Source organism: Triturus cristatus, chromosome 2_1 (genome assembly GCF_964204655.1).
Source record: "Triturus cristatus chromosome 2_1, aTriCri1.1, whole genome shotgun sequence".
Classification (NCBI taxonomy): domain Eukaryota; kingdom Metazoa; phylum Chordata; class Amphibia; order Caudata; family Salamandridae; genus Triturus; species Triturus cristatus.
The window spans coordinates 318,027,288-318,315,645 of record NC_140581.1 but is presented as its reverse complement, the minus strand read 5'-3'; positions in this window follow the sequence as shown (position 1 = coordinate 318,315,645).

Sequence of the window (288,358 nt, the reverse complement as noted above, 5' to 3'; positions counted from 1 at the left end):
TCTCCCAGCATATGGAGTTCCTCTATCTGTATCACTGTTCCTGAGTACTTCTAGTACCACCTGGATGCTTCTAGGGTGGGGACCTGGTTCACTAGTGCTGACAAGTCCGTCCTACCAGGGCCCATAAATCTTTCAGGGAGGGGGGCATAGCCCAATCTGCCCTCGGGGCCAGTTGCCTGAATCTGCTCATCTGTGCTCATGAAAGGGCGTCCGTTACTGTGTTCTCCACCCCTGGTACATGGGGTGCCTTCAGATCTCTGTTTCCCTCCAACTGCAATTTAACCAATTGGCGCATTAATCTCAGTGTGTCAGGGCACCCCCACCTTTGTTGTCTTACCAAAGCGTCAGCTTCATGTTCCTCAATTCATGTTTGCAGGCTGCCAGCACCACTACAATGGGGAACAGCACCAAGAATATGATGTTGCTGGTAATGCCCTGCCAATGCCAGCTGTCTGGCCATTGCGCCGTACACCACTTGTCACCCAGGATTGCCTGTGCTACCTGCAGCGTCCGTGAACAGGGATATCTGCCTGGTTGTCACCCAGCCCGCTCTGCATATCAGTAGCCCATTATAAAACAGCTAGGAATGTGTCCCACATGATCAGGTCACGCTTGGCACCCACCTCCAGTCTGACGAGGTGGTGTTTGTGCGTGAGCCCAGCCCTCAGCTGTGTCAGGCACCTGGCGAAGACCCGCCCAGCGGGGATGACTCTGGCTGCAAAGTTGAGTTCACCAATCAGCCTCTGAAGCTCGCAGAGGGTGGCCTTCTCCCTGCCGCACATGGACCTTATCTCTTCTTTGAATTCTTTTACCTTATCTTCAGGCAATCTGGATGTTCCTGCGACTGAGTCTAGCTCAATCCCCAAGAATGTGGGTTTAGTTGAGGTATCTATGGTTTTCTCTGCTGCTAGTGCTCCACCAAAGTCTCCGGTTAACTCTTGGAATGCAGCCAGAGTGTCACCACACTCCGCTGACCTGGAGGTACCCACAAACAAGAAGTCATAGAGGTAGTGCAGCTTGCCTCCTGCGGGGTGCCAGTCATGTAAGGCCCACTCCAGGAAGGTGCTAAATAGCTCAAAGTATGCACAGGACACCGCATATCCCATTGGCATTGTCTTGTCAAAATAAGTTGCTCCTTCCCGGTGGAAACCCAACATGTGGAAGCTTTCCAGATGAACCAGAAGGAGGCAGAATGTGGACTCGATGTCGGCCTTTGCCATGAAGGCTCCCTGGCCCATTGCCCTTACTAGGTCAATGGCATCATCTACCATTGCGTAACCCACTGAGCATGCCTCTGGGCTGATCCCATCGTTAACCGACTCGCCTTCCCGGATGGTAAGGTGGTCAATTAGTCTGAACTGATCTTTCTCTTTCTTGGGTACTACCCCCAAGGGGGAGATTACTAATCCCTTTGGAAGCAGGAGAGGCAGGGGGCCCTCAATCCTTCCTTCTCTTTTTCTATTTTTGGCGCACCACATCTGAGTGCTATAGAGCTGATTTCAGGTTTTTTAAGTTGCCTTTGAGTAGGGGGGCATAAAATGTTATTACAAAACATTCCTCAAAACCTTTCACTGGCAGGGAAGCGTCCCTCTTGTTTTTTTTTTTTGAAAAACATTTTTTATTGGCATTTGTAGATAGTAATATACACAGACATAGGCGGCTTCGCCATTATCACAGAAACATTACATAGCAGGAGCGCCCAGTCGCAGCCCATTCAGCTTCGCAGTCTCGTGGGTGCGTAGGCCGTTCGTCCCTATCCTGAGTGGGGCTGCAGGCACGTTTCCGGGACCAGCCTCTGGGTTTGCCCTACTGGAGCGCGCCCTGATCGCCTCGCCGCGGGGGTGCTGTGTAATGTGATTAAACCCCTTTGAGGGGTGCAGCGGAAGCTAAAGAAGTGCTGCCAATGAGGAACCGTGAACGAACTGGGGTTAGCGAACCAGGGAATGGGGGTGCACTATGTCGTCTATCAGAAGTACTTGTGGCTATGCGCCCGATAGCTAGACCATCGTGGGGGACAAAGAAAAGAGGGGGATCGGGGTGGTCGCGGATGCGGAGAGACGGAAGGGGGCAGGGGGGGCTGGAACATCGATCATAACCTATGGGGGATCTGGCGGTGGGGCCTGTGATGTCTGCCACTGCGAGGTGCCGGGCGCTGGGACTACCTGCGCCGTTCCCAGGGTAGGCTCCGGAGTCGCTGGCGCCCCCGGGGGAACAAGCAGTTGTGAACTCGCTGCAGCCGCTGTTTCCTGCGTGAAGGCGTGTATTAACATGGCCCAGGGCATGGAAATCGGGTGTTTGCGCATCCCTCGGGCCTCCTCCGTTCTGAGTGTTGTTTCCTCCTCCTTGCCCCACTTCTTGACCGCTCCCACCCATGCCGCTACGGGGGGCCCCCCCGGCGTCTTCCAATGCATAGCGATGCATCATTTAGCGAGGAGCAACATTAAGAAAGCAAACCTCCTTTCCACTTTCTGCGACTTGTGTCGTTCATGAATACCCAGCGCACACGCCTCCCACGTGTCCAGGTCCCGCAACCCTGTAACCGCTTTTAGGGCCGTGTGAATTGTGTGCCAGTAACTGTAGAGTGTCGGGCAGTCCCAAAACATGTGCTTAAACGAGGCAGCGGGCTCCAGGCATCTGGGGCATCCAAACACGCCGTCGGGGAAATATTTCTGCAACTTTTCGGGGGTTAGATATGCCCTGTGCAGGATATGCAACTGTATGTTCTTAAACCGATAATTGCGGGACACTTTTTTGGTGTATTCCAGAGCCTGAGTCCACTCCCTATCGTGCAGAGGCCGTTGGAAGTCATCTTCCCAGTGTTCCCTGAGGGTCGCTAACGTAGGACTCCGCAGGGTTCTCACCGCTTTGTAGATCCACGTGACGAGATGGCGACCCGACCCCATCTGCAGTATCGCATGGATGACCGGGTGTGTGGGGGGCTCCGTCTCGATTCCCCTTCACTGCCTGCGGCAGTCCGTGAGAAGCTGCCTGTGCCGTAGGAATTGTCCCCCGGGAAGCCCGAAGTCCCCAACCAGTGCCTCAAAGGACTGCAAACTCTCCCCGGAGAACAGCATCCCCACCTCCGTTACCGCGTGATCCGTCCACACCCGCATCATTTGCTCAGTGTAGTACGCCCGGCCCCTAGGAAGCCCCACCAGCGGCAACAGCGGAGAGTACAGGGGAGTACCCCGGCTAAGTCGATGAACGCGCGCCAGGCAGGCGCTCGCCGTCATGACCCGGGATAACGGCGGTGCTGCACCCGGCAGCAGCATGCGGTGGACAGCTGGGATCGGAATCCGCCCCGCCTCCGTAAGCAACTCCTCTTGTGCCCGGCCCGCCGTCCAACGCGACACCCATTGCAATTGGGCGGCTAGGAAATACGCCTCGAATGAGGGAGCCGCCAACCCGCCTTGGTCAAGGGGCAATTGCAGTTTCGCCAGGGCTATCCGCCGGCGGCCATTGCCCCAGATGAGGGTCCCAAGTAGGGTGTCCAACTCTCGGAACAGGGACCGCGGAGGAACCACCGGAAGATTGGAGAAGAGGTACAGCAGGCGCGGTACCAGGATCATCTTTGCAACGGCTATCTTTCCCGGAACAGCCAAGTGGAGGCCCTTCCAGAAATGGACCTGGGATCGGATATTACCCATCAGTGCGCGGTAATTCCCCTCATAGATATCTTGCGGCGTATGATATAGCTTAATGCCGAGATATTGAACCGCCTGGGGACTCCACGAGACGTCAACGTCTCCTATTCGTATCGGACCCTGGGGCACGACTTGTGTTAAAGGGTAGACAGTGGACTTGGCCCAATTCACCCTAAGGCCTGTCACCTCTGCAAAATCATGCAGGATGCGTGATATAGGGGTCAAATCGATCGTGATGTCCCGGACATATATGAGTACATCATCGGCGTACATTGATACTGCATGGGTATAGTCGCCGATCGGGATGCCCCACTCCCCACTCGCCCCGCGCAACATGGTCGCCAGCAGCTCCATCGCCAGCGCGAATAGTAAGGGGGAGAGGGGACACCCCTGTCTGGTCCCGCGCCGGATCGGGAAGGAGTCCGAAATGAGCGGGCCTATGCGCACTCTGGAACTGGGCGAGGAGTAGCTGAGCCGAGTGTAGGCCAACAATTTGGGTCCGACGCCCATGCGTAACAGGACCTGAAACAGGTAGGCCCAGGAGAGCGTGTCAAACGCTTTTTCGAGGTCTAGTACCAGACACGCCACCTGAGGGAACCGTTCTCGCACCCGGTCCTGCATGTGGAACAACCGCCGAATGTTGGAAGAGGTGTGCATACCAGGCACGAATCCATTCTGATCGGGGTGGACGAGCCGTGGGAGGACCGTGGCGTACCTGTCCGCCAGGGCCTTCCCATAGATTTTGTAATCCGCCGACAATAGAGTTATGGGTCGGAAGGAGCCTAGCTGATGCGGGTCTCTATCTGGTTTAAGGAGGGACACTATAACGGACTCACGCATGGAGTGAGGCAGGACTCCCGCGTCTAAAGCCACTTGGAACTGCAATTCTAGTTGAGGGACCAACTGGGGCGCGAAGGTCTGGTAAAAGTCAAGGGGGAAGCCATCGAGGCCAGGGGCCTTGTGGGCGGCTAGCGCCTTCATGGCGCGCCGAATTTTGGCCACCTTGAGAGGGCGATCGAGGTCCTGGCGCATATCACGGTCTATACGGGGAAGCTGAATACGGTCCAGGAAGTCAGCCGGGGCGGCAGTCGACACCGAGGGGCGGGGGCTAGTGTACAAGAGCCTGTAATGCTCTTGGAAGGCCTTGAGTATCTGCCCCTGCGAGTACATCAGGGTGCCCCGGATGTCCCGGATGGCCGTGATGGTCGGGAGGCTCGAGTCCTGCCTTATGAGCCACGCCAGCAGGGCACCCGCGCGGTCGCCCTCTGTGTGGGCCCTAGCAGCGTACGCGCGAAACTAAACCGACGCATGCTTGCCAACGCTACGGCGTACGCAGTCTCGGCTCTAGCTAGCGCTGCCGGCGAGGCTTTAGCGGGGTCAGTCTCCTTAGTGAGCGCGGCCAGTGCCCCTTCCGTCCGCTGTATGTCCCCCTCAAGGACCCGCCGAACCCCCGCAAAATGACGAATGCAATTGCCCCGCATTACAACCTTGAAGGCGTCCCACTCCGACGCGCGGGTGCTAGCTGTGCCGGCGTTCTCCCTGAAATAGTGACCGATGTGGTCCACCAAGGTTTGGCGGAAGACGGGGTCTTCAAGGCTGTCCCGAGGAAGGCGCCAAGCGGGGACGGGGGGTGCGGCGGGCGCCACTGCAGTGTGATCGTGTGGGCGTCATGGTCTGATATAGTTCTACCCAGGTAGTCAGCGTCCAGAATGGTAGGGAGGATGGTGGGGGAACAAAGGAAACAGTCCAGGCGCACTCTAAGGTTGTGCGGTCTGGAGTGGAACGAGTAGAGTTTAGTGGTGGGGTTCCGAGCCCGCCAAGCATCCGCCAGAGACCAATGCTGCAACCAGGTTATGAACCGTTTGGCTTGCGTTACGATGGGGGAAGTGGGGAGGGGCGGGTGGGATCTATCTAAGGTTATATCTTGTACGCAATTGTAGTCGCCCCCAGGATCCACGGCACCTGCGCGTATGCGCTTATGGTATTGGATAACGTGTCCCAGAATTTGGATTGATCAACATTCGGCCCATAGATGCTGCCTAATAATATCGTCTGTCCGTCCAACTGGACAAGCAATAGGACATAGCGACCCTCTGGATCTATTACGTGTGATAATTCCTGAAAAAGGACCCCTGGACGCACCCATATGAGGGCCCCGCGGGCGCATGCAGAGTATGCTGTGGCATAAAGGACCCCTCGCCAGCGCCTGCGCAGTTTCGACACCTCCCCCGCCGCGAGGTGCGTCTCTTGCAGGATCGCAATGTGTGCCTGGTGACGCTTGATGTATGCGTATACGGAGTATCGCTTGCGCGCCGTATGCATGCCCCACACATTCAGTGTTAGAAGTGTGATTTTACCGGCTTGTGCCATCGGTGCATGTGTCTAGTGCTCATAGCAGGGCGAGTCAGTCGGGTCCCCCAGAGGCCCCCCGGTGCCAATCCCCGCGTCCCACCCCCGTGAGCCTTGCCCATCAACGCGGCAGCTCATCGGCGCATGGGTAGGGACATAGTGCAGAAGGTATGCGTGGGGAGGGAAGAGGAAACTAAGGTGAGGCGAACGTAACTTGCCCCAACACGGGGGACATATCGCCAAGTACGATACGTCCAAACTGACTCCCGGGTTGCATGGGAGCATGAACCTATTAGGGAAAGGGTGTTCGGCTGGCGTCTGCCGTAGGCTCTACAAGCGGGCTGTGCGCAGTATCTATGACTAGCCACTTGGGGAATGTAAGCGCTTCTGGGGGGAAAAAGGGCCCTGGGCAACGGGGAGAAAACTAGGAGCGCTGGGCCAGCAGATGCGTGAGATGGGGGGCGGCACCCCAGGCTGCGGATGTGTGGCCCTCCGCACAGAGCCGATCATATCAGGTCGTCTGCTGTTCGCGGGGTGACTGAAGGCAGGGCCCCCGAGTCAACCCCGGACTGCGTCGCCTCACTGTCCTCCTCTTCCTCTAACGTGAAGACATGGGGGGCACGCTCCAGGTCCGTTGCCGGGGAGGCCGGGCAAAGGCCCGCCGCTGCTTTGAGGGCCTGGCGCCGCTCCTGGACGATCTGCTCCAAGTCCGGTGACCCCAAAGTGTGTGACGGCCCCCCTGGGGTACCTGGGCGGTTTCGTCTCCGTGAGCGCTGCCTCCTGCGTCCCCCCGCAGTCGCTCGTTGTTCGCGTGGGCGCCCGGTCCGCCGGGCCCCAGTACAGTTCTGGTCCGCCCAGTCGTGCGCCTCCTCCGGTGTTGTGAAGAAGTGGGTGACACCGCCGTGGATGACCTTCAGGCGGGCCGGGAATAGGAGAGAGTACTGTATGTTTTCTGCTCGAAGGCGCCGTTTCACCTCCATGAAGGACGCCCGTTGGCGTTGGACTGCACGTGAGTAGTCGGGAAAGATCATGACGGTGGTATTCTCGATGCGTAATGGTCCCGCCTGTCGGGCCGCTCGCAGTACCGCATCCCGGTCCCTGAAGTGGAGGAACGTGGCCAGCAGCGGGCGAGGCGGGGCCCCCGGCTGCGGCCGGCGAGCCGGCACGCGGTGCGCCCGCTCAACAGAGAAGTAGGCTGTACGGTCTTCGCCAGGGGTGAACGAGTTAGTCCAGGCTTCAACGTACTCCACCGCATCTGCCCGTTCAATTCCCTCCGGTAGCCCAAGGACGTGAATGTTGCAGCGTCGAGACCGCCCCTCCAGGTCATCAACGCGTTCTTCCATGGTGGACATGCGATTTGTCAAAGCGCGCATCGAGTCCTGGTGTGTGTCCACCATAGGTTGGAGGTCAGCGACTGCTTTGGCGTTGTCCGTGACTCTATCTGCTAGTTTACGGTGGTCATCCCGGAGGAGACTAACGTCCGTGGTTAGGGTGCCCAACTGCTGCTCCAAAGAGAGTCGCGACTGCTCAATCGCCGCCAGGACCTGATCCAGTTTGGTCGACAAGGATGGTTCCCCGTTCGATCCTGCAGCCACCGGGGCCCCTCGACGCTTGCCGGCCGGGCCCCCTGATGCTGCTCCCGGGGCCGGAAACACCGCCCTGGACTTGCCCATGATGTCCACTGGAAGGGCTAGCGCTGGCGCAGATCGGGCGCAGTATCCGGGCTAGTTGTGGTCGCGGTCAGCCTCGGGCCCGCTGCCGCCAGCCCCCAACCGGCGCTGCTGCGGGGCCGTCTCGCTGGTGGGACAAGTAGGGCCGCGGGGGGCGAAGCAGCCGCTCGAATGGCAGAAGTCTCCCTCGGCGTCACCGCCAGTCTCCTCACTCCTGCGACCGGCGCTCTCCGCTGTGCGTTCCCGGGTCAGGCTAGTGGTGCTCTACCTGACCTGCCTCACAAGTCCCCCGCCGTCCTTCCCACAGTCTGGACAGACCCCGGGGGGTCGCTGCTGTCAAAACGGAATTCGGGCAACACTCCCGGGTCTCAGGGACCGACATGCATCACTTCACGGTCGCGCCGCTGCGCCGCTCCAGTCACTCTGCCGGGCTGGCATCGGCCGCCATCTTTGGGTCAGGCAGCCACACTCACAGGCAGCACCGGGGGACCCCCCCGCGGGAGTCTCCCCCCCCGGGGGCGCCGCCCCCGACCGGTGCACCATCGCGCTGACCCACCCGTACCTCAGCCTCCAGGCTCGATCAGTAGGGCCGCTTCTTGGTCTCCCTCGGGTCTTCTCCCAGCTACGGCGATCATCAGTGGCGGCAGTCCTCACCGGTCGATGCCTTCACCTACGGCCCTCCCCGCCAGGTCTCTCCGCTACGCAGTACCCAGCGTCTTCACCGCTGCCCTCCACACGGGGGGGGGGGTTACGGGGGGCTCACCGGCACCCCCGAGGCACCGGAACCCACAATCCGCCTCAGCAGCGCCCGCACTCTGGGCAATCCTTCTCCCGAGCAGTCAGCCGGCCCCCGTGGGGAGCGGGACCTCTGCCCTCAGCGCCACAGCCCCGGGACCACCGCTCGTCAGCGGTTGCGGCAGAGCCGGATGGGCGCCATTTTGCGCTCGGCGCCTGCTCTTCCGCGCAGCTCCCGCATCGAAGTCCTGGCTCCCGTGGGTCGCTCTGCTACCGGGCCGCGAGCGCTGGACTCCCCGCCCCTCAGGGCACCTTCAGATATGCATTGGTCGCCCCCAGGCTCACCGGGAACAGGCGAGGGGAAAGCCCGATCCCGGAGCCTCAGCTAGACGCGTCCGTCTCGGTGGCCATCTTAGCCACGCCCCCCGAGCGTCCCTCTTGTTATGATATTTTATGGCTAGCCTCCTGAGCTGCTGAGGTGGAGGATTCGGCTAACCGCCCCCTGATCCCTTCTTTCTGTCCCCCCACAGGCCCAGGCTGTGTGCTAGTGCTTCTTCTTTTTTTCTTTCTTGTCCTCTTGCTGCTTTTTACTTCTGCACCCTGTTGGTTGGTGCCCTCCCTCACCAATGGAGCGTTTGTGTTGGAATTTGCAAGAGGCCCCCCCATGTGCACTCGTTGAATTTGTACTTCCAGCATATGGCCGCCAGCCTGCTGGTGAGTGGCGGTTTCCAGGTGCTGACCTCCTTCGCTACCAACATTTTGTGGATAAACCCTGACACATCCTCTTTGTTCCATTCCATTTCGGTGTGTGTCTGCATTTTGAGTCTAAAACCTTTATCGTACTCCAGCCACGTATCCCCTGGGAATTGTCCATGTGCTCCGTGTTTATTGACTTTGTATAGCAAGAGATCCGCTGTGCTGAAATATTTCTACTATAATGCATGCCATGATTCTGAATGCATCTAACCAGTTGTCGAAATTCCTTTCTTTCCTCTCTCTTCTCCTGCCCCTCCTATCTTCCATCTTTTTATCACATGTGGTAAGGTCCAACCTATCTAACTGTTTCTCTAATAGTGAGAAGGTATCAATAAATTCCTTAAGCCATATCTGTTCCTTTACTGCTAAGGGGATGAGAATTGCCAACCCGGTAGCCTTGTGGTCAGCGATGCTGGACCTGGTTATGGCCTTACATATGCCTCTAGGGCTTGGCCTGTTTTTGCTGGGTTGCTCCCCGCATTTGCGCTGGCCCATGTCGCCAAGGGGGACCCAGCTCCCCTACTTGTCTCCTGCGTACCTTGTAACCGCAACCTGGGTCCACTAGGTGCAAAGGTAGCTCCAATATTCCCCCTTCTGGCTGTGTGTCCCCTGTGTGAATCCCCCTGTGCGCCTAGGCCCTTGATCATCTAAGGTGCAAAAGATTTTAAGCATTCTTGCACTATTGCGCTAATATGCTCACCACTTGATGTTTTCCCTGCTGCTGGGACCATCCATTGCCGGAATGGCTGCAAGCCGCAGGTCAGCCTTCTTGCACCCTTTCTTAACCACCTTCTTCTTTGGTGCTCCCGCTGAAGCCCTCTATCGCTTTCTGGTTGCTGGGCAGATACTCTCCTCCAGTGGATCTGTCTGCTGATTGCTTGCTCCCTCACCGGCGCCCTTGTCCAAGTATTCTTGTAACCACCTGGCCCTGTATACATCAGATGCCACTCTGATCAGCCATAACAAGTCTGCCAACTCTCCTGGAAGTCCGCCTGCCTTCCGGTACATCCTGCTGTGTGTTCTGACCACGAGGCCTGCTTGTTGCCTGAAGACTGGGTCGAGTCACCTGTTTGGGATGCCCCCAGCTGCCTCTGTGCTGCCTCGAGGTTCACCCTCTTCTTCTTTCTTGTCTCTTTTTTTGTTTTGCAGGGTGCTGCCGCTCACTCAATACACAAAAATGTATTGCCGTTCTTCCTCCTAACAGTGATACCAATAATGACTGCCCTGGCCTTTCAAACGCAGTGCACAGCACCTTCTTTGGTCCTCAAGCACACCCGTAGGCACAGCAGTGAATAAAATTGTTAGAGCAGAGTGCCGCAGCAGGACCACGTGATTTCCCCGATGCCGGTGGGCGTTACAGCTTCCCCAGGCGTGTCCCGTTAAATCGTTTCACCCAGCCGGCTGGTGCTTTAAGGCACTGAGCCGTCCGTCAGGCTCTTGCTCCATCCCCAGCCATTGCTCCCTCACCGCCACTGCAGGTCTTAACAGCACCGGTCACTGCTTCTGACAGCCGTCGCTTGGCGTTCATGGGGCAAAGGTTGTGTCTCCCCGGGACGACCCAATCCTCTTGGGGGTTGGGGAAGCTTCAAGTACTCTTGGGTGCCACCGGCAAAAGTAGGGTACTGCTTTGCCGCCACCTTCTTCAAGGGCTCGGGCATAAGGTGGATCCAAGTGAACTGTGGTCAGGCCCCTCACTCCCTGGCAGAGCACTGTTCAAAAAGGCAACGGCAGCTCAATGCTCCAGCTGGAGTGAATTTGGTGAGCCACTCGGCTGTCTACTATGCCACAACGAAGATTGAGCTGGCTGAATCCCCTGCACTGCCCAGTATTCAGTGCAGGGTCGTCTCACCAGGATGCGACTCATCGTGGTCGAGTCTCTGGGACGCGGTGCTCCAGCCTTACGCCGCAGCGATGATGTTGTTGGTGGGTTCCATGATGCTGGAGCTGGCTGGATCGCCTGCGATGCCGCGACTTCAGCTTAGCGCCGTCTCACCTGGGCTTAACTCCTCGTGGAGGCCGAGTCTCTGAGACGAGGTGCTTCAGCCTTATGCCGTGATGATGCCAGTGTTGGCTGGTTCCGCCTCTTCGTGACCAGCAGGAAACGGGTAAGTCCAACTCTTCTCGTGATTTTTGGTGTGCACCACTCCCCCAGCTCCACAGTGGTGATACGTGAGCTGTGCAGTTGGGAGCGGTGCCTTATAACCCCTCCATTGCCCCATTTTCCATGAAGGCGGCTTCCCCCCATTAGGGGGTTAAAAAATACCCTGGCCTCCTAATTGGCCAGGTGTCTTGGTATCTCTTCGGCGGAATTTTCTTGCATGGGTTAGTGCTCCCCTTAGCCTTCGGGCTCTCAATAGCGGCCCGAACCAGATTTTTTAGTGCCCCAGCAGCAGTTATGGCGCCGGCCCTTGAGGCTCCCTTTGGGGGTGGTCTTTGCAATTCTATGCAAAGCAATTTCATGCTCTTAGTCCTTGCACACACTATACAAAATCTTCCATAAAAGTTACAGCCGCCTAAACCATTATCTTTCAGAATCACCAGATCTGCTATTAATGTAATGCAGATTATTGACTTCTAGGTCATGAGTTTTCATTATTCCTAGCAGGTCTTTTGACACCCCATAAAAACAAACCCCCCAACAATTGTTAAAACCCATTAAACATTATACAAAACATTATGTTTAAACATTCAAAATAAATAAATTAACTCACTGGCAGTTGTGATGTAGTGGTCCTGACTGTAGTCCCAATGTAGTGACTGTGATGTAGTGACAGCCAATGTGGCTTACTGCGGTATAGTGGCATACTTCCAAATTCATCCCATAATGTCACATTTGCCCCTTATTTTCTCATTGTAAGGAAAAGACACAGTCTACTGGCCCTCCTGGTTTTAAAAACCATGTCAGGGGATCTTGATTTGCAGTTCACAGTAAAGTAGACTGGATACAATGGAACACAGGGAACGGTTAATATGTTCTTATCAAGGGGAATTTACACAAAATGTGAATGCTGAGAGCGAGATTTAAAGTTCAGGATCTAACTAAGTGTATGCTAGGGGAAAATGTTGAGTTAAATGACATGTCTCATCAACTACTGTAAGTTACGTTTGCTTTGAGTGGATTCTGCGAACATAAATACAGAAAATAGTACATACGCTCCAAGGCCCCACGAGTGAATTAAGTCTTCTCCAGTCAAATATAAAATTTAGCAGCCAGGGAAGGAATGCCCATTCTGTGAATCTGATGTCTTGACTCCCAAAGAGAACTGTTTAGTTACTTATGCCCCCTTTCTGACTCTTCCAGAATTAACAGACAATTAAATCACCCAAGTGAGAAACCAATACTACACATTGTGGTTTCCTGTGGGAATATTATCCCTCCAGATTCTGAGCTCGAGGGTCAGAATGAGGAATAAATTACAAATGCGTGTTCACCACTCCTGAAATCCACACATTTTTCCCATGACTTATTTGTTTTCTGTATGCAAATTCATCCAGGTACTGGGGAAGTTTCTGCTGGAAACTCCTGGGACTAATACAATTCTCACAACTGGGAATCCGAAATTAGCCACGAACATTATTTGCACCTAACTTCAAACAATCCGCTACAATCTGAAAGTAGCCATTAATTGTGACCCACCTATGCTGAGTAACAGAACACAGCCAGAAATCAGCCCCATTAAGTTCGACAGCTCCTGTACGGCTTTGGAATATAAGATATAACAAGCAAGACTTCGGGGCATATTATCAAAAACGGCGTTAAAATTATCGCCGCTTTCGCTAAAGCGGCGATAATGGGGTTGATAATATGCCCTTGAGAATTCCAATAGAAGCCCATGTTGTGGTGTCAACCTGGGCTTCTATTGGAATTCTCAAGGGCATATTATCAAGCCCATTATCGCCACTTTAGCGGCAGTTTCCTGCCGCGAAAGCAGCGATAATTTTATCGCCTAGCTTGATAATATGCCCCTAAATGTGAAAAAGTATGAGCTGTGAAGGCAGAGAGTGGTAAACTTCTACTGGCCATTCCACTCAAGTTAAGGACTTTCCTTTAGGTTCTCAAACCACTTCTTTTCTCCAGGGACTTTTTATAACAATAGCTTATTCCTTTAACCCCTTCCCCGCTCATGACGGAACCACTCCGTCATGAGCCACGGTTGCCCTGTGCTCATGACGGAGCGGTTCCGTCATGCCACGACTGTTAGCGGCCGCTCCGCCCACGCGGCGCTGTTTCCCCACCTGTGCGGGGGGACAACGCAACTGGGCGGAGTCATGACGGAACCGCTCCGTCATGAGCACAGCTCAACCGTGGCTCATGACGGAGTGGCTCCGTCATGAGCACAGCGCCACCGCGCTGCCACCCGCACCCCCCAGCGCTGCGGCGGAACTCCCGCCGCAGCGAAGGGGTTAAAGAGAAAGCGGCGCACTAAAACGGACGCAGGTATTTTGAAAAAGGTTATATTTATTAGGAACACTTGGGGCTTACATCTCACAGTTCTCATTCTGGCCTTACAGCCACCTTTCAGTAAAGGAAGCATTTGGAGATTGGAATGCAGCAGCTAAGGCAAGACATCTTTAGCAGGGCTTTTGAGAAGGCCCTTTTAAAGAAGGAAGGAAGATCCCTTTAAACACTGTGCAGACAGGAAGCCCGTTCCCTGCACTCTAAGCAAACATAATTCCTGCAGAAACCAAGAGGCATATTTACCACTTTTTCATGCAGTGCAGCAGCTGCAAGTACTGCGCTACGTGAAAAGGAGAGAGTAGGAGAGCGCCATATTTACTGAAATATGGCCCTCTCCTTCCCTTTCCCTTGCGCCCGTGCAGAAATCAGCTGCCAGGAGCCACGGAGACACCTTTGCGCCATGGTTCAAGAGTGCCTCTGTGAGCTAAGCATTGGCTTTGTACTGGAAGGCTACCCTTCCAGTACAAAATACTATGCATAGATTGACTTAAACAATTTTCCCTCTTTGTATGTGTGCTGTACAGTGCAGCACACTAACAAAATGGGAAATAGAAGGAGAAATGAAATAATTTTTCCTTCCTTGCGCCTACTTCAAAAGGGCTCATTTTCTAACACTAAGCCAGGTCTACTTTATTTGGTAAATTGGGTTTAGTTTCAGAAATATTGTGTGGTTGCATGGGAACGACCCATGGTACGCTCCCTGACACTAAGTATTGCAAAGAAGCGCTATGCGCTGCTTTGAGTAACTTTCACGTTATTTCCAGCACTAAACAAATTTAGGGCTGGAAAGTAAATCGTAAAAAAAAGATTTTAGGATGATTTGCCTCACTTTTGTGACACAAACACAGTGTAAAATCTTAGTAAATCGCACCCCCATGTGAGACATGAATCCAGATCATTTACTGTTCTGGGGCAACTTACAGGTGTAGGGGCAATCATTTTTTAAAGAAAAACTAAAACCTCAGTACAGCTCCTTAACAAGCATTTGCAATGCAATAGGTCTCGCATTTGCGAGAGTTTAAGCTATTGGCATTATAAATGACAATGCCTTTTATTTATGTTTTAAAAACCAACATGTTAATAAAAGGCACTGCAATTTACAATGCCAATAGCTCAAACTCTCACAACTGCGAGACCTATTGCATTGCAAGTGATTGTTATATTTCCCTGGGCAAAGAGCTATTTCTAAATGAACCTGTGTGCCTACAGAGTACCGTTGTATGGGGGTGAGAGTAGTGCCTTGCATTTACAATTTTTAAGAAACCCTGAGTTTCTTTCAAACAAAGCAAAGTGCCCCCTAATGTTACCCGCCGATGACCTGAAGTCAAAATAACGATGAATAGAGGAGGGAGCTATTCAGTGATGTAAACATTATCAAGTGTGATCAGAAACCAAAGTGTACCAGGAGTTATAATATTAGTTTTACTTATAAAGCGCACTTACACCGAAGGTTTCCTGATGGAAGAAAAGCGCTGTAACTATGACCCACGAGTGACAGCGGCCCTATGGAAAGACGAGAGTGTTCAGAGCTCATCCAAAAGTCCCCTGGTTTTCTGGAGCTTTGATATTCAGTCCCCAATGCTACTTTTATTAACAAAGGAGGCAGTGAGTCATCTCTGACTGGTCGAATAAAGCTGGGGCTGTAAAGTAACACACAAGAGGCGATTGGGTAATGAAGACATTGTTTTTTATTTATTTGAATGGTCAATTAGAGCTTTGATACAGACACTTCAAAGAAAATGAGATACTGAAATATTTTTTTATTTACGTTTTGTAATGTTTATGTGTTTTTGTGTTTTATGTTTAAATAAATTAAAAAGCAATAGCCTCTTGCTCCAAATTAAAAACGAAATCTTAAAACTATCAACTATTGCAGTTGCACTTTACATATTAATAATATCATAAGCGTAATGTTACTCCGATTCTATGTGTTGCACCTAAAGGACTTGCACTTTTAAACCTCTATTAATGTGTTGTACTAAAAAGAATGCCATAGATTTAATCATAGCCCTGAGTTTTACAATGCCATCTGATTATGAACTCCTCAAAATGTTTTATCTATTTTATAAGAGTAATTTTTTATTTTTATTTATTTCGTTGCAAAAGGGTCATGCATTTAAAAAATGATTATTAATATTACTCTAATGGTCTAGCGGTACCTTGAGAATGTATATGTTTTTATTATCTTGATGTGTGTTTTATTATTACATCTTTTATGATTTTTCAAACCGAAATAAAGATTAATTGAATTGAATTGAAATGTTAAAACAAATGTAAATCACAAAGGTGGCAAGCTTCCTGAGGTCAAAGAATAATTCAATAACTTGTTGCAGCAACAGGGTGCAAGATTCTCACTAGGGCAGTGTGAAGGGAAATAATGTTATAACAAATCATGTTACACAAATTCAGAAACTGCATCAGCGAAGCCAGGCAACATTTTCCCACTTTGCACATCTACACAGGAAGTGAACTGACTGCTACTAGGAGCATTTTCTGGTGGGATGAAGGCCCCATCTCTGGCACGTCCAGAACCCATGGCATCAAGGGAAGCTATGTGGATTAACTGTGAACCCATTGAGGTGTACAACCTTTGTAGGCTGTTATTCATATTTATGAATATGCAGGAGGGAGGCATGCCAGTAATAAGGGAACATGATTATGGGAGCATCTTCTAAAATATCGTATTACATGCGGTATGTTTTTTTTTTCAAGCGAATGCTTCTAGGTATTTTGCAATGTGTAAATTTATTTCTAATTATTGTATGGTTTTATTACAAAGCTGGATCAATTAAAAATATTGAATCTTGGCACATCCTGATGTAGATAATCTGTAGAGACAACACTGAGAGATGAGCGAGCATTGGGACAGTCATGGCCTTTTTGAGTCCTGGTTCTGAAGAGGTTCATGGGCCACTGAGAAGCTGGGATTTGGTGAGCTACAGGCTACGTGGGAACAGCTCCAGTGCAGGAGGCAGTCAGTGTACTGGTGGCAGCAAGGGACTGCTGGACACAGTGTAGGTGTATGGACAGCCGAAGGATAAGTAGGGATGGCATCCATTCTTTTAATATATTAATGGAAGATCGACCACATTCGCCAAAGCACTAACAGGTCTAAATCATCAGCCAGGAAACCCCTGTTTAAGTCTAGAAATCAAACGATTGGTAAAATGCAATTCAGTAACGCGCATGAGAAACAGAATTCCGAAGAATACCTACCGTTTAAAGAAAAATTTTAAAGTCTTACACTTCAGTTTTTGTTTATTACTTACAAGGTCTCAAAGGCAAGACCTATTGGCTGTGCCAGTGCTTGTTTTTGGTTTGAAAAAGAAAAAAAAGACATTACAAGATCTTAAATGGTGGTTGTTTTAAAGCAGTCTCTTCCATTTAGAAAATTGAGGCACATTTTTAAATCCTTGTGAAGGTGTGGAGTTGTGCGTCTTTGTCCAGTCTTTGCATCCTGCTGGGTTGCACAGCTCCTCCCATGTCCTACAGTGGCTCGCCTCGTGATGTGTGGTGCTACCAAGGGATAGGTACTCTTAGTGCAGCAGGTGCAGTGATACTGGGGTCCAGGGTGTCAGGGGCTCACTAGACAGCAATGATGGTTGTTTTTTGCATTATTACTCAAGCAGTGGGCAGTAAGAGAGTTTTCTCTGCTTGAACTATGGCCCAGGGCACAAGTGCAACGCCACCAGGTTCCATAAGGATATTACCATTTTGTTAAGGAACCCATTTCCAGTTTGTGTAAGGGTAATTTAATGTCAATTTCATTTGTCGATAGAACGGGGCCTTTCGGCCTCTCATCTGATTGCTACGTGCTCAGATTGATCTTTGCAGCAGACCCTTGAGGCAGCGAAGGTTCTAGAAGGGAAAGGGCAATCTTTGCAAAAGCATTAGGACTCTCAGGTCTTGGAATTTCTGTGGAGCTGGGAAAGATAAGAATTTGAGCCATTGAATTATGTGGAATAAAAAACGGGACCCATAACCCCGAAGGAGTAATACAATTTTTATTAGGATGGTATTATCCGATTAATCCGGCTCAGCTTGAGGTGTACTTTTATTTGGAAGCGATTAGGTAAATTCATTAGTTTGCACACTGAGGGCTTGCTCGCTTTAACTCACAACCGAACGGTAACAATTCCAGGGAGAGGCAGCATATCTCACTAACACCTGTCAAAATAAACACACAGCTCTCGGGGGATCAGCCTGCCGACTTCACAAAGGGAATCTGGGGGCCGGAGAGCGAGTCTCCAGCTCAAGCGGCAAGGAGCCGAAACCTGGTTAACGGCTTTCAGAAAAGCGACTGAGGCCAGAGAGATCTCTCGCGGGAGGTGAAGTGAAAACACGCAATTCAGTTCTGGAAGAAATGTGTTCACGTTGCTGTAGCATGAGGCTGCCTACGTGTGCCCGATAGGTCCTGGCTTCTTTGGGGGTTGTAGTTTAAATGGAGCCCTGGGACGGAGACATGGGGGGCTGTGACCAAATCTGTATCAACAACGGTCACCAAGAGAGATTATAAAAGCGTGATGCCTCTTTGAAAGCCAAACTGTAGTGCATTTTTGGGGATGTATATAGACGGAGGTTCAGATATTAGCATGTTTGCTCGTGTGTATACTGCGTTCGTGTGGTGTAACTGTGCACTACTATGTGTGACCACCCACATGCGTTTGGTACGATTCCATAATAACATTTAAAACAAGCTTTCCCCACGCGGCCGCGAAAGTGAAAGTGATCGCGATTGCGATCGCGTGCTGCGGAGGAAAGACACATGGTGCTGCGCGCGTGCATGTTCACGTGCACTGAAGCTTTAGGCCACGGCAGCACCTTGAAAAGCCCGTATACAAAATGTCTCGGCCAGACCAGCACATGCGCTGGATCAGGCGAGACCTAAAAAGGACTACTTTGCAAGAGAAACTTTGCATTCCAGGAGATAAGAACGTTTTTTAATCTCCTGTTACTTTCAATCAGTGTTCTCACAGTTAGAAAAAGAGGGTTCCCTTAAGACTTTGAGGGGTACAGACCTCTCTGCTTGCCTTATTCCTGCAAGTGTGAAAATGTATGCTAAACACTTATTACCTCTTGCCAAGAAGGGCTCCGATATCCTCCCGTTGAGGCGCAACTGGGTGGTGGGGGACGTGTAGAGGAGCTAGATCTGTGTGAGGAAGATGGGGGCAAGGCCCATTCTGCTAAGGAGCGGGAACAGGAAGCCCCATTCCAGTGTATCGAAGGCCCTGGTCGCATGGAGTAAGGCTGCCAAGGCTGTGTTGTGAGGGTGTAGGTAATGCAGTGCCACAAACATAGTCCGGAGGTTGTGCGCAGTGGAGCGTCCCGGTACAAACCTAGACTGATCCGGCCTGATCATTACCGGCAGCTGGAGTTGCAGTCTGTTCGGTAGCACTTTTGCGAGAATCTTATTGTCCTTGTTGATAAGTGAGAGGGGCCTATACGAGTAGCAGCGATCAGCCGGCTTCTCCGGTTTAAGAAGCGTTAAAATGACGGCCTCTCGCATCGAGGGGGGAGAAGGCCCACCTCCAGTGCGTCGCGGTAGACCTCCAGCAGTGGAGGGATGAGAATGTCAGAATATTCTTTATAAAAGGCTGCTGTCAGCTCATCTGTGCTTGGGGCCCTGTATGGGAGTATGCTGGCTATTGATTGCCAAATTTCCTCGGCAGTGATGGGGTAGGCCAAGAACTTCCAGTGTGCGTTAGAGAGCCATACCAGCTCAATGGAATCGAAGTATGCCTGCAGGTCTGAGGGGGGAGCTCTTCAAGATGCAGAGTAGAGTTGGGTAAAGAAGTCGACCATGATACGAAGCAAGTCAGGGGCGTGGGAGCGACGCTTGCCTTCAGTGTCCGCAGGCCTGAGATATAAGAAGAAGCGTGTGGTTTTTGAAGCATCCTAGCTAGTGTCCCGCCAGGGCTGTCCCCCTCGCCGTATCTACGCGCCTGTGTTTCCTTGCCCAGAAAATTAACTTCTCTAATCGATTCTTCCTGGTAGGCCGTCATTTTCATGCAAATGTAGGCTAGGAGTGCGGCGTTACTAGTGTGATGGAATTGGGTCTTAAGTGCAGGGATGTCCCCTTCAAGAGCGGAAAGTGGTCCGCGGATAGCCCTGAGCACTCCGCGTTCCTTGGTTATGCATACCAGTCGCATAACCACCTTGAAGGCATCCCATAGTGTGGCGGTGGAGCTGGCTGTCCCAGTGTTAAGCTCAAAATATCCCTGAATGGCCTCACGTACCTCTTCTCTAAAAACTTGGTCCCTAAGAGCATTTGGGGGTAGCCGCCAGGAGAATGCAGGTGATGGGGCTCGCTGTGGCCTAAGGGTCAATTGAATCGGTGCATGGTCCCAAAGGGTGTGGGGTAGGTGAGTGGCTTCGGGTTGCCAGGATAGTATGGTTTTAGAGGCCAACCAGTAGTCTATCCTGGACCATGCCTCATGATGCAGGGAAAAACATGTGCCTTTGCGTGCGCTGGGGTGCATGTCGCACCATATATCTATGAAGTGGTTGTCGGAAATAATTGAAGCAAATGTCGAGGCCGCCTGTGGGTGGGGAGGCCTAGAACTCCCTGCCCTGTCCAAAGCATCTACTAGCAGGACACTAATGTCGCCGCACCATAGCATGGTTTGTGGGTCAGAGCTAGCAATATGGTGCCAGACACCGGTAAAAAAGGCCTGGTCATCCAAGTTCGGGCCATAGATCACTGCTAAAGTTATGGAGTGATTGTGAAGTTTACCAGTCAGGATAATGTAGCGCCCATCAGCGTCACATGCAGAATGTTCCATAGTCCAGGCCAAGCCCCTCCATATGAGGACGCAGACACCTCTAGTGTAATTGGAGTATGAGGAGGTGTATGTTATTCCCCAACTTTTGGCAAGTAGGGGCAGAAGGGTATTGCCGGGTAGGTGGATTTCCTGTAGTAGGCAGATGTCTATGGCATGTCTGTTCAAATACGCCTGAACCAGGCGTACTTTCCTGCTATCATTGAGCCGTCACACATTCCATGTGAGTAATCTAATCGAGGCTGTCTTATCCATGTATATTAGAAAGGGCTCTGGTGTGGCAAGTGTTTGTGTGGTGTGCCCGTGCGCCCCTGCCAACTGTGTGGGGACGTGTGCATAGGTGTGCCACTGTGCCAACATTTTTCATACAAACAGCTAAACTAAAACAATTAACCCTCAACAACCCCTCTCCCCATAACTTCCATTCCACCCCCCAATAAGGTTGAGACATCAACCCCCATAACTGAAGCTTCTGGGAATCATCCCAGGGGACATGGAGACTCCGCGGGGTCTACCCGCCGTGAGACAGGGTGGCTGAGCATAGATGTGGAGCGGGAATCACATCGCCTGAGCCAGTGCCACGGTATAATGGTGACTTGTGTGACTTGGCCAGCTGGTGGCACCCCAGAGGACAACCTGTACGAGGGGTAGTAACTTGAGTCAGTGAGCCAAAAAAAAGGAGCCTCAAATCAGCAAGTGTCATAGGACGAAGTTAGTCATTGTCACTCAATCTTGCCCCGGCAGAAAGTGAGCCTGTATGATCGTCCCTGGGGCGTTCTTTCTTTGCCTGTTGCTTAGCAAATTTAAGGGCCAGCTTCGGGTCCGTGAAGTGAATCTCTTTGCCATCCAGTGTGATCTTAAGTTTAGCTGGATAGAGCATGGCGTATTTGATGTTGGCTTTCTGTAGGAGTTGCTTAGTCGGTAGGAATTTGCAGCGGGCCGTCTGAACTGTTAGGGTGAAATCTGGAAAAAAGGATATGGCATCCCCTGTATATTGGATGTCGCCCTGTTCTCTGGCCCACCGGAGAACAGTGTCTAGATCCTTGTAATTTAGCAGGAGTGCCACAATTGGGCACAGAGGGGGTCCCGGGGGGGCCTCAGCTCCAGTGATCGGTGCGCTCTTTCAATGATAAAAAGCGGTGATAAGTACGGGCCAAAGAGGTCCCGCAGCATGATTTCTACAAAGTCTTCCATCCTAGTAATGGCTGTGGATTTGGGAACAACCACCATGTGGAGGTTGTTGTGCCTCAAGCGGGCTTCAAGATTCTTCGTTCTTCTGTTTGATGAGGTTTAGCACCTTGTCCATTTGTAGGAGGCGTTCTGAGGCAGCAACTTGGTTATAATCTTCTTTCGGACACTCTTGTCTCCAGCTGGTCAAGCCGGTTGTCATGATCGTTGACCCTGTGCTTTACCTTGTCCAGATGGGAGGTGAGGAGATCTAGCTTGACGTCGATGGTGCGTAGGCTGGATTTCATCTCTAGAAAAATTGCTTTCAAGTCTAGGTCCTGATCGTACGGGGTGTCATCCTCTGGGGAATGGGAGACGTCGACATTCCCAGCCTCGGAGTCAGTATGTTTAGCGCTGCATTTCTTCTCAAAGGTGAGCCTGGTTTGTCTGCCATCCGGCCTCCCCATGGCCACAGGCAACGGGAATCAGTGGAGCAGGGCACTGAGCAGGCCAGAGGGAATATATACCACATTGCCAATTCGCAGGGGAAGCCAGACGGATCACCCAACTCAGTGTCTCTAGATGCACGATGTGGTACAGCGCCTCCGCTGCATGTGGTAGGCAGTGTGCTCATTGGGGAGTTCAGCGCGAGTTAGGGGCCAGGCTGCAGTATGCACAGCGTTCCAAGAGGCGTGTGGCAGTTCCGAGGCTGGGGGTTGCCACCCCCAGTCATGCAACACAGCTGGGCCACCGCACCACTAGCGTTTATGGGCTGTGCCCAATGTGGCAGGTGCACAGGAGGAGCCGCTGGCAGCCGGTCACCCCGCAGGCCGGGGTGTCACAGCAGAAGATCGTATGAGGGGCGGGGGGAGTGATAGAATGCGCCAGAGTCACGGGCAGCCCCCTGGCAGTGCCACTCACCACCTCCAATAACTCTGGCGTCCATGTGGCTGGCACAGGCGGTCCCGACCCCCAGCCTCCGGGACCGCGATGGTTGAGTCAGATGGTGTCGCAGGAGGGGGGTGTCCCGCGTCCAATCTCCACAGCGGCCCAGAGCAGGTAGGTCTTGAATTTGCAGCAGAGTCTGTAGGCGTGGTGGGACTCCGGCAAGCCCCGCCTGCTCTGCTCTGCCTCACAGCCTGCAGACGCCCACCCAGGCCTCAGCTCTCCCCGGACCTCTCGGCAGCAGTCGTCGTGCTCGTCCGTGCACGGCTGCAAGACGCTGCCACCCACGCGGCACTGCTGGAAACTGGAGAGTACTGGGGCTCGATGCACAGGCAGATGGCCCGATTACGTCCAGATCATGCAAGATAGTGGGCTCAGCTGGCAGAGCTCGTCTAAGGTGCAGCTATCTTGCACCCCTGCGAAGCTACGCCCCCCTAGAAGGGAACTTTCTTTATGGAAAACCTGTTTGCTTTAAATTTGTTTCTTCATTGTTGTGGCAGTCACTATTCTATATCTCATTTTATCACGGCTCAACCTTCTGAGATATTTCTGCTTAACTGCTGTATTGCTGTACCATTTGAACATATTTTTGGTTTGTTTATATATTGGATTGATTGGTAATCGAAAAACAAAATCCCTTTAACCATATTTGGCAAAAACGGGTCCTTATTGTGAAATCACATTGGCTTCACAAGCTAGAAATGTATTGTTGATGCCTTCTCCCTTACAGTGCCTCATGACAGCCAACAAGGTCAACATGACCAATGGTGAAATATCTTTGACAACTTTACTAAGAGATTGCGCTGTCAGTTCCCAGTTAGCAGAATTTTTTTTTCAATTCTCCATGTTTCCTTTGATTTAACATGCTCGCTTACCAACAGCCTGCACTGTTTTTGTACAGCCAAAAAAAGCTGTGCGACCAATGTAAATTATACACCATGCATATCCATATAATTCTGCACATTGAAAAAACATCAAACAAAAAACATCCCACTACCTTCCACATTTCTGCCAAACATAGGGAGGCTGTGAAAACATTATTGCTGAGAAGGCTGATCCTACTTAATCCCTCTCTTGTACTCCGCACGAGGGTAATAAGTCCAATACATCTCCCATCACATGACACCATCTGCCCCAACCTCTCTAGAAGTCGTCTGATCTTCTTTCTAGAGTCTCTTTGTGTTGTTTCATGATTCAATACATTTAATATTACAAAAAGTGGCTTCTAGAGACTTTGGGCTTAATTTTAATGTGTGCGTCCAGGACTGGCAATAGGCCCCTAATCAGAAATCTGATCAAACATAGTAGGCAGCCTGAGGTCATTCCAAGTTGTGGGCAGTGGCTTTCCTTATTACTCTAGCTTTGCTTTGATGAAAATAAGTAAAATAGGTGAGGCTGGGTGAATGCTGGATTTAATGAGTTAATCTCAAAGGCCAGTTTTGGAAACTGATCATATACTTGATATTGAATTCAACAGCATCACGTGCAGTATTTGGTGAGGTATGCAAGCAGATCTTTTTTTTACCACAGTCGATGTCCAAATTATCCTTTGAATATAGTTTTAATCATGGTGCCCAAGAGTAAGGCTGCTTCCTAAGACAACAAGTAGTATTGGTTGCTAAATATAAAGCAATGAACATACACAAACTGTTAATGCTACTTTTTTAAGTTCAAAGAATTTTTATTGAAAATAAATTGAAATGACTGAACACAATATGCAAAATGAGTTGTACATCGTCACATTCCAAGCTTATCATATACAGAATAATAGCATCGGACAAAAAATAAAAAAGTAAATTGAAACAGAAATATACAGAACAATTGAAATATACATGCCAGTTAGATAAATAGAAAAAACTTGTGGAACAATTAGGGAGTCTAGGGTGGTTTAGGAACCTCCTGTTGAAAAGAGTGTGGTAATGAGTACTGTTTAGCACTTGTATCAATAAACATTGTGACAGGCGACCATAAATCAGTGCGTTTTGTAGCCAAACATGGAGGAAATACAAAAGCAGTGTCCAGCCTGTGATTATGGCAGACGGTATACCACCAAGCCCTATAAGAGATTTTCGATGAGTCTTTCCAATTGACAGTAATTTGTTGAAAGGCCACTGCTAATAATAAATCAATAATCTTGACATTGAAAGGTGTATCATCCCAAATAGGAGAAAGGCTACCTAAGAAGATATGAGTAAAGGAGAAAGGAAACTTAGTGTTGTTAATTAGATTAATTTGAGCCCAGACTTGTTGCCAGAATCTATGAACTTGTGAGCAAGTAAACAACATGTGAAATAAGTCAGCGTTGGGAGAGGAACATGTCCAACACGTATCTGAGGTAGATGAGAAGTGTTTAGAGAGGGTAGCTGGGGTATATAACAGTTTATTGTAAACAAAGAATAACGTTTGCGTAATATTTGCTGCTCGTGAGGCCTTACGTAATTTAATCCATATGCCTTTCCACAATGATAAAGGCCAACATGTAGTAAAATCTCGTTCCCATGCTAGTTCGATTTTAGTCTTCTGTCTGTTAGTGTCATTGCCCTGTAAGTATCTGTAAACAATAGAAGCCTTAGGTGTAGTCAATAACAAAGTCTGAAGACTGATAGAGGGATCTGAACCATTAGAAGTGTCTTGGGAGGTATGGAAATGGGAAAGAGAATCCAGCACACTGCCTTTGAGTAAGTTATATTTATTAAGAAAGGAGGCCGGCAAATTGAATAATAACATGAGTTTATCAAAAGGTATGAATTGTGATTCTGAAAATAATTGATAAATCCAGATTAAGCCTCTCTGTCTCCAAGTCTTCCAATAGAAGGGTTTATTATGGATCAACAACTGTTTATTATGCCAAATCGTTGAATTTAAAAAGGGATCTTTAGAATCCTGAGGAGAGAGTGAGCGTAAGTCAAGTAGTTTAGAAGTGTGTTTTATTATAGGAGTAGAAATAGATTGTGGCTTACGGGAGAAGGAGAGATATTCAGAAAAGGAATAAGGAGCTAAAAAGAGGCGTTCCGTTGAGGTCCAAAGAGGACAATCATCTGCAGAGTCAAGCAACCATAGAGAAGCCTGACGCAACAAGAAATCTTTCTGATAAGCCTGGAAATCAGGGAAATTGATTCCTCCTTCTGATTTGGGGCGAAATAATTTTAGCAAGGACAATCTGGGTTTTTTCTTACTCCACAGATAAGAGGATAAGATGGAATTTACTTTTTAAAATAATTTAGTAGCAATTGTGACCGGGATATTCGAGATAGTGAATAAGACTATGGGCGACAACATCATCTTGATGGTATACAGGCGACCTCACCAGGACAGATATAGAGGATGCCATTTAGAAGTCAAATCAGAAATCTTCTGAATGCGTTTATTCATACACAAAGTGACCGTTTTCGAAACTGAAGGTGTAAAATGTAGACCCAAGTATTTAATGTTATTCGGATTCCAGTTAAAACGGGAAGCTTGAAATTCTGAACTAAAAGTATACTTTGTTAAAGGCAAAATTTCGCACTTATCATTATTTAACTTATACCCAGAAATAGAAGAGTAGTGTTTCACCTCTACTAAAAAAGCAGTAATTGATTCTTCTGGTTTGGAGATAAAGAGTAAGATATCATCGGCATATGGTGCGAGTTTAATGTGGACATTCGAAGATTGAAACCCAAAAATACTAGTATTTTGACGCAATTTGGATAAAAATGGTTCAAGGGCTAAATTAAAGAGGAAAGGCGAAAGAGGACAGCCTTGACGCACTCCTCTGCCTAAGTTAAAAAAAGAGGAGACTAAGCCATTAGCGCAAATTGCTGCGCGAGGATTAGAATAGAGAAGAGAGTAAATTTATGAAATTGGGGCCAAATCCAAACCATTTTAGAGTATAAAATAAATACTTCCATTCGACTCTATCAAAAGCCTTTTCGGCGTCTAGTGCTATTGCCGCTAAAGAGTGATTAAGATGGGATGATTTGGATAGAATATCAAAAAAGAGTCGTGTGTTATCAGAAATGACTCGACCTCTAACGAAGCCAGATTGTTCTTTCCCTAATAAATTTGGTAAATAGGGATCTAGGCGTATGGCTAGGGCTTTAGAGAACATTTTATAATCAATATTAACAAGTGAGATAGGTCTCTAGTTTTTGCAGTATCTGGAATCTTTACCATCCTTGGGGATAAGACAAATATGAGCTTCTGAAAAGGAGCCAGAGGAATTATTGGAGGAAGAAAAAAAACTAATAAGTGAATGTAACTTGGGAATTAAAAGCTGAGAAAATTGAGTATAAAATTCGACAGTAAAGCCATCCAGACCAGGAGCTTTATCTTTTTTGAGACTTTGAAGAGCAGTAAAAAGTTCCTGTTGGGAAAGATCAGATTCTAGGTGGGACAAATCCGGAGGTGTTTCCTGAAGCTTCTGGACACTAGAGAAGAACTGCGACAGCGAATGATATGTAAGTTGAGTTTCCGAAGAATATAAGGATTTATAGAAAAGAGAAAATTTGTTCAGAATTTCGACATCTTTAAACTTTAAAATTGAATGCACATCAAAGACAGAGTCAATATTCAATTTGTTTTAGCGGATCTTTAGATAGTTGGCTAGGATTTTCGCTGCTTTATTCTTGCCCCCGTAAACTTTTGCGCTTGATTTTAACAAATAAAGGGAGGCCTCCTCTGTTGACTTTTTATTAAATTTCAACTTAGCATTAACAAGGGCTTTTAAGCATTCCTCCGAGTGGGATGTGTAATATGAGTGTTCTAGTGCCTTAATGTCTAGGAGGAGATCTGTCGTAATCTTACGTGCAATTTTTCGCTTCTTCCCAACAAAGTTTATAATAGAGTCTCTCGCTGATGCCTTAAAGGCATCCCAAATAGTTGCAGGTGAAAAAGGCTCTGTACAGTTTCTATCAAAGTAATCACCAAAAAAAGAAGTAAAGGAGGCTAGGAATTTGGGATCCAAAATGAGAGCGTTATTAAAACGCCATCTTCTAGGGGCAGTATTCCTGGGCAGTATATCGAAGCCAATGGAAATAGGTGCATGATCTGATACAAGAATGGGGCCAATATCTGCGAATTTGAGGGACTGTGATATATTATGAGAAACAAAGACATAGTCAATTTTTGATTGGGTATGATGTGTTGAAGAATAAAAGGAGTATTCCCTAGTGGTCGGATTACAAAGGCACCAAGCATCAAGCAATTTATGTTGGAAAATAGTGTGGACAAAGGATTTCTGAATTTTATTGGGAATAAAAGGCACTTTAGAATTCCTATCTATAAAAGGGTCTAACACTTGGTTGCAATCTCCAGCCATAAAAAAATTATCCTCAATGCAATTGGATATTCGTGTGGCTAAGGTATTCCAAAAAGAGGTATCTCCCCCCGTAGGTGCGTAGACATTAAGAAGAGAGAAAGGAACACCTTTTAGTGATACTTTAACAATTAGCCATCTTCCTGTAACATCCATTTCCTGCGACAATAATGTAACTGGAAGAGACTTACGACATAATATCCCCACACCATTTTGTTTGCCGTCCCCAGGAGAAAAATAAGCCTCACCCACTCAACCTCTTTTTAATTTCAAAGACTCACTGTCCGTAAGATGCGTTTCTTGTAAGAAGACAATATCAGCATTCAGCTTAGCTAAATGTGCTAAAACCCTCTGTCTCTTAATAGGAGAGTTTAATCCCCTGATGTTCCACGAAACCATCTTAAGTGGTATAGCAAATTAAAACAAAGTATAAATAACAGTGTAAATCGACAGTCCGAATCACAACAATATAGTAAGCGACATCAAAAGAGTTCAAGTTTATGATGCTTAAATCCAAATCTATGTAAAGACAATGTAAATTGTTAAAGGTGAAAAGAAATAGGAAGAAGAATAAAATGAGCTTGGAACAATGAAAGATATAGAGACTATGCAAACAAGGGAAATAGAGAAGAGAGAGAACAGTCACATAGGAAAAGATTAGTACAAAAGAAGAATGATGAAGAAAAAAGATAGAGGAAAGTGTTACAAAGTATAAAACGAAAGACAAAAGAAAGGACATACCAACGCACAACGTACCTATAAAAAGAAGACTCAGGGCGATACGTGAGCGGGGATGGAACCACATGGGAAAGGCGATACGACTAGAATCAGCCAAACGGGGGATCCAGGAGAAACCACGGTATAGGACTGAAAGATCTGTAGGGGCGAAGAATAGTAAGGATTAGAGCCAATATTGAAACAACATTTAAGCTAAATATGGAAATAATCAAGAACAAGAACAAAGTTAAAAAACTGAAGAGCTAGACTAAACAAGTCAACAACATGGAACCTTATGCAAACAGAGAACATCAAATATAAGGGAAGACGGTGAAGGATACATTAAACAAGAGACCAGGAAAGAATGAAAATGAAACAATTTCGGTAGGGCAAACAAAATTCAAGGTAGGAAAACACGAGAGGGATGGTCCAGGTAATCTGAGAAGCTAATTTATATGCAAAATTCCACACAAGATAAATCAAAACCTGAATGGGACAAGAAGATATGTAGAAAACCAACAATGAGTAAATAAGAAATCATATGGAAAATTGAACATGCAGCCCATAAGGAATCAAGGAATATATAAATTCAAGGAATACATAAAGTCAGGAAGTATCCAAAGTAGAAGGTCCTTGAGTGTCCATAGCAGTCGGGTTGCATGAATTATTAAAACTCTGCAGCCTTATTGGCTCATCATATGTTGTGGTTCTGTTATTGTATGTAAACTTGAACAAGCATGGATGAAAGAGGCCGTAGCGGGCTCCCAACGAGCGGAGAGCTGGCCTCAAATTAAGAAAAGCTTTTCGTCTGGTAGCAGTGGCCTTAGCATAATCCTGCGCAAAAAACAGAGTTGAACTAGACCAGGTGATGCGTTGAGCAGATTTCGCCGCAGACAGCACCAATAACAGATCTGTATACTCCAGGAAGTATATAATTACTCCTCTTGGTCGTTGTGAAGACGACATGTTGGAGGAAGGACGACCGAGCCTATGTGCTCTTTGAATATTCAGTTTTGTGCCCTCCGCTAGATGTAACACCTTGGGAAGGAAGGACGAGAAGAAGGTAACGGAGTCAGATCCCTCAACTCCCTCCTCCAGGCCATAGATATGCAGATTATTCCTCCTGTTGCGATTTTCAAGGTCCTCAATCTGCTTCTGGAGTGTTGAGACTTGAGACTGAAGCTGGGAGACGCTCGCAGTTGTGTCCTTAAAGGTGGAGACACTCTGTTCAACTGCAGGGACTCGTGTGTCGAGTTGAGTCCAGTTGTCTGTGAGAGTTTGTAGTTTAGAATTGGTTTCCTCCATAAAGGGTCGAAGGGCTCTTATCTCATCCAACAGCATCTCCATGGAGACCAGAGAAGCTGATTTAGGAGGAGAAGGAGAATTGTGCTTTAGACGCTTAGTAAGTGACTTCCCAGGTGGAGTAGGTAAGGGATCCGTGTCGACTGTCAAGGAACTTGGTGACAACTGCAGAGAATCTTCTAGTTTAGAATAAGCAGTGAAGATCCTAGAGTTTTTAATAAAGACGTGCTTTTGTTTTTTCTTTGTAGATGAAACACCCTTCGTCCTGCCCATAAAAGAAAACACCAACGTCGCCCTCAGGTCAAAAAATAGGCAAAAAAAAAAAAATAAGGCGTTATGAGTGACAGCCGAGTGTGCCAATGTACATCCAAATCAAAATCACAGCATCCGGCAGAGCATAGGCAGAACAAACAGATTCACTACTGTGGGAAAATTTGCCAATGCACGAAAGGTGAAAGTCAATGCAACTCAAACTTTTGTTGTTTAATACTGCAGCATAAAGGAGAGAATAATGGTTAAGATCCTATAGGCGGAGGTGAATGCTTCGTAGGAAATAATGAAGTCCCCTCAAAATGGCCGACAGAGTCCTCTTTTAGTCAAAGAAAAAGTGAAGAAGCACCCATTTAATCAGAAAAAAAAAGAAGAGAAATCCATATTCTGTCCAATAAATGCCCTAATATGAAGCAGGCCCAAAAGAGCAATAAAACAGCATAAGTGAAAGCATCAAATTAAATATGAGGAAATCTGCCGATCTTGGGTGATTCAAAATAGCGGCCGCAACGTTTTGTTTCCACAGAACAGACTCACTTGTGAAAAAAAATGCATTCACTAATGTTGTTGTTGTAGTACTTTATTCGACATATAAAAATATCATAAAAGTGCAGTGCAATGTGTGATAAAAACAGTTTAAAAATATACTACAACAAGTGGCTTCAATCCATGCATACTTAAAAAGACTAAAAAACAGCATTTATATACACGTATCAATTTCACATATCCCCTGTAATTAATAGAGTGAACAATAATGGTCACAGGGTCAGGGGAGTGGGTGGTTAGCTTGACGGTGGTGCGCCTTGAGCAACCTACGTCTTAATCTCCAGGCCCATCCCAGGTATTTGGCAGTCCCACAGATTACACTAGGGACAGTAGTGTCGTAGGTCAAGATACGCAGTGCCACCCTAGCGGACCTTACACGCAGATTATTGCAAACAGGTTTAAGCCACCTTAGTCTTGGTTGCCTGTACGCCTGGCAGGCAAACATGAAGTGGCCAATAGACTCTGTGGGCGAGGCACACCCTGGGCAGCCTTTTGGGTGTGTGATGACCTTACTCCAGCGGGTTTGAAAATCATAGAGTGGGAGCGTGCCATATCTCAATTTGAGATATAGGGATCTGTCTTCAGGTGATTCAATGAGGTCCATAAAGGATTCCAGGCTGGGAGCTGGTTTTGTATCCAGGAAGTTTACAGTAAGCACACCCTCCTGATTTCTTAGGGTATCGGCCGTAACCCAATCCCAATAGATTTTTTTTATCGTAAGTTTGGGAGGGGGAACCTGGCTCGCCCAGGCTTCTTCCAGACCAATCTTCTGCAGATGTTTTTTCAAGTTTGATACCCATGGAATCTTATGATCTGCTCCCAGATTTAGTAACTCGTCCAGGGCAGAAGCAAAGTGGTGGAGTTCAGGGGATCTTCTAATCCTTGCCCAGTATAGTATAGGGCGCAACCTTGCCATGTTACTGATGTTTTGTCTGCCGAGGTCATTACGGAGTGGAACCAGCGGGGTGGACAGGGGAAGCGAGACTAAGTCCCTAAAGAACTTGTTCTCGGATCTAAGTAGCTCTGACAGATTTTCGAAACCCCACAATTCCGCCCCGTAGAGCGCTGCAGACAGTGCCTTCCCCTCATAGACTTTAACAGCCGCCGCTATCGGCCTGCTATATGAGAGCCTCTGATGTCTCGATATTGCACCTGCAGCTCTTTTGTGGGCAAGGAGCATTTTTGAGAGGTGCGGGGCCCATTTAAGCTTGTTATTTACCCTCACTCCGAGATAATCAAAAGCGTCCACTAGCTCAAGAGATGTACCATTGAGCTTGATGTTGTTCTTGAAGTTTTTAGAGGGAGATAGCGCCATCAGTTTAGTTTTCAGCGTGTTTATTTGCAGCCCCCTGGAGTCGCAGAACTCTGAAAAGCGGGACAGCAGTCTTTGTAAGCCCATAGGGCTTTTCGAGATCAAGAGAGTGTCGTCAGCAAAGAGTAGGGTAGATATTTTTTCCCCGCACAGGGTTGGGGCATCGACCCTGTCGTCTCTCAAATAGTCTGCCACACCATTTATGTAGAGAGAAAACAGGGTCGGGGCCAAGACACAGCCCTGGCGCACACCTTTCTCGACGGAGATCCTCTCTGTGAGCTGCCCCTGTTGTCCCCACCTGACTTTAGCAAAATTGCCTACGTGGAGACGTTTCAGGAGGTCCAGAGTTAGGGGAGGGATGCCCAGGTCATGCAGTACCTGCCACAGCTGTGAGCGTGGCACCAGGTCAAAGGCTGTTTTTAAATCAATAAATGCCAAGTATAGGCTGCCTTTTTCGATGACCACGGATTTCCAGTATATAATACAGAATCTAAAGACCTGGTCAATGGTACCTACTCCCTCCCTAAAGCCTGCTTGTAGATGGCTCAGAATGCCCTCCTCGTCTATCCACTCCTTAATCCTGGTCAAGAGGACTCTGCCAACCACTTTTTGAATTACGTCGATTAAACTAATCGGTCTGTAGTTGGCAGGGTCCCCTCTATCCCCTTTCTTATAAATGGCCACCACCTCCGCCCCCTTCCAGGAGTCCGGAATTGGGCAGCCTAGAGCTAGATTTTTTAGGATCCGAAGGATGAATTCTGCCCAGAGATCTTTTTCATGGAGCAGTAGATCGCCTGGGAGACATTCACTAATGGAAATGAGCCTCTTCAGAACGCTCACGCTACTCAGCGAGCATTCCGACGTCCAATGCGCCTCTTTATTTCGCCCGTCACTGCAAGGAGCCGCGGAGACTCGAAATCCCTCCGGAGCGCTACACTCCAGCGCCGCCATCCACGCGGGCGCCAAGCCACGCCCCCCTGTTAATTCTACTTGATAGGGGGCTGTACATGCATGTCAGCCCATAGCTTTTGCTTTGTTAATAATGTCAGTCTATTCATTGAACATCCTAATTATTAGTTCCTGGGATACTTAAGATTAAAAATTATTTATCCACGCTTCTGCAACCAATCAGATTTAAGCAGGCCCCTGATAAGCGTTTGAGACTGTTGGGCTCCAGGGATCGCCATTACCATTTGAAGCATAAAGACCAGGCCAAAGTGCCCCGGGTTCTAGGTGGAAATGAACACCCAGTAAATACTGATATCGCGGAATGTGGTATTATGCAAGGGTGCAATTATGACACTATACAGAGTTTTGGAATTCAGATTGGATGATAATGCACTAACAGAGTGCGTAACCCCTTTCTTAATTGCACAAACTCAAAATTTGATCAGATTGTCTCCATGATTTGGGCCAGGTGTCTCCTGCGAAAATCATGTGGGAAAACACCCACTCTGTGTGCAATAACTGGTCACCTTAGAATCACGACCTGGCCTAAGAATGAGCTCCAAAGTGGCACTTACATTATGAAAACCAATGCAGCACTAGCCTGTGCCGTGGGACTACAGTGGGAGTTTTCATGAAAATCAAAGGAAATGGCTTCATTGTAGCTGCCAATGCTCCTTTTCTGTGTAATTCTTTGTGGAGTTCGTACTTTTAAGTTGATTGGCAACCACAGGAGCAGACTTTGATACAAAGCTAAGTTGCTGTGACATGCTATTTGCTGTGGTGGGATAATGATATATGTAAAGATTAAAATATTTTGTCAGAGAAGAGTGAGGAAGCAGCCAGAAATATCAACTGGTTCCTTTCAACCCAAAACTAGCACCGCTGGGGACCATGGGCCTGGAGCCTGTGGGGGGGATAGACTGATACGCTATACCTTGGCTCGCTATACATCGCCCTTTGGGCTGGGCTACATTCATCAGTATGTACACTGCATGCGCTTGGAAGCACTGCTCGAAGAACAAGCAATTCCTGTTAAACATAAAAGCTGTCAAAGACGTGATAAGCAGACAATGTGCAAAGTTGGGATTGGCAGCCGTGCTATTAAAGGAAGTGGCGCTGCATTGTTTAATGTTAATAGTTATTTCAATTCCATGCACATCTGTGGCCTCCACAATAACATTTCTCATGCTTCCCAGACCCCCCTCTCTGTTCACTTGGCCTTTTGGTCTCGCCTTTGAAGAGAAAGGCAAAGGTTCAAGGGACAGAGACAGAGACACTGCGTTTTCAAACAGATAGATTGTCCCTGAGACCTCGACATATTGGCCACTTGAGGATTATAGACAGGTGAAAGTTTGAGCACCTTCTTATAGCCTACTAGTACAAGGGGCGTGGTTTAAGATGGCACCGTTAAATATACTGATTTGTGGAGCAAATGGCAGATTCTCCTTTGGCGCGTTCGCCTCTGGATAAGGATCCCTGGAAGTCTTCTCTTCCCTGCTGTGCTCGCGCCAGAGGTAAATGCGCCAAAGGCTTCTTTTCCTGTGGAGAATCTCTCATCAGAGCATTTACCACACTCACCACCAATCAGAAGGTTTTCCGGCGTTTTACCAGAACATTGCAGCCAAAAAAACACATGTTGGTGCCGATTACGATCCGGTAAAAACCGGGTACGAACCGTCGGTCAGAGAGTTTTCTTCGTCCGACTCGTACCCGGTCGGAAAACTTTACAAACATGGAATTACGATTCGCACGGAAACACCATTTCCATACGAATCGTAAAAAACACCGACCGACGAAAATATGCATACGAATGTGATCCGGGAATGCTGCAACGTGACGTCGGGACGCTTCCAGGCAGCGTTTCACGACCCAGGAAGTACGATTCGAACCGACAGCAGTCCAGACGGCAATATTTTTACGGCACCCAAAAAGTGCCGGAAATGCGAAGTACGGCGCGAAACGACCAGAGTAGGTGGCCCGGTAAGCGCCGTACCCCCCCCAGCCCCCGCATGTACGCGCCGTACCCCCCCCAGCCCCCACATGTACGCGCCGTACCCCCCCCAGCCCCCGCATGTACACGCTGTACCCCCCCTAGCCCCCGCATGTACGCGCCGTACCCCCCCAGCCCCGCATGTACGCGCCTTCCCCCCCCCAGCCCCCACATGTACGCGCCGTACCCCCCCAGCCCCCGCATGTACGCGCCGTACCCCCCCCAGCCCCCGCATGTACGCGCCGTACCCCCCCCAGCCCCCGCATGTCCGTGCCGTACCCCCCGTGTATGTACACCCGAGTACGTGTCGAACCCCCATGTATGTACACCCGAGTACGTGTCGAACCCCCCGTGTATGTATACCCGAGTACGTGTCGAACTGTACGTGTCGAAACCCACGTACTCGGGTGTACATACACGGGGGGTTCGACACGTACTCGGGTGTACATACACGGGGGGTTCGACACGTACTCGGGTGTACATACACGGGTGGGGTACGACTCGAACGTACACAGGTGTACATACACGGGGGGTTCGACACGTACAGTTCGACACGTACTCGGGTGTACATACACTGGGGGTTCGACACGTACTCGGGTGTACATACATGGGGGGCTTTGACACGTACTCGGGTGTACATACACGGGGGGTTCGACATGTACTCGGGTGTACATACACGGGGGGGGTTCGACACGTACAGTTCGACACGTACTCGGGTGTACATACACGGGGGGTTCGACACGTTCTCGGGTGTACATACACGGGGGGTTCGACACGTTCTCGGGTGTACATACACGGGGGGTTCGACACGTACTCGGGTGTACATACACGGGGGGGTTCGACACGTACTCGGGTGTACATACACGGGTGGGGGTACGACTCGAACGTACACGGGTGTACATACACGGGGGTTCGACACGTACAGTTCGACACGTACTCGGGTGTACATACACGGGGGGGTTCAACACGTACACGGGTGTACATACACGGGGGGTTCGACACGTACTCGGGTGTACATACACGGGGGGGTTCGACACGTACTCGGGTGTACATACACGGGGGGTTCGACACGTACTCGGGTGTACATACACGGGGGTTCGACACGTACTTGGGTGTACATACACGGGGGGGTTCGACACGTACAGTTCGACACGTACTCGGGTGTACATACACGGGGGGTTCGACACGTACTCGGGTGTACATACACGGGGGGTACGGCGCGGACATGCGGGGGCTGGGGGGGTACGGTGCGTACATGCGGGTGCTGGGGGGTACGGCGCGTACATGCGGGGGCGGGGGGGGGGACGGCGCGTACCGGGCACCTGTTTGGACGTCTCCATGGTTGCGATGGGAGTTCGGTGCGGACGGTCTTTTCACCTTACGGTTGTACATTCAGACGCCCGGGACGGATCGTGATTCCCCGGTCGGACTTCGCTTTTCACGTTTGTACGGTAAATCATCCGAGAACGTGTCGGACACTTTTTCCGACCCGAGGACGTGTGGGGAATTATTCCCAATGCGACTCGTATGGGCTTTTTACCATGCGAATCGTGATTGCCAGTTTGTACGGCACATGTACGATTCGTACGGTAAAAAGACCGGATACGAGTCGTACGGGAATTTTTTTTACCGGATCGTAATTGGCACCATTGTGTCCTAATTATCGTTTACAGAAATATCACCCCATTAGGCCCATACGTCGAAAATCTAAACCTAAACGGGCACTATTTTTGTAATCAATATTAAGGATGCAATATTTCTGTCAGGAGATATGGCTGCTAAAGGTAATCTGACATACAACTGATTTTGCATTGTCACCCAAATCGAAGTCAGACCCTCAGGCCTCTTCCAACAAAAAAGTGAATCAGTTTTCTTGCATTATTAATGAACCGCATAATTGTAAATTGCAGTTGCATCCTTCGAAACGTTAAGTATGAGCAGACAGTGAATTCACCTACGAATATACTAAAACACTAAAAAAGGATTACCCAAATTAATACTCAACTCTCATTTTAATAAGAACAAATAATAATAATTTTTTCATGCACACGTTATCTTTTTGGGTATCTGACTTCTATAGATAACCTTTTTTTGTAAATAATAGGCTCGAAATTTGGTCACTGAGTGACGTCACAACCGTGTTTAAGGAAAGTGGTTAAACACCGTTCTGACATCACCCAAGGCAAGTGATCACTACCCATGGTTCTGCTGCCTCGCCTGGCCTCAGGACGTAAGGGTGGGCGTAGTTCGCGAAGTAGAACTTCGCGAAGCTACGCAAAGTGAAGTTCGCACTACGCGAGCTATGCGTAGCACTTCGCGAACTGCGTAGTAACATGTTCGCACTGTGCAAGATGTTGTTTTCAATGATTGCACAGTGCGGACAAGCAACCGGCACTGTGCAATCATTGAAAATGGCATCTTGCACAGTGCGAGCTGTAGTTTTCTGCTGCTCGAGTAGATTTTTACTCGAGCTTCAGCTTTCTCAACGCGAACTGGTAGTTTCTCATCGCGAGCGGCCGCGAGCATACGCGACCACTCGCAATGAGAAACCTGACCTCCTCGCGTTGGGAATCCCGCCAGGAGGTTTATTTTCCATGCTCGCGATCGCCAACTTGCAGTTGCTGATCGCGAACAAGGAAAAAGTCTCGCCGGGATGTCATTTTGCTTGCTCGCGGTCGCCAACTTGACGTTGAGGACCGCGAGCAAGCAAAAAATGACCGCAGCACTACGCAACACTACGCTACGCGTGTTCGCACTGTGCTACGTGCAGTTCGCGTAGTGCGAAGTAGCGCAAAACTCGCAAACTACGCGAGCGTAGCGTAGTGCTTCGCCCAGGCCTACTCAGGAGTCCCTAGCATGGTGGCAGAATGGCAGGTGGTGGTTTCACTCACCTTCTCCCACCCAGGTCTCCACAGACTTGAAGTAGAGGAGAGAATGCGTGCAACACTGAGCCGGTAGCAACCAACCGCCCCCCACTCCCCGGAGCCACTGTCAGCAGAGGGCCAGCTCTGCACTTTCAGTGTGAGAGCGGGGGCACGGTTTTGGGCTGCGAGGGGTGGGTTTACACCAGGGTGATAGGGTGTGTGGTAGCAGTCCCGGTTATTTTTTCCATTTGGGCTAGAAGATGGTGTTGCAGAGGTGGGTAGCAGGAGTCCAGGTATTGTTTCGGGTCCACTTTGCTTGAAGGGGGTGTGGAGGGATATGCAAATAGTGTGGGTGCGTGGCACAAGGCATCATATATTTTTTTAATTTGAAGATGGCTGGATAGGGGGTGGGTGGCAGAAGACCAGGTATTTAATTTTTAATTTGATGGAGGGAAGGGTACTTGTCGATGGTGATAGAGGTGAGTGACATGATGCCTGTTTTTTTCTTACATTTGTTTCATGTTATATATGGTTACCCTCATTATTCCTGTGCCCCAGGGGTACATGTTAGAAGCAAAAGAAAAGGATTTTGGAGGGCCATATACAACATAAATTAAAGATGGCTAAACCTCGAGTGACAGGAATGTTTTTCACAATGGGCTTCTGAGTGGCATTATAGACAGCTCAAGTTTCCTTCTCTTCGTCTGTTTGACTTCACTCAGAACCTGTTTGTGAAACACTTCCCTTTTATACACAGAGACCTTTCTATAATTCTATATTTAGTTCAGTAGGTCCTGCCTACCTCTGAGTGCATGACATGATCTTTCCAGCACAGCACATAAACACGTTATAAGGAATGCAAAAATTACAGAGCACAGCAAGAGAATTGATAAAAGAAAAGGCATGCAAAAAGTGAATCTTGAACTGAATGAAAATGAACTGGAGACTAAGACCCCCCTCATTAAATTTGGTCCATTCATTCCAACTCAAGAGAAATGGGGGATTTGTACATAATTCAGGAATATAAGTTGCACACAAATTTCACAAAGACCCTCTTTTTTTCCTCCCCACTATCTCTGCCCCGTAAACCACGCAGACTAGGAAATGGAAGGTAATACCCCAGTGAGGATAGAAACCTATCCTAAGAGGTATTACTGCACGGTAGTTCCCTGTCTATGAGAATAAGGGCCTGAATACACACATAAGTACAATGGAGAAGAGCTACACATACATAGCCTGAAAACAGAAAGCCATAAACAGCTACGGATAGATGGTAAACCCTTGGGATCCTAATGATCTACATCCCAAAAGTTTGTGGAATGAACGTATTCCTTAGTCAGCAGACAATCTGAGCAAGGATTTGTAAGCTAATACAGGCATCTCAAGCTTGATTTATAATTTCAGGAGAAAGGGAGGTATGTGCTTGCAGCATTTAACATCTTGCCACATGCTAGCAGTTACCATCTGAAGAAGCTGAGAATTCTTTACCAATAATAGTGGGAGTTCTGCATTAAGAGTGCCCTTTTATGAACATTACCAAAGCAACTCATGGGCAATGAGGTTTTGATACTCAATTGTTATCATTTCTAAAGATGATAAAATTCTGTCTTAACTCTAGTACCAAACCTGTAACAGCATTTGAAGTTACCATTCCCGAGATTTTCCATTGCGAAAACAGGGAGGAAATGTACCCTTTGAAAACAGGGTGTAAATATGACCCTGCCACAATTTCAATATTGGCTTTCATCCTTCAGTCACGGCTTCAGAAGTGGAGTTTAACGTCACAGAGATTTGACTCAGCCAGGTGACCACTTGAGACATTCATTCTGGCACCATAGAGGACAACGATCACAGAGTGATCCATTCATTCAATACATTGGTTAGAAGTCTTGCATAGGTGATGAACAAATAGGGACACAAAGTACAGCCAGTGACGTGCAGAATAATTGGCTGGTCCAACAGGTGATACAATGTCGCACACAAAAACCCGTGAGACCACTGTCTCACAGGAACAAAACATCTATTTCAGAAACATTCCGGTCAGACCTGTTCAGCTGGTGCAGTATGTCCTCACGAACAATCATGTAAAGTTGGCATTACATACAACATATAGTCAAACAACAGGAGAGAGAGGGAAAAATACTGAAGCCACTCCTGGTCCCCCTAGATAATATCAACTAAACAACAAAAGAGTGCTACCAAGCAAAAGACGAGCCAGCGAGAGAAATCACTCTTATTAGGTCGAGCCTACAGCAGCGCATGCGCTGTTGCTCGACTTTTGTAAGTGGGATTTAAAAGTGCTTCCCACCGGCATTTGCTGGCCTAATGCTTGCGTTCACGCTCGCGTGAACGTGCAATTACTTTCACTTTGGGCGCTGCTGCACGTGCAACACTCGCATGTTTGCGCGCGCGCCTACGCCTCTCTCTCCCGCTGCAGCCCCCATCTTTGCATTCCCCGCGACGAATGCTTGTTCAAAATGTGCAATTGGCTGGCATGACATCATACCTGTATATTTGTTTGCTTTAATTTAGGGGCACCACTACCACGAAGTAAGTATATTCTAGCAATGAAAAGGCCAAAAGTATATATACCTTTTATTACAAGATACAGAGACTGGGGAGATGTGTACAATGGTTGCATAATTACTTACCTCTTTGTAGTCTGGAGACAGTTGCACAGCATGAGAAGGCAGGAAGCATCCCTTGCCTTTATATATCATATATATATGCAGGTGCAAAGAGAATAGTGAGATGTTGTATGCTCTTGCTCAGAGTGACGTGGTGTCATGACTCTAAAGACTTAGGGGTCTCAACTGATCCATATTCTCTTAATATTGGCAATCAATGCGGTTTTACACCAGCGCATTTGCATTTTTAGTGTGTTATGCAATCACAAGCTTTGCCTCTAGCCTCCAAGCTGTCTCTTCTCTCCTCACGGCAGACAGCTTTTCGTGCCTGGAAATTTAAAGGAAGAAGAATCGACCTAAAGCTTAAAATAGAAATCAAGAGAACTCCAAATTACCTTGCAACATTTTGTGGGTATTTTTGTATCATTCCTGGTCGGCGTTTCTTCTCGTTTTTCCCGAGCGAGGAATTGTCTTTATTCTCTCGACATGTATTTCTGCATGTGTGTTCTGTGTTGTGCTTTCTGTCTCTGGTTGAGCTGCAGGCTATCATTAGGGAAAGCAGGAGATGAATGAATTCCGCGAATCTTTGAGGTGTTGAACAATTCGATAGGTGCGTTGACTTGTCAGTCATTCTGACACATTATTCTAGTGTCCTTTCTTTTTACCTATGTAAGAATGTACTATGTCCAGTTCGATAAAACAGCTCAGTGGACTACAGCACCCAGAGCTTTCCAGATTACAGAGACCTCTGCGTCTCTGTAATCTGGAAAGCGCTGGGTCCACTCTTTACAAGGCTGAAAACAATGAAAATATTAGAATTGGGTAATGGTAACACCTACTACTGCAGGGGCCTGATATATATGTAATACAGCTCTAAACAAAGACTCTGCTATTATTGTTATTATTATTAGCACCATGGTTTGGTTAATAACACTGGCCTTTGCTCTGTATTGTATTTGTTAGAGGTGTGTGTGATCTTTCGAAACTACCTGCTTGTGTGTGTGTTTTTTTAAAAATACAAAATAATCTGCTGTGCAAATTGCTTAGCTGGAAAACTTTTTAAAAAACAAGCATTTGCAATGCAATAGGTCTCGCAATGACATTATTTTGAGCTATTGACATTGTAAATGGCAATGCCTTTAAAAAAATGAAAAGGCATTGTTATTTACAATACCAAAAGCAACACCTATTGCATTGCATAGCACGGCATCCGTGAAGACAGCGCCGCGCTTTTTAAAGTAAAAAAAAAAAAGTGTGTTGGGAAGGCAGAGAGCATTGGCACAGCCAATAGGGCTTGCCTTTGGGACCTTGTAAGCTTTTAGTTATGCAGCACAATATCCTTGGTGCAACAACATCAACCGTTGCATGGCTAAACACTTATAAGGTCCCAAAGGCGAGACCTATTGGCTATGCCAATGCTTGTTTTTAAAAATGTTGGCGACATGCTTCATCATTGAGTTCCCACCAGAGTGGACGAGTGCCTCTCTGGTGTGCTACGAGGCCTGTCTACAGCGGAGCGGGGTTTTTTGTGTTTGAAGTGAATGTGAGTTAAAAAGTGGTTTTAAAAAAATGCCTAAGTTTTATCCCAAAAATATTTTACTTGGTGGAAAACCAGGCACGGAATAAAAACAAGTGTGGTGGATGTTTACAAACTGGTTACATTGACCAGAGACATCCTAGTATACAAAAAAAGGAGAAATGTATGGGCAACATGTTTCTGCCTCCTGTTGCTGTTGGCGAGGCATTCGTCAGGACCAGGACACCACGGCAGTATGCGCACACTAAGGCACACCCTGACCTGTGGTGTAACAACACCGAATTAACTCATGGTTATGACTGTATCTTCAGAATTTCTGAAGGACATATGCATTTTAAAACAATTGTAACTTCACAACATGAGTCCTGGTGGGGTCGGAGGCTTATAGTCACACTTTCGTCAAAGCCAAGCACCCGTATGGCACCTGCATACACCCATCTGGACCCCAAAGTAACATCTCTAAAGCTTCCATGCAGGGGAAAAGCTTGGGCTCCCTCTATAAGTCCACTGGAAAAAGACATTTTGCACTTTTATTGGAGGTGTTTTGTGCAAAAATCCCTGCTTCCCTACTGTATGGTATTGAATTGATCGATGTAGAGAAATGGGGTTTTTTAAATGCAACAGAAGGCCACATTTTAAGTTTAGCCTCAGTTAACGCAGCATGTCCCGAGGCTGTCCTCAGGTTAGAATTTGTGTTGAGTCCTAGGCCTGGCAAAGGGTGATGCTGGTACATTAAGTTTTTTTCTTCGGAAAGACATTTTAGAATGTTTAACAGAACAATCATTAATTTTTAGAAATTTTAGGACTACAGTTGATCTGCTGCAATTAGATAAGTCCCAGCTCATTTCTTTAACGTTGTATCAATTACAGGTCACCTTGAAACAGGCCACTTGGAAATTAAGTTTTACAAGGGATATGGAAGCTTGCACACTAAAGAGGGGTATGCATCCAGTCATTGACTCCTGTGTGATAAATAAAGTACAGGCCTACATCTCTTGGAACCTGCCTTATGGAGTGCGCCATTTTTGGCTATTATTGAGGCAGGGTATGCCCCCTTTAAATACTTTACTGTCTAAATGGTATGGTTCTTCACCGATTTGTAATTTGTGCAATAATGGCCACCAGGATGTTAATCATGTGTTATTTATCTGATCTGCATCATTATTGTGTCGGCGTAAATGGATGCGACCAATATGTTTACAACTATGTATTCTTTCAGCCTCTGCACTAATCAATTCTCTCTATGAGCCACCAAATGAAATGTTCCGCCATAGGATTTGTAAATTTTTGTAATGTTTTCTAAACATGTACTAAGGCTCATTAAGTTTGTAGTGAGCAACCGCTAATGCTTGTTTTTAATTCTATGTTAATTGCAATAAGGGTATAAAGGATATTTTTAATTATCTTATATTATATATTACATTGTAATGTTTTAATCTGAAGATTTTAATATTGTTGGATCCCGCTTAGGACTTGCAGATGTTTTGTTGAATAGGAATATTTTTTGAGTCAATTTTGTATCAAAACAGATTCTTGACTATCATGTTATTGGCTTTCCAGCTTATGTGGATCTCCACGGAGTTCCGTAATCATAAATAAAAATAAACTTGAAACTTGCAAAGGCTATGCCATGGTTCGTCATAGATCATTTGCCTCACTGTCCACAGATTCTACCAATACACATTGAAACATCAATAGATTAAAATCATAGAAGTCACTATTTGACTTGTGGGGAAGAGATTCTAGTTGACAAGCTGGTCAACACTCACATTTTTTTTGCAGGACCCCCAATAAGGTCCTTTCAAATTTAGCTGTGAAGTAGTCCTTCTTCCATTTCATACAACAGACCAGTGACTGGCAATTTCTGTTTAATTACAGGATCTTTTCCGCTTAAACTTTCTTCTTTGATAAAATCTCAGGAATCTTTTCAGAAAACAGTCCCATGTTGCACTCTTCTGTCGCTATTGATTCTCTTCCTACTTGCAATAATGAGAGTGCTGGGTAGTGAATAATGGGGACTTTGGAGGCAATGGCTCATAAGGACAGGGAAATACTTGGGCACTAGACGGAAGGATATGGTGCACTTTGTCAGATAACACTCATACAAATGAAACCAGGTTGTGAAACACTAGCCACCAAAAACTCAAGAACAAGTGAAACAGGACTTGAGCAACACAGATCTGTCTCAGTAAAGGGAGACATCTACACAAGAGACTTAGGGGCATATTCTCAAGAACGTGTCTTAATCATCGCTAAATTAGCGTAACACAACTTTGCATATCGCAGTAGATCGTGGGAAAATAACACTGTGTTAACATCGTATTCACAACCCGGCCGCACCATGCGATAGTCCCAGGATAACGCGTCAAATGACCGTGTTAAAAGTAACGCAACGCTGCAAAAACGCGAAACACAAATGCAAAAATATTAGCGATGAGGCCAATCGCGATACAAAAATCAGCGATAACCAGCGATAGGCCTGCAATTCCCACAGGAAAATGCACCATAAAAGCAGAGCAAAAAAACGGTGAGATGACAATGTACAAGCACAACCCCACATCCGTGACATAGAACAAATGACCATTGTCCCGCATCATATAGGCATCTCCTCACAGTCACAATTTACATTGACATGCAGTCTGCCTGTAAACTGCGCCAATGCTGACGCATGCATGGAACACACTGTGAAACCGCATCTCCCCATCACATTGCAGAGGGACAAGCAACCCCTCCTGCACACAGACGTGTCATGACCATGAAGAATCAATTATGAAAGTGTGGACGAATGTAGGGGCAGTAACTTCTGCTTACGTACATGTTGCCCATGTTGTGGGACTTGAGTCACAGGGGGCATCCCTGCATCATGGTGGTACATATCTCACCCCGAAAGGAGCCCTGTTGTCACCTGTAGGTCACAAATAGCACCCAAAATGGAATGATCTTGGACACATGTGAAACGCCGAAGTGTAGGATACCCTACTAACTGTGACACACAGAACTGGCAGTTCGAATAAGTGACACCCCAAATAGCCTCTCTGCACAGAGGTGATAGATCCACCATCCATGAACAAAGGACTGTCACAATGTGACGTGCTCATCTGAAGAAATTGTCAATGATGATGTTCCTACGGGCTATTCTTGCTGCGACTGCAGTGGGGTGTGGTCCATCTGCATCATCTTGATCATCAATGTCCGGTGCATCTGGCACTTGTATCCATGGGGCATTGCTGCGTACACATATGTTGTGCAACACACAACATGCAACGATCATCTTGCACATGATGCCTGGGCTGTACAGGAATCTTCCACCTGTGACGCCCAGACACCTGAAACGTGACTTCAACACGCCAAATGTGCATTACACAATGCCCTTGGTGCGTTTGTGGGCCGCATTGTATTGCCTCTGGGCCTTGTGTGTTCCGGGCACGGAGGGGTATAATCATCCAAGCGCAGAGTGCATATCCTTGGTCACCTGTGACAGTGCAGAGAGAGATGAGTCAATAGTTGGTTCTGCAAGATGTGTTGGCAGGCTCACTGGTTCATTGGTGTGTGATATGTGTGACTGTGATTTCTGAATGACATGTACTGTTTGTTGCAAATGAGCGCATTCAATGTGTATTACGTATCCTCACTGCTGCTCCTCCCTCCCCCCGAGCCTATTCACTAGTGTGCGCAGCGTGGTTGCATCACTTGCACCCCTACGGCACACCATTGTCAAGCCTGTCTGCGCATGTCCACAAGCCTGACAATGACACAGTGATGTTGTGCGCTGAAGGTAGGTGGCCATGGGTGTGTAGGCCTAGGTTAAGGACTGGGCGGACACAGATGTAGAGTTCATACCTGGATGGACTCGCCATGCGGTTGAGGGTAGGTAGACCTTTGGCTCATGCTGCGGAAATAGCGACACACACACAACAGTTGGCATGTATGATCCCTGACCCCGAGTGGGCTTGCGCACCCTCATGTACCCCTCGTCCGTGCCCGCACTCCGGGGGCATGCTACATAGCAACATATCATATTGCGTGATGGGTGGCGCCGACACTACACCAGAGACACACGCATTAGTAACTTTCTTGGCAAGGCCTAAACTCAACCACGCCCAGAGCCACGTGTTGAATGACCACACCCCTACGCCGAACTGCCATACGCAGGTCCACTCCATTACGCTCACATGGGGGTCCGACACAGCTACATGTCCCAGGTCTACCCCACTGCCTGAGGTGACAAGGTTGCTCCAGCTGCACACAGCACAATGCCCGGTTCCCTCATGCATACATAATGACCACACAGACACATTGAGATAATTTGTGAAATTGGCTACGGGCACGTGCGCCCGGCACCTTTTATTGCCAGGGTCACACATTCAGTGACCCCTGTGCTGGATGGGTGTTGGGTAGTGTAAGCCACCCCTCAGGGGTTGGTTGGTGCTGGCAACAAATACAACAGTGATCAGATAATCAGAAGTTCAAAGTACAAACAGCAAGGGTCCATGACTTGAGCTGCACAGGGTTAGTGGCCCTGGATGCACTGCGGCAGGCACAGGCACACCCGCAAGGGATGGTGACTTGCGGTGCACTGAGATTGGGCCACGAGAGCTGAGCAGGTCCTCGTTGATGTCCAAGGAGAATGTCGCGGAGTGTTACGGGGGACAGTGGAAGGTGTCCATCCAGGGCATGATGCAGAGGGCAGAAGCAAGCAGAAACAGGCAATATGGAGGAGTTGAATGCTACAGTCTCCTTTTTCCCACCATGTCAGTATCAGCTACATGATGATGAAGACAACCCCCAGGCCAGAGACTCAGACGCCACCAAAGTTCAACCAGAGAGTGTCCCTGACTCCTGTGGCACAGAGTCAGTGACACCAGAGATGGAAGGGGATGCAGTCTGCGATGAGGCCTGTACAATGATATCAACTCGTCCATAAATAAATCAAGGCTCAGTTCCAAATGTTTGATCTACAGCACCGCATTGTGGGCCAGAGGCAGTGGTCAGCATGGGCCCACAGCCGCGTGTCGTTGGTTTGCGATGCACAGAGTTAGCGGCACCAGAGCAGTTGTTGGTAGTGTTCAATCACCTCCGTAACGAGGATCCCTTTTTCCTCAGGACTGACCCACATCTTCCTCTTACTCCTCTCCTTGCGTACACTGATGTGTACTCTGCCATTACATAATCAAGACTCAGTTCCAAATGTGTGACCTACTCGACCGCAGTGTAGGCCAGAGGCAGAAGTCAGCAAGGGCCCACAGACACGTGTGGTCAGAATGATATGCACAGAGTTGGTGGCACCACATCGACGGGAGTATTGTAACATAAACAATGCCATAAATTGTGTACTCTGCCATTGTGTAATCAAGACTCAGTTCCAAATGTGTGACCTACTTGTCTGCTGTGTATGCCGGTGTAGTATGTCAACGAAAAAGGAGTACTGCGGGCCTTGCTCGATGGGGGCCGTGATGGTCTGAGGAGGCTGCCAAGGTCTCGGGCCTCAGGCTTGGAGCTTGCACCGGCACATGGTGGGCCGTCTTGGATACACGACGGTGTCAGCAGGTGAGAAGTGAGTCCTGGAATGTGATGGGGGGGACAAGACTGGTTCTGGGAGCATCGGCCCAGGCTGCGTCACACGCCCAGGATCGCAGCCACGGCCGCACACTGCATCGGCATCATGGCGGGGTGAGAGGCGCCGCCCTGGCAGACAAGTTGGGCATTCCAGAAAAGAGCCACGCCCAGGGCTACATGCTTTTTATTCACACCCCTATGCCAGCCTGGCGTACGCCGGGCCAGCCCACTCCGCACACGCTTACAGGGGGGACATAACAAGCTACATTTCCGTGATCTTCCCCACTGGCTGGGGAGAAATGGTTGCGTCCACTGTCCACAACACTACCAACACCAGCATTACATGCCGACATGGATATGTCTGTGGTCTGCATACTGCAGTTTGTCCAGCACATCCATGGCACAATTGGCATTGTGTACATTCCATTCATGGGACAGTTGCCTCCTTCACACATGCCTGTTTCCCATCTCTCCCCACATTCTTCTATTGTGTGGCTGAGGTGCCATGCCGTTGATGGCTCATGTACATGGCTAGCCCAGGTTGCCACAGTAATTTGTGCTGTTTTGTCTGGTGGGTAGGCATGTTAATTGGCATGTTGTATGTGGGTTTGTAACGTGTGTATTGCCAGAGTTGTGAGTTGCATGATTGTGGATTGGAGGTGTGTGGTGTGCCCATTTGGTACTTACCAACGAACAATGCATTTCCATAGGTGCCATCCTGGAAGCGCCGGTTGATGATGGACTGTCGGAAAATGTATGAGTCACGCACACTGCCTGGGTAGTTGGCGACGACATTGGTGAAGAGTCCCCGGTGGTCCACTATTGCCTGCACATTGATGGAATGCGTGTGCTTTCTATTGGTAATTGTGTGCTGTGTCGGCAGGGGGCACAAGTAGGACATGTGTGCAGTCAATTGCCCCCAACACGTGCGGAAATCCAGCTATGGCGTAGAAGCCTTGCTTGGTCTCCAGCTGTTCCTGTGCAGTGTGGGGGAAGTATAGGTACTGGGGTACCAAGTTGAAGTTGGCATCCAGGACAGATGTGAGGACCTTGGATAGGGCTGGCTGTAAGACTCCTCTGACTCTGGCGGTTGTTGGTTGGAATGTCCCAGAGGCCAACAGGTGCAACACAGCCAGCAGCTTTGTCTGAGGTGGGATGTTGGTTGTTCACTGTGTTGGTACCGTCAGCCTGTGGGCAATGATGTTCAGGATGCGGAGGATGGTTGTCCTTTTGGGTTGGTAGTGGGCAATGACATTCTCTGGTGTTAAGTCTGTGAGGCTGGTGCGTTTCCTGAAGGTCCGCTGTCTTTGTCTGCACTGCCTCTGTAGAGGTCCGGGTGGGGAAGGTCCGGGGGGGCGGTCCTGGGGTGGAGACAGACCTTTCTCCTGAGGCGGAAGCCGGGAGCATTCACTCGCGAAACCACTCTTTTTTAACAATTGACTGTCACGAATTATCCTGTACTTTTAAAATACTCACCAGCTAGCGAGACCACACACTGAGCACTCGCTCGAATTAGGACAGGCACGCACAGCGGATTCTATCGCTGCCACGTAGCCTCCTACAACACTCCCCCTGACGCCATTACCAGCCACGAGAGAGGCGACGCCCTTTTTAAGCCACGCCCATCGTCGCCGAGTATAAAATCGCCGATCAAAAGCGACTCTTCAGACAGACCTTTCTCCTGAGGCGGAAGCCGGGAGCATTCACTCGCGAAACCACTCTTTTTTAACAATTGACTGTCACGAATTATCCTGTACTTTTAAAATACTCACCAGCTAGCGAGACCACACACAGAGCACTCGCTCGAATTAGGACAGGCACGCACAGCGGATTCTATCGCTGCCACGTACCCTCCTACAACACTCCCCCTGACGCCATTACCAGCCACGAGAGAGGCGACGCCCCTTTTTAAGCCACGCCCATCGTCGCCGAGTATAAAATCGCCGATCAAAAGCGACTCTTCAGACAGACCTTTCTCCTGAGGCGGAAGCCGGGAGCATTCACTCGCGAAACCACTCTTTTTTAACAATTGACTGTCACGAATTATCCTGTACTTTTAAAATACTCACCAGCTAGCGAGACCACACACAGAGCACTCGCTCGAATTAGGACAGGCACGCACAGCGGATTCTATCGCTGCCACGTAGCCTCCTACAACACTCCCCCTGACGCCATTACCAGCCGCGAGAGAGGCGACGCCCCTTTTTAAGCCACGCCCATCGTCGCCGAGTATAAAATCGCCGATCAAAAGCGACTCTTCAGACAGACCTTTCTCCTGAGGCGGAAGCCGGGAGCATTCACTCGCGAAACCACTCTTTTTTAACAATTGACTGTCACGAATTATCCTGTACTTTTAAAATACTCACCAGCTAGCGAGAGCACACACAGAGCACTCGCTCGAATTAGGACAGGCACGCACAGCGGATTCTATCGCTGCCACGTAGCCTCCTACAACACTCCCCCTGACGCCATTACCAGCCACGAGAGAGGCGACGCCCTTTTTAAGCCACGCCCATCGTCGCCGAGTATAAAATCGCTGATCAAAAGCGACTCTTCAGACAGACCTTTCTCCTGAGGCGGAAGCCGGGAGCATTCACTCGCGAAACCACTCTTTTTTAACAATTGACTGTCACGAATTATCCTGTACTTTTAAAATACTCACCAGCTAGCGAGACCACACACAGAGCACTCGCTCGAATTAGGACAGGCACGCACAGCGGATTCTATCGCTGCCACGTAGCCTGCTACAACACTCCCCCTGACGCCATTACCAGCCACGAGAGAGGCGACGCCCCTTTTTAAGCCACGCCCATCGTCGCCGAGTATAAAATCGCTGATCAAAAGCGACTCTTCAGACAGACCTTTCTCCTGAGGCGGAAGCCGGGAGCATTCACTCGCGAAACCACTCTTTTTTAACAATTGACTGTCACGAATTATCCTGTACTTTTAAAATACTCACCAGCTAGCGAGACCACACACAGAGCACTCGCTCGAATTAGGACAGGCACGCACAGCGGATTCTATCGCTGCCACGTAGCCTCCTACAACACTCCCCCTGATGCCATTACCAGCCACGAGAGAGGCGACGCCCCTTTTTAAGCCACGCCCACCCAATCCCCTCCTCCCGGTATAAATCATGTGCATCTACCGGGAGCTCAGCGGACGAGCGCAGCGGGCGCGCCGTCAGCGCGCTGAAGGTGCGCCAAAGGCAAGCCCGTCTGGGCCCGTCCGAGCCCAGCCGGACCCAGGCCCAGTTACTCTGCCCATTTCAGCCAAGAAATGCCCGACTTACTCCCGGGATAAGCTTTTGGCCCTAAACACCCCTCCTGCATTTATACCCATACGGGCGACAATCCTTTCACCAGCTGCAGCCTCTGCAACCCCCCTGGCCCTGACCTAGTATCCGGTGGACTCCAACTAGGCCTACTTAACTGCAGGTCACTCGTTAAACACGCGCATGAAATCAACCTCCTGATCTTAAACCACGCCACTGATATCCTGTTTCTCACGGAAACATGGCTCACTCCCAACAACGGCCCTGACATAGTCCTCGCACTCCCTTCTGGCTACCTATTATGCTCGCTGAATAGACCAGAGGGTAGAGGAGGTGGACTAGCCATAATATACAGGGACGTCTTCACCTGCAGAATCTCGGATGGCAACATCAATGGATGTGAAAGCTGCCACTTCGCCATCCAAATCTCCCCAGTGACATCGCTGTCGGGATTGCTTGTATATCGCCCCCCCGGCCAACTCGCCAAATTTCCTAGCAAACTCATCGACCAGGTCACCATTAAATGTACGACGTCCTCCAATTATCTCTTATTGGGGGACCTCAATATCCATTTTCTGGACCCGGTCGACAAGCAGGCGACAGAACTTCTACAGGATATCACCTCCACTGGCCTCGGCCTAAAAAACCCACAGGCCACTCATGACAGAGGGCAGCTACTCGACCCCATATTCACTAACATCCAAGATCTGATCACCTGTGCTCACGTCCCCCTCCCTTGGACCGACCACTTCCTGGTCCCCTTTGAATGGCCTATCAACATTCCCCCCCCTCAACCCCCTAAAATTAGAACCCTTAGTAGACGTTGGCATAAAATGGTCCCTGACGATTGGGCAGCCAAACTAAATGAAAACACCCCCCTCCCCTCTCAAGACACCATCGCCGCTGACAACGAATTCAATACTTGGGTCACCCAATCTCTGGATGACATCCTCCCGGAATCTAGCACCCTTAAACGAACCAAGAGAGTCAATCCGTCTGCATGGTACACTCCCGAACTTAACCTATTACGAAAGGAATGTAAGAAGAACGAACGCCTTTGGAGGAAAGATAAAATGGCAGACAAGAAAGACATTTTTCGTGCCTCCGTAAAATCTTATAAAATGGAACTACGCAATACCAAAAGCAACTTCTACGAAGACAGAATCTAAAATGCCTCCTGTTCGGCCCACGAAACCTTCGTCATTCTTAAAGAACTCCTTCACGCCCCAGACCCCCCTGTGAAACCATTGGACCCCAAAGCAGCGGAAAGCAAATGCATTAAACTCGCCACCTTCTTTGATGAGAAAATACAAAAAATTCTCTCGGCCCTTCCCCCTATCGTAATCAGCCACATGGACGGGGATCCTGCCAACTATCCCATCCTCCACTCCCATTCTCCTGACGGCCCCTCACCCTCCCTGGACACCTTTGGCCCAGTGTCCACGGAAGAGGTAGCCGCAACATTGGCTTCAATCAAAAGTGGGTCCCCTCGCGATCCCGCCCCTCTCCGTTTCCTGAAAAAAGTATCCAGCACCATCATCCCCCCCCTCACGTCGCTTATCAACTCCTCCCTCGCGGAGGGCCTAGTCCCCCATGGCTGGAAAGCGGCAGTGGTCAAAGGCCTACTAAAGAAACCTTCTTTAGACCCCCAGGACCTTTCCAACTACAGACCCATCTCCCTGCTCCCAGGAAACAGTAAGATCACGGAGAAGCTAGTGAACAAACAACTTTCACTATTCCTGGAGAGCAACAACTTACTCGGGGTCTCCCAGACAGGGTTCCGTCCAGGGCACTGACATCGCCCTCCTGGCGGCGGTGGAGAAGGCCAGAAGCATTCTGGACACAGGAGGATCAGTGGCAGTGATCCTCCTGGACCTCAGTGCGGCCTTCGACACTGTGAACCATCACACCCTAATCCAACGACTGGGAGAAATCGGAGTAAGGGGCACGGCCCTGAAGTGGCTAAAATCTTTCCTAGATGACCGCTCCTTTCAAGTCTGGGAGAACGGCAGCCACTCACCCGCAATCCCCCTCCGCTGTGGAGTACCGCAGGGCTCATCTCTTAGCCCGACGTTATTCAACGTGTATATGTCCCCGCTGGAGAAACTGGTCATTCCGTTCGGCGTATCGATCATTAATTACGCCGACGATACCCAGCTGGTGGTAACCCTCTCACACCCGCACCAATCTCCCTCTGACCTTCACAACTGTCTCACTGAAATCCACAGCTGGATGAACTCCTCAGCATTAAAATTAAACGGTTCTAAGACCGAGATCTTGTTGCTCGGACATAAAGGACCCTCCCTGCCGCCCCACTTCTGGCCTGACTGCTTGGGTGACCCCCCTGCACCCAAGGAAGAGGTCAAGAGCCTGGGCGTATGGCTCGAAACCGACCTGAGCTTTAGAACACAGGCAAAAAAGACGGCAGGAATCTGCTTCGGACTTCTCAGGGCCTGTAGAAAGATCTTCCCCCTGCTCCCAGCAACCGCCAAGAAACTTTTGATTCAGGGCCTTATCCTGGCAAGGCTTGACTACTGCAACGCAATCTATCTGGGAGCTCCCGAAGCCACTCTCAACACCCTGCAGAAAATTCAAAACGCCGCGGCCCGCCTACTCACTGACACCCCCGCCAGATCATCGGCAAAACCAGCCCTCAAGCTTCTCCATTGGCTCCCAGTCAGAGAAAGGGTCGCCTTCAAGGCTCTCTGTCTGGCCCACAAGACTCTTTATAACAATGGCCCTCCCCTCCTCAAGGAATTCATCACCCCCTACAAAACGAAAAGGGCCCTCCGTTCCAGCGAAGAGAACCTCATCACAGTCCCCAGAGTTAATAAAGCCAGGTCCGGAGGCCGCCGCTTCTCGGTCCACACGGCCAAACACTGGAACAACCTCCCCCGGAGACTGAGAACTGAACCTAATCTCCTTCAGTTTAGGAAGGCACTGAAGACTCTTCTCTTCCCGGACCCTTAACCACCTCCCCTGCTGACCCCCCCTTGAGTTCAGGTCTAGCGCTGGGATGCTCTAGGGTTACTACGCGCTCTACAAAACCTTAAAATAAATAAATAAATAAATAATGTTGTGGCCCTGTTGGGGCTCCGAGCTGCATGATGAGTAGCTCCATGGCATCTGTTGTTCTTATGGTGTGGCTGTGGGCTGTGCTCCCTTTTCTGGTGCAGGTTGTCGTCCGACTTTGCACCAGGTCAGAGCAGGCGTTAAAATCCTGCTGCTGACATGTCTTATCGCATGTTTTGTGATCTTATCGCCGATCTGGCTGGTCATTGAGAATGTTGTGGAGTGGTATTGTCGTGGGTTTTTGCTCAGGAACACCTTCTCTACACCTCATTAACGTTAGTTGCCGGGGTCATCTGTGGCGATGTGTTTTTTAGGCTGCTATCGCAGGTAGACTGGTGATGTCAGCTGTTATCACCAGCTTGTGAATTGGGCGATACATTTATCACCACTTTGGCTGCGATAAAGTGCCGCTAACTCTCCGATAAGTCCTTGAGAATATGCCCCTTAGGGCCTGATTGCAAGATTGATGGTCTCACTGCCGTAACGCCGAGCCGATTATGGAACCACAGTTGTACTGGTGGATCCCTTTAGGAGGTTCCCTGACAGCAGTAGGCCGTCACTCTACGCTCTCAGCAAATATCCCTTGGTGTTGTTATTTAGTCATTGTCACTCACTTTTATTTTGAGTTATGTTACATCAAAAATACACAGAGTAGAGCCACAATTGTTTGGAGCCCAAGTCCAACATACTCCTCTCAGTAGGAAAAGGGAAATGTGGGACAGGGCAGCCGACAGAGTGAATGCTCTAGGTACCACCCTGCACACAAATCAATCATAACATTTGTAAAGCGCACTACTTACCCGTGAGGGTCTCAAGGCGCTTGGGGGGAGGGAAATGCTGCTACTGCTCAAAAAGCCAGGTCTTGAGGAGTCTTCTGAAGGTCAGCAGGTCTTGGGTCTGCCGCAGGTGGATGGGGAGAGTGTTCCAGGTCTTGGCGGCGAGGTGGGAGAACGATCTTCTGCCAGAGGTTGCTCTTCAGATGCGGGGGACTGTAGCGAGGGTGAGGTCGGCAGAGCGAAGCTGGTGGATGGGGGTGTAGAAGCTGAGTCATTTGTTGAGGTATGCTGGTCCGAGGTTGTGATTTGCCTTGTGTGTGTGGGTGAGGAGTTTGAAGGTTATCCTCTTGTTGACGGGGAGCCAGTGCAGCTCTCTCAGGTGGGGTGTGATGTGGCTGCGGCGAGGGATGTCGAGGATCAGGTTTGATATAGAAGAAATAGCAGCCAGGTTACAGACAACTGCACCGCCTAGACATGTCACATGAGTATACTGAAATATTGCACACCTCAAATGGCCAGCTGCTATATGACCATGAATTGAAGAAATTTAACACGGGGTATGAGAGGCAACATACAGTGAAACGTATAGATGAAGTACAAAACAAATGAGTATAAGGTAAATAGTGAATCCACGACGTTCCTTGTCTTTCTAAAGTGATCTTTTATTCAAGATGTCGGTAAGGTTCAGTACAGCCAACGCGTTTCGCCCAAGCATAAGCTTCTTCAGGGCAAAGTGCTATGTATGATGTTGTAACTTTAATGAATCGCGTAAAGTCCACTCTGTGAGTAACTTGACTGAAGGCGAGTTCTAGGCGAACCTCCCAAAAGCAAATTCAGAACGTAACCAGGTAGGCGGAGAAAAATGGGTAGATTATCTCCTAAGATTCAGTTCACAGTAATGAAATGGTACTTGAGCGTAATGATCCGTGTGCGGATAAAATGCTGGTTCTCCCTTATTCCGATGTCGAGGATCAGGCGTGCCGAGGCGTTCTGAATGCGTTGAAGTCTTTTCAGGAGTTTGGCTGAGGCTCCTGCATAGAGAGCGTTTCCGTAGTCCAACCTGCTGCTGACAAGGCCTGGGTGACCGTTCTTCTCGTTTTGGTGGGGATCCACTTGTAGATCTTGCGGAGCATGCGTAGGGTGTTGAAGCAGGAGGAAGAGACGGTGTTGGCTTGCTTTGTCATGGAGAGGGTGGAGTCGAGGATGACCCCTAGGTTGCGTGCGTGGTCGGAGGGTGTTGGAGCTGTTCCCAGTGCGGTCGGCCACCCGGAATCGTCCCAGGCCGAGGGGGTGGATCGGAGGATGAGGACCTCCATCTTTTCTGAGTTCAGCTTCAGTCGGCTGTTCTTCATCCACTCGGCGACGGCTTTCATTCCTTCGTGGAGGAAATTAGGAAGAGTTGGAATGACTGGAGGGGGGAGGGATGTTCCCTAGCCTCCAAGCAATAGCTGGAGGCCCAGAAGACAGACGGTGGTCCTCACAGTTCCTCATTACAATTGTTTCACTGGGAGGAAAAGGTCTTGGCCATCCTGAATTCTGAGGACTTGACAGGAATAGCTGTGGGGGTGGAGTATGGCAAGTTACACCTCACTAACTGTCACAACACTTAAATGTCCTGTATGCTCTCATCGCAGCTTTTTCTGTTGTGTTGTCTATCTACTTTCCCAACATGCAATACTCAAAGTAGCAGAGATGTTTGATTGTCAGTGTCAATGTGTATTGTTGCATATAAGATCTCATGTATCTCATTTACATGCCACATGTTGGAATGGTGTCTCTAAGTGTATTACTATTAAACTATCATCCCAGGACCCATGATATGTGTCATTATGCCCAACTTTATTTTGGCAACAGGTATGTAAGACTAGCCTTTTGTCAAGTTTTGGGAAGTAGGGACTGAAATGACTACAACTATCAAGAGGCCCTGTTTCTGTAACAGAAAGGAAGATGCAATAGTGAGTGTGCCCATTCTCCCTTGTCTGCCATGTTACAACTGATGTTCACTTGTCATGGAGTTAACCATATGTCAAGTGTTAGGAATTAGAGATTTGAATCAATCAATCAATCAATCAATCAATCAATCAATCAATCAATCAATCAATCAAAGACATTTATAGAGCGCACTACTTACCCGTAGGGTCTCATGGCGCTTGGGAGGGGGGGGGGGGGGGGGTGCCGTTACTGCTCGAACAGCCAGGTCTTGAGCTTCTTCCTGAAGGAGAGGTGGTCTTGGGTCAGGCGCAGGTCGGGAGGGAGGGAGTTCCAGGTCTTGGCGGCCAGGTAGGAGAAGGAACTTCCTCCTGTTGTCGCTCTTTGGATGCGGGGGACGGCGGCGAGGGCGTGGCTGGCTGATCGGAGGTGGCGTTTGGGAGCGTAGAAGTTGATGCGGTTGTTGAGGTAGCTCGGGCCTTGATCGTGTAGGGCTTTGTGTGCGTGGGTGAGGAGACGGAAGGTGATTCTTTTGTTGACCGGGAGCCAATGCAGGTCTCTCAGATGTCCGGAGAAGTGGCTGTTACGTGGGATGTCGAGGATGAGTCTGGCTGAGGCGTTCTGGATCCGTTGGAGTCTCTTCTGGAGCTTGGCGGTGGTTCCGGCATAGAGGGCGTTGCCGTAGTCCAGTCGGCTGGTGACGAGGGCCTGGGTGACAGTCTTCCTGGTCTCGGTGGGGATCCACCGGAAGATCTTCCGTAGCATGCGCAGGATGTTGAAGCACGACGAGGAGACGGCGTTGACTTGTCTGGTCATGGAGAGGGAAGAGTCCAGGATGAAGCCCAGGTTGCGTGCGTGGTCCGTCGGTTTGGGTGCGGTGCCCAGGGCGGGGGGCCACCAGGAGTCGTCCCAGGCGGAGGGCGAGGAGCCCAGGATGAGGACCTCCGTCTTGTCTGAGTTCAGTTTCAGGCGGCTGGTCGTCATCCACTCGGCTACATCTTTCATCCCTTCGTGAAGGTTGGCTCTGGCGGCGGCGGGGTCGTTGGTCAGGGAGAGGATCAGCTGGGTGTCGTCGGCGTAGGAGATGATGTTGAAGTTGTGTTGGCGTGCGATGGCCGCGAGGGGGCTCATGTAGACGTTGAAGAGGGTGGGGCTCAGCGAGGATCCTTGAGGGACGCCGCAGATGACTTCGGTGGCCTCTGACTTGTACGGTGGTAGGCGGACTCTCTGTGTTCTTCCGTCGAGGAAGGAGATGATCCATTCCAGTGCCTTCTCCTGGATTCCGACGTTGCTGAGGCGCTGCACTAGGGTGCGGTGGCAGACAGTGTCGAAAGCCGCGGAGAGGTCTAGGAGGATGAGGGCCGCTGTTTCTCCGTTGTCCATCAGGGCTCGGATGTCATCGGTGGCAGCGATGAGGGCGGTCTCGGTGCTGTGGTTGGCTCGGAAGCCAGACTGTGAGGGGTCGAGGGATCCATTCATTTCGAGGAAGGCGGCCAGCTGTTTGTTGACGGTCTTCTCGATGACTTTAGCTGGAAACGGGAGGAGCGAGATGGGGCGGTAATTCTTGAGGTCGGTGGGGTCGGCTGTTGGTTTCTTGAGTAGAGCGCTGAGTTCGGCGTGTTTCCAGCTCTCCGGGAAGGTGGTGGTGTTGAAGGAGGTGTTGATGATGTCCCGCAGGTGGGGTGCGATGACAGCGTCGGCCATGTTGAAGACGTGGTGAGGGCAGGGGTCGGTCGGAGATCCGGAGTGGATGGAGTTCATCATGCGGATGGTATCTTCGGTGCTGATCGGAGTCCAGGCGCGGAGGGTGGTGGTGGGCGGTGTTGCTGCGGTCGTGGCGTGCGTCGGTTGAATGCTGAAGCTGTTGTGTATGTCCGCGATCTTGTTGTGGAAGTAGGAGGCGAGGGAGTTGCAGAGGTCTTGCGATGGGGTGATGTCGTTGTTTCCGACGTTGGGGTTGGAGAGCTCTTTCACGATGTTGAAGAGTTCCTTGCAGTTGTGTGCGTTGTTGTCCAGCCGGTCCTTGAAAGCATGACTACATGCATGGTCCTTGAAAGCATGACTACAACTACTATGAGGCCCTGTTTCTGTAACAGAAAACAAGATGCAATAGTGATTTTGACCATTCTCACTTGTCTGCCATCTTGGAACTGATGTTCATTTCTCATGGACTGAGCAATCTACATACAATGCTCTACTCAGAGACATGTCTGCCTACTTAGCTTGATGCTGTCCTGGTCTCCTCAACTGAACCTACTGATGAGATGAGTGACACCATATCAAGCATGTAGCTCAAATATTTGTAGGGCATTAAGGTAACTCAGCTGATTAGAAGTGGCAGGTGCCCCATTGACTCTGCACTGCTCATATGATGACTAATGCTAAATATACAACCAATGTGTGTTTTCCTGTATTGTGCACAGCTAGGCCTTGTATTGGTCAAGTACACATGCTACTTCTCCATTGTGTTGGCTTAAATGTTTCTGAGATGTCATGTTCGTTCCTTAATACAAAATAAAGATATCAGCACATCTAATGAGCTGCTCAATTCTAGTACATGTATTGAATGTCTCCAAATGTCTTCATAACATGTTCAATACCACAGAAATGTATCACAATAGTAATCTCTACCTATTTCATCTTTCCTGTATCTCTACTTACCGTGGCACAAAACATTTGGATGTACATACCACATTTCCACCAATAACAACGTTCTCTATTTCACAACAGGTCTAACTGGCACAGCACCTGGGCAGATATTGGCCACCGAGCAGACTCCCACCCCACCCACGTATGAAGCCCTCAGTGATGACAACACTCCAGGACAAGTGGACGTGGAAGACGGTCTTGGCCAATCTGGTCAGCCTGAGCAGACAGCAATAGTCCCACCCCAGCTGCAATACCTTAGCCAACCCCAGTGCACACAACCTGTATACCTAGCAAGGTTACTACCATCATGTGCCCCCCAGTCCTGGAGTCTGAGGTGGGAATCACCAGCCCAGTCACAAAGGAACCAGGACTCAGTGGAAGAGGGCACCCTGGGCCAAGGGCAAAGGATCGTGAGAGGGGTACTTTGAGCCCGCTGAGTTAGGTCACAGGGGCCTCTCACACCCGGGTCACCATCGATCAAGTCTTAGGAATCTATTATGAGTCCCAAGATGTGCTGGGCCTGGTATTGACAGAAATCCATTAGATAATGCTGCTGCAGAGGGACATACATCAGGAGCTGTCTACCCACAACACCATCATCTACCTATTTATGTGGTCCAGCTACATCTGGACCATCTACATCTGTGGCAGACGTAGGAAGGGAGGCCCTGCCAGAGGAAGACACGCCTGCACACACCCCTGTCCCTGCAGCAGTGGATCCCTCACACCTTCATAAGCCTGGACGTCCATGCAAACATCCAGGAGGTGTGGTTGGCAAGACACCCACCACCACCACCAAGAAACTTCAACCTTAATTTCCTTCAGTGTGTGTAACACATTCACTCTGTGGACTGTTTCTGGACACTTTTCCCTTTCTTATGGGATTAGTATTTTGGACTTTGGACAATTTGGCATTTACAAATATGGTGTCATTAACCATGACTGACTACTTCACTTTTTTTTGTTATGTTTGTTTTTTCACAATGTATCTCTTAACCTTTACAACTTTAATAAATACACAAGGCACAAATGCATTGTCTGCTGTAGTAAATCTCACATGTAGCAATATATATATGCACTCTCATGTGAACTTAACAATGCCAAAACAAGCTACTTTTGTAAACATGGATATGTTGCATGTACACAATGTTTAGCTCAGGATCACAGAAATGTCACACCAACACATACATGCAATTTGCATGCCTTATAACATCTTTATTTATTTGTACCACTCATAGGCTGGCATGATGTCAGAACCATAACAAATCATACATGACTCAAATATTCTGTCAGATATCAAATATTCAGGTGCAGGCCTTAACAACATGAAAGGAGGGGATACATCTGACAATTTCCTATAGAATAGGCAAAATAAAATTGGTGTATGTCATCAGCTCAAGCCATTGCCTACCTCACAAAAGAAATCCCACATCATTTAAACCAATAAACAGATACATGGCAGTACAACAGTTTCTGATCACAGGGTCATTCAAATCCAGTGTTGTTGCATCTGGTGGAATGTCACAAACAAATGTCAGTGATGTGCCACAGGCACTTTGGCCTACAATGAGGAGATGCATCAACAGCTAAATACAATTTATACACAATGAGGATTTAATCATTGTGAAGGGAGACTAGCATGATTTGGTCCCACAACATCATTTTGTTGGAGCACATGATGGCACACATGATGGCACATGACAAGGAACAAGTCCAAGAGATTCCTCTTAGCTTCCATCCTATCGTTGTGCAAGTTGTCTTGGTACAGGTTTTGTACATCCAAAGACTGTGACAGATAATTCCCATGAACAATCAATGTCCACTTCTTATGTCCAAACAGCTTCATAAACTTGCTAATGTCACAACTCTGAAATGTCCAGATGGAAATGCCATGGCGAAGGTACCTAAAACAGACCAAAACAAAGACATTAGCTATCAAACTATACATTTGACACAATTCACATATTCAACTTCTAGAGAACACAGTACATGACAAAAATCTAAGCTAAACAAATCAAAAGTAACAAAATGAGCATCATCAAAACCTTCCTCCACAAAAACACCTTTCGCCAGAATTTGCCAGAGCTTTAGCTTCCTAATTTTTTTCCTAAACATACTCCTCACATCATCAAAATAATAGTCGCTTTAATAGTCAAAGTTATGACATCCTTACAACATACTTGCACTCATGAGAAGAAGTTTTCGATGTGTTCTTGATGCAAGTCAGCACCTTCCTCTTCACCTGTATCATCATCATTTGGCATTTCAGGATCCTCACCCAGTGGCACTTCATGGTCTTCATCCTCAGCGATAAATGGGATGTTCCGATGCAGGGCGATGTTTTGGAGCATGCAGCAGGCCATAGTGATTTGACACACCTTCCCGGGTGAGTAGAGGAGGGCTCCCCCAGTATTGTCCAGACTTCTGAATCTGGCCTTCAGGAGCCCAAAGGTCATCCCACTGGCCACTGTGTTCTTCCATTGGCCTCATTGAAGCAGACTTTCCCTGGAATAGTTGGATTCCTCAGTGGTGCCAACAACCATGAACGGTTGGGATACGCTGAGTCTCTTAGATGGAAGACAGACAGAAGTGCAACAATAAGTTACATACTTTCTGATCATACTACGTGACATCACCCACACAAAGTTAGGACAGATCAAACTTACCAACATGCCAGGCCCCCTCCGGTAGAAGTTGTGACATCAGCTGGATTATGGTGCTGTTCCACAGTATGAAGGACTCATGGGCTGATCCTGGGAACCAGGCACAAACAATTGAGATGTACAAATAGAGGGGCATAATATCAAGCGGCAGTGATAATTATCGCTGGCCGCTCTTAGCGACAAATTATTGGCATGCTATCGATGTATCAACAACGCATAGCGCAATGGCGATAATTTTCCAGCGATAGCGGTGTTTTCCATGGAACATCGCTGGTTTTTCAGCGATGTTCCATGGAAAACGGCGATAACCTTGCTGATACGACCCTGTGGTCGTATCAGCATAATCCACCCCCAATGGTAAGTTTACCTAAGTCAGCTTTTTTGCAGACGTTAGTTTTTGGCGAAAACCGTGGTTTTCGCCAAAAACTAACATCTGCAAAAATGTGTGGGCCTCCTTGTAAATATCGCAATGTGCACATCAATGATAATTTACAATGAGTACTGCCCAGTGACACCTACTTTGCATCTCATTATAAATGCAAAGCGAGGCGTCGGGAAAACAGGTGCTAACAGATGCTAATGCATGTTAGCATCCCCTTGTAGATAGGGCGATGTCATTCTCGCCGCTTTTTTGGCTGTAAAAGCCAAAAAAGCAGCGAATTGGCCCTTGATAATATGCCCCTACGTAAGCAGACAACCTGCACTTTGATATAATGGATGTGCTTTCTGTTATTTTAAATTTGTTCCCTGGCTTGCGGTGGCAATATGGGTACCATCAATGGCTCCAACTACATGTGGGATGCAGCCAAATCCATAGAAATCACCCCTCACATTGGCTAAATGCTCACGGCTGTGGAACTGGAAGTAGCTGTCAATGTGTCTCATCATTGGGGAAAGGACGTCTTATAGTACACCACTGAACATTGGTTGTGACATACCATCAGATATAGCCACAGTGTATTTGAAGGATCCTGTGGCTGAAAAATACAATACTGCCATAACTCACAATCGGTGGGATATTTGTGGGATTAGTGTTTTGAGGAAGGAGGCCAGGCTCCAACTGATGACATAAATCCTGAATTGTTTGCCTATTCAAGCAAAACTTCTTGATGACATCCCTTTCTTTCATGGTCTGAAGGTCTGGAAATGGGTGGTACAATGGAAGCTGTAGTCTCCTCCCTCTCCCAGGGTACCGACATGTGGAGTGAAAGCAATTTTGAACATTGGTCACAGTGTCCAGAGTATCATATATGAACCCAAAATAATGTGACAAAACATAACTGCTTCAGAAAGCATTCCACATAATTCACATAATAATTGTCTACGGTCCAGCATCCACCTATAACCCCCATTGCAGTCTTCACATGTGTCTGTAACAGAATTAAAGTTTGAATTAATCTCACAAAACACCGTCACCAGCGGTGTACAGTGCAGTGTGGTAATATAGCGTTTATGCACAGTAATACACTACAGTGATGTTTGTGTAAATCAAATTACAGAGCAATGGAGTAATACATGTATAAACATGTTACAACACATTAGTAGTGGTGGTTACACACTTAACAGTCACCAATACTGTTGTTCTAACTGCTAAAATGGCAGATGCCTCACCTCGCATATACGACATTCAGAACCAACTGCCGCCGGAGGTAGTCGACCGCACAGTGGGCGGTTTAATCCACGGCAGGCACAGCCATAGGCTAACGTTGGTGATTGTGACTGTCGATACTCAATGGCTGTGTCCGTTTAGGCTGATGACCAGATATGTGGCTTACATGTACTCCGTGGTTTGGAAAATAACTCACTTGCCTCCTGATGCTGCTGCTCTCAACAACTCCTCCACTTTAGCTGTTGCTTGCCTCCGCTGGGAGCAATCATGCCAGGCCAAGAAGGTGAGAGGGCCCGTGCTTTTTCTCCAGAGGACCTGGAAAAACTAGTTGAAGTGGTCCTTCACCTGTAAGCCCAGCTCTTTGGCTCACCAGAGGAACAGCTGAAATGTATAAGCTGTACAGCATGAGCTGTGGATGTATACTGCAAGAAGCAGTTAAGGAAGATGTTTGCAAGGTGTACAGTCCCACATATCACTCAGCCCACATCAGGCCTTGCCAAACTGTTGTCTGGGAGCTAACTATACCTCACAGACCCCGTCAGTGTGCCACACAACCTTGAGGTCACGTTTTGGATGGCTACAAGATGTACAATTATGCAATGAATTGGTGGAAATGGGATGTTTATGTGGGATCAGTATGCTTGGGCTGCAGAGAGCAAGGCCTGACAATAAGTTGTGCCCAGTCTGTGCCATGGCCCAGTCTGGGGCAGAGTTACTGTGGCAATACAACTGATGCACAGAGTAATCTCCATACAAACCTGCAGTTCCTTGGATGATCCCAAAATGAGTTTTCCGAACGAATACTAGCCCTGATTGCATTTACATGGACTACATTTGGAATGGTCACTGAGGCAACCCCCGGACCTGATACTTCATTCCATTGACCCACATTGTCAATTTGTGATATTTACTAATGACATGCCCCTTACTCCGACAGGTCTGTTGTCCCTTTTCCATAAGTCATGCTTGCACTGTTCAGTCCTATTGCACATGTGACTCATTAACAGGGCAGATAGTTGATTACTTAGATGTTAACAGGTGAAGCACCAGCTTTGTTACATTCAACCAATCAAACAAGACATACACTGGCATGTTGAATGTCATCCCTGTAACAGTGACACATTTAGCAATGGCTATACATAATACACAAACTCAATCAGATGTAGTATGATATCTTATTAAGTAGTCAACATGTCCACACATCTCCAGAGTGGAAGCTGTCAGTGACACACATGCCAGCCCTTTCACTGTGACCTAAGACTTAAGATGTAGTGTATACTATGGTACCAGCCTATGTGGACTGTATGCATCAAGTCAATGAGCCTGGCTGTAAAGGTGTCTGTACAGTCGTGCACAAGTAGTTTACCCTTCAGAAGGTCACAATGGTGTGTTGTGTTTCATAGTAGCTCACATCACAGTACATGTTGGATGGCCCTGGGCTACATGATGTTAGTGGGCTGACTTGGTCAGTGTAGGTCATGATCATGGTTGAGGACAGTCACCAGATGACTACAAAAGTGTGTATTCATGTCTTTGTAATGCTTAGCATCTGAGAAGTACACATGTAGTGTTTCAACTGTTGATAAATGCTTGTGCTAGGGTTATTCCAAATGTGTGCCAACCAATCAGATATCCTAAAACTTGCAGTTATAATCTCTTTCTTCATCTATTGTATCCAGACAGGGCAACGCTCATTAGAAGCAAGCCATTTGGAAAGCCATCACCCTGAAAGTGCGAACCCTGGGGTCTATCACCGGCGCAGTGTCCATTGCTGGAAAAGATGGGTGTTGGACCACGAGGAAGGTCACAGAGGTCCAGCTTGGGATGTCCTCCCAATGTGGAATTAGCATGCATCGGACCCTGACCTCCCTAATGGCCCACAAACTGGTGGTGGCCTACCCCGAGCTTGATGGGCATTTGACGGTTCAACTGAAGCTACAAGGAGGCGAGTCCTGGCCAGAGTCAGAGGGGAAGAGGTGAGGCGCCCCGGCCAGGGCGACTGACTCCGGAATCTGGAGATCACGGTTCGATCCCCAGCACCGGCGGCAGATTAGCCCAGCACCATGTGACTCTGGGCAATAGCTTGCTTAATCTTCCCGACGGCCCCCAGCGCCTAGAAACCCTTACGGGTGATTGTTTGCGCTTTACAAATGTGGATTATTATTATTATTATTATTATTCTTATGTTACATTGACAACTTAATATGGTAAAGGCAGGCATTTCCCCATCAATTTTGTGGGTGGTCCATGTGCGACACACAAGAAGAGTTATTGGTTGTGTTTGTCTGGTAGTAGGTGCATCCAGATGCACTACTGTTTCGTACATGATCTATGTGTCTTCATAGGTTGATGGCTGATTTAATCACAAATGTGTGTTTAGGCCAATCTGTATTTGAAAATAGTTATTTGTGATAAGTATACAGTTCATGTGTTACCATAGTCAGGAGTGTGTAGATATTGGTGGGTGGGTCACACATACCCTAAGCCATTACTCAATGCCATTATCAGGTCCAATTGATGAAGCAATGAAGGACATGACAGGTAGACTTACAGTAATTTCTCACAATGTGAATATCCATGCATTGATGTGTGAATATTCCATTAAGTAAATTGAACATGTTGATTTGTCAAGGTTCATTCACTGACTGGTGACATGCATCACGGAGTGACATGCAGAAATGTAAGGATCATATGTGAGTGTCTGCACTCAGTAATATGGAATTTGTGTTTACGAGACAAAAAGGTACTGTGATGTGCCTTCCCATTAGGACACAGGTTAAACCACCTCTTCATGTAATGGAGCTTCCTAGAGCCTCAACAACCGTCAATAGTCTATTGACTTTTAGGTATACAATGCAAGAATGATGGTCTCACCAGTACCAATATGGACTAGGGATGACCCTAGGCCTAGCTGATTCATTAAACTGTGGATATTTGCAGACAAATCTCCCACATATTTGTACCAGATTGCCTCCAGTCCACTTTTCTGTGCTACATGTGATACATAGCAAAGCTACTTAAGTATAGCTTTCATGGAACTATTATGATATGGGCATATGAGAAGTTTCACCTTCTTCCTGCTACTGTACATATTGCTGCAACACAGCTGAATGATTTGACCATGTTTGTGGTATTCGGTATATGACTATTTGCTGATTGCTGGGCCTTGTGTGGAATCTGTAGGAATGAATTTGTCAATGCCATCCTATTGGATGGCATTGGGTTACTAAGGTATACTACAAGAGGCAAACTAGACAATGTGATCAAGTATCCTACTAGATAACTAGATACATGAGGATGGAGATCAGACACCTTCACTCAAGCAATTGGAGCTGTCTGTAGTTATGGCTTCCCTGTGAGCAACTGCTTACAGGTCATGTAGAATGTATGCATGTGCTCATGCTAATGTTGAAGTCACTATAGTGGATCTTGTAGCTGGAGTCTTCTGTACACTTTACTAATATTATGTGATCAAAGTTGTTGGTCAAGTGTGTTCTGTCCCATGCACTAAACCTATTTTAAATGTCATTTCAGCATCATCCCAGGCAAGCGGAGGAGACAGATCCAACATCGTTGGGGAAGCAGCTGGCCACAAAGGCTCAGGTCGTGACATGACAAACACTGATGGATTCATTGGCCCAGAGGGTAAGTAGAGTGCCATGGAGGACACAGACCCAAGGTCATCATCTTCAGAGTCAACCTCCACTCGACACTCCCTAATGCTGGCGGAACACACAGGGCCTGTACCCTCACAATCCTGGTCCACCACCCGCCTTCCATCTCTATCCTCCCTGTTGCTCCCCACCCAGTTGGCCGGGCCCACTTCCCTAAGAGGGGATCTTTCTCCTTTGCTTCAGGTACCTCAGCCCCTGCCCCTGTTACCCCTGCTGCTCTGAGTGCGGAGGCTATTGACCTCCTGGTAAACATCTCTGCGGGTCAGACGGCACTACTGAATGCCATCCAGGGGCAAAGCAGCCGTCTGCAACAGATGGTGGCCTACCTAGAGGTATCCACAGTGCTATGTCTGTCCTAGAGAGATCTTTGTAGGATCTGGTCTCCTCCCTCATGGCAGCCTTACACTCATCCCAAATTACCTCCCCACCTCCTACCTCTTCCCTATCCAAATTCCATATTCCCATGCCTGTCCCAAGCACACTCATAGATATGCATGCCCACACTTCAACAGCCCAAGCAGCACAAGCAAATAGAAACACCAGAAAACACAGAACCACGCAAGCACTCACCTGAAATTCACCCCCTCACCATAACCCCCCCAACATACTCTAGACATCTTACCCGCACCCACAAACCCATCCCCAACACCTAGCATTTCCCCAGATAACACACCTGCACCCCAGACCCATCAAACACCCCACATTACCCCAGAAACCAAACCGGCACCCACAGACCTATCCACCACACCCAGCATTCCCCAGACACCATACCTGTACCACCAGACCCATCCACCACCCCCAGCACAAAGACCCTCAAAAGTATTGGCAGCCCTCATCTATTCACAATTATAGCTTTCCGAAAGTAGCAATATCGCCAGCCTTGGGTCATTCATACAGAGCAGACGACCCAGGGATTTCATTCTGTGATCACAGAATGGGAGGTCCTCCCAATTAATATCTTAATGAAGACCTTTTTGGGAGATGAAAGAGATTACATGTGGCATCTCCCTTCACTCTCCCTCCTACAGAGGTGTGGCTTAGTCAGTGAGTTTCAGGAGGTTTTAATCTTACATTTCCTATTGGTGTAAAACTTCCTCCGGTGGCACAATGGAGTAGGTGCCGTCGAAGGTAAGCCATCCCGCCGTCCATCTAATTAAGAGTAGATAGTCAAATTGCTTTTGTTTTTTGACTGTCTGACAATATGCTGGTAATGAGGGACAGTAAAAAAGAACAAGCATTGGCAAAGCCAATAGGTTTCTCCTATGAGAGATTTATTGGCTTTGTCAAATTTGTTTTTAGCCATGTTGTGACTCAAAAGCAATGATGGAGGAAGGATGCTGGATGGGAGGCAGAAGAAGAATGTGGCACTACACGCAGAGCTGCCATCCTCAGAACTGGGGAACCAGGTTTGAGTCCAGGCAGAAGCTCAACATCCTGTGATTCTGGACAAATCCCTTAGGGCATTATTATGAGTTTGGCGGTCTGTGGACCACTCTACCCGATGTTCACGGTCCGACCGCCTGAGCTTGGCGGTCGACCGCCGTATTACGAGATGATCAGATTGCCTTTGCAAATACTGCAGCTGAACTGCTGATACCGCCGACCACAGCAGCCGCGGAATGGGCCAAATGAGGCTGTGGGAGGCTCAGACCATCAGTGCTCACATCTACATGTCTTCTACCATCATTGAACCCATCGGACACGTCCTCCCGCTGCTGTACCTGCTCGACGATGTTCAAAACCCATTGCGCCGCAGACAAAATCAGTGGTAAGTCATACAACTACCAGTTTCTATAAACTCCTCTGCAACACGATGTCCTGCCATGGACCAGGCAAGGGAGTTGGGTTCCCTAAGTCATTTACACATTTGCAGTGGCCCTGTCTGGGATTGTTTCATGAAATCAAAAATACATCTGTAGGATGCCCTACTAGGCCAAAATACTGGTAGTGCACAGGCACACTGTACATAAATGAACATGAGTTTGCAAATTATAGGCAGTGATAGTGATGTGTGTATTATTTTGTGTTCCACAACACCACCTCCTCTTCAATATCACACCAATTAATGTCTGTGGCACACTTCTTTTGCCCTTTCTCATTTGTCTGCCTTGTTACTATTGATATTCACTGTTCATACACCTACCATTTGTAAAGTGTTGGTAAAGTGAAATTTATTTATTTATTTATTATTTTTTTTAATAGTTTTTATTAGACAACTTCATTACGTAGATTTTACATAGAACAAAAAAATTACATAATTTCAACTACACTTAGGAAGTACATAATAGGTCCTTACTAAAGGATGAAAGAGCAAAGAATAAGAATAATCCGTGGCTTAGGTATATCGCAGATACATATTACATTTTGATTGTTCAGAACAACAGAAGAAAAATCTGAAAAATAGGAAAATATAGGCTAGAGCCTGTCTTTCCAAGAGGTAATTGGCAACCAAATTAGAGCACCACGTTGTCTAGCCTTCTTACCTTTGGCTGCATAGATTGCCATTTCTTGATATTCCCAAGAACCGGGTTATCCAAACTTGGAAATTAGGGGGATCTATATCTTTCCATCGAGTAGCCAATATCAATCTATATACTGCCATACCCAGAATCAAACATATCTCTTCCTCCTTACTATGCCCAAGGGTGTTATCTTGCCCTAACAAAAAGAGAGTCGGAGACATTTGAACTTTATGCCCGAAAACCTCTTCCCAATAATCTGATATTTTAACTTTAAGAGTAGTCAATTTACTACATTCAGTGAACATGTGCATTAAATGGGCCGGGCCTATCCCACACCTAGGACATTTATCATCTGTTTGTTTTCCCCATGAGAACAATTTCGCCGGTGTATAATATAAATTATATATGGTCTTATAAAATTGTGCTTTAAGAGTTGCTGTTAGAAAAACATTATCAGCAAGGGAGAGGATCTTATCTAAATCAACGTTTGGGTTATTCAATTTGGATGCCCAGCGTGTCTCCGTTCTCTCCAAGTCGTCCTGGTGTTGTTCCAGCAGTGAGTGATATAATATACTTATACTAGATTTTTTCTTACCCCCAATAAATTAAAAAATGGAAACACTCGTCATTGAAATGTTTGAAAATTTTGCGGAGAGAATAGAATTTATTTGAATATATTTGAAGAGATCGGAGATCGGGATATTAAATTTAAGTTGAGGATTGGAGAACCTCGTGCTGGGCGGGGCGTCTAGAAAGTCGCCCACTGATAGCAGCCCGAGGGCCTCCCACCTTTTAGCAATATCATCGTTGATTTGCCTAGAGAGAAGGAAAGAGTGCCATAACGGTGTATATCTATTGATTTTTGAGATATCAAAATGTTTGGCAATTTTCCTCCAAACCCTCCAAGTGTTATCTAAAATTTTAAATTTAACCTTCTTATAGTACGATGGTTCAATTTGTCCTAGTAATAGCCCTTTTGCTTTCTTCCCTACAGCTAACTCATATATAGAAGGGATCCGTGTCCAAACTGTGTTACAGTATACTGGATTTATGTTAAATAGGGGAAACATCCCTTGTAGAAGGCTAGCCCAAAAATATAAAGTTATGTTCGGAAGCCCAAAACCTCCTCTCTCCTGCGGAAGGGATAAGAATTTTAAGGATCTCCGGATTTTACCGTAGCCCCAGATAAATTTAGAGATTTGTATTTCTAGAGCTTTAATCATCTTATCCTCGACCAAAAAGGGAATCGCGCGGAAGAGGTACAGTATCCTCGGGAAAATATTCATTTTGACAAAGTTAGTCCTACCGATAATTGAGAGATTAAGGCTGTTGACCCTTAGTAGGTCCTTTTTTATATTTGCAAGCATGGGGTCATAATTAAGTTTGTTAATGTTTCCAATCTGTGGGGATATACAGACACCCAAATAAACTGCATTGGTTGCCTTCCTGGGATCATTGAATAAAATGTTTTCGGTACAGATAACAACTGTTTTTTCACCATTCAACGAGTATCCGGACATAATTCCAAAAGACTGGGTTATTTTCCCGATTTCTTCTAATGCCTCACTGGGGTTAGGTGTCACGACCGCCACGTCTCGGCATAAGCCAATATCTTGGTTTCGTAAATGCCAGTTTTAATTGATGTTGTCGCAGTGCTTGCCAATAATTTCTCAATCAGAGGATTTATATATAGTGCAAATAATATTGGGGAGCAGGGGCACCCCTGTCTTGTGCCCCTTTGGATTGTAAATGATCTTGATTCTAGACCCATCATCAGAACTTTCGCAGTCGGTTCTTGATACATAGCTTGAATTGCTTTAACATAGCCGGGCCCAAAGTTGTTAGAGTCCATTATTGCCCACAGATATCTCCAGGACACTCGGTCAAAGGCCTTCTCGGCATCAAGGAGGATCATGGACATCCGGCACCCCCGTCGCAGCCATAATGTCAAATAGTGAGATAGCCCTACGGGTATGATCCGTGGTTCCCTTATGAGGAATAAATCCATGCTGCCACGGGGAGACCAGATGCTCAACCACCCTCCTGAGCCGATTAGCCAAGACCTTTGCATATATTTTTGCGTCTGAATTAATTAGAGAGATAGGGCGATACGAGGTAGGAAGTTCCGGAGCCTTACCCTTCTTGAGAAATATCATTATATTAGTCTCCCTCCAAGATACAGGCGTAATTCCATTTCCCTGTATCCCTCTGCAGAGATCCAATATATATGGTATGATTACTGATCCCAGAATTTTATAGAGGTCTATGGGGATCTTGTCGGGGCCGGCTGCCTTACCAGATGCAAGATCCATCACCGCCACTTGTACCTCCGCAAGGGTAATGTCTTTATCTAATTCTTCTCTAGTATTTGCGGCAAGAATAGTGCTCCCTCCCCAATCCCGTAGCGATTCTTGCAAATCGTCTGGCTCGAGAGAGTCTTCATTCTTATAAAGGCTTTCGTAGCATCCCTTAAAAACGTCTAATATTTTAGCAGGTTCTCTATATATCATACCATTTGCGTGGATGATACTTATTTTATTGAATGACTGTTTTTGTCGGGTATGAAGAGCTAATTGCTTTCCAACCCTCTCCCCGTCCTCATATAATTTATTTCGGTTAGTTTGGAAGGTTTCTGCGGCTTTCTGATTAATCCTACTGTTAATTGCAGTTTTCAGAATTATCAATTTACGTAATGTGGCTTGGCTGTTATCACCATTGATTATAGTGGTTATGTGTTCCTGCTCTGCGTTTGCTAACTCCAACATCTGCTGCTGGTTAATCAGGGCTGCCTCTTTCCTTAGTTTAGCTACAAAGCTCATAGTTTCCCCCCTGAGAGCAGCCTTGAAACAATCCCATGCCATAATCCTCGATGTACTATAGCGATTGCAGTCAAAGTATCCCTGTACCCACTTCTTAATGTGTTCTGTATATTCTTTATTTGCCAGAAGTTTTCTGTCAAATGTCCAATTGAATCGGGGCCTATGCAAATTGGTCAGATTGATGGTTAGAATGAGCATATTGTGGTCAGAAAGTACCTTAGGGCTTTTCTCAATTTCAACACCAGATACCTGATCACTGACCACCCACATGTAATCAATTCTTACGTATTTATTGTGTGGAAATGAAAAATACGTGAACCCGGGATCCGATTTATGTTTAAGAACCCAGATATCTATTGGATCCAAACTTCCCTTGAGTTGGGAGAACGCTCTATAAGCTTTAGGTTTTCTTCCTATATAGGTGGACATATACTGATTATGTGGCATTCCTACATGTTTAAAAGAGATATTAAGATCGCCGCATAGTATCAATAGCTTGGGCCAGGAAGCAAGCTCAAGCTCTAGATCTTCAAATATCTTCGGGTCATCTAAATTAGGGGCATAAACTGAGCAGATTGTAATTCCCGGATCTAGTTCAATGATGACCCACCTTCCAAAAGCATCTACTAACTTACGTTTAGCTTGTCCCAAGAAGCCTCTCGCAAAAATAGCCACACCACATGTTTTGGAGTTCTGTGAGGTGTTTGCTAGCAGATTGTACCCTGGAATTCTTAGTACGTCTCTATCCTCCCATGTAATATGGGTTTCCTGAAAGCAAAGAATATCATAGGGGGTTTGTTTAACTAATTCATAGATACTAGCTCTTTTAGCCCTATCGTTCAGGCCCGCCACATTCCAAGAGCATATTTTTAACTTCCCCATAACGTCAAGCACTTGATTCCGGAGATTCGCTCTTCATAATAATAGAAAGATAACATATTCTTTATTTCTTTAGAAAGCACTATACGTAAGAAGTTGTCTTTTTGCCCCCTGCTTATTTCCCCCTTCCAACTAACAACCCGCCTACCACCCCTGTGGTCAGGCCCCCCTCCCACCCCCGCCCCAACACCCTTGATGAGGCTATTAGACTCTATGAGAGTCTATGTGATGAATGTGCATTCGAAGGATCGGTGCTGGAGCTTCACGTCTACATGTTTAGCCTTTGCCCAGAAAGAGAAGAAAATTTCGATATCTCATTATAATAATCAAAAAAAAAAAAACTGAAGTGAAATTTAAGTGACTACAACTACCATGAAGCCCCATCATTGCAACTCTAACCAAGGTGCAAGACTCATTTTGCCCCTTCTCACTTATCTGCCATGTTACAATTGCTCTTCACACATCATGCAGCTTACCATATGTCAAATTTGGTAACATGAGATTGAAGTGACTACATCTACCATGATACCCTGTCACTCCAACTTTAACTAGGATTCAATAATGAATGTGACACACTCACATTGCACACATCCCAGATCCTGTTTTGATGTCGAAGAAACATCTGTATGGATGTGCGATCAAAATGAAACTAAACCTTCTCTGCTACAACTCAATATTGGACTCTCACATATTACCTATATGAAAAGGCAATGTCAGTCAGTGGGATTACATAGAGTCAGTGTGCGAAGCATTCTAAGGGCACAGTAGAAACACTCTCTGCAGGATAGCTATGCCTCTATTAGGGGGAACCCTGAAAGACTGGGGCCAGTGGGCACAGTACATTTTGCACGTCTTACAAACTCCATGTGTGCTGGACCTGGGCACTGAAGTATATCAGGGACAACTAATAGTATAACCAAGTGACATGCATGTGTAGGCAATGTGTAAGTGCAACTTATGAAAGCAAACACAGCACTAACAGTATGTGGCACACATCTAGATGAAGTAGCTGAAAGTTGCACTCCACAAAATGGACACATGACCATGCAGAACTCCACGAAGGTATAACAAGTTGACACCCTCCATGTGTGGATACACAAGTATCTAACTTCAAAACACCTAACACATATCTAACCTACATCATAAGTAAGGGTGTGCAGAGTTGGCAGAGTGCCACTTCGTCGAATTCCACAGTTGGATAAAAACTCTGTGGAATTCCGCTCCGCCCCCTGCCATCTTACCTATTTCCGAGCATGCTTACCGTCACGGCACTCCCCCAATGCCATGCCCTGCCCCGGCTGCCCTCCTCCTCCTGGCTGTCTCAGTTTCCACTCCAGGCTCACTCGCAGGCAAAATGAAACTCCTGTTCCCCTGCGCAGTTGTCCCGAGAGTGACGCAAGGGTTTCGTTTTGCCTGGGAGTGAGCCTGGAGTGGAGAGAATACAGCCAGGAGGAGAAGGACAGCAGGGGCAGGGCACGGAAGTGGAGGAGCGGCGTGACGGTAAGCCTGCTCAGGGTAAGTGGCACTGTGGCAGGGCAGACTCCGCTACGCCACGAGCTGGAGTACTTTGCTGAACTCCGCACTCTGAGTAAACTCCGTCGGCACAGCGGAGTTGAACGCCCAAGGTTAATCATTAGTAGAAATGCAACCTAAATAATATTGACAGTGGCGAGGCCAAGCTGAAAATCTTACCATATAACATGTCACCCAATACAATGTTTGCCCCATTTGGATGTCATTCCACATAGACATCCATCCAAAATTCCCCTTCTCCTGTGTAACTCCAGCACTGGCTCAAAGGTCATATCATGCTAACTACTTCAACTGGATCAGCAATCAGGGATGAGACAAACACAACTGTACTCACAAATCCCTAACAATACAATAACATCAAAGAGTCAGAAACGTCATGGCAGGACCTATGTCTTCAAAAGTAGGAAAAGTTTTATTGAATGGATGAAAAACATCCAGTAAAACAAAGGCCAATGGCCAGCCCATATCAGCACACTGTGCCACAGCACAAGGCCATGCCACCAAACTTGCCCTTACTGACACTGCCAGGAAACCTCCTCGTAAAGGGGCATCCATTGGGAATAGCAGGCACCTCGAAGATGGTACATGGGGATGGGGCAAAGGTTTAGGGAGCGGTGGGTTAGTCTTGGAAGGGGTCTTCTAAGGTTTGTTGCGTTGTGGCCTAGGTTTAGGGGGGTGGGAAGACTTTTTTCAGGGGTGGAGTGGGAAGTGGAATTTGTGGGAGGGGTTTTTATGTTTTTTTTCATTTTAGGGCTGGGTTCAGAGAGTGGGGATGCTTTTGTTCAGGGTTGGAGTGGGAAGTGGAAGAGGTGGGTTTGGATGTGGGAGACGTTTTTGGGATTTTGGATGGGGCAGGTTTCAGAGGGGTAAGGGCAAGGGAAAACATGACCTCCTCGTGGGAAAATGGGTGTTCGGGATGGAGTTCATGGTGGAAAGAAGAGGGAGTGTGAACTGGGTCTGCTGTCTGCACTGTGTGTTGTGTTGGTGTCTGTTATGTGGTTGAGCATTTGTCTTTTTTTTGGTGGGAGTGATGTGAATGTGCTGGGTGTTGTGGTCTCTAGCTATTGCTGCAATGTCTACGTGGATGCTGGGTGTTGTTATGGGATCTGTGGCTGTTGGTGTAGTGTCTGCATGTATGCAGGCTGATGTGGAGGGGTCTGCGGCTGTCGCTGTAGTGCCAGTGTGCATGCTGGGTGTTATGGAAGGGTCTGTGGCTGTTGCTGTGGTGCCTGCATGTATGCAAGGTGTTGTGGAGGGGTCTTGGGGTGTTGGTATGGGTTCTGGGGTATGCTGGAGGTGATGGGGATGGTGAGGGAGATAAGTGTCTGCTGAGTGCAAGTCTGTTTGTGTATTTTTGATGTCTTGCATTTGTGAGTGGTACTTGTGTCAAATGAAGTGTGTGCATGCTTAGGTGTGCGTGTGCTTGAGATAGGAATTGGACTAGGGAATTTGGATGGGGAAGGGGCAGGAGGGGGAATAGACATTTGGGATGGGTGGAGGGTTGCCATTAGGGAGGAGGCCAGAGCCTGAAAATATATCTGTAGGCCAGACATGGCAGTGTGAATGCCTTCCAGGTAGGCAACCATCTGGGTCTGATGGTTGCTTTGCCCCTGGATGGCATTCAGGACTGCAGCCGACCCACAGATATGCTCCTTAGGAAGTCAATAGCCTCTTCAGTCAGGGCAGCAGGGCTAACAGGGGCAGGGGCTGAGGTGCTTGGAGTGAAAACAGGGGCAGGGGCTGAGGTGTCTGGAGCGAAGGAGATTGCTCCCCTCTTAGGGGAGCGAGAATGGCCAACTTGTGGGGACAACAACAGGGAGGGGGCAATGGAACTGGGGGTGGAGGACAAGGACAAAAGTGGAACTAATCCTGTTGGGTAAGCCACCACTTGGGAGTGTCCACTGGAGGTTGACTCAGATGATCACTAGCTAGAGCTGCTGTCCCCTGGGGCACTCCTCACATCATTCTAGTCACTGGCTCCCTCCATGTCTGACGTCTCACATCAGGAACCGCTGAGACCAGTTGTGTCCCGATTGACGTTGGCCCCTTCTCCTCTGCTTGTCCTGGATGTATCTGAAATGGCATGTAACATGGGTTTATTGCAACTGCGTGTCCACACCTGTCCATCACGGATCAACAGAAAACATTGGAGAAGTCCACATATCACACCACTTTCATGGTTCCCTCCATAGGCTTCAAATTTAGCATAAGAGCATGCTACATAACTGTTGTGATGTCATTCCCATGATTTCCAGAATGTTGATGGAATCTGGGAATGGAATGTGTCGAGGGTTTGAGCTGCATGCTCGAGGCTCTGGCAGTTACTCCGGAGACCTCTGAAGCAGCTGGGTGCGTCGGGATCGTGTTGTGTGACAACTTAATAAAGAATACTTCCTTCTATGAAACTCGGCTGTGATTTACTTCAAGGAAACCAACTGAACAATAACCTGCAAACAGTTGGTTCCACTCATGTCATAACCCTAGACAGGCCCAAATGCATTAACTGAATTGTCTACACTCTATGCTTATGTCCATACTAGGATAGTCGATCACCTGGCATACTTTGGCACTTGTATTCCATTGTAAAAAGATGTAACCAAATAGGATGGATCCAAGTGTAAGATTTATATAATGCTCACACAAAGACCAGAGCAAAACAAATCCAACTATTACTCATAACACATCATGATGTCATGAAGGCCAAGTTGAACACCAATGTGCCATCAGTTAGTCAAGACTAAAAATGCTCAGTGCACACTGGTGACACTTTGCACTCCAGATTACATCACATGTCCACTATCTGAAAAGTCTTACATGTGTAGTTCAGCTATGTATCACATTTAGCAGATAAAGTTCTCTGAAAACATTGAGGCGCCCAACATGTGGGAAATAGATAGCATGAATTCACACAGCACAAGACTCCATATAGCCATATGAACATCCCCAACCCTGCTTGGTACAGATGGTGATGCCAGTCATAGATTGTATATCCACAAGCCAATACACCTCTGAAGATTTTGGGCATCCCTGAACATCTATGACATGAAGATGTGGGATCACTAGAGTCCCAATGTGCAGGTACATCACACCACTCTTTGGTATTGCATACTCAGATTGCCTTGTAAGGATCAGTGTAGATACTCACTTATTATCCCCACAGTTCTACATCTCACTCCCTCATGCATGTCACCAATCAGTGAATGAGCGTTATGAAATGTCTTTTGCAGATGAAACATTTCCGGCAAATGCACACTGGCCAGCATGTAGGCACTAATGCTGATACACTCTCATTTCACTGTATGACCAGTACTTACCAATGGGAACTGTTGTACACTCACTGCATGTACTGTGCACTCTATGTCATGTCGCACGAAATAAGGCTCCCATTACATGAGAGCCAGTAGTGAGGGAACATGACTCCTCACACAATCAAGACAAGTTGCCCGTGTGGTGCAATTGTCACCCAGATTTATTGAGAACATGAGATGATTACTCACTCTACTCAGCCAGGTGTCTGCTCCAAAGAAAATAATTGGATGTGGACAGGACTCTGCTGTGTTCCAGGTCAGAAAGACAATAACCACAGCACTGTATAATACACCTACTACCACACTTACACTACCATTGACTCATCTTGTTTGTAGCACATGAGCCACCACCAGTATGGTTGGTGAAATGCCTGTCTGTAACACTCAAAGTTGGCAATATGACATCTGGCCAGGACTCACCCCCATGTAGCTGCTTGTGGGTCCTCAATTGCCCATCAAGGTCCAGGTAGGCCACCTCCAGTATGCAGGTCATCAGAGGGGTTAGGGTACATGCTCCTCACACATTTGGAGGACTTCCCCACCTGGACCTCTGTGATCTTCCGGGTCCAGCGCTGCCGGTCCTCCAGCACTAAGTTGAAGGCCCCCAGGCTAAGAACCTTCTGGGCGATGGCTTTCCATATGTCCTTCTTCTGATTGGTGTTGACCTGGATGGATGCAATCGTAGACACAGATTGTAACTGGAAGTTTAAGGATATCTGTATGGTTGATACCCATTTTTTTACACCTAGCACAAACATTAATCTAGAGTCAACACAATACACACGTCCATGTCACATGCTAAGCACAGCTAAAGCATAAATACACACTTTCGGGGTCATCTAATGACTAACCTCAACTCTGGTCATGACCTATACTGACTGAGGCAGTCCACTAACATCATGTAGGCCAGGGCCATACTACATGGAATGTGATGTGAGGTACCATGACACACAACACACCATTTGGACCTTCTGAAAGGTTAACTGCCTGTACCTGAATGTCCAGGTTCATTGCATTGATGCATTTGGTCCATAGAGGCAAGTACCATAGGATGCAGAACATCCTAAGACTAACGTCATAAGGTAAGGGCTAGCTCTCTGGGGGCTGTGTGGATATGTGCGCTACGTATATGAATATCCTAGTAAGTCATAATGAGTTTGTGTTGTTTGTACTGCTGTCATAGGACGCCCATTTTTCCATATGTGGCACTGTAGCAGGGATGACAATCAACATACCATTGCATGTGTAGTGAGTATCGTAACCAAGCAGATAATTCACATTTCTACATTTACTTAAAAATAACCCACTATCTACACTGTTCATGTTTCAGATGTGCAATAGGCCTGTACAGTGTAAGCAACGCTATTAGAAAAGTGCCAACAGTCTTGTGTGAGTAAGGGGACAGTCTTTAGTGACAGACACACATTGATACTGTGGGTCAATGGAAAGAAGTATCAGGTCAGGGGATCGCCTCAGTCACAATGCCTCATATTATACATATAACAGCTACTAGTGGTGCAGATAACTCTTTCTGGAAACATCCACGGATCCGCAGGTGTACAGGGACATTACTTTGTGCATCAGTTCTCCTGCCACAGTCAGGCCTTGCTCTCAGCAGGCTGTGGCTACTTTTCCCACATGAATGCCAAATGTCCACTAATTCAATGCAAAAAAGTGGCATTTCTGCCCATTTCATATGTGAACATATGGTTGTGCGGCACTTTGAAGGGGTGTATGAGGTATAGCTACCTCCCAAACAACTGTTTTACAAAGTCTGATGTGGGCTGAGTGATCAGTGGAATGGGTTAACATCATACTCAAATGCTTATAACATAGTGGCTCACGTGGCTCATGGTGTGAAGCTTATACATAACAATGCACATATAGTTAAACAGAGAGTTAATTGTAGCTACTATGAACTTGAGCCCTACATAGAGATATCCATATAACACAAGTAGAAATCACCTTTATCACACATTCCAATGGTTTCCTTCAATCCACAAAGATCAGGCCCCCATAATCTATTACACGTGTGCCCTATGTAGGGGCCACATAATGTATGAAATCAACATAATGCTTACACTCTGACACTCTGACGCTCATTGTAGCCTATAGGAATAGAAAGGAAGCAGTGACATGGAGTTCAATAAGTATTTGAGAAACGTCCTGTTCATCTGGTGAGCCATAGAGCTTGGTTTACAGGGAAAGAACCTCGTCCACCATGGCATTCAGCTCCTTAGGCGTGAAGGGACGGGCCTCTCTCCTATAGTCCATGCCATGATTGCTCTCAGAGTTTGCAAACAGCAGCTTAAATGGAGGAAGTGTTGATAGCAGCAGTGTCAGGAGGCAAGTGCGTTTTTTTTTAACCGCCAAGTTCATGTACACCACAGACTTGGTTATCAGCGTCAGCACACACAGCCATTGTACTGCGACTATCACTAACCCCAATATTAGAGTATAGCAGGCACCATGCATGCGACCACCCACAACGCAGTCGACTACTGCTGGCGGTGTATGTTCGACATGCCCTATTAGCGAGGTCAGGCATCCGCCATGTTAGCTGTTAGTCCAAAAAGGCGAATGTGTAGCACACGCAGGATGACATATGGGGCAAGGTTTCTTCCTGGTGGGGATAGGTGCCTTGCCATCCAGTGCTCCTGGAAGTTTGGGTGGACGTCCCCTCTTTCTGAGAGAGGGGGAATCCAGAGCTGCTGAGACAGGGGTGAGTGCAGATGTGTCCTCCTCTGACAGGACCTCCCTTCCTGTGACTACAGCAGATGCTGATGGTCTAGATGTACTTGGTCCACAGAAATAGATGCAGGTAGAAAAGTACAGACAGGCTGGTGTTGATTTCCCGCAGCACCCCAACCAGGGAGGACATGTTGGTGTTCATGCTGGCCACCTCGGTGTGTATGCCGTCCACCTCCTGGTAATTGTCCCTCTGCAGCTCCTTGATTTCCTGGATTTCAGTCAATACCTGGTGCATTAACCTTTGGGAGTCCTAGTAGACTTCGAGGACTTGGCTGATGACAGCCTGGGTGTTGGTGTCCCTAGTGGGCTCACTCTGAGGGCCCACGGTTACCCTCACACTATGCCTACCTCACAACCCTGAGCCCTTGCACAGACTGTACCCTGCCACTGGGTCTTGGCTCCTCCATGACTGAGGTGGTGATAGCCGGCTCAGAATCCAGGACTGGGGGGCACAGGATGGGACTGATTGTGCTAGATGCACAGGCTGGGGGAGCAGTGGTTGGCTGTGTTGTTGCAGTTGTGGTGGGAGATCTGGTTGCATGGCACAGTGAGCCCCGCTGTTGGTGCCTGCCCAGGCTGACCTGATGAGCCAGGACCATTATCATCACTGAGGGCTTTGTCCTGGGGTGGAGAGGAACTCTGTCCAGTGGCGGATCAACCTGTTGAGAAATAGAGAACATTGTTAATAGTGGAATTGAGGTATCTACATCCACATTGTTTTGTAAAAGTAAATAGGGACCTAAATAGAGATTAGTATTGTCATCTATTTGAGTGGAGTTGAAGTTGGCTACAAGACATATGTAGACATTGAATAGATGTAGTAGATTTCATCAGCTCATTAGATGTGAAGATATGTGGCATTTTGGCTTTAGGTATAGACATGGCATCTCCAAAACTGCTACAAGCACAGTGTAGTCATTACATGTGTATTCATCCATTACAAGGCTTAGTTGTGTCTAATACAAGCAAACATCTAGCTTATCATGTGAGAAGTGCAGAGTCAAGGGGTCACCTGCTACTGCTAATCAGCTGAGTTTCCTTCATGGCTCACATATATTAGGGGTATACCGTTGTTATTGTGTCACTCATGCCATCAATAGTTTCAGTTGATGAGACCAAGACACCATCAAGAAAAGTATTCAGACGTAAATATAAGTAGAGTATTGTCTGTACATTGCAGAGTCACAATGAGTGAAGATCAGTTGAAACATGGCAGACAAGTTTGAAGGGCCAAAAGCAGTCTAGCATCATGGTTAGAGTTGCAGTGACAGGGCCTCCTGGTAGTTGTAGTCACTCAAATCTCTCTTTACCAACACTTGACAAATGGTAAGGTGCATGAACAGTGAAGATCAATAGTAACAAGGCAGACAAGTGAGAAAGGGCAAAAGAATTGTGCCACAGACAATACTAGGTGTGATATTGATGAGGAGATGGTATTGTAGAACATAAAATAATACATCTTGGTTAGAGTTGTAGCGACAGAGCCTCATGGTAGTTGTAGGCACTTCAATCAACAAATGACAAACGTTTATTGTACTGTACCTGTTGGCAACATGCATTTGGGATGGAACATACTTTTAAATATTCACATATATCATGGGTCTAGTATTGATATTTTGATAGTGATGCATTTACAGACAGCATTGTAACATGTGGCATGTCATAGAGTTGGATGCATGTGATCTTTTATGCAACAATACACATTGACACAGACAAACCAACATCTCATATACTTTGAGTACTGCACGTTAGGAAAGTAGATATCGAACACAATAGCAAAAGCAGAGTTGAGAGCAAACAGGACATTTTGGTATTCTGATATTGCAGTGTAACTTACTAGAGTCCACTTGATTTCTGTCAAGCCCTATGATTGCAGGATGGCCAAGACCTTCTCCTGCCAGGGAAAGAATTGGAATGGTAAGCTGAGAGGGCCACTGCCAGTCTTCTGAGTCTCCAGGTGGTGATTGTTGTAAGAACCCTCAGCCTGAGGTCATTCCACCCCTTTCTAATATCATTCTGTGTGCGCAGGGTGGTACCAACAACATTAACTTTGTTTACTATCCTGTCCCACATTTCTGCTTTATGCTGGACTTGGGAATCAAAAAGTTGGGGCTCTACTCTAATGATTTCATCTACCATGACTGTAAACTCTTGCTCAGTCAAGCATGGGTTTTTTACCAGACATGATGAGAAAAATAAATAGGAGTGAGTATATGAAAGGAAAAACAAACAAGTGATACAGGGAAAAGGTGCAAAACAAAAATTACAGGTGGTGGAGAGTGCTAAATGGGAAGTTGTAAATGGGTAGCTGATAAAAGGGCTGCCTGTCTTGTGGGCTGCAGTTGGAAAGCAAAGGATGCTGGTCAGGGATGGGGTGTGTTTTATAGTGTGATTTGCAAGTGTGTCCACTTGCCAAAGCCAATCAGCTGTGTAGATTTGAAATCCATCTAATGGTCACTTTTGTGGTGTTTTTTCTCCGTGCGTACCATGGCAGTCTACCGCCGTTGGGTACCTGCCGTTTGTTGACCGCCGCTGGGAGACCCCAAGTTCAACTGTGTAGTAGTAATATGCTTGGTGGGTGGACCACAGGCCTGATGGTGTTGGTAGACGCGCCAGTAACATTTCAAACCGCTGCGGTCTCAGCTGGAAGAGCATTGTGGTCGTATTTGGCATTTCAGACAGCACAACTTGTAATAGGGCTGTTGGTAGATCCCTGGCGCAGCACTGTTGTAGAGGACGTGGATGTGGCGTTCGGGCAGTCGAAACGCCAAACTCATAATCATGGCCTTAATATCCCTGTCCTTAAAAAAAATAAAGAATGTGAATTTGTGAAACGCAACTGGGTCTCACGTAAAGCGCTAATACCTTTGGGTCAAGTATGCGCTATAAAATAATGCCCCAAAAAAAGAAATAATATCTCAATCACAGCGTGATCAGCGGAGAGACGCTAACTAATATTAATGAATCTGTACCTGGTCCATGCGCTTGCAAACAGAAGGAAGTCATAACTTGCATATTCTGCTAAATTAGAAAGCAACAAAGAAAAGCAATAAGAATGCCAATAAATTGTAATTAATTGGTGGGCTAAAAGCCCCTTTTTAAAGTTTTTTTCAAGACACAGCAGACTGTTGCCATATTGACAGCACATACGTGCTGTCTGCAGGCTTGTCCTAAAAACGGCCCCTACACCATTGGAAGAAACTCGCACGGTGTGAGGGTCATTTGTTTTGTTTGATGGAGCCGTACTTCGAACTTTTATGAGATTGACAGGAGCCGCCACAAGCGAGGCTCCTGCTAATGTATAGAGATATCCGCAGGACTGGCGGATATCTCCAAATTTGGTGGGCGAAGTAAAAGCAGGATGGGGGACATAAAATCTTCCACCACCTCTCTGCCTTTACCCTGTCTTTCCAATCTTAAATCAGTCCCTCTATCTAAAGAAGCACAATGAGTGAAAAACAATGGTTTGAAAGGCTACTCCAAAAGATTCACCGCAGGAAAATGTGCTGTTCCTTCATATAATTCAAGTTAACACCAATCTTTCACCCTAATGGCTGTCAGGTTAAACGGGATATTGAAATGATTGCAGGAAGAGCCTTCACCCACCCCACGAGGCTTCATCAGTTGGCTAGATCCTCATTGGGCCGGTGCTGCAATGCCCAACATCCCCTAGATATGGGTTATTTGCGGGAGATCTTTTCTCACTGTGTGTTGTCAAATTTTGATGAATGCCTCAGAAACCCTATAATGCCTGAATCTGTAGATTGGTAAACCAAAGTTTAAAATTAACTAGGGTATCTCTCTGAGGATACTTTATTGAAAGGGTCCCTGTGAAAAGCTAAAAAACCAAAGTGGGAAAATAACGGGAAATAATGTCCTCCTATATCAGCAGGTTTCTTGCCTTGTCATTCATAACAGATATATAGCACTTCTTTGTGACCAACTCAACCTAATCTACGAACAGTGGGGACCTATGCTAAATCCATAAAGTGTTCCCACTCATCAGATCACCTTTAATCAGTCAGCAATAAGGTATAAAATCATACCGCTTGCATGTTGTAGGGAGATTTCGCCCCTAAACATGACCTAAAATATAGACATACAAACAAAAATGTCAATAACAACATCCCAAGCGCATTTCAAAATTATTCTGTTATTCCATATGTAGGCCAAGTGCCAATGATCGCTAACAACACCAGTGTAAGAATCAGAAAACAGGTAGGACATGCAAACATAAAGGCAAAGCTCTTTGTTAGCCAGAACGACTGTAGGAACACTCTCTCGATATATGAGTGGGAAAACAAAAGTTCAGATAAAGGTATGAACACCGCTTACCCAATCCCAATGTGAATCGGGTCCCTTGGGACTCGTGGGACTTTTGACACTTGTGGATGTTTCTGAATATATAAAGGATGCCGGTGATTTCTATGTCTCCACCAAACCCAGAATCCAAAGCATGGCAATCCACTCATTGTTTCTACTTACATCTACTTTATTTGGATGTTGCCTGGAACCTACCCCATCTCCATGATCCCATAGTTAACTGCTTAGATCGGGTGCCTACTTTTACAGCTGGAGTTGCCGTGGGTCTTTTTGATCATGTGACAGGTCATCACTGTGGTTAGGTGAACTTGTCATGGCAACCTTATCGACTTGAGTACTCTTAATATTGTGTCCTATCTCAGAGGGCATGCTGAGGGTATAGGCACAGATGACTATATCAGTTAATATTTGTGAAAAAGATAGGAATACCCTCCTACAATTGAAAATCCAAAAGGGAACCACCCAGCCTGCCAATGTACAGGATAACATGGATCTTTAAATCTGGAATTTTACAGGACTTACCGATCACCAAGCCTTGCCTTGAATTTCACAGACAGTTTATGTTTTTCAAACATTACATTCTGAGTCATTTATATGGTGTTTGGAAAAAATATCGAATACAAAATATTGTGATACAAAAATATTGTGTCAAGGAAATTGGCATGTCAAAAATAGCATCAACAGGATTTTCAAATGTAAGAATATTGTTGTGAGTGTTTTTTCTAATATAGCTTTGATTTAGAAAATATTGTTGAACATATTATTGCTTGTGCGATTTTGTATGTATTTTATTTGTGTTAAGTTAGACTATTAATTTTGACATTTTATAATGTGTTTATTTAGTTATTTAATGTGTAATATAGTATATATATATGTATGTGTGCACACACACACACACACACATATATATATATATATAAATATATATATATATATGTACATAAGTATATATATTAGCAGCAGAATGTCGAGCTTTTAGGGGATAATGATAGGAACATTTTTTTTTCAGTTCAGAATTAGTTTATTAAAGATAAAGAGGTGGATACAAATAATACATGTTACAGATCAAAAGAGAAACAATACATCTTATACAAATTCCGGCACAGATATAAGAATAAAAAATAAAAAGTTTGAAAAACACAGCTACAGGATAATCAAGGAAAAAACATAATGTATGTATAAATGAAGGAAAAGAAAAAAACAGCATTATTAATCAAGGGGGTTTAAGCACTTCCTGCTGAGATGGGGTTGGTAGAGAGTGTCTAAATGCACATTTATCAAAAAAGGTTGTGACAGGCATCCATAATTGAATTCGCTTCATGGCCATTTGTAGAGGAAACAGGAGAAATGTATCCAGTCTATGGTTACGGCATACATCATACCACCAAGCTTTGTAAGAAATCTTTGTGAAATCTTTCCAATTTCTCGTTATTTGCTGAAAGGCAACTGCTATTAATAGATCAACAATTCTGATATCAATGTCATAGTTATCCCAAATTGGGGAAAGGCTACCTAGGAAAATGTCTTTCACACAAAATGGGGCAGTGGCACCAAAAATTAAATTAATTTGAGACCAAACCTGTGTCCAAAACCTATTTACAAGTGAACATGAAAAAAGCATATGAAACAAATCAGCATCAGGAGAAGAACAGGACCAACAAATATCCTGTATAGTGGGAAATCTTTTATTTAAAATGTGAGGAGATAATAAGAGCCTATTGTATGTATAAAACAAGGTTTGTGTTAAACTAGCTGTTCTGGATGTCTTGCTTATCTTAGACCATATCATATTCCACGTTGACGGGGACCATACTGCATTAAGATCCCTTTCCCAAGTGATTTCAGTCATGGATTTTGTTCTAGGTGGAGTCTTGGATTGAAGGAGAGTATACAAAGTAGAGGCACTAGGTTTGGTACGCAAGAGAGTAGATAGGTCAGTAGGTGCATCAACGACGCAAGAAGTACTAGAATCTTTGGTAAGCCGAGGGTGTACATCAAGTACTGTGCACCGGAGAATATGATATTTAGAAATCAGTGTAGCGTGCAGGTTATAAGTCTGTCGAAGCAACGGGAAGGAAATAAATTCGTCATTCAAAAATAATTGATGGACCCAAACCAAACCATGTTGCCTCCAAGACTTCCAGTAAAAAGGTTTGTTGTTTATTGGTAGAGCCGTATTGTGCCAAATGGTGGACGCCATCAAGGACTCAAGAGTATCAGGAACTAAAGGAAGTAGAGGAATAAGAAGTTTGGAAGTAAATTTAAATATAGGAGAAGACAGTGTTTGGGGTTTGCGGGAGAAAGAGAGATATTCTTGAAATGAAAAGGGAGATAAAAACGAACTCTCAACTGATGTCCATAAGGGACAGTCATCTGTCGGATCAAGCAACCAAAATGAGGCTTGTCGCAATAAAAAAGCCCTATGATAAACAGGAAAGTTAGGAAAGTTAACCCCACCCTCAGATTTAGGGCGTATTAATTTAGAAATAGACATACGGGCCTTTTTATTGTTTCATAAGAAGGACGATAATACTGAGTTAATCAATTTGAATAATTTGGGTGAGATAGGGACTGGAAAATTGGCGATGGTATATAAAACCAAAGGGGAGAGCATCATTTTTATGGTATCTAATCGGCCCCACCAGGAGAGGTATAGAGGGTTCCATTTCGTGGTGAGATCTGAAAGTGTTTTAATACAAGTATTCAAACATAAAGTAACTGTGTCTTTAATCGTGGGCGCAAAACTCAATCCCAAGTATTTGATATGAGAGGATTTCCAAGTAAAGTTCGTCGAGGCAAAATCAACTTTAAAAGTAAATTTGTTCAGAGGTAGGATTTCACACTTATCGCTATTCAGTTTATATCCAGAAACCAGCGAAAAAGATTGAACTTCCTTGAGAAAGGCAGGAACTGATTCACTAGGGCTGGAGATAAAAAGCAAAATATCATCAGCGTATGCTGCTAGTTTGACATTAGTGGTCGGGGTCTGAAATCCATGTATTAGTGTGTTTTGACGAATCTTCGATAAGAAAGGTTCTAGGGCTAAATTAAAAAGAAAAGGAGAAAGGGGGCAGCTGAGGTTCTGGACTTTTAAGAGTCCAGAGGTGTCAGGGAAACAACACCCGAAGACCCCTGAGTACCACCTGTCTCGGTGCACAAATAAACAGAGACACGGGCTTCTCGATGGCGGCGTCAAAGACCAAGGTTTATTTACTGCAGGGACACAGAAATCATAGGAACCACACAGAGGCAGAATCTACGAGACTGTTCAAATTGTATCAAGTGGGTCGTTTCTTAAATACAAGAAAAATGTCTCGGGGCAACATTACACAAATATTTCTCATGCCCAGCCCGGTATCCCAAACAGACAATAAATAAATATCAAACAATGATTAGTTGCAGGTTTTCGGTATTCGATCATGCTCTCTTGTCAGTTCTCCATTTTTCGCCCGATCCTCCCCATCATAAAAATCGTAACCTCCCCATTGTAAAAGCCCAGAAGGAAAGGAGCAGAGCCAGGTGCAAAGGATTGAAATGTAGGATAAGAGATGTTTATGGATCATAAACGGGCATGGCTATCGTCTTCGGCCTTTCAGTCAAGACAACGGACACAAGAACCAGTATAGCAGGACTGGCCTCAGGCAAGGGAGGCAGCTTGATTCTGCCTAGTCATGCAGCGTCAGCCTTTCTCGGGCTCGAGCTTACGTGTCCTTAACAAGGTGACTCTGCCGGGGTCATCGTCCGTTCATTGACTATGTGAGGGCAAGAAACAAGATGGATGCCGTAACTAAAATGGATGCCATGGCTTTACAACAGAATGCCCTATTTCTCAGTGAATTCATGCTAGTTGCGCAGCGAAAACACTGTCATGCCTATAATGGATCATTTGCGGTTCATTGGTACCGAAATCGTGTCAGTACTACGATACCGAATTCACGGGTTCGGATCGCTACAGAACCTCAGACCGTCCTTTTGCCCTTACATAGGCAATAACTCACTCTATGTCAGAGTCCAGTTCTATGTTCATCAGGTCACTGATATGTTGTTGTAGCATTACTCTATCCCGTAGCGTATCTCTGGAAACAGGTGGTTTTCTTATGCATGATGAAGCACAAACGCTACATAAGGCAGGGCCACACTGAATAATGAGACAGCACGAGAATAAAAATACCAACGTAACACCAATGACCATTAGAACCTTCCACCCCCATGTGGATAACAGATTCCAGAACCATCCCATAAGTGACCAGTCACCTTCCTCTACATGAATGGAGTCGGAGATTTTGTGTAACTTAGAGATGGCCTTGTATACTGTTGGCGCATTATCTGGGATAAAAACGCAGCAACTTGATTGGATCATTTTGCATACCCCACCTCGATCTGCAAGTAATACATCAAGAACCATACGGTTCTGTAACGTCATGAGGCGATCCGCTTGAAGCTCAGCCGTTAGGTTACTAAGGGCACCCGCAGTTTCGGTAATGGTGGATTCAACTACTCGTGTTAGTTGACGCAGGTTTCTACTGTTGACCATAGGCCCCCAGAACGGAAGGTAACCTTTGAAAAAGTCTCCTGCTTCTTGGCCAGCAGTATCTTCTTTTCTGAATACACCTCTCACAACTCTTGTTTTGTGATAGTCCGGTGCAGCAGTGTATGTCGGAGGTAACAGTCGAGCGATATAACATGAGCCTGAGAAGTCAGCGGGCAGCCATGTATATGCTCTGTCTTGACAAACAAAATAGGTACCCTTAGCGGCTAAGAATGCTGGGGAAGATTGTGACGGGAACACGTATGTTTCAATACAGTCACTCTTCCCCAGTCGAGCTTTCTGATTCCTCCCATTCCCTTGCAAACAGACCTGACCTTGGTGGGGTACGACCCAGATCGGAGTTGAGCTCTTACGTTTGTTCTCGCCCAGAGTAATGCCATATTCTGTAATGTTCCACCCCATGTAAACTCGCAACTCGTCCTTGGGAATGTACGGGGTATTATTGACATCTCTCACCATGTCAGTGATTCCTTTTACCAAGGCTCTATTAGCAGAGTTATACCGGGTGGAACGCGGAGGTCGTGGAGGGTAGGTCTCTAGAGCATAGGCGAACATGGTCTGAAATGCCCAGAATGATCCATTACAACTGAAAGGCAGGACCAAATAAGGGATGCCCTTGTCCATGGTATGTGGTATCAGGCCACATACCCAGCAGTTTGTTGTGTTAACCACTAGTTGATGTTGGTGCAAGAGCTGAATGAAACTGTTATTTATAAACTCAGAGCGTCGAGCTTGTTCGTGAGCAGGAAAAGGGTGGAAAGAATGAATAGTACCAATAGTTGGGGAAACAGAAATATGGGGAGACACTGTAGACATAACAGGTGCAAAGATCAATTGAATACAAAAAATAATTCCACCTACTAGAGTTATAAAAACAATCAGAAGTGTCAGAGCACATTGCATTAGGAAACATTTGCTACATAGTATATCATACAGTTTGGTCTTGTGCACATTTATGACTTTAACCCGTCGTAATTCAGGAAGCTCCATCTTCTATAACCGTTCGCAACGGATGGTTTGTACCTGTTAAAAACTTACCTCTGTCTATCCTGGGAGTTCCCAAGATAAACAGAAGAAACCAACCTAATGTCTGATTCCCTGTAAATTAAAACAAGGCACACGTTACGACCCTACGGTAACCCAGACGGCAAGGTAAGAGGATAGAAAAAAAGAAATTTAAATAAAACAAACTTCCTGACAGTACGGGATGCAATGCAATCAAAACAGTTTCACAGTTTTCAAACAAAAATGTAGTAATGCAATGTCATCAGTTCATCACATGAGAACGAAGATTGTATCTGTACTTTCCAGGTCTGGTTTGGTCTGGAAATAGCTGGTCCACAGGTGCAGAAATGTTCGACTCCACAGGTGACAAATGTTTACTTTGTGCAATACTTGGTTCAGGGTTCAACGGAACGGTTTCTGCTGAAGTGTCAAAGTTCTGCATTTCAGTTCGTGGATGGTCCGTTAGATACTCTGCATCACTGAATGGGATGTGTCTAGGAACAGGTTCTGTCTCGGATACACCAATTCCTCGTCTAACCCAGTTGTCATAGGGAAGTGGAAGAGGGACACGCTTTGTGTGGCTGGCATGCACCCAATTCTTCCTGCCGGCCAGGCGTACTGCAGTTCTGGTTACAAGGAGGACCTGGAACGGGCCTACGAATCTCGGCTGAAGGTTTCGGGTGCGTTCAAAGTTCCGCACCACGACCTGGTCCCCAGGTTTCAATGTGTGGCCTGGACTCTCCGGCAGTTTAGGCAAGGATTCGAATACCTGTTGATGAATAAGGCTCAGTTTAGCAGTCAGATCATAAAGGTAATCAATCAGCATTGGGTATTCAATTTGTCTAAATTCCTTTGGCCTAGGGACTCCCCAAACATTAGCAGGGCGACCGAACACAATCTCATATGGGCTAAGCCCTACTCGAGAGTGTACAGTCGCTCTGGTGGACAGTAAAGCTAGAGGCAGTGCGTCTGGCCAAGATAGACCAGTGGAAGCTTGAATTTTCGCAAGTTTCAGCTTCAGGGTACCATTGTACCCTTCCACCAAACCTGCTGACTGTGGATGATTCGCACTGTGGAATTTCTGTACAATTCCTAGAGCTACACACACACTCTTCATAACTTTCCCTACAAACTCACTTCCGTTGTCTGACCAAACAATCCGTGGCATACCATACCTAGGGAAATATTCTTTGAGGAGGATTTTGGCAGTGGACATGGCAGTATTATCCTTTAACGGGTATGCCTCAATCCATCTTGAAAAGGCACATACTACCACTAGGACATACTTAAGATTGTTACACCTGTCCATCTGGATAAAATCCAACTGAATCACTTCAAAGGGATAAGAAGGGGGAGCAAAATGACCAGTTGGGGTTGGGGTTCCCTTGCCAGGATTATGCATCAGGCATATCATGCAGTTTTTCACCACTCTTTCCGCACACTTAGTAATTCCATCATTCTTCCATACTGGAGCTAACATTTTACAGATCCCTTTCGAACTAATGTGCGCCGCTCCATGCGCCATCGTGACTACTGCAAGTACATACGCATTGGGTAACATCCAACGTTGCTGCTCAGACAGATCAACCCAACATCCACTCGAATACATTTTACCCGTTTTCTCCTTCCATTCATTCTTCTCATCTTCAGTTGCCTCATTTTGGATTGCTTTCACACTGTCAATCGTATTCTCACACATCCCTGATTCAGCAATCCATCTTGCAGACGTTGCAACGTACATTCGGCTCATCATGTTCTTGGCCGTTTCTTTAGCGACCTCATCAGCAAACGCATTCCCTCGGCCAACATCATCCGTAATCTTTCGATGTGCACTGCACTTCACAATCGCAACTTCATTCGGTAGGGTCAGGGATTCTAATAAATCGCTGACTAACTGTCCATGTTGGATCTTAGTTCCATGGGACGTGAGAAAACCTCTTTCTTTCCAGAGACGTCCAAAACTATGTGCAACGCCGAAGGCGTACTGGCTGTCAGTAAACACATTCACTCTCTTTCCCTCAGCTAAAACACACGCTCTTGTCAATGCAATTAATTCTGCTGCTTGGGCAGAATTCTGACTCACTCTTGCAGTTTCAACAATCGTACTCAAAGTCGTAACTGCATACGCGGCCGTCACATCACCATTCTGGAGTTTGAAACAGGACCCATCGACATATAACGTGCCGTCTGGGTCTGATAACGGAGTATCTTTTAAATCGATTCTACCTTTTGTCTCTTCCTCAGTTCTGAAACAGCAATCATGGGGTTCTGAATCACTCGACTCCTGGGCAATCGGCAACAGCGTTGCTGGATTCAATATGTTGCATCGCTTGATCTGAATGTGACTTGCCAAAAGTGTCAGCTCGTAGCCTGATAATCTAGCACTGGTGAGGTGCTGAGTTTTCGTTCGATTCATGAGTGTATCCACAGCATGTGGAACCATGACTACTAGCATGTTGTTCATGACTAATCCAGCAGACTGTCGAATAGACACTGCGGCTGCTGCTGTGGCTCTCAAACAACTTGACAATGCTCTGGCTACCGGATCTAACGTGGATGAAAAATATGCACAATGTTTGTCGTCAAATTGTTGCGTTAATACGCTCAATGCACAACCTTCTCTTTCATGGACATATAGTGTAAACGGCTTACTGTAGTCAGGAGTACCCAACACAGGGGCTGAACACAGCGCATCACGTAAGTCAGAGAAACTCTGTTGACATTCATCAGACCATGGCAAAGGGCTCGGAACACCTTTTCCAGTCAGGGCTACCAATGGTTTTGCCATGAGAGAAAAATTTGGGATCCATTGCCTACAGTATGACGTAATACCCAAAAACGCACGCACTTCTCTCTGTGTGCTTGGTACGGTCATCTGCGAAATTGCTTTGATTCTCTCTGGGGTCAACCTTCTTCCCTCCTTTGACAAAAGATGACCTAAGTAGGTCACTTCTTGGCAACAATATTGCAGTTTAGAAGGTGACACCTTGTGATGTAAGTCTGACAAATGACGCAATAAAGAAATTGTAGCCGCTTTGCAAGTTTCCTTGTCATCAGCGGCTAGTAGAAGATCGTCTACGTATTGGATCAGAGCAACACCAGGAGGAAGTACAAGAATATCTAGTTGACTTTTTAATGCTTGGCTGTAAATTGAAGGGCTTTCACAATAACCTTGTGGAGCGCGTTTGAATCTGAAACTGCGTCCTCCTAAGGAGAAACCAAAAATGTCTCTACTTTCTTCGGCTATCGGGATGCTGAAAAATGCATTTTTCAAGTCGATCACCGTGAACCATGATGCAGATGCAGGAATCAACGTCAATAGTGCAGTGATATCTGGTACCACTGGAAACTGTGGAATTACAATTTTGTTAACCTCTCTGAGGTCAATCACAAATCTGTAGATTGGAGGTTTGGAAGGATCAGTGCGTTTTAAAATCGGCAGAACAGGACTATTACAAACGTTTCCTCTGGTTTCCTCAATCACATCTTTCTGTATCAAGTCTTTTACAATCAGTAAAAGTGCTTGTTCACCTTCATTTGAAATCCGATACTGTGGGATTCGTGGAAATTTAACATTCGCTTTTAGACTTACCACGTAAGGCGGAATTTCCAATAGACCTACATCGTTAGGACCAGTTGCCCAAAGAGTATCAGGGAGAGAACGCAGCTCCGGTGGGAGCTTGTCCATCGACATGTACATCGGAGAGATGACTCTTTTGCCTAATGTGAGCTGTACTCCCGAAGGAGAACAGTACAGTGTCGCATGCAGGCGTTTCAACAGGTCTAAACCAAGCAGATTCTCATTACAACCAGTAGTTAGGATAAGGGGTGCTTCTAGCTCGCATGGCCCAACCGAGATAGATAAAGGACTAGACACAGGATTGTGAACAGGGGCGCCTGAGAAACCTACTGAAATGTTCGTTAAGACGGACAAAGGTGCGCCAGGGAGTTTTGCACGCATGATTGAACTTTTTGCCGCACCAGTATCCAACAGAAACGGTTCGACCACGCCTGAGGTAGCTACTGCGACATAAGGTCCACTCTGATCAACTGGAACTGATACTACTCCCTCTCTCTGCCTTCGGCTGTCCTATTGCTCGCTTCTATGGATCTCTTCATTATGATCGTAGTAATCTTCAACATGGTACTGTGGAGATCTACCTAGTTGCGTAGGTTGTATATTTCGCTGGTCGAAATAATTCGATTGGCGATCAGCCTGTGGTGTCATCGTACCACGCCCTCTACCTCTAGGAGCTTGCGTAAATCCAACATTTCCTCTCTGAGCTGGGATACCACTAGTTTGAGGGTGTAGTACTGGACACTCGTTCTTATAATGACCCTCCTTTTTACAATAGGCACACTGATTCCATGCTAACTGTTGTCGGGGAAAATTATAATTAAATCTTTGGGCCGTCCCTTGCTGGAATTGTGGCTGTGGTTGAAACTGAGGTTGCTGCTGTGAATCTGACTGATTCGAACAAGGCGGATACGCCTGTTGCAACAGAACTTTGGTTTTTAAATCTTTCGTTTTCTTTTCTGATTTTTCTTTCTCTTCTTTCTCTCTATTCTCGTAATACTGAGCAGTTGCAAGTATCTGTGCTGTCGTCGACACTGCCCATGCACTTTCTGAATCTTTTAACTTATTACTAAGCTCAGGTAATAAATTAAACACGAACTTATCAACAAACAACCTCTGACCTCCCTCGGTACTCATATCTTGCCCACTGTGATCTACGAAAGTCTCTTCAAATCTAGTGAAAAAGTCAGAGACGCTTTCGTCCTTCTTTTGCTTACATGCTGATAGTTTATCCCAATTTACTCGCAACGCTGGCATCAGCGTTTTCATCAGATTAATTATTCTGCCAGGTAAGTCAGCAATCAGGGGTTCAGGTTTAGCTCCGCCAACCTGTTGTGCATCTGCCGCTACGATAGCTGGCCAATCACCTCCTAAGGCGACTGGGTGGTTCTCTTGCCGAATCTTGGCCCATATAGGCTGTTGCACTACATTACCAAATAGCATTTCAATGTCTGCCAAATTCATGATACACGCTTGAACTGTCTGCGTTAATTCTTTGTAATAACCAGCAGGATTTTTACGAGGATCTGGCAATGCTTGCTTTACTGCTAATACTTCAGCCCGTTTCCAAGGGATGTGTATCCATACTCTCTGGAATTGTGCTGGAGCAGCTACAATACCAAGGGCCGCATCAGCTTGAACTGCATCACGCCATATGGGCGGAACTTCCCTCATCGGATACTGACCTCGTCTTTTTCTAGTTACCGGTGTACCATCAGGGTCTCTTGTCGCCCTAAAAGGGGACTCATCCCTATAAGCTAAAATCAATTCTATCGCTCTCCCTATTTCTGAACCTATCACCATTCCTGTGGCGAATTTCTGCTGAATATTTATTAAATCAGAGGGAACTGTATCTAAGTCATCATCTTCCCATTCTTCACGCACGAGAGAACACATCACGTCAAAAACATAACGTTGAGTTGGTTCATTCCATTGCATAAATGTGTCTAACACTCTTCGTGCATCATACTTCGCAGCTTTTGACATCCACCTAAGAGCTGTCGAATCTAACGTGTCTCGTTCCTCGGGACCAGGAAGCTGGCTACGTCTCTGTATAGAGTCAGAAACGGGGGTCCCAATAAAAGACCTGTAGAGAGGAGTTAAGATATTAGTCACAGAGTCGGTTATCTTCCGACGAACGGAAAGCGGAGTCAAAATGATAGGGCTTGGGGACAGGGCAGCTGAAGCAGATGAAATAGTAAGGGCGGGAGTAGTAGGTAAAGCAGTTTGTGAAACGACAGGCAAAGGCGGAACAGGCGACCCAGGGAGAGGGGGTGCCGTAGGATCATTGATCACGGGAAAGACAGGAGCTGGATTCAAAGGAAGTGGAGCACCTATTCCATGCTGACCAGCAGCTGGCTGTACAACAGGTAGTAACTGTGGTGCTGTAATACCTTGTGCATACGGTGGAGGTGAACTCAACAGGTAAGACAACAGGGGATCCTTTTCAGGATCCTCTATCGGCTTAGCAGGACAAGATGGCAAGACAGGGTAGCATTTATCGATCGTCAGATTATGTTTTCTATTCGCTATTTCTATTGCTTTTTCGGTCTCGTTGACATGCAGCTGCCTAGCAGACTCCATTAATGTCAACCCTTTCTCTTTCTGCTCTTTCTTTGTTTTCCTAATTTCTCTCTGTTTGGCTTCTTTGCGCCATACGCGAAAAGAATCAAACATTGCCGGCCGGGCTTTTCTCTTGAACAACTTCATTTCTAAATTATCTAGAATTTCACTTTCAAAACTACCATGCGGTGGCCAACTAAGGACACCATCTTTCTTGGTATAACGGACCCATACTTCATTGTACGTAATAGGACCCACACCATGTTTACAATAGAGCTCATATGTAGGAGTTCCAATCGGAGGAACCGAACACGAATCCTCCAACCGGGAATCCCCGTTGCAACGTAATAAGGACAAGAAACAATTTTTACCCTTAATGATGATTATAAAGACAAATTCCAACCAAAATGCGCGGAGAACTTAGGCCTACCAAAAACGAACCAATACCAAATACAAAGATTATCCTAACAAGAGCAACCAATGATAATCTACAAATCCAAAAACAAACGTATCCAAATGACCAGACTGAGCACTACCCAATTAATACTTAACTGAAATGTGGAAGACGTCACCAAGGAAAACCCGTCTACGTCTCGCCGTACTAAGGTCTGCACCTCGGGTCCAAGACAGGGCGACAGTCAAGGCAGCGGTCCTCTGTAGCCGTCTGGGAACGGGAACCCTCGTGGAAGAGATCGTCGGGCCACTTTTACGACATGCAGGGATCGATGAAGCGGGGTACCTCCCTCCGGAATCTTCACACGAAACTTCTCGAACTTTTCAGGCTTTGGACCGGTACCGGATGACGTCGCCCCACGTTGGGCGCCAATTTGAGGTTCTGGACTTTTAAGAGTCCAGAGGTGTCAGGGAAACAACACCCGAAGACCCCTGAGTTCCACCTGTCTCGGTGCACAAATAAACAGAGACACAGGCTTCTCGATGGCGGCGTCAAAGACCAAGGTTTATTTACTGCAGGGACACAGAAATCATAGGAACCACACAGAGGCAGAATCTACGAGACTGTTCAAATTGTATCAAGTGGGTCGTTTCTTAAATACAAGAAAAATGTCTCGGGGCAACATTACACAAATATTTCTCATGCCCAGCCCGGTATCCCAAACAGACAATAAATAAATATCAAACAATGATTAGTTGCAGGTTTTCGGTATTCGATCATGCTCTCTTGTCAGTTCTCCATTTTTCGCCCGATCCTCCCCATCATAAAAATCGTAACCTCCCCATTGTAAAAGCCCAGAAGGAAAGGAGCAGAGCCAGGTGCAAAGGATTGAAATGTAGGATAAGAGATGTTTATGGATCATAAACGGGCATGGCTATCGTCTTCGGCCTTTCAGTCAAGACAACGGACACAAGAACCAGTATAGCAGGACTGGCCTCAGGCAAGGGAGGCAGCTTGATTCTGCCTAGTCATGCAGCGTCAGCCTTTCTCGGGCTCGAGCTTACGTGTCCTTAACAAGGTGACTCTGCCGGGGTCATCGTCCGTTCATTGACTATGTGAGGGCAAGAAACAAGATGGATGCCGTAACTAAAATGGATGCCATGGCTTTACAACAGAATGCCCTATTTCTCAGTGAATTCATGCTAGTTGCGCAGCGAAAACACTGTCATGCCTATAATGGATCATTTGCGGTTCATTGGTACCGAAATCGTGTCAGTACTACGATACCGAATTCACGGGTTCGGATCGCTACAGAACCTCACAGCCTTGGCGTACGCCTCTACCAAGGTCAAAAAAGGGTGAAATTAGACCATTAGCACAGACCGCAGCGCATGGGTTGGAGTACAGAAGTGAGATCAAGGTTATAAACTTAGGACCAAAGCCAAACCATCGGAGGGTATGAATTAAATATTGCCATTCGACTCTGTCAAAAGCTTTCTCTGCATCAAGCGCTATAGCAGCAAGAGAGTGTTGTAGATGCGGAGCCTTGGATAGAATATTAAAAAACAACCTAGTACTGTCACTAATAACCCGCCCTTTTACGAAGCCAGATTGCTCCTTGCCCAAAATGTTTGGTAGAATAGGGTCTAAACGTAAGGCCAGTGCCTTTGAAAAGATCTTGTAATCTATATTTACCAATGAAATGGGTCTGTAGTTCTTACAATATTTCAGATCTTTGCCCTCCTTAGGAATTAAACATATATGAGCCTCTGAGAAAGAACCTGTTGATCCTCCCAGAGAACTAAAAGAATTGATCAGACGGAGTAATTTAGGTAATAATAATTTAGAAAAGTGGAGGTAAAACTCAACAGTAAATCCATCAGGCCCAGGTGCTTTATCTTTTTTTAAATATTGAAGTGCCTCTAAGAATTCTTGTTGTGTTGTGCCTTTTCCTAAGGACGATAAATCGGGAAAAGTTTGCTGGGTTTTCATGTATATTCGAAAAGAATTGTGACAGGGTAAGGTTTGTGGGATTCATTTCGGGGGCATACAGTGATTTGTAATAGTTGGCCAAAATTTTACCTGCTTTATTTTTCCCACCATAATATTTTGCGCTGGACTTCAGGAGATAAAATGAGGCACTTTCAGTGGACTCCTTATTAAATTGCAGTTTCGCTTTTATGAGGGCATCAAGAACAGCTTTTGAATTGGATGTGTAAAAAGAATGTTCCAGTCTCTTAATATCTTGAAGTAGGGTATTCGAGCGTTTACGAGCAATGTTATGCTTCTTGGCCACGAAGCTGATAATAAAATCTCTCGCCGAGGCCTTAAAGGCGTCCCAAATAGTTGAAAAAGATAAGGAGGTAGAATCATTGAAAGAAAACTAGTCATCAATGAAGGTGGAGAATGAGGAAGAGAAAGCAGGATCTAAAAGAAGAGAGTTGTTGAATCTCCATTTTCTGGGCGTGTTATTTTTTGGTAAAATATCCAAATCAATTGAAACAGTGGCATGATCCGATAATAATATAGGTCCTATTTCAGCATGCAAAAGCGCTTGCGAGATGTTAAGGGAAACAAAAAAATAATCAATACGTGTTTGAGAATGATGCACCGGGAAATAAAACGTATACTCTCTGGTGGTGGGATTGCACAACCTCCAGGCGTCTAGAAGTTTATGCTGGGTAATAGCATGAATGAAGGATTTATGTGGTTTGTTAGGAATGAAAGGGGCTTTGGAGTTTCGATCCACAAAGGGATCAAAAATCTGATTGCAGTCCCCTGCTAGGATAAAATTATCTTCCATACAAAGGGCGAGCTGCTGGGCAATTGAGGACCAGAAGGAGGAGTCACCACCAGTAGGACCATATACATTGAAAAAGGAGACCGGAACATCCCCCAGTAACAATTTAACATGGAGCCAACGGCCTTCTGTATCGGATTCCTTTGAAATAAATTTACAAACAAGTGATTTATGACAGAACATCATAACCCCATTGCGTTTGCCATCACCATTGGAATAAAATATTTCCCCCACCCAGCCTCGTTTTAACTTTGATGACTCATTCTCCGTTAGGTGAGTCTCCTGTAGAAATACAATATCAGCATTCATCTTTGCTAAGTGGGCCATAACTCTCTGTCGCTTGATAGGGGAATTCAGCCCTCTAATATTCCAAGAAACCAATCTTAATGGCATAGTAGTTTAGAAATAAAATAAAACAAGGAAAAGGAACAATAGCAAATTGATACAACGAAATAGTCCAAGAGAAAATACATTTCATCAGAAAAAGAAAAAGCTGCCAGGGCCTGAGTGTACGAGGGGAGACAAAGAAATGGTAGAGAGAGAATATGAACAAATCCATAAAAAGAAGTCAAGAAGCAGGAGGAAATATATCCGGAATTCTGACACAAAGGAGAATGATAAGCAAATAAGTATAGAGCGAGAAAAAATATATAACAGTAAGAGCTGAAAAATAACCACCTCAAAAGGAAGATCAGACGAATCAGAAAGAAAAGCAAGAAAAAGTATGTAAAAAAATAAGGAACTCAATTGCAGCTAAGAGGAAGATAAAGAGAATAAATAGGAGCGAAAAAAGCAGAGAAAACAGAAAAACAAAAAGGATGGGTGTAGAAGGGGTAAACATACCTACATAAGGATAAGCCAGGCAAAGACAGGGAGGGGGGTGGAACCACATGGAATGGACGACGCACCAGGGATCAGCAAAGCAGGAAATCGGGAAGACATCATAAAGCAGAAGTAGGGAATCTGTGGCATTAAATAAGAAAAAAAAAAAATTAGTGTTTGAATATTCCGCACAAAGAGATATTGACCGAACAATTGGAGAACATTAACAGACAAAATCTCAAAAGGAAAAGCACAACAAAACCATCCTTAAGTATACTATTAATGGGTAACAAAGAAACAACAAGCAATTTACCAAACTTTTAAAAGGAGAAAACAAAAGTTCAGTTAACATGTCAGTGAAAAAACCATTGTATACATTCAAAGAGAAGATGAAGGACCAGAAGAATCCATGTCGTTCGGTCTGCATGAATTAATAAAACTTTGTAAACGCACCGGATCTTCATATGTGTTGGTTTTGTTATTATATGTAACTTTGAAGAGGCATGGATGAAAAAGACCATATCTGGCCCCAATTGAGCGCAGGTCAGCTCTCATGTTCAAAAAGGCTTTGCGTCTATTGGCAGTAGCTTTAGCATAGTCTTGCGCAAAATACAAGGACAAGCCAGAGCATGTAACTTTAGGAGAAGCTCTGACTGCTGAAAGAACCTTTAACAGATCCGTATACTCAAGAAAGTATAAGATAACTCCTCCAGGTCTTGGTGCGGGCAAAGAGTGTGCTGGGAGTCAACCTAATCGATGTGCCCGTTGAATGTTAAGAATCGTCCCCTCTGGCATATGGAGCAACTTAGGAAGGAAGGACTTGAAAAAAGCAAGAGAGTCCGTCCCTTCAAGGCCTTCCCCCAGGCCATAAACACATAGATTGTTGCGTCTACTGCGGTTTTCCAAATCTTCAACTTGCTTTTGAAGCGTAAAAACTTGAGAATGTAGATGAGAGACAGTAACACAGGTTTCTTTAAAGGAGGATACAATATGCTCAACTGACAAGACCCTAGCCTCCAATTGAGACCAATTGTCCGTTAAGACTTGTAGTTTGGTATTAGTTTCTTCCATGAATGGGCGAAGAGCTCTGATTTCCTCCAATACTAACTCCATCGATACTGGTGAGACCGATTTAGGCGGCGATGGAGGGTCTTTCTTTAAATGTTTGGTGTTGGATTTCGCTGAAGCTGTAGCCGAGGGTTCCATTATTGCATCCAGACTTTGAGCAGAATAAGTTAAAGAGTCATCCAATTTCGAGAACTCTGAAAAGATCTTCAAATTCTTTATAAAGATGCGTTTTGGTTTGGAAAAAGAAGAATGTGGTGACTATGTTCTACCCATAAAACGCTGTTCATGTATACCGAGCCAGTATTGATGTATTAGTAATCCAACACACTGGACAAGGCACAGAGCGCAAAAAAAAAAAAACACCATCGAAATGGAACAAGGAAGACTCTTTTAGTCAAGACATTCACTGGAAACCAATCACCATGCACCCTTCAAAGCCTTCAAGGCCTTGGTGTGGCAAAACAGAGGTAAGTAAGCCAGGAACCAATAAGTGCACCAAAAGAGGGAGCGCTACAGCCTGTACCACCAGTGTTCAAATTGGGAAAAAGTGTAAACTAATTGAAGTCTTTCAGAGGTTTCTTATAGTAGGCTTGCAAACATCAGTTCTCCTTAAAAATTCATGCTGACTGTATGGAGAATATATTGCTTCGGTTAAATGAGTTTACATCTTGAGGGCAAGTTATGAAAAAAACGAAGGTGCCTTCATAATAGATACTGATGGTGAAACAGCTTAGGCAAAGTCATAAGCGAAAGGCACCAGCATTAATACGCCTCAGTATCCCCATAAAAAGCTGCCAGATAGCGCTATTAGTATGCTGGTATTGAGCAGAGTAATTTTGGGGGATAAAAATAACATTCCTGTGGCTTACTGAGGAGACGCAAACAAAACAAAATGGCGGCCACGCTGAAAACGGAGCCGTTAAAACACTCACTGTGCTAAAATTAGTATTTCCATGCCGCCACAAAGGTTCCCGAGGGCTGCAAAACGTGCCTGAAGTCTTCAAAAGCCATTGGTGTACTCAACCGAACGGCAGCTGAGCTTCGAAGCGCCGAGTCTTCTCGACGGACCGCGGAGCTTCACCCAGGTGCCGCCATTCACTCGGGCGCCAAGCCACGCCCCCCCCCCCCCCATGATGGGAACATTTAAAAAAAAAAAGTGAATATGTTGATTTAAATATAATGTTGATTATGTTAATGGGATGCAAATTAATATTGTAAAAGGTATAAAAGAAATGTTACATTATTAATTTTTCTAAATAATTATTCATAATTATTCTAAATGTCTTGATAAATTAACCTAAATTAATAAATATGTTATTGTAAATATTAAAATAATTATTTTAATGATAGGAATATTCGTAACAATTTAAATTTTGCAAATTTAAATTTAGTAAAGTAAACTTTACTGTAGTTTTATTTAAAACAAATGTAATGGAATATTTGTTTTAGTTTAATTTTAAAATATTTTAATGGATTTTTTAATTGCTGAAAATTATAATGTAATTGTTAATACATTGTTGGAATTTGTTTTTACATTTAATTTTACTTTTATTTCAATTGTTTTGAAATGTGTACTTAAATTATGGAAATATATAAAAAATGTATTATTTATGATGTATAACTTAAGAATTTGTATATTTACATGATATAGGTTTATTTATTCAAAGTGTATTGAACAACATTTTAATAATGACATTTGTATTATCTTTATTATTACAATAACTTCTGCTGTTGAGAAAATATATTTTAAAATGTATTAATTTTAATGTAATAAAAAATATTTTTATATATAATTTGAAATTGAGTTTCATGTGTTTTTACATTTTATGGTTTTCAATTTTGTATTATTCATGTTTTAATGTTATGTTTCAAAGTTTAAGAATATTAATAAATATTATTAAAATATATTAATTATCAATAGTGATTAAAATAGTTTATGTTAATGTTTAAATATATAGTTTATTTGTTTGGTATTGTGTCTTCTAAATAATTTTTATTTTATTTTATGCATCAAAATTTATGCGTGATTATGGAGTATTGAATGTGTATATAAATTGTTATGTGTCTAACACCATGCTAAAATAAAGTAAATGTCACCTCATTAGTGTCCCACACCTTCCCCAAATTTGTTTAGATTGGAGTAGGAATAGTAAATGTCACCCCTTTAGTGTCCATCATCTTCCCCTAATTGGTTTAGATTTGAATGGAAATAGTACATTTCACTCCTTTAGTGTCCAACACCTTCCCCAAATTGGTTTAGATTGGAGTGGGAATAGTATCACTTAGGATCCGATTATGAGTTTGACAGGAGGGGCCGATTTACGGGGTCAGAGGTTACGTGCATATACACCAGCATATGGGGCTGATGGTATACTTATTCAGGACTCAGCAACGCTGCCTCTACTGGGTGATTTATTCAAACTTAGGATCTAGTGTTGAGATCTTGAAGGGGTACGCTTGCCTGTATATTTGTTATTGCAAAACAATCAAATTTGGTTATAAAAAAACATCATTTTAATATAAATTGTTACAGCATATATTAAATATTATTTAATTTCTACTTCACCATTTTTCAACAGTTTTAGATTTTTTCAATTTTTGAAAAGATTTATTCAACATTTTAAACTTTTTTTCCAAAGGAGACACTCCTTTTTTTAGTTTAATTTAGTAGGGGGTAATAGTGGGACATTAGTCATTGGGTTGTCTGTGGCTTTTTTGTACATTTAGGGGTCGATTATGATGCTGGTCTGTAAGCCTCAGACCGCTAGTCGCAGGTTTTCCGACCGACTCTATCAGTTTGCGGTCCGACTGACAGATGATGTTATCGGTGATCTGAAGGTAAACCGGCCAGTCATTCCAACTGGGTACCGAATGGCTCTCAGAGGCTTCCAGCCAGTAGGAACCACACCGCAATCCCCTATGGATGGCGTTTCCGCCGTCAGGATTACGATGTCTGTTTCCCACAGCCTTTTCCTTGCCGGACTTTCAATCACAGAAAGGCAGTCGGACAGCTACTTTGGGGGCCCCTTGCAGGGCCCCCTTGTCTCCATGGTCTACGGTTGGTAGTAGAGGAGGTATCTAGCGTACCCCCCTGTAAAACCCTGCACCTGGGGTGCCTGCCACAGGGTGCAGGGTTTTACACGCACTCCCATTTCTCTACAGGAACCTGTATTACGGACAGTTTATGGCCGTGACATAAGCTTCCATAGAGAACAGTGAGAATCCGACCGATCAGTGTTAGGTCACTTCATATTCAGGCGGTTGAAACCGCCGACCTCAGTTCGGTCGGTCCCTAGTCCAAGACGGTATCAATTGGAGGCAACTCCAAGCGTCATCGTAATAAGCCCCTTAGCTGTATTAATAGTAGTGTTTTTCACTAGTGTTTTGGTATATGTTTCCGTACAGTGTTTTAGTAATGTTTCAGTATGTTATGTGATACTGTGTTATGTTACTTGCTTTTTGATGAAGTGTAATGTATATGTACCTTGGGAATGTAATTATTTTTGCAGATGGCTTTTCTGTTTAACTTTGCAGGTTTTTCTCTACGAATGATCATTTGGTTTATTGTTTTTTTTTGTTTCAGGAAATCCCTTTTGCTTTATAATAAACCAATATTTTTACTTTGAGTTCCTTTTTTTGTCTTTCTAGGAGTGTTTCGTTTTTTAAACACTTTTTCATTTTTTTATAGTACCTAGAGACTTTTGTTTCGATGGATCTCTATTGGATTGGTTTTATTTTTGCACTTTTGGGGGCTTTTTTGGAAATAATTTTTCCAGTTTTTGGTGGAGTATCCTTTATGACTATAGGATGATATGCAGCTACAGAACACTAAGGGGCCGATTCCGATTCCGGCCACAAAACGAACCGACCGACACGGACCCGGACCGAATACCGACCGACACGGACCAGTGCCGTACGACCCGTGCAGCACGATGCAACGCGAGTGAATTACAACCGACACGTACGGAATACAAGCCGTACAACCGAGCCGTAGGGAAAATAGTGATCCGGCCGGAAAACCGACGCGATTTTCACCGACCGACACGAACCCGGAATCAACCCGACCGACCCGTACCCACGATGTACGATTAGCGCAGTACGATGCAATGCGTGTAAAACCAGACCGACTCGCATGGAGACCAAGCCGCACGACCGACACGCACAGACAACCCGGCACACAAGCAATAGAGACCGCCGCGAACGACACTTACCAAATACAGAAGACAGGCAGCGTGAACGAGGCGGAGAAGCCCACACGAGACAACAGCAGCGTCCGTTTCCGTCACATGAACGTCTCCTTCATGCCTACAAAACACAAAGGAAAAAACACAAAAAAAGGACCAAACAAGCAATGACTAAGCCAATAAATACCCAAAAAACAAACATGGGACAAAGACATACCCACATCTCCAACTATATAAAGGACTACAATCACTACCATCATCCCTTGCAAACAGGAGACACAGCCAGCAGCAAACACCAGTACACAGCAACCACAGACACACTCACAACTCACCCATAACACAACTCACACACCATCAGCACCTCATACAAAAGCACACACACATAAACACAGCAAAACCAACACCAAACCAACATCACTTGCACCCTCACACCAACATCCCCCACCACCCCCACCCATCACCATGCCTCCAAAGAAGAATCCAAAGTTCACAGATAGTGAGTTAGAAGTGCTGGTAGATGAGATCATCAGAGTAGAGCCACATTTGTTTGGTACATTGGTTCAAAGGACCCCCATCTCACAGAAAACCAAGATGTGGGCGAGGATTGTGGACAAGGGGAACGCACAAGCACCAACGTTGCGCACAAAGTACGATATCCAGAACGGTGGTATGACGTGCGCAGGAGGGTCAAGAAACTCATCGAGAAAGATCACGCCCTGAGTCAGCGCACCGGCGGTGGCCCTCCTGCCAAACCAGTCTACTTCAGGACCTGGGAGGAGAAGGTGCGGGACATCCTACCACCAGAGAGCGTTCATGGCCTAACAGACATCCCAGAGCCTGGTGAGTACACAAACAACATAACCAAGATTGTGTGGCAAGAGGACAGTGAAACCATGTACCGCAAGCAAAGCTACACTAACCAATAGATAATCAACCCAAGATGTGTATGCCAGTCACACAAACACAATACCTGCCAGCTCATAGTGACTGGGGACTGTGTCATGACATGCATCAACCTATAAACAAATAGAGCAAGCCAGTGGCACTAAGCCAAATACACCCAGCCAGACAGTTTGCCACCACAAACACAGAAATGAAATGAAATGAAATGAAATGAAATGAAATGAAAAGAGATTTCTAAAGCGCATGGCTGCCCTTGAGCGTCCCAGCGCTAACAATGTACTGAGCCGCTATCCCAAGACACAGGGAGAGACCTACAGAGGAAAAAGATAAGTCTTCAATGCTTTGCGGAATTTTGCCAAGTTAGGTTCTTTACGCAAAGCCATCGGTAGAGCATTCCATAGTTGACCTGCATTAATGGAAAACCGACGTCCACCCGATTTCACCTTTTTTGCTCTGGGTATCATTACTAGATTCCCATCTTCAGAGCGAAGGGCACGCGTAGGTTTGTAAGAGTGGACCAAATCTCTTAGAATGGGGGGACCCGATCCTTGTGAGACTTTGAACACTATGCAGAGAGATTTAAATTTAATGCGCGCTCTAATAGGTAGCCAGTGCAAGGCCTTCAAGGCAGGCCGAGCTGAAGAGCTTTTGCAGTACCAGTGAGCATCCGTGCAGCTGCATTCTGTGCTCTTTGGAGAACATTCAGTGTGGATTCAGGTGCCGCCAGGAAAAGGGCATTGCTATAATCAAGCCTGGAGAGCACCAATCCCTGGACCAATAGTCTCCTGGAATTATCGGGGAGAAGCGACAGGACTTTTCGGGCTGACCCGGAGCAGCCCATAACACGTCCCTTCCACTCCTTTGGCTTGTGTGATCATAGACAGCTCAGGTTCCAGCCATACCCCAAGACTTTTTATGGCGCCCTTAGGGGCTGGGGGGACGCCCAGACTGGCCGGCAACATATATTTGGGCAGTGATGAGCATAGATTGCCAAGGAGCATTAGCTCCGTTTTCGTCCCATTCAGTTTTAGCCGGGAGTCCGACATCCATGCCATTATGTTGGTAAGGCAGGCCGCAAACTTCGCCCCCTGGCATTCCGACAGGGACAAAGAAACAATCATTTGAGTGTCGTCTGCATAGGTTGCCATTGTCACCCCGAAGGGGGCCACCACCTCCTCCAGTGGGGCCATGTAGACGTTAAAAAGCGGCGGGCTCAGTGAAGAGCCCTGCGGGACTCCACACAGGAGGGGGGTAGGCAAAGTTCTAAAATCGCCATCGCAGACCTGATAGGAACGATCACTCAGATATGACTGAAGCCACTGGAGGGCCGACCCTCCTATTCCCATCTTTCCCAAACGGTGGATCAAGATATTATGGTCCACCGTGTCGAAAGCAGCGCTTAGATCTAGGAGGACCATTGCAGCGGATCCTCCCGAATCTAAGATGCAGCTGCCTTCTTCGACCATTGCTATCAAAGCCGAGTCGGTTCCCTGGCCTGGTCGAAAGCCAGTCTGCGCCTGACCTAGTAAGTTATTAGCTTCTAGGAAACAGGAGAGCTGGCGGTTGACAAACTTCTCAGCGATCTTATTCAGGCCAGGCAGAAGCGAGATGGGACGGTAATTTGCCAGATCAGCAGGGTCAAGGTCGGGCTTTTTCAAAAGAGTCTTGACAGTGGCCTGCTTCCAGCTAGGTGGAACTGTGCCATAGGTGAAGGAGGCATTCAGAAGATCAGTCGCAGGACCAGCAATGAGGTCCGCAAATTGTTTGAGGATCCGGATGGGCATGGGGTCCGACGGGGAGCCACTCTTCAGAGCCGAAAGCTCCTTACAGAAATCCTCCCTTGAAATGGGAGAGATTATATCTAATCCCTTCCCAACTGGAACCCCCTCGGGGACTGTTATGGCCATGTTTCCTGAACTGGGGGGAAGGCTATCTAAGATGTTCCGTATTTTGGTGTAAAAAAACTGAGCCAGCTGGTTACATTTGTTAGAATTCACCACCTGAGAGGTCGAAGGGGTGGGAACCGTGATAAGCTCTTTGAGAATCTTATATGTTTCCTTTGAAGAATTGCCTGCCTTATTTATTCTATCCTCAAAATGGGCGGCCTTAGTTGATTTACGTGCCGCCTTGTAAGATCTCATGGCTTCACGGTACTTGTCTTTACTATTAACGGCCCAGTCCTTCCGCCATTCCCGTTCAAGCCTTTTGCATTTCTTTCTCATCATCCCCAGCTCTGGGGTATACCAGGACGACCTGTGGCTGTTGCTTTTATTGGTACATTTTTTGGCAGGCAGAACTGCATCTAAGGCTTGACAAAGCCAGTCATGGAAAGCAGTGTCAGCTTCCAGAGGACCAAGACCGGGGGGGGGGAGTGGACTCAGCGAGAGAACGTGAGAGGCTGTCAATAGGGAGTTGTGACCAAATTCTCTTATAAATAGGGGGTGTCTTCTGGGGGTGAGAGAGAAAAGGGTCCAAGCTGACATTAAGCTCCCCTGCCACCAGGAAATGATCCGACCAAGGCAAGGGAAAGAGAGAACCTATTTGAAGGTGCGCAATGTTAGAGAACACACAATCCAGCAGGTGGCCCTTCACGTGCATAGGTTCCAGGTTGTGTAAGTTAAGGTTAGATATTCTAAGTTCAGATCTGAGGTCATTTGCACTCTTATCCTCCTGCAGGTCAAAGTGAAGATTAAAATCCCCCAATAATACAAAGTTAGGGGAGGATGCCGCTAGGACGGGGACGTGGTCCAAAATAGAGCTGGATAATTGTTTAATCATCCCAGGGGGGCGATAGACCAACAATCCATTTAGAGAGAAATTCGGAGAGAGCTGTATATGAAAGAGGCCACTTTCAGCATCCAAAATAGGGCTCCTGACTACTCTACACGAAAACTTGTTCCTGTAAATGATGGCTAAACCACCTCCTTTTCCTTGTGGTCTATGGAGGCAGTGAATCAGATAGCCGGAGGGAAGAGTGTTGACTAGGTCAAAGTTAGAGGAAGCTGACGTCCAAGTTTCGGTTAGATATAGAATGTCTAAACCGTTGTCTTGAATCAGCTCAGAAATTTGTGTCGAATGCTTTGGTAGAGATCTGCAGTTAAGTAGTCCTAATCTAAAGGGGTCCCTGGCAGGGATTTTTTTACCACTAGCCTGGATCCTAAGGGGGCAATATTCACAGGGTGTAAAAAGAACATCAGTTCTGATGCCGTGTGAACAGTGACGTGAGTCAGACGACTTAAACAGAAATAAGTCTGCTTTTGAATATTTAATGGGGTTACCTCCAGGAACTGGCAGGGTCCCTGGTCCTAGGTCCGTCCTGGCCCGGACGGGCCCAGACGGGCTTGCCTCACAGTGCAGCTGACTGTCAGGAAGGAATAGTGGGGATGCAGGTGAAGTGAGTGTAGACAAAAGCATGATGGGGCCTGTAGTCACAGATAATACCCCCTCCTGATTGGCCCATCAAGACCCCTCTGAAACATGCACACATCACAGGGAGTGGAAAATGACTGACAAGATGGCTGATACTGGCTCCTGCTGTGGGGAGCACAAGGCCCTGCTAGGGCTTGTGTGCAAATCACAAGCAGGACACCACTGACTGACATCCTGAAAGACAACTTGTACGCCCTACAATGGAAGCACGTTTCATGATGGGAAGGAGGACTGACAGCCCTGACCATACTACTCAGCATGGGGAGACGCCCCTAACACAAACTCCACACAACTCACCGGGTACAATGCATTGACACACACCTCACTGAAATATCAGCAAAAGTTACCACGTACTGGGTGCTGCTGTGTGAAGCACAGGGGCTCACTTGGGACTTGTAGCCAAACAAACACCAGGATTTCACAGTCAGCCATCTTGCCATTGATGTCACACCCCCTCACAGGGAAGCAGAGTCAAGAGGGAGGAAGCATGGGCATGCTGAGAAGGGGGGTGTAGCCAAGAGTAGGATGGGACTCGCAGTCACTCACAACCTACACCCACCCACATGGCCCTGCAAGATCAACCTGAACTATACTCGCCCTACAGGGAGTGGGAAGGGACTGACAAGATGTTTGACACTGGGCTCTGTTGTGGGGAGCACAAGGCCATGCTGGGACAGGTAGCCAAACAAACACCAGGATTTCACAGTCAGCCATCTTGCCATTGATGTCACACCCAATCACAGGGAAGCAGAGTCAAGAGGGAGGAAGCATGGGCATGCTGGGAAGAGGGGTGTAGCCAAGAGTATGATGGAACTCGCAGTCACACACAACCTACACCCACCCACATGGCCTTGCAAGATCAACCTAAACCATACTCGCCCCACAGGGAGTGGGAAGGGACTGACAAGATGTCTGACACTGGGCTCTGTTGTGGGGAGAACAAGGCCATGCTGAGACTGGTAGCCAAACAAACACCAGGATTTCACAGTTAGCCATCTTGCCATTGATGTCACACCCCCTCACAGGGAAGCAGAGTTAAGAGGGAGGAAGCATGGGCATGCTGGGAAGAGGGGTGTAGCCAAGAGTATGATGGGACTTGCAGTCACAGACAACCTACACCCACCCACATGGCCCTGCAAGATCAACCTGAACCATACTCGCCCCACATGGAGTGGGAAGGGACTGACAAGATGTCTGACACTGGGCTCTGTTGTGGGGAGAACAAGGCCATGCTGAGACTGGTAGCCAAACAAACACCAGGATTTCACAGTTAGCCATCTTGCCATTGATGTCACACCCCCTGTGGGGAGCGCAAGGCCATGCTGGCAAATGGACAACAACAAGATCAAACTCTGTCTGTGACAAGCTGGGAAAAAGCAGTGTTCAGGCAGGCATCTGTTTGAAAAGTAGAAAATGTCATGTTTGTGAACCAATGATGCATGTAGAAACATAAATCTCATTGTGTGTCTCTTCCAAACACAGGTCTTGCTGGGCACCCAGCGCCAAATGACGAGGATACCCAGTCCCAGACTCTGGTGGACACTGAGCTCTCTGGTCTGACTCTCTCACTGTCCTCTTCGGATGACGATGACCAACCTGGCCCCTCCGCTTTGCGCCATCATGCAGCACCAGCAGCAACAACATCTGCTCCCCCTGTACCCACGCCTCCAGCATCTGGACACTGACAGGGCACCCTCGCCAACACGGACAGACCAAGGACAATCAACACCCACAGCACAGGGACACAGGACCCCCCGGAAGCTACAGTCAACACCACCAGCAACACCACCCAAGGGGTCCCAGTGTCACCTGTGCATACCGCCGCTGGTCCTGCCCATGTGGAGAGGGGTGCTGGGAGGGGTGGGAGGCACAGGGCATGCCTTGCAGAGGGGTCTGGTCTGCATGATGACCCCCAACTGGCACGCATCTTAGATGCGTACCAGGATAGCACCGGAGGATTTGGCCAGGTAGTGGGGATCCTCAAGGACATGCAACACGAGCAGGTCGCCCACCATGCCCGCATGGAGGCAAAGTGGGATGCCCTTACTGCGGTGCATCGGGACATACTACAATGCCTCCGCCAGATCAACACCAACCTGTCCACACCCCCCTGTGTGCCCACAACATCTGTCGCAACACCATCTGCCAGTGCCACAGGGAGGGAGGAGGACTCTGGCGCAGAGTCCCCTGCACCGCAGAGGCCTGCACATGATGATCCCCCCCCCCCAGAAGAAGAGGGGTCATCCGAAGAAGGACATGTGAGAGGCAGATGTCCCAGTACATCCCCCAGGGCCTCCAAACCTGTTCTGGACAATGTTCTCTATGCTCAACCCGTTCACCTTGTCCAATCGCACACAACTCGCCCACATTACATGGAGGGTTCATGTTGGGCCAATGTAGCAGACGACTGTGGACTTTACTCTGGACATTTCATCTACCAGCACTTCCAACTCCAGTGTGAACTTTGGATTCCCAAACCACTGTACAGCACCCACCATCCTGTGCACTTCACTCACACATGTTTGTAAATAAACTCACCAGTACACCATACTTGCCTCTGTTGTGATTCCAAATTGTCATGTTCAGGGCGAAGTCAATCTGCTACACAACACAGTGCATGCCAAATACTGCAACAATGTGACCAACGTAAGGTGAGTCATGGGGATGTGACACATGTGAGGGAGACACACCACTATGGCAACACAAAACATACTCACCATGGCCATGTCACTCATCCCACACAATGATGTTGACCTGAAACACATTGGCATGCACAGACACAACACCAAGCACAGCCAGTGGCAACAAGTCCACAGGTGAGGTGAGCAGATGTCACTCAGATGTGAGAAGACAGACAACACACATAAAAAAGCATAGCACAGGTTCATTACAAATCGGCAACAGGTTTATTCCACACTAGTTGCACGGTAATTCTACGTAACAGTGGACACACGCTCACAATGTGTTGGAGAATGGAAGTCCAGGGATGTGTGGTACATCAGTTGATGGGAATTGTCAACTTCCACACTGGTGTTGGCTTCTGGGTGTTGGGGGTCAGTGTTGACCACACAACAGGCAAATGACCCTGGGAAGGACAGACAAGATACAGTCAAAAGCACAGACGAACAGGAGAGAAATGCAGTACACATGCACAAAACATGTTGCAAAACACCTACACAAACACTAGTTAGCAATACTACCCTATTGTGGAGTACACACCACCTGAATGGACACATCACAGCACGCATCCAGTCAAGTGGCACACAGACACACTCAGACAGCAACAGAGCTGGCTCAACACATTCCAGGCTACCGCCATACATTCACATAACAACACTGGGAGCTCACATTCAGGTGAAGAAGTTGTTGATGAGCTGGGAGCGGACGTCACCATTATCTTCATCATCACTGGCATCTTGGCCCAGGCCGGGATCCTCCATAGGTGCCGGATGTTGGTTGTCGTCATCCTGGATGAGAGTCACCTCCTTCCGCACCGCCATGTTGTGTAGCATGCAGCATACCAGTATTATTTTGCACACCTTTGCAGGCTCATATGGGAGGGCCCCTCCGGTCTTGTCCAGGCAGCGAAAGCGGCTTTTCAGGAGGCCGAATGTTCGCTCAATCACCCTCCTGCTCTGACCATGTGCCTCATTGTAGCGCAGCTCGGCTGGTGTCACAGGGTTCCTGAGGGGTGTCAGCAACCACGGCATGTTGGGGTATCCAGAGTCACCTACACACACAAAAATGAACAAGGAGCTGAGTTTTGTAGGAGTGAGGAATACAACACTGACAAACACACACAATGAGAAACAGTCAGTACACACCGACAAGCCAGGTACGCTGAGCTGGCATCTGTGACATCAGCGTTGCAATGTGACTACTCCTCATAATGTAGGCATAGTGCGCCGAACCAGGGAACCGTGCACACACATGTGTGATCAACATGTCAGCAAGACAGACCACCAGAGCATTGATCGAATGGTAGTGCTTCCTGTCCTGTTATTCCTGCTCATGTGCCTGTGGTGGTATCAGGGCAACATGTGTCCCGTCAATGGATCCAATGACGTTTGGCATCCTCCCCAGTGTATAAAAGGCATCCTTAATTTCAGGGAGTTCATCTTGGCTCGGGAACTTGATATACAGGTCGAGGAATTGCAACATCCCCTCCAAGACATTGCGTAGAACCCGACTAAACATCGTTTGCGACATACCACCAGCAGTAGCCACAGTGTACTGGAAGGTACCGGTAGCAAAGAAGTACAAGGCTGTCATCACCTTCACCTCTGGGGTCAGTGCTGTAGGGTATGTCTGGCCAGGTAGCAGATGTGGTGCCAACTGCACCGCCAACTCCTCAATCAATGGCCTGGTGAAGCGGTACCGTCTGCTGCTGTCGCGTTCCTGCATGGTTGCAAGTTCTGGGAACGGACGATGGACAGCTGGTGCTCTGCAGTACAGAGATGCACAAAGGAAGATTGTCAGTACATCCACCCATGTGGCCATGACCACGATCACTATCACATGCTAGTTCATGACATTACACAATGTACTGAGGTGTGTGCTGTTGGTCATGGACACATATGTCACCTACAAGACCACCACCTCACATCTTAATTCCACATGTCCACATGAGTGCCATGTAGTGCAATGGGCTAATCATCTGGCTGTGTCACCTAACCTATGTGCTGCTGCAACGTTCAAAATACCCACCCCAGTGACAAATGAGGACTCATGTCTCCCAGGCATCACAGATCTTTGCCATGCAGAAACCCAGGCTCCCTGTATTGCCACATCAACACAGCAATGGACATGGCGTAGCACGTACACACCTCAAGGCAAGCGTAAGTCCCAAAGGTAGTGGCCACTGTTGTTCCTGCCGGCCCTACATGTACGTCTCTTAGACACACACCCCATCAAGGTTGATGCATATACCACATGGATGTGGAGACTGTCACCCATTGGTAACATGTGATCAGACACATCTGAGACACAACATGCACATAGACTGTGGGTGCACATCAGTATTGGGGCTACAGGTCTCACTGTGACGTACATGCCATCCCCCCAGGACTCAGGGTGTATGTGACATGTCTTAAACATATCTAACCTAACACTGTGGCCTTCACTCATGCCCATTACTGTCCAATTGCACATCACAGTTCTAATGTGCACAACACACAAAGGACTCTGCCCCCATGTACACGTGCACAGCCTGTGAGTGGCTGCACAAAGTGCCAGACAAAAAAAACAGCTGTGGCCCCCTCAAACACCCAGGGAAGGCAGCCTCACATGCCATGGGACACTGTGTGGCCAATGCTATAGTGTGGCAGGTGTGTGCAGGTGTCCATGGCCAGTATATGTGTGTTGCATCTGTCTAATAGTCACACTAATGAGGTCCGATGCGGGTGACAATGCATACGCATTGCACGGGTCATGACCGAGCCGTGCGTACGCCTTGTCATTGCATACAATGAGGTCCGACGCGGGTGACAATGCGTACGCATTGCACGGGTCATGACCGAGCCGTGCGTACGCCTTGTCATTGCATACAATGAGGTCCGATGCGGGTGACAATGCGTACGCTGTGGTACTGTAAATTTCGGAATCATGTTGGTAGCATGGCCCTACCCTGCTGATTTCGGTATCAGCGAACCGCAAATGACTAATGCGGTATGTATGAGTGTTTTCGTTATGTTTCACCAATGAATTCACCATGTATACGATACTACATGTCGAACCCTCGGGTTCCATTTTAAAAGGGTAACCATTTTGTGGTTGCCCTCACATAGGCTGCGCATTGAGGCCATGCCTGGGCCTAAAGGACACGCAATCTTCCTTTGACTTCTTTCTGACCTATGCAAACTGACTCCGCTGCCCGAGGTCAGTCCTGCCCAGCCGGTTCCTTTTACTGCGGCCTTACGGGATTAGCATCAGGGCCCAACACATCATAAAGTCTTGTATCCCACGCGACTCCTGACTAACCCCTTTCACACCTGACTCTGTTTCCTACTTTATGGCCTGTTTTACGAGGAGGAGGTGTCCGTTTTATTGGGGTCTGCTGATATCTGATGAGGGTTCTGAGCCTCGCTGGGTAAACGATTATGTGCTGACCGAGCTGAAATGTGGGATTATCATCATGACTGTGCTCTTTCTTTGAAGCGAAAATATGTGAACGACCACTTGTAAAATAGGGGTGGTGTTGCCCAGAGAGTAATATTCTGTATATAAGAAAAGACTGGTTTTTGGTTTGGGGCAGTCTCCTGAGAACATACACTGTGCTGTACTTCTCGGATACCTGTGATTGGTCTGCAGCCAATAAATACTATCTTTGACTTCATCTAGAAGACTCTGTGTTTCTGTGGTCTAAAACAGGAAGAACTCGAAGTCTTCGGGTGTGTCCCCTGGCACCGCTGGGTTGGTTCCCAAAAACCCAGTACTTCAACGCATTGCACGGGTCATGACCGAGCCGTGCGTACGCCTTGTCATTGAATCCAATGAGGTCCAACGCGGGGGACAATGCGTACGCATTGCACGGGTCATGACCGAGCCGTGCGTACGGCTTGTCATTGAATCCAATGCGGTCCGATGCGGGTGACAATCATGCATACGCATCGGACAGGCATGGTCCGAGACAGGCGTACGCCTTAGCCATTGAATCGTATGGAGACGGGTGCATGTGTATATTCAAAATACGCGTTGTACAGTCAGTTGAACGAGCAGGGCACACCCATTGGCTCAGGACTATCATGGAGAGGGATGCGGATTCAAAACTTGTACGAGTTGTGCACTGGAAATTCAGCTGGATGCCTACAACAATGTTGCAATTTCAAGCGTTCCATGAAGGTGAAGATTTGAACGATGCGGAAGGCATGTACGAGTCGTACTTTTGAATGGATTGGCCAGATTCATAGGATGCAACCGTGTTGGACCTATCACTTGGGACACATGGCACAGAGTCTGCCTCTGCAGCACAGATATAAGGCTGGCTGGCCCCCAGGGAGCTCACTTGCCTGCACTACATGCTACTGGACCACATCCCTGCTACCACTGCTGCTGTCTATGCATCCTCTGGCTCCTGCTATGGCACATTCACTGGAGAGGGCCCCAGCCTTCACTGAGGAGGAGAACCAGGCCCTGCTGGACGGGTTCCTTCCAGAGTACAGGTGAGTGTGCTGTCCACTGCCTTCCTAATTGTGCATGTTGTCTGACTAGCAGTACTAGCAGTGTGTACATCAGTGGCAAGCATTCTCACTGACTACTTTCATCCACCAAAGTGTGTAGGTACATGTAATGAATAGTTTTCATGCTGCTAAAGTGCATTATTGCAAGCTTAAACTATCCAGGCATTGTTAACATGTCAGACATGCATGTGAGTTTTCATTCCCCATGGTTGCACTACCTGTGTAATTTATTTCCCTTTGTGATGATGACATGTATATCCAATAGTGTGCTGTACAAATCTGGGGCATGTGTGTTAATGTACTTTTCACTTTGTCATCCTCACAGGTTGATGCCCACCAGAAGCAGGAGATCTGGCTGACCATCGCCCGGGCTGTTCGTTCTGTGGGGGTCTACAAGTGCCGGATCCGCAACTGCCAGAAGAGGTGGCAGGACCTTCGTGGCTGGACCCGGAGGATAGCTAGAGTCCAGCTGAAGCTGTCACCTCCACGCAGGAGGGGCGGACACCAGACCCTGACTCCCCACATGCTCCGGATACTGGCGGTGGTCTTCCCGGACCTGGATAGGCAGCTGAAGGCCAGAGAGCAGCAGGAAGGGGGTAAGTCCATGCCTGATATGACATGCAAATAGCAGTCTTATGTCGTGGTCACACTTCCACATTACGTAGGTCTTGTAGTCCCAAAATCAGTTCCCTCATTTGTGTGATGCACCCTCCTCATCTGTTCCACAGGTGTGGCCCCTACAGTCTGTTGCTTGTGTTACTGGGGCACTGTGTCCCTGCAGTCAGCTATGTTTAGGGTACCAGTCAGCATCAGTTCCCGTGACTCTGTTGTGTGTTTCATGGGTGGGTCAATTGTTTACACACTGCCTGAGATCTGACATGTGAACTGTGTGTGCCCTTGAGATGTGTACTAATTGCTGGTCTGACTCGCAACTTGTTTCTGGGATATTCAAAACAAAACCATACAGCAGGGGACTCCAATTTTTGGACATCAGGAGTATGTACATCAAGTATGTCACAATTGCTTAGCCACCTGACTACTGTCCGGGGCAATACACTGTTTCACTTAGTCCTGCCCAGTCATGCCCCCTCAAGGGCATTCAGAAACACTCTGTAATCCCACTCCTGTGTATGAAATTGCAGCTTGTGCTTAGTGACATGTGCCCTCAGGTGTGTGCCTCTGTGTCATTAGAGTGTGGCTTGTTGCTACGTACAACTGGGGTGTCCATGATTCAGAGGGTCAGCATGACATCTGCAATGTGACTGTGGGAGACAAGACCTGTGTGACATATAGGTGTGTGACAGCGCACAATGGTGTATGCAACTGTGTCCCTCATTCAGCTGGGTTATATGCATGGCAGACTGTGATGTGTTAATGTACATGGATTTGTGTTTGCTGAGACTCATATGAATGATTTGCATGATGAGGGGTCTTCTGGGTCCTGGATATGTTGTTTGCATAGGATGGGCAAGTGCGCCGGTCATCTGCAGAGTCAGATTTACCCCTGAGCTAGGATTGTCAGTCAGTGCATATTGTTGTTGTCTGGATGCCCTGCCCCTGTGACAGGAGACAGTGTTGACTGACTTTCAGGGCATCCCAGTGCCATGGCATTGAACTTGCTATGAGTGAGCCTACATTGTGTTCAAGTGTGCACCATGCACCCCATTGTGGCCTTGCCCATCAGGACATGAGTACATCATAGTGTGTGTTGCTGGCATGCATCCCAAGCATGTGAAATGAGTCTCTGCCCATCCCTTCATCCGGACACCTGTACTGAGTCAGTCGCAAGAGATGTGCTGTGTGTATAGTGGCATACTCCTACATGTTCACTTGTATGTACAACTAATGTGTGGGTGGTGCATGTTGGCACATTGTTGTGTTAGCATCCAACATGCAACGGACATATGTGTGAAAGTCAAGGAGGGATATGTGTGCCATGGTTGATGTTGCGAATGACATTTGTCTCATCCTAAACAGTGTTGGCACTTTGAGCTGTGTTCAGCTGATGATGCCAGGGCTTGCCCTGTGATGTGATGTACTCACTGTGGTGTGTGCAGTTGGTGCAGGTGACTGATGTTGTTCTGTTACTTCCTATTCCTATCCAGATACATCCACGGCCACAGGAGGGGACAGCTCCACGGACCAGGAGGAGCCACAGAGCCTTACAGGGACAGAAGGAGAGGAGTCAGGTGGACCCAGTGGCATGGAGGGCGAGTTGAGCCACACAGAGGAGTCGTCAGCAACATCCCCCCAGCTGAAGGCCAAAGCAGCACTGATGCTGACTCCCCTGTGGAGGCGGGTGTCAGCAGCCACCAAACACCAGCTAGTGAGGCTGTCTCCGCCACCGCCACCACCACCACCACCACCACCACCACCCTCCCATCGGCTCCCATCCCAGAGGTCCCTGTGAGCTCCCGTGTTCGTGAGCATGCCTCCTTTGTGCCAGGCACCGCACCCCCTGCCCCTGTGTCCCCTGCTGCCCTGAGTGAGGAGTTTGTGGACTTACTTCGACAGATCCATGTAGGGCAGACGTCAATGATGAAGGTCCTCCATGCACACACAGGTCTGTTGACACAACTGGTGTCATTCATGGAGAGCATTTCCTCGGGCATGTCTGCCCTACAGAGGACCAACCAGTCCGTGGCCTCCTCCCTGACGGCAGCAGTGTCCCTCCTCCAACAGTCCCACACCCCTCCTACCCCTGCACCACCCACGTTTCCTAGCAGCCTACCTGTCCCAAGCACTGAAACCCCCAAACCAAGGGCTAGACGTGCACACAAGCAAGCGCAGGGGACTGATTCCAAACTCACAGGGGCTGGTTTGCTGACACACACACAGTCATCCACAACCACTCCACAGTCCTCCGAGACCTCTCCCTCCCAGCCACCTTCCCTTGCCTCACCTGCAACCCCATCCCCCCAGAAGCTCTTCCTCTGTGACCTTGGCCTCTTCCCACCGACCCAGCACATCCTGATTACAAGGGGAAGAGGAAGTCCCCACACACAGAAGGGAGTGCCCCTCACACCCAGACACCCTCCCCCAGGTGCAGTCAGACCAAGACGCCCACCCGCAAGTCCCCCCGGCGCAAGAAGAGCAAGACCCCCCGCCACCACGCAGCTCCACGGCAAAGTCTCCGTCCTCCATCCCCCAGGCCACCACTCTAGAGGTTCCCCCGCCACTCCCTGCCCCAGGTTCCCCCACACACAGATACACCATCCCCAAAATGCTAAGGCCATCCCCCCTAGCACTTGCTCCTCCACACCTGGTCAGACAGTTGGTGCCACTGATGTGGGGACCGTGTCTCCCCCGCCCTGCCGACCTCACCTGTCCCACATTCCACTCCCATGGATGTAGGCACTGCATTGGAGTCCACGACCACCCCGTCTGACTTGGGCACTGCAGTGGTGAGCCAATCCACTCCATCTGACCTGCCCACTGGAGTTGTGCCGGCACCCACCCCATCAGACTTGTGCCCCACAGTTGTGACAGCACCCACCACTTCAGTCAGCTCCACTGCTGTTGCAAGTGTCTCTCCTGCGTCCCCCACCTCATCACTGCCTCCTTCTGCTGCGCCCTGATCCTGTCCCTGCGGTGCCTGGCCTGCCCCCATGTATGCCCCTCCTAGGGGATGACCCCGGTCCTTAGCAGTGCAGGCAAGCAAGGTGTGGCAGTTGTCATTCTAGTTCACTCCTTGGCATTTTGACATGGACTGACCATTGGCCTTTTGGTTGCACAGACGTTAAGCATTTCATACACTGAATTTGTCAGTCTAGTTCACTCCTTGGCATTTGGGCATGGACAGGCCATTGGCCTTTTGGTTGCACAGACGTTTAGCATTTCATATACTGAATTTGTCAGTCTAGTTCACTCCTTGCCATTTGGACATGGACTGGCCATTGGCCTTTTGTTGGAACAGACGTTTCGCTTCTCATATGCTGAATAAAGCTTTTTTCTTTGTCCCTGTGAACTTGATTTAGCTGTACATCATGTTGATGTTGTTTTACATACCCTTGCACCTGTAATGCTTGGTTTACAATGTTGCATACTGATGTGTTGATGTGAGGTACTCCCTGTGGTCCATGAGATATGTATCCTATTCTGGTGGGTATCCATGTCATCCTTTGCAGCTACCTGGGTGTGTCTGGATCAACTATTTGTGTACATCTCTCTGTGAGCGTTTCATTGGCATGGTCACATCTGTGGCTTGCACCCCTGCACATGTGATGTGCTTCCCATTGTCCAAATTGTCACTTCCACATACTTTGTGCTCATCACTACTGGCCCTACAGGTGTGTGCATCATTGTAATAGGAGCAACTGGGTCCTCCGTGCAACTTGCTAGACATATGTTTTGGGTATGTGCATCTGACTTAGAGGGGACTCCCGTACCCAGGCTGTTGTAACCAGAGCCTTCATTGTGTGGTAACTGATGGCTGACTGACCAAGTGTTCATGAGTGGGACTTGTAGTGAATATGTTTGGCACAGCTGGGCTCCCACAGGAGTTGTGTCCCCTCAAGTTAGTGTGTTGTCCAGTGACATGGCCTGGGCCCATGGTGTGTGTTTTATGTGCATGTGTGTGTGTCCACATCCCTGTTCATACACAGACAGGGTTCCCTTGATATGTTCCTGTTGTTGATGCTTGCTGAGTGGTGCTGGGTTCATCCCACTACTTTTCCAATCGGCTACCAGATGTGTGGGTGCATGACACACTACTGTTAATTGGTGTATCATCATTGGGATTTGTCAGTTCTGAGTGGTGATGATGTTGTCAGACACAGATGGGACACAGTCAGGGTTACTCAAGACACTTGTTTGTTCGCAATATCATGTAGTTGTCCCTAGGTGGTAGTTTTCAGTGATTGAGACATTTGTATGTGTGTGTGACTGCTCCCACTTGTCGGGTTCACGGCAGCGATGCTGGCAGGTGTCAGCATGGGTGCCTTGTGTTCCTCCTTGGCATCTGCATAGTTCAGGGACTGTGGCAGGGATTCTGAAGGCTACATGAGCTTTGAGGTCATGGCCATGTACCGCATACTGTGCAGTGTGTCTGTCATTCCCCTGGGTTGTAAACAGTCCTTGTGTGATGTGTGTGTGCACCTTAGTTCCTGGCAACATTCCTGTGTTTGTCATGGGTGCATGTGCAATGTCACCTGTCCATGTGGACTTCACAGATACACATTGTTGCAGTTCAGGTGTGTGGTGTTGATGGTGGACTGATGTGAATGTTTGCATGGATGGTCCCCTAGCTCACGTTCGTCCATGGATGATGGGCCATGCTGAGTGATTTGTGTTTGTGTATGTGTGATATACATTTGTGGCACAGGACACATGTCCGGGTTTCCCAGTTTGTACGACATCTGCCTTTGACATCACAGTGGAGGTGTCATGCATGCTTGTGTCACCCCACTGTCTGGTCCCTGGGGTAGTGGTGTTGTGTGTCAGTCTCTTGCTGTGTTAGTTGGTGTTGATTCCAGCTTGTGTCACATGTGTCTGTTGTGCTCCCTCTCATCTCCCAATGCCTGATTGCCCACTGAGGGTGTCCCAAAGATGGTTTACTTTTGTATGGCACTGTGTCCACATCTGTGTCACTGTGGTTCAGCCCCCCTCATGTGTTGTGTAGTTGCCTGGGGATACTGTGACACAGACAAACACATGTTGTGTCTGATGTGCAGTGTGAGTTTTCCTGTTTGTGCATCTGCACCAGTGCATTGGTATTGCTGTTGTGGGCCTTTGTCTGGATGCTGTTTCTGTGATTTTGCCTGCTGTGCCTGTGAGTCATTTCACATCATTGTGCACATTCATCCTGGTTGTTGGATGCCATTGCTGGCATGGAATGTGAGTTTGTGAGCTGACACCTACAGTCTACACATGTTGTTTTGATTGGTGTGTCTATTTTCGAGATGTGTGCATGCTTGGTGATGGTCACTTCTGCTGTTGTGTCATTGTACGCTGTATGCATTGTCAGCCCCCATGTGTGGTGCTTGTCTGCACATGGCCGAGAGTGTTATGTTTTCACAGCACTGTTAGCCTCACCACATCTCTGTGTGTATGGGACACAACCACTAGTTTACCCAAGAAGTGTTTGATGGGTTGAGAGCAGGGATCATACAAGCTGTTTGTTATTTGCAGCTTTGACCATGATGACACTTACCTTTTGGTCACTGTGATGAGGGGGTTTGGTCCCCATCACCACAATGCTCCACATCTGCTGCATTTTGTGAGCCCCCCACTTAACTTCTTCTCTACACAGTGAGGGGGTGTTCTTTTTACATTGCCACAGTGCTATGATGATGCTTGCCTTGTGTATGTCACACTCATGTGTTGGTCACACATGTGCTGTTACTTACATTGTATGCTCGTAGCCATACTTACTGTTGTGGGCATTTGTCACAGACTACACACTGTTGTCATGATGTCATGGGGAATGTATTTTGCGGACATACATGATGTTTGCGTGTGCTGGATGTGTTGCGCATCACCCATCCTATGGCTGGGGGTGGCAGGGGTGATGGGCAACAGGTCCCCTGTGAGTGGGGGTGGCAGGGGTGATGGGCAACAGGTCCCCTGTGAGTGGGGGTGGCAGGGGTGATGGGCAACATAGTCCCTATGGGTGGGGGTGGCAGTAGTGATGAGCAACAGGTCCCCTGTGAGTGGGGGTGGCAGGGGTGATGGGCAACAGATCCCCTGTGAGTGGGAGTGGCAGGGGTAATGGGCAACATAAGCCCTGTGAGTGGGGGTGGCAGGGGTGATGGGCAACAGGTCCCCTGTGAGTGGGGGTGGCAGGGGTGATGGACAACATAGTCCCTATGGGTGAGGGTGGCAGTAGTGATGAGCAACAGGTCCCCTGTGAGTGGGGGTGGCAGGGGTGATGGGCAACAGGTCCCCTGTGAGTGGGTGTGGCAGGGGTGATGGGCAACATAAGCCCTGTGAGTGGGGGTGGCAGGGGTGATGGGCAACATAAGCCCTATGGTTGGGGGTGGCAGTAGCGCTGGGCAACAGATCCCCTGTGAATGGGGGTGGCAGGGGTGATGGGCAACAGGTCCCCTGTGAGTAGGGGTGGCAGGGGTGATGGGCAACAGGTCCCCTGTGAGTGGCGGTGGCAGGGGTGATGGGCAACATAAGCCCTGTGAGTGGGGGTGGCAGGGGTGATGGGCAACATAGTCCCTATGGGTGGGGGTGGCAGTAGTGTTGAGCAACAGGTCCCCTGTGAGTGGGGGTGGCAGGGGTGATGGGCAACAGGTCCCCTGTGAGTGGGGGTGTCAGGGGTGATGGGCAACATAAGCCCTGTGAGTGGGGGTGGCAGGGGTGATGGGCAACATAGTCCCTATGGGTGGGGGTGGCAGTAGTGATGGGCAACAGGCCCCCTATGGGTGGGGGTGTTAGTGGTGCTGGCCATGCAACCCTTACGGTGGGCTGTTGTTAGTGGTCAGGATGTGGATCCCCTGTGTGTGTGTGCCATTTTGTGGGTACGTGTCGTTTGTTTATGTGGTAGGTGTCTGACTTACCGCCTGCGCCGTCGGCGTCGGTTCCTGATCCGGTCATAGATGTAGAGTACTGGTATGACCTGCACGATGGGATTCATGATGCGTTTGTGTCGTACAAGCTGCTTGTCGCTCCGTCTCATACCCGCTGCAAGCTGGTCCGTCTTGTAGCCATGTATTGATTTGTGGCGCGAATCGTAGCTGATATGCTTGTTTTGCGGATGCTGTGATGTGCCATACGTGATGACCCGTCCGGCGCGTAGGAAGTACGCATCGTACTTGTCATGCCGGAAACTGCTATGGATACTGCTTCTGGGCGACACGGTTCCTCTTTAGGAGTTACGGCTCGGACGGAGAATGGGTCTTGATTCGGTCGTGTTTTTGGCAGTTATGCGCATCATACTTACTCTACAGGATGGATCGGCTCCGGGTACGTGTCGGTCGCAGGGTAAGGCTACAGACAGCTATCCGGCTGGCCATCGGAATCGGCCCCTAAGGGGTCTATTAGCATGGCGGTCGGAAAATCATTCCGACCGCCATGGTAGCGGGAAAACACCACCTGCCAGGACCGCGGGAAAACCGCCGGTCCAATTATTATGCTCCGCAGTGGAAATTCGACCGTGGTGGTCGGATAGCGGCGGTTAACAATGTGGTAGGCGGTGCAGCCAGCAGCACGCCACGATGTCCAAAAAATGTCCTGCATGTCCCTGCACTGTGTTGCAGGCACTGCACAGTGCCTGCCACCTGGTACGGGGACATGTCGGGGGTACCATGGGTACCCCCCAGTGCACCCACATACCCCCCTAACACATTGGGGGTCCACAATGGACCACCGGAGACATTCTCCGCATGCCTTTCCATGGCAATTCCACCGCCGTGGAAAGCTAGATACCGCTGGCATCATAATCGTGCCGGCGGTGCTTGGCCCTGATCCGCCACAATTGTAGTGGTCCAGCTCCGCATGCCAGGCAAGCGGGTGGACTGCAACCGGCGGAAAAGTGGCAGGCGGAAAAAATCACACCTCTGCGGTCACGACCTCAATGCTAATCGGACCGGCGGTGTTCAGGGCTTCGATGGCGGGCGAATGTCCGCCGCTGGTCCGGAGGTTGATACTGCCCGCCCGGCAGAGGACATTCACCCTCCATCCTAATGGACCCTTAAGTCATATTTAATAAATCTGCTTTGGGTGGGAAATGTTAAATTTTAATATTTATGTATGTGATTGTTATTCAAAGCGGTATTTTTTAAGGTTTCTTCTTTGAGCTTTTTGGTTTTTAAGGTTTTTGTAATATAAATAATTTATATAATATTTTATTATATCTGTCCGATTTCAGATTCATGTTTTGATTGATGTAATAAAATATTTTTTTATTATTTATATAAAAACTATTTGTTAGGTTTGTTAGGATTATGTTATACTTTTTGGGAGTTTGTAGGTAAAAAAATGCATGATATGCTTTTGGCAATGTTTGCTAACTCCTTTGTTATTTATGAAGTTTTAATTTAAATTGTAGCATGTCGTACATTCTTTTTGTTTGCTAAGTTTAGGTGCAATTTGGGTTACAGATTGTCCCATTCATAGCTGTTGATGGCTTTACTCTTTTTGCAATGTTTCTATGAATGTATAAAGTGTAGGTTGGGTTCTGCCTAATGTGAATTGGAAGGCATTGTGCTGTCCTTCCACTTGTTTTGGCTTCCTGTGGCTAAGTGCTGTCATGCACATTCCACCATGGTATTTGGAATTTTGATTGGTGGCTGTGTCCAGAGCAATGTAGTCTGCCAACCCAATTATCTTCAAAATAATCCATTAGGGTGGTTAGTTTGTTTTAATTTTGCTTTGTAGAAAGGGCTTTCTCTTAGTAAATTGAATTGTAGTGATTAACTACCTCAGTGACAGGGACACAGGCTAGTGCTATCATGTTTTGATTTTAAAGGAAGATTGACTGTTTTTAGCATATTCAACAGTTGGGGGCATATTTATGGGAATTGTGGCTCAGGGCAGCACAGCTGGTTACCTTGCTGCACTGCCCTGCCTCACAGGAAAACGGCAGGAATGCACTGTATTTATCCAACTCGGTCCATTCCTGTCCTTCCCCCTGTGCAGGCTCCTTTTCAGCAGCCTAGTGCCAACGCTGCCACCCTTGCACCATACGGCAAGGTTGCATGTGTTGTAGTAGGCAGGATTGTTTTCATGCAGAAAGGGGCACCTTCCTTCACCGAAACATTCAATAGAGGCATTTTCCTCTTTCTATGTGTGCTGCATTTTGCAGCACACATAGAACGAGGTAAAAATGAGGAGAAATAAAGATATTTCTCCTTGTTCTGCCTCACCTAGGGAGGTGTATCTTTTTGGCACATTCCCAGGTTTACCAGGTTTGATAAATCTCGGAATGCGTTAAAAACTATGGGATTTGCATTTGAACAGCCACGCAACACTCATGGAATGCCTCCCTTGTGCACAGTAATACAACGCAATAATTTGCTCTGCATTGCATTACTCCATATGTATGTAGCCATTCAAAGCCATGCAATGTGGCTTTGCGTGGCTTCATAAATATGACTTGGTGCTTTGCGTCCTCCATGTACCAAGTTGCATGGTGTGAGCATGATGCAAGGCCCTCGTAAATATGCCCCTTAGTGCAGATTGTTGGAGGTGTCTTCATATGCTTTCATTGAAATGGCAGTAATAGCCTTGTATGTCTGTATGTGGGTAAACTTTTTAAATGGGTTCAATCAAGGCTCATTCAAAGTCTTTGGTTGTTTTTTGTGGGTAGTAATTATTTGTTTTATGTTTAATGTAGTTTAAGAGTTTGTAGTAAGTGCTACTTTGTTGATTTGGTAGTAGAGCATATGTCAAAGGTATATTTGTATTTTGAAACTCACCAAGTATGGTGTATATCCGAGTAAATGGTTTGGCACACATTTTGAAGCAGATTGAAAAATGCTCCCACCTGCTCAGAGTGGGGTTTCCATCTGTTTTCCTGCCCGTAGTGAAGCAGGCAGGGAGACAGATAAAAAGATTGCTCCAGCCCAAGGGGAGGAGCATTTTTAGTTGCTCCCTGAGGGTGGAAGTAATGTCCTCTACTGCTGGATGTGGGGAGCCAGCTGGGGCAGTGGGGCCTTGGGGCTCCCCCGTGCAGCCCTCAAAGAAAGTGTGGTGGGTGCCCTGGGTGGACATCAGGGCACCCACCCTTTGTTGGCTGTGCCCCGACGGAAGGGAGCCATGTGCACCCTCCCCCTTTGCAGATTAGGCTGGGCCCTGGGGATGGGGTCCCTGGGGCTGTGTGCCCCCTCTGCTCCAGATATTCAGTCGGGCCCTGGGGTTTGGGGTCCCCAGGGTCAATAGTGGCCCAGTGAGTGGGGCCATGTGCCCACTTCTTCCTTAAATAGGTGGGCAGGCCCAATGGATGTGGGCCTCGGGGTCAAAAGTTGCCTGTGAATGGTGGGGCCACCAGCCCCCTTTCCTTAAAAGATGTGCTTGGTCCTGGGTGATGGGGTCCCCAGGGCCAAAAGCAGCCTAGGGATGGGGGCTGCATGCCCCCTTCCCCTTCATATATTTAGCCGGGCCCCAGGGGATAGAGTCCACAAAACTAAAATCGTCCCCTCTTACCTAAAATATGTTGCTTGGCCCCAAGGGATGAGATGACCCCAAACATGTGCTGAGTCCCGGGGATGGGGTACCTGGGCCATAATAGGTTCGGGGAGGGGACCTTGCGGTCCTCCACCTCTTTAAAAAAAAGCTCCTTGGGTTCCCAGGGCCAGGCCCTTTGGCCAACCCCCTGCCATACATGGTCAAAGGCCATGCAAGGTGTGAAGGTGGCTGTCATTTGTGGATTGGCCCCAGGGCCTGTCCACAGGCTATGCTTTGTGGCCTACCCCCCACTGCGCACAGCTGTGCATAGTGTTGGGTTGGCTGCATGTGTGGGGTTGCCACATGGCCTGGCCATAGACTCTAAAACTCTTAACAAGCGGACCCAATCGCCGTCCTAGGTACCTCGGACCTTACTTTCCCTGACAAATGGTCAAGAGGGGATTTTTACGTCGATCGGTTACCAGAGGCATAACTACCTCTATACCCAAGTACTCTCAAATGGAGATACTGTGAGTACATTACCACTACACTCACAGCACACTTTAGGGTGTGTGCTGATATTTACACTTGGCCTACACCTTGTTTTTATGGCCATTCACCTTTTTCTGGTCCTGACGAAAGCCTCTAGAACCATCCAGAAGGCTGAAACTAGTTGACCTTATTTACAAGGGATATCAGGAAAATAATATTCCTAACTATATATCCCGCTTAACCTTTTAACATTAGTCCTGGGACCCTTCTAATAAAAGTTTTTTTCAAAAAGGGCATTTCTCAGAGACTTTTTTAACCTATAGTTACATCTCACATAGCACGTCACTCTCTGCTCAACTTCAATATCCTGCTCCGCTGTAATCCAGGCGTCGTAGCACAGCTGGATTGTACTAGGCAATCCAGTTGGGCCCCAATGATGAAGCATGCCACCTACTAGGTAGGTGGGTGAGGGGTTTTTTCCACAGCAGTTGTGCTCTCTCCTTTCAAGTTTTCCATAAGGTGATAGCAAAAAACGTTTGCTTTGAATCATCAAAAACTTGTCCATTTTGTTTTGCTAAAGTCATTGGGGAAGAGGACAAGTTTTTCTTTTTCCTCGCTCTCTGTTTGTCCCTATTTTTTTTTTTTTCATAGACTCTAAAAACCACTGAAATTCACAAGTTATAGTTAGAGTTATCTCAAGTAACTACAACTCATGCCCTAAGGTATCTATAACTTGCAGCTGCTTCCCCTCTACCGTCATCGCAGTGGTCTGCGAATGGCTGGCAGTGTTGGAGGTACTCCAGCGGTCTTAACTCAACAGACTGCAAAAGTCAAAATTCAGTGGGCGGACGGCCAACTGTGTTGAGGGCCATCCTGGGGTTTTAACAGCAAATGTTGGTAAGGATGTTGTGAAGGTGTCACAGTCATAGAACTGGGCAATGTAATTACAAATTAGGGCGAGGCAAACAGTGAAGAAGTTTGAGTGAATTAAAAAGACATAGGGGGAGATTTACCAAATGTTCACGTAGTGTGAAGCAGCAGCCGCAAATGCTGCGCTGTGCTACGTAAAATGGAGAGAGGAGGAGAGCGCCCGGTTTACTAAAATAAGGCCCTCTGCTCCCCTTTCACTAGTGCTGGCACTGAAATCAGCTACATGCGCTACAGAGACACATTTGCACCAAGGGTGTCTCCGTGAGTCTAGCATAGGTTTTATGCCTACTTGAAAAGGGCGCAGTTTTCTCATGCTAAACCCTATCTATTTTATTTAGTAAATTAGGTTTGAGAAACCTTGGGTGGTTGCATGGGAACACCCATGCTCCACCCTTGGTACGCCCCCATGGCGCAAGGAAATGCAAAACAAGTTGAGCGTTGGATAGTAAATTGGAAAAAAAAAAAGATTTTGTGACGATTTGCTTCACTTTTGTGACGCAAAATCTTAGTAAATCTCTCCCATAGTTTGTACACAAAGGAGCAGCCCATCAAACAGGGAAACCATAATAACACTATACATTTTTGAAAAGTAAACCTCTGAAGGAAACCAACAAGGTGCTACTTGTTTTACCCTGAACCTCAGTAAATTGTATAAAGCATAAGACTTGCACCAGTATAGATCTTGAAATGAACTATTATATATATAGCTTAGAATTGAACAAAGGTGTCAAAAAAGCCAAACAAATCAATGTCTCTAGTTAAAAAAATGATGCAATTATTATGTATCGCAAAATCTTCAAACTTTGCCCAGTGCAATCAGTCCAACTTTGCAAGACTATTTCATACACTCAAATAAGTGAGTGCATAACACCTAATTTAATATTTTCAAAAATCCACCTATCTACCCTCCTTCCCATCCCACACCCCCTCCCTGGACAACATCTGTTTCTGACTGATCTTAGACCCAGGGATGAATCAACGGTCACTACATACTCCCATACATCAAAGGACTGGATGTACCCACCAAGCTCAACACTTTATCATTCATGAAAGGCTTGTGACCAAGTTTCAAAACTCAAGTCTTGCTCCTGACATAACAGACATAGAGCACAACAACATCACAAAATATAGCACCCTGCCTAATGAGGTATACCATAAGCACCCCACAATTGTATGTCAGAATATCAGTAATAAAAATATCATCTGACGTAGATATTGTGGCACAGATACAACTTACAACAGCATCGCTCCATTGGGTGGAGATTTTTTTTAGCATTGCCTCCAATAGAGCAAGAATTTTTATAAAAGGTATTTAGAGCTAAGTATTTTTTTCAGACTATATTTAGGCCCCCATATCCTGCTAACATACACACCCGACAGCTACCCATTTTATTGTTCTCCATATGTATATTTTTTTCTACGTTTTGTTTCAGCCGAGAAATTTCAAAGCCCCATTCCGGTCAATTATACATAGAATTTTCAATAATAATTTCAAATTATTCTCTGAAAAGAGAGCCACTATATCGAAGAGACAATTTTACATTCTTCATTTAGACTCAGACCTGTACTAACTGCAGAGCTAATCTCCTGGCTTCTGCTAACTGACGCTTTTTGGTGCTACCTTTTATAATTTATTTATTTTTTAAATCATATTATGGAGCTTCCAACTGCATAATAAGGAAGTGCTTGTCATCTGGTTGACAGAAATACTTTGTATGTTTGAAAATAAAGTCTATCCATGGATGTGTCATTTCTTTGTACCTTTGAAAATAAAGTCTATGCACGGATGTATCATTTCTTTGTATGTTTGAAAATAAAGTCTATGCATGGATGTGTCATTTTTGCTTTAAGGTAAACCCAGGTCAAACAAAACTTATACCTGAAACCTGACCCAGCTTCTCTGCCTCCTTTCATGCATGAAGTTGAAGCGTTGGCATCCGGCCAAGATAAAATAAGAGATCACAATGTCTCACTAACTTCAGTCTCTGAGATGAATGAATCCTGTCGCAAAATATTTTTTCTTAACTTTCATTCAAGGTTTCAAGTCCTAAAGGCTTAACTTCTGGAACTGTTTGTAGAAGGGACTTTCCCAGAATTGTGTACAGCACCTTTGTCTGCGTCAAATACAGCGAGCCAGCTGCATTAAAAAGGGACACCTTGTTCTATCTTTAAAATTATATTCTAGGAATTTGAAGAAAGATGAACTGAATGAACATTGTGCCTTGTTTGAACTATGCAAACAGTGCATTTTGAGGAAGAAGAAAAATGAATGCCACGCTCTGTGCCACAACCTATGTCTGATATAGAACTCGATTATATATAAAAACCCGATGAGCCCCGCCCACACGCACTGTACAGGACATTGCATTCACAGAGCCGGGTCAAAATGTACTTCGTAAAAATAGGCATCCTATTATTCTCAGACCTGCAGATCCTTTTAAACAGGAAAGGCTGCTGATGTCCAGTTGCCACTGGACAATCTCCTGGGTCTCCAGGAGCCTGCTATTGTTAAAATTAAGTGGGAAAATAATGTTAAGGCTGACGGGCTCATTTACGTGGTCTTTACTCTGTTCATTAAGGTGGTGAACGACATTACATCCGCCCCACTGACAGAGAGAATGTTGAGTTCACAGCAGGCCTGGACACTGAGCTTTTTTGCTTTTCACAAACAAATTCCAAAGTGGGAGATTGTTTCTGAAACACCAAAACCTTACGGCCCCACACCCCAGCAGTTTTCTCCCAGGGTGTGATGTCATTATTTTTTTTCTTTCTGATTGTGGCGGACAGAAAAAACACATACGAGCCCTGCTCCATCTGGCCATTCAAGTACGTTTTCCAATGGCGTAGCCAGCGGAGGCACTGGCATCAGAAAAGTAATAGTCCACATGACTCAAAATAGAACAGGAAGACCAAGGGCTTGGTGGACATGGCACTCCAGCAAATTTGTGACAGAGCACCTTGACTTCCAAACTCTGAGGCCTGTGATATTCAATTTCAACAAACGATTTAGACATTATCAAGGGCCCTAATTGCATGAGCATCTTCTGGTCTCTCTTTTTTTGCTGATTACAACTATGGAGCAGACTCCAAAGCAAAGTAACAGTATGTTAAAGAGAACTTCTGTAGTCCTTTTTATGTACTCGTACATGCCTTTGTGAACTGGTGCGAAAACATCTAAAATGGGAATAAAATGGGCTACCATATACAATTAATGTAGACTGAAAAGTACTGTGTGTACTTGCTGTTCTGGGTGGCACGATGGTCGGGTTAATGCACTTTCCTAAAAGACTTCCATAGAAGAAGACATAGAAGCGTGTTCTCATTCCATCATCAGGTATAATAAATCCATTTCAGTAACAGTAGTAGCAGAGTTATGGTCAGCTATGACAGCAGCTATAAATTTGGCAATCATTAAGACTTGAGTGTCAAATACTGAGGGCAGCGGCTGCCAGCAGAAGGATATTATGAGGAATGCGAAATTCCAGATAGATGGGTCTTCTAGGTATTGTTCAGTCCACTGCTGTGTTGCAATTTACACTTTTGCCTTGAGTCTTTTCTGGACGATATAAAGGATAAATAGCCACATGTGCAGTTTGTACTCAAATCAAAATAGCAAGCAAATGCCTATATTTTTAATACATTAAAAATCAGAATAATTGTCCAACATCTCTAGTATAAACACAGTAAGTTCTACACCACTAAAGAATTAATCACAGTGATTACCCATCACCTCTGCTAATACTAGCACTTTAGAAGTGATTACTTGGGCAGGCCTGATGTATCTTTTCACATGTGAGAAACTGGGTTGTTGGTTGACTGGGGTATGAGCCCTGGTCAAGCAGCAACCACAATCCTTGTCAGGGTGAGGCACAAGTCAACCCTAAATTAACCTGTGCTCAACCCACTGGTAGCTTGCCACAGAGCAGTCAGGCTTAACTTAGTGGCAAGGTGTAAAGTATTTGTAAAACACTTCCAACAGTAAACAAGTGAAAACACCACACAAAAAGGATCCCACACCAAGTTAGAAAATGTATCTACCTATAAATAAATAAACAAGGCAAATTGATAAAATTCCAATCAGTAGAACCGGGGATATGCAATTTTAAAGATTTTAGTGACAAGAGTGCCAAAAAGCAAAAAGGGCCAAATGTGGCTATCTGGTTGCACTACAAAGAGACAAAGTCACAAGGTCAGGCCAACCACAATGGGGCGCAGGCCAGCTACAGGGACCCAGTTAGGCCGGCTGAACAAAGTACCTTAAATTCAGGTTTGCAGTTATTGCAAAGATCGCTCAGCCAAAGCAATGCTTCGGTTCCGAGGTGCAGCGAGGCTGTGATGTGAGGGCATGTGTCGTCGTCTAGGATCACCTCAACAGGACTTGCAATGCAAAGTCTGGCGTTGAGAATGCCGCATGCAGTCAAGTCAATGCATTAGTTCTGAAGAGCTGCTAGCCTGTGATGCAGGGACCGGAGTCGCCAACGTGGCTGCCATTGACAAGGGTTGTGAGGACCTGTCCAGAGGATGCGTCACCAAGTTAGGGCAATGCTGTGTTTCTGAAGAACTGCAATGCGATGCAGGTCTTTGTAAAAGGTCCAATCCACGCAGCAGTGGCCATGCATCTGCTCTTTTGCTGCACAGCAGAGGAGATGTGTTGGTGCCACTGGATCCACATAGACTAGCAGATCACCTTAAGCCCACCTCCAAGGATCCAGGACTGGGTTGGCACAACTTAGCTGGGTAGACTCAACAGGTGACAGAGTCCATGGGCAAAGACAAGGTTGTTGGAAGCCTGTTGCGTTCCTGAGGCTTCAGATCAGGAGGCCATGCAACTAGCTCTTGGAGTCACTCTGGGTTCTGGGTTCATGATATGCAGGTCCAGTCCTTCTCACCCAGACAAGAGGGAAGCAGGTAACAGGGCAGCATAACAGGGCATCAGTTCCTTCAAAGCAACAGTCTAGCAGAGTGGCAGTCCTTGTTGCAGCACAGTAGTCCATCTTCCTGGCAGAGAATCCACAGATCCAGAAGTGTACTGAAGTGGTAATGTCTGAGGTCCAGAATTTTAACACAGTTGTGCCTTTGAAGTGAGGAGAAGTTTCAAGAGGCTTGCTTTGAAGTGCACAGGTGCCCTGCCTTCCTGGCCTTGGCCCCAAACTAGCTCCAGGGGTTATGCAGGCCTTTGTCTGGGGTCAGCACACAGCCTATTCAAGTATAAGTGGGGCTGGGTCCAGCTCCTCCTGCCCTTCCTGCCAGTGATGGTACATCCAGTCGCACTAAGCTCCCCATTGTGTGTGGCTGTCTAGGAGCAATACACAAAGCCCTACTGTTGCCACACCCAGTTATGTGACCCAGAGACAAGATGCATGCACCGTAGGGCTTATTTACAACAAAGTAACTCAGTGAGGTGCTGCAAGCCATTTTGTTGCGCCCCACTGAGTCACTTACAAAGCACAGGGATGTGTCATATCTACAACATATGATGGATCCCTGTGCTCCCCCCTGCACTGGCGCACAATTGACTGTCATGCGCCAACGCAGACACCCTTGCACCATGGTGCAAGGGGGCCTGCATTATGGGAAGATTGTTTTTTGTAGCAAGGGGCACCTTCTTGCACAAAAACAATCACAAGAGGTGATTTCCTCTTTGTATGCGTCCTGCAGAATGCAGAACGCATAGAAAGAGGAAATAACTAGGAGAAATGAAAACATTGCTCCTTGTTATGCATCCCTATGCCTACCCTGAAAGGCGTAGCATTCTGGCGCATTCCCAGGTTTACGATTTCTCGTAAATATGGGAATGTGTTATATTCCACTTAGTGATAGACCCCTGAAAATCCAGGAAGGTTTTGAGTGCCAGAATTAGTGAAAAGAAGAATCCAGTGTGCAAAGTAGGTATCTATAAGATGTAAGGCAACACACTTTATCAATCAATAGACTTGCCACCCGAACAGGCAGCGTGAAGAAGAACGAAGAAAGGCGTCAAACCACCAATACAACACCAAAAGTGAGTGACCGATAAAAAACGAACTATTGCACATCAGGGGTTAATAATCCCTATGTCTGTACCATAAGAATGCAAAAAACAAGAAACCCAGTCTACCTTCCGTGAGTCCGTATAAGACCTAAACAGCCTCAGTGGAAATATGTAAATACGCAGCGTAATGGTATCTCCCAGTTTCCTGTTTGGCCAAATATAGATAAGCCGCCCAAAAAGGTTACACTGTTCTCTGAAATGAAAATAATAGGTAATCCAAGTTATAAAAATAGGCTCACACCGTACTGCATGTCTAAAATTGAAAAGCTAGACTGTCTAAAATAGTAAAGCTAGACTCACCGGTGCTCTGATGCACCAAATCGAGCCGAGTTCCTTCCCTCAAAAGTGGTTGTAATCGTCCCTATCCGGCACTATGCGTGAGTCTGTAATGCAGTATAAAAAAGACCAGTAAGCGAAAGCTAACTCTCCCGCCTTATCGACTCACATCCCGACCAAATACTATTTACTGATGTATCGTTTACGGGTAGGAAACATCTATCTTGAGCAGCGCTCCGCAAATATACTTGCACAGCGAGCATCCAACAGCGCATTTAAAAGTGTAATTGACTCGTTTCTGACCTCTCACGGAACACGCATAGCATGCACGTTGACATAAAAATAAGACTTGCGGCTTCCAGCGTCCCTGTTAATAAATAACGGCCATGTTGAAAAGGAGTGACTCGAATGAAAAAGCGATTAGACTCCTAGGTGACACTGGCTCAATGAAATATTAAAGGTGTGATCTGCAGTGATATACCTTGATTCTCACCCAAAACATGTGCAACTAAAGTAAGAAATATGAAACTGTGACAACGGAGGAAAATAGTGGTGTGAATACGTGCTAGATCGCTATGATAGTGCTGCACTAAAACACAATCAATAATACTCCATGTTAACACATGTGTGACTTATAAAAACGGCTGTATGACACTGTTCAACATAAAACCTGTAGTGGACATGTACATATATCAAATAAACCCAAAAACATTGTAATCAACATAGTCTGACTCCGCTCTTTTGGCAATCCGAAATGATCTTATTGCGTTGTGTGACAATCATTACATGTGATTCACAATCGAGTCCGTTGAGTATGCCTATGTTGCTCTATATGGGACTATTCTGCAGCATGCATAGAAAGAGGAAAAAATGAGGAGAAATAAAAGTATTTCTCCTTGTTGCACCACTCCTATGCCTGCCCGAGGGAGCCGTAGGATTCTGACGCATTCCCTTGTTTACGATTCCCCGTGTTCTGCGTGAAAGCAACACATATTTACAATGCCATGAAAATGTCCTTATAAATATGCAATGACACATTGCGCCACCGGAGCGTAAAAAAAGTGACACTCCGGCGGAGCAAAAGTGTCACTAGGGCCTCGTAAATGAGGCCCCAAGTTTTTTAGAAACCTATTGGCCGTGGTCTAGGCCGTTCCTAAAGAAATTTTCCATGAGGAATTAGGTATGTCGTATATAACAGATTTTATTTGAGTTTGCCCCTTATTATTATGGTGCTCTGTATGGTACAAGGAGGAGCTACATCTCATTAGGCTCACCCTTGAGGATTGCCAGCAGTTAGATAACGTAGCCTAAATACCTTGGATATAATATGTCAAAATCTTTATATGAACTAGGGCAACCAGGACTATTTACTAATCCAAGGGATATCGTGAAAAGTGCCCTCGAGGGGGTCAAGCAGACGTTCCTCCAAAGGTTGCAGCCAACACGGAGAACACTGCTCCAATAAAGCAGTCTGTGTGGAAGTTTGTTATGGTCAAATCTGTTGCTGAGATTGAGCCGTATCGCCTTTTGAATTTGTCTTTTCGGCATTGCCCTGTTTTGACATTTTTGAGGTTGGACGTATTCCATCAGTTCTTGTTCTCTAAGGGGGTATGGTATAGCCCATGGAATTTGCCTGCCTGTGATTGTTACAGAATCTCAATTTGTGATACCATGCATATCTTATTCTTGTGCCCAACGTATTATATTCTTCTACAGAAATTCATCAGACCTCTCCTAATTTCAAAAAACAAGTGCATTAAAATTGAATCTATTGTGAAAGTGTAAGGATTTGGGTGTATTATGTGGTATGACTGTGCAGTCTTACCATGAAATACACTCGAAAAATCTGTCTTGGGTCCAGTCAGGCTCATTTGTACAACCTAGTCTCAAACCCGGGTAGCTATGGCTTTGAGCAGCAAGGTTTGAACAAAGAAACTAGTGCAACGCATTCAAATGTGCCCAGCAACTCAATAAGAAAGCCATGCAATATAAAAGAAACACAACACCAATTTACAAAATTAGATTATGTTTTTGTGAGTCTAAGATGAGCAAAATCCACTGGCATGTTCTGGGTATATAGATTTTTGAAGAAAATGTAATGTTTAATCCAACCACAAACAAGCATTGGTAACTGTAAAGTTGTAGTTGTAAACTTTTGAAAAGTTTGTAAATGTTAATTTGGCTACTCCATCCCAGCTTGGATGACCATATTCAACATGGAGAATGTCTGGGGGCCAATGGGGTAGATTTTGACAGTTACCTGGCCACCATAGCATTGTCCAGTTATGTGCCAAACCTTACATTGCAACAGGTATAGACCTCAATGGAGTGATCCTGATGCTGTGGTTGGCCTCCAAGTTTCTGTTTACTTTCTTCATGTATGGAGCCATTCTGGAGTGAAGGCCTAATACAGAATCCATAATATATAGTTTAGGCTCTTTGAGAGGTCTCTCCCAACCTTCTCTTGCCAAACTTAAAGGACCTCTTACAGGGTATCCAAAGAGGAGCTCAAAGGGGCTGAAACCTACTCCCATTCTGAGGGACCTCCCTGTGGGCAAATAGCAGGCATGTCAGGGGAATATCCCATCTTCTTCTGAGTTTCTCAGGTAAACCCATTATCATGCCTTTCATGGTCTTGTTGAACCTCTCTAGAGGACCATCCCCTTGGGGATGGTAGGGGGTAATAAAATTATAATTCACTCCACGCTGATCCCACATTGCTTTCAGATAGGCAGACATGAAGTCTGTGTCTCTATCTGATATGACTTCCTTAGGGAGCCGAACCGTGGTGAAGATGCAAATTAGGGCCCTAGCTCCTGCAGGAGAAGTAAATGTCCTAAGGGGAAGTGCTTCTGGGTATTTGGTGGCATGGTCCACTACCACCAAGATGAACCTATTGCCAGAGGCAAGAGGGAAGGTTGGGGACCAACAACGTCGATCCCAAGGGGTGGGGCCAGCCGGCCAAGATGGTGGTCGCAGTTTAGAATCGCGCCCGGCCTATTTACACATCCGTCAACATCCTCAGCCTCTAATCTGGCCAGGGGTCAACCCCAAATAAGGTAATGTTTGACTGTGTGGTGGGGGCCCAGAGGGCTGAAAACTGAGTGCTCCAATGGGCCTGGGAGCAGCACAGAGTGTTGTATGGCTTCTACTTTCTCAGTATGAACTGTGCGTTTGTTGGACAACATAAACATTGGGATGGTCCAGACTGATTCGATGAACCCCTCAGGATCTGTTTGCCTATTGTCCTGCTAGCTCACAGTGCCACTATACGTATCCCTAAGCCTAAGAGGGTAACACATGGATTGGGCAACCTCAAAACATGACAACCCTGACTCCTCAAGTTATTGTGGTAACAGATCTAGAACCTTTTTGGTCAGTCATTTGTGCATACCCAGAGAGTTACATAAGAAATACACAAAGAGGCATTTCAATACTTATTGAACCATTCTGATTCTTGTGTAACATGTTAGCGCTGCAATGATTAATAGACAGAAGCAGATGAAAGTAATTAGCAATATGAGAACAGTGAAAAGCAGAAGCAATTCCACCATTGTATTAAAACAGTATATACATGCTGGCATATAAGTTTGGAGTATAGTGTACTCCTACTATGTGCTCCCTAACCTAGTTATCTAAGGCGAGTGATCTGCCAAAATCCCTTACTGGATGATCTAACTCCCCATTACCTGTGGGTGAATGTGTTCAGGTCCCTGTCTTGGTCACAAGTTAGACATCCCTCCTTGCAGAGGGAAAACAGGAATCACCTGGGCTGAGACTCCGACAAACAGAGACCTCGCAGTGAGAGCAAATTGCCCCTCTGATTTGAACACAGAATTGTGCTTGCATATAATAACAGCATCCATGCTTCCATGACAAGGCCTCAGCCAGGCTGTCACTAACCCTTCATTTTCATGCAAGCAAATTTGTGTCAAAAGTCATTGTGTAGAAAAGAAGGCAATTTAAGAAATGTGTGCATTTAAAATGGCAATGTTTCCTCCCGGGCCTAACCCTGCAACGTGACAACCCCATTCTTTGATGTAAGTCAGCAAAAGCTATCCAACACTAATAAATAGCAGTCCCAAGCAACGCTACATAATATATATATGTCCATATAAAAAAAACACAAAAAATTAAAAAGGCAATCATACTTGTTTGACGCCAAAGTATTTAGAAAGCCATAATTAAAAATATAAAAGCACATACAATTCAAAATTAAAAGGTATGCAATTTAAAAAGGAATTTGGAAGGTGAAAACAGGCTGAATTAAAAGTTTACATCAATCAAAACTTCCAAATTGTTTATGGGTTCGTAGAGGTAAATGAAAAATTACTGTTCTCAGCAACCACAGATGATGATCCCAAAGGCACACCTCGGAGCTGGATTATGGAGCAAACATGTTCCAATCCTGTCCTCACAACAGCCACTGAAGGAGTAACCACAGCCAGTAAGAAATCCACAGGTCAGAGCCAAGATGCAATTCAACAGGAACAGAAGCATGCCAGAATGGCTCATAGAATGCGTTCAGAAGCAACAGCAAATGCAAGGGGCACCGATACAAATGGGCCTTTAAAGGGTCAACCAGTTCTTCTATGTCGAGAGGCTAAACCAGTTGAGTTCCTAGGCACAAGTGCAAGGCACACTTGAAGGTGCATTGCAGACAGCAGAATACAGGCTGCACACAGTGTAGCCACTCGGGCCAAAAGGACAAGTACCAGTGCTCATTCAGTTGCTAATATAAGTGTGTGCCGAAACATTGCACCATGCATTCATGGCAAAGGAGAACATGTGGTAATGCCAGTTCCATTTGATCTTGAATTGGGACATCCATTACAGAGCAGTAAAATAAAAGCGCTTTTCCAACAATCAAGATAAACAATCAAGCCTCCAAAAAAGCTTCAGAGCAAGGAGTGTATAAATGATGGAATGACTCCGAAGGATGTCTGGAAGGTGCTAACCAAACCAGAGCCTATGCTTTGAAAAAGTGCACTGCACCTGCAGTATTAGACATGTGAAAAGTGTGGTGCAGCAGTTCATCAAAATGCACTGGGAAATTAGTGCAGAGTAGCCTCTATATCTCTGAAGAGGACCTTGCAACTTGAAGATCAAACGTCTACCTTGATGTTAAATCCACATCTTTCCGAAATAGTAAGGTTTTCAGTCTGCTCCAGGCATCAAAGCACACGTTCGAAAGTTTTATCGAAGTCCAAAGCATTGCCTCCCTAACTGTGCGGGCAGGTGGAAACAGTACTTGTGCATAACAAGTCATGATGGCAGCAACCATGACAAGATAGGCTATCCCCGGTCTCATGCAGCAGCAGCCTTGATCGTTCAACCTTTATAATTCCCATTAGAGAGAAATGTGAAAGTCGGATGGATCAAAGCCACTGGGTAACCTTTGAAGTAGCAAGATAAGTTTGCCATGGATGCATTCCAAGCCCGTGAAGCAAAACTTAATTGTACACTAAGTAATGACTGAAAGCCAGACCAGCCAGACCCGCTAAGAAAAACCTAAAAGGTAAAACCCAAGACTCATATACATACCCTTCGCCTAACACATCATATCTGCCAGCTTGATGGTATTGTAGACAGTACTGGAAATGGAATGTTGAAATTGGCAGAGTGATAAAACCTTGGATTATCCAATCTGTGGAATACATTTCTGCAACAGTGAAATGTCATTTCTCGAACTCCACTGTGCATAACATAGTGTATGTTGCATCTTTGCGGGCCATGTGTATTTGCTGTAAAGTGGTATGGTGAAAATAGGCTTGTGGCATTAATATGTAACTGTTAGATTTGGGGGTCTCTAGTTGGCAGAGGTAGGTACTTTTGACAAATAGGAACCCTTGCGTCTAGTCAGGGTAAGGGGGCAAACTCCCAAAATAACCTCTGCTCACCCCCTTGGTAGCTTGGCACGAGCAGACAGGCTTATCTCAGAGGCAGTGTGTAAAGCATTAGTGAATACATACAGTAATCAAGTGACAACACTACAGATGGGTACCACACAAGTTTGATATAAAAAATAAGTATTCTTTATATAGACTTATCACAAGACCACAAACGACACAAATCCACAATACTGTTCCTTTAAAATGGTAGAATTTAGCTTCGTTCTCTTAAGATGGTAAATGCGACACTCAGAGTTCAATGTACCTGAAGATGCGACACGCAGGGCAGTGAAAGTGTTGCAAGGAGGGTGATGCGATGAAGATCCGGTGCAAAGAAACAAAGATGACGCTTCCTTCTTGATGCGACACGCTTCCCGGTGATGCGGCAGTGCTTGATGCGACGTCAATCCTCTTCTCCGGTGATGCGAGATGTTTCCTCACGATGTGAGCCGCAACAGGCCCTGCGACACACTTCCCAGTGATGCGGCGGTGTCTGATGCGACGTCGATCCTCTCCCCTGGCGATGCGAGTTGCTTCCACAATGATTTAGACTCAGCCAACGCGTTGCGGCAGAAAGATCGGCTCTTAAAAGATTGAACAATGATTCTAACATTGTTATAAGAGAAGCCGATAAAGGTGGAAATATCGTTCTAATGAATCATGAAGATTACATGCAGGAGATAGCGAACCATTTTAGTAATGATTTGTATTATCGGAAAATTAAGGATAATCCTATTCCCCTAAGTACTATGAAGATTAATGCCAAATTGTTGGAATGGAGGGAGTCAGGTCTTCTTAATGAGGATGAATGTCGTTTTATATGGGTCAATTGTCCAAGCTTCCTATGCATTTATGTACTGCCAAAGAATCATAAGGGTGGGCAGTTCCCAACGGGCAGACCCATTATCTCTGGGGTGGGATCACCAATGGAGAAAATGTCACAATTCGTTGACTTGAAACCACAAAAATATGTCCCTAATCTACCATCTTATGTCAGAGATAGTAAGGACATTTTAATGAAATTTAAAGATTTTGACTGGTCTGAGGATCTTATGTTTGTAACTCTAGACGTAGAAAGTCTATATGCCTGTATAAATAGGAACTTTGGTATTAGAGCCATACAATCTTTTCTGGATAGAGATGATGCAAGATTTTATGATTACAATGAGATGATTGTCTCTATGATCAATATCATCCTAGATAATAATTTTTTTCTCTTTGATGATCATTGGTTTCAGCAAATACATGGATAGGCGATGGGTTCCAAGTTTGCTCCCTCTTACGCATGTCTTTTCATGGGTTGGTTTGAGAGGGAGCATGCTTGGAACAGGGATGCCTCCCCCTGGACCAACTACATTGTGTACTGGGGGAGGGATATTGATGATGTGATCTGCCTTTGGTCTGGGTCCACCGACCAGCTTAATCAATATGTGTCCTTTCTAAATACTAATGCGTACAATGTAAAATTTACCATGATGTGCCATAAAGAACGTATTAACTTTCTTGATATGCAGTTTTATATCAAGCAGGGACAAATACACAGTACACTATACAGGAAGGAGACCGCATGTAGCGCTGTATTACATGCGACCAGTGCACACCCTCGTTCAGTTAAGAACAATATTCCCTTCGGTGAAATGGTAAGAATTAGACGTAATTGTAGCGAGGAAGTGATGTTTAACACACACATCAGTGACACCAAGAATAGATTCTCCAAAAGGGGATACGAACAAGCGGTTTTGGATAGAGTGGAATCAAGGATTAACAAGACAAGTAGGAATGCTACACTACAGGATAAACAAATCAGGGCTGTTACTAACACAAAGGCAAGGTTCATAACCCAATATACTTCCCATAGCAATGCCATCTTTAATATTTTTCGAAAACACTGGCATCTTTTGGTAGGAGTCCCAGGTTTGAAAGATGTGATTGAAAGTAAACCTTCTATTACATATAGGAAGGGTACCTCTCTAAAAAGAACCTTATGTCCCAGCTATGTAGTTACTCCTAAAATAACCAAAACCTGGCTACCAGAGAAACCCAAAGGTTTTTTTACCTGCGGAATTTGTAATGTCTGTCCCTTAGGTAAAAATAAAACCCTCGTCTTTTCATACAACACCACCAGACAATTTACGATTGATGACTTTATAAATTGTAACACCACTTATGTTCTGGGATGCAGATGCGGCATAATTTATGTAGGCAGCACCATTCGCAGTTTAAAACTAAGAATTCAGGAACACAGACGGGCCATAAGAACCAATGACACCAGGTATCCAATTACTAATCACTATGTCAGGGAACATCCTGAAGATGTAACATTTTGGTTTCATACTATTGAACATGTTCCAGTACCAAAGAGAGGTGGCAACAGGGATCTGTTGCTAAGACAGAAGGAATCGAAATGGATATGCCGCTTAAGAGCAACTAGTCTGGGGCATAACACAGATGGGGAGATGCACTATTTTCTATAGACATCAATGCTTTTGGGTTGTAATATTTAATATATTGACTATTCCTTATTGCTGGCCAGGTCCTCATGTCCATATTTAGAATACGTTTTTCTATATTCTTCCTATAGATATGGTCTTTATAGCATTACATCATATTATTAGACCCCTTTCAGCTTATTCAGCCCCTTTTTTTGAAACTGGTTATCCAGGTTGTTTTCATTTGATGCTGGAGCTTGTTTTCTAACCTTGATTAATGACCAATAGGGCCTAGACATCGTACCCTATAACTTAAACTGTACGACATGGTGTTTATGACCTCATGATGGTTTTTTTTCTAATCGATATCTATTTTCAATTTTATAAGGATACAAGGGGATTTTTGTAAGTGTCGGCTGATATTAGCCACTTTACATCTACTGATATGTTTAGGAATGAAACTTTTATAAAGAAATGACCCATATTTGGCAATTCACTTGTATTAACTTACAATGTGCTGTCCACTATGTGTACCATAAATACTATTATATGGCTGTTTCCTGGAATGATATCATTTTTATTTGGGAATAAGAGGTAACTTTTGCTTAAAACGGCTGTTTCTCAACCTTGATTTATGATTAATAGGGCCCTGACATCACACCATATTGAGTATCGGCTGATACAAGTTATTTTACATCTACTTGCATTTTCTGGCATGGTACTTCTTAATATTTGCCAATTTATTTGTAACAACCAACAATGTGCTGTACACTAAGTGCATTATAAAATCTAACATATGAATATTCCCTGGATTGATGTCGTCTTATGGACACCAGGCGACCTCTGTTAATATTGGCCGATATAAACATTTACAACTTCATCCATATCCCTAAGTGCGGTATCTTTAATCTAATGTGATTATGGTCTCGTATTTTATCTATATCAACTAATAATGCGTTATTCGTCAACTATATCGCATAATTACTGATGTTCATGTGATTATCACCTGTCATGTTATTTGGCGATGTTAAAACCAATTGGGCCAATGGTAAAGAATATTAGACATTGATGTCTTTGGAAGCCACCATACGTGGGTGGATAATTTCCACCGTAGAGTATTTACACTATCAGCCATTATGTTAAAATTAACATTGTATAACGGCCTGGATTTTTTCCGCTTTGTTTGTGTAATGTGATTTACATAATGGCAAAATAACGTGAATATTTGTTTCGCGGTCTTTTCAATCTTTTATTTTTCTACTTTTCTGGGTTTTTTTCCCTTCCTTTTCGAGTTATTGTCTCTCGTTTAATTTAACATGCAGGAATGATCGTGTAAAAATTAGCTTTTAAACTCCAGTTCGAGTATTTTAAACTGACTAGTTTAATTGGGAGTCAGAATACTCTATATAACCTCAAGGTCCATATACTACTTCAATATGGCGCTTAAATATTCAGGAATTCTGATTATGTATTGTGACTCCGTTTCGAAGTATCACGTGTTTATTATGACACGTGATGTATATCTCCCGTTTAATTCAATATGTAAGAATTATCTCGTACAACTAGCTTTTAAACTTAAGTTCTAATATTTTAATTGATTAGCACAATTGAGAGTCAGAAAATCTTATCTAATCGCAAAGTCCATATACCACTTCAATATAGCGCTCAAATATCCGGGAACTTCGATTACATATCGTAACTTTGTTTCGAATGTCTATACGCTTACTTTAAACACGTGATATGAGGGGCCAGTCCTATTTAAGAAGTTTGACCGATGACATACGGTTTTGCCGTGAACTTGAGGAAATATTCTCTTATAAGGTAAGACTGAAATGCCGGTGCTTCTCTTGGCGCATTTAATACGAGATGGAACCTTAACGTAGCCTCATTATATCAAACTGTTCGTAGAGGTATTTTGTGCGCTTTACTTGAAGTATCATTTTCGAAACGATAAGAAATATAAAGATTTATTTTAAATTGAGTTCTATGGGGAGACTTCTGGTGACGTTTCGAGAGTAGTATTGAATATTATAGTAATTATTTGGGAAGCACAACATAGAATGGTAATACCACTAAAGTGCTTTTGGTTTCCAACACTGGTTGGCGCGTATTTTCAACATAGCAACCTTATTATGTCAAACCCGTGCCAGTGATATTTGGTGTTTTGTACTTTAGCACGGTTTATTAAATGGAATTCTGGAAAGTCTCATCCTTAAGGGGATGCCTCTCGTATAAAACATATTACTAAGCCTGGGCGAAGCACCACGCTACGCTCGCGTAGTTTGCGAAGTTCGCGCTACTTCGCACAACGCGAACTGCACGTAGCACAGTGCGAACACGCGTAGCGTAGTGCTGCGGTCATTTTTTGCTTGCTCGCGGTCCTCAACGTCAAGTTGGCGACCGCGAGCAAGCAAAATGACATCCCGGCGAGACTTTATCCTTGTTCGCGATCAGCAACATCAAGTTGGCGATCGCGAGCATGGAAAATAAACCTCCCGGCGAGATTCCCAACGCGAGGAGGTCAGGTTTCTCATTGCGAGGAGTCGCGTATGCTCGCGACCGCTCGCGATGAGAAACTACCAGTTCGCGTTGAGAAAGTTGCCGCTCGAGTAAAAATCTACTCGAGCAGCAGAAAACTACAGCTCGCACTGTGCAAGATGCCATTTTCAATGATTGCACATTGCCGGTTGCTTGTCCGCACTGTGCAATCATTGAAAACAACATCTGGCACAGTGCGAACATGTTACTACGCAGTTCGCGAAGTGCTACGCGTAGCTCGCGTAGTGCAAACTTCACTTTGCGTAGCTTCGCGAAGTGCTACTTCGCGAACTACGCCCACCCTTACATATTACCCTTTTAACTGTAATAATGAACATGACAAAGGTTTTAAAAGCACCGTTTCACAAGATAGTATCTTTTATGTACTGCGGATTTCTCTTAGCAGTTGACGTTTAACTTCGCAGATAGTGGCCCTTATGACCCCCATGAGTGTTTAGTAATGGATTATGGATGCGTGGTTAATTTTGTGGATCAAGTTTTGATTTGGGTTGTAGAATGATGTCGTGGTGCGAGATTAGAATTGTGTGCTCATGGCATTCTCCATTTCTTCTTTTAGAAAATGGAGCCCATACACTGGCACTAAATATGCAACTATAATGTTGACTTATTATTAATATCGTTTCCTATGGATTTATTTGGGAGTCCTGTTTACAATTGACCTATTTGGTGATAATACATAGGACTGAATTGTATATGCACCTTTGACTATTCAAGAGGTAAGATTAATCTTGCTTTCTTTTCGGAATATTTTGTTTTCCGTGTTTTTCTTCTGCCTTAACCCATCGGGTCCATAATTGTTCATGATAATGTGGCAATTCGTTTTTACTAGGCCACATAATTTTTGGACAACTATAACCAGCGTAAATGTGGAAGTTGACTACCTATTGAAAGTTTTGGAGGTTGTCCTTAAGCAATCGTTTATGGTAAGAATTGGCATAAAAACTTTTTCGGTGTGGGTGGTAGTTACAATTTTTAATATTTTCCTTGAAGCGCTTATGAGGGACATTTCACCTTTATAATCCTTCAGGCCTTTTTATCTATAGGGCCATTGACTTATAATTTCTGAAGTCTTGAATTTATTTTGTCCATATAGGGATTCCTGTTATGCTATCCCGAAATAAAATGTTCTACATTATGTGTCAGGATGTATACATACTTAGGTCAGATATTTGAGTAATGGTTCCAATCGCTTAACTCCTGTTTCTTAGGCTTAATTGGCTAATGTCTTAATACTCTGAACGTTGTTTGTTGTGTATTTATATGTGTAGCTTGTGTTACATGTTTCCTCTTCATTTATATATAAATGTGTCGTATTTTTTTATGTATTATGATTCTGAGTATTGTGATGTTGTGTCCTGTGATGTACATATAATGTTTTATATATATGTTTGTATCTGTATTCATTTCAGCCCTGACGAAGTTCGTAAGGAACGAAACGCGTTGGCTGAGTCTGAATTTCTAAAAAGTTGAAAAAGAATAAAAGAACAAAAATTGGATTGCTTGAAAAGACTTTTTCTTGGTGCACCGTCCTTTTTCCAAAAAGCTTGCATATCTGGTTTCCAGTAGAGCACAAGTACGGCCTGCTCTGGACGTGTTCTTGCACCTACTAAAAAATAAAAAATTGAACATTCACTTTGAAATTGATGTGCTCAACATTGGTCAGCCGTACTGGTTTTTGTTCACATGCTTCCACAATGATGCGAGCCGCGACAGGCCCTGCAACACTCTTCCCGGTGATGTGGCGGCATCTGATGGGACGTCGATCCTCTTCTCCGGTGATGAGCCGCGACAGGCCCTGCGACACGCTTCTCGGAGATGCGGCGGCGCCTGATGCGAAGTCGATTATCTTCTCCGGGGATGAGCCACGACAGGCCCTGCGGCACTTTTCCCGGAGATGCGGCGGCGTCTGATGCGACGTCGATCCTCTTCTCCGGCGATGCGAGGCGCTTCGGGGGACCTGCGATGACTCAACGATTCTTATGCCACACGCTTCCCGGTGATGCAGCGGCATCTGATGCAACGTCGATCCTCTTCTCCGGCGATGCGAGGCGCTTCGTGTTGTGAAGTGGTAGCGGCAGTTCGGCAACACGCTTCTTGTTCTTGAGTCGTGCTTCCAGTTCCTTGCGACACGCAAGTCCTCAAAAAGTCCAGCACAACTGCAGGCACTTTAAAATAACTCTTGGGGAGCTGGTGGGTGAAGTCTCTTGGCCCTGAGACTTCAGCAGGAGGCAAGCTCTTTTCCAAGCCCTTGGAGATCCTTCACAAGTTGAATAAAGTGCACACAAAGTCCTTTCTCCTTTCTTTGGCAGTCAGGCAACCACTGCAGGCCAATCCCCCAAGCAGCACTTCAGCTTAGGGATAGTCTCTCCTCAGTTTCTTCTGGTTCCACTCCTCAGCAAAGGTTTCTTCTTGTTTCCCAAAGTGATCTAAAGTTCTTGGGTTTGGGTCCCAATATTTATACCCTGGGTCTCTTTGTTCTCTGAAGGCAGAGAGGCCTTTGCCTAGTCCAAACCAGTTCTGGTCAGTCCTGGAGCACTTTGTTTACATGACTCCTTCTTTCCTTTCACAGTGCAGGGCAAAGACATCAGACGCACCACAGGAGGTGGAGCCAGCATTGTGGAGGGAAAGCACAGCCCTATTCAGGTCCCAGGTGCAACTCCTCCCACCCATCTACATGGAGATCTCTCTATTCAGCCCTGTGCTGACTCACCCTGTCTCCGGGAATTCCCCAGCCTCCGTCACTCAAACTCCAGACAAGGAATACACAACCTAGCAGAGGCAGGCCTGGATGGTTAGACAAGAAAATACCTACTTTCTAAAAGTGGTATTTTCAAACACAGAATGTTAAAACCAACTTCACCAAAAGATGTATTTTATCATTCTGAGTTCAGGCATACTAAACTCGAATTTCTACCATGTTCCCCGAGTCAGTTAGGATTATAAGATGTAATAATCAAACTGCCCATTCTGGCCTATGGAGAACAGGTAGCCTTGCAATAGTGAACAACGAAAACAGCTGTTATTCACTATTAGAACATGCCACACACAGCAGGGCATGTCCTACCTTATACTTACAATGCACCCTGCCCTTGGGCCTACCATAGGGGTGTCTGATATGAAGAAAAGGGAAGGTTTAGGTACTGGCAAGTGGGTGCACTTGCCCAGTCAGCATGACAGTACCAGACTGCATGCAGGCTCTGCATTGGCAGGCCTTAGACACACTTTTACAGGCTGCTTCTGTGGGTGGCACAACCAGTGCTGCAAGCCCACCAGCAGCATTTGGATTACCAGCCCTGGGCACTCCTGATGCACTGTACTAGGGTCTGACAGGTAACCCAAACCACCCAATCATGGAATCACTAATTCATACATCAATTTACAATAGGGAGAGCATATGCACTTTAGCACTGATCAGCAGTGGTAAAGTGCCCAGATTCATAAAACCAACAAAAACAGGTCAGACAAAATACAGGAGGAAGGCAAAAAGTTCAGGGATGACCCTGCAAAAAGGGCCAAGTCCAACAGTAACCATGGTATGAAACCATAACAAAGTGTCTGAAGTGTCCAGCTCAATAAAATGATTGAACTAAGTTGCGGCTGCCCATGTTGTTGTGAGAACATATTATGGTGTATTATGTCTATTACAGATGACACTATGTCACCCAGAGAGTGTATCCTGAAGGACAAGGTTGTCATACCATAATCAACCCCTGCTAAAACCTTTTTCTATATTAGTCCTTTCAATTTCGTGCAGCCTTTCAGCAGCTTCCTGCTGAGAAACTTTTCACACTTCATTGTATATTGCATACATCATGTGTTTGATTTTGCTTGTTCCCCCGCCCATTCCTGCCGTTTGAGGCAGTTGCACGGCCACGCTGCCAGTGTGCAGATGTCGCGCAAAAGACAAACCCATCTGTGCCCGTCTGTGCCTAGACTGCGCCCAGCAGAAAGACCCCTGACCCCCTCCTGCCACCCACCAATACACTGTGAAGGAGCTCCTGGAACTGAACCCCAGACACTGAAACACCAGCTGCTTCACTTCCTCACCACGATCTACCAAATACCCTTCACCTGCCAACAATTCAGCTTCTCCTGCAACACAGCCCCCCAAAAATCCTGCGCTACTTCCAGTCAGAAGACCACAAACAGACCAAAACTGCTCCATACAACCGTTCCTTCTGCAAACATGCCACTGAAATCTGGGACACCATCACCACCCTCTCCACAGACATTACCTTCATCATCAAAATGTGGCTCAACCCCTCCTCAAACCTCGATATTGTCACTGTCACTTCCGATAGTGACAAGATGATACATCCATACCACACAAGCAAACACAGTGAGGGCAGCCCCATCATCTTCAATGAAATCATCCGATGCACCATCGCCAACGCTGCCCCAATGTCTCTTATGGAACACCTCAACTTCCAACTACAAACCAAGACCTCAATAAGAGGTACCTTCACCTGCAGACCCCCTGGATCTCAACCACCCTTCTGCGATGCCATATCCAACCTCATTTTCCCCCTTGCTATCAATTTACTCCAGAATATCCTGCTCGGCGACCTCAATCTCCACCTCGACGATCCCAACAACGCCAACTCTAACGCCCTCTTGGATAACCTCAACATCAGCCTCACTCAAATGGTCACCAAATCCATGCACAAAGCTGGACACACACTTGACACCATCTTCACCTCCAGCAACAGAATCAAATCCACCCACATCACAGAACTCACCTGAAACAACCACGCCATCATTCACTTTACCATCTCTAATGCCCACACCCCAACACCAAGCACCACAGGACCCTCTACTGCAGCTGGGGCAAAGTAACTCAGACCCTATGGACACAAGAACTCTGCACCACACAGCCTGAAACTTCAGCAGACCTTGACCATGCTGTCCAGAACTTCTCCGCCTCGATCAACAAATGCAGCGACAGAATCGCCCCACTTAAACCTGCGAAAAACCAACCAAATCTCGAAACAAACCAGCTGGTACAGCCCGGAGCTCAGAACCACCAATCACAACTGCTACCAACTCGAGAAGTGCTGGTGCGCCACCAAGGAGCCCTCGGACAGCCAACCACAATAGGAATTGTTCAAAGAATACTGCAACCCGACAGTCACAGAGAACACCATCCACCCCTCCCAAGAACCCTGCGACTCTCTCTCAGACTACTTCCACAGCAAGATTGCTTCCAACTACAACAATTGTAACACCCAACCTCCCACTGTCAGCCTCAACAACCTCAACCAACCAGTGAACACAAGCGGAACGATAACCACCTGGTCTCCGTTCACCACCCAGACCACCACAGCCATCACGTTGTCCATCCAGTCCAGGGTACGCAACATCCCCTGCCCCCAACATCTCTTCAACCTCGGAGCCAACCCAATCAGCACAGAACTCACCAGCATCCTCAGCACCTCCATCTCCACAGCAACCTTCCCAGACCTCTGAAAACATACAACGGCCAGAGCCATCTCTAAAGAAGCCCTCTGCCGACCCCAGGGTCCTAAAAAATGATCCACTCATCTCCCTGCTCCCCTGCCCAGCTAAAGTTCTTGCAAAGGCCATCAATAAACAGCTCACTGAATACCTGGATCAAAAAAACCTACTCAGCGCCCCACAATGAGAATTCAATGCCACACAAAGCACTGAGACCATGCTGATCATGCCACAGATGACATCAGACCTCTCCTTGATCACAGAGAAACTGTGGCCCTGATCCTCCTCAACCTCTCTGCTGCATTCAACACTGTCTCCCGCCACACTCTCTTCGACAGACTCCACAACATCGGCATACAGCAGAATGCCCATAAGTGGATTGCATCCGACTGCCCTCCTTCACCTCCTCCCCCAAGCACATAATTTGTGGCGTACCCCAAGACTCATCACTCAGCCCCACTCTCTTAAATTTACATGACCTCCTCGCAGACAACGTCAGATCCCACAGACTCAACATAGTCTCCTACGCTGAGACACTCAACTAATCCTCTTGGTCACTGAGGACCCCTCCAACACCAAAGCCTACTTCTGCAATGCCATGACCAATGTGGCAAAATGGATGAGAGACAACTGCCCCAAACTTAACTCCCACAAAACAGAAGTTCTGATCTTTGGAATAAACACCACCGTATGGGACCACAGCTGGTGGCCGGCAGAACTGGGACCAACTCCCACACCAACAGGTGATGCAAGCAACCTCTGCTTCATCCTTGACAGTCAACTTACCATGAAATGCCAAGTCAATGCAGTCGCATCCTCCTGCTTCCACACCCTCTGTAAGCTCTGCATACTCTTCAGATGGATCCCCATCAACACCAGAAAGGCCATCACACAAGCCTTTGTCACCAGCTGCCTCAACTATGGCAATGTTCTCTATACCGGAATCTCTACTCAGCGCCTCAAAAGATTTCAGACTATACGGAACGCCACAGCTCGACTTATCCTGGATCTCACCAAATGGACTCGCATCACCCCTCACCACAGAAACCTCCACTGGCTCAGCATCCAGAAGAGATGCCAGTTCAAGATACTCACACATGCATACAGAGCTCTTCATGATAAAGGACCATCATGCAGCAACCATTGACTAAACGTCTACCTGCCCACAAGATACCTGCGCTCCGCCTCTCTTGCCCTCGCACACACCCGCCACATTTGTGGCAGCTGCAGCTGGGGCTGCTCCTTCTCCTTCATCACCGCCAAGATCTGGAATGACCTGTCCATACACCTCTGAACAGCACCCTCCCTGGCGGGCTCCAGAAAGAAACTCACCACCTGGCTTTTTGACAGAGACACAGAACCCTCAGCTCCCAGATACCCATAGGGGTGACAGTGCTGCGCTATACAAAAACTGTTTGATTGACTTTGATGTGGTTTTCGAGGATCTAGCAAGAAGTCCTATATTTGCATGTCATCAGAAGGAAAGGAAAAGTGTTGTTTCACCTGTGACAATGTTGAGGTTTTTGCTCAATCAAGGCACAACTTCCCAACACAGTAAGTTGTTACCACCCGAGTTTTCTGTTTGCACATAATGCAGGTTGGGCCTAATGATCTTGAACTCATTGTATTATCCAGGAACTGTGCCTCACATCCGTTAGTATCTAATGGCCACACTAACCATCCCTTGCAATTGGTATCTGATGAATTGCATGTGCCCTTGAGTAGCATGGTGTCTAGTGTTTCCTCTGTGTATTTTGTAAACTGCTGCCAGTTTGCAAATCGTGAAAATGTGGGAATACTTGGTGTGTTCAAATTCTTGACTTTAGCCAACCCAAGGCATGACGTTTTTTGCACAGTTTTGTTCCGGAAAACCATTTGTTATCGTATAACGCATTCTCTAAACAAAGCCTTGTTCCCCTGAACCTGCCAATCCTTTGTTCCCCAAATTGATAGAACATTTAAACGTGTCCCTCCAAAAGTCAAACTCTTGTATGCACAGCTGGGAAAGAAAAGAAGCAGAATAAATGAACTTAGTGTGTGTCAGCATATTTGCTTTGCAGGTGATGGTGCAAGATTATAATAATAAGACTCTGGGTCTAATGTATCAAAACCAGAAAAATAAGCAAACTTCCTTGCAAATGTTTTTGAATTACTTTGTGGTAGAGTAGGGCAATATTCCCATTGTATGCAATTAAAGACAGCAGGTGGAGTACTTGCTTTATGCAAGAAATAGTTACCATAAAGATGAAAAGAGAAAATGTCATCATAGTTGTGCCTTCGTACAGTTCATGAGGAGAAAAAACTGTTGAATGCTCAAGATCTTCTAGCATTTCATGCACTCTCTATCAATATCCCAATGATATTGTCACTCAGAAAAATTCAAAATACATATGGTATTTGCAAGAGTTCTGTAGGGCCATACACATCATACAATACCCTATCCCAAACAATCCCATCAGGAACTAGACCCGCTGAATTGTTAACCAGGGAAAAGTCTTGTCCCACTTTGTGTGATGAATAATATGGTGTTAGAACCAAGTTCGCCAGGTATACAGCAAAGCATTCTGGGAGATAATGTTCTTTCAGAGGCAAGAAAACAACGGTCACAAAACCAATCCAAATGACCAGCAAAAGTAACACAATTGTTTTTCAAATGTGGAACCATGGAGGAACGAAGTATGCCTTTTTCAGCCAAAGATAGAAAATACGCAGTGTGATCCAAAAAAGGTAGAGGTGGAGGTGCTGGTAGATCAGATGAGCCCAAAGAAAAGTCAACAAAGTAAATGAAGTAGTCAGAGGCAGTCTGATCTATTTTAGCAGCTCAGCAGGGAGTGTAGAATTGGGAGATGACTCTATCTGTGGTACATTGATGTAAATAGCATTTGTGTCAGGATTCCAAATTGAAATCTGTGTTTCAGTTCAAGTCGATTGCATCGTAGTTGTCGATGTAGCAGAGAAAAGTGATACTTCATTGTTGGTTACTGCTATCACCCGCTAGGGAAAGGAGGCTCATCAGCAATACAAATGTCTATTAGAACTTATTGTATGGTAGTGAGAGGTGACAGGTAACTACCCAGGAGCCCACGCAGCCTACTACTGAGAATCAGCCACATAGTGTGGCTTGATCAAGTCAATGGAGACAAATCTCTTGTTTCTGCAGGAGGCAAGAGTCGAAAGAAGTACAGTTCTGGTACCTTCAACATCCAGGACAGGCCCAAATTCTTTTATGTCCACTATAGTCTCCCTGGCCAGATCCCCAACCTTTCGGATCCAACTTGGTGCTACTGGCACTTCCTTCAATTCACCAGTGGTAGTGCATTTTTCTTGGACGTTGCTTTGTCCATCGCGGAAACTGTTCAGCTCCTGTAAACATTTGTTTATATCAAATGGTGTTTCAGCTACCACTTACCTGGGTCTGTCAAGGTCTGGCACCCACATTTTAACCCCTAACAGGATCTCATAGGGAGTCCGACCACCCAGGAATTTTCTAAGAAGATTGTTCAATGCCCTCTGGACCCAATATAGTTGATGGAATCAACTGCGACCTGAGCTTAATGCCCTTGTTGTTAAAGACTGCTTTATGTTCCATTTTTTAATCTCCGGACCGAATTTCTCTCGGGATGGTACAGGGAGTAATACCGAAGGGTCACACCCAAACTTCCCATGCCAGACCGTGGTCGGAATGAAATGTTCTAAATGTCCCAATAAAGACTTTCTGATCTATTATAACAGTTTGGGCATCAGCCGACTGCTGTGGCCAAACCCATAGGAATCAAGAGCAGGAATCCACTGCTACCAAGATGTACTTTTAAGCCCTATCTGATGACAAGGGCCATAAGGGTCCAGATAAACACAAGCGAGCTGCTTGTCAGAAATGAGTAGAGGTGTCTGTGGTGTATGTGCCACGGTGGGGCCACCCCTGTGTGTGCAGATGCTAGACTTGAACCTGAACTGCGGTCTGAATTTGATATTACCCTATCCCCCACCCCATGGAATGTGAGAAAACAGTACATTTTGCACATCTAATTTGTGGGAATACTTAAGTGGAAAGCCTTTTGACAGGTTGGTGTCATTGCGTGCAGTGTTGACAGCCGTCATTATGTCTCCGTCTCTTCTCGTACTTGAGCAAGTAATTGCAGTGACTGCAGCAGCTTGCATTGTTGTTTTTGCGGCTTCATCAGCCAAGGAATTCCCTGCAATGTGTACGCCAACACATTGGTAACTCAAGGTATGCATTACATGAGTCCATGGCAAGCAATTTTTCAGCTTGGCCACCTGTTACCAAAGCATCTTGTGCTTGATCGTGCACTCTTTGAATCTCTGAATCCATTCTGGTTCCAGTAGTGTAAATACTCATTATAGGACTGTACACAATAATATGAATCACACACCATCAGTGTGGAGAAGCCAGGATCCGTATTCTCTAGGGCCAGTATCAGAGCTCTAAGTTCAGGCAATTGTGCCCTGCAGTCACCAAGTGACTGATTGTAGGCCTTTTCAGGATGAAATTCTCAATTCTGCTCATGCCCCTTTACGCTGCTGAATATCAGTGTTTTGTCCCTACGGCAAGCTGGGCAGAACAATCATTATATATGATATAATTGAAATGAGGCACAACTTCAATAGGCAGAGGACATTCATGTTCTTATTGCAGAAAGGCTTGTGTTTGTAGTGTGGGGTAGAGTCAAATCTGTAGTCTACATCTGTTGCGGTGAGTAAGTTAGCCCATTGTATCCATTGTGGATGTAATGCTTTTGTTTTCGGAAAACTTGCTCTTGTGATGGGCTCTAAGGTTGGCACCAGGTTCACAACGTTATCCGTTTACCTTGAGCCAATGCTCTCTCCTTCACCACAGCAAGTATTTTTGGCATCATGCAATTTATATGCAATGGGTAGTGTCACCTTCATTGAATGTAACGTAGGTATACCCTGATGCCCCCACAATTACGCAGATCACCAGATTTGTTGTGTTTACACATGAATGTAAGTGTCTTGAAGCTAGCATGTCAGCTTGTACTGAACACAAAATGTTTGTATGTTCTAGTGTCCAGTGTGTGCTTAAAAGGCCTTGACACATGATGTTGTAGAACGGTTTAACCCATTCTGCGTAGTTTGGAATGTAGGTTCTGCCTAAATGTAGGAATCCCTCAATGGACTGTAACCTCTTCAACATAGTTGGGGGCTGTAGAAGCGCACACTTCTCTAAGAAATGTGTTGCAAGGCTTTTGCCTTCACTTGACAGCTCGAATCCCAGAAGCAGGACATTCAGGTGGGCAATCTTTGATTTTTTAAATTAAATGCGTAGCCTATGTGAGCAAATCCCAGAACTCTGCGATCTACTCTTGTCAAGTGTACTGAAAGGTCATCATCTGTCAAATATATGTCATCAACATAGGACAAGGTTTGGTCATCAAACTTTTGTAGAAGTCATGTACCACTAGCTGAAAACAGCCCAGGGCTATTCTCATACCCTTGAGATAATCGGCAGAATTGCCTCTGAGAACCTAGCATGGAGAATGCGGTCAAATACCAGCTTTCAGGTGCTATGTTTTGGCAGGAAGGTGGCCCTTCGTGCACAAAAATAAGCCTCCTTACAATGCAGGCACCCTTGCACCATGGTGGAGCCATGTTGTATAAGATGATCACCCTGCCTAAGCTGCTTTATGTGCTACAAAATTCCCCCTCTCTACTTCTTGGCCATGACAAATTACTCTGGACTCTGCTCTGGGAGGGAGGTACACCAATCGCTGGGAGTAGATTGGGATAGAAACAGTCGCGGAGGCAGTTGAGAGTCCAACAGCAGCATCAAGGGGGCAAGTTCTTTTCTGAGTTTTTCATGTTACATAATTATTTTTTGTTACGGCAACAAATTATGGCATCAACATAGAGGTTGACAAGTACCAAACACACAAGAAGAGTTCTTGGAGGTGTACGTTTTGCACAAGGTGTATGATGATGTGCTATGTCTATTAATTTGTGTAAAATGGTTCCACCATATTTCTATTCAGTGCTTAAGGACTGTTTTGAGCAGACACATGCCTGCCTAAACAACAAATACACATGAGATTGTAAGTTGTTATAAGGAACAGGTGTACCAAACAGGCCACAAGTTATCATTGTGTCAGGTGTGATGCTCCGTCACAATTGTGAAAGATTTTATAGCAGCCTGTTGTAGGTGACATCGCATTAAATGCACTTAATTTCTTCTACAGCATAAGTGAACACATTGGGCGCGATACAATAATAAGCACCTTCAGTACTGTCAGTCAGTCAAAATCACTTTATTCCATTAATTTAAAAGCATAAAAGTACAGTACAAAGATCTGAGAAAAACATTAAAAATATATACATATTTCTTTTAAAACATGATCTTATGCACCAAAACATCACGATAAAATCATTTACTATTGTTACAGTGTAAAAATCAAGTATGTACCACATCACAGTAACCATTTTTCCTTTTCCTAACCGCCGCAACTAAAAAATTGGCAATAATAAAACATTCCCATAGGTTATTCAGCATCTGGAAATATATTAATGCAAGCCTTACCTGCATAAAGCCTTTATTTTAAAGTATAGGTAATCAAAAACATTTGTGAATGTGATGATAGTAGTCGCAGAACATTATAAAGTGCAAAGAATCCTGGGTAGAGAAGTTAACACAAGAGCAAGGGCCCAAGTCTTTCACCTTACACCACCCCTGAGGTTCTGCCAGTTCAAAGTGCAAAGGTTAAATCTGAATCTTGTTAAAAGGAAGAGGTGGAAAGGCATTGTTAGTTCTTTTAGGTATGGTTCTATTGCTGGGGATGTTTTCAATAGTATATAGGCTAGTACTGTGGGTTTCAAGAGCTCTCTAGCCTCTCTTTCTGTTTGGATTACACACACAAAATGTTTTTTAACTCACAACATGTCCTCTTTCACCAGCTAGTTGGGGGAATCAAATAAGGTGGACCACCCTCATTTCTATGTTAAGCTCTTGTTATAACCTAGCCAGGGAATACTACTTGCTCTATTTAGGGATAGACAATCCCGAGCGATTTTTCGATTCAGCTCCAATTTTGGTTGGTCCATGTTAGAAATGGGGGTCTCTAGTTGGCAAAGGTAGGTACCTTTGACCAAGTAGGGGCCCTTGCTTCTAGTCAGGGTAAGGGGGCTACACTCCTAAAATAACCTCTGTTCACCACCTTGGTAGCTTGGCATGAGCAGGCAGGCTTATCTCAGAGGCAGTGTGTAAAGCATTTGCGAACACATACAGTAATACAGTGAAAACACTACAAATGGACACCAAACCAGTTTAGAAAAATAAGTAAGCTTTATCTAGACTTAACACAAGCCCAAACGACAAAAATCCACAATACAGTATTCAAAAATATGACTTTCAGATGGTAGAAACACCTTAGTTCAATGTAGATGGTAAAAGCGACACTTTACTCTCAAAGTACCTTTGGAAGCATCACGCAATAAAGGGTCGCTGGAAAGGTGTCGGTTCCTTACCGGAGAGGAGGTGATGCATCAGTTTCTTACTGCGTTCCGGTTACGATGCAACAAGATGGCGCCTCGATGGAATGATCCAGTGCGATGCAACAAAATGGCGTTTTTGATGCGATGCGGCAACGTGGATGCGATGCATGCACGCCTGACGACCTTGCGGCAAAATCGATGAACTTTGGAGCAGCGACAGGCCTTGCGACACGCTTCTCCGGTGATGAGACGGCAACCTCTGCAGCGGCGGCATGCTTCTCCGGTGATGTGACATGCTTCCTCGGCGATGCGACGGCGAACAGCTGCACCGGCAACACGCTTCTTCGGCGATGCGATAGTAACTGCTACGGCGGCGACACACTTCTTCCTAGTTGCGTCGCCCTTACAGCTCCCAGCGACACGCAGTCTCCAGAGGGCCCAAAACAATAGCAGGCACCTCACTGCAGGTAGAATTTACAGCAAGGAAATTCAGGAGGAGCTGGTGGTGAAGTCTTTGTGTCCCTAAGACTTCAGAACAGGAGGCAAGCTCAGATTCAAGCCCTTGGAGATCTTCCTCAAGATAGTAAAAGTACACACAAAGTTCCTTTTCTCCTTTCCTTGGCAATAAGTAACCACTGCTGGCAAACCCCAAACAGCACAGGGGCAGTCTCCTCCTTCAGCTTCCGTGGTTTCTCTCCCTGGCAAAGGATTGTCTTGAGTCCTACAAGTGATCTAAAGTTCTGGGGTCTGGGCCCCAATATTTATACTGCAAAATCATCTGTCCTCTGAAGGCAGAGGGTGTCTGTGCCCAGCCAGAACCAGTTCTGTCCTTCCTTGTGCAGCTTCCTGGCAGGAGGTGGAGACGGTAAACAATGTTTACCACAAAACTTTTTCCCCGCAGGGAATTACAACGCAGTTGTTACAACAACCGCGTTTTAATTCCGCATACCATTACTCCACAAGTCGGAACAACGACTTGCGGAGGGTGGATAAGGTGTTGGATTTAAAATCCAACACCTTCCCTAATGTCCGCACAGACTCTAGTTGGAATAGTAAATTAGACTATTCCAACATCCAGCGCCCCCCCCTCCGCAAGTCGTTGTTACGACTTGCGGGGTAAAGGTATGCGGAATTACAACGCGGTCGTTGTAACGACCGAGGTTGTAATTTCCCACGGGGAAAAAGACTGCGGAATAACGAGGCGTATTCGGTGGAGACAGCATTGTTGAAAGCAGACCTGGCCCAGAAAGCTGAAGGGAAAACTACCTTTCACATACAATGCACCCTGCCCTTGTGGGCACTTGCCAAGTCGACTTAGCAGTCCCATACTGCACACAAGCTCTGCAATGGCAGGCCTGAGACACATTTTACAAGCTGCTTCTGTGGGTGGCACAACCAGTGCTGCAAGCCCACCAGCAGCATTTGATTTACAGGCCCTGGGCACACATGGTGCACTGTACTAGGGTCTGACAAGTAAATCAAATAAGCCAATCATGGAGTCACTAATCCATTACAACAATTTACAATAGGGAGCACTTGCACTTTGGCACTGAATAGCAGTGGCAAAGTGCCCAAAGCATCTACACTGGCAAAAACATAGGAAAATCACAGGAGGCAACAGTGAAAAAATGGAAGGCCTGGCACCATTAGCCCATATCGTAATCCACCCCAAAAGTGAAGCCATACCAATCAAATCTGATACAAAACCAAATCCCAATTACTGATGAATGATATAAGAGGGTGTTGATTGCGGAACTGAAAGCAGATTTCTAATAAACGTATTCTCCACTATTTGGAGTTCTTCAGCCTCCTTGTACCCCCAAATTACAGCCCCCTAATTAGCTATAGCGAAACACTTGGCTCGGTAGATACTTAACATGGCTTGAAATAGGTTTGGCCCCTAGTCTACATGCAAAATCAAGGACCGCTACTGTCTCTCTCACCATGGCATTTCTTTTTAGCTATCTTTTGTGGTGCCCATGTGCCACTTTCATTAAAACAATACCCCTAGGTAAGAAAAAGTGGTGACCCTTGATATTTAATTTCCTTCACAGAGATGAGTTTTTAATCTTTTGGATCTTAGGCCCATGATCATTGTGTGGGCTTTTGAGAAATTAACACTTTGATCCAGTAATCTCATAAAGTCAGCAAAGGAATTTAGGAGACACTGGCGTCCAATCGCTGTTCGTTTTAATAAAACTACGTCATCCACATATAGGAGCGCAGGGATTAACCAGTACCCGAAAGAGGGATATCTTTACAGGCTGTACCGAGACAAGTCTAAGTTATTGAAGTATAATTAGAATAATAGGGGAGCTTGAGTACATCCCTGTCTGTGATTTTCTTGGTACCCCAAGCCAGCCTTAAGTGTATAGGATTATGATCGCTGAAATGGGACCATTTAGCTGTGTAAGATGCAACCTGATGTAACAAGCATGTGGTAATAAACATATAATCAATTGTAGAGTTCACACCTCTTCCCTTAAAGGAGGAAATACTGTCCTCACCCTTATTGGTACTCTGATGTAGTAGGTCGAAATAAGTCAAGATATCCCAGATAAACCCTCCTTGCTGCGTATGCTCAAAATGCAAATTTTAGCAGTTCTCAAGGCCAAGATTGTCAATGATATGGCAATCCTTTGGGCACAAATGTATATTAAAATCCCCTAAAATTATCACAGAATAAAGAGTATTTTGCTTATCCCTATATGACTCTAAAAAGCATTTTAGGCTAAACAAATGTTCATTCGCAGAGCATCTCTCAAACGAGTTTAAAATTTCTCGATAAGTAATTTTGGCACATTTACAGGTGTTATTTGAACTACTAATAAGTTGCAGGAACCAGAGTCCAGCTTACAATGTGTACCTAAATTATTTAGAGAAATTAAGGTCAGGTAGCCACCCTTAGCTCTACCAGCTAAGCAAGTCCGTGCGGGTTTAAAATAGATTGTGTAACCATCCATCCAAAAAGTATTAGCAGTTTCAAAGGTTTAATGTAGACTACCCCCATCATACTCTCTTAAAATATCTACCCATCTTGTATCAGTTATTTAAATATTTGTTTGTACTAACTATCTTCTTTTTAGTAAGGCAAGGTTTATCAGTTCTTTAGTTAACCTTACTCTGTGTTAGGGAGGGGAGAGGTGATAAAAGTCAGTCGTTATTATCCAGCTGGCTCAGTGGGTAGAATCTATTTGTTGTTTCTATTCTGTTTTCAAGTACCTCCCCCAAACCTCTGCTGGACTTAGGGGGTATATGGAAGATCCAGACGCGAGTGGGAGTCCATCCATTTTTCTAAATCTGTTATCAGACAGCCACACCACTTGTGCAGAAACTGGTCTACGTAAATCTCTGGGGTCTCCAGCCTGAATTACATCTCGAGGGGGATACAAAATGCCAAGTGGTAGTACTCTGAAACACCCTGGGCCCTGATTTAGGCCTCCATGAAACAAACTCCCTGCTATATCAGCCTGGTTAAAGTTGATAATAATGCAGTCACCCTCTCCTAGTTTAGTTCTCCAGCCTACCCATCCCACCCGTCTAGCCGTGATAAAATGGGAGGACGCCTGTGCCCACTATCTGACAAGTTTTTACACAAAACCTTTGTTTTACGGATGAGCGCTGAGGTGGATTCAGTTGTTTCATCTTCTAGCTGGGCTCCCCTGTTAATACCGCTACCAAAGGAGTAGACTCAGGTGGTAGGTGTAATCTAAATCTACTACCAACCCTGTGTATTGAACTTTTACTGCGCACTAAATGAGGTGGTTTCTCTGGCTGAGAGGTAGGATGGGCTCCCGAGTGAATTAAACTAGTTTCTGCCATTCTGAGGTCAGGTTCCTTTCTAAACTTAGCCTTGTCAGGGTTAGGAACACCTGAATGCTGGTTGCTGTCTCGCTCCCCTCCAGCCGACCTCTCCCTTTGTCTACTTTGGATGGCATTTAACAGATTATTTGCAGCGTGAGTGTTAATTTCCACACAGCTGGAATTCAAGTCCACCAAAAGAGACTCTATCCGGGACATTTACCTCACCAGCCCATCTACAGTAGTCTCAACAAATTTGACTACGTTCTCATGGAGTGTCGCAAGTAGAGGTTCTAAATGCATCTGGATAAGGTCACCCACAACTGTTTTCACGGATCGATGCAGCAGGTGATCGCAGTCCAAGGGCTTTTCTAGATCCTGCCATGATAATGATTTGACTGACAGTGCACGCTTTTAAGCTCCTTTTCTCCCTTCTTTTAGTGGTGGCTATTCTTAAAGGGGAAGATATGTCCACTACTGGATTGCCCCCCTCCCAGTGTTCTTGATGGAGTAATACTTTGCATGAGAACACACCGCTCACTATCTTGACGAGCTGCCCCAGCCCAGGTGTACATTGATTCGGGCTCAATGTTCAATACTGTTTTTTCAACCCCCAGGTCTAACTTTTCCTCTGTGCTTTGAATCTCCTCTGTGAGGGCTCCCACATCTGTTGTTAAATACGATATAATGGAGGCCGAGTCCCACCCCAGCCGATTGCCGCAGGAACTGGTAGGTGCATGGGCCACAGACAGCCCTTCTGTTGGATCCCCAGTACTAAATCCATTCAATATTTTAAACATTGGAAAAATGCTCAAAGTACTTGCAGTAAGTGTTAACATTGAGAAAACGTTCAAACAAAGGGAATAGGCTTTCAGATTTTACAAATATTGGAACAACATTGCAGCAATTGTTAAAACACTGATTCATATTTGAATAATTTTTTTAAATACATATATTTCAGCTTTTTTTCTTGCACACACACTGTAAAAAGTTTTTTTCCTTTGTATCATTTTTGTGACATGCTATTCTAAACAACAAATCATAACCATTCAGATGTGTTAAACAGTTCCTGAGGTGAATTTACAAAGGTTAAGGGACAAGATGATAAGTGACTGTTGTAACTCTTCTTCTGCACTGTGATGATGTACTCTGATGTCAATGTACTCTAGAATGTATGGTTGCCTAGGAATGATGGGCATTCTTGCTGGAGCTGTTGGCAGAGCTGGACCCTGTGCTCTGTCCTTCATGTAGCCAAATAAACATCTAACCAAGTTATACTCCTGTGCCTCAGCTTGGTTACTACAAACATTTTGGCGACGATTTTGGCTACATACAAGAACCCACGCAGCGCAGCTGTTTCAAGTTTTCAGCAGAGCAATTTTAAAGTTTTCAACAGAGCGGTTGACTGACCGAACGACTCATATCTCAAGGAAAAAAGAGTCTACAATTCAACCTTAAGCCTACTTCTTCAACTCGACTGAAACGGAGCCTGGTACATTCAAGATCATAAGGTACTGTTTTATTCTTACGTTTAAACGGTCAAACCTGTGAAATCTAAGAAATCTTCATCCTCCTTCACACCTTTTCTAACAGTTAAGGTATTATTGAGGTCAAAGTCAATCCTCGTAAAGTATACGTATTATTGCCTGCTGATCGTAACTGATCGTAACTCTCGACATTGTTTTCGGCACGCTACACATCAACGGACATTTTTCCTAATGCGAGAGAATCCTCGCGCACAACATAAAAACAGCATCCGTCATCTTTAATCATACCGTATCCAAGCAGCTGCGTTCTCGCGCTCAGCGATCCTCCATTGTTCTTCACAACTTTGCTTAAGCTGATGTCACCACGTTCTCTCGTCAGAGCAACCACGTTACGTGAGAGCAACCATTTTGGGTTGGGAAGCTTTCACTTGTTCACGAAAGAAGCGTGCTGCTTAAACGGTGGCACGCACACCAAAACCTAAAAGAATAACGTTTATTTCCTCAGCGGAAACAGAACAATATTCACAGCGGTGATACGCACACCACGAATGCGCATCATAAAGCGTGTCACACGCATACATAATTGTTGTGATATTTGACAAACAAATAAATGGTAAAGTTAGTTTGACTGCCCATTACATCGGTGACACGCACACCATTGGGAGATTAATTTATTTAGTGTTGCGTGTCCGTCGTCAGTGTCGGTGACACACACATCAATTTCAACAAAATTCACATTTCTTCTATGCGTGTTGGTCATCATTGGTGACACGCACATCATAGTTATTTATTAAGTCTCCACGCTATTTACCTTATAATCGTATTCAGTTTGTAATGATTTTTATACTTTATGTAAATCTGATATAACAATACTGTGTACAAGTTTAATTTCTGTTTATACTTGATTTCTTTATTCTCAGACACCATTTCACTGTCGAACTTTCCAACATTGTCAGAGTTGTGCACCATGCAATCCGTTAGTCCGCCACCCTCATTTTTAGAATCACCAGGTGATCCTCCAGTCAGATGGGAGATCTGGTATGACGCTTTTCAGACGTACTTAGGAGCTATAGGTGCTTTACGTTACAATGCTGAAAGGAAAAAATGCCTCCTCCTCCATTCTTTAGGATTTGAAGGAAGATCAATTCAGAAACACTTACCAGCTCTTACGCAAGAACAGTTGAACGGAATTGATGAATATCAGGAAACTGTTATTAAGTTAAAAACTAGGTTCGACAAGCAACCAAGCCTTATGGTATTGAGGCACAAATTATTTAAAAGGAAGCAATCAGAGACGGAAGATGTTGATGCCTACATTTCTGTTCTACGTAGACTGGCAGCAGAATGCAAGTTTGAAAACTTCACGGATCAGTTAATTAGAGACCAGTTTGTATGTCAATGCAAGGACAAGAGCATTCGCCAAAAACTTTTGACTCTAGGTGACCCATCACTAGATGAGATTATAAAAATTGCGAAGAGCATAGAAATTTCTTTAGTCTCGCTCAAGGAACTTGATGACAAACCACAGGACAATATTAATGCGGTCAGTTTGAACAATTCCGCAAAGAATCGTAGCAAGACTACTCAACCAGTTCATCAAATGGCAAAGACTAACTCCGAGAGTAGTATTGGTGTTAAGGCCATTTCAAAAAATATGTGTATCAGGTGCGGAAATCCTCCACATGTCAAGGGTTCACGCTGTCCTGCCATTAATGTCATGTGCAACTACTGTAAAAAAATGGGACACTTCGCAAAAGTATGTTTAAAAAAAAAGTATGTTAGTAAACCTGCCATTTGTAGTGTGGAATCTGAGGGGGACTCTGACCTCGAAGTCATTTCTGTTATCAGAAGTGTGAACGAGTTAGATTCAGCGGAGTTCAATACTTCTCGAGACATTGTCAGAGGTGATCCTTCCTCGTGTGTTGATCCCATTGTTGATTTCAAGATAGGCAGTCACACAGTAAAACTTCTAGTTGACTCTGGGGCTAAGATCACTATGATCACTCAAAACATGTTTGAGGAAACTTGGAAAAGTTCCCAATCATTATTTCCCCCTGACCGTTCTCCTGTTTCGTACGAGGGGTGGAAAATAGATTTATTGGGATATTTTGAAGATGAGTTGCAATTCAAGGGAAGGAGAATTGAAGGGAAAATTTATGTTGCAGTGAAAGGACTAAATATACTTGGTTGGTTTCACCAAGGCTTGTTCGGCATGATACTGAAACCTGGTGAAAAGGAACAAGTATTAGTTGTTGATTGTGAAGGTATTGGTTTAGAGTGGAGAAGCAAATATCCTGAAGTGTTTAGCAAAGAATTAGGAAAGATAAAAGGATTCCAACACAAAATCATAGTAAAAGAGGGTGCTCTTCCCATTAAGCACAAACTTAGAGGAGTTCCATTCAGCGTAAGGGATGACTTAGAAAAAGAATTGAAGGGACTATGTGCCAAAGGGATTATTGAACCCACTGATTCTTCAGTATGGCTTTCTCCTTTGGTCGTGGCAAGGAAGAGGTGTGGGGATCTTCGCGTTTGTGTTGACTTGAGGTCTTTGAATAAGGAAATATGGGTTGATTCCCATCCTCTACCAAAAATAAGTGATTTGTTTTATTCCACAAAAGGGGCACGTTATTTTTCAAAACTAGATTTAGCCAGTGCGTACCACCAGGTGGAACTTGATCCCGAGTCACGCCACCTTACGGCATTTGTTTCGCCTCTAGGTACTTTTCGTTACTGTCGAATGCCTTTTGGGCTTGCGTCTGCGGCAGCAGTTTTCCAGAGGATAATGAGCAACATTCTCAGAGATGTTGATGGGGTTCTTGTGTTTCAGGATGACGTTCTTATTTTTGGAAAGGACATTGCTTCTCATAATCTTGCACTAGAAAAGGTGTTGACTTTGTTCAAGAAACGTGGTATGATTCTGAAGGAGGAAAAATGCAAATTTTTATGCTCTAAGGTTGAATACCTGGGTCATGTTATTTCGCAAGAAGGGGTTAGTCCAAGACCTGGTCTTCTCCAAGCCATTGTTGATGCGCCTGATCCCATAGATAAGGCTGGAGTTAAGTCGTTATTGGGGTTGTGTGAATACTATTCTCAGTTTATACCAAACTTTGCCTCTATTGTGCGTCCCATAAGCAGTCTGCTTAAAAAGGGAATTAAGTTTGATTGGTGCGAAGATTGTGCATTCGCTCTTAAGGTTGTGAAGTCTTCTGTTAGCGGTGGTCCTGTTCTCAAACCTTTTGACCCAAGGTTACCTTGTTGTGTCACTGTAGATGCGAGTCAAGTTGGGGTTGGTGCTACTCTGACCCAAGTTGATAGTCATAAGGAGAACACTATATGTTTTGCATCTAGGGTACTGAGAACTCCAGAGCTTCAATACTCTGTAATCGAAAGGGAGTTGTTAGCTTGTACATGGGCTATCGAAAAGTTTAGGCCGTATATCTGGGGAAAACGTTTCATGCTTTACACGGATCATAAGCCTTTAGTTAATATTCTGAGCGGAAGTGTAAGCAAATCCTGTTCTCCGAGAATTATGCGTATGGTAACAAAATTACTGCAATACCAGTTCTCGGTGCAGCATATTGCTGGTGGAAAGAATGGTAGGGCAGATTATTTGTCCCGTTTTCCTGTCAAGTCTGGCGAGTGGGAGGATATGAATCTAGAGGAGTTCTCCAAGGAAGACTGCGACGATTGTTTGGTTGCCGTTCTTGATTTACCTGATTTGAGCTTGGCCTCTGAAAAGGATTGGGTTCAAGCATTGGTATCTGATTGTGTGTTATGTGAAGTGTCTGGTTTTGTCAGAAAAGGGTGGCCTAGAGAAAAAACGCTTGCTCTTCCTCTCCAACCTTTTTGGAAAGTTGAAGATGAACTTTCTATTGAGGATGGAGTGTTGCTCAGGGGTGAAAAGTTTATTCCACCAAGTATTTTTAGGAAAACTATCATTGAGAGGGCTCATGATGGTCATTTAGGCTCGTCTTTTACTAAACGACGTATCAGGGACACCTTTTGGTGACCAGGGATGGACGCTGAAATTGATGCTGTGGTTTCTAATTGTTGTGTTTGCGGTGCTGCTGACAAAAGCCTGAAAGTGTCTGTTCCACCACTGATGCCTATTGAGTGTCCCAAAAGCCCATGGTCTATGTTGGGAATTGATGTCATGGGGCCTTATGAGGTTCTTCCAGGTAGGTCTCGGTTCATCCTTGTTTTAATGGACTATACGTCTAAATGGCCAGAGATAAAGTTAGTTAGAGATGTCAACAGTAAGGCTGTTGTTGATTTACTCAAAGAAGTCTGGATGAGAGAGGGTTTTCCCGAGGTGTTAATTTCAGACAATGGGAAACAATTTATCAGTTCTGAGTTTTAGATCTTTTTAAAGGATTCTTGGATGAAGCACCATAAGAGTTCATTATATCACCCACAAATAAATGGGTTGGTTGAGAGAATGAATAGAGTAGTGGGGGAGTGTATTAAGTGGGCCAGAGCTGGAGGTCAGGATATTGTCAAGGCACTCAATGCTATGATTTGGTTCTACAGAACTACACCCCACTCTGTCACTAAAATATCTCCTTTTGAGTTGTTGAGAGGACGTAAACCTAACACTAGTTTTAGACCTGCTTGGATGAGGAATTGTGTCAGGTCTGAATCTGATGTTAGTCACTTAGTGTCCTTGGCTAGTGAAAATATGTCTACTTCTCAATCCAAGCAAAAGTTATGGTTTGATTCTCGTAAGGGTGTAAGAAAAACTTCACTGGCATTGGGGGACACTGTTAAAATCAAAAGTGGTGTTCATACAAAAAAAGGTGACAGCAGATTTAGTCGTCCTGTCAAAATTATTACGATTCTTGGTAATGCTGTCATGGTTGATGGGGGGAATTGGTGGAATCTTAACAGGGTGGTCAAGGTTCAGGGAGGTGCCACTGTCCCTTCTGACGGTGGAAGTTCCTCTTTACATCAAGTAAGTTCCAGGAGGAGTTCTAGGAATATTGTTAAGCCTGCAAGGTACAGGTCATAATTTTGTTCGGTTATTTTGGGTTGTTTTGTTGGGGTTAAGTTATTTTTTTGTTTTTTTTGTTTTGAAGGAGAGAAGATATGTTGTAATGTAACTCTTCTTCTGTACTGTGATGATGTACTCTGATGTCAATGTACTCTAGAATGTATGGTTGCCTAGGAAAGATGGGCATTCTTGCTGGAGCTGTTGGCAGAGCTGGACCCTGTGCTCTGTCCTTCATGTAGCAAATAAACATCTAACCAAGTTATACTCCTGTGCCTCAGCTTGGTTACTACAGTGACACAGGAGCAATAATGGGAATTTACAAACACTTGACCAAATGGATTCTGAATATGCTATCTACATGCATGAGAAAATGCTGATAATGAACCAAAGTAAGAAAGCTTTAAAGTAGGTGAAATCTGAAAATGTGGGAAATGTTTTGAGAAAAAAGTTCATAATCAGTTCTAGTTACACAGATAAAATGAAGCTATTGTACATGTCTTTTCAGCATCTTCAGGAGCAGGTGAAAGGGAGAGTGGCCACGCAGGCAGGGAAGCAGCTGGCCACTGTGTTTCGGGTGGTGAGACCGCAGACACCGCTCGACACAGTGGCGCAGATGGTGAGGGACTAGAACAGAGGCCACCAGATCATACACATCTTCGGAGGCCTCCACAGATGACCAGTTCATAGTGTTTGAGGACCCTACAGGAACTGTACCACCTGATTCTTTCCTGCCACCCATAGGACCAGCTCCATCCTTCCTCTTGCTCCTCCCTAGTTGACCTAACCCACCCCCTAAAAGAGGTGAGGTCTCTTTCTCAAAAGGCACCTCACCCCCTGCCCTTGTTGCCCTGCCTGGACTGAGTAAGGAGGCTATTAACCTCTTACCCAGCATCTCAATAGGCCAGATTGCACTCCTAAATGGCATCCAGGGCTTTAGTTGCCAATGCAACAAATGGTAGCATTCCTGGAAGCCATTCCTAGTGCCAATTCTGGCCTGTAGAGACCATTTGCAACATTAACCTCCTCACTGACCGCAGCCTTCCAACCAGCCCAACCTTGTGCCCCAACTCAGGTCTCTTCCTCATCCTAATTCCAAAGTCCCAGCCCTATCCAAAGCACACACATCTCTTTGCATGCATCCACTCCAACAAATAGAAGCAGCACACACATAAACACAAACACACAGAGAAATACAACCAAACACCCAAACAGCATACATACACTATTGACACTACATCTACAGGCACCACAAACCCCACCACACCCACAACCACCAACACCAGATCTGCAAGCACTACTACCACCACCACACCCACAAGCACAACAACCACCACCACACCTACAACCACCAGCATACCCACAAGCACTACAACTACCAGCACATCCATAACCACCAGCACACCTACAGCCACCACTGTGCACACAATCATGAGCTCACCCACAATTACATCAACCACCTCAACAGCAGACTAATCCAAACACACACCTACACACAAACCAACACCCATCAAACATAAACGCACACCCTCGCCTGAATACAAAACACCTGAGAAACCACACACATCCAACATACTCCAGACCCACATGGAGCTACATAACATAGACCCACATGCACCACAACTACACAACCATGTCAACAGCAGACTCATCCAAACTCTCACCTAGATACAAACCAATACCCACCAAACACACACTCACCCAAAGACAAAACACCTGAGGAACCACACACATCTAAACATACACCAGAACCACATGCAACTGAAAAACATACACCCACAGACACCATGACCACACCAACCACCTCAGCAGCACACCTGTTAAAACCAACAGCCTCACACACAAGCACACCTATAGGCAAACCATCACCCACCAAATGCAAACACACACACTCACCCGAACAACGTACACCTGCCAGGAAACAAACACACAAATATACACAGCATACACCAGGTTGCAGCTCCCTCTTCCTCCCAAACCCAATACTCTCCCACTTCTCCTACCCGTACTCCTTCTCCTGAATTCAAGTCTTACTTGGCCATAACCCCTGTCAAATCCAAATTCACCTCTACCAAGAAAGATCCTTGAGTTGCCTGCTTTATGTCTCCTCAGGAGGTTTTCCTTTGGCTGTCTGTTTGAGAGGCAGGTTTGGGGCAACACTCCATCATGTCTTAATGACATTTAGATTTTTAACTGTTTTATGTTTTGAAATAAATGTATTGATTTAAGAATGATATCTTAGTTCTTTTAAAAAAACAATTTTAATTTCACCAGGTTTGTCCTGACATTTTTCCTTTACTATTGTTTGATTCCTAGAACTGTTAATGATTAAAATGTGATTTACATATTTCAACTTTAAATTATGACAGAAAATGAAATCGTTTTTTTAAGTTGTCTAATTTGTAAAGTTCATACACTAGTAATAAAAGTATGTGATTGACATTGAAAATTTGCCGCAATCATTCGTCATGATGATGGACACCTTTGCCAACAAATTGATTTGTCATATTTTGTTTAAGTGTTAGTGCAGATGTGTTTATTCGTACTCGATAAGTGAGGAAAAAAAACCATATGCATTGCACCTTAAACTAATAATGGCACAAATTACGTTTAATAAAACACAGGAAATGCACAAGACAAAGGGTAATGTTAGTTTGATAAATATTTTAATTGATTAAAGTTTGGAACTAACATTGGTTTTACAGTTATTTTAAAACTAATGTTTCACCTTGCCAAGTGCAATTTCTACATTATATTACATTCAAATTATCCCGATAATGTGTAATGTATATGTTTTTATATTAGTTTAGGAAAATTAAGTTAACACACCTCTATGCTCAGTTTTAGGATTTTTTGATTGATGTTTATTTTTGTGTAAGTGTCCATTACCATGAGGGCAACTTGCACCAAATTTAAAATTACAATAAAATTCTACAGGTGTATTCCTCTAAATTTCTTAAACAGCATCATTACACACATATGCACTACACATTAGTATGGTATTGCTTGTTAGAGAGTTTTACACATGCACGAGTCCAGATCAAATGTTAAGAGTCTACTCAAAAGGTAGCAAGTTATAATAGAAGTTTACCTCTGATACCGATGACGACGGTGTTGATTTGCTTCGTGATTAAGTAGCAGCAGCATGGGCAGGACTTGGACAATTGGCTCCATGGTGGTAAAGGCAGTGTGAAACAGAAAGAAAGTAAGTTTCAGCCTTATATCTGTTCCAATCTGACAGCTCAGGTTTGGAGGTTTCTCCACCACAGTTACGTCAGCGGGAATGCAAAACTGGCTGTACTCCCTCTGACAGACGCTTTTTCCTATGATGCCATGGACGCGAGTGAACAAATCTGGCGGAGAAGGCAACACTCTCTGCATAGAGCGGGTGGGGAAGCCAATGGAAAAGTGATGGCTGGACCATTTCCGCCAAGATCTAATCAGGCCCTTAATCTATTCTTCCAACTGTGCTCATTATTTCATATATTTTAAATGCTATGGAAATTGATTTCTGAGTCCAAGACTGATTTATTGTACCTGACTATATTGTGCCCTTCTGTATTGCACTTTAACAATTTTAATAAACATTCATGATTTTTCTAATTTATTGATCTAAAACCCCCTTCATTAGTCAATTTCATTTATTGACATTCATCTGAAGTGCTGTTTTGAGCTTTAGCTTTAGAGGCACATTGCCTCATCCATTCTTGAGGACAACATTGTCCCCGACCCCACACTGGACCCCACACTGGGTTGTTCATCTCTATCATGCAGATTATCTAAGAGCTAGTGCTAACACTATTAAATTGTAAAACAGTATTTCTATAAGATTCTGTTTGCACATAAAAAAGTCTGTAATTTTCCTTCAACCTTGAAGTACCGGGGATTTTAGGACCCCAGCGGTGCCAGGGATAGCACCCTATGACTTCGGGTTATCCTGTTGCTGTAGTATTATAAAAGACGCTCTCATGGTAATGTAACAAAGAACTTGGCAGAAGAAGCTGAAATATGAAAAAGACATCTTTATTAAACACAAATGAGTGAGACTACGTCGCACAGAAGCCTTAGCAACTGAATGAGGCAGTCTGCAGAACAAAAACCAGTCTTCTGTTTTATACAGAATATTACGCTCTGGGCAACACCGCCCTTCTCTTGCAGTTGGTCATTCACATATTTTACTTCAAAGAACAAGCAGAGTCATGATTACAATCCCACATTTCAGTTCAGCCAGCCCGCAATTATTTACCCAGCGAGGCTCAGATCCCTCATCAGATATCGATAGGCCCCAATAAACATGAGCATCTCCTGTTTGGGAAACAAGCCATAAAGAAGGAACAGTCAGGTGTGAAAGAGATTAGCTGGAGGCTCGTGTTTAATGTAAAGGCTTTATGGTGTGTCAAGCCCTGATGCTAATCACAGGTGGCCAGAGGACGGGGAACTCGTGAGACCGGACTGACCTGGGGCAGCAGAGCCAAGCTGCCCAGGTCATAGAGAAGTCAAAGGAAGGCACATGTGCTCTAAAGGCTCGTATTTGCTTCATAATATGTAGCCTATGTGAGGGCAACCATAAGATGGCCACCGCTCTAAGATGGAACCCACGTAGTGATGTATAATATCGTATACATAGTGCATTTATAGCTAAAACGTTACACGAAGCACTTGTACATACCGCATTGACCATTCGCGGTTCGCTAATACCGGGATAGACAGGGGTAGGGCCCTGCCTCCTACGCGGTCCCAAATTTTAAAGTACCACAGACCCTCCTTTTGCCCTTACATAGGCAATAACTATACTCTCATCAATCCGAGTCTAGGTCAATATTCATGAAGTCATGGAGATGTTGCTGTAGCATCATCCTATTACTTAGCTCGTTTTCTGATACATGTTTCCTTACACATGTAGTAGCACAAAGGCCACATATGGCGGGACAAAATAAGGAATACCTCTGTCTGTAGTAGGCGGCATAAGATCACACACCCAATAATTAGTGATGTTCACTACTAACTAATGTTGATGCAGAAGCTCTACAAAAGAATTGTTTACGAATTCTAATCTTTTAACCTGCCCATGTTCAGGATAGGGTGAAAAGAGTACAAAGAAGCAGTGGTAGGAAAAGACATAGGTTGGGAAGCGGGTGCAGAAGTCAATTGAGTAGAGAAAAACGATCCCACCCATAAATGACAATGTCATGCTTGAAAAGACACTAGAAAACACGTTATTAAGAACATATAAACAACGGGAGAGAGTAGTAACCACTATTGCAAATCAAATAATAGTTTTTCACAACCCTAAGCAAAAAGCAAATCCCAAAATTATCTAGTAACATTTTTTAGGGCTCCTATGCAATTCAGTGATTTGTTTTGTATGTTCAGGTGAAACAGTGGTGACCCTCATCAATGCTCTAAGGTGAAAAGGGGGTACTCTTTCCACAGAAAATGGACTTTATTCTGCTTATACTAAACAGAATAGTACTTTAAAACAATGCCAGCAAAACAATCTGTCTCCTTAACACCTACTCTATACAATCACACGGAAACCTCTTGTGAAACCACCTATGCCCAGAGTCCGTTCAAAAAGCCTCTCTGGCAGGCTTCTATTGTCCATCAAATCTTCTTCTGTTGTTTTCTTTTGCATGGGCCTCTTCATTCAAGCCTTTAATGAGAAAAGTACTGCTTAGTTGGAGTGCCCTCCTGGCAAACACCCACAGCTCACTCGAGAGTCTCAAATTCTCAAGGCAGTGCACCTGTATCTTTCCTCTGCGGCAGACACTACAATAATATGCTCTTCATTGGTCATGGGCACAGATCATCTTGTGCAGACCCGGGACCATTCTCAGGATCCAACACTCATCATTCGGTGTCAGAGGACGCTCAGGCTGTTCTTCCATGGGCCCTAGAATTAGTGCCTTTTGTCAATCTTGGATTCGCCGGTGCACTGCACTTCCATTGGAGCAAAGGGAAATGAGGGGGGTGTGTGGCCAAAAACTCAGGCCAAGGGGCTCAAAGGACTGCACACTGTCAGAGGTTACCAGCACATGACAGGCGCTCTTGTGCACTGAAATTCTGGTTCTGTGGCAAAACCAGCTCCTCCATCTTTTCTGATGTTGAACGCCTTCTGATGAAGCAAGTGCGATGCTTTAAACAGTTCATTGTATAACAAGGGGACTGCAAACAGGTGGCCTGCGGTCTTTCAAAGGAGTGGCCACACGCCATGGGACAATTTTGGTCTAGAATACACTGTCATTCTCAAAAAGCAATACAAATATAAAGGCAGTAGGTAAAACAGCGTCTCTAATCTTTTCAATTGGGTTTCCGTGTGAGAGCCTCCATCATCTAAGGGTAGATAACTACACGAGAATTCTATCTACATGGATGTCTTCACATATGATGGCATTGTGTAATGGGGCAAACACATTTTTTTCCTCTCAATGATTACATCTAGGTGTTCCTAAATTCCTTATCTAGAACATCTCAATAGAGAAATCACACGGTACAGATTATCATGGGCATGTAGAAACCTTTCACATCAGGTGCACTATGCAATACACAGGCTAATAGTCAAATATGCAAACAAAAGACAAGAACTAGAGGGTCCTGATATTTGCATGATTAGATTCACATCTGATCCCACCAAAAATTAGAGCTTCAGGAACAAAAGGGTAAAAACCACATTAAAAATAGACATTGAAAATTTGTCATGTTCAAAAAGTAAACGCAAGATATCTCCCTTTGAGATGGAAAACTTGTCTTACTATAATATTGAGTCAGTTAGCCAGTCTATCGCTACTCTGACAGTCAGGCTGAAAAACATTGAAGCAGGCCTAAGGAAAATTCTTGGAAACCAGTCTGGTCATGCAAAAGGGAATTGTACATAATATGGGGTCCCTGGTACATCACTGTAGTCTGGAAGTGTGTACCTGAACAATACACCTACAATAATAAATGGGCTGACTGGTGAAAGGAATACGGAAAAGGGAATTGGAACTAGGACACAACTAAAATCCCCAATCACTAAGCATAATGCGACATTGGGCAGGAAAGAAACAAAAGCAATAAAAATAAAAATCTATAGGAAGGACAAGAATTTACTTGGGTGATAGTCAGGCATGTGACGCTACACCAAGAGTACGGGTGATACACAAAAGGCAAAAGTTACACAAATTTTAACTCTACCGCTGGCGACTACACCATATACGGTACTCCTAGGTAATATTCCAGTTCCTTCTTCAGGGAAAAATGAAAACCTGGTTTTCTTTTAAGGAACATGAGCCATATGCTACTTAGGAAGCAAAACATCATTAACTAATGTAATATAGAAATTAGGCCACCTTGAGTCACAGATCTATAATTTCATCCTTAGGTCCAATCAAGGATACATAAATGTAGGGCTGCCTGTTCCTTAAGGGAAGGGGGCAGTAACGTGACTAACTGCAGGTGACACACTTTGATCCTGTATATCTCTTTTTTCCTTCACTACCCCATTATAGCCAAATAGACATGCACTGGTGAAGTGTTGTCTCTCATGTTCACAGCATGAAATATCATTATCTGTGGAATTTAGTAACCAGAACAAGTTCAACCAACTGTTGCGTAGCGATGGGCATCGTCATGACCATCCCCTCACAACACAGGTAAACTTGTAATAGTATCAAAAGCAGCAACAAAAACAACAAAAACATGCAAAAAATAATAAAAACGCACAAAACGTCAAGCCATCAGATATACTTGCTGTATATCAAGCACAAAAAGCATAGACAAAACAATAGCATATGTAATAAGCGGTGACACACAAACACCATGTCATGTACTTTATGCACTGTAAAACTGCAGCCCAAAACCCAATATTTGGGCCTGTTTAATTTGTCAGGTTTAAAATCCTTACCCTCCTTTTTGACAGTAGATCACCAGGCAATGGAAATCTGCTGTCAAATATAACTTTACTGTCTCTCTTCTAACATACAGGACCAGCAAGAACAATTCATGATAGAACCAAATACACAAAAATAAATTTCCATTACTTAACTGTTACCCTCTTGTCAGTCCTTGCAACATCCAGCCACTTTAGTTTTACCTTTCTAAAAATAAAAATCGTTACACTGACACTCCATATTAATTTGGCACCTACAATTTCCACTGTGAAAAATAAGTCTTAATTGTCAATTCGTTCACACTTAGCATGTAGCCTTAAAAAATTTTAGAATCTTATTTTCTGTCTAAGACTTAATGCAACACTTCGTTTTCTGTTAAATAAGAGCTAATAGCAGGCATCATTCTATTTTTTTTTAATTTTTTTTTAGAGCGAGACACAAATGTATCAGTTCTGTAAAGCATTTAACATGATGTTTGGGCTTTCAAAGAAAACCCCTTTTCTATATTTTCCCTTTGGAATTGAGTTCTTTAGTTTTAGTGATGTTGTTATGGAGAAACCAGAAACCCCACCTTTAGAGGCCCGTGTAGCAAGGTCATTCTGCATTCCACAGAGGCAAGGCCCTAATTTAAAAGGTCATAAATGTCAACTCCATTGTTTACGGGAAAACTAAAGGTAGCATCTCAGCAGCGTGACCGAGCCAGCCTCTGCAGCTCCCCCAGCCCCCAGCTTCTGCCACTCTGAATTTGTCAAAGCCAGAAGGCCTTCCTAATTCCTCCTAACTTGCAATAATTCACGATATTTTGAAAAATAATTTCTCCTTTTTAGGCGCTAAAAAAATTATCCCTATTCCCAGATTGTTAAACTACATGTACTGTGAATAATTCACAAAACTTAATAACACACATACCAGTTTTTAGAATAAATGCTTGTTGAAATCCTATGCAATGGTACACATTTCATCAACTTTAAATGAATGAACGTTTCAGTAGGCCCAGCTAAAGTTAGACTGAACTCCAGCAATTGGGACCGCTTTCTGCCCCAGTCCACTGGCACTGCGAATTGCATTTGCAATGAGTTTTGATATTTTCTTCATCATTTAGTCACTTGCTTTTCCATCATCATTCATTCCGTTTTTCACTATTTCAAAAGACTGTCTAATCAACCTGCAGGGAATTTAAGGCAATTTCCCAGGTTTCTAATGCTCCTGCTGGGCCATCCGAACCTCTCATAACAGTTTCTCTTATCATACTCAGCTGTTCTTTAATTTAATTGTTTTGTTAACATTACTAAACGCTGTCGTCCCCTAGATTCCTTTATTCAAGCTCGGTTCGTCACTTTCATATTAGCATATGAAACTTAGTGCCTCCCGTTAGGTAATTACAATATTTTCACCCCTACTGCTAGAACCTGCAATCTCATCTTTTCCCCTCCTACTTACTCAAACCGTTACCACATTCCTTTTGATCCCCTTGTCGATACAACCTTCCTCACGCTACTCTTCATGTCTTTATTACTCCCCTTCATCATCTCTCTTCCTTCCAAGGCATTCTATTTTCCCAATTGTTCTTCTCCTTTCTACGTATTACCTAGTTCTTATAACCGTAATTCTACATTTCTCCACCCCTCTATCATTACTGCCTTCATCACGTACCTGCTCACAAAAATCCTCCGTTTTCCTTCATCAAAAAATTCTCCTTTTCTCTTTCCCAGCTGTTTTTAAACCTTCCGCCCCTCCCACTTAGCAGCCTGTCCCCTAATTTCTACGTAATGATCACATGCACCGCTTTTTGACTCTCGGACTTACATGACATACTATTTTTCATAGCGTGCTCAGTAGTATCGTGCCCAGCCTAACAGACACAGCTAAAGTTAGAACCTTCAACCCTGATATTAAAACAAGCCTTTGTACTGGCACATTGACTCATCGAATCATAAGAAGGCACAACCTGTAAATATATATCAAACCTAAATGTATGTATTTACTGAAGCCTGAGACACTTTAAAAAGTACTCTGAATGAAAGAAAATGCAGTTTAAACAGTGCTTTTACCCAAATTCGACTTTGATTTTTTTGGGCATTAAAAAATGAGTATCCTACAATTTTCTTGCATAATATGCATTACCAGAATGTCTATTACATAACCCATGAGTCAGGCATTGGAAATAATAACTTATACTTTATAAAAATGAGCTTATTTGCGCCTGCGCCAAGGGAAAATTGTACACACGAATGCTTGCCATTTTAGTGATGCAACACAACTTAAATCACATTTTAATGCTAGGAGGCCATAGTATGAGTATTAAGCTTTATAAATATCAAAAAACGATTTTGAAAAGCACTTATTTTTTTAAAATAATTTTTCCATGATTAATAATTTTCTTTAAAAAAAAATCCCAATTATTCGTTTTTGTGATAATTCCATGTATAAAAAACAAGCTGCATCCCTTGCCTATCATTTTGGACACATTTAACTCACAAGCCTAAGCGCATAAGCTCAATTTGAAACGCGTCACATTTTTGCGCCACTTTCATTTAAAAGGACGGTTATGCAAAATTCCACCCGTGTTTAACTGGGAAAGTGCTGGCTGAATAAAAATTCCTATCAAATATACTGCAGCTGAAAAGTTTGCCTGTGAACATCTAATACAATGCATCTAAGGAAAATGCTGTAAATGTATGTACTTTTGCAAAAATAGATAATTTCGTTTTTTGGGGCCTTATTTATATCTATTGAATGTGGTTCTAATTTTATCCTTGAAGCATTTAACGGCAGTTTTGTATATGTGCACAACTGCTCATTCTATAAATTAAATAGCAACACATAGCTATTTTAGCACATCACATTGTTCATTTCTGTATTTTTCCTAAGTTTCTACTTAACATTAATTAACCAACATTTTGCTTAACAGACTGAAAACATCAGAAGACCCACAAACACATATTGAGCTCATTTCAGACATAAACGGAAAGGGGGGTCAAACAGACAATACAGCGCGCTTTAGCCATTTTTCATGAATAGCGCCGTCGCAATTTACTTACAGAAGTTGCACTAATGAGAAAACAACATAGACATTTAAACACACAGTTGACTTGCAAATCAATACGCATGACAGAAAGAAAGAACAGCTCACAGACTATGCTTGAACCAAACCATTTGCAAATACTAGTTGTAAGTCATATTTACAAGAAACGCTTCTCAATAGTATTCCAAAAGGCTGCATAAACAGCCCAACAGACAGATGTATGTCCAAGAAGTAGTGAGTGCGCTCAATTCACTAGCTTTGCCTAGCAGAACACCACACAAAATCGTTCTGCATATCTTTATTCATGAAACTGCGCAGAACGAAGGATCCTTGTTTTGTATTATGTCATATTTTAATTCCCTGGGGATACAAAATCACCAAGGAAGAAATATGTTTTTAAATTTAACCGATTTTAACTATGGTACCTTCCAAAAAAGCAACACATTTTTCCATGTGAGCTTAAAAACAGGCATGCCAAAAATACTGCGGAAAACGTAAGTATTACAATCTAAACCAAATGGAGAAATATCTCCTCATTACCTGCCTACACAAATTGCAATTCGCATATCCAGACCTATACAAACCAAAAGTTGGCCAACACAAATTTCTACATTTCAAACTTGCTAAGATCAGGCATCTTATAGCTCACTAATCTAACTTCAAACTTCAAGGGGTTATCTCTATCAATACACTCGCAAATATACGAGACCCTTGGCTATGGTAATTGCAATGACCAAATTAAAAACCAAGAAACCAACCCCTCGGCTTTGGTAATTGCGATAACCAAATCAAAGACCCAAAGAACCAAAGGAGTGGGAGCGACCCACTTATACTTAACTCTTACTTTTAATAATCAAAAGGTTATCCAAATTCTAACTGTCAAGTTCTTCATAACAAAACGTCTTTTATAATACTCACGCCAAAAAGGGTTCTAATCGGGAGTGACATCTTTTGGAGAGTCAAAGTCAGAAAGATTAGAGATATACTGGGCTGCAGAGACAAAGAATCCCCCAGAACCTCGGTACCTGCTTAGTGGATTTCTGTCCTGTTCTCCCCAGTAGATTTCTGTCCTCTGACAAGATCGCTCCTCCAGATAGTCACTTGTATTGATGCCGCGCTGTCGGGCGCCAACTGAAGTACCGGGGATTTTAGGACCCCAGCGGTGCCAGGGATAGCACCCTATGACTTCGGGTTATCCTGTTGCTGTAGTATTATAAAAGACGCTCTCATGGTAATGTAACAAAGAACTTGGCAGAAGAAGCTGAAATATGAAAAAGACATCTTTATTAAACACAAATGAGTGAGACTACGTCGCACAGAAGCCTTAGCAACTGAATGAGGCAGTCTGCAGAACAAAAACCAGTCTTCTGTTTTATACAGAATATTACGCTCTGGGCAACGCCGCCCTTCTCTTGCAGTTGGTCATTCACATATTTTACTTCAAAGAACAAGCAGAGTCATGATTACAATCCCACATTTCAGTTCAGCCAGCCCGCAATTATTTACCCAGCGAGGCTCAGATCCCTCATCAGATATCGAAAGGGCCCCAATAAACATGAGCATCTCCTGTTTGGGAAACAAGCCATAAAGCAGGAACAGTCAGGTGTGAAAGAGATTAGCTGGAGGCTCGTGTTTAATGTAAAGGCTTTATGGTGTGTCAAGCCCTGATGCTAATCACAGGTGGCCAGAGGACGGGGAACTCCTGAGACCGGACTGACCTGGGGCAGCAGAGCCAAGCTGCCCAGGTCATAGAGAAGTCAAAGGAAGGCACATGTGCTCTAAAGGCTCGTATTTGCTTCATAATATGTAGCCTATGTGAGGGCAACCATAAGATGGCCACCGCTCTAAGATGGAACCCACGTAGTGATGTATAATATCGTATACTTAGTGCATTTATAGCTAAAACGTTACACGAAGCACTTTACATACCGCATTGACCATTCGCGGTTCGCTAATACCGGGATAGACAGGGGTAGGGCCCTGCCTCCTACGCGGTCCCAAATTTTCAAGTACCACAACCTCATATAGTAACACATTTTTTCAATATTATTCTTTTTGCGATTTTTATTAACAGAAATCAAACGAACAGTATAATACAATGTACGAAATGGCAGACGACACAATTTGTACAAACATCGGCCATGCAAAACAGCATGGGTACAGATAACAAGTTATCAATTTGTGGCATAGTTTTGCTACTGCTTCTCTTAGCTGTACAGACTTCCAGGGCACTGTGACCCTCATCATTCCTGGTGTGCCGTGATTCCGCAGTTATATCTCATTGTCATATCCTGAATTTCAAATTCTCATCTCAAATATTTATTCATTCATTGAACGTTAATAGTTCTGTCATGGGGCCCCACAAAATGAAAAGAATGTCATTGATAAAATAGTTTCAATTTGTGAAATGTGCATGAAAGGGATTTCCTTCTCCAAGAATAAACTGTTCTCCAGAACCTGATACATATAAATTAGCAGTATTGGGAGCAGACGTAGAACCTGTACTAGTGAATTTATTAAGTTTATAAAGATATATCAGTGAAATAGTGAATTTATTTTGCTTATAAAGATGAGTGAATTTTCTGTTAGTGCTAATTTTTGCTCATCGTAAAACAAACTCAGCTGATATTTTTTCTTTCTCTAATCTTGCAATAAACATGTTTTAGAGAAACTGTGTTTGGGTTTTTGAGTGCCTAATACCTAAATAAATGCCTTAATCAGGTAGCTCAGTGTATGTGTGTGTGTGTGTGTGAGACCCCCTTGAGGGCAGAACCCCTTCCCCTCACTACATATTCAGTTTGTTAGGTCAAGCCTAGTGCAGCGCGCATGCGCTGCACTAGGAGATGACCTTTTGGAATCGGTCTGCACTTTTCACAAACTCGTGCATGCCATGTCATCCAGCTTGCGGGAGCGAGAAGCGGCGCGCAGGGGCCATCTGTTAGTAATTAGCTTGGCCGCGCTTGTTGCTTTTGCTGGGTAAACTCTCCATTTGTCATATCATTTGTGTGCAGCAGGTGGCGCCATTGTATTACTTGATTCTAAAATAGCACGCTCTTCCAGGCTTGTTGTCTATATTAGACCGGAACATTTTTAGTTTTGGCTTAAAGAGTGTTGTGTGTGCCATTCATCCATGACAAACATTGCGGAGATACAAATAATAGATGTTGAGGTGCGGCAAGTGGAATTACCAATTTTCCATGAATTTAGAAAAAGGTGTGCAAGAATCAAGCTTTAGGAAACCAGTTTAGCTCTTATTCTTTTATTGATGTTATGCGTCTTTTACTACAGACATTTTCTGTTTTTGTACTCACTATTTTCACAAGCTAATCTTGTTAGAAATGGAGATCTGTCTTTACGCAACTACTTGTAAAGTGGGCATTTACTTTGATAGAAGCCTATTTGCATATCACTGCGCTTTTATTGATGGTAACAATCATCAGTTCCAAGAATATTATATTTTACATTCCTTGAAGCATTAGAAGGATGTATTGCTTATGACCCAAAGCCTGCAAAGAAATGTAAACATTTGTTTATGAAAAGGTTTGATAAACCAGCAGAGTAACATAATTACAAAGAATGTGGTAGTGTTTGCTTTTTACTTTATCTACTATAGTTGTTTAGTTACGAAATTGTTTAATAGCTTTGGAGGCAGATAAAAAAACATAAGTGAAACACCAAGTGCTTGTATTGTTTAATAGTGAAGGAAACCCGGTAAACGTAATTTTGGTATACTGCATAGTAGTTGGTTTGATAGATTTTTCTCTGTATGCTGGCATCATATTTTTGACCCTGCGCTTTCACTTTTTACATCAATGCATTCTGGGAATTGTAGTATCCTGACACTAATGGTTTGTGAAGTGAAAGATCAGGAATAGCTGCATATGGGGTTATTACACACTGCTGCTAAAATCGTATGCCTTATCTCGGCTGTGCAGTTATTATTTGTGCTGTGTTGACATGATATTAGTGCATCTGGTTTACACAGCTAAAAAAAATGGGGTAAATTGTAGGCAAATCATTTTGCAGGTATTTTGAGCGTGTTATTACTGAATTCTTGCTGTTTTGTGCTCACCAGCCAAAGTAGTTGGCAGTAAGAGTGAGTGTAAAGTATGAGTGAACACTATTTTCTCTCATTTCTAAATCTGTACAATTGCTAAGAGGTGTGAACATTTCATTTGCATCCTTTTTACTTCTCGCACCAGTTTCTACTTGAGGCATGGTGTTCCACATAAATTTAATGATGTGGAAAACCTAAGTATGTCGTATGCTATTACTAGAAAGATAAAGGGGCTACATTCAAACGCTACATATATATCTTTATTCCAGAGTGCCCAGGGCTGGACATCGTCTGCAGAGAACACTGTATTGCTACTTACAGGCTATCATTTAACAAGCATTGGCATAGCCAATAGGTCTCGCATTTGAGACCTTATAAGTGTTTAGTTATCCAGCACAATATCCTTGGTGCAACAACATCAACTGTTGCATGACTAAACACTTTTTTTAGGAGATAAAGCATCACACATCTAGTACTTAAATGTTAATCCAACATGTATCAAGTAATAAACATAATGTCCTTCACAGGTAATTTATGTAATATTATACACTGCCAATTTCATTCATCAATTGTTTATATAGACGAAGAAGAGATCCAATTAGTCACATGGGAAGAATTTCGTCTATGTTCTTAAATTAAAGCAAAACCAGCCAGTTGATGCAATAACAGCCAACAAGTGTTACGCCCTGTGATGGTGCGCAGGCCTGGCGCCTTTTCAAGGCTTGCTGGTAAATTAGTCAGAGTCAATATTATAGTCCATCTAGCAATCACATGGGCATGACTTGCAAACTTGTCAATGGAGGCTCATCAGATCATGTAAAAGTGGTATCATCTCCATTCAGGCCCGTCTGCCGAAAGTAAATCTTGGCTCATGCGGTCTGGGACGTCAATGTCAATGTTTGATGCTTTATTCCCTAAAAACTAAAAACCAAACATGTTTTGAAGAACCTCTAATGATTTCTCTTGAGGAATATTGCTATATAGAGCTCCAACATCGCATATGACCTAAACACCTCATCTCTTCTAAAGGGAATATTGCCTATGTTATTTATAATCACCATTGTGTCTCTCCCATTTGATCTAATCTTATTTCAAATTGTCTCAACATAATATCCGTACATGGCCATAATGGTTCAAGTAAGGAATTGATCCTCAAGTCAATGGGGTGATAGAGTGGATTGTAAATGTCTTTATGTAACTTTGGTAAGGTATACTCATCTATATCTTTTTGTCCTCTCTTAGTGGGAGTATTAGTCAGAAGGGTGTAGTTCTCGATATTTTGTAATAATTTTAACACTTCTCTTTCATACTTCAGAGTAACTTAAAGAACTACTGCTCCCCATTTACTGCCTGTTTAACTGACATTTTTTAATTCTGCTTAACTGATTACATTTAAATGGGATGCAAGACCCTAGATGTTCTCTAGATTTTAAACTGGCCTATCCAATAAAGGTGCCGATTCCGATCCTGGAGATACCGGGTACGAACCGTCGGTCGGAGCGTTTTCTCTGTCCGACTCGTACCCGGGAAATAAACATTACAAAAATGCAAGTACGATTCCCACGGAAACACCATTTCCGTACGAATCGTAAAAAACACCGACCGACGAAAAAATACATACCAATGTGATCCGAGACAGCGCCGACGTGACGTCGGGATGCATTCAGGCTGCGTTTCATGAACCAGGAAGTACGATCCGCACCGACGTCACCCCGCACGGATAAAATTCTCTGCCTGCCAAAAACTGCCGGGAAATCAGGACGACGCGCACAAGGAGCACCTGTACGCGACAGACAGCCATGGACCCGAACCTACGTGTCATCCCAGCCCTCATAGCAGTCCACCTGCTCTACAGGAACCAAAGCAGACGCCGCAGAAGGTCAGAACAACACACAGGGGCAAAGGGGGGGGCAGGGGCAGGACACATAACCCCCACCCAAGTCACAAATCACACATGCCCTGGACATACCTGACCTGCAGGACCTGGTCACCTCAAGGGGATTGGGGCGTGTCCAGCAACGCAAGCGTCCACCACAACGGAAGTGGATGTTGACGCGAACCGGCAACACAACAATACCGGTACGTACCGTACCCACGCCTTAAGAGCGTGGGTACGGGTCGTACCACGCCCACCCCTACGTCACCCCAACAATGGCGGTACGGCCCGTACCCACGTTCGAAAGGCCTGGGTACCAGCATTCTTGGGGTGATGTAGGGGTACGCGTGGTACGACCCGTACCAACGCTCTGAAGGCCTGGGTACGGTGCAGACCCCCAATGCGGTGCCGTAGGGGTACGCACCGTACCCAGCCCTTCAGAACGTGGGTACGGGTCATACCACGCGTACCCCTACATCACCCCAACAATGCTGGTACGGCCCGTACCCAGGCCTTTAGAACGTGGGTACTGGCCGTACCGCCATTGTTGGGGTGACGTAGGGGTGGGCGTGGTACGACCCGTACCCACGCTCTGAAGGGCTGGGTACGGTGCGTACCCCTACGGCACCCCATTGGGGGTCTGCACCGTACCCAGGCCTTCAGAGCGTTGGTACGGGTCGTACCACGCGTACCCCTACATCACTCCAACAATGCTGGTACGGCCCGTACCCAGGCCTTTAGAACATGGGTACGGGCCGTACCGCCATTGTTGGGAGGTGACGTAGGGGTGGGCGTGGTACGACCCGTACACACGCTCCTAAGGCGTGGGTACGGTACGTACCCAGGCCTGCAGATCGTGGGTATGGGAATGTATGGAGCGTACCCCCACCCGTGTATGAATGGAGCATACCCCCACCCGTGTATGAATGGAGCATACCCACACCCCAACAGTGTATGTACGGAGCGTACCCACACCCCTGTATGAATGGAGCGCACCCACACCCGTGTATAAATGGAGCGTACCCACACCCCACCAGTGTATGTACGGAGCGTACCCACACCCGTGTATGAATGGAGCGCACCCACACCCATGTATGAATGGAGCGTACCCACACCCCACCAGTGTATGTACAGAGTGTACCCACACCCGTGTATGAATGGAGTGCACCCACACCCGTGTATGAATGGAGTGTACCCACACCCCACCTGTGTATGTACGGAGCGTACCCCCACCCGTGTATGAATGGAGCGTACCCACACCCGTGTATGTCCCGACCGTACATGCCCAGACATAGGAGGGGTGGGTGCAGAGTCCTCCCAGCAGTGCCCAGACATAGGAGGGGTGGGTGCCTATCACTCCCAGCAGTGCCCAGACACAGGAGGGGTGTGTACACAGTCCTCCCAGCAGTGCCCAGACACAGGAGGGGTGGGTGCAGAGTTCTCCCAGCAGTGCCCAGACACAGGAGGGGTGTGTGCAGAGTCCTCCCAGCAGTGCCCAGACACAGGAGGGGTGGGTGCAGAGTCCTCCCAGTAGTGCCCAGACATAGGAGGGGTGGGTGCCTATCACTCCCAGCAGTGCCCAGACACAGGAGGGGTGGGTGCAGAGTCCTCCCAGCAGTGCCCAGACACAGGAGGGGTGGGTGCAGAGTCCTTCCAGCAGTGCCCATGGAAAGAAAAGGGTGCAGTACCCACAGATACAATGCCCACAATAGTCAGTCAGGTGCTCAAAGACCCTGCAGAACACGTAACATGTGTGCGAGGCTGGGAGTACACACATGCATAGTGTGTAAAAGGGAACATGTCCACATGAAGTAACTTCAATATACTCCACACACAAGTACAGTGACCACCAAGGATGCCACAAATGATGCAGGTGGAGACATTGCCCAGCATGCATGGCTAAAGTAGAACGGATCCGTCACACACCAAGGATATGTAGACACAGCTCAGCACAACATTTAGGAAACAGCCTGCAGGGAAGATGTCAGGGTCCACAGAGGAAGGAACACACATTGGGACAATGTCACCATGCAGTAAGAGCATACATGAACAAAGTTATTTCGCAAATACCTTGTGATGGCACACAGATACCAGGGTCCATCCCATGAGCAGCACACCACTACATTTGCCAGACACCTAACACATTATCCCCACCCCAAACATGGAGCAGCACCACCAACAGCAATACCAGAAAAGCAGTAGTGTGCAAGGGGAAAAAAACCATAAATTTATTCAGCATAAAAAAAACGAATTGTTATTAAAGGTTGAATATGTACAAGGCCCATAGGGCAGTCCATAGTCCAATTCCTGGTGGGGGACACATAGGGACGCGTGTCCCCTAGCTTGCCTGCACAGTTCATACCTCCTTTGCTTCCACAGGGGGGGCATCATGTGGGGGGGAAGGACCAGGCACCGCAGGGACAGGAGGGGCAAGGGTAGGTGTTGTGGGTGCAGGGACGGAGGACTCCACCACAGGGGGTGGGCCAGCGCCAAAGGTGGAGGTCAGAATGGCGCTGCACACGGTTGCAAGGTCCTCCAGCGTCTCCCCTGCACCCGAAGGAACCACAGGCCCCAAGGAGGGGGGGGTCGGAGGGATGGGTCGTAGCGCTACTGGGGGAGGGTGTGGACAGGGGGGGACTCAACCACCCTGACCGGGGACTCCTTTGACCGCTTGCGGGGTGGTGTCACTTTGGGGCTCAGGGACAGAGCGGCCATGAAGGATTCTTTGGTGGAATCCTGGCCAGGAGAGCTGAGGGGAGTGGATTTGTAGGTAGTGGGTTGTGATGAATGTGGACTCCCACTGTGGCTGCGTGTCTTCCGTTTGCCCCCCGACCCAGTGGGTGTGCCTACTTCACCCTGTGTGTGCGTGACAGGAGGTGTGCGCTTGGCCTTCCCTGGTGGTGTGGTGCCTGTGTCTGGTGGGGTGCGTGCATGGGTACGTCTGGGTGTGCTTTGGACAGGCATGGGAGTGGGAAGTGTGGATGGTGCAGGGGTAGGGGGGGACGTAGCGCTGCAGGAGACCCACTGCAGTCAGTGTCGAGTCGATGGACCTCAGCAACTGGCGTTGGTCAGACTGCGCAGCTGAGATGCCCTCCATGTATGCCTCCATCTGGGTGAGCACTCGTGTGTGGCCATGGAGGACATTAAGCATCGCAGTCTGACCAACCTGCAACTGGCGCAGGATGTCCACAGACTCGGCATTGGCGACAGCAGTGGAGACAGGGGCAGGGGGTGCGGTGCCTGGCAAGAAGGAGACACGTGGTGACCTAGCACGGCGGGAAGGGACCAGAGCAAGTGGGAGGCCGGTGATGGGAATCGAGGGGGCGGGTAGAGATCGAGTGCTGCTGTCAGCTGTGGGAGCAGCCTCCGCCCCCTCTGGGAGATCAGCCTCGGACCCGTCAGCGTCATAGTCGGTGGTGTTACTGGACAGGTCCTCCGCCTCACTCCCCTCGGCCTCCGTGCCACTCGATGCGCCAGACAAGACAGCACTGTTGCCACTGGTGCCTGCTCCCTCCTCACGGTCCGTGCCAGTGTCTCCCTCGGAGTCCCCCGACGATGCTGTGGGCAAGGTGAAGAGACAGGAAATGATCAGACACCTGTATACATATGTCACATGAGTCAAATCTACATAGGTCACAGTGCATAGCCTGAAAAGCAACATGAGTAACATCTACAACACAAGGTACATATGTAGGCCCTGCAACACCCAGCTGGTTGACCCACCATGCCACTGAGAAACAATGGAGAGCATGACCCAACAGCAAATTACTTGATATCAAATAGGACAGAGGAGCCAGGCTCTGGGGACAATCGTGCACAGCATCTGTACCACACAGCGTTGACAAAAAAGGGATGAGCAGGAACCATGTCTATTAACTTTTTGCACATGCTGCAAAGCTAATACATTAAAACATGCACAACATGACTGGGTCACTACACCTTGAGTGTATGTCCAGACAAACATCACACACAGGCCAGACCTAGCAGGGAGACTTCAGATTTGGACATGTAGGCCTTGCCCGCACAAAGCACCCCCTACCTGAGACAATGTGATTGAGACAGAGGAAGTACTTACACCTCTTACTCTGGCATAAAAACACATGGCCTGCACTAAATCCTGATTGTACACAAACTACCCCTGGTGCGCCTGTCCACATATATCATTGACAATCAACCATCATCAGATTGTCGTTCCAAGACACACAGGCACTGCCCACTGTGAGTATGCACAAGCAAAATTGGGTCACACTGTACAGTGGACACATGTAGCACAGTTTACGTCAATACAGATGAGGCTAGGGTACAATGCCACAGAGCCCAACCTATGCCGAAGAGACAGAGAATGTCCACATAGTTAGATGACACACATGATACCTAGGAAAAGGTGCCCCAGGGCACGGTAGTGGCCACACACCTCCATGGTCCTGGATGGATATGACTGCAACTGAAGCAACCGTCCCTGCACTATGCATTAATCCCACTCATGGACATCATGTCAGAGGGCACAACATTGGACATGCATGCTGGAAGGCAGTACACTTTAAAGACACACTCCTATGTTGGGACTCAGCATCAGTGCCAACTGACATGGACCCCACAATGACTGAACTGGCCAGGGCACAGCCAAGGTCCCAAAGCCTGTTACACTCCACCCCCACACATGATGCTGCAAGCATTGCGCACTTGGATTAACTGCCAGCCTAGATTACCTTGTGCAAGAGTGACTACACACAGACCAGGGAACACATGGCAAGGAGGGGAAGGGAGGAAGAACAGCACCGGTTTACTTTGGGGAACTGGTTTGCACTGCACATGTAAACCCTGGCAGTGTATCCATGCAACTGCGCACTTCCAAAAGCTGGTGACACACAACAAACACACATGTACCTACCCCCTTCCTGCTGCTGCTTCTCCTGTAAGCGCCTTTCCAAGTCGGGGAAGACCACCGCCAGCACACGCTTCTGGATGTGGGTCAGACACCGGCACCCACGGTTTTTCCGGCTCTCAGGTGAGTCCCCCAGCAGGACCCGTGCAATCCTCCTCGTCCAGCACCGGATATCCTGCCAGTGTTTCCTCACCTGGGTTAGGCGCCGCTTCTGACCCTCCGTATTCCTCACGGCACTGACGGCTTGCTTCCAGATCTCCCCCTTGGCATGGACGCCTACCTGTGAGGATGGAAAAGTGAGAATACTTTAATTCACCTGAGCAATGACACAGAGACACACATATTACCAAATTGTCTTCTTTGAACAGGCCATGGTATGCAGGCAACTCATTGCACATTTGTCATAGGGACATAATCCACTGTGGAAGGCAAAATGCACTACGTGGCATTGAAAGTACACAGGTGGCATCAGGAGTGCCACACAATCAATGATCCTGGATCACACTGTGCATCACAAGCTACACAAGGATTATGTACAGCACCTCAAAGCAGTCACATGCCCCAGCCCACTGACGCTACCTCAGCAGAGTACCCAGACACACACAGGCACAGGACAATCACCTGCCATTGCCAACTGCGGGTACAAACCTCACTCTGCCCATGTGCCACTAGACTGGGGGGTGTCACAGGTGTGGGGCTGGCTCAGCACGGCAGTCACACAGCACTGCTCCCTGCTCACATCACATGGGCAGGGTATATCCATCCCTCATGCAGCTGGTGTGCAACACTCCCCATATGCACTCACCCACATGACAGGGGACTTACACACACACCAATGTCCAGGGGACGAACACATCATTTGGACACTCACAGCACAGGTACACTAAACAAACACACATCTATGGGTACTGTCACACTGGGGGGACCACAGAATCACATCAGGACTGTAGCAACAACATTCCCAGGAGGAGTAGCCAGGCAGAATGTGGCATGCACCATGCATTGATTGTCACAGTAAGCACAATGCAAGTGAGGAGTGCACACAGGAACCACAGCATGCTCTGCCTGGGAGACATGAGGCCTTCCCCACCCTGGGACCCACTCGAAACAACATTGCATGTCTGTCACACAGGGACACAATGCCAGAAGTCACAGTCACAAAAAAGGGGCACAGTCTAAGCTAGTGGAGTCTGCACTCACCTGCTCCCCTGGTCGCCCATACAGCATGGTGTACTGTGGGAGGATCACATCCACCAACGCCATATTCTCCTCCATGGTGAATGGCTGGGCCCTCTCCACAGACCTGGACATGGTGCCAGAGGAATCACGAGCAGCAGCAGTGTTGTGGAATGAAAGGATGTGCAGGCAAGTGCTCTCTCATGGGACCTGGCTGCCTTATATCTGCCTTGCTGGCCTGTTTCATTTACAGGAGTACAGAGTGATTGGTCAGTCACATTAGCATCCTACGTTTCCTCCAATCCCTGTAAACCTACCCCAGTGAGTGGCTTTGCATGGTTTAATAATTGAGCATGATGTCAAGTCAACAACCACTTTGCAACAAAGTATATTGTTTCCAACCGACTTCTGCTGGCCACCTGATGCAATAATTCAAACTTTAAACTGTGTCTCCATGACAACCAGCATGCATTTAGGCCCTTATACTTGTCCCTCATGTGTCCCCTATGTTATTTCAATATTTACACACAGGTACGGTCCGTTCCATGGCCCTAGGGCACCCCAAAGGCAGTGATACAGACCGTACACGCGTGTGTAGGGTCCCTATCACTATGGTGTACGCATACGCCAGCACTCCCATACTGATAGGGACCCTACACACGTGTGTACGGTCCGTATCACTGTGGCGTACGCATACGCCAGCACTCCCATAGTGATAGGGACCCTACACACGCGTGTACGGTCCATATCACTATGGCGTACGCATATGCCAGCACTCCCATAGTGATAGGGACCCTACACATGCGTGTACGGTCCGTATCACTATGGCGTACGCATACGCCAGCACTCCCATAGTGACAGGGACCCTACACACGCGTGTACGTTCCTTATCACTATGGCGTACACATACGCCAGCACTCCCATAGTGATAGGGACCCTACACACGCCCTCAGAGCGTATGTACGGTGCGTTTCACACCTGACAGTGGTGACAGCCGGCACACAGGAAGGAATTGAGCTGTCATACTTGGCCAAGGCTGGACATCAAGGCATTGTCTGTGCAGTACTACCTGTGTCGGGCACAGGTGGGTCAGGCTGTGATGTGGCACATTACTCCTGAGGTGTGAAGCTAATAAAAGTATGATGAGCTGTGTACACATGTCATGTGTGATGGTGCCCTATGTGCCACACATCCCCTTCACTCCTTTGACATGTGTGCATGTAATACAGACTTGTTGAGCCATGCGTCACTGGCATGGCACAGTCACCGACACCCGCAAATGTCCCCTGATGCCAGGTACACGGAATATTACCCCTGACATGTGAATGCCCGCGTTGCATGCTGTAACTATGTCATGTGTGTGTCATGTGTTCCCATAGGTTTGCTGTGGGTGTTTGGTCAAATGCATCTGCAGTTGCTGCAACCAACATGTGTCTGTGTGTAGATGGGCATGGCACACTGTTACGCACACCAGCACACATATGTAATCCGACGTAAGGTGTGTATGTATGCATCGATACGGAGTTTCAAAACAAGGACATATCTGCATACTCTCAATGTATGTGTGATCAGTCTTGACATGTAATCCTTCATGGCAAGGTGTGTGGTCTGTCCTTTTTCTATGACATGTGACCTGTGCCTCTAGTGTTCCGCAACCTGTCTGTACAATAAACATCCTTCTTCTGCACATATGTGGATGGCTGTAACTCCTGTAATGTGTCTGCCTGTTCACTTACACTGGCCCACAGCTAGTTTCATGGCATGGCATATTGAGGTTGAGAATCAACGTTTGTAGCTGGCTCTTGGTAGGAGTGTCACCTGCCTGGCATACGTGTCCAGGGCATATTGCACAGACCTGACTCTGTATGTAGCATATGTGTATTGCCTGTTGAACATGTGCTCAGTACATTGACATTGGTGGTGTACTGTACTCACTCTTCGTTGTCCCTTCTAATTCACTGCAGGGCCCCGCCTCTCCCTCGACCAATTCCGGACTTGGCTGACCTGAGGGAACATGACTGTATACGCCACTACCGCTTCCCCCAACATTTGATTGAGGACTTGACGACACGGCTGGCACCACACCTCCAACCGCTACACAGGTATCCTACTGCACTGACACCCAAGATGAAGGTGATGGCAGCCCTACATTTATTTGCCACGGGTACCTTTCAACATACCATTGCCCATGTCGGTGGCATGTCCCAAACCATGTTCAGCCGTGTTCTGCATGATTTTTTAGAGGCCATGTTGGATCACCTGGATGAGTTCATAAAATTCCCAACTCCTGAGCAGTTGACAGGTGTCAAGCGTGAGTTCTATGCCCTGGGAGGGATGCCCCATGTCATTGGGTCCATAGATGGAACACATGTGGCTTTGGTACCACCACAGGCACAGGAGGTAGCGTATAGGAACCGCAAGCATTACCACTCCATTAATGCCCTCGTGGTGTGTCTTGCCAACATGGTGATTTCACATGTCTGTGCTCGTTTTCCAGGATCAGCACATGATGCCTACATCATGAGGCGTAGCAGGGTGCCTGAAATGATGCTGCAGCTGCGCAACGAACGAGCATGTATTGTTGGTGGGTATACTCTGGCTGTCCTGTATTTAACGTCATCTTCCTGTCTTACTGCTTCTCCTGACCCACTTTTGTCCATGATGTTTCCATGTAGGGGACGCTGGCTATCCCAACATGCCATGGCTGATCACGCCTCTCCGCAACCCCAGCACGGCTGCCGAGCACCGCTACAACAACGCCCATGGGCGGACCAGGCGAGTGATAGAGAGGACGTTTGGCCTCCTGAAGAGCCGATTCCGTTGCCTCCACAAGACCGGTGGCGCACACCCATATGCACCGGTGAAGGTCTGCAAGATCTTCCTCGTGTGCTGCATGCTGCACAACATGGCAGTGGAGAAAGCTGTGCCACTCATCCTGGATCCAGATGAGCAGGACCATCCACCCGTGGAAGATGAAGGGCTTGGTCACGAGGCAAGTGATGTGGAGGAGGAGGAGGCGGTAGAGGACATCCGGAGTCGGCTCATACGCAACTTCTTTGCTTAGTGGTGAGTTCCAGTGTCTGAGTGTGCACGCATTGGGCCGTGTGTGGCATGTGTTGCAATGTGTGTGTCCATCTGCATGTCTGCCAAGTGAGTCAGAGGTGTGTTTGGATGTGTCACTCGAGTGATGGTGCAATAGAAGAATGTTTTTCCAGAGTCATCTTTGTCACCTAGCATGTTGACAACCTTATACGTGTCGAGTACATGCACATGCATGCGGATGTGCTTCTTTTGGCTGACTTCTGGTGTGTCTCTCATCCACAGGTACTTGCGCATGCTGTCTGCTGGTGGCATTGTTGTGCTCCTGCTATTCCTCATGAACACAGCAACATGTGCTGAATCAGCGTTAAATGCACGGACAAGTTTGAAAATCTCCTTAGGGTAAGGGATGCAGCACGGCTTTTTGGGAGTGGTATTTGTTTTGAATGTGTGTGCACTGTGTCACGTCTGCCGTCGTTCCTGTAGATTCGAGCGAAGCACAATGGGTCCACCTCCCGATGTCCCCGGCTCTGGTTATAGAAACACAGAGTACCAGAGCAATCAGGCGAGGGACTAAGGACAGGGAAGGGTCAGCAGGGACAGGTATATCTGGAATGACAAGAAGTAGTAAAACAATCTACTCTCATTTAGGTCTCACTAAGTGTGTCCATTCAGGCATACCGCTGCACCATCAGCTTTAAGCACAACATGAGCTAACACTCCCCCGGTTCACCTTGCCCCTTCGTTGCAAATTATATCACGGAGCGCTGTTTGAAGTAAACTCCACCACCCCTGAGAACAACGAGAGCGCTGGTAACCCAATGTCTTGTAAATCCAGATAAAGCACAACGCTCTTTCCCCTGAGTACAACGAGAGCGTTGGTAACCAAATGTCACGCTCCTCCTGAGCGCTACCCTAACGTGAAATCACAACAAAGTCTTGCAAGCCTTTGAGCGCAACGCTCTTACTCACGGGCTGCCGAACTATCTCTCTCCTCTGATCGGATGCCTTGGTGAGTTCTCACGGAACCAGTCACGAAGTCCACTGATTCACTCCTGCCTCTCACGGCACCCCCCGACAATCCTTTGGTCCTGAAAAACGTGGCGACGCTTACGTCAGCGTCCCACGTTGAAGTTACCATAAGAGGGAACCACACAATCCTCTGAACAGTTCTCGGCGTTTTCCTCTCCCTACGAAGATCCCAATCCTCCTGGAAATCGAGCTCCCAATCTTCCGTAAGTCGCAGACGCTAGTGCACGCGTCTTCCGTGCTTTGCGCTGGGCGTCGGCACCAGCTTGAATCACTCTCCAGTATTACGCGCCTCGATTGGCTCTTGAGCCGCGTATTTACTCGGTTTTTGGCCCCTCCTCCGTACAGCCGAGGATTCTGGGTGTCGTAGTCCTCAACCGGCTGTACATTTGGTAGGCGCTCTTGATCAGCGCCTGACTGTATGCCCCCCGTCCGAGCGCCTCCTAGGACCAGGCTTGGCCGGGAAGCGGACGTGAAAGGAACGCACAGCCTCCGGTGCGTGGACATCCGAGGCAGGCACCCAGGAATCCTCCTCCGCCGAATAGCCCTTCCAGGCCAGCAGGTACCACAGTCTCCCCCTCCGAAACCAGGAATCCAATACCTTCCCCACCTCGTATTCCAGATGGCCGTCGCGGAATATCGGCGGAGCCGCCATCCTCCGAGCCCCGGCCGCCGGTTTCAACAGACTGCAATGGAACACCGGATGGATACGTAACGAGGCGGGTAACGCCAATCTATACGCCACCGCGCCCACTCGGCGAACCACAAGGTATGGACCAATGAATCGAGGATGGAAAACACTGCGTAACTTGAAACGGAGATATCTCGTAGACAACCATACGCGATCGCCCGGTTGATAGGAAGGACCGTCCTGCCGGTGGTGGTCTGCCCAGGATTTGTATACGGTTTTTGCATGCTCCAGATTCGTCCTTAGGCGTTTATGTAATCTCCCCAGTACCTGCAACTGGGCTGCCAACGCCGGCTGATCCTGGACCTCCGCCGAGAAGGACAACGGAAGAACCTTGGCATGATAGCCGTAGTTAGCCCTAAAGGGCGCCTCTTTGATGGAACAATGCCACGCATTGTTGTAGGAGATCTCCGCCAACCAAAGCAGCGACACCCAAGAGGCGCTTGCTTCCTTGGAGTAACAGCGGAGATACGTCTTTAGTGTTTGATTAAGACGCTCCGTCTGCCCATCCGTCTGAGGGTGGAAACTGGTGGATGTGGCCACCTCTACTTGCAGAGCCGAACACCAGGATTTCCAAAAACGAGCGATAAACTGCGGGCCTCTGTCCGACACGATTACTCTCGGAAAGCCATGCAGTCGTACCACGTGAGACAACAATAGCTGGGCGGTCTGGCTGGCTCAGGGAAGATTCTTGCATGGTATAAAATGGCCCATCTTCGTGAGACTGTCCACCACGACCATGATCGCGTCGTATCCTTGGTCCATCGGCAGACCCACCACGAAGTCGACGCTGATGTTTTGCCAGGGCCCAGCGGGAGTAGGCAGTGGTACCAACTTGCCCTTCGTTTTCGAGCGGTCTCCCTTGGCACGGGCGCACACGTCGCACTGTTGTATCCATCTTCGGACATCCTCCTTCATGTGGTCCCACCAGAAGTGTCGTTGCAGAAGCTGAAGTGTTTTTGCGCACCCTGGATGACCCACCATCAGAGACTCATGACACCACCTGAAGGCTTGCCGCTGTAGCGCTCCCGACGGCACAAACAATCGGTTGCGAAAAAACGGCAAACCTCCCTCAATCCGCCGATCAACCCCCTGTTCTTCCCATTGAAGCCACTGCTCTATGGTGTAATGTGTTCGGACTGCCTGCAAATACGTATCCGCCCTGATAACACATATCACTTTAGCTGGGGATATGATTGCCTCGGGGACTTCCCTGGGAGACAGGCGTTCTCCGCCTTGTCGAGATAGTGAATCAGCTTTCTTGTTTTCTAACCCTGGTCGAAAGGTGATGATGAAGTCATATCCTGCAAAAAACAGCATCCAGCGCATCTGTCTTTGCGTAAGGTGTCTGGCAGTCTTTAGGAATTGCAGATTCCTGTGGTCCGTATACACAGTTACCGGATGTTTGGCTCCCCACAGGTAATGCCTCCATTCCTGAAATGCCTTTCGGACGGCGAGCAACTCTTTCTCCGCGATGGTGTAGTTTGCTTCCGCGGGTGTCAGTTTCCTAGAGAGAAAGGCTATGAGATGCAGTTGTCCTGAGTGCGCCTCTCGCTGTGAGAGTACCGCCCCCACTGCTATGTCAGAAGCATCGGCTTCCACTATGAAAGGCGCTTCGGAGCGTGGATGTTGCAAGATCGGGGCTGTAGTGAACGCCTGTTTTAACTTGTTGAAAGCCTGCATTGCTTCTGGAGTCCAAGAAAACGGGTGTCCTTTTCTCAGCAACCGAGTGAGAGGAGAGACCAACTGCGAAAAGTGAGAAATTAATCTCCGGTAATAATTTGAGAATCCCAAAAAACACTGGACGTCTCTCACTGTCTTTGGGATTGGCCACTCCTGTACGGCTGTCACTTTCCTCTCCCCCATACTCAACCCTGCTGGACTCAGTACCACCCCCAGGAATTCCACCCTCTCTACATCAAACTCGCACTTGCTCAACTTACAAAACAATTTGTTCTCTCTCAATTTCTGCAGGATTTGTGCCACATGTGTGTGGTGTGCGCTAGGGTTCGTGGAGTAAATTAGTATATCATCTATGTATACCACCGCTGTTTTATCGATATACTCCTTGAGTACGTCATCTAGGAAGTATTGGAACGCTGCCGGGGCGTTACACAGCCCAAACGGCATTACCCTATACTCAAAAAGACCATATCGCGTTTTGAACGCCGTCTTCCACTCATCTCCCTCTCTTATCCGAACCAGGTGATAGGCCCCCCTCAAATCTAGTCTGGTGTAAATGGCGGCCTCCTTCACCTGGTCCAGTAAGACCGGGATGAGTGGAAGAGGGTACCTGTTCCGCACTGTGTTTTTATTCAGAACGCGATAATCGATGCATGTCCTCAAATCGCCATTAGCTTTCTTGAAAAAGAACAGGGGCGAAGCGGCAGGAGAACGAGAAGGCCTGATGAACCCTATGTCCACATAGTGCTCCAAATAGTGTCGCAGATGTTCTGTCTCCAGATCAGAGAGTGCATACACTCGACAAGCCGGCATCTGTGCCCCCAGTCATACACGCGATGGGGTGGTAGAACTTCCGCCTCGCTCTCGCTAAACACGTCCCTATACTCTTCATATGCTGCGGGGAGGACCGTTTCTTTCTCAGCTGCAGTGAGAACATGATACCCCTGGGAAAGCGCTAAAAGATGGGCTCCGTGAGCGTTCGCGCACTCCTCTTTACAGAAGGTGGTTTCGAATTCCACTGTTTTACTCTTCCAATCTATCGTGGGATTATGTGTGGTTAACCAAGGCATTCCCAGTATTACCTCATACTGAGGAGCCTCTATGATGTTGAATGCGACTTCCTCCACGTGATCCCAAAGACACCCTGTTTTCGTTAGAGTCAAAGTTTCCGTGACTTCGGTGATGGGTCCTGATTTAAGAGGCTTCCCATCTACAGCCCATACCTTTTCCGGACTCTGTCTCGGGCAGCGCCTTAACCCCAGCATCCTCACTAACCCACTATCCACGAAATTCCCGGTGGGTCCGGAATCAATCATCACTCTGACCATGTGTTCCGAGGAACCCACCCTTAAGAGCATATTTATCACAACGTGGGATTCAGATGCTACGGAATCTATAATCGCCAAAGATGGCAGCTGTAACATATGATCGTCGGGCCTCTGGCCTCCCTCTCCTCTGGTCGGAGCCTCTGGGGGAGACGCCTGTAACGCGGCTACCGCCACCTTCTTCATTCCGGCATACCCACTCTTTTTTGGCTTTACGGGACACTCCCTAACGTAGTGCCCCTTTTTTCCGCAGTACATGCATACGCCTGCTATCCGACGGCTTTCCCTTTCGGCCCTAGATAACGGGGCTCGGATTGCACCCACCTCCATGGGCTCGGCCGGGCCGTCCGAAGAGGCCCCGACCCGTCGGGATTCTCTCTCCATTTTCTCGACAGGAGAATACACCCTTTCTCCCTTGCGTTCCGCTAATCTATGATCTAGCCTTAATGTGAGGTTCATTAGATCCGTGTAGGTGGTGGGCTGTGGGTCAATTTGGGCCAGCACGTCCTTCATGTCATCGCTTAAACCCTGGTAATAGAGGGGCATTCTTTTTTCCTCTGGCCATGCGGTTTCCGCAATGAGCCGATTAAATTGGGTCAGATACGTCACTAGGTCCTGCTTACCCTGTCGAAGCTTCAATAATTCTCTATCTGCCGAGAAGGTGGTGGCCCTTCTATCGAACACTCTCTCGAACTCTGTACGAAAGGCGTTCCAATCTGAAAGTAGGGGATCGTCGTATTTGACCAAGGGCACCGCCCAATTGGCAGCGTCCCCCGTCATATACGAAATTGCAAAAGCCACTCGTGAATGGTTGGACGGAAAGGAAGCGGGTTTACAGGAAAAGTGCAAGGCAATTTGCGTCAAAAAGGTTTGGATCTTTAGAGGATCCCCTGAGAACCTCTCCGGGCTAGCCAGGGGAATGGGTGGAGACACATTCACCTGTATGGGTGACGAAGATAAGGTGGCGTCAAACGGGTTCCTACCCTGTCGATCAAACCTTTCTTTCAGGGCGGCTGTTTCTGCCCTTGAGGCCTCCAGTTCCTGTTGCACCACCAGGAGCGCCTGCAACACCTTGTCTAATGAGGCCATTTTTGTGTGTCACTCGAATCCCCAGGGAATATTTCGTGGGCGCGTAATTCTGTCACGTCCGCCGTCGTTCCTGTAGATTCGAGCGCAGCACAATGGGTCCACCTCCCGATGTCCCCGGCTCTGGTTATAGAAACACAGAGTACCAGAGCAATCAGGCGAGGGACTAAGGACAGGGAAGGGTCAGCAGGGACAGGTATATCTGGAATGACAAGAAGTAGTAAAACAATCTACTCTCATTTAGGTCTCACTAAGTGTGTCCATTCAGGCATACCGCTGCACCATCAGCTTTAAGCACAACATGAGCTAACACTCCCCCGGTTCACCTTGCCCCTTCATTGCAAATTATATCACGGAGCGCTGTTTGAAGTAAACTCCGCCTCCCCTGAGAACAACGAGAGCGCTGGTAACCCAATGTCTTGTAAATCCAGATAAAGCACAACGCTCTTTCCCCTGAGTACAACGAGAGCGCTGGTAACCAAATGTCTCGTAAATCCAAATGAAGCACAACGCTCTTTCCCCTGAGTACAACGAGAGCGTTGGTAACCAAATGTCACGCTCCTCCTGAGCGCTACCCTAACGTGAAATCACAACAAAGTCTTGCAAGCCTTTGAGCGCAACGCTCTTACTCACGGGCTGCCGAACTATCTCTCTCCTCTGATCGGATGCCTTGGTGAGTTCTCACGGAACCAGTCACGAAGTCCACTGATTCACTCCTGCCTCTCACGGCACCCCCCGACAATCCTTTGGTCCTGAAAAACGTGGCGACGCTTACGTCAGCGTCCCACGTTGAAGTTCCCGTACGAGGGAACCACACAATCCTCTGAACAGTTCTCGGCGTTTTCCTCTCCCTATGAAGATCCCAATCCTCCTGGAAATCGAGCTCCCAATCTTCCGTAAGTCGCAGACGCTAGTGCACGCGTCTTCCGTGCTTTGCGCTGGGCGTCGGCACCAGCTTGAATCACTCTCCAGTATTACGATCCTCGATTGGCTCTTGAGCCGCGTATTTACTCGTTTTTTGGCCCCTCCTCCGTACAGCAGAGGATTCTGGGTGTCGTAGTCCTCAACCGGCTGTACATTCGGTAGGCGCTCTTGATCAGCGCCTGACACACTGCTCCTGTTCATGTTTGGATACTTTACATACATGTAGAATCACCATGGGGCACATGACATGGAGCTGAATTCACCTGAATTGATGGTCAGACTTGGTGACAGTCATCTGTAATGGGATTGTGGATTGTGATGAAGCCATCAATGTGTGTAACACTGCCCTCGGAAACATACGGGTTGCACCGGGTTGACATGGTGTGTGAATTCCCCATTAGGGGCTCAATGGTGTATAGCAGCCTCTCCGTGAGCAGCAGGGGGTGTTTAGCTGTAACCCGTCACTTGTGTGCCAGTTCTATGGATTTCCAGCATCTGTGGTGCAAAGGGGGGTGCCAGTGTTGGTCCCACGTGTTCATCCACATGACCTGTGTATGTGTTGACAGAGTTGCATTAGCATTCCGACACACATGACTAATAAAGGTGTCCCTCTGCCTCCAAGGTGCCTCATCTCTGTCAATGGTGGTCTGTTGCCACTGTGCATGCGGCATGTCTGGCATAGTTCTCAGAGATGGTGCATGTGAGTCTATGTGTAGAGTAGCAAGATGCAAGCTGTTTGTCAGGGATTAGAATCTGTATTGTGCATGATGTCCATGGCTGTGTAGGTATTGTGGCATGTCAGTCTCCACGACGGCCACTGTGCTGCATGTGCATCTATTGTGTGTGTGTGTGTGTGCCATGTTGAACCAGACATTCCTTCCTTGACATACACCTTTTGCATAGTTCCTTCCTGAGATCCTTGTCTTTGTGTGCTACTTGTGGCATTGTTTTCTTGACATGGCGCATGCTGCTGCAGGCCCTGCAGCAAGGGCACCCAGTGTCCACGCAAACGAGCTGGTGTTCATCATGGATTGCTTGCTGACATGTGCTATACTGATCAGCAGCATCTGTGCCTCATGCTGCAGCACACTCTGCATTATGCACAAGATCCCAAGTTCCATCCACCTCAAGGCAAGAGAGACCATCCCCCAGGTCAACTACAACATCCGTGTCTAATCCTACCCTGCACTCTACGGACATGTGCGTTACAACTCCCATGATACTTGTCCACATCCAGGGTGCATCTGCACAGCTCTGCTTCTACATCCGGCGACCAGGCCACATCAACGTCCAACAGAGATGGGGGGAATGGATCACTGCCAGCTGCAGGATGACCTTCTCAATCCACGCACACACTCAGGATGCAGCCAACAACCACAACACAACCTTGTGGCACTGTGATCCAACAACCCATTGTGCCATCTCCATGCATCCAACCTTGGCCGGCCCACCATTCTCCACATCCACCTGACTCAAGCATGCAGGACATGGTTCTGCCACGTGTCTACACATACCTGGGAGTAGCACCCCAGGACACTCCACATGATCCCTGACCTCTGCGCATGACCGTTGCTCTTCTAAATAGGTCTGTAGGCACAGTTGTGCGGGCACCCCCTCAGCTGGTTGGGCCCATCACGGGTGAGTATGGTGCTCCATGTCTGTATTGGATGATACATTGTGACCCATGTGTGTCCTGTGCCAGACTCAGACCCCAGGGTATGGATGTGTTAGACGGCGACCTCAGAGGAGCCCGGAAAGGGGTCCTGACTACCCTGAGACCCACCCTCAAAGTATCGTAGCCGGGCACTGGCGGGAGATTCCCCAGGGGGAGGACTCTCGCAACTAGGATCGTACTTCTGGCACCACACGACACAGAGGGACCACACTGGGTATTCTCAGAACAAGCTTTATCAAACAGGTATCACTGCAAATATGTACAAGGTGAGCACGGGCTCAAGAGTCTCGGAAAGGTAGGGGGTAGCGGGACTGTCTCTGGTAACGGTTCAAAGCAGGGACGTACCCGGCGCACAGCTCACAATCCTCGAGCTGGGGGATACGTGGTCGGAGTTGGGGTCCGGCGGGACCGTGAGAGTCTGGGGGAGCCGCGAGTCACTCAGCAGGGCTCAGGTACAAGTTCGGAGGTCTTACGATCTTCAGGGAGCCGCGAGTCACTCAGCAGGGCTCAGGTACAAGTTCGGAGGTCTTACGATCTTCAGGGAGCCGCGAGTCACTCAGCAGGGCTCAGGTACAAGTTCGGAGGTCTTACGATCTTCAGGGAGCCGCGAGTCACTCAGCAGGGCTCAGGTACAAGTTCGGAGGTCTTACGATCTTCAGGGAGCCGCGAGTCACTCAGCAGGGCTCAGGTGAGTTCCCGTTCCAGGAGCCGCGACCACGTCAGCAGGCTCTCGTTGTTCCAGCGTCGAATCTGCCGGACAGTCTCAGAGCACCCCTTGTTATAGGTCGACCCTGCTTTGATGTCCGGAGTCTGCGCAGGCAGGGGTCTTGTCACCTGGGGGCCGCTTGTCGGGGTTTCCTGCTATTGTCTTTTGATCCTTTCAGGGCCGGGTCGGGAGGAGTCCCAGACACCCAGCAGGCACGGAGCCAGCCCGCAGGGAGGCCGGAGGGCCGATCGAAACCCATCGTCCCAGGGGAGTTCAGAGGTGCGATAGAAACTGCTCCTCCCTCTCTCATCCCCTGGAAGCGTGATGTCCTCCAGCCGGAGTGGCGCCTCTAGGCCCGGGTCGCGCTGGGGCCGGGCGGCCATCTTGTTGCAGGGAGTGGGCACGCGGGCCCGGGGTGGCCGAAGGGAGAGAGGCCATGGACGGGGATGTCCGGAGTTGGCGCAGGTGTCCTGGTGGGAAAGGTCGGCTGGGCCGCGTGCTAGGGCTGCAGGCACCAGGTTTCGGTGGTGCGGGGGCACGGAGGGCCATTCTACGAGGCCGGGTCCAACACGCGTCCCCCCCAGCTGAAAGCCGGAGAGAACTGCCCATCAGCTTGGGGGGTTCTCTTCGCTGAGGCGGAAGAACCGGGAGAGGCCGTCAGCATTGGCGTGGTCCGTACCAGGGCGGTGTTCCACGGTGAAATCCATCCCCTGGAGGGAGATTGACCACCGCAGTAGCTTGGGGTTTTCTCCTCGCATCTGCATGAGCCAACGTAAGGGCCGATGGTCAGTTTGGACTCTGAAATGGGTGCCAAACAGGTAGGGTCGTAGCTTTTTGAGTGCCCAGACCACGGCAAAGGCTTCGCGCTCTATGGTGCTCCATCTTTGTTCTCGGGGCAACAGCCGCCGACTGAGGAAGGCGACGGGCTGGTCTAGGCCTTGGTCATTTACTTGGGACAGGACGGCCCCAATGCCATGCTCGGAGGCATCGGTTTGGACTATGAACTCCTTGGCGTAGTCGGGAGCCTGGAGGACGGGGGCAGTACACATGGCCCTTTTTAGGGCATCGAACGCTTCCTGGCAGGCAGCCGTCCACTGCACTTTCTTTGGCTGTTTTTTAGACGTGAGTTCTGTGAGAGGGCCGACAAGGCTGCCATACCCCCGAATGAATCTTCGGTAGTAGCCCGTGAGTCCCAGGAAGGCTCGGACCTCCGTCTGGGTGATGGGTGGTTCCCAGGCCAGGATGGCGTCGATCTTTAGCTGTAGCGGGGCGACCTGGCCACTCCCGAACTGGTGCCCCAAGTAGACCACGGATCCTTGCCCGATCTGGCACTTGCTGGCTTTTACTGTGAGGCCTGCCTGGCGCAGGGCGATTAGCACCCTTCGGAGGTGCTGGAGGTGCTCACTCCACTCTGAACTGAAGACAGCGATGTCGTCCAGGTATGCCGCGCTGAACTGTTCTAGTCCGGCCAGGACTCTATTCACCAGTCGCTGGAAAGTGGCCGGGGCATTTTTCATCCCGAAGGGCATTACGCGGAAGCGGTAGTGCCCATCGGGGGTGGAGAAAGCGGACCGCTCTTTGGCCCCTTCGGTGAGCGCAATCTGCCAGTATCCGCAGGTGAGGTCGAATGTGCTGAGGAACCGGGCTGCCCCTAGTCGGTCAATGAGTTCGTCGGCTCGTGGAATGGGGTGGGCATCGGCTCGGGTAACGTCATTGAGCCCCCGGTAGTCCACGCAGAATCGGAGCTCGGGGGCGACACCGGGGGCCGCTGCCTTCGGGACCAGGACCACGGGGCTGGCCCAGGGACTGTCAGAGGGCTCGATCACCCCCAGGGTCAACATCTTCGAGACTTCCGCTTGAATGCAGGACCGGACCCGGTCAGGAACCCGGTAGGCTCGGTGTCTCACCGGCGGGCTGTCCCCGGTGTCCACATCATGAACACACCAGTTGGTGACCCGGGGGGTCAGGGAGAAGAGGTCAGAAAATTGTCTTAGGAGCTGGCGGCAGTCCGCTTGTTGCTGGGCAGTGAGGGCTGGGGAGAGGTTCACTCCTTCCACGGAGCCATCCTGCGCCTTGATACACAGGAGGTCCGGGAGGGGATCCGACTCATCTTCGGCCCCGTCATCGGTGGCCAGCAGGAGGCTCAGTTCTGTCCGCTGGAAGTGAGGCTTGAGGCGGTTCACGTGCAGGACCCGGAGGGGATCCCGAGGTGACTGGACGTCCACCAAGTAGGTGACTTGGCTCTTCTTCTCGACCACTTTGTAGGGCCCAGTCCATCGGTCCTGGAGAGCGCCAGGCTTCACGGGGGCCATGACCCACACCTGCTGGCCTGGCTGGAACTCGACCAGAGTAGCATTCTGGTCGTACCAGCGCTTCATTTCTTCTTGACTCGCCTCCAGGTTGGCCTCGGCCAGTTCTCGGAACCTCCTGGTCTGGTTCCGGAGGGCCAGGACATATTGGAACACATCTCGGGGGGTGGTCTGGGGTGCTGCCTCCCACCCTTCCTTAACTAAACTGAGGGGACCTCGGACGGGGTGCCCATAGAGTAATTCAAACGGGCTGAACCCTAAGGACTTCTGGGGGACCTCCCGGTAAGCGAACAAGAGGCAGGGGAGCAGGACGTCCCACTTACGCCGGAGGGGCTCTTCTAGGCCAGCGATCATCCCTTTCAAAGTCCTCTTAAACCTCTCTACTAGGCCGTTCCCTTGGGGATGGTACGGGGTGGTGAACTTATAGGACACCCCACATTGTTGCCACAGGGACGTCATATACCTGGATATAAAATTAGTGCCGCGATCGCTCACGACCTCGCGGGGGAAACCCACCCTGGAGAAGATCCCCATGAGGGCCCGGCCCACCACGGGGGCCGTAATGGTGCGTAGGGGAATAGCTTCTGGGTAGCGGGTGGCGTGGTCCACAAGGACCAAGATGAAACGGTGACCTTGGGAGGTGGGGGGGTCCAGTGGCCCCACGATGTCGATCCCGACTCGTTCGAAGGGGGTACTGACGACCGGGAAGGGTTGGAGGGGAGCCTTGCGCTTCCCCCCACTCTTCCCACTGGCTTGGCACGTGGGGCAGGACTTGCAGTGGGCCTCTACCGCTGCCTTCATCTTAGGCCAATAAAAATGGGTCACGAGACGGCTGTAGGTCTTGTCCTGACCCAGGTGACCGGCGAGGGGGACATCGTGGGCTAAGCCCAGGAGGAAATCCCGGAAGCGGAGAGGTACCACCAGTACCCGTCCGGATCCCAGCTCCACTGATTTCTGCTCACTATACAGGACGTTATTCTCCCAATAGATTCGGTGCGTTCCGGTCTGGTCACCTGCGGCTTGGCCCTCGGCCTGGCGCCGCAGCCCGACCAGGGAAGGACAGGTGGCTTGCTCCCGGCAAAATTCTTCTCGGGTGGGCCCGCCCTCGTGGCACCAATGGGCCAACTCGGGTAGATCCCCCAACTCGGGAACCGGGGCGGGGTCGGATGGTGTGGGTTCGTCGCTGGCGACGGACCCTTCCGATGGGGGAACGGGAGGACCCTCGGCGGGGACGGTGCTGGCTACTTCGACCGGGGTGCTCTCGATTTCTCTCCGGGGAGTGAGTCGGGCTGTCATAGATCGGGTGGTGGCACACACCCACTCGGGGAGTCCCATCATTCCTAGGTGGGCCTTGCGCTCTACGTGCTTCCAGGGAGAACTCTCCAGGTCGTTCCCTAAGAGGCAGTCGACCGGCTGGGAGGTTCTTACGGCCACCTTGAGTTTGCCTATCACCCCTCCCCACTCAAATGGCACCAGGGCCACCTGACACATACTTTCCCTATTGTCTGCAGATATTACGGGGCAAAAGACATTGGGGAGGATCTGCTCCTCGGGAACTAGGTGCCTGAGGACACCGGTGATACTGGCCCCGGTGTCCCGCAGGGCCTCTACCTGGTGGCCATTGATCTTGACGAGCTGCCCATATTTCTGTGTGTTGGACGGTAGGAGGCTACCAGGGATCATTTCCCTATCTCCCAGGGATACTAGGGCCATCGCGGCTGGTTCCCACTCCTCGGCTCCCTCAACCTCCTCCCCTAGGGCTACGTTGGCTATCTGTCTCGCAGGGGTGACTTGGGTGGCCATGGGGCACTCTGGGTCATTGGCGTAGTGCCCGGGTTTCTGGCAGCGGAAACATGTGACGGTCACCCGGTGTCCCCGTCTCCCAGGGGGCCCTGTTACTGGTGGGGGGGGCGCCGGGAAAGGTGGAGGTGGTGTCTTCGGGGGGCTAGGCTGGGACTCCCTCGGCCCTCCCTGGTTCCCTCCCCCTCTCTGGCGGGGTGGTCCCTGACTGGTTCGGGGGTACTCTCCTACCATGCCCCGGGAGACCCGGGTGTTGGTCCAGCGGTCGGCCTCCACGGCCAGCTTCCGGGGATCTGTGAGCTTGCTATCCAGCAGATGTTGACGTAGCTCTACGAAGCAGTTCGCAGCCAGATGTTCCCATAACATGAGGTCAGTGAGTTCGGCAAGGGTGGTGACTTTGCTGCCCTTGACCCACCCATCGAAGGCCCGGCTAAAAAAGTTTACATACTCCACCCAGGTGGTGCCCGGGATCTTCCTGCAGTCCCGGAACCGTTGGCGGTACATTTCTGGGGTGAGGCCGTATCTTGTGAGGAGAGCCTCTTTCATGTGGCTGTAGGAGGTCTGCAGGGAGAGGGGTAGGTCGAGCAGGGTGTCCCTTCCTTCGCTCAGAAACCGTCCCCACAACCCCGCCCCCCAGTCCTTCTGTGGAATCCGATGGGAGGTCATGGCGACCTCGTAGGCCCGAAACCATTGCTGAATGTCATCGTTTTTATAATATTCTTTGACCACATCCTTGGGGATGTGGACCTTCTGTTCCGCTGGGGGGGCCGTCTCTCGGTTCCCCGAGGGCCTCCCGTCCTCATTTCGGGCCTTGAGCTCGAGTTCCTTTAAGCTCCGTTCGTGCTCCAGTTGGAGCTTTCTTCCTTCGTGCTCCCGTTGGAACTTCTTTTCTTCCAGTTCGCCTTGTACACGCATTTGCTCTACTGCTAGCTTCTTCTCCGCTAACTTCAATTCGCCCTCGATTTTGAGTTTGGCTAACTCGAGTTCATGACTGCGGCTTCTCTCTCTGTCCGCGAGCTCTTCCGGGGATAGGCCCCCGTCTGGTACGATGCCTCGCACCTGATTGCTACTGCTTTCATTTTGGGGGGGTTCGGCTTCGTCGGGGCGCTCCCCCGTGCCTTCCGGGCGGGAGGCCCCGGTCTCCACCCAAGTTTTCAGTGCTTTCTGCAAGTCTTCCTTAGTGTTGAGGCCAGTGGTAGCGATTTTAAGTTCTTTGCAAAATTGTTTTAGCTCTTTGTGTGTGTATTCTTCCAGATGCTCCACCTGGAACACCCTGTTGGCGTTGGTTTCTGCGGAGCTCGTGGCGCTTCCTTCTGCCATCTTTGTTGGTCGTGCGTCCGTCGTTTACTGTACGATCTCTAGGTGATGGGCCCGAATCCCGTCGCTTGCCACCAATGTTAGACGGCGACCTCAGAGGAGCCCGGAAAGGGGTCCTGACTACCCTGAGACCCACCCTCAAAGTATCGTAGCCGGGCACTGGCGGGAGATTCCCCAGGGGGAGGACTCTCGCAACTAGGATCGTACTTCTGGCACCACACGACACAGAGGGACCACACTGGGTATTCTCAGAACAAGCTTTATCAAACAGGTATCACTGCAAATATGTACAAGGTGAGCACGGGCTCAAGAGTCTCGGAAAGGTAGGGGGTAGCGGGACTGTCTCTGGTAACGGTTCAAAGCGGGGACGTACCCGGCGCACAGCTCACAATCCTCGAGCTGGGGGATACGTGGTCGGAGTTGGGGTCCGGCGGGACCGTGAGAGTCTGGGGGAGCCGCGAGTCACTCAGCAGGGCTCAGGTACAAGTTCGGAGGTCTTACGATCTTCAGGGAGCCGCGAGTCACTCAGCAGGGCTCAGGTACAAGTTCGGAGGTCTTACGATCTTCAGGGAGCCGCGAGTCACTCAGCAGGGCTCAGGTGAGTTCCCGTTCCAGGAGCCGCGACCACGTCAGCAGGCTCTCGTTGTTCCAGCGTCGAATCTGCCGGACAGTCTCAGAGCACCCCTTGTTATAGGTCGACCCTGCTTTGATGTCCGGAGTCTGCGCAGGCAGGGGTCTTGTCACCTGGGGGCCGCTTGTCGGGGTTTCCTGCTATTGTCTTTTGATCCTTTCAGGGCCGGGTCGGGAGGAGTCCCAGACACCCAGCAGGCACGGAGCCAGCCCGCAGGGAGGCCGGAGGGCCGATCGAAACCCATCGTCCCAGGGGAGTTCAGAGGTGCGATAGAAACTGCTCCTCCCTCTCTCATCCCCTGGAAGCGTGATGTCCTCCAGCCGGAGTGGCGCCTCTAGGCCCGGGTCGCGCTGGGGCCGGGCGGCCATCTTGTTGCAGGGAGTGGGCACGCGGGCCCGGGGTGGCCGAAGGGAGAGAGGCCATGGACGGGGATGTCCGGAGTTGGCGCAGGTGTCCTGGTGGGAAAGGTCGGCTGGGCCGCGTGCTAGGGCTGCAGGCACCAGGTTTCGGTGGTGCGGGGGCACGGAGGGCCATTCTACGAGGCCTGGTCCAACAGGATGGTTGGAGTTACTTCTGAAATCAGGTATGGTTTGACTTTACAACACACACATGTAGTGGAATAATGCAAAATGACGGCATCATCTCGTGATTGTGATGATTTTTAGTTGTGGTGGGGTACGTGTTTGGGGGGATGACAAGAGGTGCTTGGCGGGAGTGTAGAATCCAAAGTTCACAGGGGGAGTTGGTATCCTTGCCATTGGAAGTCATCAGAGTCTATGCCACAGTCTTTGTCAACATTGGTCAGACAGTGACCAGCAAGGCCATGTGGCAGAGAATTTCATTTGCTGATGTGCTGCTGTTGGGCCAGAGGGCCAGGTGCCAGGCCAGGTGACATGGGAGATGGTGATGTTCCGCTGACTCTCACGGTCTTTTGCGTGGACAACCCACCCTCCTGCGGGGACCCTCAGAAGCAGGCCGTGATGATGCTTGTGATGCTCCGTCGGATGAATCCTCCTCCTCCTGATCCCTCCCTGTTGGTGGTGATGTTCTTCGCCTGGTGGCACAGGGAGGGTTGCCCATGTTTTCGGCAATCCGACGGAGTACACGGGTCATGTCCGTTTGCACCGCCACGAGCTCAGCCAGTCTTGCCTCCATCTGTCTTGGTGTCGCTGTTGACTGGCATGTTGCTCGGCCTGCAGGGTCTTCATCTCCTCGAGGGTGGACACAACCTGGCTGATGCCCCTGGTGTCACGCCGGTATGAGTCGAGGATGTTGCTGACGTGTGACATTACCGGTTCCTGAGCCAACTGGTCAGGTTCGCACCTCCGCCGTCCTCCACTCCCACCACCCCTGCCCACTTGCGCCTGGCCTGCCGTTGTGGGCACATCGGGTCTCCGGGACCCCTGAGGGATGGCATTTGCGGTGTCGCCTGCCTCCTCCTGGGTGCCCGGAGAACCTTGTCCCTCCTGGACAGACTGGCTGTGTTGTTGTGTGCGGGCAGGGCTCCTGGGTGTCTCCTGGGATGTGGCAGGAATGTGGGTGGTGGTTGGCACAATTGTACCTGACGCAGGTGCTGCAGGTGGTTGGACACCAGAGGGGCCAGGTTGGTCTGGGTCATCCACGGAGTGGTGAGAGTCGTCGCTGCCGGTGGGGTCCTCTTCACGCAGAGCCTGGTCCTGTGAGTCTTCCCCCCCAGTGTTGGGGGGAGATCGACGACGTTGACCTGTGTGTGAGAGAGACAATGTTAATTGTGTTACATGCGACATCCATGTGTCATTCATTTTTGAGTTGGCACAGTTCCTCTGGGTGGTTGGATTTGACTAGCATTCCTCTCACAGTGCACTTGTGCATGGGTATGTCCCTTGGCCACAGCTTTCGACACTTTACCTATGTGTGACACAATCTTAGTTGATGCATCTTTTTGGAACGCAGTCAGCAGTGTAGTGAGCGGGCGTAGCAAGCAATGCAGAGCCGCCTTACGTGTTGCACTGTACGTGGCCAAATGGTGTTTTTTCCATGCTATTTGAGAATGCAGGTAGGTAACTTAAGCATTTGTGACAGGGTTCTGGCAAACACAGTGGGTGGGTATACTGGGTGTAAGGTTAGGTTTGTGCCTGCAGCACGGATGTACTCGTGCACAGATTGACACATGGCCCAGTGTTCATCAAAGGTTGAAGGGGGGGTTCACGCACTACCAAACCTTGTCTACATGCACACAGTCTACCTGCTGACGAGCGGACATGGCCACACCACTCAAGGGTGATTTGGTCTCCCTCTGTCTCCCTTTCTCCCTCCCTCTGTCAGCCTCCTCCCTCTGTCCGTCTCCCTCTGTCTCCCTTTCTCCCTCCCTCTGTCACCCTCCTCCCACTGTCCGTCTCCCTCTGTCTCCCTTTCTCCCTCCCTCTGTCAGCCTCCTCCCTCTGTCCGTCTCCCTCTGTCTCCCTTTCTCCCTCCCTCTGTCAGCCTCCTCCCACTGTCCGTCTCCCTTTGTCTCCCTTTCTCCCTCCCTCTGTCAGCCTCCTCCCACTGTCCATCTCCCTCTGTCTCCCTTTCTCCCTCCCTCTGTCAGCCTCCTCCCTCTGTCCGTCTCCCTCTGTCTCCCTTTCTCCCTCCCTCTGTCACCCTCCTCCCACTGTCCGTCTCCCTCTGTCTCCCTTTCTCCCTCCCTCTGTCAGCCTTCTCCCTCTGTCCATCTCCCTCTGTCTCCCTTTCTCCCTTCCTCTGTCACCCTCCTCCCACTGTCCGTCTCCCTCTGTCTCCCTTTCTCCCTCCCTCTGTCAGCCTCCTCCCTCTGTCCGTCTCCCTCTGTCTCCCTTTCTCCCTCCCTCTGTCAGCCTCCTCCCACTGTCCGTCTCCCTCTGTCTCCCTTTCTCCCTCTCTCTGTCAGCCTCCTCCCTCTGTCCGTCTCCCTCTGTCTCCCTTTCTCCCTCCCTCTGTCACCCTCCTCCCACTGTCCATCTCCCTCTGTCTCCCTTTCTCCCTCCCTCTGTCAGCCTCCTCCCTCTGTCCGTCTCCCTCTGTCTCCCTTTCTCCCTCCCTCTGTCACCCTCCTCCCACTGTCCATCTCCCTCTGTCTCCCTTTCTCCCTCCCTCTGTCACCCTCCTCCCTCCCTCTGCCTGTCTCCCTGTGTCCACCTCTGTCTCCGTCCCTCTCTCTCCCCCTCTCCCTCCCTCTGTGTGTCACCCTCTGTCACCTCAGCCCAGCTTCCTGGGCACACACAGTTTGCAGGTCTTTCAAAGGCCATTGGCTTGTTCATGTGGGTTTGTTTCTTATCTCCGGGCACCCATTGGGCGGAGTGTCTGAGTCTGCGTGCTGCTGTGGCGGTGTGTGCTGACACTCTTTCAGAGTGATGCGTCTTCATTAGCTGCTGTTATGTGCAAATTGTGCCTTCATACCCATGTCATCCTGCAACGCGGCCACCATTAGCAGGCAACACAGTACTGTGTGGGGACACACTGTTTGTATGGCTGTGCCCTCGGCCATATGGGCTGAGGGCATTGTTGTGTGCTTCAGAGTTGCTCTATGTTAGTTTTGAGGCCCACCCTCCCGGCATCGGGGACATCCTGTCTTGTGTTGGTGTTTTGTGTGGCCTGTGACTTGGCATGGCCTTGCTTGGGGCATGGAGGCGCTAGTGGCATGTGTGTGTTTTTGGAGTGTGGTTGTGTACGGTGCTGGCTTTGGGGGGGGTTGCGTACATGATTGGTATTTTGGTTGTGTATGGCGTTCCCCCCATGTGATGTGAGTTGTTTGTGTACTCACCAGGCTCTCGGACACCTTCTACTCCGTCTATTCCCACCAGCGGCAGCGTGGCCATCACCTTCTCCTCCCAGGGATGGTAGTGTACCGGTCTGCGGGGCGGCCCTCCTCCAGTGATGTTCCCCTGGTTGTGATCGTCCGTCATTTTGCGGCGGACCGTCCTCCGCAGATCGTACCACCTGGCTTGGCACTCATGCCTGGTCCTTCTGGTGGACCCAACAGCATTCACAGAATTGACAATCCTCTCCCACATGGCTGATTTTTCGGCTATGCTGGTCCGTCTGACCAATGTTCCAAAGAGCTGTGGCTCGACTCTGACGATTTCGTCGACAAGGACCTCCAGCTCCTCCTTTGTGAACTTTGGATTCTTGTTAGTGGGTATGGTGTGGGGTGTGGGTGTGGATGGTTGTGGGGGTGTGGGTGTGGATGGTTGTGGGGGTGTGAGTGCAGTTGTGCAGGTGTGTGTGTGTGAATGTGATGAGGGTGTGTTTGTGATGGTGGTTGTGTGAAGGAGTGTGAGTGTAAGGTGTATTGATGTATGTAGTATGGTGCAGTGCGTTGTCTCTGTGGTCTGGCAGTAGTGGATCTGTTGCAAAGGATCATGGTTTGTGTGTGCTGGGCCTTTTTATTGGTCCATTTGTGGGTGTGGCTGTGTTTGAACTTTGGGTGGGTGTGTTATAAGGAGTGGTTGTGTTTTGGACCTCTGTTTAGCTGTTTGGCAGTTGCAGGTCAGTGTATAGGATGTATTTGAGCTTGTTGGACATGTTTCGTGGTGTTGTGTGCATCGAATTGACTCTCCTTGTGTTGTTTTGGTTTGTCCTGGTTCAGTACGAGTGTTTTTGCGTCTGTACGGTGCGTACATGGGCCATGTTGTTGTACAGTGCTGTCCTTTGCTATGGCTTAGTACGACTCATACATGCACGATGTTGGGTGAGGGTGCTGGTGTAGGGGCCTGGGGTAGGGTGCGTACAGACACGGGCAGGGTGTTGGTCTGCACCGTCCATCGGTGGTGGTGTTTCGCACCGTACATACAAGGGGGGCTGGGTGTAGGGTCCGTACATACACTGGTGGGGGTACGGTCCGTACATACACTGTTGGGGTGGGGGTATGCTCCATGCATACACGGGTGGGGGTACACTGCGTACATACACGGGTGGGGGTATGCTCCGTACATACACTGGTGGGGTGTGGGTACGCTCCAATCATACACAGGTGTGAGTACGCTCCGTACATACACTGGTGGGGTGTTGGCATGCTCCATTCATACACGGGTGGGGGTACGCTCCATACATACACGGGTGGGGGGTTGGTACACTCCATGCATACACAGGTGGGGGTACGCTGCATACATACACGGCTGGGGGTACGCTCCGTACATACACTGGTGGGGTGTGGGTACGCTCCAATCATACACGGGTGTGAGAACGCTCCGTACATACACTGGTGGGGTGTTGGTACGCTCCATTCATACACGGGTGGGGGTACGGTCCGTACATACACTGGTGGGGGTACGCTCCGTACATACACGGGTGGGGGTACGCTCCGTACATACACTGGTGGGGTGTTGGTACGCTCCGTACATACACGGGTGGGGGTACGCTCCGTACATACACTGGTGGGGTGTGGGTACGCTCCATTCATACACGGGTGGGGGTACGCTCCGTACATACACTGGTGGGGGTTCGGCGCGTACATCCGCGGCCGTGGGGCGTTTGGCGCATACATGCTGGGGCTGGGGGGGTTCGGCGCGTACATACGAGGGCTGGGGGGGTTTCTGCGCGTACATACGGGGTCTGGGGTGGGGTGTTCGGCGCGTATGTGGGCACATGTCTCCATAGTTGCTATAGGAGTTCGGTCCGTACGGTGTTTTCTCCATACGGTTGTAAAATCGAAAGGACGGGACTGATCGTACTTGCACGGTCGGACTTCATTTTTCCGATTCGTACGGTAAATCGTCCGGGGATGTTTCAGACGTGTGGGGAAATTTTCCCAATGCAATTCGTATGGACTTTTTCCCATGCGAATCGTACTTGGCAGTTTGTACGCTACTTGTACGTACGATTCGTACGGAAAAAAATCCGGATACGATTCGTACGGGGGAAATTTTTCCAGGATCGGAATCGGCACCATAATGGGGAGGTGGGAGTGCTCCCACCTCCTCTTCTCCCCCGGGGACCGGTCCGACCGCCATAATGGCGGCGCGCGCTAATTAGCGCTCGGCCTTGTCCATAAGACTTGGTAAAAAGGGAAGAATGTGAAAGTGCACTCATGCACTTGAAAACTAAAAGGGCGGCAAGGAAACCAGACTTTGCTAGGGCATGTTACAATGTCCTTCACTCTCCGACCGCATGCCAGAACAGAGATGGTTCTTCTCGCCTCCAGATGCACCAGAAGAGCAAAAGAACCTGGCCCAATACTGGGCCAAAAAATCGAATCTAGGAGCTGGACTGGGGAAATTCTGGCCCCAGCGGTTGACCAACTGTTTGTTTAAAAAATGTCAATGTGAAATGTATATAAAATATAAAACATGACATTGTAAAAAATATACAAAATATAAAATATGGCAATGTACAAATATATAGAAGAAACCCTTTGTGGATGGACATTCTACGAAGATAGTTAAAACTTAGATTATTGCAATGCATCAATTGAAGTGCTAAAAGTTGCTTTTGTAGTATTATAACATTAAAAATTGTTTTTGCCAAACTATCTCTGGCAGAAAACTCGTTAAGCTGAGCTCAGTGAACTACTGTGATTTACCTAAGTTAATGCAGTGTTAAAATTAATGTTGCACTGCTTCCTCAACTTGCTTTTGCGTTTATTTAATTTTTTTTTCTCAAGATGGAAAACTGAGGTCATGGTGTGAGAAGTGACATCTTCCATACACTGTGGAAGCTCTCCAGCTGAAATTGCTAACAAGGGCTTCACATAGCGAGGAATGCAATTATAATTTTCCTTGATGCTCACATAACCCAAGCAATAAACCGCCAAATGGAAGCGCTTGATCACTGCAGAACGGATTCAGGTCTGCAGCGTGCTGTAGAGCTGAAAGGATGACTAGATCCGTGGCAAGCGATCGGGCCACCCACTCCTTGCGTTTGCTGGCACGAGCTATTTATTCTGTGCTTCTGACAAGTGCATCTATCTCGTCATATCTGATGGGACCGTGGATTCAGCATGTGTACAAACCGGTGCTCCGAACAGCGAATATGTGATTTTTATCTTTCCAGAGCACATTTCTGCTGCATAACGTTCCCGTGCAGAGCCGCAGCCGTTCATGCACTTCACTGTAAACAGTTTCACAGCACTTCAAAGCGGGTGGAATTTTGCCTCTCGCTCTTTTCCACTTGAAAATGTCAGTTCCTGTCATCTCTGTTGATATTTGGGGAAGCATTTGCTTTTAGCAGCCAGGAGGGTTTCCCACTTTGTAGTCAGACCATGTTTAGTGCTAGATAAAACAAAAATGCTTTTTAGATACGAGCTTCCTCATAGATTGTCAGTTCACGGGCGCGCGTACCTGAGTGAGAGAGAGAGAGGGAAAGGAAGAGAAAAAGGGTGTAAGAGTGAGACAAGCAAAATGTCCACTATGTACAGGTCTAGAGTGGTAGGTAGGGTTTTAGAGCTCCATGTAAACTGTTCCTTGCGGCAGCTGAGGCGGGCTTTAGTGAGAGGGGGGTGACGTTATTCTCATGGGACACCTCGGCCAGGGGTGCTTTTGTACGTTCCAAACGGGGATGATGTATTATTAGCTTTGAACAGACCTCTAACAAATAGGGGGTGGGGCGATTAATACCTACACGGATCCCCGAGAAATACATTTGTAAAATTTGTGGCGAACGATGCATTCTAGGGCATAACATGTAGAAATGGTAGTAGCAAGGGCTGCAGTGCTTAATTTGTAAGTGCCAGGGCCCACGTCAGGTGGCCATTGCAGCTTGTACCACCCATTGCCACTGCCAATGACAGTACACAGACGACTACTAACCATCACACTCTTAGAAGTCTGACAAATCCGACTATTACAGGCCCCTAAAGCTTAGAATGACTTGGGTGCCGCGTTGCCGCCATGGAAAGGCATACGGTCCTTGCATTGGGGGCCCGTTGCGGGCCCCCAGGGTAAGGGGGGCTGAGGGGTGAATATGGGGGGTACCTATGGTACCCCCTCTCATTGCCATGCACTACGTGGCAGGCACCACGTGGTGCCTGCCATGTAGTGCATGGCAGTGCCGTGCACAGTCCTTTACCAATGTAGGCGGGTCTGCAGCCAGCAGATCCACCCATAATAGAAAAGGCACAGGATGCGCCCGCCAGTGTAGCGGGCGCATCCTAATGTGCATGGGTGGACCGCCGCAGCATCGGCGGTGGTCTCGCGCTCCGTTACGGTGGCAGGTGGACATTGTAATAGGCCCCTAAGTGTCAGTGCAATCACCAGAAACCGCCGCTCAAATTCAGCACTGAATGGCTGCATACTTCAGAGGACTAATCCTGCAAGTTATTGTAGATGAATTTTTATTATTGTTATATTTACCCACATCGATTGTATTATAAATGATATGTTTGCCATAAAATTCCTGCTAGGCTACCAATGATTCTTTCCAGTGGTCTTTTGCCTAGGTTTTGCGCTATATAAATACAACATAAATACATTCTACAATAATGTAGTGTATTTTGTACCTAAATCAGGGATTTTGGTGACAGACAGCGACTCCTACTTTTGAGGGGGATAGAGAGTTGGAGCATCTGGTACCTGGGTCGTGGAAGCCAGGGCAGCATATTAATGGGTTGCACTCGTTTGGAACACATTCTAAGATGGCAGTCTCCTGTTTGTAATACAATATGGCATTCACTAAAATGGCTCTGACTTTCTTGTTCTTGTTCCATGTCATACAAAGCAGTGACAGTATAAATGGTCAGGGATAGGTGAAGGCACCACTTGGCAAAATTGCATGCTGTTGGAATTTTCGTTCTTCTATACAGTTTGTCACCCAGCTCCCCCTTGCTCTCATTTGCTGTTCTCGTCATACCCCTTCCTTCAGGTTAGTTCAGTCTAGGATTAGTCCTTGTTTTTTAGGTGATCACTTCCTCTGTGTCAGCATTCCCCAGATCTTATAGCAGGTGAGTAATATTTAAATACCTTTTTTTCTTTGCCTTTTAGTACATTGTTTTTTGATGAAGTCTAATAAGTTTGTGTTACTACCTCTTGAATAGATATATATAGACACCACATATATAGCCACTGAAAACAAAACAGGTTTCATGGACGTGATAGTTAGAAATTAGCATTTAAAAAACCTTAGAATTTCACTGAAAAAAGCAGAGGTTTCAGGGATGTTATAGTTAGTTGGACATTTCACTCATACGAAACCAGAGAAATTCAACCGTTATAGTTAGTTGAGCTAACTATAACTCGCGCCCCCGCAATGCACTGCTGATGACTGATTACTGTTTTTTTCAGTGAATTTCTAAGGTTTTTTAAATGCTCATTTTTAATTGTAATGTCCCAAAAATGCTTTTTCTAATTTTTTTTACTTTTATAATAAATAATGTGAGGAGTTCTCCTTTCTAAAATATGCATTAACATTTTTTTTTTATAAGTGGATTCACGTACCGATCGTGTACCAGTCAAGGTGGGTGCGCGAATCCAGGAATTTCACCGCCATATTGGTTAAGTTGTGTATGATGCTCGTTCGGTATACGAAGGGTGTGGAGTTTTAGGACCCGCGCAACGTCACGTACGTATTTCCAGAAGTCGTGCCAGGTATGCAAATCCACCGTAAATTATTTTGTTTTAAAAGTATATGTATATAACTTTATTATATATAATATACCAAGAGAATATTTAAAATTATTGTAAATATCATATATTTTGTAACTGGAATAAAGATATATTATTGTTAAATATATGTTTTTCGTGAATTGCACCAGGTGCGCTTTGGTTGCGCGCTGGGTGCGTGAATCCCATGTGACTTTAAAAGAAAGCATTTTATTGGTTAAGAAAGCTTTTTGTTCTAGAATTTACAGCACCCCACCCAAATTTCTCATTCCTCCAACAACATCCTCAGGAAACACAGCTTATGGGTTTGCTGCTCTTGTTTGCATTTTTTGGGTGTTTTTTTTTATAAACACTACTAAAATGGCATCTTCAAATCCACCTGTCAACATCCTTGGTGAAAAAGATGACTTGGAGGAACCAACAAAACAGCGGAAGGAGAGTGTCGTCTGGGCCTTCTTTTCCTTTCCACCCGGTGAAAAGAAGGTTAACGCAAGAAAGGTGACCTGTACTCTGTGTCAACAAATCTTATCTCGGGGCCCGGAGAAGAAATACTCATGTGGTGCTTCGTCCATGTTGAAGCGCCTGCAAACTATGCACCCTCGTCATCTAGCACAAGAAAAACATTGACGTGAGCTGAAACATCAAGCACAGCAAGGTGATGAGGTTGCAGGACCTAGAACGTCAGCAGGTACATCATCATCAAGCAGAGGACCTGACATTAGACCAGAGATTGCTGGTCTTGAACAACGCTGCATCAAATGTAGAAATGCATTTGCTATGGTGAGCAGTCAGTAGATGCTATTGTTTTTGCGACAAAAAACCCACCATTGTTAAACAAAAAACTGCAATGATATTTTAATTGCAACATGTTAGAGAAAGTTTTCTCCGTTTATTCTGTTGTTTTTTTCATTTTATTTTAGAGAAAATACAAAAAAGAGTTAAAAAAACAAAAAAATTATAAAAGAAGAAAAAATTGTTCTTTTTAGAACCGCCTATTTGGTTAAAAATAGACAAATATCGATGTTTTGTATGAATTGCGGCAAGTGTAATATATGGAGAAGTGCATGGTTAGTGCATGTGTGATTGCATGAGTGCATGTGTAGTGCCTGCGTAATTGGAAAAGTGCATGTGTACTACCTGAGTGATTGCATGAGTATATGAGTAATGCCTGGGTGATTGCGAGAGTGCACGGATACTGGCTGGGTGTTTTCATGAGTGCAGGGGTAGTGCCTGCATGATTAGAGGAGTGCATAGATAGTACATGAGTGATTGAAGGAGTGCATGGGTAATGCCTGGGTGTTTGCAAGAGTGCATGGGTAGTGCCTGAGTGATTGAAAGAGTGTATGAGTAGTGCCTGGGTTATTGCATAAGTCCATGGGAACGGCTGAGAGAATGGAGGAATGCATGGATAGTGCATGGGTGATTGGAGAAGGCAAGGGTAATGCCTGGCTGATTGGAGGAGTGCATGGATAGGGCCTGGGTGATTGGAGGAGTGCGTGGGTAATGTCTAGGTGCATGGAGGAGTGCATCAGTTGTATCCAGGTTATTGCATGAGTGCACAAGTAAGGTCTGGGTAATTGTATGAGTACAGCAGTAGTGCATGGGTGATTGGAGGAATGAAAGGGTAGTACTTGGGTGATTGTATAAGGGCAGAGGTAGTGCCTGGGTGATTAGATGAGTGCATATGTAGTGCCTGGGTGATTTATAAGCACATGGGCACTGCCTGAGTGATTGAAAGTGTGCACGGATACTACCTAGGTGATTGCATGAATGCAGGGGTAATGTCTGGATGATTGGAGGAGTGCATGAGTAATGTCTCGGTGATTGCATGAGTGCAGGGGTAATGTCCAGGTGGTTAAATGAGTGTAGTGGTACTGCCTGGATGATTGGAGTAGTGCATAGGTAGTGTCTGGGTGAATTTATAAGTGCATGGGTACTGACTGAGTGATTAGAGGAGGGCATATATACTGACTGGGTGATTGCAAGAGTGTATGGGTAATGTCTAGCTGATTCCATGAGTGTAGGGGTAGTGCCTGGGTTATAATATAAGTGTATGGGTATTGGCTAGGTGATTGGAGAAGTGCATGGGTAGTGCCTGGGTGATTGGAGGAGTGTGGGAATAGTGCATAACTGTATAGATGAGTGTATGGGTAGTGTTTGAAGGAATGAATGACTGCAGTAAAAGTGGCTGTAAATATTAGTTTACATTATCATGCATATTACATTATTTCATCTTACCTTTTTTACTAATGCAGATACAAAACTCAGTGGAACTACTTTACAGTAGTTTTGTTGTAAACTGAATTTCAAATCTTTTCAAACTTTACCATTACCTTCTGTTGAAAAGAAGAAGAAAAACTGGTACTGAATATAATATTATAGTTTTAAGAACACAACATAATTTTAGTATTACTTAACATATTCAGTTTCCCTTTATTGATGTTCTCAGATTCTACTGAATTTCACTACACACAGTGATTTCAGTGAGGATCATCATACAACTGTGGGGAAAAAAACAATCAATGAGATTGTAAATAAAAAAACAAATCTGCATTAACAATATTTACAACAAGTGTAACTATCTGTTTACCTATCTACAGTTTGTAAATTACATTCTTTAACTACATTAAATCTTTTACTTCTCTCAAGTACATTTTGTAAAATATACACTCTGATTTACATTTCGTATAATATAAAGATCAAATATATAAACTACTTCTTTCAAACACAATTTTGCAAATGCAACAAGAATTAGCACAAACAGTAATCCAAACAATAATTGTTTGCATCTTCCAAATAGTCCCAATAATGTTTCCAAATCCATTTGCATTGAAAATATCCAAAATAAACTCATTAATTTGTGTTCACATCTTTCCAATAGGCCGAATGATGTTTTCAAAACTTTGGCATAAAAAATATCAGATATCAGTTTGGTAATTTGTAAGGCAACCTACATTTAAATTCCAAATGGACATCATTGCAATGTGTCCATCCTTTATTGCACTTTAAATACACAGTATGGTGTCCAGATGCTGTAGTAGGTCCATCATGGAAAAAACAGCCACTGCTTTAAAAGCTCTTCCTGAAATTGATACTTGACTTGCCACAAACATATTAATTTTGGTTTCCAATTTTCTTCCATCTGCTCTACAACATTGAAGCATTAAAATTACACATTGTCCAAATATTTCTATAAATAATGGTGACAACATTTCTGATTTACAATGAGAACACTGCATATCTTGATTAGCTGTTTTAACTAATTTGTTAAAAGACACTGATTTGCAATCTGGTATTGACAAATATATGAATCGCTCAGTGTCTATTTCATTGGTAGAAGAAAATTAACACTTTTCACATTTATGATCCCATCTGTAACTTAGTCCAAACACATTTTCAATTTCTATTCCTTCATCTTCCAATACTGCAAGCATAAATATAAGAAACTCTTGTGCATCTTGTTGTATATTGAGTGTAAATTGCGAAGAACCAGTACATATATCCAAAAGATGTAGAGTGCCAGAAGCAGTCTGGATTTTAGTTCTATCAGTTACCAACTTTTGAAAAATATAATGTAATAAATAACAGAATCTTTTTTCTTCATTTTTCATAATTTCATGATGAAGATCTTCTAGATAAAAGACAACATTCACAATTACATTAGCATAGCAGTTGATACCTGAACTATTTTCTAACTGGTATCCTACAATATCATCCACAGTGTTCATTTTCATTTTCATTGCACCTTCATGATTCTCTTGAATTGTTTTCTTTTTTTGAATCTCAGTAGAATGTTTGTCATATTTCTGTTTTGGACACACTACACGTTTCTCATATACAGGATATTCACCAAGTTAGGAGCATAAAGTCTTCTTAACCGATTGTACTCTCTTTGCATCAGCACTAATATTTTTCTCATCAAAATCAATCAAATACAAACCAGATAATTTTCTTACTCAAGGCAATGCAACATATGCCATGCCTTCTTTAAACACTGTACTTTTTTACCAAAGCACTGTCTACACTTAAACCTTGAGATTTATGAATGGTTACTGCATATGCTAAAGAAAAAGGAAATTGTTTTCTATGAACATACAAGTCTTTTACAAGCAAAAAACAAACAGCACAACGTCCAATCTGTTTCACCTGTTCAATCTGATCAAATTTAATCTTCAAAAATTCAATTCCATCTCTGTTCTGATAATAAACAAAATCAACAACTTTTCCCATTGCTCCATTTACTATACATTTTTCTACATCCAAATTACGCTGTAAAATTACCCGACAGTTTACACATACATATAAAGTCTTTTCTAAACCAGCAGTCTTAGATACAGACTTTTCAGAAGAATCCAATGTTGACTGTAATTTCTCTGGTAGAACAATAGTAACTCCTTTGTGTTCCATTTTATCAATGGCTTCCATTTTCACTATTGGTTGTTTTTTCAATTTCAAAGGTTCTTGATTGAATGTAGAACACTCTTGCAGTGTTGGCATCAGGCAAACTATAGACTTCCTTTTCCCCCAATTTTTTTGTACATTATTTCAGGTGCTATGTTTTTATTTGGAAACCAGTTCGTTAGTAGGTGACTTTGTAAAGCTTCTTGACCATGTTTTGTCAAAACACCAATTCTTCTATCTTGAAGAATGTTTCCATAATGTTCATCACTTGCTTGTCGCTGTTAGAAATGGGGGTCTTTAGTTGGCAGAGGTAGGTACCTTTGTCCAAATAAGAACCCTTGCTTCTAGTCAGTGTGACGGGATACACACTTTAGATAACCCCTGCTCACCCCCTTGGTAGCTTGGCAAAAACAGATAGGCTTATTCAAAAGGCAATGTGTAAAGTATTTGTACCAAACTCACAGTAACACAGTGATAACACCACAAATGGACACCACACCAGTTTAGAAAAATAAAGTATCTTTATCTAACTTTACAAGACCAAAACGAAAAATATCCAACATACAAGTATTAAGAAAAATGACTTTCAAAAGGTTTTAGCAACTGAGTCCATAGATAACTATGGATGCGTGATTTCTTGCAAAGTACCTGTAGTTGCGACAAAATTCACCAAGCCAAACAGCCGCAGCGATGGGAAGTGTCAAAAAACAAAGAGGTGTGTCGGTTCCTGAGATACTCATGCGATGTGACAGTTCCGCTGTACACAGGGGAGCGATGCGTGGGGTCTAGTCTGTGCGATGCGATGCGTCGATTGTGGGACGACTCCGATCCTCGGTAATGCTTTGGGGAAAACTTGCCACACAGGGACGATGTGTGGAAATTCAAGATGCGTCAGCGAACAATGTGGCAGCGGCGAGCGGCGTTGTGGCAACCTTTTCAGCCCGGATCCCTCGATGAGTCGATTCTTGCCACAGCAACAAATGCTGCATTGGTTTTGGCAGTGGTGCGGCGACGCGGGAAGATTCTTCTCGCACCACACCGTTGTATTGGAAAAACTGTTGCAAGAAGAGCGATTCGTCAATTTCCTTGTTGTTGCATTGCTTTTCCAGCTCCCAACAGCAGAAACAACCTCCATAGGCCCAAGACAGTCACAGCCACCTCTTGGCAGGTCAGAACTCCCAGCAAGGAAGTTCAGGGGAGCTGGGGGTTAAGTCTTTGGGTTCCTGAGACTTCAAAACAAGAGGCAAGCTCTACTCAAGCCCTTGGAGACTTTCCTCAAGCAGGGGACACAGCAAAGTCCTTCTCCTTTCCTTGGCAGAAACAGCAACTGCAGGCTAACCCCAGACACACAGCAAGGGCAGTACTTCTCCTCAGTTTGTTCAGCTTTTCTCCGTGGCAAAGGTCCCTCTTGATTCCAGAAGTAGTCTAAAGTTCAGGGGGTTTAGTTCTCATACTTATACCCCAAAATGTCTTTGTTCTCTTTGTACAAGGGTCTCTGAGCCCAGTCCAACCCAGTTCTTTTCTCTCTTGTGCAGCTGCCCAGCAGGAGGCGGTGACAGTATTGTGCAAGGCAGACAGGCCCTATTCAGGTGCAGGGAAAATCTCCTCCCACCACTCTACATGCAGACCGGGTCTACTCCTCCCCCTACTCATAATGAAGCCCAGGTCTATTCATCCCAGCCCTGACTCATTCAGGAAAGGCAGGACACACATCAACCCCCCGGTGGCTGTCTGAGAGAATGCACCTCCCCAGCCCCTGTCACTCCAAAACCAGACAGTCAATACACAAACAGGCAGAGGCACACAGAATGGTTAAACAAGAAAATGGCTACTTTCTAAAAGTGGCATTTTGAAACACACAATCTAAAAACCATCTTTAGTAAAAGATGTGTGTTGTAGTTTCTCCTTCTTTCCTTCTGCTCCTTGGTACATTCCCTCCTCCCCTCCCTGTTGGAACGTTCCTGGAGTTCGCCTTGGAACGTAGCCTGTGAGCAACCGGTGATGCGGAGAGTGGATGACTGGCAATAAAGACGCACATTCCTTACCTGCTGCCTCAAGTGTCTTATTTACTTCAGTGTGTTATTAAATTCTGAGTTCAGATGATGGTCGACGAACAATGTGGCAAGATCTATATAGTACACCGCAGTAGCAACACCACCTGCGCTTAATATACCAACTCAGTGAGATGCAGTCCTCTCACCTCTGAACCCCCTATCCTATTGTTCTCCCCCTACAAGCCAATATGCTATTACCAGCAATGTTGTGTACATTCTAGTTGTATGTTTGTTGACGTAATATTATGTTGCTATAACAAGTACTCTACCCTGTTTGCCTTTGTTTCCAGATATGAAACTTACACCAAAGGGTTATAATTTGTGACAAGTACTGCATGTAAAAGATGCAAATATGCAATTTCAGTTGTCTGTAACTGCCGTAATACATGAAAAAACGAATAAAGAAATTTAAACAAAAAAAACTATATTCTTAGTTCAGCGAGCCTAAACTTTATTCTTCCATCTTATCCCTATGGGAAGATATGCTTGTAAAATGTTACAAAGTATTCCCCATTCTGTCCAATGGGGCAAAATAGCCTTTTAATAGTGAAAAACAAAATTGGCTGTATCAGGACATGTCACACATACCAGTACATGTCCTACCTTTCACATACACTGTACCCTGCCCACAGGGGTACCTTGGACCTAACATAGGGGTGACTGACATGTAAGAAAAGGGAATGTTAGGGCCTGTTAAGTGGGTAACTTGCTAAGTCAACATGGCAGTTAACAACTGCGAACCGACACAGCAGTGGCAGGTCTGAGTTATCTTTTCAAAACTACTCATGTGGGTGGCACAATCAGTTCTGAAGGCCCACTAGTGGTATTTGATTTACCAGCCCCGGAACACTCAGTGCATTTTACTACTAGGGACTGACCAGTAAATCAAATATGCTAATCAGGGAGAATCAATCATAATAACAATTTACACAGAGAGCATATGCACTTTAGCACTGATCAGCAGCGGTAAAGTGCCCGGAGTCCTAAAACCAACAACAACAGGTCAGGAAAAAATAGGAGGAAGTGTGGAAAACGTGTAATATTTTCATTAGCATAAGCAACAGCCATTTTGACTGTGGTGTCCATTTTGTTGCCTTCGTAATTCTTTCGTACTCTGCTGTTTGCCTTTTCATTCTGCTTGTGTCATATATTTTAGTTGACCTCCTGACATGGCTAAGCAATGTCCGTGCTGGGGGTTTGTAGCTGCCAGTGCACCTGATCTTAGATGTTATCTGTTGACTGTTTACTGCTGCCATAAGCATTCCTACTCCCCTTCCCTATTTGCTGACCACGTAGTTATCTATCTGCCCTTGTTTGCTGATAGCTATTTATAAACTTGTTCTTTCCATTTCTGTCCATATGCTTACATTGCAGAAAACCAGTATATAAGGATAATGACCTGTGAGTTCAGTGTAACACCTCCTGCAGCACTTGAGAGTGTTGTGAGGACGTGGTCCCACTCATGAGTGATTAATAAACATGTTGTTTTATTTCAACTCCAGTGCCAATCTCTATTTTATTTGTCTTTGGACCCATGGATGAGAGGGTGACCCTGCACCAGTGTGCTCACTTTTGGGTACATTTCCACAGTAGAAGCAACATTTTGGGGATAACCCTGCAAAAAGGACCAAGTCTAACAGTCGCATATTTTTAATAAGTTCTTTATATTCAAAATGAGACCAAATGTTCACATTTCCAATACTTCCTAAAGGTTTCCTAGTGAGCTTTCACAGGAGCAAGTTGTAGTAGATCGCTGAATACAATTACATGTTTTCATCCAAATAGAACATCATTATCTGTTTTTAATATCTGTTGCATTCTTAAATTTACATAGGCAAGCATTAAATTTGAGACCAGGCTCACCTCATTGATGAATAGAAGTTGTATTTTCTTCAGTACTCTTGAGACTTCATAACAAGCTTCTCCAGATAGCTTTTGATATTCTAATTTATTTTCATGTTCAACTGGTAGTATGAGTAATCGATGTAACAGAACCCCCTTAATGTTGTGTGCTGCTAATCCAGTTGGAGCTGTTACAACACAAGATGCGTGTGATTCAGTTGTTTTGTGTAGATAACTGGTCAAAACTTTAATTAAGAAACCTTTTCCTGTTCCAGCTTGACCACTGATGTACAATCGAATAGGTTTAAATGATGTGCATTGGCATTCTTTTTTTTTCATGCAGTAAATCATGCTGTATCTGTTGAGTCACTTGCTGATATATTCCTTTTAGTTCAATATTTAGCTTTTCTTCCATGTTTCCCAACTCAATAATATCCTGTTGTGCTTGTTGCATTGCCATTTCTACTTTATTCATGGCTATTGCTGCTTCATTTTCAATAATTGGTTGTCCTAGTGGATCTTGACTTAGTAGAGCAGAACTTTGACTATCTTGAGAACTGTCTCTATCTCTAGCTATTTAAGCTGCAATAGTAGTTACTTGTTCAATCTCTTCATTTAACATTTGTAGATAAGTTGGGAAAATTGTGCATTGAATGCTATCTTTACATGCATTAAAAGAATTTTCATAGCAGTCAAAATCTTCAAGTAATTCCATTTCACTATGCCAAGGCTTGAAGAGTTGCAGAAGTGCTAAATAGAAGTATTCCCTTTTATCTGGAGTTTCGCAATTACTGCATATTTTTCTTCATTTATATTTTCTGTAACATTTCTCTTAAAGCTGTAATGTTGCAGCACTTCGTAGAGACATATGTTTTCCAGATGTGGACTCCTTTTGGAATAGTACGTATCCAACATATTAGTTTTAACAATATCTGTACTTTCTGGTTCATTCAATGCTAAGTATTCAATTTCTTGTAGAGATTTCAATACTCGATTTCGTGTTGCAGCAAGACCTAGACTTACTCAAATGATTCCTCTTGACTTTGAATATAAACTTGCAGAGGTCAACCAATCCGAGCATTCAGAAGATCCAGTCTCTCAATGAAAAAGCATCTTCAAACTAAAGCTGTACAATTTGTTACTAAGAGTCTTCTCTTGTGAAATTTCTTCCCACATATCTTTCAACTCCATCTTTTCAGATTTGGTTATATATGATGTAACATAGCAAGCAACAGCAATTGAATTATCTGCAACATACTGGATATCCATGTTTGCATTCCACATTGTCAAAATCACTGGATTGTAGTCATTAGTATACTTTGAATCTTCAGTTCTTTTTATGTTGTACGTATTCTTCTGAGATTTTTGAGCTATAGTATGCCTTACTGCTGACATGAAACTATTGACTCTTACTTTTGAAATTATTGGATGTGGGAATCCAAAATGACATTTTGTTTAAAATATTCCCTTTGACGTGTATTTTTGCCAACAATATTTTCCACATCGATGACTTTGAAACCGTAAAACTTGTTGTCTTAATCTGTTTTCTCCTCCTTTTTTTGGAAAGGCACAGGTAACATAGTCTTCAATGAAAGACAACACAGTTTCATCAGAATCGGTTCCAAATTTAGGTGCATTCTTGATCAATAATAGCATGTGTATATGAGGAGCACCTCTGGCTTGGTACTTCTTTCTCCAAAAGAAATCAATAACTTCTCCAAGAGGTGGATTATTTTTATTGCAGATAAAAGACATCATAGCTTGAAACCTATGATTAAAATATCGTTACACATTTACAGGATCCAAGGATTCTTCACATATATTTTAGTTCTCCATGACGATGATACCAATACTCATTAGCACCACGTTGACACGCCATCAAATGAATTAACTGAGATTATGAATGATTGTCCATTTGTTGAACTTTGTCCAAGAATTCCTTTGTAGAAACATGTTTAAGATGAACTCCTGTTTTTAATATGTGGTTCACTGCATATGAAAGTCTAGACAAGTCACTTTCAAACAGAAGATTAAATAAATATGGAATACACTGTCGAAATCTTGGATCTTCTGAGTACAATCTTGCCGTACGATATTCTGAAGCTGGAATCTGTACTGGTCGTTCATCATATCGTCCACCTTTTCCAGTGGGGAACAGCTGTGGAAAACAACAAGCTTCAAACTTTTTCCCCATACACTCATGGGATTCCCTCTGCTTTCTTCATTTGAAATAATTCAATAGTGTTTCCTATCACTTCTTTTGAATATAGAGGATGTATACTGAAATGTTCATAACTTTCTCCTCTCCTGGAGTTGTCCACTTTTTCTATTTGGCAAGTTGAAATTACTGTTTCATCTTCTAAACATATTTCTTGTTCTTCCACATTTACAGTTTTATGGTAAATATTGTTTTGTAGAAGATATATGTAGCCTTTTGAAGTTTGGTGACATCTACTAACACTTGCCATATTTCCGATTCTTTGTTGGTTGGTTCCATTAACTAGAATAACTAGAGGTTCACTTTCCTCTCTCTCTATACCAACAGTTTCAATATTTTTCTTAAAATCTAAAGGTAAATACACAGCTCTTCTTTTTAGTCCTCTTTGTAAATCTGGTGGAGGCAGCTTACCTATTTTATGCTCCACATGAACTATAGCCTGAAACGGGTGCACAGATTGAATAAGAATGGACGTATTTAAATCTACCACTTCCAGAGGAATAGCAACCAAATCTAAGTTGTTATGTACAGCTCTAGCTGGCTTTTTGCTCTCTTCTATTTTTTTGTAACAATATTTACAAATACGTTAATCACTAACCAACTCAAAACGACCTTCCACAAACAAATAAGCACCAAATTGCTCCCACTTATCATTGTTTAATTTTTCACTTTTTAAATAAAGATCTACATGCCTAGTTTGACTATTACAATGAGAACGCCGACAACAAATAGAAACATAGTTTGGTTTTTCACAAGAAAGTACCTTAAACTTTGTAATTTCTACTGCAAACTTCTCAGTAGTAATATCTTCCACCTCTTCTTCAACACCCACACTTCTCAAACTCTCACTTTCTATACACTCCTCTTGAGAACCAAAGAAACAAAACTATATATCATCAGAAACTTTTTTTACATCTGATACTGAACCATGAACAAGAGCTGTGTTTATTTCACTTAAAGATAATACAGGACGTTTGAAGTTGTACAATCTTCTTACTAACTTCCGCATTTCTGAATGCTGTACTGCTAACATTCTTAAATGATGAAAAGTACTTTGACACACTTTTCTAGAAAGACAAGCCAGAGAATGACCCTGCAAGTTAGTAAATGTTCTCACTTTACGAGGATCGAGTCCTTGCAACATCTTAATCTTCTGTTTAACACTTTTTTACCATAAACTCGTAAGAACATTCGTAATATATCAATAGATTCCTGTTGTATACTACAAATACTACTACAATCCCACTTATACACTAGAGCTTGTGTACGTCTCCCTTGAAATTCTTCATCTATTATTTCTTCCACATTTTTAGGAACCATCTTTTCTTTTTCAATTGGACAACCATTTTTTACCTCATAGCAACGACCACTGGTATCAACTGCATGAACCAATGTATTTTGTTGAAAATAGCAGTCCTCATTAAAAAAGGTTCAGTACAAGAAGAGTGCTCCCATTTACCCCAAAAAGTTTGCAAAACTTACTTCTATTAACCAGTGTTTTTCTTTTGCTTTTCTCCTTCATAATGCATTGTTTTATTCAATGTTTTCATTCTCTTCACCAATGTAAAAAAAAATATTTTCAATTCAAAAGCCTTTTCAACTATACTTTCAATCTGTTGTTTCTTCTTGTAAAATGTTGATATTTTATATCTTTCACAATCTTTCAATAAATGTTGTAGTACTCTACTTTTATACATTCTCTTTTTTAATGTATTTATATTCTTTCATCTTTTTTCAATATAGATTGTTTTCCCATAACCTGAGTTTCCAATTATTTGTCCTTTTTCGTTTCCTTCTGGTTGGTTGTACAACTTTTCTTTCTCTTTTCCCCAGTTTGAAAATTCATTACTGTTGGAAGTCCGAGTCCCAGTCCCGCACCACTGTCACCAAATGCGAGACCCGGGACTCCTCACTCAACGTTAGGCCAAGTAAGGACACCGTTAGAGATAGCCCTGCTCACCCCCTTCGTAGCTTGGCACGAGCAGCCAGGCCTGTCTCCAAGGCACGAGTGTACAGTATGTGCACCCACACTCACAGCAACCCACTGGTGACACCACAAATGGACTCCACACGAGTTTGATAAAACGAGTATAAACTTTACATAAAAATATATGCGATCAGACCACACAATACAAAAGCCAACATATAATAAATGGTAATATTCATTCCAGTTGGCTGGTAGGTTCAAATCCCAACCACCGCTTTCAAAATGCTATGCTGGTCGCAATGCTAGAATCACACATGTTGCAATGGAGAAACAATAGTGCCCTATGTAATGATACAATCCTGTGCTGGGCAAAGGAGAAATAATACAATGCATAACGATACAATCATGTATTGCGCAATGAAGGAATAATGCAATGCGTCACACCCCAATCACGTACTTACAATGAAGAAATAATGCAATGCGCACCGCTACAATCATGTACTTTGCAATTAAGGAATAATACAATGCGTATGCAATGCGTAGCTACAATCATGTACTTTGCAATGAAGAAATAATGCAATGCGGGCCGCTACACTCCTGTACTTTGCAATAGAGAAATAATGCAATGCGTAGCGCTACAATCGTGTACTTCGTTATGCAGAAATAATGTCAGGTGTCCTAAGACAGTCCGGCAGTTCGTTAGCAGCAATATTGGTAATGTGTAATATGACAGTCAGCCTCTTCGATAACAGTTGCCCCCCACACGTATCAACAATGACATAAAGTACAACTTCTCACTCTGGCCCCAGTACTGCCACTCCTTTGGTCAGTAAGTGCCCCAATCTGACCTGAAACAAAGTCTCATTTTGCCAGAAGGACTGAGAGGCCGAGAGAGTGTCCTTCCGAGCCCTCACCTTGTCCAGGCAGTGATCCATGTTACCTGGGGGTGCGACCCCACTCTCCTCTCCTCCTTCAGCAAACTGGGCCTTCCGTGCAGAACTTTCTCAATGGGCCTCAGCAGCTCGGCCTGGCAGCTTAGCTCCTCCAGGGCTGCCATTCCAGGCCGCGACTGTTAGGAAGGTCTCCGGCTGCCTCAGGGCACACGTACCCCACACCTCTGAGATTACGTTACTCTGGGTGCACGTTCACCACAGCATCCTCTGGGTCTCCTCTGGCACGAAGCCACACACACAATGCTGATGGGACTTCACGTCGACTCCGAGTTCACGTTCACCAGGCACTCCTTACTGCGGTCTCAGTTGGCACCAAGACATGCACACCACGCTGCTGAGACTCACTTTCTTCCGGTGCACACGATGATCAGCCGATCACCTCGATAGTCCCAGATTGCACCAAAGCACGCACACTGCTTCACTGAGACTTACTCCAACTCTGGTGCCCTGATATCCAGACGCCCTTCACCAACGCCTTCAGCCGCACCCCGAAACGCTCACTGTGTCTGAGCCTCACTACTCCTTTGGTGCACTCAATGACTAGGCGCTCTTCACCAGCACCTACGGTGAACCCGGACACACACCCTGCGCGTCCGAGACTCACTCCACTTATGATGCACACATTGACCAGGCGCTCCTCACCAATGTCCACTGTGCACCACGACACGCACCCTGCGCGTCCGAGACTCCCTTCACCTACGATGAACACGCAGACCAGGCGCTCCTCAACAGCACCTGCGGTGCATCATGACATGCACCTTGCACGGCCGAGTCTCACTTCACCTCCGATGCACACACTGACTAGGCACTCTTCACCAATGCCTGCGGTGCATCACGACACGCACCCTGCGCGTCCGAGACTCACTTCACCTTTGATGCACACGTTGACCAGGCGCTCTTCACCAACACCTCCTGTGCTCCACGACACCCACCCAGCGCGTCCGTGTCTCATTTCTCCTCCGTGTGTCCAAGATCACAGGGCACACCTTCAGAGGGTCTCAAGCTTCCACAACACGCGCCAACCGTGTTGCATAAAACTTCACCAGAAACCTTTATGTTCCTGTGTTTCCAAACAGGGATCCAGCTCACCTCGGGCCCTCTGGGTAACAAGACACAGCACAAAGCACAGTCTTCTTCAAGCAGGGGGACCCAGCACTCAAAGCACAGTCCCAACAGCCTCTTCCTTGGTTAAAACAGCAAACCGCAGCAAGAGTTGGTCCTTCCCAGCAGTCTCCTCAGTTGTTCCTTCCTTAGCAGAGGTTCCTCTTGACCACAAAATGGGTCCAAGCCTTTTCAGTCTCAATCCATTTCTATTCCAACATTCAGGGGTCTCCGCACTCATAGTTATACCCCTAAATGTCTTTGAAGTTTGTTGTGCTCAGGGGTCCCTGACCCCTGCCTAAATCAGTTCTGGGTGATTCCCTCCCAGTGTCACCTTCCTCCCTTTGATACTGGGGGTATGGATCCTTAATCACTTAGCAGGAGACGGGTCAATTGTTTTATAGCAGCAACCCAGGCCTCTTCACCTCCCGGGGCTTCTCCTCCGCCTACTCTCCAGATGCAAGTCAGCCAGGTGCCATCTCAACCCCTCCCTGGGTCAAGACCTTCCCCAGCTCCTCTCACCTCTCAGATCCAGACAGTCAATCCACATTCAGCAAAGACACACAGAAATGCTTAAAGCACAAAACTCCGCCACTTTCTAAAAGAGTGCTTTCTGATCTCACAGTGACAAAACCACTTTCCTAGAAAGATGTGTTATGACACTGTGAGCTCATACATACTAAACTTCACTTTTCCATTTTAAACTTATGGGAAACTAGGCTAACAAACACAATACCCAGCCTCCCCCATTCTGTCCTATGGGCAGGATGGCCTTCCACCAGTGAAAAACTAAATTGAGTGTTTTTCACTGTCAGGACATAGCACACACCTCAGTTTATGTCCTGCCTTTTACTTACACTGCACCCTGCCCAGGGGTTACCCGGGACCTATCACAGGGGTGCCCACTGTGTACGCAAAAGGGAAAGTAAGGCCTGCAAGTGGTTGCACTTGTCAGGACAACATGCTAACTTAGCAAACTGCGCGCAGGCCCTACACTGCAGGCCTGAGTTTCCTTCTCGCGCACCTTTGCAGTACTAGCCCTGGCACACACAGTGCACGTCACTAGGGTCTTTACTAGTAAGGCAAACATACCAATCATGGCCAACCTATTACCATTACACTTTACACAGGGAACACTTGTACTTTGACACTGATCAGCAGTGGCAAAGTACCCAAAGCATCTAAATTGGCAACTCTATGTCAGGAAAACAGTCTAGGGGAAAAGCAAAAGGTTTAGGGAACTTTAGCCAAAAAGGCCAAGTCCTACAATTACGTTCTTTAAAAGTCTTTTTTAACAAATTCTTTAGTTCTCTTGCCAGAAGTTTTTTCTTCACTGTCACATGTTGTATTTAATCCAACTTCTGCTTTTCTCTCTCCTTTAAATAGTACTTTTTTTTGTTGTCTTTTCTTTTCAACTTTTCTTGTCATACTGAATCTTTCTTAATAATAATGGAGAATATCTGGAGAAAAAAAGAAAAGTTTAAAAACTTTCTAAAAATATTTAATATTATTAAAATATTTTTCATCTATTAGCAAAGAAATACCTTCAATTTAAAAGGTACAGACATATGCATGGTATATTTGGTTTTCGGAATATGGAGAGACTTACACCTGAGACATGTCATATGTTTTTCCTTTATATTTGCCTAGGCCCAACACCCTGACCATTACTAGAATCGTGAAGCAGCAGGACAAAAGTGACGTTTAAGGCATGTTAGAAGATGGATTAGTTATTACACTACTTTGTATAAGTCTGTGGAATGGAACACTTCAAATATACCACAGAATTTTCATTATCTGCTTCAAATATGAAGAATAGTCTGTTAACGTTTAAGATCTACATGATGTTGTAACTAAGGTATGTCTCTACTTCACATACATGTATTCTGACACAAATTATGCATGTGAACTTGCTACACGTATAAAACACAAGTATACATCTAATTGGATGTTTCTTTTATATATGATGCTCCTAGGAAAAGGTACAGACATATACATACATACTTTCAGGAATATGGTGAGACTTATCGCTGAGATATGTGACACATTTCTACTTTATATTTGGCTAGGCCCACCGCCATAACGAGTCACAGAATGATGAAGCTCCAGCACAAAAGTGATGTTTAACACATCTTAGGAATGGATTAGTGATTAAGCTCATTTTGTATGAGTGTGTGAAAAGGTACTCTTAAACTACACTGCATAAATGTAGTTGTGTGTTTAAAATGTGAAGTGCAGTTTCTCAAGTTCTAAGGTCTCTATTGTATTCTAACTGAAGTATATCTCTGTTTACACATGTATTCTGATATGTGTTAATCATCTGAAGATGCAACATGTGTAAAACACAGTTATACATCCATTTTTATACTTCTTTTATATATGAAATCACTAAAAAAGGTACAGATACATGCAAGCACAGTTTGAGGAAGATGGTAAGACTTACAGCAGACACATGTGAAAGGTTGCTCATTTGCCCTTAGCCGTGCTCAATACCTGAATAGTAGTACAACAGTGAAGCAGCAGCAGTAGAAAAGTGATGTTTAAGATACGTTTGGTGGAAAATTAGTAATTATGCTACTTTGTATGAGTCTGTAGAAAAGTTCACTTGAAGTATGCCACATAAATATAGGTGTGTGTTTGAAATGTAAAGTGCAATCTGTTAAGTTTTAAAACCTTTTTACTTTGTGACTGAGGTATGTCTCTACTTGCATAGACATTTTGATATGTATCATGCATGTGAAGTTGACAGACATATAAAACACAGGTATACATTTATTTGTATATTACTTTTATATATGAATTTGCTAGGAAAAGAACAAACATATGTTCACATTATTTCAGGAATATGGTGAGACCTACAGCTGAGACATGTGATAGTGTCTGGGTGATTGGAAGACTGCAAGGGTAGTGCCTGGGTTATTGCATTAGTACATAGGTAGTGCCTGTGTGATTGAATGAGTGCATGGGTACTGCCTAAGTGATTGAAAGAGTGCATGGGTAATGCTTAGGTGATTGCAAGAGTGCAGGGGTAAGGTGTGGGAGATGGGGGAGTGCATGAGTAATGTGTTGGTGATTGCATGAATACAGGGATAATGTCTGGGTGGTTGTATGAGTGTACTGGTAGAGCATGGGTAATTGGAGGAGTGCTTTGGGAGTGCCTGGGTGATTTTATAAGTGCATGGGTACTGGTTGAGTAATTGGAAGAGTACTGGCATAGTGCCTGGGTGATTTGAAGAGTGCAAGGGTAGAGCATGGGTCATTACATAAGTGCATGAGTGGTGGCTTGATGTTTGATGAAGTGCTTTGGTAATGCCTGTCTGATTGCATGAGTGCAGGAATAATGCCTGGGTGATTGCATGAGTGCAGGGATGATGCCTGGGTGACTGCATTACTGCAGGGGTAGTGTTTGGGTGAATGCATGAGTGCAGGGGTAATGCATGAGTGAATGTTTGAGAACAAGAGTAGTGCCTGGGTGATTGGAAGAGTACCAGGGTAGTGCCTGGGTGATTGCATAAGTACATACATAGTGCCTGAGTGATTTTATAAGTGCATGGGTACTGGCTGAGTGATTGGAAGAGTGCATAGATACTGACAGGGTGATTGAAGGAGTGCAAGGCTAGTGCCTGGGTGATTGAATCAGTCTATAGCTAATGCATTGGTGATTGAATGAGTGCAAGGGTAATGTCTGGGGGATTAGAAGAGTACATAGGTAATGCCTGGGTGATTACAAAAGTACATTGGAAGTGCATGGGTGATTTTATAAGTGCATGGGTACTGCCTGGGTGATTGGAGTAGTACTGTGTAGTGTCTGAGTGATTGGAAGAGTGCAAAGGGAGTGCCTGGGTGATTTTATAAGTGCATGGGTACTGGCTGTGTGATTATATAAGTACAGGGATAGTGCATGGGTGATTGGAGGAGTGCAAGGGTAGTGCCTGGGTGATTACATGAGTACAGAGATAGTGCCTGGGTGATTGTATGAGAACAAGGGTAGTGCCTGGGTGATTGCAGCAGTGCATGGGTAGTGCCTGGATGATTGGAAGACTGCATGGATAGTGCTTGTGTCATTTTATACCGGCATGGGTGTTAGACCTAGCCAAATATAAACCAGCATTCTATTACATGACTCAACTGTAAGTCTCTCCATATTGAGAAGTTGATGATCAACCGTGTCAAAGTCTGTCGATAGGTCTAGGAGAATGAGGAGGCAACATTGGTTGGAATCGAGGGATTTGTGGATGTCGTCTGTGATGTTAAGGATTGCGGTCTCGGTGCTATAGCCATTTCTGAAACCCGATCGGTGGGGGTCAAGAAGGTTGATGCTATGCATGTGCTGAGTCAGTTGTTGGAGAACGCATTTTTCAAGGATTTTGGATAGGAGGGGGAGATTGGAAATGGGTCTGAAGTTATTCAGTTCCTTGGAGTCAAGGACTGTTTTTTTTAGTAGTGGCATGACTTGGCCAACTTTTAGGCATTCAGGTATGCTGCGGGTTCTCAGGGAGCTGTTTATGATCTTGCATCAGAACGGTGCTCTGGAGAGTTTCAGTTTTTTGGTCAGTTGGGTGGGTATAGGGTCAAGGATGTGAGAGGCTGGATTGGAGGTGGAGATCACTTTGAGGATCTTGGTTTCCAGGATGGGGTTTAAGGACTTCCAGGATTTTTTGGGGTGCTTGGGCATGCTATGTACTGTCACTGGGGGCATGCTTTTGCAGACGGGGTTGACGTTGATGTCCAATGAGAGCTCAATCTTGGTGATTTTTTCTTCGAAGAAGTTGGCAAAGTTTTCACACAAGTCCTTGGAGGCCTGTAGGGAGGATTCCGGGGGCTTGGTAGTTTGTTGCCTGATGATTTTGAACAGTTCATTGGGTCTGTTTTTTGCGTTGTCCAGGGCGGCACAGAAGAAGGTGGATTTTTCACTGCTTATGTGTTTTTTGTATTTCCTTCGGGCTGCTATGAGTTGTTCGAGTAGGCTTTGGAGGGGTTGCTCCTCCATAGTCTTTCTGTAGCTCTTAACTGTCTTCTTTCGTTGTTAATGTCCATTTGGAACCAAGATCTGGATGGGATGTTCCTGGGTTTTTTTAGTTTCAAGGGGGCTACTTGATCTAAAATGAATGTCATGTTTGTGTTGTAGTGGGCTGTGAGTTCTGTTGTGGATAGATCATCCGTGGAGGCCGTGAGGAGAGAGTTAACCCTTCCCTCTAGGTCAGTCATGTTAATTTGAGTGACGTTTCTAGTCCGTTTCGGAGGATCTTGGGTGAGGGATTTAAGTGTGATCGGCTGCGTGAGGTGGAAAAGTATTAAGTGGTGGTCAGACCAGTCCACGGGTAGGGTGCGGTCTATCGTGACAGTGTTGTGCTGGGCGAGGATGGCGTCGAGGATTGCTCTTTTATTGTGCGTTTCCTCTAAGCAGTGTTAGGTAAGGTTGTTGCTGTGAAGCAGCTCCTTCAGGTTCTGGATTTGCAGGTTGTTTTCTTCATTCCAGTGTAGATTGAGGTCGCCCAGAATAAGGTTGTTCGTGTCTCGGATAGAGCAGTCGGCAACCAGGTCGGACAGGTGTTCAGTGTATGTGGTGGTGTTGCCTGGGAGGTTGTAAATAAGGTGGCAGATAAGTGTTTTGTTGTTAAAAAAAATCCAATTGGCCGCACTCTGCTCGTCCTACCAGCATGTTACCCCAAGGAACTGTAGTCCATGTAGTGGCGACGGCGATTACGCCTGTGTCAAAAGTATTCGAAGAAAGTAAGTGTCGCATTAGCCATCCCTGGACACGTGTTTCGAGGTAGTTGCCTCTCGTCAGCAGGGAGTAGGTGAGTGTGTGGGGTTGCCGCGTAGACTGCCAAAAAAGTATTATCAGGTAAAGTACCACTCATGGCGCGCAGGTGCTGATCCGGGGCTCGTCAGCCCAATAGCTCAAGGGAGCCTTAATACAAAAAATCCAATTGGCCGCACTCTGCTAGTCCTACCAGCATGTTACCCCAAGGAACTGCAGTCCATGTAGTGGCGACGGCGAATACGCCTGTGCCAAAAGTATTCGAAGAAAGTGAGTGTCGCATTAGCCATCCCTGGACACGTGTTTCGAGGTAGTTGCCTCTCGTCAGCAGGGAGTAGGTGAGTGTGTGGGGTTGCCGCGTAGACTGCCAAAAAAGTATTATCAGGTAAAGTACCACTCATGGCGCGCAGGTGCTGATCCGGGGCTCGTCAGCCCAATGGCTCAAGGCAGCCTTAATACAAAAAATCCAATTGGCCGCACTCTACTCGTCCTACCAGCATGTTACCCCAAGGAACTGTAGTCCATGTAGTGGCGACGGCGATTACGCCTGTGCCAAAAGTATTCGAAGAAAGTAAGTGTCGCATTAGCCATCCTTGGACACGTGTTTCGAGGTAGTTGCCTCTCGTCAGCAGGGAGTAGGTGAGTGTTTGGGGTTGCCGCGTAGACTGCCAAAAAAGTAGTATCAGGTAAAGTACCACTCATGGCGCACAGGTGCTGATCCGGTGCTCGTCAGCCCAATGGCTCAAGGGAGCCTTAATACAAAAAATTCAATTGGCCGCACTCTGCTCGTCCTACCAGCATGTTACCCCAAGGAACTGCAATCCATGTAGTGGCGACGGCGAATACGCCTGTGCCAAAGGATTCGAAGAAAGTGAGTGTCGCATTAGCCATCCCTGGACACGTGTTTCGAGGTAGTTGCCTCTCGTCAGCAGGGAGTAGGTGAGTGTGTGGGGTTGCCGCGTAGACTGCCAAAAAAGTATTATCAGGTAAAGTACCACTCATGGCGCGCAGGTGCTGATCCAGGGCTCGTCAGCCCAATGGCTCAAGGCAGCCTTAATACAAAAAATCCAATTGGCCGCACTCTGCTCGTCCTACCAGCATGTTACCCCAAGGAACTGTAGTCCATGTAGTGGCGACGGCGATTACGCCTGTGCCAAAAGTATTCGAAGAAAGTAAGTGTCGCATTAGCCATCCCTGGACACGTGTTTTGAGGTAGTTGCCTCTCGTCAGCAGGGAGTAGGTGAGTGCGTGGGGTTGCCGCGTAGACTGCCAGAAAAGTATTATCAGGTAAAGTACCACTCATGGCGCGCAGGTGCTGATCCGGTGCTCGTCAGCCCAATGGCTCAAGGGAGCCTTAGTACAAAAAATCCAATTGGCCGCACTCTGCTCGTCCTACCAGCATGTTACCCCAAGGAACTGTAGTCCATGTAGTGGCAACGGCGATTACGCCTGTGCCAAAAGTATTCGAAGAAAGTAAGTGTCGCATTAGCCATCCCTGGACACGTGTTTTGAGGTAGTTGCCTCTCGTCAGCAGGGAGTAGGTGAGTGTGTGGGGTTGCCGCGTAGACTGCCTAAAAAGTATTATCAGGTAAAGTACCTCTCATGGTGCGCAGGTGCTGATCCGGGGCTCGTCAGCCCAATGGCTCAAGGGAACCTTAATACAAAACATCCAATTGGCCGCACTCTGCTCGTCCTACCAGCATGTTACCCCAAGGAACTGTAGTCCATGTAGTGGCGACGGCGAATACGCCTGTGCCAAAAGTATTCAAAGAAAGTGAGTGTCGCATTAGCCATCCCTGGACACGTGTTTCGAGGTAGTTGCCTCTCGTCAGCAGGGAGTAGGTGAGTGTGTGGGGTTGCCGCGTAGACTGCCAAAAAAGTATTATCAGGTAAAGTACCACTCATGGCGCGCAGGTGCTGATCCGGGGCTCGTCAGCCCAATGGCTCAAGGGAGCCTTAATACAAAAAATCCAATTAGCCGCACTCTGCTCGTCCTACCAGCATGTTACCCGAAGGAACTGTAGTCCATGTAGTGGCGACGGCGATTACGCCTGTGCCAAAAGTATTCGAAGAAAGTAAGTGTCGCATTAGCCATCCTTGGACACGTGTTTCGAGGTAGTTGCCTCTCGTCAGCAGGGAGTAGGTGAGTGTTTGGGGTTGCCGCGTAGACTGCCAAAAAAGTATTATCAGGTAAAGTACCACTCATGGCGCACAGGTGCTGATCCGGTGCTCGTCAGCCCAATGGCACAAGGGAGCCTTAATACAAAAAATGCAATTGGCCGCACTCTGCTCGTCCTACCAGCATGTTACCCCAAGGAACTGTAGTCCATGTAGTGGCAACGGCGATTACGCCTGTGCCAAAAGTATTCGAAGAAAGTAAGTGTTGCATTAGCCATCCTTGGACACGTGTTTCGAGGTAGTTGCCTCTCGTCAGCAGGGAGTAGATGAGTGTGTGGGGTTGCCGCGTAGACTGCCAAAAAAGTATTATCAGGTAAAGTACCACTCATGGCGCGCAGGTGCTGATCCGGTGCTCGTCAGCCCAATGGCTCAAGGGAGCCTTAATACAAAAAATCCAATTGGCCGCACTCTGCTCGTCCTACCAGCATGTTACCCCAAGGAACTGTAGTCCATGTAGTGGTAACGGCGATTACGCCTGTGCCAAAAGTATTCGAAGAAAGTAAGTGTCGCATTAGCCATCCCTGGACACGTGTTTTGAGGTAGTTGCCTCTCGTCAGCAGGGAGTAGGTGAGTGTGTGGGGTTGCCGCGTAGACTGCCAAAAAAGAATTATCAGGTAAAGTACCACTCATGGCACGCAGGTGCTGATCCGGTGCTCGTCAGCCCAATGGCTCATGGGAGCCTTAATACAAAAAATCCAATTGGCCGCACTCTGCTCTTCCTACCAGCATGTTACCCCAAGGAACTGTAGTCCATGTAGTGGCAACGGCGATTACGCCTGTGCCAAAAGTATTCGAAGAAAGTAAGTGTCGCATTAGCCATCCCTGGACACGTGTTTTGAGGTAGTTGCTTCTCGTCAGCAGGGAGTAGGTGAGTGTGTGGGGTTGCCGCGTAGACTGTCAAAAAAGTATTATCAGGTAAAGTACCACTCATGGCGGGCAGGTGCTGATCTGGGGCTCGTCAGCCCAATGGCTCAAGGGAGCCTTAATACAAAAAATCCAATTGGCCGCACTCTGCTCGTCCTACCAGCATGCTACCCCAAGGAACTGTAGTCCATGTAGTGGCGACGGCGATTACGCCTCTGCCAAAAGTATTCGAAGAAAGTAAGTGTCGCATTAGCCATCCTTGGACACGTCTTTTGAGGTAGTTGCCTCTCGTCAGCAGGGAGTAGGTGAGTGTGTGGGGTTGCCGCGTAGACTGCCAAAAAAGTATTATCAGGTAAAGTACCACTCATGGCGCGCAGGTGCTGATCCAGGGCTCGTCAGCCCAATGGCTCAAGGGAGCCTTAATACAAAAAATTCAATTGGCCGCACTCTGCTCGTCCTACCAGCATGTTACCCAAGGAACTGTAGTTCATGTAGTGGCGACGGCGATTACGCCTATGCCAAAAGTATTCGAAGAAAGTAAGTGTCGCATTAGCCATCCCTGGACACGTGTTTCGAGGTAGTTGCCTCTCGTCAGCAGGGAGTAGGTGAGTGTGTGGGGTTGCCGCGTAGACTGCCAAAAAAGTATTATCAGGTAAAGTACCACTCATGGCGCGCAGGTGCTGATCCGGGGCTCGTCAGCCCAATGGCTCAAGGGAGCCTTAATACAAAAAATCCAATTAGCCGCACTCTGCTCGTCCTACCAGCATGTTACCCGAAGGAACTGTAGTCCATGTAGTGGCAACGGCGATTACGCCTGTGCCAAAAGTATTCGAAGAAAGTAAGTGTCGCATTAGCCATCCCTGGACACGTGTTTCGAGGTAGTTGCCTCTCGTCAGCAGGGAGTAGGTGAGTGTGTGGGGTTGCTGCGTAGACTGCCAAAAAAGTATTATCAGGTAAAGTACCACTCATGGCGCGCAGGTGCTGATCCGGGGCTCGTCAGTCCAATGGCTCAAGGGAACCTTAATACAAAAAATCCAATTGGCCGCACTCTGCTCGTCCTACCAGCATGTTACCCCAAGGAACTGTAGTCCATGTAGTGGCGACGGCGAATACGCCTGTGCCAAAAGTATTCAAAGAAAGTGAGTGTCGCATTAGCCATCCCTGGACACGTGTTTCGAGGTAGTTGCCTCTCGTCAGCAGGAAGAAGGTGAGTGTGTGGGGTTGCCGCGTAGACTGCCAAAAAAGTATTATCAGGTAAAGTACCACTCATGGCGCGCAGGTGCTGATCCGGGGCTCGTCAGCCCAATGGCTCAAGGGAGCCTTAATACAAAAAATCCAATTAGCCGCACTCTGCTCGTCCTACCAGCATGTTACCCGAAGGAACTGTAGTCCATGTAGTGGCGACGGCGATTACGCCTGTGCCAAAAGTATTCGAAGAAAGTAAGTGTCGCATTAGCCATCCTTGGACACGTGTTTCGAGGTAGTTGCCTCTCGTCAGCAGGGAGTAGGTGAGTGTTTGGGGTTGCCGCGTAGACTGCCAAAAAAGTATTATCAGGTAAAGTACCACTCATGGCGCACAGGTGCTGATCCGGTGCTCGTCAGCCCAATGGCTCAAGGGAGCCTTAATACAAAAAATCCAATTGGCCGCACTCTGCTCGTCCTACCAGCATGTTACCCCAAGGAACTGTAGTCCATGTAGTGGCAACGGCGATTACGCCTGTGCCAAAAGTATTCGAAGAAAGTAAGTGTTGCATTAGCCATCCCTGGACACGTGTTTTAGGTAGTTGCCTCTCGTCAGCAGGGAGTAGGTGAGTGTGTGGGGTTGCCGCGTAGACTGCCAAAAAAGCATTATCAGGTAAAATACCACTCATGGCGCGCAGGTGCTGATCCAGGGCTCGTCAGCCCAATGGCTCAAGGGAGCCTTAATACAAAAAATCCAATTGGCCGCACTCTGCTCGTCCTACCAGCATGTTACCCCAGGAACTGTAGTCCATGTAGTGGCGACGGCGATTACGCCTGTGCCAAAAGTATTCGAAGAAAGTAAGTGTCGCATTAGCCATCCTTGGACACGTGTTTCGAGGTAGTTGCCTCTCGTCAGCAGGGAGTAGGTGAGTGTGTGGGGTTGCCGCGTAGACTGCCAAAAAAGTATTATCAGGTAAAGTACCACTCATGTCGTGCAGGTGCTGATCCGGTGCTCGTCAGCCCAATGGCTCAAGGGAGCCTTAATACAAAAAATCCAATTGGCCGCACTCTGCTCGTCCTACCAGCATGTTACCCCAAGGAACTGTAGTCCATGTAGTGGCAACGGCGATTACGCCTGTGCCAAAAGTATTCGAAGAAAGTAAGTGTCGCATTAGCCATCCCTGGACACGTGTTTTGAGGTAGTTGCTTCTTGTCAGCAGGGAGTAGGTGAGTGTGTGGGGTTGCCGCGTAGACTGCCAAAAAAGTATTATCAGGTAAAGTACCACTCATGGCGCGCAGGTGCTGATCCGGGGCTCGTCAGCCCAATGGCTCAAGGGAGCTTTAATACAAAAAATCCAATTGGCCGCACTCTGCTCGTCCTACCAGCATGTTACCCCAAGGAACTGTAGTCCATGTAGTGGCGACGGCGATTACGCCTGTGCCAAAAGTATTCGAAGAAAGTAAGTGTCGCATTAGCCATCCCTGGACATGTGTTTCGAGGTAGTTGCCTCTCGTCAACAGGGAGTAGGTGAGTGTGTGGGGTTGCCGCGTAGACTGCCAAAAAAGTATTATCAGGTAAAGTACCACTCATGGCGCGCAGGTGCTGATCCGGGGCTCGTCAGCCCAATTGCTCAAGGGAGCCTTAATACAAAAAATCCAATTGGCCGCACTCTGCTCGTCCTACCAGCATGTTACCCCAAGGAACTGTAGTCCATGTAGTGGCGACGGTGATTACGCCTGTGCCAAAAGTATTCGAAGAAAGTAAGTGTCGCATTAGCCATCCCTGGACACATGTTTCGAGGTAGTTGCCTCTCGTCAGCAGGGAGTAGGTGAGTGTGTGTGGTTGCCGCGTAGACTGCCAAAAAAGTATTATCAGGTAAAGTACCACTCATGGCGCGCAGGTGCTGATCCGGGGCTCGTCAGCCCAATGGCTCAAGGGAGCCTTAATACAAAAAATCCAATTGGCCGCACTCTGCTCGTCCTACCAGCATGTTACCCCAAGGAACTGTAGTCCATGTAGTGGCGACAGCGATTACGCCTGTGCCAAAAGTATTCAAAGAAAGTATTTGTCGCATTAGCCATCCCTGGACACAGGCGTATTCGCCGACGCTACTTCATGGACCACAATGCCTTGGGGTAACACGCTGGTAGGACGAGCAGGGTGCGGCCAATCGGACTTTTGTTTGTATTCAGGCTCCCTTGAGCCGGTGGGGCTGACGAGCCCATGGATCAGCACCTGCGCGCCAAGAGTGGTACTTTACCTGAGAATACTTTTTCGGCAGCCTACGCGGCAACCCCACACATATACCTACTCCCTGCTGACGAGAGGCAACTACCTCGAAACACGTGTCCAGGGATGGCTAACGCGACACTTACTTTCACTTAAAACTTTGGCACAGGCGCATTCGCCGACACTACTTCATGGACCACAATGCCTTGGGGTAACACGCTGGTAGGACGAGCAGGGTGCGGCCAATCGGACTTTTGTTTGTATTCAGGCTCCCTTGAGCCAGTGGGGCTGACGAGCCCATGGATCAGCACCTGCGCGCCAAGAGTGGTACTTTACCTAGGAATACTTTTTCGGCAGCCTACGCGGCAACCCCACTCATATACCTACTCCCTCTTGACGAGAGGCAACTACCTCGAAACACATGTCCAGGGATGGCTAACGCGACACTTACTTTCACTTAAAACTTTGGCACAGGCGTATTCGCCGACGCTACTTCATGGACCACAATGCCTTGGGGTAACACGCTGGTAGGACGAGCTGGGTGCGGCCAATCAGACTTTTGTTTGTATTCAGGCTCCCTTGAGCCGGTGGGGCTGACGAGCCCATGGATCAGCACCTGCGCGCCAAGAGTGGTACTTTACCTGAGAATACTTTTTCGGCAGCCTACGTGGCAACCCCACACATATACCTACTCCCTGCTGACGAGAGGCAACTACCTCGAAACACGTGTCCAGGGATGGCTAACGCGACACTTACTTTCACTTAAAACTTTGGCACAGGCATATTCGCCGACGCTACTTCATGGACCACAATGCCTTGGGGTAACACGCTGGTAGGACGAGCAGGGTGCGGCCAATCGGACTTTTGTTTGTATTCAGGCTCCCTTGAGCCGGTGGGGCTGACGAGCCCATGGATCAGCACCTGCGCGCCAAGAGTGGTACTTTACCTGAGAATACTTTTTCGGCAGCCTACGCGGCAACCCCACACATATACCTACTCCCTGCTGACGAGAGGCAACTACCTCGAAACACGTGTCCAGGGATGGTTAACGCGACACTTACTTTCACTTAAAACTTTGGCACAGGCGTATTCGCCGACGCTACTTCATTGACCACAATGCCTTGGGGTAACACGCTGGTAGGACGAGCAGGGTGCGGCCAATCGGACTTTTGTTTGTATTCAGGCTCCCTTGAGCCGGTGGGGCTGACGAGCCCATGGATCAGCACCTGCGCGCCAAGAGTGGTACTTTACCTGAGAATACTTTTTCGGCAGCCTACGCGGCAACACCACACATATACCTACTCCCTGCTGACGAGAGGCAACTACCTCGAAACACGTGTCCAGGGATGGCTAACGCGACACTTACTTTCACTTAAAACTTTGGCACAGGCGTATTCGCCGACGCTACTTCATGGACCACAATGCCTTGGGGTAACACGCTGGTAGGACGAGCAGGGTGCGGCCAATCGGACTTTTGTTTGTATTCAGGCTCCCTTGAGCCATTGGGGCTGACGAGCCCATGGATCAGCACCTGCGCGCCAAGAGTGGTACTTTACCTGAGAATACTTTTTCGCCAGCCTACGCGGTAACCCCACACATATACCTACTCCCTGCTGACGAGAGGCAACTACCTCGAAACACGTGTCCAGGGATGGCTAACGTGACACTTACTTTCACTTAAAACTTTGGCACAGGCGTACTCGCCGACGCTACTTCATGGACCACAATACCTTGGGGTAACACGCTGGTAGGACGAGCAGGGTGCGGCCAATCGGACTTTTGTTTGTATTCAGGCTCCCTTGAGCCGGTGGGGCTGACGAGCCCATAGATCAGCACCTGCATGCCAAGAGTGGTACTTCACCTGAGAATACTTTTTCGGCAGCCTACGCGGCAACCCCACACATATACCTACTCCCTGCTGACAAGAGGCAACTACCTCGAAACACGTGTCCAGGGATGGCTAACGCGACACTTACCTTCACTTAAAACTTTGGCACAGGCGTATTCGCCGACGCTACTTCATGGACCACAATGCATTGGGGTAACACGCTGGTAGGACGAGCAGGGTGCGGCCAATCGGACTTTTGTTTGTATTCAGGCTCCCTTGAGCCGGTGGGGCTGACGAGCCCATGGATCAGCACCTGTGCGCCAAGAGTGGTATTTTACCTGAGAATACTTTTTCGGCAGCCTACGTGGCAACCCCACACATATACCTACTCCCTGCTGACGAGAGTCAACTACCTCGAAACACGTGTCCAGGGATGGCTAACGCGACACTTACTTTCACTTAAAACTTTGGCACAGGCGTATTCGCCGACGCTACGTCATGGACCACAATGCCTTGGGGTAACACGCTGGTAGGACGAGCAGGGTGCGGCCAAATGGACTTTTGTTTGTATTCAGGCTCCCTTGAGCCGGTGGGGCTGACGAGCCCATGGATCAGCACCTGCGCGCCAAGAGTGGTATTTTACCTGAGAATACTTTTTCGGCAGCCTACGCGGCAACCCCACACATATACCTACTCCCTGCTGACGAGAGGCAACTACCTCGAAACACGTGTCCAGGGATGGCTAACGCGACACTTACTTTCACTTAAAACTGTGGCACAGGCGTATTCGCTGACGCTACTTCATGGACCACAATGCCTTGGGGTAACACGCTGGTAGGACGAGCAGGGTGCGGCCAAGTGTTTTGTTGTTGCTGGTGTTCATGTTGGCGGTTAGGCACTCAAATGTGTTGTAGTTGAAGGAGTCTATTTCCGTCACGAAAATATTGTTTTTGTGGATGATTGCTATGCCTCCACCTCTTTGATCTTTTCTATCTTTGTTGGTGATAACAAAACCTGGGGGGACAAGAGTATCCCTGAGTGGAAATGAGGAGTCTTTTAACCATGTCTCTGTGATGAATGCTATGTCTATGTCGTGGGTGAGGATGGATTCCGCTAGTTCTGTGGCCTGCTTGGTGGCTGATCTGCAGTTTATGAGCATGCAGTTTGTGGGGAACACCTCTGTTGTGGGTTTTTTCGTTTGGGGGCCGAGGGGATGATAGTGCATGTGTCCGGGGGTCTAGGAGATTTCGGAGGGGCCTGTTCTCTTCCCAGTCTGCTGTTCACCTGTATTTTGGATAGGAGGGTGGAAGTAATAGGATTGTCGTATGAGGAAGGGAGAGCTGCTGCTTCACTCGCAGATGTTTCATCTCTAGTTCTTTTTGGTCTCTGTGTCTGATTAGAGAGGGGGGTAGAGATCCCTTTCGGGTGGGGAGCCTTGGAAAACCTCTGTTGAGAGAGAAAGGGGAAGGAAGGGAAGCAGTGAGGCTTTAGGGGTGTGGCGAGGTTGGTAAGGATTTCACTAAGACCCTCGATTATGGTTGTTTTCTGGTTTTCAAGCAGGGCAAGACACTGCCCAGTCTCTCTGTCGGTGTAGGTGTTCTGGGCGCGTAAGTTAAACCTGGGGGGAGAGCCTAATGTTGTTAAGTTCCTCATCATCGGGAAGGGGTCGGGGGAGGGTGGTTGCCGGAGGGGGGTAGAGGGGTCTTGTTCTCTCTGACAGTGTTGTGGGTGGTGTTTCGCAGTGGGGCCGAGGGTGCGGGTAGGCGGGACGTGTGGGGTATCGGTGTTAAATTGCATGTGGGTTTGGGGAGGGGGTTGGTAGTCACATGCTGTGTGTTGAAGTAAGTCGAAGTGGGTTGGGTGGGGGACTGTGGTTGGAAGGGCGGTGCACTGTGGTGGCAATGACCTGGGCATATTGACTGGGGTAGGTCTGGAAATGCTTATGAAGGATACCTTTGCACAATTGATGTTGCCTTTGCCTCAAACTCTCTTTGTATACTCTAATATATGCCAAAGACAGAAATGGAAGTGGTCAAATCAATTCTGTCCACAGATTGAGAAAGCTAGAAAGAATGTCAATAAATCTGTTTCTGCTTACCTCAGAGACCATAGGATAGGCTCCATTTATAGCAATACGTGTTTTGATATGGAGTACACTTTACAGATCAAGGAAACAGTCTTTCTCAAAAACCTAAAGCTGTCCAACCGCACTTAAGTATAGCTAAAACAAACTCATAATGAAAACAAGGGCTCTTTTTAAAGACACTCTATAACACAATAGTGAATCTAATTTGTTTTTACACATACATATTTTTGTAAATTTCTTTGTGGATTTGAGCACCCATCGCGATTCTGCAAAAGCATGAATTCAATGTACTACAACACAATACACATTTCAGGTTTAACTGTCAATTTTAAATGTTATATATTTTTACTAACTCTTTCAATTTTAATCTTATCATTAACTTCAATCACACTACCTCTTTAAAACAACTTCACGGGGCATGATCACGGGCGCAATGGAGTAAGACGTGCCTTTGAAGGGCTCTGTCTCCCCGGGGCCCGCTATGCTGAATTAAAGAGCATCGGAGCGGCAGCGGTGATCTGGGAAGCTTGTCTTGGCTCCCGGAATCAGTGGGGACTTGCCTGCACGCTAATCGTGCCTCTGACGGTCAGATTCCCGGTACAGCGCTGTGGCAATGCCGCGAGATGGAGAGCAGTGACTGGCAGCCACCATTTTGGAGCTGGGCAGAGGAGGATCGTGGACAGATTCAGGGGAGCGCCGGCTGTACCTGGGTGCCTCGGGGACCCTCAAAGCCCTGCTGCAGCTTCCTTGAAGATGGCCCGCACCCGCGCCTGGGTCGGCGGGTGCTCGTCTGTGCCCTAGAACAATGAGAAGCTGCGGAGGGGTTTGGCGGCCACCATCTTCCAGCGGGCACTCGCGGCAAACCTGCCCTTCCACCACCGCAATTTGTGAGGCTTGTCTCGACTCCTGAGAGCAGTGGGGGCCGCTTGCATGCAATTTATGCCCCCGGGCAGCCGGATTACCAGTGCAGCGACGTGACTGGAAGCCAGCATTTTAGAGCAGGGAAACAGAGGCTCGTGGATAGGCTCAGACCCTGCATAGCAGAGGAGGAGACCGGCGGCCGCCACCATAAAACTGGCATCTGCGGCGGACCTGCTTCCTCTCACATTGTGAAGGCTCTGTGACCTGTTTGGCAGACGCATCAGCGGGGAGCTGGGGTTCATTTATTTGGGTGTTCCCAGGTGGCAGGTCTGGGCGATGACCTGTTGATCGGGTCTGGACAGCACCACCCCCCTCCCTAAGCACATGGAAGTCATCTGGGGGTGAGCCTTGAGGGAAGACTCCCCCTCCCCAGTGATTGTGAGCTGTGTGGCCATGGAGAGGGGTCCACCAATACAGCACGCGCTGGCTGCATGACTAGCCCTGGCATAGAGACAGCTGACTGGAGCTATTGGACAGATAGGGGCGTGAGAGCATACAGTGTAGGAAGTGCCGATCCCACAACCTCCATGCAGCGCACTGGCTGGGAAAGCTACAACGCAGTGGCAATCCCCTATGTAAGATTGCATAACTCGCCGCCTCTGGACTCCAGCTATGCCGCGCTCCCAGGCACGTAAGGAAACCCCGGTGACAACTTTGTGGAGCAAGATCACCCAGCCAGAAGTGGCGATGCAGACCGCGGCCTCAACACCAATCCCGATAGGTGGGGAGCCCTCGGCACCGGTCACACAAGGCTACATGGACAGGTTCTTGCAGGAGATATGCACCGATATCTCTTCTCTCAAAGAGGAATTTAAGTCTGGTCTTCGTGATATTCAAAGGGAGGTAATGGAGGTTGGAGATCGGGTAGACGACCTAGAGCGGACTGTTGATGCTCAGTCAGAAGACCACAAGATGCTTTTGCAGCGCATTAGTACATTAGAAGACCAGTATATTGAACTTCAGACCAAGCAGGAGAACCTTGAAAATAGGAGCAGCCGCAATAATATTCGCATACGGGGGTTCCCTATTGGTGCCGAAGGCGCAGACTTAGTGGCGTTTACTGCTGAACTTCTGCAGATGGTGCGAGGAGATGATGATGCTTCTCCACCCGCCCTTGATCGGGCCCACAGAGTCCGCGGGGGAGTGGTTCGTAAAGTCAGTGGTCCGGATATCCTCACCAGGGTGCACTTTTACACAGAGAAGGAAGCGATCATGCAGGCGGCCCGCACCAAGTCAGAGATCAAATATCAGGGGCACGCAATCCAACTTTATCAGGACTTCTCTGCTGACACACTCCGTATACGGCAGAACTTTAATCCTGTTACTAAAAAGCTCAGAGCGCAGGGCATCCGTTACCAGTGGGGCCACCCCTTTGCGCTCTTGTTCCAGTGGGATGGCAAGCGTCGATCACTGCATCCATTGTCGGAGGCCAAGGACCACCAGGTGGACGGCAGCTCTTCTTCCTTGGGCCAGGATCTTAAGCCCAGGTGGGCCACAGTTCCTCCACGATGCTCAAATAAGCAACATGCAGGTCTATCGTCCCAGGAGGCAAGAAAGGATGTTATTGACCACTTGCGTAGCCTCAGCGGGGGCCCCTCGCATGGACACTCAACCACTGGCTCTATATAAGGGTGAGACACTATGTAAGGCTGATACTCTATGAAGTGACTACTTGCAATATATGCAATACGCCTGTAGAGCCTTAGCACTGCCCCACTAAACAACGTGCGAAATTATGGACTCAAGCGACAGACCAGGATAGTAGTCCTTCTGAACACATCTGCCATGCTATCTGTCAGACAAGCGGAGCACAGAGCAAGGCCAGACCGTTTAGCGGTACTGCCATCCAATGGAGGGCAGCGAGGGGTCCCTTGTCCGGGACCTGGAAAGCTAACTGGTGGTCCCCGGGGCCTGCCCTTACAGTACTCCGTCACTCTAACTGTGCCCTTAAAGACCCGCCTTCCCGAACCTTCTCCTACAGAGGGTGACTCCTCCAGAGGGATCAGAGCACCTTGGTGCCAGTCTACCTGCCGGGAGAAGGACATGTTGGGCTCAGTTGGCCTGCTGTTGGTTTTTATGTTATTTCTGATGTTCCTACAGGTCGATTGTGGTGCCACTAGTAACACTGGTAGTGGGGCACGTGTGGTCATGGGTGGGGGGACCTCAGGTAAACTGGTACTCCCCTTTCTATAAATGGATGGGTTACATCGGTGGCAGTCCAGCGGGATGGGGATCTCATAACTTTGGAGGGGCGGGAAGACAGGCGCTTGATGCAGGGACAGGGTCCTTCGCCTGCAATGCAACCTTTGTTAGCTTAGCACAGTCAGACCTTCTATAACGGACGGGGTTGCCCCCCTTGATCACTCCCTACCTAGACACTAAACTGCTCTCACTAAATGTCTGAGGCTTGAATTTCCCAAACAAGCATTAGCAAATATGGCGGTACATCATACATAACGATCCGGACGTCGTGATATTACAGGAGACCCACCTGATGAAGGCAGATTTACACCGCATGACGCATTCAAAGTATCCACTCCGTTACTGGGCTTATGCAGACTGTAAAACTCTCGGGTGGAGGTGCTGTGCAAGGCCAAATATTGCACCTCTGTGGCCCAGGTGTCCCGGGATGGGGAGGGCCGCTACTTGAGAGTGCAACTGTTACGGGGACAGGGACAGTTGATGCTACTTAATGTTTACGCCCCAAACACAGCCCAAAACACATACATCCGGTGCATACTCTCTGAACAATTCAAGGGGGTGGACGGGGACGTGCCGGTATGCGGGGACTTCAAAAATTGGAACCCTACCATGGATAAAAGCAATGCAACATATCAAACTATGAGGGTAATGTTGTCACATCTTAAGAGGGACATTGAAGGATGGGGCCTGGTTGAAGCCTGGCGGTACAAACATCCAGGCATCAGGGACTACTCCTACTACTCACATGTACACACTTCCTATTCCTGCATCGATTACGCCTTCGTCACGCTATCTCTTCTCACATGCCTACACTCTGCAGAACTTTCTGACATCTCTATCTCTGACCATGCGCACCATGAGCTCACATGGGAGAATCGAACTTTACGCCTGGCTGGCTCGCCCTGCTGGCATATGCCTTCACATCTGTTGCAAGACCCGGTTGATGTGGAGGAGATATGGGAGGGTATAAAGGAATACTTTCATCCTAACGCTTCCCCTGAGATCTCTCTTCACACTTTGTGGGATGGGTTCAAAGCAACGATCCAGGGTATAATAACGTCCATTGCCATTGGCAGAGGGAGAGAAGCGGAAACTGGTAGAATCTAAACTCACTGCGGAGATCAACTGTTAGAGGGTATGGACAAAGAGGACCCCACCTACCATATCAAAAGGCAATTAGCCCTGCTGCATGGCCATTTGCGTGCACATCGCACAGGTAAGGCAGAGCGGGCAGACATATTATGAAGGGAGGAGAAGGTGGGCAGACTTCTGGCTTGTAAATTGTGACAGCGTCAAGTGAAAGCGCTCATTGTCGAAATTCAGACAGGTGATGCCACGTGGGCAATGGCAGAAAAAGATAAAGCAAATACTATACTACCGAGAAGACCCCTCTCCCACGAGACTGCACTCCTGCCTGGCTGATTGTGAATGGGAGCCCCTGTCCACACATCACGCATCCCTCTAAGATATACCCATAACAATTGAGGAATTAGGTGCAGCCGTCAAGCGTCTTCCTCTAGGAAAAGCCCCAGGACCAGATGGGCTGCCTGTACACTTTTACCGCGCCTTCCTACCGCAGCTGCAGGAGCATCTCCTGCGAGTGTATAATTCCTTTACAGGAGACACAGGCCTCACCCCCACCATGGCTATGGAGGAGATCACCCTTATCCTTAAGGCAGGTAAGGACCCGGCGCAATGTTCTTCTTACCGCCCGATAGCTTTGCTCAATACTGATGCCAAGATCTTTACTAAAATATTGGCATTGCGTCTTGAGCCACACCTGCCGGGCCTCATTAACCCCGAACAGGTGGGGTTTATCCATCACCGGCAGGGTGCTGACAATGTCCGTCACATAGCGGACCTTATTGAAAAAGCACGACGCCTGAACACCCCTCCATACCTCCTCTCGCTCAACGCAGAGAAGGCATTCAACCGGGTAGACTGGTCCTATCTCCGCACCGTGTTGAGTAAAATAGGCCTAGGACAGGAGTTCAATTTGAAGATCATGGCATCGTATGTGGGTCCCACAGCCGGCATCTGACTCAATGGATGGGCCTCGAGGCCAATATCATTACATCAGGGCACGAGGCAGGGGTGCCCACTCTCGCCCCTTCTCTTTGCATTAGTGGTAGTGCCCTTGCCGTAAGGGTGAGGGAGCTAGAGGGGATCAAGGGCTTAACCTTTGGAGGCCAAATCCATAAGATCAACCTATTTGTGGATGACCTCCTGCTCACGCTGACCCAGCCTCAATTATCGCTTCCATGCATGGTCAAAAATCTGCAGTCCTTTGATGCTGTCTCTAGCTCCAAAATCAGCCTCTCTAAATCATTCGTCCTCAACATCAATATCCTAGTCCCTGAAGTCAGAATGCTGCAGCGGCTGACCCCCTTCCAATGGACAGAGGACTCTATCACTTACTTGGGGCTCCAACTTACCCCCACACTCCTGGTCCCGTCTAAATTGGGCGATAGTGTGCCGATCAGTGCTAGCCGACCTTCAGAGGTGGAAACCCCTCCATATTTCATGACTGGTACGCATCAACATTATTAAAATGAATATTCTGCCGCGGGTCCTATATCTGTTTCAGACACTGCCGACTGCGATCCAAGGCAGAAATTCAGCGCCTCCAGGGAGATTTGCATGCGTGAGGGAGGCCGCCGCGGGTGGCGCATTTACTACTGATGCGCCCTCGGGATAGAGGAGGTCTGGCATGCCCAAACCTGAGGGAATATTATTGTGCAGCACATCTGAGGTACATCTCTGAGTGGGTTGTGCTTGAGAGTGAGAAGCATTGGTTCCACATGGACTGTGCTGTTGCGTGCCGGCCATTGTGGGACCTTGTTTGCTTGCCTACGCATGCCCGACCCCAAAGTGCGTATGTTGCGGCGCCAACCAAAACAGTCCTTGAAATATGGGACAAAACAGTGGTCAAAAGGGGACTTACCACGTTTCTGTCCCCAAACACTTCTATCGTGCACAACCTGGAATTTTAGACGATGAAGCGATGGGGAGTGTTGTGTGATTCGTGACTTATTTACAGGGGATGCCATCAAGTCCTTTGATGACTACAGGTCCGAATTTACGCTACCCCGTACGGCACGCCATCAATACATGCAACTGAGACACTGGCTCGCTACTTCGGCGATCTGTGCAGCGGTGACGCGCCTTTTTACTCTGTTTGAAAAACTGGTGCGGTTCTTTGAGGGCACGAGAGGTCTTATCTCTAAGACCTATCAGGTGTTACAGCACTCGACTCCGACGCGCACCCACCGCTACCAGACCGCATGGCAAGACGCAACCTCGGTAGGACTATCTCCCAAGCAGCGGGACAAACTGTGGCAAGATATCCTCAAAACATACTGCAGCCTTGCCTCCCCTGAAACCACATACAAATTAATGCTCCAATGGTACTATATGCCCTCCCGTCTTGCCAACATGTACCGCACAGTCTCTAACCTCTGATGGAGTGGTGGGAAGGAGGTTGGCACCCTATACCACATATGGTGGTCATGCCATGTGATATCCACCTTTTGGAAGAAGGTCCTGGGACACATTAAGAGCATTGTGGGTATCTGATCCCATCTCTACAGCACGTGGTGGCCCTGGGTATACGCCCCTCTACCCTAGCGGAAATGACCAGGGCAGATTGGGCCCTTATTAGCCATTTACTATTTGCAGCGTGCCAGCTCATAGCATGCACATGGAAACAAACCTCGACCCCCTCTATAGCTCAGTGGTTCGTCTGAGTGTGGCACATACTGGCTATGGAGAGACTCTCTCATAACATGGTGAGCACAGAAAATAAATTCCAACGCATTTGTCACTTGATTTAGTCCCCCAAAGCTGAGGACCCTGCAACTTTTCCCAAGTGATTGAAAGGCATCTATGTTTTGCCTTCGCGGGTGGACTTGGGCACCATGATTGTCGACCAACCCCCCTCACCCCACCACGCATTCTTCCCTGCTTTGAACATGCAAGATGCCCCACACCACGTACCACACCTGTACAGTTACTACTACTTTATTATTACTGTTGTTTTTTCTTTCCTAATGCCACCCTGGCCTTGTTCTCACCCGCACACAAGAACACACAGGACATGGGTCACAGCGGGACAACAAGTATTACATTCTTTGCCTAAAGACCGGCACCCCTGTGGGGGAACGTCCACACCCCTCGACCCCACACTTTTAGTTGTACCCTCCTGGGGCCCCGGATCATTGAACTAGAAAGCTCCTGATTACACTATATTGCCTCATGCTTCACATGGCCTCCCTACAACTTGATCAGTTTGTTGTGCAATGTGTAACTTGACGTGGACGGCCCAAAGTGGCTGTAGGCGGCTTGCTGTGTACTCACGCACTGGTTATGCTGATGTCCTTTTTGAGCCCTACGCTGCCGGCCCGACCAGGGTTGTAGGCATCATGCCATGTTTAACAGTGATTGCCTTCAATAAAGGTTTTTGAAAATCAAAAACAAAAAAGAAAAAAAAACAACTTCACAAATACAACACTACCTTCTAAATGTATATACCACTAAAATATTTATTTGAAGTGGAATTGTGAATCCAACGCAACAATTAATGGGGGGCCACGCTTAGAGCCATGTTGGGGTCGCGATTCCAAAATAGAAAGAATTTTTTTTTTTCCATTTCCATTATTCGGTATTTGCCCCGGGGACCCCATCCCCCAAGGCATTACCTCCATTATTATTTTTTTTAAATAAGGGACGGGGGCCGCGTGGCCCCCCTTTCCTAAGCCGCTATTGGCCCCGGGGACCTTATCCCCTGGGGCCTGGCCAGCATTTTTTCAATTTTGGAGGGGGGCCGCGAGGCCCCCCCTTCCCTTGGCCACTTCTGGCCCTGGGTACCCCATCCCCCGGGGCCTGGCCTTAGGTTGGGGACTGCAAGGGGAGCCCCAATGCCCCCGCGGTCCGAGCCGGCTCCCGCCTCCTGCGGGAGCCGGCATTTCTTTTGGACAAGGAGAGCTGCTGGCATGCAGCTCCCCTTGTCCAGAAGCAATACTGCATGCTTCATGGAAGCGAGAGCAGGTTTTCTGCTCTTGCTTCCATGAAGCCAAGCTGGGTTTGCAATGACTGGACAGGAGCCCTGCTCCTGCCCTGTCATTGCAAACTGCAATGTCCCAGGGGTGGGCACCCCGGGACATTGCTGGAGCCGGCCCTGGCGGTGGCGGTCCCCGGGGTTTGGGATCCTCTACAGACCCCCGTATTTACATATTCAATGCCCCGGGGAGGTGGTGGTCCACGGGGCTTGGGAAAGCCCATGAGGGCCCCACATATTTATTAACTCAATGCCCCAGGGAGGTGGAGGTCCCCGGGGCTGCGGGGGAGCTGTGTGGCCCGCCCGCACATCACGATCAATGCCCTGGGGAGGAAGTGGTCCCAGGGGCAGTGTGGGGAGGGGCAAGAGCCCCCCCCCACACTTTACAATTTAAATTAAAGCCCCGGGGAGGTGGCAGTCCCCAGAGCTTGGTGGGCCCGCTAGGCTCCCTCACCCATAATGAGAGATGCCCCGGGGAGGTGGCCGTCCCTGGGGCTGCGGGGGGGCACGTGCTCCCCTGCGCATAATAATAAAAGCCTGGGGGAGGTGGCAGTCCCCGGGGCTGCGGGGGCCTGTGAAGCCCCCACATATATATATGGCACATTATTGAGTGCCCTTGCAAACTATGGTACATTGGCTGCACTACCCTGATGGCCAAAAACAGGATTTTAGAACACATGAGGGCCATCATTAACAGGGATCCGAAGTATCCGGTAGCCCGGCACTTCCAAGACAAACACTTTTCAGACTCATCCCAGCTTACATACTGTGCCATTGAACAGATAACTAATGATCATAGGGTTGGGGACAGAGTCTTGAAGCTTAGGAAAAGGGATTCCAAGTACATAGTCGACTTCCAGACAAAAATCCCGGGAGGGCTTAACCAGGATGAGGAACTTGCAGTTCACCTCAAAGAGGAATTATCTTGTCACCTTCATTCTTACTTTTCCTTCACCTGCAATGAGAATAAGAAATGCACATTTTGTATGCTTGGACATACATTCAGTGTTTTTTAACTCTGCACTTTGATGCTAACTTTTGGCCCAATGAACCTGCTGAGAGCCCTCAATCCAAAGAATTTACAGACTTTATGATTTCTTTAAATTTCTCACTGCTCACTCATGGCCCCACACATACACACGGTCACATGTTGGATCAAATCTGGGCATTAAACATTCCATCTACATCCCCTATAATTTCCCCGTGTTCCTGGTCCGACCATTCTATCATTTATTTTTCCCTTGCACTGACCGCGTTGGTCAAACCTCCTCTTCCCAAAAACACCTGGGTCAGGAAATGGGGAAAAACGGATATGCCCTCTTTTTGTTCTACCCTGGCCAAAACCGCTCCTGATCTTACAGACCTCACTGCTACCTCTCAACTGGCCGCCATTGACAACTGGCTGACTTTGGCGGGCGACGAATTCGCCCCCCTGAGGCAACTCACTGTTAAGCGGGCCCATGCAGCCAATCGATGGTTCACTTCAGAACTAAAAGAACAAAAATTAGCAGCCAGAAGAGCCGAGCGAGCCTGGAGGAAAAACTATAGTCCAGAGCTAAAGACAATGTATTTGTCTGTTCTAAAAACTTATAAAAAGGGCATTCTTGCGGCTAAAACTGAATTCTACACCAGCAGGATTATGGCAGCTGAGTCTCGCTCAAAGGAAATCTTTACCACGGTCCATGAACTAGCGCTATCCAGTAGAACCATGGCTACCATCCCCCCCTCTCAGTCCCTCTGTAACTCGCTCAATGAGTTTTTTATTGACAAAGTAGCCAAAATTAAACTTAACATTCCCCCACCCTCCCTCACATTCGTCAATCCCTCCCCTCCGCCCACTGTCCCTAAACTCAATCTCATCCCACTACTAACTGAGGACACTTTCTTCCCATTACTTCACCGAGTCAAATCTGGTTCCCCCTTAGATTTTGCCCCAGCCCATATCCTTAGGGAAATCTACTTAACCTCCCCCATTCCCCCTCTGACCCTCCTTAATGACTCGTTAAGGAAAGGAAATGTTCCTGGCATACACAAATCAGCGGTTGTAATACCCATTATTAAAAAATCTGACGCTGATCCTTCCTCCCCCTCCAATTATCGTCCCATATCCCTACTGCCTTACCTAGCAAAAATTCTGGAAACTCATGTCACAACCACCCTAAGTACTCATGTCGAAATCAATCACTGTCTCTCCCCCCGTCAAGCCGGTTTTCGCCCATTGCACTCCACCGAGAAAGTGGTGATCTCGGTAATGGACGCGCTACGTGAAGGCATTGACACCAACCTCCCGCAAGCCTTGATTTTATTAGATCTGTCCGCCGCCTTTGACACGGTGGATCACTCCATTCTCCTCAATCGTGTCAGGGCGGCGGGCATAGAAGGCCTAGCCTTCTCGTGGATTGAGTCCTTCCTCACAGGGAGGGCCCAAGCTGTCCATCTGGCCAATTTCACCGCGGACTTTCGTAAGGTGGAATGCGGGGTCCCTCAAGGCTCATCACTTTCCCCCCTTTTATTTAACTTATACATCCACCCCCTCATTTGTTCGTTACAGCAGATGGAGGTCACGGTGTTCAATTACGCCGATGATCTCCAGCTAATCTTTAACCTTTCTAATTCCCCTTCATCTGCCTCCAATGTTCAGACTGTAATGACATTCATTCAGGACTGGATGAACTGCAACCACCTCAAACTCAATCCGGACAAGACTGAGTTAGTCCTGACCGGAGGTGGTTGCAGTCCATGGACCTCCTCCCACTGGCCCTTGTCACTTGGTGTCCCCCCTCTTCCCGTCCCTAAGGTCAAAACTCTTGGGATTTTTCTTAACTCACAACTCTCTATCCACTCACAAGTTGGTTCAGTGGTTTCTGCTTGTTTTTTTTCACTAAGACTAATTAGGAAAGTATCCCGTTTTTTCTCCCTCTCTGCCTTAAAAATTATTGTGTTGGCCATGGTGTTGTCGCGAGTTGACTATGGTAACATCATCTACAATGGAGCTCCAGCCTATGCGTTTTATCGCTTGCAGCTCATTCAGAATCAAGCGGCTCGTTTGATTTATGGCTTACCCAAATACCATCGTGCCACTCCCCTGCTTAAAGCTTTGCATTGGCTCCCGGTGAGGGAGCGTGCTCTTTTTAAACTCGGTTGCCTCACTTTTCAGGCAAGATCGGGTACAGCCCCCGAGTTCATCTGCGCTGCCATAAAACCGTACCTCCCAGGTCGCGAACTCCGCTCTGCCCACATGGCTCTCCTGACCATTCCTCGCTTCAAGAAAAAGAAATCTGGCGGAGCGAAATTCGCTTCTCTCGCCCCGCTCTTCTGGAACTCTCTTCCTGCCACTCTCCGTACTTCTCCCTCATATATACAGTTTCGGAAAGATCTTAAAACCCTGTTATTTGAGCAAGCCTACATTGTCTAGCCTCTACTGCCGACTGCTACTGCACCACTTAAAGCGCCATGAAACCGCATGGTATAAGTGCGCTTAATAAATGTTTTTAAATTCAAAATTCAAATTCAAATTCAAAATTAATTTTCTTTGTCTCTGTTCTCTTCTTTGCAGGAGGAAAGGAAGGGGCTCAACACTGGAATACCTATGAGCACGGGTTTCCCTTTTCTTTCTCTTCACTTCTGGGATGCTATCACAGATAAGATTTATGCATGATTGATTTCAGTTTTAATTTTAATGGAGCATGATGCATTATGCAGTTACGGTCAATATGAGTCAGGGCACTTGTCCGGTACCCATGATGTACTTTGAGTATTCATTTTCGACATTAGGCACTACCCTCTAACCTAGACCGACTCATATTCTATGGGAATCTATGAACACAGCATTTATTTTGGTACTATGCCTTTACGCCTACTGGCTTGCCGTGAAATATGTATTCTGGTCAAGGTTTGCATTTGCAATTTGATCGTGCGGGCACTTTGCCCCTGATGGTTAGTCTTTCTCACTTGGGTGTTTACTTGCATTCAGCAAATTGTGTAACTTCTTGACTGACTGGCCCAAATGTTGTTTTTGTTATTATTCTCTTCATATCGTTTATGGTATGCACTTTTCATGGCATGTATTATTCTCATTGACTGACAATGTTCCAGTATGGACAACACATTAGATTACTCTTGTGTCATTTCTCTATTTCACCCATGCATTTTTAAGGAAACCCTAGTGGTGATGTATGCACATGTGACCAAGGCTGCTGGGCAGTCAAAACGCGTTGAGTGATTAAACACTTTCCTGTGACTACTTTTTGCTGCATCCTGAGAGGGAGCCTACCTAATTTTCCACTGGATTCCTAGCCGGTATGCTCTGCCGGCATGCACACCACCTCCAATGGGTTCTCCAGTTCCAGATGGGGCAAAAAAAGAAGAATATATGTATATATATACACACATTGTGTCCTGGGGAACCTGTTGCTAATGGGTTTCTAAGGGCGGTTTCCTCATCCATAACAAATTCCTGTCACTTATAAATCTAAACATTGTATGCATCCGCTTTCCTATGTTTGTTTCCTACTCTGTAACTAACCTTGTAGTCGAACCTTGAAAATAACAGGGATCACCTGGCATGTATGTTCATACATTTCATAGATATAGGATACCCTAAATTTTTGTAATTAATCTAAATGGTGATATGATGCTGAGCTTCTCTCTAAGTAATGCTTTCCTTATTGCTAAGAATTTTCGGTCATAATTTTTGTAGTTGATCTCCGCTGAGATTTCTACTGATAATATGCCACTGAATGAATTGCACCAGTTTTGGGATTGCATCCGTTTCTACGATGAAGGACAATTTTTTTTTTTTTTTAAATTGACTTTGACGATGAAGGACAAATTTCAGTCCAGATGTCAGAGGATGGGTGCATGTGTAAATATTTTTTATCGGCTTCAAAGACAATTTCTTGTTCTTTGCCCCATTGAAAAGGAACTTCCTTTTGGGTGAACTTGCATATGGCATGTACAAACTCAAAAAAGTCCTGTATAAAAGGCCTTCAGAACTTTCAGAATCGCAAGAATCTATGAAATTCTTTGACATTTCGATGTGTTGCCCAATCATGTACTGCCTTAACGTTCTCCAAATTCATAAGTATTCATTTTTTGTGAGATACAAAACCCAGGATTAGAACTTCAAGCCCTTTAAATACACAATTGCAGCTTTGCAAAGAGGAAATGTTCTCTTAATCTTCTTAGAGCTTCTTTGACATGAAAGCAATTATTTTTTTAGATTCTGTGAAAAGATCAGGATATCATCAAGATAATGATGTATGTGTACAGGAGACCTCAAAACTTGTAATTTACAAAATGTTGGAAAGCTGAGGGTGTGTTGCATTGCTAGATACTTAAAGTGGTTGAATTGTGTTGAACGCTATCTTACATTCATCACTTGGTCGTATCTTCACTAAATTATAGGCTCCATGAATATTCATCTTTGAAAAGATCTTTACTGATTAAATCTGATCTAATACTATGGAGATCATTGGCAATGGCAAGGGTAACCTTTTTCTGACATCAATGGCATTAAGTTTTCTGTAGTCTATACACAGTCTGAATTTGGCCTTTCGTTTGCTGATTAAAAACATTGGGCCTCCTCCAATGTTATGTTCACCCTAAGTGGCCAAGTGTATGCCCAGACGTGGGCCCGTTGCTCTCTGTGCCACTCGATTCAAGCTAGCCTGACTGATGAGGGGTGATACCCCAAAGCCGATCTCAGGATGCTTGTTTCCAGTCCGGCGTGGGCCTGGCCTGGTAGTTCGGGCTGGACTGTTCCCATGAGCAGGGTCAAGACTGATTTGCATATGGCTGGGTCCAAACTGGGGTGGCATAGTGAGCAAATGAATGCAGGATTAAATAAACCCAGATCTCATGACTAGGGGTGAGTGGATGAAAGGCTTCAAGACTCCGTCCATCATCTTATTGTGTTTTAAATTTCTTTTCAGTACCTTTACCTACATACCAAACATAGATGCTCCTCACATAGGGGACTCACAGATAAACCTAGAATATAACAGGCTATACCCCAGCCCTCTTGGCTTTCTAGACCAACTTATCTGACTTGACTGATTTAATCCTAGTCTTTCACGCCTTACAAGGCTACAGGTGCTGGCATGACTTTTGACTGAATGCATTGCTGCGCACAAAGTCTATCTCAGACATCAGCTTGTAATTTCATCTCTTGTGCAGATGTGATAGCCTCTCAGATACGCCTGCAGACATGTGGTTGAATCTGCCCACCACGCCTACTCAATGCTAAAGTGAAACTATTAACCTATAGAGATCATGCCTCCCCATCTATACCAGGAATGTAACAAACATAATGGACAACATTAACACATTTTTGACTTGCATTTGTTCATATCCCCGTTTGTCTTATACATATCTCTTATGTGAAAGAATGTTAAGGCATGGTGCTTCTGTTTTGTATGTAAGCAGGACCAGACTACGAACTAATAGCAGCCCTAGCAAATTTTGTCAAACCATACCTCATACTGCACGTACTGAGCATGGCAGCGAGCGAGCCTGACCACAATAAAGATCGTTTGAGGGATTTTCCACCTGAGGAACTTTTGGAAAAAAAAATGAAAATATGGTGCATTTGACAACACATTTATTAGTATAGAATCTTACCCAATCATTGACTGGATATATGGAGATTCAAGACATAGCTGCATTGTTCAATGAATGAATAAATATTGGCATACGTGAGGAGTGGGTGGATGAATTAATTTGGAAAGGATGACAATCATCATTTAGCTATATGGGGCAAATCCTCTTAACGCACTAAGAGTGGGTGCTTTAGTTTTCATTTTAGCTTCTGCATTAAATCATCATCCAGCCAAACATTTACGCCACCAATCCTTATGAAACATGCATAGCAGGATGTATTTAACACAGCTCACTGATATGGGGGCATATCATCAACAGCCAGCGATAATTATTGCTGGCCGTGTTTAGCGTGCAGGAAATTAACACCGCCTATCTCCGGATTCTATCGCCCGGTGAGCGCACTATCAGCAACGCGCATCGCCGAGGTGATAGAAATCCAGGCAATATCGGCAAAGAGGGGCAATATCGCAGGATTACCTGTGATAAAAAAGAGAGTTACACAAAAACATTGATGATAGGGAGATGTGGACTCAGCATATTAATCCACCTCCCATTATGAACATAGCCAAGTCGGAAAAATAGCAGGCGTGAGGAACCTGCGATAATGCCTGATAGTGCTAGTTTAAATATCGCTAGGCTGGCTAGCGATTTCCTTGCTGATAGGGAGAACCTCTGTCAGCAAATATTTTCGCTGTATTTCGTGTGTCTTTCACACGGGAACGCCTACCTCGCATCTCGCGAGGCGAAAGGATAATGGGCCCTACAACATGGATTCACGGATTAGCGTGCCCATGCTTATAGGGCATTACAATTATCGCCACTTTTCGCCCAAAAACGGACGCAAAAGTGGCAATAATTTTAACTCCAGCCGTTGATGACATGTCCCTTCATTTTTTCAAATAATTAAACACAAAGCATTAAGCTAGAATGGGAGAAAGAAAGAGATAAAAATGTAGTGGCCAAATTGCACAATGTGATATCACGAAAACTTGCATCAATCCCAACTTCTACTTGATCACATTGTGTGATCCTAGGCACAGTGCCGCCCGTTCCTACATCATCACATGAGATCACCTTTAAATATATCAGTAGAGGGCATGTGCTATGCAAAAACAAATATCTATAATGTTACTCCATCTATAGCAATACTCTAGGCCACATATAGGGAGCAAAACACACTGACTTCCTTCTTGGTACAGTAATAGCATTATTGTCACGGCAGTGGCAGAAGGCCATGATTACAATCAATTCTAACAACTGTCACTGAATGTAATTTTATCATTTTATATACTAAACTGAAATGAGTTTGCAATGGTCACATTACAGAGCAATCCACTGTTTTTAATTTTAAAGTGTCTTAATCATATATGTACCTGACTCTTAAAGCCAAGGACAAGCAGACCTCTTACTTCCTTTCCCCCAGAAATCCTGAATGTCAGTAATGCTTGTGGCGACTCTGTAAAAGAAAGGAACCAAACAAATGCAAAAACAAATGGTTTTGAAGCGATCGTGGTCTGACTGGCAAGCTTTAAATACATTTGCTTTTGCATTGTTTTGTGAAGCGCTTTGCTAGCAAAAAACACTGCTCTCCAACCCACCACCAACAAAACCAGTACCCACCACAAGTAAAAACGGCCTCCACTCCTCAAATAAAAAAGCATTTTTGTGCTATCTAATTGGCATTTTTTTATTTACCAATTTAATTTGCATCCGTCATCTTCGATTGGTAAGTAAAAAATGAGAAAATGGCACCTGCATTATTACACTGGTGCTGCGTGTGTGGTGATGTTGGTGTGTGTATGCCCTGCCAGCGTAAGGACATAGTAGTGTCATTGCGCCTTTTCTTTTGTGGCATGCTTCACCGTTTTGCTTTTTCTCCGATGCTGCACAGGCATTCCTGAAGGTAAATTATAGGTGGCGGGAGAACAGACCTTAGACTGGCTGTTAAAAAAATGTTGCGTGTTTCTCTGAAAGCCTTATTCACGATATATATTACTGAACAAAACAAAAAGCAGTAATATAAAAACCCATACATCATAGGAAAACTGAAATACAGAACATATTTCACAGTTGCCTGTGAAATGTTGATTTCATCATCATCAGTACAATCCTAAACCACTCTACAGAGCCATAACATTGTAAGGGAAACTAAGATTATGACATATGAAGGATCAAATTGTACAGCAAGACCATTTAAATTATGCGGCCAAACATGCAAACTATGTGGCACAAACTCTGAAAACAGTATTTTCATCCAGTTGAGCTAAAGACAATTTTGCAAAGTTTGTTACAAATTATGTGCTAAGTGCAGTTTACACATAAATATGCAGGAAGGGCTCTAGTCTTAGAATTGCCTAAATTCACTGACTTCACCACTGCCCATTGTTTTAACAAGGTATTTATGAAAAGTAAGCAAATGCTAAAATGTCTAATTAAAATCAGTGCCCATTGTTAGTTGCACTTTTGGAGAAGCCAGCTTCTTACTGCTTACTATCCCAAAATAGTTTGGATTGTAGTTTATGATTTCACCAGACCCCCTCAATGACAATATAAGACCATGTATTATACAGTTAGCCATTATGGATCTTCTCTATCTATTATATATGCATATATTACAAAGTGATGATAGCCACGCTGTGGCTATAGTTAGGATTTCCATGGTATAGGAATTCCTCTAAATTTTGGTGGCTAACAACCTTGTCCCTGTTTGACGAATCTCCACAAAACTTTCTAGACCTATTACTCTTTCCACATTGGTTGAGGATGAAAAGTTTTGCAGACATTGGTCAAGTAGATTCAAAGAGTAAAGGGGGGTACCAAAATTGTTGGTGGGGGTGGTATTGATGGTATTGGTGGTGGTGGTATTGGCGGTGTTATTGGTATTGGTGGTAGTGGTAGTGGATTGGTGGTGGTATTGGTAGTGGTGGTGGTATTAGTGATGGTGGTATTGGTGGTGGTGGTATTGGTGGTGGTGGTGGTATTCTTGGTGGTGGTGGTGGTATTGGTGGTAGTATTGGTGGTGGTGGTATTGGCAGTGGTATTGGTGGTATTGGTACTGGGGGTGGTATTGGTGGTGGTGGTATTGGTGGTGATGGTATTGGCGATGGTGGTGTTGCTTGTGGTGGTGGTGTTGCTTGTGGTAGTGGTATTGGTTTTTGCGGTGTTATGGGTATTGGTGGTGGTGGTATTAGATTGTTGGTGATATTGGTGGAGGTGGTACTGGATTGGTGGTGGTGGTTTTGGCGGTGGTGGTATTGGTGGTGGCATTGGTGGTGGTGGTATTGGTGGTAGTGGTATTGGTAGTGGTGGTATTGGTGGTAGTATTGATGGTGGTGGTATTGGTGTTGGTATTGGTGTTGGTATTGGTGGTATTGGTGGTGGGGTGTTATTGGTGGTGGTGGTATTGGTGATGATGGTATTAGTGGTAGTATTGGTGGTGGCATTGGTGGTGGTAAGGGTGGTGGTATTGGTGGTGGGGTGGTATGGGTGGTAGTGGTATTGAAGATGGTGGTGTTGGTGGGGTATTGGTGGTGGTGGTGGTATTGGTGGAGGTGGTGTTGGTGGGGATAGCACTGGTGGTGATTGTATTGATGGTGGAATTGGTGGTGGTGGTATTGGTGGTGGTCATGGTGGTGGTGGTATTGGTGGGGGTGGTATTGGCAGTGGTGGTATTAGTGTGGTTTTAGTGGTGGTGGTGGTGGTATTAGTGGTGATGGTATTGGTGGTGTTGGTGGCTGTGGTGTTGGTGGTGGTATTGGTGGTATTATTGGTGGTATTGGAGGTGTTGGTATTGGTGGTGGTGGAGGTAGTGGTATTGCTGGTGGTGGCAATAGTGGTGGTGGTATTGGCGATGGTGGTGTTGGTGGGGGTATTGGTGCTGGTGATGGTGGTATTGGTGGGGGTGTTACTGGTGGTGATGGTATTGATGGTGGTGATGGTATTGGTGGTGGTTGTGGTGTTGGTGAGGGTGGTATTGGTGGTGGTGGTATTGGTGGCAGTGTTGGTGGTATTGGTGGTATTGGTGGTGTTGGTGGTGGTATCAGTGGTTTTGGAGGTATTGGTGGTGGTATTATTGGTGGTATTGATGGTGGTGGAGGTGGTGGTGTTGCTGGTGGTGGTATTAGTGGTGGTGGTATATGTAGTGGTGGTATTGGTCATAGTATTGGTGGTGGTATTGGTGGTGGTATTGGTGGTATATGTGGTGGGGTGTTATTGGTGGTGGTGGTATGAGTGGTGATGGTATTGGTGGTAGTGTTGGTGGTGGTATTGGTGGTGGTATTGGTGGTGGGGTGGTATTGGTGTGGGTGGTATTGTTGGTGATGGTATTGGTGGTAGTGTTGGTGGCATTGGTGGTGGTGGTGTATAGGTGATGGTGGTGTTGGTGGGGGTATTGGTGGTGGTGATGTTGGTATTGATGGGGGGTGGTATTAGTGGGGGTGGTACTGGTGGTGATGGTATTGATGCGGGTATTTGTGGTGGTGGTATTGGTGGTGTTGGTGGGAGTGGTATTGGTGGTGGTGGTATTGATGGTATTAGTGGTGGTGGTATTCGTGGTGTTGGTGGTGGTATTGGTGGTATTATTGGTGGTGGTATTGGTGGTGGTGGTAGTGGTGGTATTGGTGGTGGTGGTATTGGTGGGGGTATTGGTGGTGGTGGTGGTATTAATGGTGGTGGTGGTATTGGTGGTGGTGGTATTGCTGGTGATGGTATTGCTGGTGGTGGTATTGGTGGTGATATTGGTAGTGGTGATGGTGGTATTGGATTGGTGGTGGTATTGGTGGTGGTGGTGGTATTGGTGATGGTATTGGTGCTGGTGGTGGTGGTATTGGTGGTGGTATTGGTGGTGGGGTGGTATTGGTGGTGGTATTATTGGTGGTATTGGTGCTGGTGGTATTGGTGGAGGTGGTGGTATTGGTGGTTGAAACTGACTCAAGATAATGCTGGGTTAAAGTGATTAAAAGCGATCGCTGTGTTTTGATGGTGGTGGTGGTATTGGTGGTATTGGTGGTGGTGTTATTGGTGGTGGTATTGGTATTGGTGGTGGTTTTATTGGATTGGTGGTGGTGTTGGTGGTGGTGGTATTGGTGGTGGTGGTGGTGGTATTTGTGGTGGTGGTAGTATTGGTGGTGGTGGTAGTGGTGGTGGTAGTATTGGTGGTGGTGGTATTGGTGGTGGTGGTAGTGGTGATGTTGGTGGTATTGGTGGTGGTGGTATTGGTAGTGGTATTGGTGGTGGTATTGGTGGTGATGGTATTGGTGGTGGTGGTATTGGCGGTGTTATTGGTATTGGTGGTGGTGGTATGGATTGGTGGTAGTATTGGTGGTGGTGGAGGTATTGGTGGTGGTATTGTTGGTGGTATTGGTGATATTAGTGGTGGTGGCAAGGAGCTCTTCAGCATCGTGAAGGAACTCTCCAACCCAAGCTCCAACTCCAACAACATCCCCCCTCACAGGACCTCCGCGACTCCCTCGCGGCCTTCTTCCACCGCAAGATCGCCGACATACACGACAGCTTCGCAAACCAGACGCCTCCACCAGCCACAGAACCAACGCCCCCCTCAGTCGCTGGACCCCCGTCGACACCGAAGACGTCCCCCAGATCATGAACACCATCCACTCCGGCTCTCCATCCAACCCCTGCCCTCACCACATCTTCAACAGAGCAGACACCATCATCGCACCCCACCTCCGAGACATCATCAAGAGCTCCTTCGAATCTGCCACCTTCCTTGAGAGTTGGAAACTCGCTGAAATCAACGCCCTCCTTAAGAAGCCGACAGCAGCCCCAAGGACCTCAAGAATTTCCAGCCCATCTCCCTGCTCCCCTTCCCGGTGAAGGTCACTGAGAAAGCAGTCAACAAGCAACTGACCAACTTCCTCGAAACCAACGGCTCCCTCGACCCGTCCCAGTCTGGCTTCTGCAGCAATCACAGCACCGAGACCGCCCTCATCGCCGCCACCGATGACATCAGAACCTTGCTCGACAACGGAGAAACCGCAGCCCTCATCCTCCTAGACCTCTCAGCTGCCTTCGACATGGTCTGCCACTGCACCCTAAAAACACGTCTCCACAACACAGGGATCCAGGGAAAGGCCCTGGACTGGATCTCCTCCTTCCTCACCGACAGAACCCAGAGAGTCTGCCTACCCCCATCCACTCAGAGGCCACCAAGATCATCTGCGGCGTACCCCAAGGCTCATCACTCAGCCCGACGCTTTTCATCATCTACATGAGCCCCCTCGCCGACATCGTCCGCGCACATGACCTCAACATCATCTCCTACGCCGACGACACCCAGCTGATCCTCTCCTTGACCAGTTACCCAGTCACTGCCAAATCCAACTTCCAAGAAGGAATGAGGGCCGTCGCCGAATGGATGATGATCAGCCGCCTGAAACTGAACACAGACAAGACGGAGGTCCTCATCCTTGGACCATCCCCCTCTGCCTGGAACGACTCCTGGTGGCCCGCCGCCCTGGGCACAGCACCAACACCCACTGACCACGCACGCAACCTAGGGTTCGTCCTCGACTCATCGCTCACTATGACCAAGCAAGTCAATGCCATCTCCTCCTCCTGCTTCAACACCCTCCGCATGCTACGAAAGATCTTCAAATGGATCCCCACGGAAACAAGAAGGACTGTCACCCAAGCCCTCGTCACAAGCCGGCTCGACTATGGCAACGCACTCTATGCAGGGACAACGGCCAAGCTACAGAAAAGACTGCAACGCATACAGAATGCCTCCGCACGCCTTATCCTGGACATCCCCCGCCACAGCCACATCACCGCCCACCTGAGAGACCTGCACTGGCTCCCTGTCAACAAGAGGATCACATTCAAGCTCCTCACCCACGCACACAAAGCGCTCCACAACGCCGGACCCGAATACCTCAACAAACGCCTCTCGTTCTATGCCCCGACTCGCCAACTCCGCTCAGACAGCCTCGCCCTCGCCACCGTACCACGCACCAAAAGAACAACAACAGGCGGCAGATCCTTCTCCTACCTCGCCGCCAAGACCTGGAACTCCCTCCCCACCCACCTCCCACTGACCCAAGACCTTCTCACCTTCAGGAGACACCTCAAGACCTGGCTGTTCGAGCACTAGCAGCACCCCCCCCCCCCACCCTCAGCGCCTTGAAACCTTCGCGGGTGAGTAGTGCGCTCTATAAATGTACTGATTGATTGATTTATTGAGTGGTATTGGTGGTGATGTTATTCGTGGTGGTGTTATTGGTAGTGGTATTGGTGGTGGGGGTGGTATTGGTGATGCTATTGGTGGTGGTGGTATTGGTGGTGGTGGTGTTGGTGGTGCTGGTGTTGGTATTGGTGGTGGGGGTGGTATTGGTGATGGTATTGGTGGTGGTGGTATTGGTGGTGGTGGTATTGGTGGTTGTGGTGTTGGTGGTGGTGTTGATGGTGGTGGTATTGGTGGTGGTAGTGGTGGTATTTGTGGGGGCTGTATTGGTGGGGATGGTATTAGTGGTGTTGTTAGTGGTATTGATGGTGGTGGTATTGGTGGTCGTAGTCTTGGTGGTGGTATTGGTGGTGTTGGTATTGGTGGTATTGGTGGTGGCGACCCCCTGTGCCTTCACAGACGGACGCTCCCTCCCACTGCTGCTACCTACCTGCCTCCGCTGCCTGATGCCTGTTTGCCGCTCCTCACCACCTACCTGACGCCGCTGCCTGCATCTCGCCTCTGCCTCCCAGGTAATGCCTGCTGCTTCCTGGTCGCTACCCACGCCGCTACCTTCACTCCTCACGCCCGCTGACCACCGCCACTTACCTGGTCACTCCTTGGGCTCCGTCGCTTCCCGCCGGTTTTCCCGCTGTTTTTTCTCGGCCCTGCTGCCCCAGGCGCACACTCCCACTCCCGCCTCCTCCTTCAGTCCCGCCCCCCCTCCCTGCCCATTGGCCACCCCGCTCCCGCCTCCCGCTGACCCTCCCTCCCGGCTCCTTATTTAAGGGGACCCCGCGGGCTGGTCAGTGCGACCCCCTGTGCCTTCACAGACGGACGCTCCCTCCCACTGCTGCTACCTACCTGCCTCCGCTGCCTGACGCCTGTTTGCCGCTCCTCACCACCTACCTGACACCGCTGCCTGCATCTCGCCTCCGCCTCCCAGGTAACGCCTGCTGCTTCCTGGTCGCTACCCACGCCGCTACCTTCACTCCTCACGCCCGCTGACCACCGCCACTTACCTGGTCACTCCTTGGGCTCCGTCGCTTCCCGCCGGTTTTCCCGCCGTTTTTTCTCGGCGCCGCTGCCCCAGGCGCACACTCCCACTCCCGCCTCCTCCTTCAGTCCCGCCCCCCCTCCCTGCCCATTGGCCACCCTGCTCCCGCCTCCCGCTGACCCTCCCTCCCGGCTCCTTATTTATGATGCCCCCTCCGCGACCGCGCAGCGGACGCACGCAGCGGGAGCGCCTTATGTGCGCCGAAGGTGCGCCAAAGGTAAGCCCGTCTGCGCCCGTCCGCGCCTGGACCGCGCCCAGCGCCAGACCCCCTGGTCCCCGCGCCCGCCAGCCTCCCCGCAGGATCTACGACTTCGCTACGCTCATCGCACTCAAAACCACCCGAGCCCCCGGATGCTACCGAGCGTCCCCGCGACGCACCCATGGACCCTTCGCCTGCCGATCCTGCAACTTCTCTTGCCTCCAAACAAGCACCAAGACGGACAACAGCAACCACCTCAAGTGCATCCTGCTCAACACCCGCTCCATCCACAGACACGCCGTGGAACTCTGGAACCTCCTCGACACCGCATCTCCAGACGTCGCCTTCCTCACGGAAACCTGGATGAACGACTCTTCAGCCCCCGACATCGCCATAGCCATCCCGGACGGCTACAAGATCATCAGGAAGGATCGCGTCAACCAGACCGGAGGTGGCATCGCCATCGTACACAAGAGCACCATTCGCATCTCGACTGACTCCATCGACGTATTCAACGCCGCCGAATACCTGCACTTCCAGATCCACACCGACCCCAAGACTACCCTCAGAGGCACCCTCATCTACAGACCCCCGGGACCACGCGCACAGTTCTGCGAAGACATCGCCGACTTCATCAGCCCTCATGCCCTCCCCTCCGCCGACTACATCCTCCTCGGGGACCTCAACTTCCACCTGGAGAACAACAATGACCGCAACACCACCGCCCTGCTGGATAACCTCGCCAACCTCAGACTTCAGCAACTGGTCAACACCCCCACCCACTTCGCCGGCCACACGCTCGACCCACTCTTCTCATCCAGCAAGCACGTCACCTTCAGCCACTCCACCGGACTTCACTGGACCGACCACAGCTGCGTCCATTTCAGCTTCAGAAAGAACACGGTCCACCATCACCCGAAGCAGGCTCCCCACAGAAACTGGAGCAAGATCACCGCCGACCAGCTCGCCACCTCCCTCAGCCAGAGCCCACCTGTCAGGACCACGGACCCTAACACAGCTGCCCTCGACCTCACGCAGTGGCTGACCTCCTGTGCCGACGACCTCGCGCCACTGAAGAACCCCCTCACCAGGCCCAGAAGCAAGAAGGCCCCCTGGTTCACCGACGAACTTAAGGACTCCAAGAAGGCCTGCCGCACCCTCGAGAAGGCCTGGCTCCTCAACAAGACCGCCGACAACAGAACAGCACTCAAACTCGCCACTCGCAGACATCACCAGCTCATCCGCACCACCAAGAAGAAATCTCTGCGGGAACGACTGGACAAGAACGCCCATGACAGCAAGGAGCTCTTCAACATCGTCAAGGAGTTCTCCAACCCCAGCACCGGCAACAACGACATCACTCCCTCACAGGACCTCTGCGACTCCCTCGCCTCGTACTTCCACCGCAAGATCGCCAACATCCACAACAGCTTCGACATTTCACCCCCGCACCCATCGGTCGTACCTTCGCACCCCGCCGCCACCCTCCAGACATGGACTGAGGTGACCCCCGAAGACACGTCACGCATGATGAACACCATCCACTCCGGATCTCCGACCGACCCGTGCCCCCATCATGTCTTCAACAAGGCAGCCTCTACCATCGCACCCCACCTCCGAGACATCATCAACACCTCCTTCAACACAGCAACCTTCCCGGAGAGCTGGAAGCACGCCGAACTCAGCGCTCTGCTGAAGAAACCAACAGCGGACCCGACCGACCTCAAGAACTTCCGCCCCATCTCGCTCCTTCCTTTCCCCGCCAAAGTCATCGAGAAGGTCGTCAACAAGCAACTGGCAGCCTTCCTCGAGACGAACGGATCCCTCGACCCATCACAGTCCGGATTCAGAGCCAACCACAGCACCGAGACCGCCCTCATCGCAGCCACCGACGACATCCGAGCCCTGCTCGACAACGGCGAAACAGCGGCACTCATCCTCCTAGACCTCTCCGCAGCATTTGACACTGTCTGCCACCGCACACTAGTCCAACGCCTCAACGACACCGGCATCCAAGGGAAGGCTCTGGAATGGATCATCTCATACCTCTCCGGCAGAACACAGAGAGTACGCCTCCCTCCGGTCCGCTCCGAGGCCACCGAAGTCATCTGCGGCGTCCCGCAAGGATCGTCGCTCAGCCCCACTCTCTTCAACATCTACATGAAACCCCTTGCTGCCATCGCACGCCAACACAACCTCAACATCATTTCCTACGCCGATGACACCCAGCTAATTCTCTCCCTCTCCAGAGACCCCGACACCGCCAAAGCCAGCCTGCACGAAGGGATGACAGACGTCGCTGAATGGATGAACATCAGCCGCCTGAAACTGAACACGGACAAGACAGAAGTCCTCATCCTGGGACCATCACCCTCCACATGGGACGACTCCTGGTGGCCCCCGGCACTAGGCACCGCACCTGAACCGACGGACCACGCACGCAACTTGGGGCGTCATACTGGACTCCTCCCTATCGATGACCAGACAAGTCAACGCCGTCTCCTCAGCTTGCTTCCACAACCTCCGCATGCTCCGAAAGATCTTCCGATGGATCCCGACCGAGACCAGGAAGACGGTCACCCACGCTCTCGTCACCAGCAGACTAGACTACGGAAACACCCTCTACGCCGGTACTACAGCCAAGCTTCAGAAAAGACTTCAGCGTATCCAGAACGCCTCCGCCCGACTCATCCTGGACGTCCCCCGACGCAGCCACATCTCGTGCCACCTGAGAGACCTGCACTGGCTCCCTGTCAACAAGAGGATCACGTTCAGACTCCTCACCCACGCACACAAGTCCCTCCACGACCTAGGCCCAGGGTACCTCAACAGCCGCCTCACCTTCTACACGCCCACCCGCCGGCTACGTTCCGCTAACCTCGCCCTCGCCGACGTCCCTCGCATCCAGAGAGCCACCGCTGGAGGAAGGTCATTCTCCTACCTGGCAGCTAAGACTTGGAACTCCCTACCCGTCCACCTGCGGATGACCCAGGACCACCTGGCCTTCAGGAAACAGCTCAAGACCTGGCTGTTCGAGCAGTAGCAGACCCCCTTCCCCAAGCGCCTTGAGACCCTTATGGGTGAGTAGTGCACGATATAAGTTCCATGATTGATTGGTTGATTGATTGATTGGTATTGGTGGTGGTATTGGCGGTGGTGGTATTAGTTGCAGTATTGGTAGTGGTATTGTGGTGGTGGTGTTATTGGTGATGGTAGTATTGGTGGTGGTATTGGTGGTGATGGTATTGGCGGTGGTGGTATTGGTGGTGTTAGTATTGGTGGTGGTGGTGGTGGTGTTGATGGTGGTGGTATTGGTGGTGGTGATGGTGGTATTGGTGGGGGTTGTATTTGTGGTGATGGTATTAGTGGTGGTGTTGGTGGTCTTGGTGGTCTTGGTGGTCGTGTTGATGGTGGTGGCATTGGTGGTGGTGATGGTGGTATTGGTGGTGGTGGTATTGTGGTGGTGGTATAAGTGGTGGTGGTATTGGTGGTGGTGGTAGTATTGGTGGTGGTGGTATAAGCTGTGGTATTGGTGGTGGTATTGTGGTGGTGGTATTATTGGTGGTGGTAGCATTGGTGGTGGTATTGGTGGTGATGGTATTGGTGGTGGTGGTATTGGTTGTTGTGGTGGTATTAGTGGTATTGGTGGTGGTGGTGGTATTGGTGGTATTATTGGTGGTGGTGGTATTGGTGGTGGGGTGGTATTGGTGGTGGTGGTATTGGTGGTGATGGTATTGGCGGTGGTGGTGTTGAATGTGTTGTGGTGGTGGTATTGGTATTGGCGGTGTTATTGGTATTGGTGATGGCGGTATTGGATTGGTGGTAGTTTTGGATTGGTGGTGGTGGTATTGGTATTGGTGGTATTGGTGGTGGTGGTATTGGTGATAGTATTGGTGGTGGTGGTATTGGTGGTGGTATTGGTGGTGGGGTGGTATTGGTGGGGGTGGTATTGGTGTTAATGGTATTGGTGGTGGTGTTGGTGGTATTGGTGGTGGTGGTGTTGGTGGTGGTATTGGTGGTGGTGATGGTGGTATTGGTGGGGGTGGTATTGGTGTTGGTGGTATTCGTGGTGGTGGTGGTATTAGTAGTGTTGGTGTTGGTGGTGGTTTTGGTGATATTGCTGGTGGTATTACTGGTGGTATTATTGATGGTATTGGTGGTGGTGGTATTAGTGGTGGTATTATTGGTGGTATTGGTGGTGGTGGTATAGGTGGTAGTATTGGTGGTTGAAACTGACATTAGATAATGTCGGGTTGAAGTGATTAAAAGTGGTTGCTGTGTTATGGGGGTGGGCGATGCTTAAAAAAACACAAGTGGTTTCAGCTGAAGCAGCTCGTGTCCGGCCTGCAGTAAGTGAAACTCAATGAAGCAAATAGTGTTTAAAGACTAAATAAAAGGTACCTTGTAACAACCGAAGTAAAGGGGCCAGTCACCATGAGAGGGTACAAATGAAGACAAGTCCGTACTAAGGAGGGACTAACAAGCCTATTAACAAATCCTAAGGCAGCATTTAAGTAAGACAATGACACAAGCCAATAAAGAATATGGCGGAGAGTGGGCGCTGGCTTTTCTCCCATACTCTATTACAGCAGTCTCGCAGAGTGAGCTGCGAATGCACGCTGCCGCCAGACTCGACCTAAAAATGACATGAGGTAGGGTGAGCAAACTCTTACCACAAGGGGCATTTTGGGGATGGATTCGAAAGGGACCCTTTCTTGATTGGCTGGCCACAATATGAACAACATGTTGTGGAAACTATTACATAACTTGGGGACATGGTCCTCTTTGAAATGCATTGTACAGAAAGCACATTTTTTGAGGGTCATAAGAAGGAGAACAAAATGAATCATTAGTTGGTGATATGTTGTACCTGCTAAATACTGGGTCTCTAGTTGGCAGACATATGCACCCTGTCCAAGTAGGGACCCCGATCCTGGTCAGGGTGCATCAGATACACAACCTAAACTAACCTGTGCTCACCCTCTGGTAGCTTGGCAGAGTGCAGTCAGGCTTAAGAGGCAATGTGTAAGGTATTTGTGCAACACTTAAATTACAGTAACACAGTAAAAGCACCACAAAAGACTCCACACCAGTTTTGAAAAATAGAGAATATATGAGTACAATAAGACCAAAGTGACAAAAATCCAATAAGTAGAACTTGAGATACACATTTTTAAAGATTAAATCCAAAAACAGTGCTTAGAAGTCAATAGCAATACAAGGTTAGTTGAGGTTGCCCTAAACCAGGGTAAATCCAAAGTTCAGGCTGACCACAATGAAGGGCAGGCCAGCTACAGGACCCATGCATGGCCCACTGAAAAAGGGCCTTTGTGTGGAGCAAGCATTGATGTTGAAGACCCGATGCATCAGTTCTGATTCATGCAGTCGGGTCGAGCTTCACAGCCTGTGTCGAATGATCAGTGCTGCATCGTCATTGAACCTCACAGTCAGGACCCGCGTCATCAACAAATCGGCACTTTGTTGGCGTTGGAGGGCACTACTTTGGTTCTGATTGGTACAAAGGGGTCACAGGATTGTTTTTTTCATAAAACAGCTGCAGAACCCACTTCTAAGGCCCAGAACAGGAGGGGGCCCCTCAGGCAAGGGTAGGACTCACAAACAAAGCGCCAGCAGAGTTGCAAGAAGTCTTTTGAGACCCTGAGACTTCAGAGAACAGGGGGCAGGCCAACAAGCCCTTGGAGAAACTTGGGTTCAGGAGTTAAAGAGTAGATCCAGTCCTTCTCACTCTCAGGCAAGAGAAGCAGGCAGCAGGCCAACACACCAGAGCAGGTGGCAAAGTGGCAGCCCCTCCTACAGCACAGCAATGAGCAGGCAGAATGTTAACACAGCAAAGTAGGAAACAAAGTGATTGTCCCTCCCTCAGCACAGCAGCACTTCTTCCAGGCAGAATGTCCTTGGTTCCAACAAAGTGCTGATTTTGTGGCGTCAAGGGTCCAGTACTGAAACCCAAATGTGCCTTTGAAATGAGGGAGACTTCAAAGAGGCCTTTGAAGATCACATAGCACCTGTATTTCCTGCCCTAGCTTACTACAGGGGGGTATGCAGCTCTTTGTGTGGGAACAGGTACAGCCCTATACAGGTGCAAGTGTCAGCTCTTCCCTCCCAATCTACTAAAGGAAGATCACTCAGAATGCAAATGTCACACCCCAGCTCCCTTTGTGTGACTGTCTAGAGGAAATGCAGAAAACACAGGTGTCAACCAACCCAGATGTATATTCAGGCACAGACACCGAATGGTTTAAGTCAGAAAATGTATAAATGTGGCATTTTCAGACAATTTAAAATCTGACTTCGCCCAGAGACACCAAACCCCCAATCTTTATTCCCAATTGGAAATTACACTCAAAAAAGGTTTTAAGGCAATCCCAATGTTAACCTGTAGGAGAGATAAGCTTTGCAGTAGGGAAAAACAAATGTAGGAGTTTTTCACTACCAGGACATGTAAACCTTAAAAGTACATGTCCTACCTTTTAAATACACTGCATCCTGCCTATGGGGCTGTCCAAGGACTACCTTAGGGGTGGCATATGTAATAAAAGTGAAGATCATGGCCTCAAAAGTAGGTTAACTTGCTAACTCAAAAGAACAGTTTTAAGCTGCACACACAAGCTCTGCAGTGGTAGTCCTGAGCCATGTTTAAAGGGCTACTGAAGTGGGTGGCACAATTAGTGCTGCAGACCGAATAGCAAAAACAACAGTTGATGGACAGAATGCAGAACAATGTCATACATTCACCTCAGTACAGAGATCTGGGCCTAAATCCATCGTTTTTTTGCTCACCATGCCATTCCAGTTTGAGCCCAGCCATATGCAAATCAGTCTTGACACTGTGCCTCATGGGAACAGTCCAGCCCGAACTGCCAAGTCAGGTCCTCCCTGGACTGGAACCAAGCATCCTAGGACCGGTTTCGGGGTTTCACCCCTCTTCAGCCAGGATAGCTTGATTCCAGTGGCATGAAGAGCACGGGACTCACGTCTGAGCATACCCGTCCATAGGTCGGGGTCCCCCTTAGACCCCTGCCCTCTTAAACTTCTTAAACAGTGCAAGGACTGTCTTCTTCCACCCTTATTGGGTGTGATGAACGGGGCAATGAAGGAGGGGTCCTTCCCCCCACAGTGGAAGAAAGCGGTGGTCAAACCTCTTTTAAAAAAATCCACACTTGACCCGGGTGTGCTTAAAAACTTTCGCCCCATTTCGTTGCTCCCAGCTCCCGCCAAGATGCTGGAAATTCATCTAAATAAGCATCTTGTCGACTTTCTGGAAACCCATGATAGGTTAGATCATTCGCAGCACGGATTCAGGAGAGAACACAGCACCGAATCTGCCCTTACCTTCGTGCTTGACACCATCCGCACCAGGGTTGACAAGGGACTGACTACTCTCCTTATCCTTTTGGATCTCTCGGCTGCGTTCGATACCCTGTCTCCCTTAGTTCTAACATCAAGGCTGAGAGAGATAGGGGTGGAAGGAACGGCACTTAGTTTGCTGGCATCCTTCCTGAATCAGAGGGAACAGAGAGTAAAGCTCGGGGAGTTTTTGTCTCCATCCCTCCCTGTGCATTGTGGGGTCCCTCAGGGGTCGGCATTAAGTCCGACCCTCTTTAACATCTATGTCACCCCACTTGCCAGGCTTATTAGAGCTTTTGGGATGGAGGTAATCTCTTATGCCGACGACACACAGATTCTGCTGTCTTTTACCCAACCTGCCATCTTGGCCGCCTCTAAATTTAAAAACTGTATGAAGGCTGTCGCTCAATGGATGGTCTGTAATTCATTGAAGCTCAATGGAGAAAAGACAGAGATTCTGGTGTTCGGGGGAAAGGAGGATTTTTGGTCGGCTGATTGGTGGCCTTCCACTATGGGGGTGTGCCCTTCACCGACTACTCTGGCCAAAAACTTAGGTGTCCTGATCGATCCCCTCTTGAGGATGGATCAACAGGTAAAGAGGACCATCTCCACCTGTTGGGGCCTTATAAACATCTTACGGAGGATCAGGCACTATTTGTCCTTCCAGGCCAGGAAACACATTGTCCTGGCATTGATAGGTTCCAGACTCGATTATTGTAATGCTCTTTATTTAGGCATTAACAAGGGTCTGGTAACCCGTCTCCAAATGGTGCAGAATGCCGCCGCTAGACTGGTTTTGGACCTGCCCAAACGGGCCTCAGCTCATCCGGCAAGAAGGACTCTACACTGGCTTCCAATGGAGGCCAGGATATCCTTCAAGTCCCTGACCCTGATTTATAGAGCCCTGGCCACTAACCGGTCCGGAGGTGTGAGGGATCTGTTGGTCCCCTATACACCCTCTAGAACTCTCCGGTCGTCCAACAAGTTTTTGCTTCTAGTTCCCAGGATACGTAAAGCCAATTGGGGAGGTAGAGCCTTTTCAACTCTTGCTCCTAGGCTCTGGAACACCCTGCCCTTGGAGATAAAATCTCTTCCCTCGGCGCTGGCTTTTAGGAAGGCTCTTAAGACATGGCTTTTAGCCAAGGCTTACGCTTAGACATGATCTGCCTTACTTTTTGAACTGTTTTTGGTTAGGCGCCTTGATGCCTTCGGGTTAAGTCGCGCGTTTACAAGTTTCCTTTCATTAATTCATTCATTCATTCATTCATTCAGGAACAGGCAAGTGCAAGCAGGTGAAGAACAGAGGGCAGATGGGTTGGGTTGGAGGGAGGGTAGGGTGGCCACAGAAGGTAGGCTGGCATGGTCAACAAGTTGAACACGGAGGAAAGTGGCAGGGGCAGCAAGGTAACTATTCAGGGCATACACCTGTAGGACAACGCTTACTGCAACTTGAACCATTTAAAAGTGAATCACCCATATATTATTGATTCTTAAACAATGAATAATCTCTCAGAATTTTCACAGAATGCCTGGAAATAAATACCTACACCTTATAAATCTCCAGTTTGTACAGAAATTGTCTGTAGCACTACATGGCAGCTCATTAACCTTAGCATATGCACAGAAATCCACAGGTGAATAATGCATTGGAAGGATAAGGATTAGTTTTTCTCACACACTTTGGCAACACGACTTTGACTTAGGCTGCAACCTATTACTAAGATATGGCTGCAACTTACAATAGTTATGCTCAGCCTCTACTTTGTTTAAATGAAGTAAAGTTTGCACCGAAAAGCTTACTGGATGTTAAACTGTGCACAATACAACTTTTACCATATTGAATCATACTTGGCTACAGTACTACACTATTTCTTTTTCAGACATGCACACGTACATATAGTCATTCTATGCTGTATATGTTTGTGGGCCTTTTCTACCTACTTCAGGGAATATTTACAAGGGGATTGCACCACCGGAACTTCACTTTTACCGACCTTTGGGTGACGCATTGCCCTGCACCATATTTACAAAGTGGCGGTAAGCCACTTTTTGTGGTTAACAGCACTTTATAAATATGGTCCCCTTTCACGCGGGTATCTGCTTGAAAGGGATGTGCAAGGGGGGTTGCTGTGGGCATTCCACCGCAACATCCATTGCTTTTTGACTCTTCCCCAGATTTACAGTGATCTGTAAATCTGAGGCAGAGCCAAAAATTAACACCATGCAATAGCAGGCGTTGGAATGGCGCAACAAGATGAAATACTTTTATTTCTCCTTGTTTTTGCTTTTTCTATGTGTGCTGCATTCCTCACCACACATAGAAGAGCAAAACACCATTAATGATTGTTTATGTGCAGTAAGGCACACCTTCCTGCACATAAACAATAATTCCCTGTACAGCAGGTACCCTTGCACTATGGTGCAAGGTTGTCTGTGTTGGCACTCAACAGCTTTTTTTAGGGCCAGCTCTATGGAAATCACAGAGGTGATCCGTATTGTTGTAAATACGGTGCATCCCTGCATTTTGGAAATGGTGGGGTGCTGCGAAATTTGCTGCTGCGCTATGCGCTGCCATTTCCTTGTAAATATGCCCCTTTGTTTTATAGAATGATCTAGGGATTTATAGAGTAATTTGAGGAGCACTAGCTTTGATGATGTCATCAGTGATGTAATCCTTGATGTCATCAAAAATGTAATTTGGGATGCCATCATTAATGTCATCAATAATGTCATTTAACTTGCGTTGGGTGAGAAATGTATATATATTCTAGTCAAATAATTTATTTATGTAACATTATTTCCTATGGAGTGCTATTTTACATCCCTTTCTCCATTAGTTTCTAGGGAGTATGTTTCAGTACTTGTGAGAATGATGCTTGGCATGCTCCATGGCAGGGCGGGATTACATTTACTATTGGTTTGTCTTATTTAGGGCCACAGCAACTTTAGAATTGTAGTTTGTGAATAGCAATGGGCTTGCTGTTTTGTGGGTAGGTGTTTTGGTAGTTTGTCCCTCCCTACACCCAACCTTACTTTTACCTAAAACCATCCAATTTTGTAGTGGTCATTTTCCCACTACTTCCCTCATCTCTCCTAAATCTGTTACTAAAACGTAGGCTTAGGTGTGTGGAGGTCACCTCCACTGATGCAGAGATTTCCACACAGAAAAGCTAGGAGAGGTGGTGGCAGAGGTCTCCGCCCATAGGTTAGTGAATTGCATTTTATAGCATGTCAGTAGTAGTACTAAAGTTCAGCAAATTTGAGTCTGTATCCATAGACTAATAGGGAATGCAAAACTACTGGTTTTGTCAATCTAAGGTTTTTTACAGAATTAGTGTTTTGAGAGAGGCCAGATTTAAGACAAAAACATTTAAAATAAGTAGCGAAAGTGTCCTGGTTTATTTGTTTCCTTTGAGGGACGCTTTTAGACCTGACAGCTTTAGGGTAGTTGTCCCCCAAACGTTTTTGCCTTACTCCTCCATTTTTTGCTTATCTCGTTTCTGGTGGCCATAGGACTCTGTGCACCTTGGCACTGCTAACCAGAGTTAAAGTGCTTGTGCTCTCTATTCTAACCATGGTAAAATTGGCTTACACTCAATTGGCATATTTAACTTACTTATAAGTCCATAGTAAAGTGGTACTACGTGTACCCAGGGACTGTACATTAAATGCTAGTAGTGGGTCTGCAGCACTGATTGTGCCACCCACTTCGGTATCCCTTTAAACAGGTTTTAGGAGTGCCATTACAGCCTGGGTGGGCAAATTTAAACTGCCATTTTGACTTGACAAAATAAACCTTTTGTCATTCTTGGGTAGCCTCTAAATAGCTCATAGGGCAGGTTGCAGTGTATGTAAAAAGTTGGATATGCGCTTTACTTTTATCTTTTACATGTCCTGGTAGTGAAAAACTCTTAAATTCATTTTTCACTACTGCAAGGCCTGCCTCTCCCATAGGAAAATATTGGGCTAGCTTATTGCATTTAATAAGTGTTAACTTCTTTCAATTGGAAGCAGGTCGGAATGCCGAGTTTATTGTCTAAGAAATTGAAATTTAAAACACTGTTTAATGGTAAAGTCAGACTTTAAGTCACAATTCTGAATATGCCACTTTTAGAAAGTTGGTATTTTCCTGTCTCCACCATTTGGTGTCTGCAGCCTGTATCCTGGGGTACATGACTATGTGTAGCTGGCAGTTGGTCTTTGTGTACTGCTTCCAGACTGAGAGACAAAGGGCAATAGGTTTTGGCAGGATGGGCCATCTTTGACTTGATGAGGGAGAGGAGCTGTCACCTAACAAACTTGCCTTTTTGATTTATAGTGGGCCAGAGAAGGTGAGGCAGCATATTCTGTTATTAAGGAGACAATATCCTCGGTAGGAACTGTTCCCTTCTTCTCTCCCCTGAATGCTTCAGCAGATTGCTGATACCACCAAGGTGAATACACATTTAATTCTGTCATGTTTTACAACTCAGTTGGAGGCAGTGTTGTCACTATATGCTATGATAGACATCATCTTTGTGTCTGCTCTGCAAAAGGAAAATTACTCTGCCTGAGCACACTCAGAGGGTTTGACATTAGTGTTTTGTGACCCCAGACAAGCTGGGGCCAGGGCAGGGAGTCAGGAAATTCTAAACTCCTCTGGGGATGTATCTCGTCCGGACCCTTCTTCTACTATAACGCGTTAAGTGCGCCCATCGGTCAACGGCCGTCGCGAGTACTACCTCGCTAGTGCTGCGTGCGTCCGTTGGCCGATGTGACCCCACCCACCTAATAGAACTCCCGCACCACGGTGGAATTTGCGCCGCGGTAAAGGAGTTAAAGTGGGCATCAGGTACAAATATTGGACCCTCAGACTCAACTCGTCAGTACACCTCTGGACCTGTTGAAGTCTCAGATTGACTGCTGAGCTCCACTGCTCAGCAAGAAGAACTGGTACACTGTTGTCCAGTTGCCCTGCTTCCCTACTACCTGAGAAGAAATGATTGGACCTGTATTTTTATCCCAGGACCATCAGAGTGCCTCCAAGGGCTAGTTGGTTGGCCTCCTGATGAGAGCCTCACGGACAGAAAAGGCTTTAACCATTTTGAACCCAGGACCAGGAGTCTTTCCCCCTAAATAGTGCCACCCCTGTCTTCGACCCTTTGGGAGTAGGACCAGAAGGTGCTCTGCCATTCCAGCTGCAGTCCTATGTGCTGAACTGACACAGAGCGACACATCTCCTCATCTGCCTCTTCAGGCCGCCACTGTGGGACGCATCCCCAATGCCGGACCTCGCATCACTGCCCGCAGTCTCCTTGGAACCGCCACTGCGTGACGCATCCTTGATGCAGGCCTTCACATTGCAAGCCCCTCGTCGACGGCATGTTCAATGACGATGCAGAACCCTGCATCGCAGCCCCACAGCTGCTTCGGAACCGCCGGCGCACTATTCTTCTTCAATGCCAAACGTCCCATCGCAAGCCCCTCGTGGACGGCATCCATGACAATTATGCAGAACTCCATATCACTACCTCACAGCTCCTCTGAACTTCCATTGTGTGTCATATCCTCGACGCGGGATCTCGGACGGACTTGCAGCCCAGGATTTCAGGTACTTTGCTCAGCGTGCCTACCTTCGACCTCTATCTGGCTCGAGCTCCTTTGCGGTCGGAAGGGTATGCCTAGACTTGGGTCCCATGCTTGCTATGCCACTGAATTCAAGCTAGCCTTGCTAATGAGGGATGATACCCCAAAACGGTCCAAGGATGCTTGCGTCTGGTCAAGGGAGGACCTGGCTTGGCAGTTTGGGCTGGACCATTCCCAATAGGAGTAGGGTCAAGCCTGATTTGCATATAGCTGGGTCCAAAGAGGAATGGCATGGCAAGCAAAACAAAACAATGGTTTTAACCCATATCTGTGACTAAGGGTAAATGTTTGATTTGTTCAGCATTCCAACCATCATTTGTTATTTTTGCATTTGTCACCCTAAGTGGGAAGGGTATGCCCAGACATGGGTCCCGTGTTCACT